The sequence below is a fragment of the Semicossyphus pulcher genome, unplaced genomic scaffold, assembly GCF_022749685.1.
Source record: "Semicossyphus pulcher isolate SPU_LCO1_2020_fin unplaced genomic scaffold, fSemPul1.0.p SCAF_11, whole genome shotgun sequence".
NCBI classification, from domain to species: Eukaryota; Metazoa; Chordata; class Actinopteri; order Labriformes; family Labridae; genus Semicossyphus; species Semicossyphus pulcher.
Window position 1 is genome coordinate 19,820,621 of NW_027211615.1, and position 247,415 is coordinate 20,068,035.

The 247,415-nt window shown below is 42.5% G+C and overlaps 8 protein-coding genes across 11 annotated transcripts; 4 read left to right on the plus strand and 4 right to left on the minus strand.

Moving 5' to 3' along the window:
* Window positions 1-2,846: 2,846 nt before the first annotated feature.
* clic5b (chloride intracellular channel 5b) lies at window positions 2,847-11,099 on the minus strand. Of its 2 annotated transcripts, XM_069657011.1 has the most exons (6): window positions 11,049-11,099; window positions 5,986-6,095; window positions 5,783-5,908; window positions 5,093-5,199; window positions 4,678-4,859; window positions 2,847-3,011 (listed from the first exon to the last, which is right to left on the minus strand). In XM_069657011.1, the coding sequence occupies exons 1-6, from the start codon at window positions 11,097-11,099 to the stop codon at window positions 2,847-2,849; spliced, it is 741 nt and encodes a 246-aa protein (XP_069513112.1). The 2 variants fall into 2 exon arrangements, with proteins under 2 accessions (XP_069513112.1, XP_069513121.1); XM_069657020.1 differs by lacking the exon at window positions 11,049-11,099 and having other exon boundaries at window positions 4,678-4,853; window positions 5,986-6,056.
* A 14,699-nt stretch (window positions 11,100-25,798) lies between these two features.
* On the minus strand, window positions 25,799-33,304 carry enpp5 (ectonucleotide pyrophosphatase/phosphodiesterase 5). The gene is made up of 4 exons (XM_069657173.1): window positions 33,121-33,304; window positions 30,952-31,855; window positions 30,000-30,176; window positions 25,799-27,223 (listed from the first exon to the last, which is right to left on the minus strand). Exons 2-4 carry the CDS (start codon window positions 31,832-31,834, stop codon window positions 26,823-26,825), a joined length of 1,461 nt encoding a protein of 486 aa, XP_069513274.1. The 5' UTR covers window positions 31,835-31,855; window positions 33,121-33,304; the 3' UTR covers window positions 25,799-26,822.
* Window positions 33,305-39,622: 6,318 nt separating this feature from the next.
* Window positions 39,623-49,012, plus strand: hmgn3 (high mobility group nucleosomal binding domain 3). 3 transcript variants are annotated; one of them, XM_069657749.1, is made up of 6 exons: window positions 39,623-39,783; window positions 41,713-41,763; window positions 42,001-42,030; window positions 44,463-44,513; window positions 45,705-45,806; window positions 48,257-49,012. In XM_069657749.1, exons 1-6 carry the CDS (start codon window positions 39,769-39,771, stop codon window positions 48,296-48,298), a joined length of 291 nt encoding a protein of 96 aa, XP_069513850.1. In that variant the 5' UTR covers window positions 39,623-39,768; the 3' UTR covers window positions 48,299-49,012. The 3 variants fall into 3 exon arrangements, with proteins under 3 accessions (XP_069513850.1, XP_069513851.1, XP_069513849.1); XM_069657748.1 differs by having other exon boundaries at window positions 39,625-39,783; window positions 41,998-42,030; XM_069657750.1 differs by lacking the exon at window positions 42,001-42,030.
* Window positions 49,013-52,709: 3,697 nt separating this feature from the next.
* Window positions 52,710-101,071, plus strand: phip (pleckstrin homology domain interacting protein). Its single transcript, XM_069685595.1, has 40 exons — window positions 52,710-52,819; window positions 52,933-52,991; window positions 53,077-53,106; window positions 53,258-53,317; window positions 56,184-56,334; window positions 56,569-56,667; window positions 56,974-57,134; window positions 64,529-64,750; window positions 66,673-66,773; window positions 67,122-67,192; window positions 68,560-68,660; window positions 68,973-69,013; window positions 69,563-69,661; window positions 70,313-70,469; window positions 70,961-71,095; window positions 76,248-76,376; window positions 78,289-78,514; window positions 79,058-79,198; window positions 80,986-81,169; window positions 81,258-81,360; window positions 81,504-81,641; window positions 82,078-82,175; window positions 82,317-82,524; window positions 84,005-84,115; window positions 84,416-84,523; window positions 85,889-86,013; window positions 87,763-87,845; window positions 87,999-88,110; window positions 90,221-90,282; window positions 90,397-90,552; window positions 91,261-91,381; window positions 91,487-91,612; window positions 91,831-91,906; window positions 93,219-93,278; window positions 93,358-93,510; window positions 93,992-94,144; window positions 94,303-94,514; window positions 94,608-94,849; window positions 96,082-96,228; window positions 96,342-101,071. Exons 1-40 carry the CDS (start codon window positions 52,780-52,782, stop codon window positions 97,034-97,036), a joined length of 5,496 nt encoding a protein of 1,831 aa, XP_069541696.1. The 5' UTR covers window positions 52,710-52,779; the 3' UTR covers window positions 97,037-101,071.
* Window positions 101,072-101,540: 469 nt separating this feature from the next.
* On the plus strand, window positions 101,541-103,932 carry LOC138585111 (uncharacterized). Its single transcript, XM_069657360.1, has 7 exons — window positions 101,541-101,670; window positions 101,952-102,103; window positions 102,251-102,340; window positions 102,581-102,672; window positions 102,928-103,088; window positions 103,246-103,362; window positions 103,451-103,932. Exons 2-7 carry the CDS (start codon window positions 101,976-101,978, stop codon window positions 103,556-103,558), a joined length of 696 nt encoding a protein of 231 aa, XP_069513461.1. The 5' UTR covers window positions 101,541-101,670; window positions 101,952-101,975; the 3' UTR covers window positions 103,559-103,932.
* Window positions 103,827-107,230, minus strand: irak1bp1 (interleukin-1 receptor-associated kinase 1 binding protein 1). Its single transcript, XM_069657359.1, has 4 exons — window positions 106,956-107,230; window positions 104,579-104,660; window positions 104,332-104,462; window positions 103,827-104,241 (listed from the first exon to the last, which is right to left on the minus strand). Exons 1-4 carry the CDS (start codon window positions 107,228-107,230, stop codon window positions 103,980-103,982), a joined length of 750 nt encoding a protein of 249 aa, XP_069513460.1. The 3' UTR covers window positions 103,827-103,979.
* A 77,791-nt stretch (window positions 107,231-185,021) lies between these two features.
* On the minus strand, window positions 185,022-193,463 carry tbx18 (T-box transcription factor 18). Its single transcript, XM_069657310.1, has 8 exons — window positions 193,229-193,463; window positions 191,618-191,780; window positions 191,228-191,329; window positions 189,400-189,571; window positions 188,797-188,964; window positions 187,896-187,960; window positions 186,472-186,566; window positions 185,022-185,680 (listed from the first exon to the last, which is right to left on the minus strand). Exons 1-8 carry the CDS (start codon window positions 193,461-193,463, stop codon window positions 185,148-185,150), a joined length of 1,533 nt encoding a protein of 510 aa, XP_069513411.1. The 3' UTR covers window positions 185,022-185,147.
* Window positions 193,464-231,092: 37,629 nt separating this feature from the next.
* Window positions 231,093-242,974, plus strand: LOC138611712 (hormonally up-regulated neu tumor-associated kinase homolog A). The gene is made up of 11 exons (XM_069684921.1): window positions 231,093-231,356; window positions 232,775-232,897; window positions 233,128-233,297; window positions 236,223-236,278; window positions 236,401-236,539; window positions 236,708-236,835; window positions 240,440-240,575; window positions 240,980-241,157; window positions 241,291-241,374; window positions 241,815-242,115; window positions 242,199-242,974. Exons 1-11 carry the CDS (start codon window positions 231,093-231,095, stop codon window positions 242,972-242,974), a joined length of 2,355 nt encoding a protein of 784 aa, XP_069541022.1.
* Window positions 242,975-247,415: the final 4,441 nt, after the last annotated feature.

Below are 247,415 nucleotides of genomic sequence, written 5' to 3' on the forward strand. Positions count from 1 at the left end.
TTCTGCTGCTAAGCGTTAGGAGGAGTGAACAACATGGAATAAACTAACTCGATGTTACAGTAACTTGCTTGTAGTGCCACTACATTCATACAGCTTAGTGATTAATTTACATGAATTTTTTTTCATTTTTTGTGCAGTTAACTTCTAAAACTACAAACAATGCTGGGTTATAATAAAGCAAAATGCAAGTTAAACATGGGATTATACTGTTTAGGACAGGTGTTGTGTGTTCCACGAAGCCAGATTGTCAGATCACTTGTCAAATGTCAACTTCCCTCAAAATAGTTTGAACTACATTTTATAAGTAGCCGCATTCTACCTAACTAAATAACTTCCACAGTTAGCGTTATCACAGTTCAGCTTCTTCCACTGTGAAGTTGTTGGTAGCTTGTAAGCTGTATTCAAAGTAGCTTCCCCAACACTGCTGCTGCTGCTACAGGACATGGCTGGTGCAGGGTTTCTCGTCAGGCTGAAACATGCATGTCCGTCTCCCGGGTACAATATGTAAGGTAAGCAGCAGCTACGCAGCACTGAGGTCTATAAGGCTGTATTTCTTAGACTATGGCTCTGGCCTTTAATTGGATCACAGGTCTGTTCCTGGTGGGTCCTCACACGTCAAACGCTCCAGTTTGTTTTAATCAGCTCAGGTCTCAGAGCAAGACTCAATTTAGACAATTTATGCCCGAGCCGAGAAGGTTTACTGAACCCGGCTATAAAAGTGCGCCGTGTGCGAGTCCCTGTCAGCCTATACGGACTCCCCCGTGCTACGGTGGCCCAGCCAAGGCCAGTGACTGGTAGATCCACTGGGAGTGTAATAACAGATTAATGTGGCGTGCCAGGCCCCGTGACCAGACGTGTTTGACGTTAATGCTCCACTGTATATTATCCAGCTTGCAGAAATGTTGGACGTGAGCGATGGGATCCAAGGACAGGGATGTTTAGGTACTAATTACCAAACAGCAAGGCACAAGTCTCGCTCCATATTTCCTTACTCCTGTGGAAACACTCGGCAGGCTCCATTTATTTTCTTTGACTGTTGTTTCTGGCAAGGCCGCGTCTCAGTAAACACCACTCGCCCACCATTGTAAATCCGACAGGCGCAGATCTTTCAAGTTAGACTCCTTTGAGGAAAAATGGAGACAGATCGGATGGCGGCGCTCGGGTTTTCCGTCTTAATGAGAGAGTGGAGAAGAGGGATGGCGTTTGATCCCTGGCATGGAAGCCTCTATTTAAGCCTGTCAACGGTCATCACTCTCTCTCTCCCCTTCTTTCTCTCTCCCTGTTATGGATGGAGAAACAGACCTGCACCACTGGATTTGATCAACTCAGTCAGGCACACTTAACCCTTTTCAGGATCCAGCTTCCACCAGCACCTTTCCCGTCACTGATACGGCCTCCTCTATGTGACAACCCCGAAAGTATCATTGTGATTGATCACCTCGCTCGAGAAAGAAAAGAAAAGGCAGAAGCCGATCTGTGAAAATATTATTTTATTTGTAGAGCTTTGCAATGAGCAAGGCTCTCAGTCATCATGCTCCAATTTCATATCACATGTTTGTCCAAACCACACAAGAGCCTTATGGTTCTGCAAGGAAGTCTTGCTAAAGTTGCAGCCTGACACCACGCCAAAGACGATAAGCCCCAAGACAAATTTCCATCCTCCTCTTTCGTGGACAATGAAACTTTTGAACTTGAACTCTAGGCTGCGGATGTTGATGGACTCCTCAGAGCGGAGGAAATGTCTCTTTGATGAAGGGCTGGAGGGCAGGGCTCCTGACCATTGTGGACCTGGCCTGGAAGACGCTTTTCATCGCAGCACTAATGGCTCTACCTAATCAGGCCTGATTGGGGCTGCTAAATAAATACTCTGTCCATTCATAATATCATGTGTAACTTAAGACAAAATCAATACTTAGACTGAACACTAATAGCTAGAGGCAGAACAAATGGCTCGGCTCTGGCTGCAATACATTTTTCAGAATGAATCCATCAGCGACGTTGGCATGGACTTATGATTCTTCAACATAAAGGCACATAGATTTTTTCCTATTTCAAAAAGCGGCTCTTATATCAGCTTTAAATATTACAATTTTAAACAGATTCATGCAAACAAATCAGAAACAAGCTTTTGTTCTAGGCTATAAATTTTGTTCCTTCAAACTCACATTAAAATCAATCTTAAAATCAATCTTTCAGAAGCGGGAGTGAATGTCAAACGCATACGCTCGAGAAAACAAAAAAACTAAAGCAACACCTAACGTGATGATTGAGAATCAAAATGAATCTGCGGATTGCAACAGTCATAGTCAGCAAACAATTACCGTAAATCATCAGTCATAGATGAATCAAAGTGTCTCCCAGGAGCCAAAGCTTGATAATAAACACTGGAGTCAGACTAGACTTCTGTGGGCTCAGGAATAAATAAAGTGAACCGCCCTGACATCAGCAGCTAGTAAAATGTTTGGCCGTGCGGACCGGAGGAGAATGTATGAAAGAGAGCTTTGTGTCATGAGAAATAAATATAGACAGAAACAATCATCTTTGAGACTGCAGCAGCAAAATTTGAATGTGTTTGAAACCTGTGAATTAAGTTAAAAGTCCTCCGCTCCAGTTATTTTCTGCTTTACATGACAGACTGAATCTCCGACAGCCATTAAACTGGTGCCGCGAAGCACTTAAAACCTACCACACAGACATCTGCGACACGTGACCTGACTTTGAAAGACGACAATTTCCTGACAGTTCCTGAAAACGCCACTGAGGAAGGCTCTAAAGGAGAGCTGTAAGTATTTTTAACGGGATGTGTTACTAGTTTTTTTATGTTTGAGCTGGGGTCAGTTGGCGAGTTACTTGGCCAGCCTCCTCGCCACGTCTTTGTAGGCGATCTCGATCTCGGCGTCGGCAGCGCAGGTGTTGGTGAATTCGTCGCGTGTGTAGGCGTTCTTCAGATACCGCCACACGCCCATCATGTTGGAGGGGATGTCGTAGTTGCGGTACTTCTTTGCGACAACCTATGAGAGAAGACAAAACTGTGACTTTAACAAGACAAACTTGATTGATCTTGTCAGGCAGTTAAAACTGACCCGTGGTCTGTCTTGTAAATGAACCATCAGTTTGTGTTCAGTGCATTCCAGGTGGGGTTATTTTGAGATTTGTAGTTTACAGTCTGCCTCTTTTACTGCTTTTTCAGTGTAAAGAAAGAGAAGTAAATGGCTTCCTCTGTGTTTTCTCTGCTGCATATTTTTAAGTGAGTGAGCAGTGGGAATGGCAGGTGACTTTTTCCATTAAAAACCAGAGGACATGTAAGAAATAGATGTGTATTAATTAAATCAAACAACAACAGTTAGCTGCTCTGTGAAGCTGCTAATGCTCACATTAGTATGCTAACATACACACAGTGAAAATGCTAACATGCAAAGGTTTAGAAGTCATACTATAATCACCCCTAATTAAGACGTTAGCATGCTAACAGTTGCCACTTAGCGCTAACCTGAAGGAGATGGGAATGGCATTTGTTTTGTTAATTAGTAAGTCGCAAAACAATTACAAAGCAGCTAGCAGCTGATAGAGCCACACTGCTATCCTGGCTAAGCATTTTATACTTCACATACCCAACTAGCAAAAGCATAAGTACAAACTGTACCCAACTGTCTTGTGCACTACTATATTATTGTTAGTAAACTAAGTGTCTGAGTATTTGAACCAAATGTTTCCTTTATGGCTGAAGACAGAAATTATTTCTCTATTGTTTGAGACTGACTCCAAACCTGCATTTTACTGGTTGCATTCTTAATGTGTACGTAGGTGACAGCCTGTTTTTCAATATATATTTTTTAATAGTTTAATGCCATGTATGAATTTGAATTTAAAGGAGCAGTTCGCCCCTGGAAAAAGCCACTGTCAGTCAAAGCTGGTGTTCTCTGTAATCAATTGATATTTGAAATCGGCACCATAGCTGTGGAGAAAGTTGTACAAACAGCTCGTGGTTTCGCCCATTCTACATTCCTACAACACCCAGCATGCATTGCGCCCCTCCCTCTTAAAGGAACAGCCCAGTGAGAGTACCGCTTCACTGCAGGCAATGGCTCAGAGCAGTACAGAATCTGAAATAGGACAAGAATATACCGGTGGATTGTCTAAAAAATCTTCAGGTCTGCAGTCTACATTTCAAACCTGACAATTTGAACAAGACATGACATCAGAGGCGGGAGTCCTAGATTAAGGAAGTGAAGTTTAGCAAGCTCCCTGGCCTCCGCCAGATGACGCGTTTTACGAAGTCTGGTGGAGGTTTTCCAGGGCCCACTGAAGAAGCGGATAGCGTCCTCCAAAGGCACAAAGCAAAATAGCATTTTTTCCTACCATAATGGCATTAGCTCCCCATAATAGCACGATAGGACTGAGGTTGAAAATCAGCGAACTGGCCCTTTAAGTGCATACAACTTAGGGCTGAGTCCTAATGCATTGGCCTGGTTCAACTCAGGCCCTTTGCTTCCCTTTATTCCATCTCTCTCTTTATCCTGCCCCTGTTCATTAAAAATACCTCCAAAAGAATCCTTGTAAAAATAAAAGTCTCAACATACGTACTTGACATCTAAGAAAATAGAACATACATATTCTTCTTTACTCAATGGTTTCACATGCTATCACCAAAGTAGCCTCCACTCCCTCTGTAGTTACCTTGACTATGTGCAGTTTAGGCAGCAGGTTGCAGTCAGCCAGAGTCAGCTCGTTTCCATCGAGGAAGCTCCGGTTGGATCCTTTCTCCTCTTCCATGCTGTCAGCATCGATCTCATCTGTCAGGGGGCTGGTCAGGTAGTCATCCAGCTTGGTCAGGGCCTTGGTCAAACCTCTCTCTAGAACTGAAGACACACAAACACATGAATCCAATACTGTTAATAAGTGACTTTAGACCTGTGTGCCCTCTAGGTGGCAGCACAGCAATATTTATGAGTGAAAGCAAGCCTTAAACAATGGACTCTGCTACAACCTAGTGGAGGAATATAAAACTGGCTGTTATATTCTTTCTTCATGTTCTGTTTGTGTGTGAGTGTGTGCGCCTGAGAGTGTAAATGGCACAGAATGAGCAGCCCACCGGCGTTGGCCTCTGGTTTGGTGTTCTTGATGTAGGCTGAGAACTTGGCGAAGATGTCGTTTCCAGCTGTGTTCGACTCTCTCTGCTTGGCGGCCAGTTTGGGATACCTGATCAGACGAGAGGAGGGGGGTGGGGGGGGGAGGCAGAGGCAGGAGACGCAGTCAGAGACTGAAGCATCTGGATAGCATTAACACCTGGACTGGAGCTCGGCTCAGACTGAAAACATGTTACACGCTCGCAGCGAGTTGGCCGCCCGCCCCTTTAAGCTCTCTCACACTAAGGTCCATTTGTAATGTAAAAAACTTTGCAGGCAATAAAAGACTGATTTAGTTAATCTGACGTTTTTCTCTGCTGCAGCTCAAACACAGGCTCTGATCTTTCTTTATGTTGGAGGAGAAAACATGAAAAAATAATAAACCTGTCCTGATTTTTCTTAAGTGGCTGTTATCAGCGAAGAATATAGAGTTTAGGCTTTTGTTTTCAAAGATGAAAAACTGTCCGAGACTCATTCATAAAAGATTTACAACAGCCATAAACTACAAACAATAAAATACAGCACAGATTTACTTTTATTGGACCTTAATGTTTCCTGTGCTTAAGGTTGTCGCTGATTGAAATAAAACAATGTGTAGTCAGTGATATAATCTGATCCTGTAAACTACGTGTAGTAAAACCCTTCAGTCTGCTTACTTTGGAGGAGAGAGCGTTTCCTCCAGGAACTCCTCGATCTTGTTGACATCGGTCTTGACCTCTCCGCTGAAGGTCAGGAAAGGAGGGTGTGTCCCCGGGGCCAGGTTGTGCAGGTCTGCTGGTTTTCTGCAGAGGAGAGCAGTAGGTCAGGAGAAAACCAGTGCATGCACGAGTGTGTTTTTGTGTTGGCAGCGTGTCCTTACCTTTTGAGGTCGACGGTGGTGACATTGAACACAACTCCTTTAAGCCAGAGGATCATGAAGAGACGCTGAGAGAAGGGACAGTTGCCGATGCTTTCTCCATCATTACCCGCCTGCAAGCAAACAAGACATCAAGTCAGGGCAATGAAATGTGACGTGTAGTGGAAATGTACACAGCAGACATGCACAGGCAGTAGATGTGTATGTCAAAAGAGCTACTATAGATTCAGGTCAACACATTGTTGGCGTCAGAAGAGCCGAAAGGATAAGGTGACTTTAGACCCTTGGAAAAAAAACATTCGTATGGACTCGAGGAAATTTTGATGGACATTTTTAGACATGATCCATAACAAAACCGAGCATTATAAGCTTCACAAATTTACAATTTAATATGTGATGCAAAATACGCAAGATACTCAGGCTTTTGTTGTGTGAGCAATTTCTCTTTGGGTTCTGATGTTGCTACTATGCATGCACCGATTGAGAAAAGGCCGATACCGATACGTATGTTTAAAACAACACTTTTGCTGATGCAGATGCCGATAGACAATTTTTGTAATTATGAATGCCCTCGTCTGGATAAAGGGCCCAAATTAACTTAAATTATAAAAAAATAAATGTATTCAGGCCTTCATCACACTCTTTGAGAATTCAATCTTTCAAATTCCCAATACATCATTTTAATTTAATAGATATAAAATAAAAAGAATAAAATTATCTTTTAAAAAAAAAATAACTGCCTGAAAAGGGCTGAATCACCTGGTCATAGTACAAACATTTTTCAGTGCTTACATAGCCAAACAAAAATCTTTCTGAAAACATAAATATGTTACAATTACATTTACTGCACAATTAAAGCAGTAAAATAATAAAAGCATCGGCTACTGCCATCGGCGCATGCCACCTTATTTGCCAATGGGCCGATGTCTGTCAACACGGCCGATATCGAGGTGCATCCCTACTTGCAACCTCGCAAGATCAACCTTGAGAAACTGTTAACCTTGCAGCTAACAGTTTTCTTTTTTTAACAGATTATTTTCTTTGGCTTTTTTGACTTTATTTATAGGACAGCTTAAGAGAGAGAGGAAATGTGGGGAGCAGAGAGTGGGGGATGACGTGCACTAAATGACCAGGAAGCAGCTCTACCAATCGAGCTAAACCCACAACCCTTGCTGCTAACAGTTTAACACAAATGGGATTTCACTGACTGTTATATTTGACTACTATGACTATTTAGGTTGTTCAGATAAGCATAATGGGTTAGGAATATGGTTAGGGTTGTATAAATGCAGCACCCTTAAAATCCTCATAAGATAAAGTTTTATAAGAGGACCAAAAAATGTGTCGCTACCAGTTACTTTACACTAGAAAAGGCTGGATCTACTCGAAGGAGAAATCTAGTTTGGTAGACAAAAATTACTTATAAAAAGTCATGAACACAATTTATTTTTTAAGTCAAAAACTAAAGCAACACTCCCGTTATATTCACTTCCTCTCTATCGTACACTTGTGCACATGCAGTGAGCTCATGTGTCGGCATGTATGGACTCACAGCAGAGCATCAGCTGTGACACCTGAGCCGCCGGCCTGGCTGAATTATAGATAGGGATTCCATCACCCGGTTCACTGACCAGCAGGGCACAGAGAGCAGGGTCAGACCTGCAGGCCGCAGTCACACACAGAGGTCCACTACACACGGTGAAATAAGAGCAATGACCTCTGGGTCAGCTGGGATTTGACTGTGAGGATTTGGTTTGGTTTCCTTCATTTATTACATGTTTATTTTAAGTATTAAACAAACCAGAAGATACGTTTAATAAGGTGCGATTGCGTCGTTATTATCGCACATAAGATAAATAAGATTGCATGATTAACTTGGACGAACCCATAAGAAAAGAAACCACACCGAAGTGGAAAACATTTTGCTATTCAGTCCACGTTACCCACAGTTCACTGCTCGCAGCAACAACCAGAAAACAGAGCTGTCAGTCTAAAAGTAGCTGAGCCATCTGTATGAGCTCCAGCCATTGATGCTCGGTGCTGCCCTGCAGCCCGGGTGCATGTGATGCTTCTGTCTGTGCATTGTTATGGCCAGGCTCAGCAGCACGGCGGTAACACAATACACACAGCCGCTCGTATAATAGCCAATCAACATCTAGAACATGGGGGACAAAAGCTGTCACACACAACCGAGCCGGTGGGCACAAGGAGGGAGCTGCTGAGTGATGAGAGGACGAGGGGGGTCCGCTGGAGGCAATGGTGCTTTATATGATCCAACACAAGCATATGTACTATACTCTGACTAGCTTATGTTTCCTTATGAAAGCCATTTAAATGCTTTTTTCATTAAATTGAATACTTGACCTCTATCCCAGGATGCTACAACAGAACATTTGTCATTTAAAGAGTATAAATAAAGTTATTATTATTATTATATTATTAAAGACTTCTGACACAATTATGTTTTAAACGTATTGTGTTGCATAAAGGAGTCAAAAAGTGTTTTACAGCACAAACTCTGTTTAGATGAATAACACTAGAGTAATTATGTTACACTAGTATCACACTGTTATAAGGTTGGATGACTCTAAAGACAGAGCGAGAGAGAAACACAGCATTAATCATCTTAACTTTCATTTTCATCACTCCCATAATGCAATGTACACACGTATCACTATGCTCTGTTAGACATTCATAGTCTCCCAGGCCTAGCTAAGCCACAGAACGCATCATATATCAGATTTTGAATATTTTTGCAATTGCTTTATTATTATTAAATCCAGTGAGTATCCAGGATTTAACCTTGTAAACATCTCCATGTGGTGTTCTTCATGTGCTACAAGACATATCAGGGACAACATCAGCAGTCATCTCCATGGCTGGGCCTGTCTGCTTTTAAACTGCAGTGTACCAAGGACAGGCTGAACAACACCTTTTCAGATTGGCAGGTTTGCGACGTCACAAACCTAAGGAGCCAATCCTGTTAATGGACGGGGTGACGCTATGCATATCATTACTTCAGTGATGCGCGAGCCAGCTGTAACCGTCATCGTAACTTTTTGCAAACTTACTACTGACTACTAACGTTAACGTGATAAACTCAAGATGTCTGCTAAGTCACTATCTATCGTGGTTGAGCCTATGGCCCACTGATGAAAGCCTTTGCATTCGCAGTATATAGTATTATTATGGACTGGGTGTCTGTGGCGACATTTGCAGAAAAAATCACAAGCGGCGCCCCGTTAGTGGCGCGTTTTCCATCAGCCAGTAGTGGTTGGTCTTCCAGAGAGGGTAGGCAGAGCTAAGCGGCTGCTTTTCCGCTCTCTGCAAGTGTTGCGAGTAAACTGTAATCTACTATGGCAGAACAAACAAAGAAAAGATCGATGACTACAGATATAACTTCAAAAATAAGTGAAAATCCAAAGAAAAAGAAACAAATTCGACGCTCAGATGAAGGCAAACAGTCTGAAAAGGAAAGCGACCGTCAGCGAGGAAAATCAAGAGCTACAACCGTAACAAAGGGAGCCAACTGTGGACGTCTGTTTAAGTGATAGTGACTATGCAGAGTCTGGAATTTTTAATGAGGGAGAAGGAGGAGATGCCTTGGGAGGATTTTTACAAGGTAATTAAACATATTTTGCAGAAAAAACATATCAGACACAATTTATTATTTCAAGCAGAGCATTTTATATGTAAAATTAACTGCTACTCATGGAAGGTTCCTGCCTCAATCCTGATCCTGTCATCTTTGTGGCACCGGTCTCTCTCTCAGAAGCTACCATTCCAACACACAATCCACAAAATGTTGCAATAAGGGCCGGCTGTGGCTCAGTGGCAGAGTCGGTCGTCTCTCAGTCAGAAGGTTGGGGATTCGATCCCTGAGTGCTACATGCCAAAGTGTCTTTGGACGCTGAACCCCATTGCTTCCGAAGACATAGCCATCAGTACATGAATGATTATATCCTGATTGGAGGATGGCACTTTGCATAGCAGCCTTTGCCATCAGTGTATAAATGTGACGAGTGATTAGAAAAGCACAATATAAATACAGTCCATTTACCATTTAAACCTTATACATTATGTCACCATGTGTTGAATTTGTTGCACACAATGAAAGCTTAGATTTTGTGCCCGGCTAAGGGCCTTAAATAAGGTGCAGCCATGTAGGACAGTTCTCTGTCCATCTAGGTCACAGCTCATGGCAGTGTGAGAAAAAACACTCCATATACAAGGTTTGTGCATCAGACTGGCTCTGCACTCAACACACACTCACATAGTGAAAAAAAGGATGCTAGCTTCCTAAATCACTTACTAAATGTAACGCATAACACAAAAGATCTCGCTCCAGTATTTCTGCTTTCTATCAATAAGAGTTTCATGCACTCAAACAGCACATAATGATGCGAACAGTGAGGCTTTAAAGGGTGATTAACTGCAGCCTGTGTCAGTGAACTTTGGGTTACCTAGCTGACCGGTTTCTTGGAGATGGATTGGCTGAAAGCAGCTTCCACAGCGGCTAATTGGGTCAGAGCATCTCAGCAGCACATCAGCGATGAGCACCTGCGTGCATCTCACCTGCCTCAGGTATATCCATGTGCCTCTAATATTTCCCACAGGACCTCGAGAGCATCAAAACAACACTACTGTATACTGCAGCTTATATTTCATATAATTATTGTTACATCTATTCATACCTCCACAAAAATAATGCCACAAAGAACATATAAAAGGCTGTTTCAATGGATTGTGAGTGAATAGAGTTTTCCCACAATGCACTGCAGAAGTCTGACTGCTTTTTAATATGTGAGTTTGGGTAATGGTGCCCTGATGTGAGCTTTCCTCCATCCACAAGCAGCTTCAGTATCACTGTCACAACAATCCCGGGTCAACATGGAGCACAGTGTGCCAGTGCGGCTGTAACTCTACCTCTGCTATTGAGTTACATGAGCTTTCCACAACACACTCCGGTGCTAGACTGAAAATATACTCATATACAGTCTCTATCTTCCATCAAAACTGAACTTTTAGCAGAAGATGCTGGAAACAGAGTTCTGTATCTGTCTTACCTTGACAAAAAGTTCGATATCAGGGTCTCTGTCTTGGCCGTTAGTGGACATGATGCCTGGTTCCGGCTGAAAACTTGGGTTCTTTTATTTTGAAAAGTACAGTTCTTCGCTATCCATGTAGGTCTACATCCTCCAGAAAAAGATGTAAAAATAAAGATATCTTCTCTTAGATTATCCTCTCTCTGCTGACAGCGATCACCTCGTCCCTGATTAAAGATCTCCTCCACCTTTTGGAGGGTTTTTCTCTTCACTGATCTTTGTCCTGCAGGTGACGCTGAGAGTCGTCCAGGTGGCAGGCAGAAAGCCCTGCGCTCTGATTTGGACACAGATGGAGAGCAGTGTGAGCTCTCACTGACACCAAGTAGAAAACAGGTGTCAGTCAGTCTATAGCAGGGGGGTGGAGCCACATCCCTCTCTCTCCCCCCTAACACACACACACAACCTACCTCCTCGCCTGTCCGCATCGCCTCTCCTACACTTGTCACCTCACTGTCTTCTTCTTCTTCACCTTTGGGTCGGATCAGGTAGAAACGATTTTTTCTAAAGCATTAAAAACTGTCAAAAATGTCTTCTTAAAGGAATCCCGAATATTAAATACCGTCATAAAAACGCCGAAAATATTTGTGTCAGTTTTGTGTGTGTAGCAGCAGCATTCATGTTAAATCCCTGTTCGCACGCTTGACTCCTGCAGGTTATATTTGATCACCAGCGAGAGACCTGGAGATCCTCTGTGAATTATTGATGCTTGGCTCTGGTTTTAAGACAGGAATTGGCATTGACATGTGGAAAAAAAGGGCCTATGTAGGGCAACAATAATAAAAGCAGGTCTGACAGCAAAAATCTTCATCAGCACAAACTGAAGAGATTGAAGTCACTGACTATTATGTGAAGGAGGTCAGAGCTCTGAGATATAAACCCTAGAATAAAATATAATACCATCTGTGGTTTTAAAAGTCAGATGAAAGCAGACAGAGCTCTTTTTTTTTATCTGTTTCTATTTATAGAGCAGCCCCCTCTCCTGGCTGACACAACAACACGCAGCACAAACTAATTACTGGGCCACAATAGAAGGAGTTCATTATCAGTGTTTATGAGGGAAATGTTGAGTAGTTTATAAGTGTTATTTTTAGGTTTTGATTAGTTTAATTGAACAGTCTCAATAGACTTCACAGCACTGCATAATGATACGCTGAGCTTCAGATTTAGATCTCATTTCATCATCTTTCAGCTACCAAATATGGCATCAATAAACGGAAAACCGCATTTCATATTGGGGCATTTGATTTGATTGCATTTTAAAGGAGCTTTCTTCATACGAAGATTACATTCAATTTAGTAATCAAGATTGATAGCGCTCTCATCTGGCCAGTGAATATACAGCTATATCTAGCAGCCAGTTAGCTTAGCATAAAGACTGGAAACAGGGGGGAACAACTAGCCTGGCTCTTTTCAAAAGCTAAAAATTAGCGCTTAAAGAGAGGATATCATGCTGTTTCACATTTTAAGATATATAACTTTACAGTGTTGGATGTTAAAACTAAACGTGGGTGAAGTTTCCAATCTGTAGGTAAAAGTGTGTTGGAGAAATCCTCAGGCTTCTCAGCTCAGCCTGCAGGCTGCTGTGAACGCCACGTTTCACACAGTTTTTTCTACACGCTGCACTTTGTGACGTCGCAAAGTGCAGCCTCAGCAGGCTTCGGAGAGCTGGCCAATCAGAAGAAAGTGGGCTTGTAGGGGCGGGGTTTCTTAAAGGGACAGAGCTGACTGAGTCGTTTCAGGCAGAGGCGGTATGAGGGCCTGCACAGAGCACCAGTGGAAGAAAAAGGAGGAGTTTTTTTTAACTGTAAATTATGCTAAGCTACTCCACAGGTATCACAGAGTGAAATATTAAGCTTGAAATTAGCATAACAAAGTAAAACTGCAACTTGTTTTTCTCCATATTTCTAAAGTAGATACTATTCGAGAATATGACAATGTGACAACAAAATAATAATTACAAATAATAATAATATTTTTTAACATGAAATGCGCATCTGTGCTTATTTTATCCTGTCTTTGCATGCTACAGATCACAACCTTACTTCTCTAGAATTACATCATGTCATTAAAAGAATGGTTCATCATTTAGTTAAAAATACTTTTGATTTCTTGTAATAACTTTGAAGAAAAGATTAACCACTCTTATTTCTTTAGACTACAAATGAAGCTACTGCTAACAGCCAGTTAGCTTAACTTAGCTTGGACGAACTCCCACATGTTTTAGTTTTTTTTTAACGCTTTGGTCATGGTACAGATTAAATGGATGATATACAACAGTTAACTAGCTAGCTTAAAAGGTAGTGACTGCTGGATTGTGTTGTGCTAATGCTACCAGGCTAGCTGTTTACCCCTGTTTCCAGATTTTATGCTAAGCTAGGCTACCTGGCTGCCGGCTGTAGATGTAATCGCAGTAAGACTGTCAGGTCCTGAGTTTTTGTCTGTACTTCCTGTTTTATTCTGTTAATCTCCCCACTTCCTGTTTGCATTCATTTGAGGTTTCTTTACTCCCTGTGTGTGTGATTGCTTATTGTCTTCACCTATGTCTCGTTGTCTCCTCCCCTCTTGTGTATATTAGCATGTCTTCCCCAGTGTGTCTTTGTCAGATTGTCTGCATCCTTGTGAGTAGTTTTCCGGCGTTATTTCCTCGTGTTAGTTTCTCAGTGTATGATCAGTTTTCCTCGTGTTCTCCTTTTGCCCAGTGATTTTGTACTTCTGCCTATCTAGTTTGCTACCTTGGTTTTGACTTTTGCCTGTTTTTTGACTACGACTTTGCCTGCCGATTTTGTTCTGCTGCCATTGACTGATCTCCCGTGTACCGAACTCTGCAAATAAACGGTCAAACGAATCTGCTCTGCCTCAGGTCTGCTCTGTGGGTCTTGTTGTCTGTCTGAACGTGACAAAGACAGCAGATTAGCTATATTGCAAAATATCTTGTCCTGTAAGGATTTCATAATCCTTTATGATCATGAAAACATAAAGGGTTTAGAAGATGGCCTTGGTGTCCTCTTGAGACAAAAGGGAGCTCAAATCACTTATTTGTCGGGCTAATCATTAATCTGAACATCAAACAGTAACACCGTGTATCTTTACCGAGCCAAGATTGAGAAGCGCTTGAACTCTCCACTTGTGTCGACACACACAGAAAGTGCCAAATGTGCCAACTAATCAGTCTTGTCGATACAAGCATCGTCTTCATTTTGAGCCATGAGATAAACCATGAGTGACAGCAAACACTGGGCCATCTTTACTTTGACAGTGACTAGTTAAGCATCCTCTCATTTTTATCTTCAACTGGGCTTGTTATCCCACAGTATAAGAATAAAAAAGAAGAGTGATTTTAATGATAGAAGTGATAGTAGATAATAGCCCATGGCCTGCTTTATCACAGGGGAGTAGCACTGTAGACTTTCAGCGTGGACCGATGACTCCCAATCCTCCTCCCTACTTTTATGGCGCAGCTCAGTTTATGGTTATGGCGATCGTTGAAGATTAAACTGTTGGGAAATCCACCTACGGTATGCGGAGAAGGGGAAGAATGTGTTGTCACTTCTAAGGTGAACTATGGTCCACGTTTATCATAACTGTGATATAACAACATAAAGATAGTTTATCTCTACATGCAAAATGTGTGTGTTTCTTCTTTACTCTCTCTCTACTTTGAATGTGTTAATAAAATAAAAAATTATCAGGTCATCATGTAGAAGGCAGGATTATTCTAAACCAGCAGAAGGAGGAATCTTTATGACTTTCTAAAATATGTAAAAACCTCATTTATTTTTACGACTGAGAATTTTCCCTGGGTAAAAGTCAAACCTGTGGATATTCAATATGTTATTCTTGCACTAATGCTATGTTCGTAAAATCAAATAACTGCTCCAAGAAATAAATTACTGTTGGATTTGGCGAAGCTAAAGGCTAACAGTCTTTCTGGAGTCGGCCCCAGCTCCTGCCTCAACTACTGGAGGAATTTTGGATCGTTTCAAGAAATCATCACTCAGGTCAGACTGGACTTTGTTTGTTTGCAAGTCTTCTGATTGCATCCATTTATATCTATCCATTTGTTTTTGTCCAAATAAAGACCAGACAGATTCAACTACTTCTGCCAGTCTCCATTAAAAGGCCTTGGGGGAGCTAAAACAGAGCTCTTTCAGACTTTAAATCTCTGTTGCCCAATCAGCAGTGTGACCCCTGCGTGTACTGATAGCACACCTCACCGAGCAGCTTTATCAGACACGCAGCAAAACACACCGATGGATTTGCTAAGGCATGGAGTTCACCCCTGGTTGCTATGTCCTTACAGTAAACAAGTTAATTATTACATCAGACCACCTCCAGATTAAAGTCACTACCACTATGACTAACTGGAATCAAGTCTTAATACTAGAGCTAGTTTTACCGTACATGACGTTGTAGTCAATGAGTGTAAGAAGCAAGTTAATTCAACATAATTATCATCTACGATTAGTTATATGATATGACCTGTAGAGAATCCACAAAGTCCTATTTCTTGGTTGTGTACATTTATGCAAATTAAATTGAATCTGACTTGGACTTTGATTGGGAGATGAGCACATCATATAGTGCTGGCACTGCATCTGATCATTTGATATGATTATTACCTTATCATTAACTCATAGGCTGACATATGTAAGCCCAGAACATGAGTCATTATCAGGCAATTAAGGTAAATCCACATTAATGATTAATGATGTTAAATATTTGGTTCTCAAGCTTTGCAATGCAATATATCAGATATTCTGCTTTTTTACCATGCCACAAATGTTGGATAATCCTGTTGACACTTAATCAAGTGTATTCTGCAGTATGAGTTTCATTAGTATCTCACCCTCTCAACAAGGACATGGAAAGGGTTGAAAAGGGGTTCCCTTGTCGGGATAATGACTTCAAGTTCATTTTTCACCTGTTGCTGAGTTCTTCACTACTTAACATGAAAAACATACTTAAATGCACCTGCTTTGTGAAGCTGAAGCTAAGTGATGCCTGACCCAGGTCAAACCTGCAAATAAATAGTGCCCTGACCTTTAGGCCTTCATGTTTCCTACCTTGACGAACAGAGCGATCTCAGGCTGGCTGGGGTCAGCCGGAGCAGCGCTGCTCTCATCCAGAGTCACATTCTCCAGAGTCTTCAGGCTGTAGTCGACGCTTTCCTCCACATGATCTTCTGCCTGAATCGGCGGGTCTTCACACGGGTCTCCGGCGGAGGAAGAGGATGATGAGGAGGACGAGGAGCGCCTGGATCCGTCGTGTTCTTCGCCGTTAACCTCCACCACCTCCACCACTGGCTCAGGCTCAGGCTCCACTTCTGCTTTAACTTCTTCAACTTCCTCTGCTTTCACCTCTTGCTCTTCTTTCTCCTCTTCATCCTCGCTGGAAGAAGAAGAGGAAGAGCTGCTGTGTTTCTCCTCGTCTCTGGTGTCCATGTAGTCCGGCGAGCTGCGCTCTACCTCTGCGGAGGCGTGCACGTGCACCTCGCTGTACAGCTGCTCCCTGGTCTCACCTGTGTTCTCATATTTGGGCTCTTGGTCCGGGCTGCTAGATCGGTCACTGCGCGCTTCGTGCAGACTTGCCTCATCTACTATCTCATACACGTTGTCCATGTTTGCTGGTTTCGGTGGTTTCTTGGAGAAGTGCTGAAGTGGTCTAAGTGGTGGCACACAGTCCGCCTGCCTCTGACTGACTGAGCGTCTGGGCAAATTCCAGCGATAACTCATAAAAGACCTTTGATCCTGCAAGTTAACAAGTAATTTATGCAAAAACGGAGGCCTGTACCTTCAAGGACAATTTGACTGTGAGGAAACGTAAGTTTAAGTGCTCTAATCCAGACTGCAAAAACTTATAATAAAACGTTATTATTAGCTATTATTATTTTCAACGTTTTATTTCAGGCACCACTGTAAAAAAAAAAAAAAAAAGACAAAATTAATTAACCCAAAATTTTAACTTTTTCTTGCATTTTGCCTTTACGTTTGCCAAACTATTATCCTCCTGTTAAACTATAGATCAGTGGGCCATAGGCCTAATCGCCATTGTGTTATCTCATTCGGGGATAGATAGTGACTCAATAGACATTTATTTAAATGAAAATCTTTAAAACCTTTAAATGTGTTAAAAATAGACCCCTACTTATCTTTTTCATTTTTCTGTGTCTTAATCAGTGATTGAAAGCCATGCTGCAATACTTGAATGGGTCACTAGATGGCGTATAGGCCCTGTGAGGAACATTAAACCCTTAAACGCTGAGCGCTAGCTAAAGCTGTTTGCCTGTGTTTTTACATAAAGGGTTTGTGAACACACTCCTCCCTGGCACCCCAAGGCCAGTTTAGAGAAGCAACATTTAGCGCTACTTTGCAAAGTTGGCATGCTAACACACAAATTAAGATGATAAACAGCGTATAGAATACACCTGCTAATTTTAAGTATTGTCATTGTGAGCATGATGGCGCTCTGACATCAGCATTTAGCTCATTAGCACTTAGCTCTGTGCCTTAGCATAGCCTCACTAGCATGAATGTCAACTCTTAGTCCTGTTTTTATTTGACTGCCACATTTGACTGCAGCCGTGCTTTCACTGATTCCTCCTTCAGTCTGTGTCTCAGTGAGTATAAGCAGCATAAAGGCCGTCCTGTCATGAGTTCTTATTGTTTAATTTTGAATTTAATATATTGTGTTCTTGTCTTGATTTAGTCTTGTTTAGTTATGTAATTCATTTGTGTTTCATTGTCTAGAGATTTTCTGCTTGAGTTCTGCTATCACAGTCCTGAGTTTGGTTTTTAGTGTTTCCTGTTTTATTTTGTAGTTCTTGCCCTATGTATGTTTTGCCTTTTTTTTTTTGCTTCCTGCCTTTGTGTGTTTTCTCGCCTGTTTGATTATGTGCCCTGCCCTTATTGTTTTCACCTGCACCCTTGATTGTTTCACCTGTGCCCGATTAGTTTCACCTCCCCAGTGTATTTAGTCTTTGTCTTCCCTTGTCCCTGTGCTAGTTCCTTGTCGTCTGTCCATGTCCATGCATCCTGTTATTCTTGATCTTGATCTCAGTGTTCCCTGGATTTTTCACCTTCTGATTTATTTTGGATTACTTATCGCCTGTTTTGTTGGACTTTATTTACCATTGGATTTTGTTTGCCTGCCCCCCTTGGATTCCTCATACCAGTAAGCCTTTTGTTTTTCCTTGTGCCTTTTTGTTTCAATTAATACTTATTTCAGTCTGCATCTGGGTCCTCAACCATTTGTTTAAATCCTAAACCCTTGACACGTCCTGCTTTGATATAGCAGCCTCTGTTGCTTATTCAAGATCTTTGACCTCTATTTACTGTAGTGGAATAACCATCAGTTTTTGTCCAGAAGCTGAAACTGTTTTCAAACTGCTGTCTGCACTGGTTATTTTGAAAACCACTACTTTGTTGGTAGGTTTTTTATGTTAACCAGCGTCAATTCAAGCTGACCTTTCAAAGAACAAACCAAACTTCACTTTTTGTCTCTTTATTTGCACTCATGAGAATGATCTCAAAGGCAGGATTTAATGAAAGCAAAGAATCACATAAAGAGAGCATCTGAATATGAAAAGTAAATATAATCATAATGAGCAAAAAAAGTTAGTTTTTTCCCAGGAGTCTATAAATGAAGACACAAATTAAGTCTGGAGTTGGTTGCGACTGTGCCATCCTGCTATTTGTGTTCCTTAATGACTTTCTAATTCCTCATCAGTGGGTAGCGAGCCTCCACAGCAGGCAGACAGGGAGCAGTGGCAGGGTGCCATCCAGGAACAGGTGCTCCTCCATGTTGTGCTTATGCTGTCCGTAGGCCTCGCTCACATCCTGTAGGATGATTTTAAATTGGGGGCATTTCAGCGGGTTCACTGCTCTCGCTCTGAGCTGAACATTTCCTGCTTAAACCTTTGAGTGCCTGACTTTTACACCAAATACTGGTTTATTTGTGGCCGCTGCTAACTTGGCTAGCTTTGTTATTTAGCACTTCAAGCTTTAAAATGTTTCATTGATAACAAGTCACATGATTAACTTTCAGCGATCCATCAGTAGTAAAGATTTCAGCTCTGCTTTAACCTGTAGTTAGAAAAGTTGTTGTTCGATGATGGGAAACATCAAAGGTCAAGAAGTGGTCAACCCAACTATCTAATCCCCGTTCTCCCTCCAGCACTCAGAAACCATTTCACATTATGACTTGATGAGAAAACTCTGATGGCTCGGGTGCATTAAAGAAGTCTTTTGCCCATTTCATGTAATTAATTGTTGAGTCGTGGCCAAGAGTCTGCATCGTGGGATTACTGAGTGTCAGATATGAAGGAAGAAGCCAAAGCAGGAGGGAGGAAGTGCAGTCAGAAGCAGGTGAAAACATGAGGGTGATATTTACATGTGTTCTGTGTGATGTAAAGCCAGGCTCTGTACTCGTGAAGGTACACCTGGCCGTCTGCTGTACAGTTCATATTTAATGGTGTTAGATTGAGAGTGATTTTTAGCTCTACTTAAATCTGAAGTGTACTTGCTATTATCCTCTTCATCCAAAAACGTCCTAAAAACAATTATGCTTCAGTAATGAGTGATGTTTGTTTCTCCCTGTCCTTAATTACAATTAATCAAAGAGTGCAGACGACTTAAAAGCATCGCTCTGTGACGAGCTCACGCGGGTCAACTGAAAAAACCTTATCTTCTGAGTACAGCACCTCCAGCAACATGATCAAACACCTTCACAGAAAGTATAACAAGAATACTTCTTTTAAAAGCACAACGTAATAAATCATAAATCATCCTCACAAAATGATTGTTAGCACGACCATCACTGCTCTGCAGATCAGTTCATTTAGGTGCAAGGATATAAAATCTGTATTAAAGACCCAAATATAGAAATATTACCGACATATCAGGACGCTCCCTTAACTCTAATCTGCATCAGGTTTTGCTGTCACCAAGTGACTAGTCTTTGAACAGTGCGTCTGAGTACCGTCCCCTTGCTATGGTCACAGCAGAAAGACTTCACTGCCCTCTAGTGGTGAGAAATGTAACATTCATGCAGCTCTGCCTCCCATGACTCTAACCGTCTATGTAAGTAAGTCATGTGAGGAACATAACAAGGCAGGAGAGAGAAGAAGAGCATACAGGTATAGGAAAGTAAGAAGTCTATATTATAACTCTGTGTGTACCTGAAGTTTGAACTTGATGGAGCTTTTTGCTGCAGCAGGCGTGAAGAGGCTGGGAGGCAGGTCAGGCAGCTCGTCATCAGGCACAACCTGAGAATGGATGATATTTAGTTTGCAACATTTCTCATGAAAGAACTGAATCAGGATGCAAATACGTCTCCTCAAGCTAAACGTATCTGGTACAAGCCGAAAGACCGGAGTCTGTCTCACACACTTTGCCAGACACTTGGAACATAACGCCTATGGGTGGCTCCTAATAAGACTTATCATCAGCCAGGAAATACTTACTCTTACTCACTTAGTGTTTGTACTGATTAATGAGATACGATAAGCTAACAGGCTGCTAGCTGTAGCTTCATGTTTTACCACACAAAACAACAATGAAACTTTAAAATGACATTTTGTCATCATCAAACACAGTCTGGCGTACCTCATCAGCTCTCATCCTCTTCGCTGGCACTTCAGGTTGAGGCGAGCCTTTTCTCTTCTCGGTCGGTTGGCCTGCGTCTACAGCTGCTGTTGCAGGAAGCTGGTGGCTCACTGTGGGCTCGACCCTGTTGACTTCTTCAGGCGACTTCCAGCTCTGGTTTTCAGATTTAATTTCACAGAATCAATAGAGAAACTCAGAGAGAACATTGAGTCATGGAGGAGACTTCCCTTATCCATGACTGGACGGGTAAATGTAATAAAAATGGTGAGCCTACCCAGGTTTTTATATCTTTCTCAAAACCTGCCAATTCACCTGAATGCATCTTTTTTTAGCGGCTTCATTCTATCATAAGGCCATTTATATGGGCTTATAAATAACACAGGATACCCAAGGCTCACCTAGACAAACCCCTTGAAAAGGGGTGCCAGTTTTCAACATGAGTACTGTGCAGCTAACTCCAGGTCCTGTCTTCGCTGACAAATCAATTAAGATAAACTTTACATTAACAAATATTTATAAATATTAAACCAAATAAAAGTGGCTCCCCAAACATTCATTTTTACCACACAGACATCAGCTCCATCAGTCTCATCTCAATCTTGGCTAGCAGGTAAATTAGCATGTTTCCCTGAATGTGAAACACTTCCTTTTAAAATGACGTTTTCTCATCATCAGAGCAGTTTGGCGTACGTCATCAACTCTGCTCCTCTTTGCTGCCATCAGAGGTTGAGGCCAGCCTTTCCTCTTCACAGCCGGTTGGCCTGCGCTGACAGCTGCAGTGGCAGGAAGCTGGCGGCTCACTGTTAGCTTGACCCTGTTGTGGGAACAAAACATTTATTTTTTTCAGAAAGAGGAAAGCTCTACAGCAGCTGGAAATAAAATATTAAAAGTGTTTCCTCCCTCAAAGAGAACCACGGGCATGAATAAGAAGTGCTCTCGCCCAAAGACGTCAGATTGTCTACAAAAATGTCTGCAGTTGTTCCAGTTTCACTTGAACTCCTCGTGTTCTTTGCTCTGTGTACTCACCAGTCTGGATGCTGCTCCTTTGTAGCTGACGTTGTTTCCAGCGTAGAGTAATGCCTTCAGAACATAAGAGACAGAACAATGGCAACAGACGGCACAAGGCTGGAATCTTACTGTATTAATCAGACTACCAGTTTCATGATCAACATTTCAAGCAGGCTGCAGCTGAGTAACATGACCGAGCAAAGATGGACAATTTCCTTCATTATATCATTTTAAAAGACAAAAGCTGTTGACTTTTTATGATGCTTGTGGCAACTTCCCCAAGCTGATAACTACATCAGGAGCTGTGCTGACCCTTTGATAGCTTAAGAGACATTTTTTCAGTCAACTGAGTCTATAATAAAAACACAGACACCAGATAACAATAACATTTTAGTTATATAATAGGCTGACTTTCACCTTTAAGCAACTGCTTTAAAATCGGATGTGACTGACATCAAACTTTCTATTTCCGGCATTCTCGTGTAGCCGACTTATTTGGGGTGGAAATTTCTTTATTTGTGTAAAGGCAAACACAAAATGTATCAATTAATTAAAAAATAAAAGGACCGATATTTCCTGTATAAAGTTGTAGATTTAACTCAAAAACGTAGCTTCAAACTTTTTCCACAGTCGGGGGATTAATTTTAGTTTAGTTTAGGAAGGAAACTTCTCATTCTCAGTTGATTCACACAGACGTGTGTGCCTTTTTACAGCTCTGGAAAATACTTCTGTCAAGCTGTTTATGCCCATGGAGGTCCTGACTGTAGTGTGTAACTCTTACATGTTTGTTTGTCTCTCTCTCCAGCTCACTGACTGAATGTCTGCTCGTTAAGAGTTTCACCTTAATGCTTTTTGTCTGTTCATTGGCAGTGATGTGTCTCCCGGCAGATTGGCGCTGTTATATCACATCCCGCTGTGGTGTTGAGTTTCCCCCTCTGAGCAAAGACGTCAGTGCACTTAATATTAACTTCACAATAGGTTGAAATACTACAGTGCTATCCCACACGATGACAAATCAGTTTTCTTAATCAAAAGTATGCTATGCAAGAGGTACGGTGGCCCACAATGGCAACATGCTACAACGGCCCAAAAGTTTTCATTAGGAGAAACGGCTGAAAATTCAGAAACTCTAAAAATTCAAAAACATACAATGACAAACATGATGCAAAACAAATATAGTAACACTTACCTCATTAGTGAGGGCAATGGTAGCATGGCAGGTCCTGGTCTGTAATATCACAGTGAGCAGCTGTTGTTCACTGGAAAATGATCCCGTCATCACGAGCATAGACGGATTATCATGACCACGGGCCCTGGACACAAACTCGCCACAGGCCCCTGCCTACACACACAAACAGTGCGCGCGCAAAGGCGGTCTTCCCATTACGCACATAACAACACATTTTCCTGGCCTTCTTCGAGGAAATGTCCTTGATAAGGTCATCAAAATCCAACACTCGGACCAGTTCGGCCTCTATGGCCATGAGTGACAAACTGTTAAGGCGTCTCTGGGTCATTTTTGTCCGAAGTTCATTTTTTATCCTGGCCATTTCAGAAAATGACCGTTCTCCCTCGCAGTTTGTGACAGGAAGCGTCAGATACAGTCTTATTGGCACCGCTGCTATGAGTACCATCATCTTGCCTCACTTTTCTGGTGAAAAATGTTGAGATGGGTGGAATTTGCTGCACCAAAACGGCATCTTTGGCTTCTTTTTCTTTCCATTGTTGTTGTTTAGCTGATCCACTGAGCACCAGCTTCTCCATTTTGAAAACGCACTGTATGCTTGACCCCCAGCTTAGGTACTTACGTCATTGTGTCATCACACATTACTGATTTAATCTTAATATTTCTAAAACATTTAAATGATTTTATTATCATACTACATTTTCAAAACCACATTCATTCCAATAATATTTTTAAATTTTACCAAAAAAAACCCAACAACTCTGAAGGCCAAGGGCCCCTATTGGCTCTGGGGCTCTTGCCCATGCGGTAATCCGTCTATGATTACGAGAAAGCAAGTTTGTTATCTTGAGATAATGGGCCAAATTAATCCGTTATAACGGGAAAAACAGTTTTGTTATTCCGAGATAACGAGAAAAATAAGTCGAGATCTCGAGAAAACAACCAGAAATTACTTATCACAGAAAATGGAGTAAATAAAATGTATAGATGCATGTCCACTAAGGACTTCCGTAGTGCAGAAGCTGGTTTTCCCATTATGAAAGATTAATTTTTGTCTCAGTCACTTTATGTAATGAAGTGAGCCCTACTTTTTAAAACCAAAACGTCGGGTGCATCCCCCTCCTCTCAGCCCAATTAATTTTCACAGTGCTAACAACTTGAAGTCCTTATTTATGCAACATGTTTTATTCAGCTGTTTTTAAGTGGGTTTTATCAACATTCAGAGTCTCTCGAGCTGTTCAGCCTCTTTCTTGTCAGAATGTGTGTGAGGAAAGTGAAGACATTAATGATCTGGACTAAGCAGCGTGTAAAGGCCTTGGCATCAAACTCGCACGCTCACTGAGGAAAGAAACGGCTCCGATTCACACAAGTCCCTTTAATTTCAGAAGACTCTTTAATTGCATCAACATGGCAAAGATAGGTAATTTGTAAATAATATTAAATATTCCATTCGTTAATAATCAACCTGATCTAATATCCATTCTTCTCTGATAATTTCCAAAGAGTTATTTAAATATAGTCTCCACATATTTCATTTATCTTTCAAAAAGTCAGGGCAAAATTATCAGACAACACTTCTCTTTCATAAAACAACGATTAGCATAAAATTAACAATTTCAATATAAATTCTTTTCATTTCTGAATTAAAATTTTGTAAAAACTTTATATCACAGTGATGTCTGTCCTTTTTTGGGCCACAGGTATTAGTCATGTGCATCTAAAAGCAGAAGGAGAAAAATTGAACCAATTGACTAAAAAGATGCTTAAAATATCAGAATTACTTATTTGACAATTTGGATTTCTACTTGACTTTCTAATATGCTCATTAAAAAGCTTTTTGGCAAGAGGCGCCCAACCTTTTTTTTATCGTTTCAAATAGCTACTACGAACAACAAGTGCAAATGAAACATGACCTAAAAGGCATCAAACTACTGCCCCTTCTTTCTGTTTCATTTCAGTCCTATAGTGCAAATCAGGGGAACAGTTCTCGCAAGTCATGCCCGAATAGTCTTCACAACAAAACCCTTTAAAAATCCCCATGACGAAATACTGACCAATAGCAATTGCACTTCACATTTCACCAACAAATGGCCATGGCTGTGACTGTATGAACAGGAGGACAGTACACGTTATCTATACAGAAAAATGTCCTCCAAACACAAACAGACAAACACACAGACAATTGCACACATTAGAGAGATGTTCTCTGTTATTTAAAAGGCAAATGGTGACTGACTCCTAAAGAGCAATCATGGTATGACCTACATGAACGAGCAGTAGTCTGGCACGTGGAGTGAGACTATAGCGGAACATCTTATTCCAAGTAACATTCAAAAATCAGACTGACCCTGCCGACCTCCGGACATGAGAAGATTTGTTTCTAATTAATCACAGTCTTTGTATTTCAAAGTACCTGCTAATTCAGTGATCGAACAATCGGAAGCAAAAACCTGACATGGCCTGAATCCTTACTTCCTCTATGACACACAAATCTGTTTGCATAGATTTGAAAATGCCCTAATACTATCAGGGAGTAAAGGTGTCAGTACGCTTCATAGGAACTATTTGTTTGAATTGTTGAAGGAGGGAGGCACTGGGATGATTGAGTTTAAAATGCTTTTATTGAAACAGGGCATCAGCGGCTTTTAACACCTTGCTACCATGAGCAACCGATATCCCTCTTTTTCCTAGTTTAGCATAAGTTGTTCTTTGTTTTTTGAATTGTTAAAGTTGTAATCTCAAAGATCTCAGTTTCGTTCTCTTTGGCGGCACCTATGGTGATAACCAGTAATTGCGGGAGCACACTTCCGAGATATCCAGACAGTGTCGCATGTGTGACGTCCACGGTTGGCTCCGGTTGTAACTCTTGATTTTCCTCGCTGACGGTCGCTTTCCTTTTTAGATTAGTTTGCCTTCATCTGAGTGTCGAATTTGTTTCTTTTTCTTTAGATTTTCACTTATTTTTGAAGTTGTATCTGTAGTCATCCATCTTTTCTTTGTTGATCAGCCATAGTAGATTACTGTTAACTCGTAACACTTGCAGAGACCGGAAAAGCAGCCGCTTAGCTCCGCCTACCCTCTCTGGCAGACCAACCATTGTGTAACCTCATTTGGCGATAGATAGTGACAGTAACAGAAATTTATTTAAATGAAAATCTTCAAGATTATTACCTTAACTAGCATCTGCAGCCCCCTTCTTGCCTTCAGCCTATCCCAGCTGTCATTGGGCAAGATACAGTCGGGGTACACCCTGGACTGATGGCCATAGAGACAGACAACACTCACAATGAACCGAGCATGTCTTTGGACTGTGGGAGGAGGCTGGAGTACCCGGAGGGAACCTAATTTCTCTTGGCCTTAGGTCCGACTATTTTTATTTCTACTATTTTTTTTTCCCATGTCAGATGAGTGTAACACTATGAATGCCATTAGAGTACAATTGTCTGAAAGTCTTCGCTGTTATGTCCATTCAATCTATTACTGCTTCTTGCCCCTCTCCTGTAACTTCAGACGAACAGGTTCGTTTTGAGTATACTGACACCTTCATGTTATCTATGTCATGGTTTTGGCTAACAAAGGTTCCCTTCTTTCTCGGTTAAATTCCATTCTTGATTTTTACTGCTTGAATGACAATGAAAATGACGAGATGATTTTAGGTAAAATTCACAATCAAAGCAAAGCCACTATAAAGCCCACGTAAAGGTTTATTATCTTGATTAAGCCTGCACCAGAAGCAAACCCAAGACATTTCCCTTACGCTCTTTACATGATTAGGGTGTTAGATTAGTTCCCCTTGATCTCACACTGATAAAAGAGAATCATACTGGCATTAAGTCGTTAAAAGGGAAGCGTTTGGGGGATGCTTCTGGTCAGAGCTGACTACCTTGGGGAGAAATACCTCCTCTTCTTTTATATCTGCCATCATTCTCTTTTCCCAGGCTACAGGTGCAAGTCTTGCAGTAAGGGCTGCGACATCTCCCTGCGTCTGTGTTTTAGCGAGGGCAGCTGTTTGAGCGTCACTTGTCTGATGTAGACCACCAGAAATCCCAGCACCATCACCACACCGAGGAAAGAACCCACGACGGGGGCGTAGGAGTGCTCCTTGACCCTGGGAGGGGTGCTGGGCGTGGATGGAGTCGTGTCTGAGGACAGCAGGTCTATAACATTTTGAAGGGAGCCATTGTTTGGGAGAGGTTTGATGGACAGGATCTGGCACATGAGAGGGTAAAGGTCAACGGAGCGCATGGAGGTCTTGACATAGTTCTGGCGAAAGGCCGGCCCACGGGCAACAAACACCGGCTGCATGCTACGTAAGGTGTTGTCATAGCCGTGGTTTCCCACTGCAGAGAAAACACAAGAAACAGAATGCTTCATGTTAATTATTCCTGCATTGTTGACACACAAATTTCCAGTTTCAACATCCCATGAATCACAGGCAGAACTTCTTGTTTGCAGATTTATGGATTCTGGCCCTGCTGCTCTCTCAGATGATTTACTACCATCACTGTTTGTCCAAGCAGGCTGGCTACCGCTAAATCAATCACAGCGACGCAGAGGCAGAAGTGAAATGAACAACCTTTGATGAAAGCCTTGACTGGCTTTAACTACTGCTCCTAAAATGTATCAGGGCTATTACACTGCTAAAGAACGGACAAGATTCACTACGTGTGCTTTGAGTAGAATCAATATAGTTTATCAGAGCTACCTGTGATGACAGCATCAGTGGGATTAACTACCATCCAAGCATTTACAGTATCTTAGATTTGGCTGCCTTTAAAGGTACCCTGTGGAGATTTTAGTTTAACCACCTACAGTGCTGTGGATGGAGCAATGTTTTCATAATTTTAATCTTTGTTTGGAATCTAAACATGCATTAGACAGTCCTGCCAATAATTTTAACATATTTTTAGAGTAGGTAACATGCAAATAAACGTTGCAATAAACCAACAAAGACAGGAAGTAAGAGAACTGAATTTAAAACATTAAAATAATTGACTCTGCAAATTGTTTTGAGGACCGAAATACATTTAACATGTTCACCAGACGTTAAAGACATACATACAGCTTAAAACATATGATAAATAGAACTTTTTTTTTTCATGATCAAACTCGTCTGAGCACCTTTAAGGTATCAAAATAAAGATTAATACCATTATTATATCCAGCCAGCAGAAAATAGCGTAGCCTAGCATGTAGGTCCACCCACAATTATTTGTCTTCATGTTTAATTAAATTGTAGTTTTAATGTTTTCTTATATGAAGCTACAGCTAGCAGCCAGTTAGCTTCGTTCTGCTAGGAAGTATCTGCACCCGTCCACTCTAGTACACAACTCCCCATGAATACACAGAGGTTTGTTTCTGTCCTTAATGTAGCTTCATGTTTATCATACAGACTAGAGAGTGGAATCAATCTTCTACCTCCACAAATCAACAGCTGCTATTAACAGCGTTGAATGTGAGGGGTGTATTAAAGTGACACCTTTGGGCAGTATTCCCACCACACCTTTTAAGGTATCACTAACTTCCCTTTTATAAAAATGTCTTAAACACACTAAAATAATCACCTCTTCTTTTTTAAACACAGTGCCTCACTCTTTATATTGGCCAATTGTGCATAAACTCATAGACTGTATAAAAACATGGACGACATGACAGCTCCCTAAAAGTAAAGCCAAAACCTCTCTATCGCCCCCTGCTGACTGGCTGCAGTATAGGTCATAAAGCCCGCCTCCTCCATGTTAACAGATGGGACATGAGTCAAACTATAAAATCAAAATACACCCCGAATACATTTTTCTCAAACATGGTTTCTGTCATTATAGTTAGTTCTTATCATGCTGATTTACGTCCAAGTGTATTTTTTTTGATACGTTTATTTTAAATTCATCATTTGATGCTGTCAAGAGGATGATTGACATTGACATTGGCAAATACGGCTCCTGCAGCCGATCTGTTCTGGATTAGCAGAGTAAGGGGGGGGAAGGATAATAATAATCACTACAGTTATTGAAGGTTCTATATTTGCAAACGTTAACCTCGGAACAACACAAGAAGCTGTTCTGCTGTTAAACACGCCGATGTGTGGGATCCTTGCTGTTTTTTTCTGTAAGTTAAATGTGTGTTTTGGTTAGCGGAAGTGGAGCCGCCGATCTCTACTGCGCAGCTCTGGCTCCAAATAAGTCACCATCGCAAGATGGCAGCGCCTATCACAGGGGCTATTTTGGCATCACTTTCGTACAATGGGAGCAGATGGAGACGCGTCGTCCATCTATATACACAGTCATTGATAGACATGTAATAGTGAGTCTGGCAGAGCTCAGATTTGAGAGATATTGTATTTTAACACACTGTCTTCAGTTGAAGTAAAATAGGGAGGAAGTGAATCTTCCTACAGCAGAACAGTAACATGAGTGTTTTAATCTTGAGGAGGGGCAGGCTCAGTCCACATAAAGTGATAATAATCATTAATAAGTGAGCATTGATGTGATTCATGCACACTGGATATTAACAACATACATTAGCGCCTTTCCAGTACCGCAGGGGCCACTGCCATAGCTATGGTTTCATAATCGGCATCCTTTTCATGTGCAGGATGGTATCATACATCACATATCTCTCTAACACCACGTTGTCAGTAAGGACTTAAGAGTCAGCAGGTTTTCCTTCCAGCCGCACACTCCACCAGGTCAATTTACTGATTAACAAGCCTCCAACAGCAGAAGATGAAGTAAGCAGTAAGATTAGCTTGTGTGGTCAATGAAAGACAAAACCCTTCCCTCATTGATTCACAGTTTGAGATTTCTTATCTAAAGAGGTGGCGTTTTAAAAAACACAACTTCTAGGAAATATAACTGCACATGGAGGCGGTGCAACTCAAACCTCAAAAACCCACATACACACACTCCTGCTGTCTCTTAGGGAAAACAAATGTGGCTTTCTTTGTTAATTAACGCTGGTAGAACATGAGCTAGCTTTGGTTCAATGACTCCAAAAATCTCCTGTGAAGCTATTCATAGAGCAGAAAGAGACTGCTGTTTGAAGCAGCTGAAGAAGCCTGCTAAATATGTACAGCGACAAACCAGAATCCACACAGCTACGTGAGGTTTGAATACGCACACATGAAGGGACTGCTCCTGTTCTGCACCACGGTCCAGCCCTCTTTGGCCTCTATGAGGATGGGCATGATCCTGACGTTGTGTTGATAGTGGAAGTGCTGGGGAATGTCTTCCTTCTTGAACACCACCATGTTGGGGTTTGCATCCACCAGCTTACCGTACACCTCTTCAAGCTTCCCTGCAAGACGGAAAACAAACATAAGAAAACGCATAAGTAGCAAACAAACAAGCAAGAAGTCTAACATTTCAAATGTCATTATCAAAAAAATGATAACAAAAAAAATACAATAAAAATAGTATAGTAAAAATAATATTTCGCTATATGAAGCTACATCCAGCAGCTGGTTAGCAAGTTGCTCCATATTTCACTCTGTGATACCTGTGAAGTAGCTTAGCATAATTTACAGTTAAAAAAAAAATCCTCATGTTTCTCACACTGGTGCTCTGTGCAGGCCCTCATACAGCCTCTGCCTGAAACGACTCTGTCAGCTCTGTCCCTTTAAGAAACCCCGCCCACATTCTTCTGTTTGGCCAGCTTTCCATGATGTCACAAAGTGAAGCGTGTAGAAAAAACTGTGTGAAACCTGGCGTTCACAGCAGCCTGCAGGCTGAGCTGAGCAGCCTGAGGATTACTCCAACATACTTTTACCTACAGATCTGAAACTTTACCCACGTTTAGTCTGAACATCCAACATTGTAACATTATATACGTCTTAAAATGTGAAACAGCATAATACCCCCTCTTTAAGCATTCCTGGTCGGTGAATTTTGTTACTTTTGGACATATTCTGGCTAGCTGTCTCTCCTTGACACCACCCCCATGTGTTGTGTAGCTAAAGCTAGGAGACAGACAGTGGTGTCAATCTTCTCACTCTGTAACAAATTGTCAAAATGTCTACTCCTTTGATCAAGCTTAATAGCAGCTGAATGTGGGAGATGTATTAAAGTGATACCTTCTTTGGGCAGTATTCCCACCACTGGACTCTTATCCACCCAGGTGTACAGGTCTCTGCTCACATACTGATCCAGCTCTATGATATTATCAGCAGACAGCTGCGCCATCCCATGATCACTGGTCACTATCAGATTCACTTTCTCGTACAGCCCGGCCTTCTCCAGCTCATCTATGAGGAAGCCGAGCTTTTCGTCTATCCCGTAGATGACGCCATCCATGGAGGAACTCTGAGGTCCCAGTCTGTGCCCGCTCTCATCCGGCTCCTCCCAGTACAGAACCCCGAAATCCACCGCTTCCTCTTTAGGCGCAGAGAACCACTCAATGAGCCGCTCCACTCTGGATTCAAATGAGACTGAGGAGTTGTACTGGAGGTACTGATTCGGGAACATGCCGTGGATCTTAACATCAGATCCCGGCCACATCGCCGCCCCGCTCCGCCCTCCAGCTTTCTGGATTGTCACCCAGAGAGGCACTGCTTCCTCCCACCACCGTGACTCATAAATACTGTCCGTCTCCATGGAGAAGGACCGGTTCAGAACGGGGTCATATATCTCATTGGCTACAATGCCATGCGTCTCAGCGTACAGCCCCGTCACCAGGCTGTAGTGATTGGGGAAGGTTTTGGTGATGTAAGCGTTCTCCACCTGCTCCACCATCACCCCTTCGTCAATGAGTCTGTGGAAGTTGTGCGTCGGAACCCGGTCGATGTAATCCCACCTGAAGCCGTCGAAGGAGACGAGCAGCAGCTTGGGCCGGTCCCTCGCGTTGTGGTCCCTTTGGCCATGCTGGTTCAGGCGATGGAGGGAGACCGGATGCAGCAGCAGCAGGACCCACAGACAGACCAGAGGACTGCAGCCTCGTCGCAGCATGCACAGCAGCATCGTGTGGTGTAAGGAGAGAGCCTGCAAACACACAAAAACCGCTTCAGAGGAACTCAAGGAAGCCAAGCAATTAATTCTGCTTATCTGTAAAAAAAAATATACAGCTGCCAGTGCTCACATGGTGCTGTGTAATTATGTTTTAGGACTATTTTGGTGGTTAAGCCTGCGTCTCTTACTTCCACTCATAGCAGCATAAAGCTCCATCCTACAGGGATTTAGATACGGCTGCAACTTACTCATTTTCATTTCCATTTCCCTTTGTTTGGGAAAGCCTCTGTCCTTCGACCCAGGCCTCCATATCAGTGGACAAATGCAACACCATATAATATCAAATGGTTTTAAAATGACATGTTTAACAATCACCAATGGGCTTAAACTAGGTTGACCCCTGAATGTGACCCTTATTTGTGATCGTTAAAAGTCTAACAATGGCATTTGTGGCCAAATGCCACAAAACGTGATATTAGTTGCTGTTTTTATTTCACACAAAGGAACATGATGAATCACCGCTCATCTTGATTAGGTCTGGGGCAAATGTTTGAATAATTAAAGAGCAGAATGTGAGTTGGCATCTAATTCATGAGCAGCAATAAGATATTTCAGCCAGTATTTAAGCAGAAATGGACAGAATTGTTTTTTTCTCAGTAGAATAACATTGTCAATTAAAAAGCTTTGGGTAATGAACTGTTGGTTGGATAAAACTACCAGTTTTAAAATGTCACCTTGGACTCTTGGAGTTCATGAAGGCTTATTTCTCACACATTTTAAGCGTTAAATCATTAATAAGTTTCTCAGATCATTATGTTGATTAATAATTAAAATAATCAGAAGACAGCTCAGATAATTAACTGTATTATAACAAAGCTATAAGCTCTGTCCTGATACTTAGATTCTTAGCTCTTTATTTCGAGCCTTAATAAGACTTGACTTGTCCCACATAGTGACATTATTTTGTTATATCCGGTTCCTTTTAACATGGAGCTTTCCTAAACATAAAGGCACTAGCACTAAATACATTACAGTCAGGAGAGCAATGATGTCATTGGATGTTTAGCAGACTGAGGATGAAACGCATCAAAAAGAGCGACTAATTAATGATATTCTTCCTATAGACGATCTGTCACATTAAATATAGACTCCCTTTAGCCTTTAAGCTGCAGAGCTAACAGCTAAAACACGCACTTCTGCCTGCAACAATAAAACAAGCACACACCGGCATGAACTAACGTCAAGATAACAAAATGCACAAATTCAAAACGCAAAATATCGGTTGTCAACAACCTCACCTCGATATCTGATCCTGCACTGGCTCGCCTTGAAGCTGCACGCAGAGATTAACAGCCGGACGCGTTTATGTCCAAAGGAAGTCCCGCCTTTCACCCTGCTGTGTGTTTTTCTTTAGATCTGTCGAGTTTACAGACAGATTTCAAACCAAGCCAGACCATCTGAAGACAAAAGGCTGCCCGGTGTTTCCTGCAAGTGCATGCTTCGCTTTGTGCAGAGCTGCATCCCCGAGATTCACTGCGATTTGCAAGTGCACCGGTCCAATGACGTAATGTAGGGTGAGGAAGGGAGGGGAGGAGGGGAGGGGAAGGGAGGGGGATCCTCTTTTAAAAATAGATATATTGGTGTCACTTAGGTTATTATCGTTTTGCTTTCAAATTAAAAAATATTTAAAATGTCTGGTAAATAGTTTTAATGTGAAAGTGCTTTAGATGTAATACTGTAGAGGCAGAAGAAACTTGCACTAAAAATAAGAGATATAATAAAATAATTCTCGATACTATAAATAGTGACACTCAAAGACATTGTTGCCCTAAATCTGTCAAGGAGTGTTTTTTCATTATGATAATTCTGAAACTGTAATGCAATAGACGTCCTGCAACAATAATGACAAACTTTGTCCACTAGGTGTCAGTCAAGTCCTGTGAATAATGAGTCAGTGCGTTCTCCTCATTCTGTTAAACAAAGATGGCATCTCAATAATGACGCTGCATGGTAAGACTATTTCTGATCTACTGACAAGCTCCTTCAAAGTTGTGGACAGATTTGTGCACTGGTGCCAAGGCTTAAAGCATTATTTTAATTCACTCCTCATTTTTTAAAGGAGTGTCCATATTTGATGAGAATCAGCTTTATTGGCCAGGTGTGTACACATACAAGGAATGTGACACCGGTTTAACTTAAGCTTAATTTTAAACGTTAAATATTAAACTAAAAAACTACAAGCCTACATTAAATATTAGATATGAAACTAATTTGTACAAGCCTTCATTAAACATTAGATATTAAACTAATATGTACAAGCTTACATTAAACATTAAACTAATATGTTCAAAATTATAAGATGAGATCATCTTTAGTGATCCCTCATTTGGGGGAAATTAACCTGTTTCAATAGCTCATAAAGAAAAGGAAAATTATAAACAGTGATACAAAAGTAAATACCAAAACATTAATAATAAAAAATAAATTAAGAAGTATTGTGAAAATTAATAACACAATTAATAAAATAAAAATACATACAGCTTTGGCTTATGTATGTAAATAATTATTTATTAATTATAAGTATTTTGATTTATGAATATTATACAAAGCTCCAGGACTTATGATGAACCTTGAGGTGAGACTCTTTAAAACTGTTTACCAAAGTTATTATATATATATATATATATATATATATATATATATATATATATATATGAACACTCAACTTTCTCACTGTTGTTTACTTACTTGAGGTGTGAAATAGAGCCTTCTACATAGCTGTTGCTTGTTTACAGTTGTGGGCCTAAACAAGGCTATTGTCTACTATGACTTCAGGTTTATTTTTATAAAACATATAGTATATATGCAGAGTAAATAATTCCATACTCAGGGTGCACAAGTGTATTTTGGAGCAATACTGTATGTAAGGCAGCTCACTCAACATATCTTTATAAAAAAAAGTAGTTCCGTCACTCAGGTGAAGTTTGAGAGACTGAGATAATCTATGTAAAAGCTCAAGGAGGTTCAACACCTCTAGGACATATTATAATGTTAGTTTAAATTGTCAACTTCTTGTATCAGTATCAGTATCTGTATCTGTATGTAAGTGATTTTGTCATAGACAACAAAATCATGCAAATACAATTTCAGGCATGTTAAGAGCATGAATTCGTAAGACTACTACTTGCATTTCCCCATGAGTTTGGTGCGGATTCAGTTCATGTCTTTTTTTTTAATTTTTCTTTTTAAATTTTTTTTTTTAAATTAACATGACAAACAAGATAGTGACATTAAAAAGGAAAACAAACAAACACACAAAAAACAATAGCAAAGAAAGGTTACGACAGTGCAAGTGTTGATATCATTACAGTCGGGGAGTAGAAATTAAGTTGGCTCAGGTATTGTGTGTGTGTGTGTGTGTGTGTGTGTGTGTGTGTGTGTGTGTGTGTGTGTGTGTGTGTGTGTGTGTGTGTGTGTGTGTGTGTGTGTGTGTGTGTGTGTGTGTGTGTGTGTGTGTGTGTGTGTGTGTGTGTGTGGTTGGATGTTTGTATGAGAGATTCAGTTTGTGTTGAGGATCCTGGACAGGTGGGGCGTATGGCATTTGTGGCACAAAAATAAGTAAATAAAATACAGAAATTAATTACTAGGTGTAATGTTATTGTATTAATAGAGTAGTATAATAATTATCATAATTATTATATATAGTATAATGACATAGTATAACCTAATAACAAAAGCAACAACCAAATAATGTAATATAACAATATAATGATGTATTACTACCATACAATACAATATAATATGATATAATGTACAATATAGTATTGTGTATTATGTTAATGAGCATTATGATAATTAATAAACATTTTATAAAAAATGTATATAGCAGTGAGGGGTGACGCTGGACCGGGGCATCAGAGGAGAAATGCCCCCGACAGGAGAAAGGCAGGACAGGTCAGCGAGGACCCCCAGCGAGGATTCGGTTCATGTCTGACACTGTGGAGCATGGCCATTATGAGCCTTAAACACCATGAAAACAATCTTTAAATGCAATCTAACCCTCACAAGCAGCCTCTGGAGACATGCTGCAGGATTGGGATCATATTGTTGACAGTGAAGGCCTCAGAGAAAGGACCTTATTCATTTACTCTGAGAAATTAAAGCCAAATATAGTTGGAAGTTTTTTTATACATTTGGCCAGTTGTGAGTGAAATGTGTGTCATTACTTTAACTGTATTATAAAACATTTCTGGATTGAACCCCTCCCTTACAGATAGGTCTTTATTTTCTGTGTTTTTTTGTTATGGCTTAATTTTAGGACGAGATTGGTTCTGGTTTTTTGAAATTGAGTAGGTTGATTTATGTTGGGCCTTCTCACTTCCACATCAAATATTTAATCACACAGAAATGCAGAACAAAGTTCGTCAGTTGTTTGGTCACAAGCACGACAAGCACTGGATAGATTACCATGAAATGTTGCGAATAGTCCCCAGAGACTAAACCGCCTGACTCTGGTGATCCCTGACTTTTGTTTCCTCTAGCGCCACCAGCAGGTTGACATGAGAAGTTGGAAAGCAATTGTCAAAAAATCATCACATCGCTCCTAGAATGAACTGTATAACTTTGGTTATCCCTGCTTATCTGCTATTGCGCCATTATCAGTATTTTAACAAAACTGTTTTTTAAATTTATGACCAAATAGCTGCTAAGCTAATGACGCTAAGCTAATGCCTGTCAGCCCCTGCTTGTGTTTAGTGCTAACAAGCAAATGTAAACATACTGATCTAGGAGAGTGAACATGATAGCATAGTCATTGTGGGATGTTAGAATGCTAATTTTAGCCTTTAGCTACAAGTATCACTGGGCCTAAGTGCAGCCTCACAGAGCTGCTAGCATGACTGTAGACTTGTTGGTTCACATAATATTCAATGTCTACATTATACATTTAGTCAATTAATTATAATAATTAAAAGTGAAACCACTAAGTATCATGCGTGGTCAATTAAACTGTCCACCACAACTGAAGCTAACAGTTACTGACAGAGGGTACAAAAAGAAAAATGAGCTAATGCTAAAACTAGTATTCTCAACGTGAATGTAAAGTTTGATGCGTAACATTTTGGGGTTTTCTTTTCAGTGTTGATCCCTTTTGTGTCTTTCTTTTATGTATGTATGTATGTATACATGTTCCTCATTGTGTTTACATTCAGCTGACTGTGTGGATCTACGTGGGAACAGTGGAGCAGCCATCAAGCTAGCTGCTCCTGTGTGTTCTGGGTCGACTTGTGTATTCACATCCATGTAGTGTTGGAGGTTTTGTTCGTTTGGGCAGGAAAGCTCTGTCTATTGTCAGATTTGTAGCTCCCTCTGTGTATGTGCATCCATTGTGATGTTACACAAGAATGTGGAGGAAGCTTTCACTGGTTTCTTTGTAGAATGTTTTTAGCATTGTGGTTTTAAAGTGGGGTGACGTTTGCTTTGATGCGCACACTTAAAAACTGTAGAATACAGTGAAGGCCATCGATTTATGGAAGAGTTGCTGGATTATTATTTTTGCAAGTTAAGTTCCAGTTTTGTTAATAGCAAAGCACAAAGTTCACACAAAGACACGCACAAAGTACATGTGTTTAAAAAGTAGGCTAAATGTTAGCGCAGCAGTTCTCTGTCACAAGATATCACAAGAAAAATACTTCTTAGCTCCTTTTATTCATAGCCAAAAATAAATCTTAACCTGATTAGATTATAAATAATTGTTGCCTTCTTTATTACACATGATAGTAAATTGAATATCTTTTGGTTTTAGACTCTTGGTTGACAAACAATTTAAAGACATCAGGTCTTTGTTTTCTGATCTTTCAAAGAGGCAGTTAATTGATTGATTAATTGAAAAAGCTTTTCAGCCAAACTATTCATTCTTTACAATTGAGCAGCTATTAGTTCTGTCTGCTTTTGAGATGAATATTAAAAGAAGTTGGCATGAGCGTTTTAAGATACAGGGCTAAATTTAAAAAAGCACCTGAGGCTACATTTATCCAATAGGCTATCACATGAGAGCTATCTTCTGCACTTGGCCTGCAGCCTCATGCCTGTGACCAAATCACAGCAGTGCTGATGTTCAGTACAACATCAGGACCTTGAGTATTGCTTTAATACAACAGAAGCGGCAAATAGTAGTAAAAAGTAACATTTAACAAGAGATTCATATTTTTTGCTCCAGTAACTCAACTAACTTAACTGAAAGTGGACTTTTGTTGCGAAGCTACACAAACATTCTCCTGCACTCTTGCTGCTTTGTTTGTGTTACCACAGAGCAGCTACTTTGTAGGATGTACATTCATCTGTATGTTTTAGTGAAATAAGAGTCTGCTGTGTGATTCAGAGGTACCAGCTTGATCAATGTCGACATACACAGTCTCCTTTAATGTTAATTAAAAGTATTCAGAACACCTGACAGAGGCGGAGTGATACACACAGTGAAAACTCCCAGCGATGTTGTTCTCTATATCAGCGCTAATGGAATGCCACTTGTCCAGTCAGATTACTTGGTCCGAGCTAACTGTTGTATAATATTAGGATAATGTTTAGGTACTAGCTTTTAGGGCAAAACAGATTAACAATAGCACTTAGAGGGTCACTTGGTGGGCTGCCTAGAGAGGTCTCTGGGCCAGAGGGCAGCTAGGCCCTAAATGACACCTTGATGACAACAAGAACACATGATCCCACTAAATTACAGTGTAATCTCCAAATACTTTTGGATGTAGCGTTGTGTGAGAGTCCACACCCTGACAAACGCGGTGTAAACATGTGAGGGTTAACAGACCCTAATGAAGTATAAACCGCACTACATGTGCAACCATTCCATCAGAGGTGGCTGTGGCTCAGTGGGTTACCTCTGTCCTGAACCAATCTGCAGACAGCCAGTCCATTTGCACTGACGGCTCTATCTGCACCAATACTGACCTTTCAGTGGATCCAACATCAGCAATGATGTCACTGGTCCATATGAAATGCAATTTGTTGGTCTCTGTCACTCAGTATCAGCACGTTCCTAGAAATTATATCAGACTGGGTATCAAGAGTGAAAACACTGAATTGTTATCCCAGTAGTTGAGATTCAAAGGGACAACCTTTCCTCTATTCAAAAAAAGAACCATTTCTAAAGAGGTCATGAATGCATGTGCTTGAAAACAATTATTATTATTAAACAGTTATTACCACAATACTGTAACCTTTCTGACATTCTGATATTTTATTCTCTCTGAAAGAATAAATCACTCACAGGTTTATTGTCTGCCATAGTGATTTTAGGGTGACCTTACACATTGTTTTGTTTCATGATGTTCCTATAGAGACCGGTGCCTCTGCAGTGATTGGCTATTTGTGTAAAAAAATGTGGTGTATGATTACTCTAGTCTTTTACAGCAGGAGAAACCCAACAAGACACAAAGCCCAGCAGCTTTTCTGGAGCTCGTCTATGACCGACATTGTGCCATTGTGCACCGCTTTCTCGTCCTTTGTGTTTTATTTACAACACTCACTGTATCTCTCATCCTACATTACCCAGATCCACCGAGAGTCGGCTCCTCTTTCATTGGCCTATCTCCACTTTCCCTCTCAGCACCTCCGTCTGGTGGGATCTGCGCACAAAAAGAGCGCGTAGCCAATCAGGGAAACCCTCTGATACATTTCCTCCAATGACCGCGAGGCTTTTATTTACATAGGGAAGCAGCGAGCCAATCAGGAGTCAGCATAGGAGAGGATTTTGACCCCTCTACCCAATGGCTGTGGGAGGTACAGAGTTTTGGGGAGTGCATATAATCAACATATTATCGAAGGTGCTTAGATATTGATCCTGTATTTCGAAGGTACTTCAAATTCGCCTCTCTTGGACCTTCGCGTTTGACCTTAATTTTTCCGTGCTTGGTGGAGAATAATTCACACGTAAAATGCCGAAGAGAAAGGTGAGTGTCGTTATTGCCATCAAGCTCACTTCACTGTAGTTTTCCTGCTCTTGCATTTGAGGAAAATAGCGGTGCGCGATTTCTGTGGCGACGACGACGCAGGTGAGCTGATGCCAAAGTTTCAGGAAGCGTCTCTTCGCCCGCAACATTTCTGGAGTATTAAACGCGTCTTTGCGTGTATATTAGTTATTAGGTCAATTATATATTTCTAATTTCACTATAAATGTCCATGTGTTCATGTCAATGGCCGTTCCTGTGGTCGTTTTATCTGCCACTTCCCTGTCCACGGTGCGCACTGGTGAATGTCAGACGGAGCCGCCGGATGGATGGATGCGTAAATCCCGTAGGGGACGTGCGTGCTGATAATTCTTCAGGGCGCGTTTCACGCATGTATGAGACTTATCGATTGTGAATAATGTGTAGACTTACAGTCAAAAAAATATCACCACCTCTCTGTCATTTCGGTTCTCCGGTGGTGACGGACGGTAGCCGATTGAACCAGCCCGTATCCACATGGAGAGAAAGGAATAAAGAAAGAGGGGATCAGAGACAATTGCTGTTTGTAAAAAGAGCCCGTGACACTATCTAAACAGCAATGCACGACGAGCTCACGTGCATTGTATCAGTGAATACGTGGAAATGGGCTTTTCTACCATCCAAAAAACTGCCATTGTGTGCGCAGATTCGCCTGTGAGGACACAGAATGGGAGGCCTCCAGGGGCGGAGGTCGCCCACATGCAAATGATGCGATAACCAACCTGCGGGCTAAACCAACATTTTTTTTTTTCACGGTGGGGGCGGACTCTCCTGCGCGCTGTCCGTACACCTGCAGGCTGCACAGAGCATGTCCGTGATGTTAGCATCTGAATGTAGTCTGACAGCCCGCACCGTGTGTTATTGTCTACATGTTTACACTCTTTAAAGGCTCAGGTCGTATGCAAACAAGATGTCTCTATTAACCTAACCTACTCACCAGGGACTTCATATGTCATTCCCAAATGATCTAAAAATTGCACTCGGCGCACGTGCATCCTTGAGCAATTTTTGACTTAGATATAAATTATGATTTAATTATTTGGAACATGTGAGCCCTCAGTTGTTTCCATCATTTTAAGCTAATTACTAAACAATCAATTAAAAAAAAAAGCCAAGTTATTTTCGATTAAGAATTTTAAGACCCTGAGGATTCAGAGAACTACGGTGCACAGCTATGTCAAAATCCTGAATAAATGACTAAATATTCAAACAGGACACCTGAACTAGATATAATAAGGCAGTTGGGATGCTACCTGAAGCATAAGAGAGAAGTTTTTGCTATTACTACTCTGATTAAAATGTGAATTTGAATGATTTTATCTTACAAACTTTGTAACCAAGTTCAGGGTAATGGAAAGGGTTGTAACTAACTATTATTTAATACGCAATTTATTCAAAAATAGCATAAAAGATTAAGAATAGCAGCTAATGTTCATAAAAGGGAGGATGAAGCCACATGATTTTTGCCGTTTTGCTTGTAAAATGTTGTACCAATCCATCGCCAGTCAGTTAAAAACATTTAGATAATTCATTAGGTTAGGCTATGAAGAAAAGCAGCCACAAAATGAAAATTTTTATGTCAATTTTTAACCTTTGGACCTTTTCCTGAAGCTATACTGCTTTATGACTTGCATAAGTCTTTATTACTCATCATTAACTCGGATATAATCCACAGAAAGGAAAAGTTATTATGCTAAACTGTACAGAGTAAAACCTAGTGATCTAAATCCATCTTAAGGATTAAAGAATTCAAATGTATTGATGTAGGAGGTTGCAAACAACCCGATTATACAATTTTGAATGACAACAGTCTTAACTCATAGAGGCCACATGCTTGTGTACACACACCTGTCCTGTTAACGGTCTCTTCACTCCCTGTTGTGTTTCCTGCAGTCTCCAGAGGGTCCTGAGGGCAAGGAGGCCTCCAAAGTCACAAAACAACTGGTAAATGTTTGGTTGGTGTTTGTGTGGCGTGTGTGTGTGGCTGCAGGCGTGCCGTGTTTTTTAATAGAGCGTGTGTCTGAGTGAGAAAATAAACACACCAGGGTATGATTAGGACACTTGTAGCACTCACTTGCTTAAGACCAGGCCGCAAAGGTACAACTGATATCTGTCTCTCTCTCTGTCACTGTCTCTCTCTCTCCCTCTCTCTCTCTCATTGATCATCCCTTGCTCCAGCAGCCCACCAGAAGGTCAGAGAGATTGTCAGCGGTAAGTGTCGTTCTCCCCGTCCCTGTCCTCACCTCTGGTTCTGTCCTCTCCTTCCTGCCTTCCCCCTCATCCCGCCAAACTCTTTTGTCATAGTTAGGCTCAGGGGAAAGTCCTCACCCAGTTTATGGATTCAATCAAGGCTCTTTATAAATTCCATAAACATGTGATCTGAGGATTGTGTCCGGCTTGGTATTCATGTCTTTTCTCTGTTGTCTTAGTTCTTCTCCGTCTTGTCTGTTTTAACACCTTGTGGATGTGTAGGGCTGCACGATTAAAAGGACGCATAGCAGTAACAATAAGGCATCAAAAATACTCAACAGTGACCAAAACTATTCATGAAAATGTCCAATTTGCATTACAAGTGCTCAAGTTGTTCCTGAAAGCCAATTAAATTATGGATGATAGTCATGACAACATTATCAAGCAAAAGTATCATAACTTTCTTGTGATCATGCAGCTCTACACAACAGGCCATGAGTGTTTTTATCTGTTCTTTGCATGTGAACCAATCTGTATGGAGTCTTTGCATGTCTTTGTACATTTGCATGTGCACTTTAAATTAATAAGTTAACATTATGGGAAATATGCTTTTCCATTAACTTAGTTAGATTAGTTAGACTGTATGCTAGATGGTGATGCTACCAGCTGGCAGCAAGTTAGCTTAGCTAAGCATCACGGGTGGATCTTAAGGGGTGGCCTGGGCAACCTATGAAATCTGATTGGCCACCCCAGGTGCCAAAATCTTAAACTATTTCAGAGGTGGGATTTATTTAAACTTCAACTATTTGGGCTGTGTTGCAATAGCCTGCGAGTAGCTTTCTTTGTATTTCAATGTGGCACATTTTTTTTGGTAAATACTTAAAATTGTTATTCTGGACATCTTCTTTTTGAGTCCTTACAGAATTAAGATTTATACAGTATGTTGCCACTCTGTTGTGTTACTTTTTAAAGTTAAAACATATACACAGGAAGATAAAATCTTTTAGATACCTAAATGTAAGTAGTCAAAGTAGTTTTAAAGTAACACTGTAAAACACTTATTAACACGTTATATCTTGTTTGCTTTATCTGTACGAAAACTAAGTGTAAAAACGTCAAATAGCTGATTCATTTGGAGCTTCCAGTATGCTCACATATTTCTTGGTCAGGTGACCTTTGGAGACTCCAGGAATTCACTAGTTGTGTCCCAATCCTGGGGCCGCAGGTCTTCGAAAGCCATATATGAAGGCCGATTGCGTCACAGCAGCGCCTTGAAGGCTATCCGAATTCTAAGGCTCATTCAGATGCAGCCGACAAATGTGTCCTCCTTTCCCAACGTACCCCGAGATTCATTGAGCAGCAATTCAAACGAGATTGCGGACTCTTCGCGCGGCCGAGGAATAACCTTTTAAATGTTAACGTTTTTGGTTTCAACTTAGTTGAATAGCTAGCGTGATACATGTTGCTAAGCGACAGGAGCGGCATTTGGTGACGCAGGGGTAAGAGCGGGAACAACTGTTGACGCAAACAGGAAATCCTCCCTAGAACAGGCTATGAATGGCACATCTTCCGAAGACCGCCTCCTTCAAAGGCTACAGCCCCTGGACTGGGACATACCCACTGTGCTATCTGGTTCACTGATTCCAGTTTTATGCTAACATAGCTAAGCTAACTGTTTCTTGGCTTTAACTTCGTGTTTAACAGACAAACACAAGATTGGCATGAAGAAGTGTTATGCTAGTGTATGCTAGCACATTTTTACACGTTTGTGATTTGATATTTCATTTTCTTTGAATGCCATTATGACATCTTACCAGTAAACCAGCACTGCTTTGTTATTTGTACTACAATTTGGACACTTAGCCAAATTCTCATGAGGTGTTGGTGCATGTACAGCAGTTGTAAATGTAAGAAGACTCCATGTCTTTCATGTATCCTCCCATGTGCAGGGCGTCTGTGATTTCGAAAGCAAAACCAAGACATTGTGCGAAAGAACCACATGATGCAATCTTGTCACCGCTGTGTTACTGTACAGATTGGTTTTAGAGGAATGGTCTCCGCATTCACTCACACTGCAGTGAACTTGCTCACACTGAGTGGCCACACTTTAAAGTCCCATCTGATATAGTAATTGTCCAGTGGTCTGAGGTCAGTTTACTTTGAGAGGAGGCAGATATTTGAAACTACTTAGCACAGGGATATGTCAGATCCCATTGCTAAGGAAACACAGTAGATGTACTTTGTCATTATTAATATATACAGTGGAAGCCAGGACAGACGTTCCTTGACATTACCCATTTTTGTGGCTTAAGTAATATTTTTCTAAATATAACAGAAATGTCTCTGTAAGTGTAGAGAGGAGCAGAACTAAATATAAACTCATATCGTTCCAAAGTCGACTGTATGAGTGTTTAAATCTAGTCAATCCTAACTGACTTCTTCCTGCTTTGCAGAGACCTGCTCCACCCAAGCCTGAGGCCAAACCCAAGAAGGCCATCGTCAAGGTAAAGTACGCACACACACACATGCGCACTCACGCACACACAGACACAAACAAAACTACGCCGACTACAATTTTTTTTACAACCACATAAATTTGCAACAGTCTGACGCTCTGTGTGCATGACCAAGGTTGCTAGATGAGGACACACACACACGTGCGCACGCACAAACACACAGGTTCTTACTTGCAAAGATACTCGGAAGAGAAACATAAAGTAGCTCATCGTCAAAACAAATATCCAAGAATTTTATGGTTTGTACTTTGATCTTTGAGAGTAAAACATTCTATAAGTATCATTTGCAAAAAGATTTCTCTTAAACTTTAACTTTTACTGCTTTGATGAAATTTATTTGTATTACTTTAAGACATTTCACTTTAAGACTTTTTTCTTACCTTACTATTGTGGGAATGTAAGGATGTGGTTTGCAATCAGTTTCACCTCATACACATGCCTTCAATGTTACTATGTTATTAGCCTAACACATACAGGTAGGCTCTGGTATTGTTTAACTTTATCAAAGTGGTTAAACAAAAAATAAGTGTTTAGAAACAATATATGCTCCATCTTTAACACTGTTTGCCATTATCCATCTATGCTCACTCGTATGTAAAGAAATGAACATGATGTTGCCTTTAATTGGCGTCATGGCAACATGAACCCCTTTCACATATATGCAGTGCACTGCTGAAAACTCTGTCCGGGTGGGCTGTATATGTGAACGCTAACAGCTGAATTTTAACCCTGACTTTACGCAGATTTTTTCCTGCCGACCTCCTGATAAAATGTCCACAGGACGTCGGGGTGACCCGTGAGCGAGTGGGCTGGGCAATGACATTTATATCATGTGATGTGGAGCGCCACATAACAGGATGACTAAAACATCCAAGGTTGAAGAAGAAGGATTATTTACGAGACGACAATAGCAAAGATGTTTACAAATTGGAGGGATGAAGAGATTCAGGAGCTTTTGGCTGAGAGTGCGAACGCAAACATTGTTATTCAGTTTCGGTGAACACAGCATACTTTTTATGTCATGTCCTGCCTCATGAGGTCCCCCCACCCGTCCGACAGGGAGATCTCCAGCTTCAATTTGCCAACCCTAAATAGTGAAGATAATTTTGAGGTCATATGGGGACACCTGTGATCTTTGTGTACGCCCGGTTTTATTTTTGTCTCGTGTGTTCCTTGCAGAAGGTGGTAGATGATAAGGGAGCTAAGGCAAAGAAAGGCGGCGGCGGCAAGGGGAAGAAGGACGACGGCCCCGCCCAGAACGGAGAGACCAAGACCAATGAGGTACGAAGGGGGAAATTTAAATAAAATACATGTTGGTTTAAGTAGAAAATGTACATTCAGTCAGTTAAAGTATAAAAATAACAATCTTTATACCCTTATTTCGTCAAATTGTTCGTCAACACACACACACACACACACACAGATCTACGTGTCTCGTCCGTCTGTCAGTGTGTCCTCCATCAGAAGCACGGCTCCCTCCTTGATGTCAGTGAGAGGGCAGAGTGAGACAGTCAGAGTTAAGGGTACGGTCGAGTGTTTCTAATCCGTCTTTCGGACTGTGTGTTTTGACACTAACTAATTATTACTTACACATAAAGTGTGTGTTCATCGAACAAACATTTACCCAGTGTGCTTTGCAGTGCTGTGGCGTGTTTGAGAGAGCGAGAGACTGAAATGAGAGAGAGAGTGATGAAGAGGAGTGAGGATGTGTTTAATTTCTGTTGCTGTGTGCGGTGAAGTGGGCCAAGGACAACTTTTTACACATGGAGGTCCTGCTGCTCACACAGACGTGAAGTAGACAGATATTCACTCCTTCAGGATCACACCACCCAGATTTCATATCCTTGTCAAGCTAAGTTTTAGGTTTAAGCGAGTATTTTTTTTAAACAATTAAGTTAAAAATCTTGGCTAAAGGAAGGAACCACTAACTGTAGAAATCAAGAGACATCTGTTAACATGAAACAAACGCCGCTAATCTGTTGAGCTAGCAGCTTGGAGCCAGATCAATCATTTAAATATGGTGAGTGTTTAAAACATGCATAATTTTCCTTCTTGCGTTCAGGAGCAGAGAATGATTTGGTTTGTTTCCTAGGATTTTAAGACATCATTTATGTAATCTCAATACAATGACGGTGAAATGTACATTTCACAGAACTACTCTACGTACGGAGTTAACTACTTTGTACCAGGGAAACATTTCCAATGACTGTTGACTCATTTTCTCAACGTTAAAAGATGCAAAAACTTCATATGACTGAAACTATCGGTCCAAGTTGAACGGGTTTGTAGTTTCCTCAGCTAGGCCCTCCCAAGAGATAAACTCTTCCCTGATTAGACTTAGGAAGAAAAATATGCTAATATGCGACGTATATATGCCTTAATTTACTCTCTTGTTGAGCGTAAGATTAAAAGATAGATACCATTCATGGCTGTAAGGTAAATATTGCTTTCATAAGGGAATGCTCTATTTTTTAAGAGACGCCATTACCCGAAGTTGTGGATAGAACCTGGTACAATGAGTCAAGTCGAGCTAAGCTGTGTTGTACCATGTACTGCAAATGAGGCTTATAAAGCTAGAGCCAGGAAATGGTTAGCCTAGCATAAAGACAGGGGGAAACAGTTAGCCTCAGCCTTGCTCTGTCTTCGGTGTAGAACATAGTTGTGTCCCAATTCAGGGGCTGTGTCCTCCAAAGGACATATTTGAAGGCCGAATGTGTCACAGCGGCACATTGAAGGCTGTCCCATTTCGAAGGCTCCTTCAGATGCGGCAGACAAATGCATCCTCCTTTCCCTGGGCCACGAAGGATCTATTGGGTTCCTCGTTCGCGGGCCAACATATCCTCAGATTCATTGCGCACCAATTCAAATGAGATGGCAGACTCTTAAACAGCCCAGGAATACACTATTATAACGAATAGCTAGTGACACAAATATAGAAAAAAGGAATGGGGCCTTGAAAGAAATTAGCTTTGAAATAATAGGTTAAGTTAAGTGGCGTTAGTTATGTTGGCTAGTTAGCCTGCTAGCTAGCTGTTACTAGGCGACAGGAGTGGCTAATCCTTCGTAGACCAGACTGTCTCATTTCAGTTTGGCCTTGACGGTCTACACAGGCTATGAAGGACTCATCCTTCGTAGACCCTGTCCTTCAAAGGATACAGCCACTGAATTGAGACACAGCTCATATTTAACAAACAGTTTATTACTTGCTAATTAGAGTGTGTTAAGAGAGCCAGACTAGCTGCTTCACCCTGTTTCCAGTCTTTATGCTAAGCTAAGCTAACAACCTCCTGCCTCTCACTTCACATTGAACATACAGACCTGAGTGCGGTATGGATCTTCTCATCTGACCCCTGTGCAAGAAAGTGAACATTATTATTATTATTAACAGAAGAAAAATGCTGCTTTGTTTCTAAAAAGGATGATTCAGAATGTGTTCAGAGAAGAGCAAAGGTTAACATGTAATGTTAGCAAACAGCTGCTTCTGAGAGGTTTACCTAATTATTTTGTAGCTTATAAGTAAAACAGTTTTAAATCAAGATTATAGGTTGATGCAATGCTGTAACTGAGTTTATGTGCTTCCTGGAACAGCCCCATTAAGGTAAGACGAAAGGCAGCAAAGTGAGCTGCACATATCAGTTGCTTTTTGATACCAGCCCGCACTGAAATCTCCCTGTGACAAGAATGATGGCTAACACCTGCATCTTTGTGTAACTCCTCTTCTCCTCCTCCAGGTAACTGAAGCAGCGGAGGAGGCGACTGAGGAGAAGGCGTAAAGACACGGGTGCATCCACTGACTCGCCCCCCCCCCCCTCTGACTCCACGGCAGCAAAGCATCTTTTTTTACTGACGATTTTTGTACCATGCTGAAATTTTTTTTAGACTTGTGATAGTAGAGACGGACAACCAGCAGCCCCTTCCCCATATGTTCACACTCCTCTCAGAAACTCTACTTACAGTATGTTTTTGCTCCATCTCCTCCCTCCTCCATTCGATATCACCATACACCTGAATGAGTTGTTTTATCAGGCGGCTGCAGATGTTCTTCGTTTTGCCTGACAGGGGCCATAAACACGACTGTTATGATCTCTAAACCAGCTCTGCTGTAATTTGTAGTCTCTACAAACGATCATCTTTAATATCGGCACACTGACCGCACCCCTCCCCCGACGGTTAAGGTGATGTTTTTCGGGTGTGTATCAACAGTTTGGATTAACATCTGCAGCTTTTTAAAAGACCTCTGTGTTTTCACATAGCTCATTTTGTATGTAAGTGCTAGAATGAAAGTGTTTGTAGGTCTCTGTGTTTGACTTTATCCCCCCCCCATGTTCCTTTTATCCCCCCTCCCTGAACGCCTTGTCCTGCAGCAGAGTGACATAGCAATAATGAGTGGTGCTTCTGTTCTAGACGGCTCTTTTGGCTTTGGACCCTCTGGGCTTCACTGAGTTTCATCCTGTTGGGAGAATATTTTGAAATAAAAGAAAAAGTTGATGTCACGTGGGAGTCTGTTTTCTGTGTGTGTGTGTGTGTGTCTCTTCTTCTTCTTCTGGCGTATAGAACTAATGTATGTAATTGTACGCCTTCCCCTTCACTGGGTTCTGTAGTTTGTGTTCACGAGCACCTTTTCATGTTTAGAGGCACTTTTTAAACCAACACAAAGCGAGCACTGGGTGTATCTTTGTGTGTGTGTGTGTGAGGTCGCCAGGGGCACGTGGCTGTGTTAAATACAACTGCTGTGTCAGGAAGTGAAAGGTCAGCATTTGCCCGATGAAACCGTACGGCCTCTTCATTGAGGAACGAGCCGTCACTCACACTCGTGGACCAATCATGTGGACCTGTTTTTGACACATGGAGGTGTGGAGTGATGATGTCTGAATACCACTGATACTGGAGAGGCCAATTAAATTATGTCTCTTTTAATAGAAGGTAAAAGCAGCAATGGGAATGTGTGCAACAGGGCTGATAACGCAGGAAAAATAGTGTTTCTAAGTTGATAAGAAGGGTGATCTGACCTTTTTAACTCATACGCCAAAGCACTGAGTATAAAGCATCCCAGGTACAACGTTAATGATTAAAATGTCAGAGCAACTGTATAGACCCCTGTATCAAGAACACATTGATAGTAAATAAAGCTATGGGAAAAGCCACAACGACAGCACTGTTCAAAATTAAATTAAATCAAATCTATCCATACTTGGAAATACCGCATAAACTTTTGGAACTTTGGGAAGCAATTTGGTTGGGGGGTGGGTGTTATATACTGTATATCTAATAAAGTTCTCCAATAGAAAACAGTTGTAGACGTAATACAGCCATTACAAAAAAATATACAAAGGTGGTTATTTACCGACTGACTGTCATTTAAGATAAGATAAGTCCTTTATTGATTACAAGAGGGGGAATTCAGGTGTTTTAGTAGCACAAGTAAAGAAGAGAAAATATATTCAAAGGGACAAAATGAATAGTGAGTTTTATCAAATAAATGTAAGAATAGAAAAAAAAATAGAAACTATACAAGAGCAATTAAACTCAAAATTACAAGGCATACATACAGCACATACACTTAAGATCTTAACTAAAGTGAGTTAAAAGTATGTAAACTCTGTATAAGTATATCATATGTAAAAACATTGTCTGGTTACTAATATTGATTTAGTTGCTATTTATGTCACAGAAAACTCAAATGTGTAACTGACACATTTCCCTTATTATTGTTGACCTTTGACTCCTCTGTGCCCCTGTGCACTAATACGTGCTGCAGAGTGAGGATGCCTCCTTGTGGCCACATTAGCCAGCACAACAACAACTAGGCCTTCATCAGGGGTCAGGATGAAAGGTGACGTGGAAATAACAGACAAGGCCTAAAAATTCAAACCTGGCCTTTCTCACTGCCATAATGTGTTTTTAAATCATATAGAGATACGTTTACAGATTGTAGACTAGTTCATTGGTTGACCTTGGTTGGTTGACGGGTCTGAGGTGGAACTAACTTCCTACCTGTTGCATGGTTGAAATGTCTCTATGAATTCCTGTAGCAATGCGGTAAGTATGAAAAAACAAAGGCTATCAATCAAGCATCCCCTCAACATCATGTAGCCTAGGTTTGATTACACCCCTCCGTAAAAGAGATTGTAAGTCAACAGTACTTGTTAATACACCACATTCAAATCCATTGGACTTGTGACATATCCAGCCTGCCATATTACACTATACTGGCCTCACTCTGTTGGTGGAGGGTCAGCGTACACACATGAAAGCAAAACAGGTAGAGTGTGATAACTGCTTTCTTATTGAGTAATAAAGTAACTTTAATCCAACAAAATACTTCTGACACCACAAAAAAAATCAAGAAGTAAAGGTATGTGGTGCGAATGTTCACACTCTCTTTAAATGTCAGGCCTATAAACTCCTTTGTGGTTGACAGTACATAGAGTGCAAAGCAAATCATAAAACAACACATAATACATTCACACACACTGAACAGGATATGGGTAAACTTGGGACTTCATACTGTCCCCTCCCCGCCCGCCCCGTTCATGCTATCGCTATCATTACATAAGTTGGATATATTACATTTTCAGGAGATGATTTACTCCTGATGTGCTCCTACAAATAAACTAAATTCAATAAGTCTGATTAAATGAGAAGAAGCTACAGAAAAAAGCAGTATTAAAGCCAACTTTCATTTGTTGTTTCGTCAATAAATAAATAAAAAAACAGAGGCCAAGAATTAGTCAGTCATCTGTTCAAGTTTTTATCTCATCATCTTCCCAGCCACAAACTCGTCTGTTCCCTACAATGTCTGCGCCAGGGATTTAAGTCAAACATGTGCTTTATAAATAGAAAGTAGTTTCCATACCAGTGCCTGGGATTTTATCACAAACTTTATTGGACTGGAAAATTATTTGTTAGAACATACTTTAATTTATTGATAACATGCCATGGGATAACTACTTTTTAAGGTAGATTACACCTTATAAGCACCTGCACAGGATTGAGGTGAAAAGAAACATAAGGAGGAAAATGTATAAAAAAACAATTAAAGGTAAACCTTTTCAGTGGTTTTTGAAATACTTTCTAGGTGGAATAGCTGGGAGTAAATATTTGTATTGATGTGTTACTTTAAATAAAGAAAGTAATAGTTCATAAGGTCAGAAAGAGACTATGAGCTTGTTTTTTTGCTAGCTGGCTGCTTTAACACACATATCCGATTAAAATACATAACATAAGACATAAAATACATCTTTTAAACAAATAAGAGTATGATAATATTTATTTTGTAAAAAAAATACACCTTGGTGTTGGTGTTTTTTCCCTCAACTTTCTAGTGAAACATATAAGGAAGTGTGCAGTCATGTATTTCCTTGATGAGCTATCTTGCATTAATGTCTCATTGCCATTAAATTCCTGTAACTCACGAGGTTTCATTCATTAAGCTGCATTCCCCTTCTTCTCCAACCCTTCCCCCATTTTACTGCCTGGCAGTATTTGGAAGAGAAATGGACGACTTCCCCACCAAACGGCTCCCAGAGAGAGTGGGTGTGTTAGCCAGACATCTTGTTACTCAATAACGACGGCGTGATAGCAAACGCGGCCGACAAAACACATATTATTAACAAAGCTCGCTGTATTATTTAATGTAACCTAGCAGAAGCGCTTAGTAGGGCTGAAAACCCCTCTAAAACACGGGAGCTATATTCTACATCCGCAGCAACAAAAACAGAAAAAATATAACAGTATAGCGTTGTATTAATCCGCAACAAATTTTAAGCTACAGAAATAAGACTGTAATTATAAAAACGTGATAAATGTCATTTATATACGAAGAAATAGGCATTCTGCAGCAGCGTATCCTCTCCTATAGCAAGCTGCCATTTCTACCTCCCCTCTACAGTGGCGTGCGTACATGTATTCTTCCGCAGAGGGCTTGCGCTTTTTCGTTTGAGGGGGAGGGGGATTTAAACAAACATGCCTCTGCAGCCGACCAACCGCCACTAAAATTCAACCCGTAGGGTAGTCAAAGCAGGGATATGTTTGCGGATGGTTCTTTGCGAAAGGAAGACGGTGTTTTGCGGGGTAAACAGCACGGCGTGCACTAATTGCCGCTCCGCGGAGGGATACTCGACGCAGCCGGGACTTGGTGAGAGCAGAGCTGAATGGAGGCAGCCTCTTCCTGGTGGATAAACAGTGACAGCTACAGGGCAGCCACCTAGACCCACCACACAGGCTCTGCGCTGCCCTGGCAAACAACACCAAAATGGCTTCAGACAGTACACACATCGCGCAGTTGACTTCTGGTGAGTAAAGGAGATCGGAAAATATGTCATGGTTGTTGTAATATCCCCCCAATTTCCTCGGTGCCCTCTTCTAACGCAGCTCCCGTCCTCTTCTCCCCCTCCAACCATACCAGAGCTGTACTTCCTAATAGCCCGATTTCTAGAAGCTGGACCGTGTCAAAAAGCAGCCGAGGTTGGTGTTTTTGTATTTTAGGATAATTTATAACATGTCCGAAATTGTCATGGAGTTTAATTTTGTATTTTTATCCTATTTTCAGACCCTGATAAGGGAGGTGGAGGAGAAGGAGGTAAGCAGTCAGCAAGAGGAGAGAGATGCGTCTCTCTGCTCTGCACTTTGTGATGTTGCTTTTACTCTGATTTATCATTTACTGTTTTAAAAAATCACTCAATACGTTTATGAACTGGATGATCACAGTCGACTTTATTTTTCCATCTCAGCTGCTACCCAGAAGGCTGGACTGGACAGGGCTGGAGCACCCCGGGACGTACGAAAATTTGGTAAGGGAGCCCTATAAGTGAGGAAAAAGTTTTTAGAGAGCAAAATAAAAATTGAATTTCCCGCAATTTTTAAATCAGGTGGCTGAGAAAAAACTGAAAAGCACTTTGCAGGGCGAGCTGGCTGCAGGTTAGGGCCGATTTGGGGCACCAAGGGGTCGGGTCCCAGCGTCCTGTACACCGTGGTGCGCGAGTTTGGTGCCATGCATGTCCAAAAGGTTGTAATAGTTGTTGGAAAAATGTGTGTGAAATGTTGATACGTCATGAGTGTTGTGGTGTAGGAGCGCCAGGATCCGGAGGAGGGACTCCCTGCGCCACAAGCCAGAGTGAGATGGAGGCGCTCTTGTCCTGCTGGAAGCATAATTTGTGTGCACGGGTTGAAAACACACAGGGGGCAAGAGTTAGAAAACAGGACGTTTTGAGGAGAATATAAAGAGTATATTCAGTTAAGCTGGAGTTACAGGAGTTGACTTCAGGCTGCTGCACGCTTGTTGTGGAGACATTTTGGAGAGCAGTTTTTTAAGGGATTGTGGTACAAGCTCGGGTGGAGGAGAAGAGATGAGTTTTTGTGAAGATGCGAGGTAATGTTTGGCTGATATCTTATAATCGCTCTTATTAATTGACGCTAATTGTCATGTAAACAAACGGCGCTCGCTTGAAAGCGCAGTTTACGCATGGGGGCGTGGAGAGAATTAATCATTGCGCACATTATTTATCTGCCATTTCTTTACTAAAAATGTGGAGCCAGACTTTTTTGCTATTTTTTAGGTTATATTTTAATGTTATTATAAAGATAATAACCTTTGGCCTATTTTATACACAAATGCCTGCATTTTTCCGCTTCTTCCTCTCTCATGCACACACACACAGACAGATGAGCAGATCGCATGAAGTGTAGATCCACCAGCATGTAAATCTTTACGTTTTAGTAATAATTGACAGCGTCTCTGCCTGCCTGTGTGTTTTTCGCTCCTCTCTCTTCCTGCTTGGCTCCTTCCTCTCCACTCCTCCTCCTCCTCTTCCTCCTCCTCCTCCTCCTCCTCCTCCCATGCCCAGCCGTTCAGCCTGCCTCCTGTCTATTGTGCATAATTTCCTACGATTAAAAAAATATACTGCGGAGGGTTATTTTAATTATTAGACCAAATGGAGACGTGTGTTCAGAGGGTGTAGCAGCGGTTGGACGTGTTTGTCGGTGTTGTGTAGGTTGATGTCTGGGTTTGTAGAGGAGGGGGGGTTGGGCAACAATGAGGTATCAACGCGGACTTCATTGATATTGTAATAATTAGCGATATTAATTATGGATAATTAATTAAGGCGGATTAATTAGATGTATAATTATTGTAATTTTTAATATATAATTATTAAGCAAGAACACTACACAAAATACGGACCTGTTTTTTTAATACGAATAGCAGCTTATTCCAATTTTGACCATATTTACACTAATTTATACATTTTAATTTTTACATTTAATAATAAGTAGATTTCAAAAATGGCGGCTTTTTTAAAACAATGTATTAAAGGAAACAGCATTTCGGATGAGTGATATTGATTTTTGCACCGTATGTTAAAGTGTAAGGTGATATTTGTGTAGCATTTGCTGTGTGCGTGTGTGTGTGAAGAGGTGCCATGTGCTTGCTAGTGCTGCTGTTGTAACTGGGGGGAGTGATATCCATTACCCTTATGATGCAAGTGAAAGGGAGCACATTGTTATTACTCATTACTATGTGTGTGTGTGTGTGTGTGTGTGTGTGTGTGTGTTCTTTGTACCTGAGAGGAGCTTGTGCACTGATATGTGCTTAGAAACACTGATCACGTCTCTGAACCAGCAAGGATGTTGAAAGCAATTAAGGGGTCATTAATTGTGTGTGTGTGTGTGTGTGTGTGTGTGTGTGTGTGTGTGTGTATCACAAAGAGTGTTACTGTCAGTGCTCAGATGAAGGCATGGAATTAATGCATGTGTGTGTGTGAGTGGATTAAATGTTTAGTTTCAGGCTTATTTGACCCCACTGATACACTTACATCAGATGTGTGTGAAACAGAGCCCATTGTTTCTGATTTAAATGAACACATTGAACATATTCAGACGGTGCAGCACTCATCCTACTGGTATCGTTGAGGCGTGCTCGTTTCTTCAGAGGTCGGCCCCATGTGGCAGACACACTGTGTTTATGTCAGTGTGTGTTTCTCTCGTGCTCATGCTTGTGTTGTGCATGCCACACCCCCTCCTGTGCTGCTTTACTACGCCGCATGTGAGCTGCATCCAAAGCAATGTAAAAGACACACTTCTGACCAGGATTTATTTTAGTGCAGATGCAATTTTATTCATTTTTTCATTTCATAATATATTATTGAATAGATTTAGTCAGGATGCTTGTTCAGGATGATTTTGCTTTGTTTTTGAGTGATTTGGAAAGAAGGTCACGATTTTACTATTTTTTCCTCATTAGCCCGATTGAGTTGAAACCCCTCAGAGAATAGTAATTTATCTAGATTTTAAAGGGCACTTCTACCTTTGAAATTCTCTGCAAACCAACTAGCATTTAGGGTAGTGACATGATTTTTTTGCATCTCCCGATTCTGCTGAAAATAGTTTATTTCTGTCTTTGTGTCCTAAAGTGGAATCAAGTGAAAGAATGACCCTTTTGTCTGAAGGCCACGCGCATTTGTAAATACTTAATTATTCCCTCTTATTTTGGAATAATGTAGAACTTCCTCAACATATTTGTTTCTTTCATTATAATTATTATTATTATGTAGCTTGTACGTCTTGAAACTTTAGCTTTCCGTAACAAATTTGACCTCCCTTCTGACTTCTGATGTACCTCTCTGATAGTGAGGTAACATAAGTGTCTGTGTGTGTGTTCAGGTGAAGCTGTACCGGCACATCAGCGCAGACCACCTGCTGCAGGTCTGCTCCAGAGTTTGTCCGCTCCTGGAGAGGGAGGTTCCGGCCAGCGTGCCCGGACTCACCAGCCTGCTGGGGGCCGGCAGGCAGAACCTCCTCCGCACTGCAAAGAGTGAGTCAATATGTTACATGAACATATGAGCTACTTTAATGTAAACATATGCACCTCTCAGGCAATTACTGTATTACATCTCTGCATGTTTGGAGGACTAACGGACCTCATGTTGAAACATTCTCTCATGCTATTATGCTAATTTGAGTGCGTGCATAGAGAGCAGCTCACATAGACGAGCCATACTACAAACTGTATAATTTGTGCGTCTTGTTTGTGTTCATTTGTCTCCAGGTTGCAAGCATGTTGTGTGGAAGGGCTCGGCGCTGGCTGCCCTGCACTGTGGGCGACCACCGGAGCCGCCTATTATCTACGGGAGCCCACCTAATATTGGTAAAGAAAACACTTGGATTCTGCAAAACAAAAATAAACACTCAACCATGTTTCCTCTTTGTTTGTGCCTTTCATATTCAGTGTATGAGTCAGATGTTTAACTGTATCTTCGCTTGCCAAGGTCTTCACTGCCAGTAGCATTTCACTGTGACTTTATTATTGTGTAGTTTTTTGCACTGGGCATAAACACACTTCTGGCTCATTTTCAGTCTCTTTAAAGTCTTTTTAAACAAGTAGGTTTTTATTCATTTGATGCTGATTTCTTCTTCTTTCCTTCTCGTGTGCGTGCCTTCTCTTGCCGCGCAGTCGAGACGAGCTTCGGCCGTCGACTGAACGGCTCCTACCGTCTGCGTCAGCTGGTGCCCACGGCCGTGTACCAGCACATGAAGATGCACAAGAGGATCCTGGGACACCTGTCGTCCGTGTACTGCGTCACCTTCGACAGGACGGGGCGGCGCATCTTCACAGTAAGGCTGCGTGTGTGTTAACCTCAGCTTGGACACGACTCCCTACTTGTGACACCTTATATGTATGCTGTATTTGTTTCTCTGCTCCTCTTCTGTTGTTTGATTGTTACAAGCAGTGTTGTTCTTACTAAGATGACCAAGCCTCTGTTAACTCTGTTGTCACAGATCTGGTAGGAGATAATTACTGTTTACCTCGGTGTGGTTTGATGCTTTTACTGAATGACTCACTGTTAAAGCTAAATCCGGCCTGCAGGGGAGCAAATTGACACGTCTTCAGCGCAGTTATTTTGTTTTGATTTGAGGAACAGGATATTCCAAAGGTCTCTTTCAGGGTTGTACCTCTCTCAAAATTCTGTCACTTGAATTCGATTTAGAGTTTTAAGTCACAACAGCATGTTTTCTTTTCATGTGACCAGATGAAGGATATCAGAGGAATTTACTGAAGTTAGCAGCAGCTCCATTTGCGACCTCAAAAGCACGGGAGAAACCCTGATTTTCCGACTTGAACCAGCTTTTTCAGAGTTTGAATCACTGTCTCTGTGAATGATGAACACTAAAGGAATCCGAACCTAAAAGCAGAATTAGTATTTTAAAATGAGTGAGTGGTGGCTTGGCTTGCACATCCTTTTGACGTCCAAAAGAAGTGTCAAAGAAACACTGACTTTTAATGTGAAACTGCTTTTTTTCCACTGTTTTCTTTTTTGTAATTGCTGGCTCTGCAATCTCGAATCCCATCGGCTATAGTCTGACGCACGCTGCATTGTTTACAGAATAGTTTCTTGTGATTTACTTTAATTAACGGGTCGTACCTTTGCGGAAATTTCAACATCATGATGCAGATTAGTAAAAAGTCAAAATGAAGCTTTGTCAGGTCTGTCCTCTACAGGAGAAGAAAACTACTTTAAAATGCTTGTTTGTTGACGGGAGATCGGATCGATCTGATGCATTCGAGGAAGTCGGGAAATCTGAACGCTGAACGGCTTTAGTGACACAGCGTCAAGGGAATTTATTGTTCGCGGTTAGCATGCAGACGTCTGTCTAGAGAGTTTAACAAGAAGGTAAATAGGGTGGATTACGTTCCGCCTGCTTTTGCTCTCCATACGGACTGTTCTTCCTGCATACGCCGCAGCCTGCTGATACGTGATTGGTCAATATTACTCGAACTACAATCGACTACAAAAGGAAACCAGAACACTTGCTGTCCTGGAAATCCACGTCCTTGTCTACAGAGTCTACATTTCTACCTAGAGTCTGTATATAGAGATTACTGGCTCTGTGAATGATGAACACTAGAGGATCCCTGTAGATGGTTAGGGGATGCGGGTAGCAACAATAAATTAAAACCCAGGAAAAAGACAGGAGGAACAGAGTATGAGCAAACTAAACACAAAACAAGCTTCTATCAAAAACAAACTAAAAAGAAGCTAATATACAAGTCAAAACACTGAACACACTCCTTCCACAGAAGGAGTTAGCACTAGTTAGCCAGTTGACATCCAAGACACACACAGCCGAGTGGCCCACTGGCCCCTGGCTGCCTCCTCTCTCCTGCTCTCTATACTCTTCCTTGATTTGCAAGTTGGAACAGGTGAGCTTAATCACCTGCTGCAGTGAGTGGAAGAGACGCACAGAAGGGAGAGAGAGGAACACAAGAAAGCACCACAGCGCACACAGCACTACGACTTGTAACAAAGGTTAGCTATGTATGAGGTAGCTCAGCTGGGACTCCCCCCTGACGTCCTGAATCCAAAAGGAGCGTCAAAGAGACTTTTAATGTGAAAGTTCTTTATTTGGTGTTTTTCAGCTTTGAATCAGCAGGTTGTGTTTTTCAGAGCGAACAAGACCTCTGCAGATAATTCGACTCCCGTTAAAAACCCTGTGAGCACTGAAGGGTCATTATGAGACTAATTCTATCTTCATTGCTCTGTTTACAACGACCTACAAAACCAAAGTGCTGAGATCCGTACAACAAAATGTGAGTCCACTCGGGGTCTTTTCAACTCATGATTCAAACTTTTAAGGGGGCGGCCCTTGTCCCTTTCAACAAGAGGAAGTTGACCTTTGCCCTCTCGATGCCCTCATGCGCTTCCTTTTCCCACGTGGTTGCGTTCGAGGAACAGCACGGGTAAAGTGTTAAATATTGAAGCAACAATAAGATAATGTTGATCTAATGTTGCCGTCCTTCTGTTTGGATACTCGAGTCAAACACGGCCTGCTGCTGAACACCATTTTCAGCTTTCACTTCTTAAATCTCTAAAAATGGCTGGCTGCTGAGAGAGGGAGGGAGGGAGGGAGGGAGGGAGAGGGAGGTAGATTGACTCTCTGTCTCCTGTTATCTCTCTTTCCACCGTTCTTACACTCCCTGCTCTTGCTCTCTTTCTTTCTCTCTCCCCCCGTCCCTCATCCTGCGCCCCCCCCCCCCACCTCCTTTGTTCCTCTCCCCTCTTCTCCCCGCTTCTTCTCGCTGTTTCTCTTCATAACTGGAGAAAATGTTTCCTCTGAGGCGCTGGCTAAGTGCCAAAATTAAAATTCGTTCTCGGTCTCTCTCACTCTCTCCTTCCTTCTTTTTTTTCTCTCTCTCTCTCTCCCTCCGCTCGTGTTTTTTTCTCTCTCTCTTGCTGTCTCCTTTCATCACAAGATCATTTTTATTTATATATTTCTTTATTTTTGGATCTCCTCTGTCTTTTCTGCTCAGACTTTGCTGCAGTGGAAGACAGATTGATTGATAATTGATTGTCTTATTTAGCCTTTACATTCACAGCGATCATGTCTGATCAATGCGCAAGTGCATGTATATTGGGTAAACCAATAAATGGCAAACAGCCACATATTGATTAGTGTAATATAGCTTTAGAAACGCCCGCAGACTCATTATCATGGTTACTAGGAAAGTGAGTGCGCATTGTTGATTTGAAACAAGAAAAGTTGGTGTAAAGTCTCCCTGCACCTCTCAGGCTGTCTCTCATTTGGGTATATATCAGTTTTTCGTCCACCTTGCCACAGCCGTACTTTGTCCTTGAGCGTTGTCTAAATCGCCGAGGGGACGCTCGCTGTTTTGATCAGTCCACACGAAACAGCAGCTCCAGTCTGACTCTGTGCTGCTGCTGATGGAGCGGGTGATTATGATTTATTCAAAGGAGGGGGTTGGTGTTCTGTTTTCATCTCACATTTCCTCTAAAATCTCTGCTGACACTGATAGCGGGGCCTGTTTTATAAAATACTTTGCAGACATAACGGGATGGTTGTTTCCGTATGTTTGGTAACCTACTAACTGACCAATCAGCTTGTGTTATGTGGAAACTTGGTAAAAAGGTTGGGATGATTATTACATTTTAATACATGTATTTACATATTTTTAATATGTTTTTCAGTGTTTATTTTGGCAGCTATTTTAGATTTAGTCTGAGTCTTAGTCTTCAGACAAAAATGCTTATTAGTTCTAGTCACATTTTTACCCTTTATAGTAGGGATGCACGACATAATCGGCACGGTATCGGCGGATATTGGCTTAAAAATTAGTGTTGATATCCGCCGATATAATTAACTGATAAAATAATGGGCTGCTGCATACTTGATTAAATGCCCGACCTCGGCGCAATGTCCCCTGCGCGAAGAAGACCTGCGCGGCGCAGCGTGATGACGTCACGTGTGTCTACCTGCAGCATGAGAGAGTTAGAAGCCAAACTGTCCGTGGTGTGGAAGTTTTTCAAAGTGTCCGAAATAGACAGCAGAACTGCTATTTGCAATGACTGCTCAGCTTCGGTGATGCGAGGAGGAGCCAAGGCAAAGTCTTTCAACACTACAAACTTGATTAACCATCTCAAGACCCGTCACCCCGACCGTTGTAACAAATGTGATAAGAGTATCACCATTATACTGTACGCTAATTCCAATACAGAAGAGAGTTGATGATGTCTGCAATTAGGTGTGCGGGAAAAAAATATCGGTATCAGTATCGGTAATCGGCTAAATGAGTTGTAAAATATCGGCATATCGGATATCGGCAAAAAATCCAATATCGTGCATCCCTACTTTATAGTTTTAGTCTACTTTTAGAACGCGAAAGATTTGAGTCCAGTTCTAGTCACTAAAGTCATCACATTTTAGTCATTAGTTTTGTCGTTTTCTCTCCTGAGAACATATGACCCCCCCTCCCCCTCCAGTGTCCCTCTTCTCGTTTTTACCTGTTTGCTTCAGGTTAAATTAAGACTTTGAATTTCAGCAGATACTCCATACAGTAAATGAACGATGAAGACACCGCATCCACAGATTACTTTTCATCATCGCTTCTCATTCAAACAGTCTGACTGAAGCACACAGCCGATGATCGCTCCTTTCTGTGCAGAAGAAGCTTCAAATGACGCGCGAGACGCCTGGGTGTTTGGGTGACAGAGAAAGTTCACAGCCACCTTTGTAATACCCCAGGGACAGGAACAGACAGAACAGGACAGATTAGATGCACAGTGGGGGAAAATATGCTTTTTAAATGTCCGACAGCCCACCGCTAACATTTTAGCCCCGTCTCGTCTCATCAACGAAAACATACGTGTCGTAAGAGTTTTTATTATCAACGATCTACTTTTAGCTCGACAACGTCTCGTCTTCGTCATGGAAAAAAAGGTCGTTGACGAACATTTTTTGTCATTATTATCGTTAACGAAATGAACACTGATGTTTTTCCAGCTTGTACTAAAAAAAACCCTTTTAAAATCAACATCTGAGATCATGTCACACTGTGTTTTTGCACCTTGACACTGGTTACCTGCAGGCTTTAAAAATGATTTTGACATAATCAGTAATCAAGGCACAGATGGGTCTGGCACCATGTTGAATCACAAACTCTGTAACCCCTTACAAGCTGGATGACAGCCAAAAATGTGAGCTGAGTCCCCGTAGGCTGCTTCTATGTCTTCACTTAGGGTCTTCACGCATTTTGATCCTGACTAAAGACTGCGTAGGAAGCTGCCTCAAGGCCTGACAACCTCTGACAGGCTTGACTTTATGGACTATTTGTTGTAATGACTTTTTTGTCCTGTCTTGCTTTCTTTGATTGCATTGCTTTAACTTCATTTAATATTATTATTTAATATGCTACCAAGGCCCAATCTTAACACTAATGAACTTGTGGATTTCCAAGGGCGTTTCTGCAACCCCATAAACTTTGATTGGCTATCTGCCTGAGCAGCAACCTAGTGCACTTTATTACAACAGGTTGCAATCGGCTTTTGTGGCTCTTTCATTGCAGCACATTTTCTTTTTCATCTTGTTTTTAGGTTGTCAAGGAATGAAGCATGGAAAATGTATATGGATTGTAATAACTGTATGATAAGACAGGGTTAATACATGTTATTTGGATACGTGTGTGTGCTCACACCACCCCTGTATAAGTCCGTATGCACCAGTTGGCCCATGCCAGTCAAAATATTGTGGACATGCCCCCTGCCCCTAAGAGTGTGCGGCCTCATGGCTGTCCTATTATCAAATCATCATAGATAGACGGATACTTTAATGATCCCGAGGGAAATTTAGGCATCCAGTAGCTTACAAAACATATGAAATTACATATCTGTCACGCCTTTGTTTGCTTCCTCCTGCCATCACCGAGAGGAGTTGTGCAGTCTTATAGCCAGGGAGACAAAATAGTTCCTGAGTATGTCTGTGGAGCAGGACTGAGACAGCAGACAGAGCTGAACATGCTCCTCTGCCTGGTGAATGCTGCTACCTCCCCAACACACCACAGCATAGAAGAGAACACTGGCTGCCATGGTCCTTAAACAATTAAAATCAGGGAAATTAAGGGGGTCATAAATTGTCTTAAATTGACTCTAAATCTGCTGTAAGTATTACATTTGCAGGTGGTGCATTTAAGGCTAATTGTAAAAATTTCACGCAGTGGTCTGAGAGGTCTAACAGTACCGTAACAAAGAGTATAGAAGCAATGTAAGTTGTTTGACTGTAATGTTTCAGATACACTGCAAGCTTTATGTGTTAACGCAATGTTGGCTAGCTACAAATTGGTCTTGTTGTCTTCAGCCGTGATTTGTAAAGACATTCTAGTTAGGGACCATGGAGGTACAAATATATTTGTTGAGGTCTTGAATTTGAATTTAAGAATGGTGTAGGAACCCTGTTGCAGATGGTGAAGGACCCAAGCCTTCTCAGAAAGTACAGACGGCTCTGCCCTTTCTTGTGAAGAGTGTCAGCATTAGCTGTCCATGACGGCTCTAATGCAGACTCTAACACCAAATAGGCCGCTTTTTGTGAGTCCGCATATCTGCAGACTTTCCTGTGAGACTTGCCCAGAGTTCAAAGGGAAATTTAAAAACGTGATTGTCCCGTCCCTAACTTAATGTAAACAAAGAAAGCATGGGCGGCGAAGGGAAGAAAACCACAAAGAAGTTTGTAGACTTTGTTGACACACTGGGTGTGTATTTCTTTGTTATTCTCTAATGATGCTTGTTTCCAGGTAACAAGTGATGTCACCTCCCTTTTATACTCACACACTCATGCACTGCACGCCTGAGGTCAGCTAAGTCTATAAGGGTTTTTGTTCTCAGGCTTCAGGCTGAAGATTAAGCCCTGGCCTAAGAGGGCTTCCCCCGCTTAAATTACTCCTTTCCTAGAAACCCCGAACAGCCTGTCGTGATATCTTAGTGAAGCTGCAGCCGGTACACAGCTCCACTGTGTGAGATAACTCCATCGTCTTTATTGCGGTTGTGCTTTACTTCAGCTGGAGCAGAGAGCGATCGCAGGGCAGAGCGGCCTCCGTTCTGACCTGTCAGGGCAGAGAGTCAGTGTGTGTCTGTTTAGCTCTGTTGCTTGTGTTGATGACTTTCTGCTTACTTTTTCTCCCTTCAGGCATTCAGTATATACTTTATAATAAAGCACCATACAGCAGCTATATGCTCACGCCGCATTAACAATCTGCTGCCGGTTCATTGGGCCATGCTTTTGCAAACTGTGTCTATAATTTGACTTTAGATGGAGTGAGATAATCGTGTGGAGGTGCGGACATGACAGCTGCAGTGTTCATGTATTTCCTTTTTAGGGTCTAATCAATGTAATAGCATTTATGTAAATGCACTGAAAGCAATCGAGCTGATGAAGATCTAGCACCCTGAATTGTTCTTTGTCACTCTCTGACACGCCGCAGATAAATCACCTCTGTTTTCAGCGTCTGATAAATCTCGTCCCCTCTTCTGTTTGTGTTCCAACTTCTGCTGACAGTGTACTGCTGCACTGTGCCCACATATATTTTAACAGTCTTTTTGAGCTTGACGTGTTTAATTCATCTTATTAGAAGCATCTCTTAGAGGCAGAGACACCACTTCACAAGCTATATGAGAAACGAGTCTTCACGCACTAATGATGGCGCTGCTTTCTCCGCTCTTCAGGGCTCAGACGACTGCCTGGTGAAGATCTGGGGCACAGATGACGGCCGTCTGCTGGCGACGTTGCGCGGCCACGCCGCTGAGATCTCTGACATGGCCGTGAGCTACGAGAACACGATGATCGCTGCCGGGTCCTGTGACAAGACCATCAGAGTGTGGTGCTTACAGACCTGCGCCCCTTTGGCTGTCCTGGAGGGACATGCAGCCTCTATCACATCACTGCAGGTATGAGGACATTGGAGTGTGCAGAACTGAGTGTTTGTTTCACATAAAGATTGACAGCTAAATGAAATATTTTTAATGGTTTTAAACTTGCCACCGGGCTGTCTGTCTGTCCATAAGTGAGTGTTTCTATGTCTGGAAAGTGGAAAGTTTAAGAAAGTGTTAAACAAAAATGTGTTGCCTTGCCTTCTTGGTGTTCAGCATGTTGATTCAAGAAGTATTCTGAATGGAAAAGCCACTAAACAATGTTTACAGCATGACATACTTAAGCTGGCTGCACAGTAGTGCAGTTATTCGCTAGCAGGTTCCTGGTTCGTACACCAGTTCGGACGTAGCAGGCCTTTCTGTGTCGAGTGTGCATGTTCTCCCCGTGCATGCGTGTTCCTTCGGGTGCTCCGGCTTCCTCCCACAGTCCAAAGACATCCTCGTTAGGTTCATTTTGGAATCTAAATTGCCAGTAGGTGTGAATGTCTGTCTCTATGTGTCAGCCCTTTGATTGACTGGCGATCAGTCCAAGGTGTAACCCCACCTCTCGGGTTAGGCTTTAGCCCCCTGTGACCCTGAACAGGATAAGCAGTATAGCTAATGGATGGATGGATGTTTTAAACTTGCCGCCTGTCTGTTCATGAGTGTGTGTTTTGTGTCTATAACAGAACATTGTAGCAACTTTGACTAAACTGGAAAGTTAGCTTTCTATCAGCTCCCCTCAGATTAATATGTGTCCATTCAGTGTGCTTCCTCTAGGAAGGACCACACCACCAACAGGATGCGATTTAACAATTTATTTATTAATGAGATTGATGAAAATGATGCATGGAGGTCAAACTTCTTACGGTCAGTACTTTGAGGAAGTTTCTCTGGGGATCCGCCGTAGCACCCGAGCATAACGAAGCCCCTCAGGGCCCTGCGGTTAGGAGGACAGAGAGAAACATGGGAGGGAGGGAGGGAGGGAGGGGGGCAGAATGCAAGAGCGAAAGAGGAGGAGAGGGGTTGGTTTGAATTTATGGGAATGCTGAAAGAGGTGCTGTTGAGGTGTGGCCCTGCTTCTGAAACTTTGCTATGTAGCATCAACTTTCTTTTAGATTCAGGAGGGACATGAAGGTATTGTGTAAAATATGCAGAAAAGCAGACAGACATAGAAACTAAAGCCCTTTTTACACTGCCAGTTCAAGGCGGGATTATTACGACTCTGTTACGTCTCGTCTTCTATGTAGAACACAGAGGCAGAGGAGTGAAGTCATTCCACCTCTGAGCTGGCATCGGAGGTAGTAACAGACGCGTAACAGAGGCGAGACGGCGTCTGTGTAAACTGCAGAGCAAGCACGGCGGAACATTCACACTTCATATCATTATCGCAATACTGAACAACGTAATCGCACAATGCAGGTTTTTCTGCTCTCGTGGCAGGCCTACTGCCCTGTCTCTGCTGTTTGTTCCTTTGGATGACCAGCTGAACAGCTGCATACTGGAGGTTTTACAAAACACAACTCAAACAAGAGTTAATAGTGTTTTTGTTGGGGACTGAATTCAGACAGAAATTGAAACACCCTCGTAAGTGTTTATGGCAGTGGGTAGGAGTTTCTAAAAAGAAACTGCAGTGTTCTTTGTAATGAAGGAAAACATCCACATCCTCTGAGTGGCTCATTCATGGGCTTTAAATAGCTTTGAATAAATGTAGGACAACAATGGAGGTAAAAGAATAAGATATATATAACTCTGGCTTCATAGGTGGAACATGTTAGTAGGTCTTTGTTGGTCTCTTATCTATGTATTTTAAGCTTATCTGCGTATCACAACTTTCCTCTGTATGCTTTTACAGCTTATGTATGTGCATTGATTGTCCATTCTCTCCTGCTCCAGTGTTAGCGACATGTTTTGATTGCCCATTATACTCGGCTGTAACCTCTAATTATTTGTGCTTGCAGTTTTCTCCCCTCTGCTGCGGCTCCAAGCGCTACCTGTCCTCCACCGGGGCTGATGGCACCATCTGCTTCTGGCAGTGGGACGCACGCACGCTCAAGTTTGGGTGAGAAAAGCAGACACAGTGCACAACATAACACACAACATAGTGCATCCAGTCTCACCTGCACAGGTGCTGCTCACACCTTTTGCTTCAACATGTTGTAAAGCGTTCTGAAGTACACTCAGGTCTGGGATGATTTTTCCCTTTTTTTTGACGCTATCGACAATTTTGACTTCACTTTTTGAGTGGGTTGCCATTCTTTTTAGTGCTTCATGGATTTATTTCCAATGTGAGTAATATGTGCAAAACATTCCTACTTAAATGATAAGTATGTGTACGTGTAAAGGAAGCCAAATGTAGCCCCCATCTGTCTCTATTAAAGTCAATAAAATCAATCATTTGTGTGTCCAGTCAGAGGCCCAGTAAGTTCACCGAGCGCTCCAGACCGGGCGTCCAGATGATCTGCTCCTCCTTCAGCGCAGGTGAGCACAGCTTGCATTTCATTTTCATGCATGCTTCGAGACCACCGGGGAATACACGGCAGCAGAGCTGGAAAAAAAAAAAGGAGTGCACAATTAACTCAGATGACCGAGTGAAGAGCGAGCACAGCAGACAGAAACACTCAAGCTGGCCTGCTGCTGTTCAGTAAATGTGGAACAAGGGTGCTTCACAGTTGTTGAGAGTAGATTTCTATTTTGGGTCGTTATTGACCTTGAACATTTGATGACTTTTAAGTTTCTTTTGCAGAAAGTTTGCGCTCAAATGCACGACACTTTTTCAATTGCAAATTGACTTTCCTTTGGTAGTTACCCAGAGTTCATAGCCAACTTGGTGAACACTGTAATGCAAGACACACAATAACAAGCTGGAGGTTTTTTTTCTCATTATTTAATGCCGCATCTTGTTTCCAGACAACATGTGATGCCATGAAAGTGCGTCCCATTCCTCAATTTGATGCAGTTCTCAAACCCTCACGCACTCTTCACACGCTGCACGCCTGACGTCGTTAAAGTCTGTGAGGGTTCAGCGCTTAGGCTTTAGGGTGGAGGTTTGGATACAGAGGCTGTAGTCTTTGACGCAGCGTTTGCTCCACGTCATCCCCCACTCTCTTCCGCTAATATTTCCTATCTCTCTTCAGCTGTCCTATAAATAAAGGCAAAACGGCCAAAGAATTATCTTAAAGGAGCAGTTCGCCCCTGGAAAAAGCCGCAGTCAAAGCTGGTGTTCTCTGTAATCGATAGAAGCAATAATATTTTAAATTGGCGCCATAGCTGTGGAGAAAGTTGTACCAACACCTCTTGCTTTCACCCATTCTATACACCCAGCATGCATTGCGCCCCTCCCTCTGAAAGGAACGGCCCAGCGAGAGACGCTGGAGTGATATAGTACAGTTTTCCAGTCAAGGACATTGACCGCTACAGGCAACGGCTCAGAGTGCTACAGAATCTGAAATACGACGAGGATGTACCGGTGGAGCGTCTATAAAATCTTCAGGTCTACAGTCTACATTTCAAACCTGACGATTTTGAATGAGACATGACATCAGAGGCGGGCGTCCTAGATTGAGGAAGTGTAGTTTAGCAACTCCCTGGCCTTCGCCAGATGATGCGTTTTATGTAGTCTAGCGGAGATTTTCCAGGGCCCATTGGAGAAGCGGATAGCGTCCTCCAAAGGCACAGAGAGACATTTATTTTCTACCATAATGGCATTAGCTCCCCATAATAGCATGATAGAACTGAGGTTGAAAATCTGCGAACTGGCCCTTTAAGAAATAAATAAAGAACTGGAACATATGAATGCTGTGACTCTGAAGCTGTGTGTGTTTGTATGTGTGTGTGTTGGTGTGCAGGTGGTATGTTCCTGGCCACAGGGAGCACCGATCACATCATCAGAGTGTACTACTTTGGGTCAGGCCAACCGGAAAAGATCTCTGAACTGGAGTCGCATACAGTGAGTCACTGTAGTACAGTCCGTGTCAGAGGACGACACTTAGATGTGCACATTTGTAACAATTGTAGCAAAGTATATGTTAGTAAGCTTTAAATCAACAGGTTTCATTTTAGACATAGTTTATCTGTTTGTCTTTTAAATGATCTGTTTTCTACTTTAAATATGAACAGAAATAAAAACTACATTTTGTATCTGCACAGAATAAATATACGTCACCCAGAATATAAAGTTGTATTAATTACAAGGACTATCAGAGGAAACGTTCATTACTCATCGTGTTGTTTTCACTTTTCTCCTGTTTCTCTCACACAGGACAAAGTTGACAGCATCCAATTTTCACATTGCAGTGACAGGTAGGATTGCACGTCTGGTGTGTGTGTGTGTGTGTGTTTGTGCGTGCGTGTGAGCCACATAGCCAGTGTAGTTAATGTCTGTGTGTGCTCTGCTGTTTGTTTTTATGGAACCTCGGGGTGCTGTAACTGTGACTTGATGGTGTCAGCAGAAACACCACTTTCACTTTCTACCTAATAAATGATCTAAAGCACTCACACACACATACGCACGCACTTACATGTGCACGCATCATACACTCGCTGGATGTTAAATTGTGTGCGCCTGTGTGGAGTTTGCAGAAAAACAAGCTCAGCTGTTATTCCCCTGAGTTGCTGTAATCTCAGCAGTGAGGGAGGCAGACTGTCTGTGCAGAGAGGAGCGGCGGAGGAGACGGAGAACAAAAAGAGAGAGGGAGGGAGGGGGTACATACAATTAGTGTATCCTGATGTGTGGATATGAAAGCATTCATTGTATTGCAGGAAAGCTGATACAGAACATAGTGTTATATTTACAGTTAAACTGCTGCATGAGTGTGTGTTCACTACTCTACGTGTGTGTGTGTGTTGCAGGTTTGTAAGCGGCAGCAGGGACGGTACGGCACGAATCTGGCAGCTGCAGCCTCAGGGCTGGAGGAGCATTCTGCTGGACATGCAGACCAAATTACCCGGGTATGTGCGTGTGTGTGTGTGTGTGTGAGAGAGAGAGAGAGAGAGTGTGTAGGGCTGACAAAGTCTGGCTCCTCTACCAGCACTGCTGTTCTCAGAGCTCACAGTCGTGGGTTGGGATCATCCTGTGGGTTATTGTCAGTCTAAATTTAACAAAAATCAATCACGTTGCGTACAAAAGTCCAGGACCTGTAGCGTGTGAAGATCCCCTGATGAAACGATGCACGGTTATGAGCTAAAACATTTTCAAGGAGTAGTTGAAAGACGCTTAAAGGCCTTCGAAGCAGCAGCAGAATGCTTTTTATTGCATGTAAAGTATAGTGACCTGCTGCATAATCGACAACAAATATTGTATTAAGTTAAAGAGAAGAACAACACCTTCACACCTGTGGTGTAAAGTGTGACACGGTGATTGATTACCTGACTGCTCCCAGACAGAGTATAGATTTACTGCAGGCAGTGAATGAATGAAGACGACTGTGACGGGTTATTAAAGTCGTTTTTACCTGAGTGGACGCAACGAGCATGAGAGTAGATACAGATTAACCTGGTTGTCTAAAAATATTTGATATGTCCTTTTTAAGGCCTCCTCAGTAAACCAAATTTCTTCCTTGGTGTAAACATGACGTCACTGATTCGACATGCTCCCTTCAGGAAGTACAACCCTCCTCCGCTGGAAGACAAGGTGACCAAGCTGAAGGTTACCATGGTGGCGTGGGACCGGCACGACAGCACGGTGATCACAGCAGCCAACAATCTGACGCTGAAGGTTTGGAACTCCACCACGGGAAACCTCGTCCACGTCCTCATGGTACGTTGTGTTCAAGTGTTTTTAGGGGAAGATTTTCAATCATAATTTCACCCTTGATCCGAACTGATGGGCAATACTTAAGTCGTGACATGTAAACTATGTCCACAACAGAAAACATGCCTACTAGTTTGCGGTGTCATTGCAGATTTTTCTGAAAGCCATGCTGGTTAGGTTCATTGGTGACTCTAAAATTGCCCTTAGGTGTGAATGTGAGCTGTCAGAAATTCTGTCGAGTGATGCATTCAAGGAGATGGGACATTTGATTGCTGCATAAAAACCAATGAGTTCAACAGAGAAGAAAAACAAAAAGCGTGTGGACATTAGTATAAAGGTTAAATATGTTTGATTGTTTGTAGCATTAAGAAATCGTTGGTCTGAAAGGAAGCCTGTTTTGTTAAAGGCATAATGAGGTTTCCCCTGAAGAAGCAAACACTGGTGTCATTGTTCACTGTTTTTTTTTGTCTTAATCTAACAATATTCTTTAATGACAGGGTCATGAGGACGAGGTGTTTGTTCTGGAGCCACACCCGTTTGATCCGAGGATCCTCTTCTCAGCGGGTCATGATGGGAACTGCGTTGTGTGGGACCTGGCAAGAGGAGTGAAGATCCGCTCCTATTTCAACATGGTGAGACTTGTGTCTTTCTTTGCCTCTCACTCTCTGTCCTCTTATTGGCTGTATTCTCCGTGTAGCTGAAAGTGATCAGGTCCATGTGAAGCAGATGCCATGTTTTTGTTACGCAGTGAATCTTTCCCGCCACATGTTTTCTCTTTCGCTTCTCTGTCTCCCATTCCTCCCCTCTCACACGCTGCTCTTCCTCCCTCCTTTACTGCTTTCACTTTCTGTCTTAGCTTCCTGCTCCGTCACCTCCACGCTGCCACTTATGCCCTCTTAAGGCTGCATGTATGAGTCAAGGGTAGAGTTAAACAATGACACCAAAGTGACTCAATATGCCACTGTGCTCATTCATCTAGCGTGTTAATCGTTAAAGCCGCGGTTGTATTTCCTGCTTGTACCACCATGGTAACCAAGGACAGCTTTGATCTCAGTCTCAGAACAAGTGAGTCACTCAGTGAGCTGGTCAGTCGGCCAAATCGTGGTGTTGATCATAGACGGTCAGTGAATGGTGTTTGAGGACACTAAGTTTGTGATTGTGAGATGGCCTGAATTTCAGTTTGAAACTTAGAGTGAGTTTATGTTTGCTGAATAGCTGACACAAGGCCACAAGTAAAGGCTGTATAAGTAATGGACATAGCCACCGTGACGTCACCCATTGGTTTGCATTAATGAAGCCTTGAGTTCGGGATTTGGCTGATGCCATGTTGGTTTACTGGAACCATATTTGGACTAGAGGGTGGTGCTGGAGCGGAGCGAGGGGTTGGCAAATGCCAGGTTATCAAAGATACACAGTTTCACCTGCCACATTTTCCCAGTTTGTGATCAATAAAGTACTATCTATCTAGCTATCTAGCTATGTAGCTATCTATCTATCTATCTATGTAGCTATCTATCTATCTATCTATCTATCTAGCTATGTAGCTATCTAGCTAGCTATCGATCTATCTAGCTATCTATCTAGCTATGTAGCTATCTATCTAGCTATCTATGTAGCTATCTATCTGGCTATGTAGCTATCTATCTATCTAGCTATCTATCTGGCTATGTAGCTATCTATCTGGCTATGTAGCTATCTATCTATCTAGCTATCTATCTGGCTATGTAGCTATCTATCTATCTATCTATCTATCTATCTATCTATCTATCTATGTAGCTATCTAGCTATCTATCTATGTAGCTATCTAGCTATCTATCTACACCTGTGGCTGATTCATTAGCTGAATGAGCTACCTTAACTTAGTGTTTCCCACAGAGGAGATTCTGTTTGTGGTGGTGACTGACTGCAGCTGTTTATTTATCAGACTAAAGAAGCTAAGAGAGCTTGAGGAATGTAGCAGATCTCCGATTATAGAGTGGTGGGCGAACGACACTTACAGGGTAACTTAAAATAACTGGTCTTCTGGGGCGCCGGTTTAGCTCGGCAGTTAAATCGTGTGTCCCATATACAGAGGCTACAGTCCTCGATGCAGCAGCCCCGGGCTCCACTCATACCCTTGGCCCTTTGACGTGTGTCGTTCCCACTTTCTCTGACACTATCCCCCGTCCTTTCCCTCTGTCAATACAGGGGAAAAAAAGGCCAAAAAAACCCAACTTCTCACCACTATGGTCCTCTGTAATCTCTCCGGGGAAAAGCCAACAGCAATCCTGACTTCTCTGCCCTGGCCGATTTATACATGAATGTATGATAAACATTGAACAAGCCGGGTACAGAAAAAGCTGGAGCATAGAGTTCTTGGACTGCGAGTTAGTGCCATCACACAGCACGGCTGATAGGTAAAGTTCAGTGACTGTCCCAGTGAGCATTTTTCAGTTGAAAAGTCGTTTAAAAGACGACTATGGCCCCCGTTGAAAAGACGTTCAAAACTGGTTCAGAAGTAAAGTTTTTTCACCGACTATTTGAAGATGTTGATTTAGCGTTTATGTTCAGACCAGATTTCACCTGCTTCTGTCACAAAATTCATCACACATTCACTCAAGCCTCATGGCAGCTAAAATGATTGTATAAGTGAGCAGTGCGTCACAGTCACCAATGAAAAAAAAAGATTTGAACACAAGGGAGGAGTTGGATCCCGCGACCGCTGCACTCGGGTCATGGGCTCATAACCACTGCCCCACTGGCATCTTCTGACAAAGGGTTGCCTGTCAGGTATTAATGAACTACGTCAGCATCCACGGGTCGTTCTGCCTTCAGAGTCAGAGCTGCACAGCTGAAGTACCTGAGCATGCTCAGTGTCCTTTTTTCTGTGGGGAATGTGTGAAACTGCTCCCTTTACGATGTCTCTGAACCTTCTTGTTAACATCACACAGCCCATAAAGAGCTGTGTTTATGTGTTGAAATTACGTCTTTGTTTAAACGGGATTTCACCCACTGCTGCAAAATTATTTTCGTCATCCTTTCATAGCTAAAATGAACAAACAAACTGATTTCTTCCTGTTTTCAACTAAATTTCAACATTAAAATCCTGGTTGGTGCTCACTGGGGTGTGTCTGGGTTGACGTATCCACCTGTCACTCAAGTGACACCGCCCCTATGATTTAAGGTTTAAAATAATTAGAACGGGTCACTCACAAAAATTCACTCTCCACACAGTTATCTTGAACAGACAAGACTAGGTCAAAACCTAGTCAGTGTGTGCTGTTGTGGGCAATGTGTTACAAGGACTGTCCTTATGAGGCCGATGACAACGTGTTTGAAAGCAGGTGCGCGCTGCGGACGTAGGTGAGGACAGCGGACGATCAGCGGAGGAGCAGCCTCGCCTACTCCCCGAACAAAGTATCCAGAGCCGTGTGCCAATATGCTCCATGATCCACCATTGCGATGTCGCAACTCTCTCCCTGTACGGCTGTGAAAGTCCCGTCCCTCACTCACGCCTCTTTTACACTGCGGTTCCGCCTCAGCGCCGTAACGAAGCTCCGTCCTCATGCCACCGCTGTTTACACAGACGCCGTTTCGCCTCTGTTACGCCTCTGTTACTACCTCCGATGTCGGCTCAGAGGCGGAACGACTTCGCCCCACCATTTTGCCTCTGTGCGTTCTACATACAAGACAAGACGTAACAGAGGCGTAATAATCCTGCCTTGAACTGGCAGTGTAAAAAGCCTTTCAGTCAGTCAGTCAGTCACACACAGACCCATGACCCCAGCAGATAGCCAAAAATCAGCTACGAAAAACGTTTTTCGTACCAGGCTGTAGTCATGTATATTTCTGCTGTAAAAAAGAGCATTTTAATATGAGCCCTAAACGCCAGCCTCGAGTGGACACTTACAGAACTGTTTTTTGCACTTCTGCCTCGGTTTAATTTTTCAACGCCGGAGCTTTGTGCCTGGTCACAGGCAAGTGATTATCACAGGATGGTGGTAATATCCTAACATTGATAATAAGAGTAGCAAATTAAAAAGGATTCATAAAGTCAGAGAACTGAGTCAGTTGCGTCATTAACACAGTAATAGCTGTCTGTTAGCACACTGTTCTCTTTTGACTGCACATCATGTAAGCTGAAGTACTCATTCACGAAGAACGGTTTGTGGCCACTTACAACACCAACATCAGTTGTGCATAACTTGCCACTATCTTCCCGATTTCAGGGTCCGACTCACAAAAGATGCAGCGTTATTTGGTTAATACAATGCAAACACGCCTGTAAAGTTCTGCATCTAATTGCAGTTAACTCTCTCTATGTGTGTGTGATCCTGAAGGAGAGCTGTCAGCACCTCCCTCCTCTCTGCTGCGAGAGCCGCGCTCACACGCTGACTGAGTTCATTCCAACCCTCATTTAGATGATGAGCTGGGAGGAGAGGGCACTGCTCTTTCCCAGTCTGTTGGAAAGCCCAGACTGGGCAGATGCGATACCAGTTGTAACAGAGCTTCCTGCCTGTGCAAGTGCTCCAGATAAAATAGCACAGAAATGAGGAAAAAGGGTGCTCATGTATAATAACACCCTTTGCAGATGCTTTGAAATTAAGACTTTTTTGTGCAGGTTACAAGAGGAAGAGTGATTTTTTCCCCTTCTATTCTCCTTTTGAAGTCGGCTCATGCAGAGTTCATTTGCTGCTTTTACTCTAGAATAATCTAATCTGTGCGACATGCATCAAACAAACTTTTTGCAATATGTATTATAGCTGACATGCATCGCTCTCTGCTTTAAACACTGTTTCTGTTACAACCAATGGAAAGACTCAAATGCACGACTCGACACAGAGCAGGTGCCGCACAGGTGGCAGGAAATCTGAAAAGCAGAGACATGGGTAAGTTTCAAAATAAAACAGGAAGTGACAAAACGAAAATACACTGAGATGAGAGACCTTAGGGAGCTTGAGGGGGTGTGCAGGTTTTGTTTTTAACCTAAAGTATTTGCATCCGTTTGTTTACAGGAAGGCAGCTTCCCTTAACCCTCTAGAGAGAGCAGAGATGTGCAGTAAAGTCAAACTTCCTCTGTCCCCTGTGCAACAACCCTGCTGACTTTGCACATGGATTTTTATCATTCAAGATTGTTTGTTGTATGATTGTGTTCAGTAAATCCTATGTACAGGAGACATTTCGAAGTCTGATATGGTTAGCTGCATGAGGCTAAAAACACGTGCACCTGAGCTGCATATATACCTCATTAGAAGATGACTGAAAAGTGTATCTGGGTAAGGCAGTGAGCTATTAGAGTTAAGTGCCTTTAGCAAACACACTATTTTTTTTACATTCCTAAATTTAGGAACAAAGAGGCAGAAACTCTTTTTCATCCTGTGATTAAATGGAGCTATTTTTAGAGTAGAGGGATACCCACAGAACAAACTGTGAGGGTTTTGTCTCTTCCATCTTCAGTTGGTGATGTTTCACTTTCTGCAGGTGCTGCTCTGTTTTGTAACGCTGCTCTTTGTGTCTGTCAAACTCTGTATTTGTTCCACTACTGCTGCTGGAAACGAGAAATGCTGCCTGACACGAGTTTACCTGAAAAAATACACAACAGTTTTATAATGTGGATATTGGCTGGATCATAAATGTGTTATTTTCATTTATTATTGAAGGACAATATTGTCGATCAATGCTTGTTGGTGCCATTCATGTGGTTTATGGATTACTAGTCGAGGTACAACTTCCCCTGCTAGTGTAAAACTATTATTCACAATGTGCACACTCTCTCTCTCTCTCTCTCTCTCTGTCTGTGGACAGATCGAGGGCCAGGGGCACGGAGCGTTGTTTGACTGCAAATGTAGCCCAGATGGGCAGCATTTCGCAGCCACCGACTCCCATGGACACCTTCTCATCTTTGGTTTTGGCTCCAGCAGCAAGTACGACAAGGTAAAGCCACATGCTCAGCTTGAATATAAATACACGTACCTGCGCCTAACCAACGTTTTACAGCTCGAGGAAGATGTGCAGGAAATCTGACGTAGTCCATAAATCATCTGTTTTAGTGCAAACGGCCAGAAATTAAGAAGGGAAGTGATGCTTTCTGAAACTGTCAAATATCACTTTATTTAACTGTCATGCTGAGTTAAAGAGGGTGATAAGATGCTTTATTTAATCTCATTTAGACAGTTGTTACTCTCTCGTTACCAGCCTCAATCAGAAAACAATCGCACGTCTCCAGTTCGTCCAAAACGCTGCAGAAAGAATTTCATCTGCCTCTTAACCTAGAGCTCACATCAGCCTGTCTTAGCACATCTTCACTGCACGGTGAGATTTAGAATTGATTTTAAGATGTTACTGATTACTTTAAAGGATCTGAAAGGTCTAGCCTCTAGCTATATTGCTGAGCTTTTAACTCCTTATGAGCATGAATGCAGCTTTAAATCCTCGAGGATTAAGGCCAATTTATTTGTCTCACAGTCCAGGCTCAAGACTAAAAGTGACGATCTCTATTAAGGCACCTGTACTCTTCTGTCAAACTCTCTTCCAAAAACAATTGTTTTAATTAAAAAAAAATACAGGAAATTACAATAGATAAATGCAGTGTGTTTTCACGTCCACATAAACAATTAACGATCATGCTTTTTATTATTTGGGACTTTTAAGTTTATTTTCTTCTAACAATTAAACTACTAATTAAATAAAAACAAACAGACGAATGGGCTGAAGTGGTGTTACTTATACAGTATGTCATCAACCATTTCTAACGGTGTTAAATAATAATTATAATAATTATATTAATAATAACTTTATTTACAAAGCACCTTCAAAAACAGACGTTTTCAAAGTGCTTTGGCAGACAAAGCAAAGGCAGGAACTCAGGAAGATTGCAGAACAAAGAACAGATTACAGAACTTTCAACAATGAGGCCAAACAGAGAGCAGTCTAGGAAATTCAACAAAAGGCAACCACAAAAGGTCAACAAGAATGAGTGCAAATAAAAGAAATAAAAGTGACAAAACAGAAACAAAGGCAGATAAAGAGATAAATAGAGAAATAAAAGACCATAAAAGGTTATAAAAAAGACGATAAAAAGATGACATTACATCAGAGGAAAAGATAAAAAGATTTGGATCAGTAAAATGAATAAAAGATAAATAAATAAATAGAAAAAAATGATTAGATAAAATCATTAAAGGACGGTAAGAATAGGAACAGATGAATGGATTAAAAGCATTTTTAACATAAAAGCAAGTCTGAAAAAGTGAGTTTTAGGAAGTGATTTAGAAGAAGTCACTGACTCTGCATGCCTTATCGCCTCAGGCAGATCGTTCGGTCAGCTTTAAATGTACAGTATGTTCTAGCAGCACGACCACCCCTGTGAGAGTAACTTTTTGAAACGAAAGCTCACACATCCTACTTCGTCTCGGCACACAACCTCATGGCGTGTGCGTAAACACTCCGTGGCACTTCCGCTCCGTGACTCTCACTTATGAGCTACCTCCCATAACGGAGCGTCTGCCTCGATCATCCCACCGACATGATCTGTGACAGCAGCAGCGTCGCGTGCTTGTTTACAGTTTACAGACAGGTGACGCACAGACGCTGCAGCTCAGCGGTCAGTTCTCTCTGTGCTCTGGTGAAGAGCTGCACTAATGTGATGTCAGACGGACTTTTCCTGTAGATAAGTCATAGAAAACAAGAAACTGGCGAGTTTTCGTTTTGCATCGAGCAACAAAAAAATAGCAGCTTTTCATGTTGCAGTTATTTTGCCTCACAATTGCACGTCCTGCGATGTGACTATTGCAATGTGCGCACATTTTATTGTGTATGTGACTGAATGTCCCTTGTATTCTTTCAGATAGCGGACCAGATGTTCTTCCATACTGACTACCGGCCGCTGATCCGAGATGCCAACAACTACGTGCTGGACGAGCAGACTCAGCAGGCGCCTCACCTCATGCCCCCTCCCTTTCTGGTGGACGTGGACGGGAACCCCCACCCGCCTCGATACCAGCGGCTGGTGCCCGGCAGGGAGGGCTGCAGGGGCGAGCAGCTGATCCCGCAGATGGGGGTCACATCCTCAGGTACGGCCCCCCCAGGACTATTTGCCTCTTCATGACCCGAGGGTGTGAACTCAGCTGTAGTTTCACTCTGCCTTTCTATGCATGCACATCTCAGATCAAATCTTTGCAGCTCAGCTGATCAGAGAGACTTTGGTCAAGCTGATCATACAGCTCTCAAAGCCTCACGAGAGTTTTATCTGTCCCCAAATGTGCCTAATGTGAGGCTGTTACTGAAACTACAACCAGTGATGGCAATTAAAAACAAGAATTAAAAAGGCTGTTAAGATCGTGGCAGGGATATAAACAGTAACAATCTGTATTTAATGAAACAGTGGAGATAAAAAGAGGAGATTCTTGCTCTCTGAGGTTTTTGTATATAAAATAGTTATAACCTAGCCTTGCCCTGCTGTCACCTTTTAAGAAGCATGCTTGTCGAGGTGACTGTGCAGGATGTTGGGGGGGGGGGAAACCTGCTGCCTTAAATCCATTTTCCCGAGGCTGCTTCTGTTCCTCTTTCTTTCTTTAAGTCTCCCTCTCTTCTATCTATTCCTGTCCGTGTGTCAGGCCTGAACCAAGTGGTGAGTGAGCAGGCGGTGGACGGTGCCAGTCCTCTGGATACGATGATTCAGAGGCTGCAGCAGGAACAGGACCAGAGACTGGGAGCGAATGACGCTCCTGCTTCTGTAAACACCAGATCCAGCAGAGGTAAGATCACAGCTTGTCGATAAAGTTGTACTACTTCTATAAGTGATTTACAAGCTGTACACATTAGGTGTTGTTGTCATCTGCACTGGAGGAGCTGGGGAACTATTCAGGGTGCTTTAAAGATGAACTCTTAATGGAGTAAACAATGTATGAACATGTGTGTTGGCTGTTAATGAATGAATACACATATGATGAATTTGTATAATTAAGTTTGTAAGCGGTGCACCACACGATAATACTGTATCATTGTTGCAATAATTGCTTTAAATAATTAAGTTTTGAATGAGTGTGAAACTGAAACATTTTTCATGGAAGTTACAAATGAAACATGAAACATGCGACTTCCAATTATGCAACACAAGTGTTTCAGTGACTCAGTGAGATTTACACAGGAAACAAAGAGAAGTAACAACCCCTGTCTCAGAGAGCTTGTCTTTACATGTACAGCTCCGGAAAAGACTAAGAGACCAGTGCAAAACATGTGTTTCTCTGCTTCTTCTATTTACAGGTTTGTGTTTGTGTATAATTAACATTCAACATTTCTCACTACTTCCAAATAAAATCTTCTCATTGAGGTCTTTTATTTGCAGAAAAATGCAGCTGGTTAAGATAACAAAAATGTGTTTTTCAGAGCTCGAATAATGTAAAGAAAACGTTTGAACAACAGAATGTTTCTAACTCAGGAAGAGTTTTGGAATCAGTGTTTGGTGTAATCACCTGGTTTTCAATTACAGCTTTCGTGCGTCTCGGCATGCTCTCCACCAGTCTGTCACATGGCTGTTGGGTGACGTCAGGCCACTCTTTGTTCAGTGGCTTGTGACCATCCATCTTCCTCTTGATCAGGAGGTTTTCAGTGCGGTTCAGATCTGGATTGGGCCATGACATGAAGAGAGAGATGCTGATTTAACGAACATTTGGAGTGGTCTCTTATTAGCTGTATATCAGTAGCCCTTTTTACACTGTGGTTCCGCCTCAGCGCCGTAACGAAGCTCCGTCCTCATGCCACCTTTGCCATTTTACATTGAACCAAGCAACGCCGGCGTAAAGCCGCCCCAGTGTGTGTTTTTACACAGCTTTCAGGCATTGCGGAAGCAAAACATGTGCGAGGTGTAAACAAACTAGTAAACACACACGGCGCCCCCACCATTACGCCTCCGTGCGTTTTACATAGAAGACGGAACGTAACAGAGGCCTAATAATCCCGCCTTGAACTGGGAGTGTAAAAAGGGGCTAGTGTCATCACCTGGAAAATATACAGCACATCTAACTACTCTAGCTGTCATAAGTAATTACAGTCTTTTAAATAAAGCCACTTGCATGCAGGCAGATTGTATGTCACCCTGCTTGTTCAAGTCATTGTTTTTTTCCCCGTTCTTTCCTGGTATCTCTCACTCAGTAACTTTAAGAGCTGAAACAGTTTGTCATTTTACGGATAAGTCATTTAACACAAATCAATCACTAATCAATGGGTTAAATGATTATTGTTGGAGTCGTTTTTAAACGTCTGTCAAGGCTCGCAAAGCTGCTTTTCTTTGGTAAATGTGTCAGTGAACTGAAAATCCTTCTCAACTGTAGGTTGGATGAAACAAGTGATGTGAAGATATCGCTTTGACCTTTGGGAGGATACAATGGAAACGTTTCATCTTTCTGATATTTTAGAGATGAAACCATTGATCGTTTTATTGGGAAAGTTATCTGCCATCCCTGTGAAGTCCACTGAAATGTTACGTTTTCACATTAATTCTACTGATAAATTAAAACCACTATTTTGTCTCTCTTTCCCTCAGGGTCGGTTGGTTCTCCCACGGAGGTTCACTCTCCGCCCAACGTGGGTTTGCGCCGCAGCGGGCAGATTGAGGGGGTCCGTCAGATGCACAGCAACGCCCCACGCAGCCAGATGGCCACAGAGGGAGACCTGGTGGCCTGGAGCCGCAGGGTGCTGGTCCCTGAGCTGGAGGACGCCTCTGTCGGGTAAAACGCACACAACTAATTTAACAGAGAGGAACCTGATTGAAGAAGATTATTACATGTCATGATTGTGTGTGTGTTTATTGTGTAGGAGACAGGTAAACTGGCGTGAGGCCAAAGGGGAGGAGGAGATCAATATTTATCAGTCAGAGAGGAGGAGACGGACAATCCACTCTCTCCCCAAAGAGAGCAGGGTGAGGGAATTAAAACACACGCGCACGTTATTGTCCCATAACCTTCTTATTAATTACTTCACATCTATTTTCTTGTGATAATTATTATCGGGCTATCAGACCTCATTTCTCTTGTTTCTGTCCTTCATTCTTTGCCGCTGCAGGTTCATCCCACGTCCGAGGGTGTGGTTGACGAGGGGAGGAGGAGCCAGGGTAACCACGGCTATCAGACCCGGGCCGCCATGGAGGAGACGAGCCGCCAGAGCGCCGAGGGTGCTGACGAGGACGAAAGCACCTCAGAGGTAGAGACAGTCCAGTGACTATTTATTGTTTGGGAGCTACTTTGTAAACTTTTCTAGAAAATCATGTAAAACACAGACGACTTTGTCTTCAAAAAACGATGTAATGTGATGTTTTTGAAGGGATCTTAAAGTTCAAACAAGTCAAACATTAGAAAATGTTTTCACCACTTTGTACCCACTTTATTCAGTTTATTTATTCTATTTGTAAAGGGACAATGCACAATATTAAACATAAATGTTGCTGATTTGATGCTACCAAAGTTAGCTTAAAGCTCATTTTCATCCACAATCCCTTAGCAGGTCACAATTAAAAACATCACACAGTTGTTTTGTTTAAGGTTTCCTTTCTGTTGCCTTCCTTTTCACAGGTTTTTGTTGTATTTTCATTCATCTTTGTGTCCATTTGACAGCTAACAATGAATGTTGTGTGTCTCAGGCGGAGGTGGAGGTTCGGCAGATCAACGGACATTCCTCAGAGGACGAGAAGGAAGAGGAGGAGAAGGAGCCCTGGCCGGATGACCACAGTAGTTCAAGGTAAAGATACAGACAGTCTATCCCACACATTTATCTTACCGGCTATCTCCTACAGACACACACAGGCTGTATGCAAATCCAAACATAAACACAAACAGATACATCTGTGTATTTACTCTTCTTTATGTGATGTTGTTCCAGCGACTACTCCAGCGATTATTCCGACTGGACAGCGGATGCAGGGATCAACCTGGAACCCCCGAAGAAGAGCGTGAAAGTGAAAAAGAAAAGCAGCGGCTCGGAGGAGGAAGGAGAGAAGAAGAGGGACGGGAAGAAAGACAGGAAGAAGGACAAACCAGACAAAGACGACGCTTTACCAAAGAAGACGAAGCCAAAGGAGAAGAGGAAGGTTTGTGAATAGTAATGAGCTCTGACAAAACTGTATTATCCTCCTGGTGGCTCCAGGGGCGACCAAGCGACTTCAACATACCCAGGGTAAATTTTCGATAAGCGGTCACATGACGCTGGTTGCCGATTTGATAAGTCAACCCAGGGTTTCTATGAGAGCGTTCACATTAAATGGGCGGAGCCTGCAGCGTGTGACCAATCACACATAGGGACAAGTCTGCCGTCAGCTGATTGGCATATTTGACAAACTCAAAACAAACTGTTTAATCCAGGCTAAATCTACTCAGCTGCTGAATGCAGGAAGGACAACTGGGAAAGAATCACAGACTGTGTAAATGTGCACATTAAGTCTATAATATCACTGCTCCATCATTAGAGCACCAAACGGACTTATGGAGCAAATAAATATAAAGTCACAATTTAAAGTAGTACGAATGCTTACTTTCATATCTTATAAGTACAAAAATACTTCAGGCTTCATTGTTATTATCAGTCTCTGTTGTTGATGTATATCAGTAAAGCTCGATGATCTTTCATGAATATATTTCGTATCAAATAATCGGACGGTGAAGCGGAAGTGTTTGACCGCTCTCTCTCTCACGATCAGCTCTCAAAGCTCCTGAATCAATAGACCTGATTGGTCAGTAGGTGGTGTTTAGTTCAGGTTGATCTGTAATCTTGAACATAGCCTGTTCCGGAGCGGGTAAGGTGTTCAGCATAAGTTACCATGGTGATCTAGCCATGTAAGAAGTGAACCACTGTCGTAGTACTGAAAACTCGGAGTTAACCCTGAAGTTACCTCGATAACCACAAATGCTTCAAAGTATACCTCCCAGGAGTGACTTTAGTGTCAGCGTTATTACCCATCAGCCATTAGCTGACTGTTCAGATTGACCTGCTGACTGGGGTACGACAGAGTTCTTACTCAGAGTTCTTACTCTGTCGTACCCCATATCTTACAGGTACTTTTGTCTATTATTCCAATTTTTTCCCCTAATTTTTTAGAATAATTTTGGACCTTATTAAGTCGTTTTTTGGTTAATTTAATAATTAGATCTTTTTTTTAAAAACTGATGTATTGCATATTTAACAGAATACGCAAATGATCTTAATTAACTTTCCTAAAATAGTACAAATCTGTTTCTTTTTTTAAATCACAATTCATTACATGTTTTTTAATGTTATTATGAAGACGTAGGTTAATATTTTGCTTGTGTGTTCACTGTTTTGGTAGGAAAAAAACAGGTTAGGTTTTTTGGATGATGATGTTAAAGATTTTTTTGGAATATTTTCAGCACCTTAGATGTAGAAGTGACACCTTTCAGAAAGGACAGCAAGTATGGACACCTTAAGTGAGGAGTTTTGGAACAAAGAACTGAGTTTAGATCCTTATATCTATGTTTTATCGGTAATGTTGCATAATAAACCTATTTTTTTTTAATAAATGGAACTAAATATTAGTTTTTTTTTCTTTCCTTCAGAGGACTGAGTTTGAGGAGCAAGGGCTGACTCTGGAGGAGTGGCTTCCCTCGGCCTGGATCACGGACACGGTCCCCCGGAGGTGTCCTTACATACCCCAGATGGGAGACGAGGTACGCTCAGCCTGTTCCTGTTTCAGTGTCCTCACCACATGTGCACCACATGCCTGCTCAGACCAAAACACCGGCTCGTGTTTTACATAGCAACAAGACTCAAAGTCTGCACTAAATTTAGCGGCCCCATGAGGCTGCAACGGCCATTACAGATAAGACAAGAAGGTGCGCGCTGACAAACTGAGCCCTCCAGAGCTGCTCACATTTTACTCCAAGCAGAGTTACACACCAGAAAAAATGTACAGGATACAGCTCTGTGTGTTTTGTTGTATATTTGAATGTATGTGTGTATGTGTGCAGGTGTACTACTTCAGACAGGGCCATGAAGCTTATGTGGAGATGGCCAAACAGAAAAAGATTTACAGCATCAATCCTAAGAAGCAGCCCTGGCACAAGATGGAGCTACGGGTAAGAAGCAGTGTGACAGAGACAGTCCCCTTTAATTTCATATGTCTGTTTGTGCAGCCCATAACCACCACAGAGCCTCTCAGAGGAACCACATCTGTACAATTAAACTAATAACAATGTATTAACTTCACTTCCTTGATGATTGGTTGTTAACACCAGACGCCACATCCTGTATTAGGATCCAACATCTTCCCTGACATTTTGGCAGCGTAATATTTTCACTGACATTTCTGCTTTGAGAAAACTGAGTTTCCAGAGTAATGGCTACAAAGGCCAGAGTAGTAGAAGTAACAATGACTCACAGTCTTTCTAGGAGTACTAAGCAATCCTTTGGAATCGCTACACCGCTGCAAAATCTTTATCACGGACACTTGTCTGGTTTCACTTTCACGTAGACATTAAAGGGGCCATATATTCTCATATTTTGATGGGTTTCACATTTTTGGGTGTTTATTGTTCACAGTGAAAAAGTGAAAACTGCATAATTCCATGTTTTTCCAGAATTACATCTTTCAGAACAGCTGCAGGTTTCTACGTAGAACCTTGCTTTGGCTGAAATCGACCAATCGCCATTCACTGTCGTTCACCTCAGGCTGCCTTCTTGCACTCGCTTGTAGTCAAGTCATTGTCAAGATTTCAGCTTATCATCTTGATACCTCCTAGTTTTGGCTCGTACATCCAGTATAAGGCCGAATAACCGATCCTAGAGCAGCCATGTTTTCTACAACTGTGGAGTGACAGTGCAGTGCAGCCGCACCACCCGCGTGGGATCACACATTTGGGTTACGAGTTACGTGGTCACTCCAAATACTGTCAGCCAATCGTGGCTAAGGTCTGACCTTTGAATGGCAAAACGGCTTGTTCGTTTCAGGAGAAAGGCGAGGCTCGGGAAAATAATTAAATTAAAATATGTTTACAATTTTTAAAACGAAACAAACTTATCCATGTGATTCAAAAACACATCAGAAGAATGAAACATGTCCCCTTTAATCCTAAGAATGTCTGCAGAGAACAAAGTTTCATCCCGGGATATGAAACTGTCTCTCAAAGAAGAACGTAACACTTAGAAGTAACAGCTCGTGGGATTGCATTTTTACTTGGTATATCATTCAGCTCTATTATATGTGTGGAGGAAGAAGAAGGCACGTCCGCGTAGACGCTAGTCCATAATGCATCACAAGCACACTGTGTTTAAATGTATTGCCAGGATTCTCTTCTATATCTTATTCTGCTTACACTCTCTCAGCCTACATGATAACAGAAAATATTTATGAATGGAAAATGACAGTTGTACAATCATAGTGTTCCTAAATGACATTTTTTTTGTATGATCTTAAACTGGTGTTTATATTTTGATGTGTTCAGGAGCAGGAATTGATGAAGATCGTTGGCATCAAGTACGAGGTGGGCCTGCCCACACTGTGCTGTCTGAAGCTCTCCTTCCTGGACCCCGACACGGGCAAACTGACCGGAGGATCCTTCTCTATGAAGTAAGCAGCACCCATGACTGTCTGTCTCCACGAGAAGCTCAGGTGTTTGAAGATGAACCTGTAGGCGCTATCTTTCATCTGGTGCAAGGCAGTGCAGCTGACATTGCTAGTTTCCGACCAAGCCAGTTGTCATTTTTACACCCAGCCTGTGTTGTTTAAGTAGCAAATGCATCAGCGCTCGTCGGTGCTTGTCACACACAGGAATTAGGCATTTTGACTTATATAGGACAGAGCAGCGGCACACAGTCAGCTTCTGTTTCCTCCGTCTCTTGACATTTTTTAAGTCCGCTTTTGGCATTTTGCGGCTGTTCTGCTGATGTCATAAGACAGGGACTTGCTTACTGCTAAGGTAGCCTCCCCCCATGTCTGCTTCACCTCAGGGAGCTTAACTTGTTACTGGATAGAGCCCTGAATGGGCCCAAACTTCTAGCCAATGACCGATTCTGCACACATGCAGTAGAAAGCAAAGCTGTGACCAAGCATCCAAAATATGCAAATACTGTTAAAGGCCTTCCTTTCTTTGATGTTCAGCAACAAAATGTTAGGTGACATTTGTTTCTGACCGATCCCGTCGGCGTGTCTTTAGATTTCAATATTGAAGTTACACTGCTCTGCATAAGAAATGCAAAACGTCTCTCTTACTGTGGAGATACATTTAACATCCTGCTGCTGTGGGATCACTGCAATGCAATCCATGCATTGACATATTTCATACAGTGGTCTATGTGTGTCCTGCATGGTCATGGGCGTATAAAAAAGCCTGACATTAGGCCAAGTGCAGAAACACCTGGCTTCTTAAGGGAGTGGGGGATGAACATTCATCCAAAACACACCTGTAATAATTCAAGAGACTTCATGTAACCCCGGGGTTAGACATTCCCTGAATGCACTTCCTCTGTGTGTTTTAGAGCCGTAGTTCTCAACTGGTCTCGCCTCAGGACCCACCACCACCTCCTTAATGACAATTTGCTACCCAAATTTCAACCACTCAAATATATTTAATGAAAAATGGTGCAGTTCGGGCCTGAGACGGAGCGAAACATCAGAGTATATCAGCATCACAAAAGACATCAGTGTCGCAAAATGGTGGCAGTGCATAAATAAACTGCAACATAAATGCAACCACTGTAGGGCTCATTAAGTTTCATACATGTAACTGTTGTTGGGATTACCCAATCAGTGGATACATCGAGTGTAACTAAACTACACTACTGCTGCACGCACATCAACAGGAAAACTATGTCCCTTAAAATAAAAGCGCAGCATCAACTTTTTGCCACAACTGTTTTTTTTCCAAGCACACATCCGCGACAGCTCGGCGACCCACTTTTGGGTCCAGACCCACCCATTGTGAACCACGGCCGTAGGACCATGCGGCGTAGATCGTTTAAATAGTGGCTTAAGTGTCTGTACTTGTTTCTAAAGTGTCACGACAAGTCACTATTTTGAATTGACTGTTACCTATTGTCAAACAGTACACAGTATGTTTATGCTACTTCACTTTTTCACCCTCATTTCACCTCTCAGCATGATGCAGATTGTCAGTGATAATCTCTGTTCCTCTCTAGTCTGATGCGTTTTAATATAACGTTACTTTTTCTAAATAATTCCTCATTTTGACACAAAACAAGACAGAACTCATCAAACTTTTAATCCAGTAACATTAACTGACACGATCAAGTTTTCTATATTCTCTCACTGCTCTGTCGCACCCTTTGACTCACTGTGTATATTCCTGTCTTGTTGCAGATACCACGACATGCCTGATGTCATCGACTTCTTGGTTCTGCGGCAGCAGTTCGACAATGCCAGAAAGAGGCAGTGGAGTATAGGTCAGCCAGGTTTAACTTTATCGTCCGTCTTTGCAGGAATTGTGCAGAACTCGAGATAAAACACCAAATGTCTGTCACATATATCGTCTGGCTCGGCTTATTAGGTCAACTGCTCCTTCCTTGTAAAGATGTGAAGTAACTGTGTGTACACAGGTGACAGGTTTCGGTCAGTGATTGATGATGCCTGGTGGTTCGGGACCATTGAGAGCCAGGAGCCCTTCCAGTCTCAGTATCCTGACAGCCTGTTCCAGTGCTACAACGTCTGGTAGGATCACAGCTTGGATTTACTCTACTGCTACTCCTCTAATCTGCAGTTTCAATCATACAAGAGTGATTCTTTTTCGGGTGATTTATAGGTTGTACTTTGCAGTACCAACGATATCTGTTACATCAAGAGGTTATTGTTTTTATTTTACCCTAAGTTGCATCAACAGATGACACGACTGTGTAACCCCTCGTGACAAACTGTAGATAGGCGAATGCCGTAAAAGGCCAATGTAACAGGGGTGAAAGAGAAACAAAGGCGCTTTAGAGGACTGGCTGAGATGATTTTTCCACAGCTGCAGCGCTGCCGGGCGGCATGGTGGTGCAGTGGTTAGCTCTCTTGCCTCACAGCTAGAAGGTTCCCGTTTTGAACCCAGACGCAGTGGGCCTTACTGTGTGGAGTTTGCAAGTTCTCCCCGTGAATGTGTGGGTTCCCTCCGGCTTCCTCCCACAGTCCAAAGACATGCTGGTTAGGTTCATTGGTGACTCTAAGTTGCCCGTAGGTGTGAGAGTGAGTGTGAAAGGTTGTCTGTCTCTACAGCCCTTTTCACACATATACACTGCACTCCTGAACATGTCCTGACTTTCCTGACATGTGTGAACGCAAACGGCCATTTTTTTTTTGCACCGACTTTCTCTGCTCACCTTGTTTGCTCTTTGTACTTCTCTCTTCCTGTCTGTCTGATCTTTTTACACCCATCATGGGCTGCACACTTCACAAAGTTGGCCAAAAAATACAACTCGCATTTTGTATTTTCCACCCGCGATCTCGTAAGGTGAGCCGCACGTGTCGAAACGATCAAACCCGACTAATGAGACCGACACTACACAGCTGCACTTACAATCTTTTAAAACAACAAGACTGTCAGTATTTAACAGAAAACGTCACACCTCGATCAATGCATTTACAGGAGGGACGTAATAGTGAGCGTGTGTGTGTGTGTTTTCTGATGAGCATGTGGGAGATGCTGCTGCAGGTACGGGAGAGAGAGAACGCGAGGAACGAGTGTCCGGCAAGTTAATCGATCGTAGATGACGATCTTTGTGGCAGATAAAAAAGACACGACAGGGTAATGTCAGGGTCAGACGGTCCTGAAATTGTCAGGAGTGCATGTATGAAAGAGGCTTATGTGTGATTGACTTGCGATCAGTCCAGGGTGTACCCCGCCTCTCGCCCAATGACAGCTGGGATAGGCTCCAGCTCCCTGCGACCATGAACAGGGTATGCGGTATAGATAAAAGATGGATGTATGGACGCAGCACTGCAGGTTAATTCCCCCAAAATATTTCCAACCCTTTAAAAAAACAACTACAAATGTCACGATTGACATCCAGGGTAAGCTCAACCTCAACACTGTATATGGAGCAACATGCACTGACGGTTACAGAAGAAATAATGGAAAAATCTCTGAGATAATTGTCATTGTCTTGTGTTTTTTAAACACTAATTTGCTGCTCTAAAGGGGAAATATTTACTCAAGCTTTATTTATTAGTCTTCTGAATCTGAGATTGATTCTCACTCTCGCTGGCTGCTGCGAAAAGTGTGAAAACTTTGACTCCGTTCCCATTCGTCTGCTGTACAGAGAGTCCTCTGGCATCTCGGTCGAATCCTGGGATTGAATGAGTTTAAAATCCGACTCCTCACTCTGACAGAATAAGAGATGTGAAACCGTTTCATTAATATGATTTACATGTAAAAAGAATTTGTCTTCTTGGACAAAATCCAGACAAATGTAGACAAATGATCGGGTTGCGAGCGTGCCGCTGACGCCTCCTCTCAGCTCTCTCATTAAGCACACAAACACTTCATGGCTTGAATCAGTCAGGACACTTGATGGAACAGTCCCGGACAACAGCTTGAATTTGATATTTACAGTGTTTTCTTTGTTTTGCACTTCCTTTCATTGTCAGTGACATTGTAATTACAAACATTAATAAGTTTGTTTATTCCTGTCAGCACCGAGCGCTCGTGATCTCTGAAAGCGTCGTTAGAAAGTGACATCCACTTTAGGCGCAGATCTGTCACCTATGCAAAGAAACAAAAGAAACTACAAACACAAAGAGCACAATGTGAAGACGATGACTCATATTTACACGGTTTCTCCTCCAGCTGGGATAACGGAGACACGGAGAAGATGAGTCCTTGGGATATGGAGCCCATCCCGGATGATGGTAAGCCTCTATAATACACCTAAACTAGAGCGCAAACATATCAACTTTCTCCCTTTACAAGTCTGATTTATTGTTCAGTCTCTCTTCCTGCCTCCTCTCTTCGTCCCCGAGCAGCCACTTTCCCAGACGAGTTGGGCACGAGCGTCCCGCTGGTGGAAGCAGAACAGAAGGAGCTGCTCTACGTCCCACTGGACGGCGAATGGGGCTGCGGCGCACGCGCAGAGGAGTGCGAGCGCATCATCAAAGCCATCGACCAGCTCTGCACACTCGGTATGACGTCATCCAGCCTGTGCGAAACTAACACTCTCATTATGCCATGTAAGCAGGGAGGTGAAGTTGAGCCACGAGGGCGCATTTCTGGTAAAACAAGCAGCATGACTCGACCCGACATGAGTCAGTGCTCCGAGCTCGGCAGCTAAAGGGAATAAAGTGCTAACACAATGAGCCACATATTGAGGTGCTCGCTTGAATTCACATTAAATGATGTAATGTCATATTAGGCCCAGACTTTGTTTTACTGCAGTGGAAATCTGGTCTGAGAGCTCCCTCTAGTGGCAGAGTGCGCATCAACACACACACAAGCACCAACAGAGAGCTCTCTTAATCCTTCCAGATCTCTCTGTTACTCCTACGCTTCATACTGCAGGAGGATTTATTTGAACTCTTTTAGGTGTGTCTAAATTTAGGTGAGGATATTCATAAGTGGAGAAACCTTTAGCTAAAGGGATTAAGGTGTGAGCTTAGAATTGCTAATGTTATACCTGACATATGCGGGTTAATTTATGTAGCAGGAGACATCATATAGACAAGATAAGACCTGCAGCTAATTCCACATTATCATACAAAATCCTCTCTTTGGATCTTTTAACAGTTTTGGTTAACTGTTGGTCTGATACAGAGTGTGTGTTGCATTATTCATCCTCTCCACTCCGTGTGTTCTCCTGTCTCTCATCCACCCACCAAACTTGCCACCCTCAGATGTTGCAGCACCGTTTGCCTTTCCAGTGGACCTACAGGCTTACCCCACGTACTGCACAGTCGTGGCGTACGTCACCGACCTCAGCACCATACGCCAAAGGCTGGTGAACCGCTTCTACAGGTACCTCTCGTCAGGCGGCGTTTGAGTCAAAGAGATGGCAGGAGATTCAGATTGTGTGCGAGAGAGGGAAATACACGCTCAGCAATTTTTTTATTTCCCTTCCAGACGTCTGTCGTCTCTGATGTGGGAGCTTCGTTATATTGAACACAACGCCCAAACGTTCAATGAGCCCGGATCGTTCATTGTCACTACCGCCAAGTTTGTCTCTGACCTCATGCTGCAATTCATTAAGTGAGTACGCTGCGCTGTCTCATTAACTCTAAAGCATGAATGCTGGAGAGTCAATTACTTAGCTTCACCCAGGTCAGTTTTTCTCTGAAAGGACTCCACACAAACAATAAAACCTGATCAAAAATAATAAATGTTATTTTACATGTTTTCACTTGAAACATCCGACAACATTTGCACTCTCAGATATGGAGTAATCTCTGCTCTTTGTCCGTCTTCAGGGACCAAAGTCTGACAGACCTCATGCCGCTCTACAAAACCATGAAGAAAGCCACCTTCTCCGACTCTGAAGATGAGGTGCGTTTGCATATGCTGCATTTTACTTGAAGTTTAATGATATTAAAACAGGATTTCTTACCTGGCAAAAAAACATGCTCCTCTAAATCACAAAAAATGCTGTGAATTGAATATTGTATTGCATCAATCACAGCTACACAAGTTGTAATAAAAAGTAATTGAATTAAAAAATGCTGCTGTTGTAAGCGCTCTATACGGTAATCTGGTTTGAACCTTTGGTTGATCTAGTTTTGCTCAGAGTTAAGTTAAGACAATATACAGAGTCTTCATCAGTGTTAAAGGAGCAGTTCGCCCCTGGAAAAAGCCACTGTTAGTCAAAGCTTGTGTTCTCTGTAATCAAATGAAGCAATAATATTTTAAATTGGTGCCATAGCTGTGGAGAAAGTTGGACAAACAGCTCGTGGTTTCGCCCATTCTATGTTACTACAACACCCAGCGTGCATTGCGCCCCTCCCTCTGAAAGGAACGACCCAGCGAGAGACACTGGAGTGAAATACCGTTTTCGCTACAGGCAACGGCTCAGAGCGCTACAGAATCCGAAATATGACGAGAATATACCGGTGGATCGTCTAAAAAATCTTCAGGTCTGCAGTCTACATTTCAAACCTGACGATTTTGGACGAGACATGACATCAGAGGCGGGCGTCCTAGATTGAAGAAGTGTAGCTGATTTTTCTAGGGCCCATTGGAGAAGCGGATAGCGTCCTCGCACAGAGCCAAATTGCTAATGCACCATAATGGCATTAGCTCCCCATAATAGCATGATAGGACTGAGGTAGAAAATCAGCGAACTGGCCCTTGTAAAAAAGATTACAAAAAAAAATAGATTGTTGATAATGAAAACTCTGACATGTATGTTTTGTTTTTGTTAATAAGACGAGACGGGATGTTGAACATTCAGTATGCATTTCCCCCACTGTGCGTTTAATGTGTCAAGCAATTCATTCCTGTAACTGGGTGACACAGTTGGGGATAACGGGTACCATTAAGGTGGTTATGAACTTTCTCTGTTAACCTAAACTTACTGCTTCAGGCTTTGTGCGTGCTCACAGAAAAAGGGGCGCTTCTTCTGCACAGAAAGGAGCATTCATCGGCTGTCTGCGGGGTCATATTTTCCCAACAGAGTAAAACGTTTAGACTAAAATTAATGACTAAAATGTAATGACTATTTGTTGACTAAAACTGGACTCAAAAGTTTTTGTCTACTAAAACTATGAAGGGTAACTAAAATGTGACTAAAACTAATCAGCATTTTTGCCTGAAGACTAAGACTCTAAATCTAAAAGAGCTGCCATTTTTCATCTCCATTTAGGATGACGAGGAGGAGGATGAAGATACTAACACTCCTGGAACATCCACAAGAAACCACAAGGTAACCGAACAGCTCCAGTGTGTTTTTTTTATCAGCTTGTGCAGCTACTTTTATTTACTTGGTGTTTTTTCCACCCTAGGGTCGTCGCCCCATGAAGCGCCAATTACGAACCCGACCTCCTTCATACGACCCTCAAGCGTGGAGGGGGCGCTGTAAGGAGCTGCTGGATCTCATCTTTCAGTGTGAAGACTCTGAGCCCTTCAGAGAACCTGTGGACCTCCAGGAGTACCCGGTACCTACACGGCAGCTCTTTACTTTCTGTGTTCAGTATTGTGTGCACAAGTGAACTCTAAGTGAACTCTTACGGATGTGATCAGAGTGTAGCTCATTGTAAATTTCCAGGAGTCTCACATTCATTTGCATTTTAGACACCTTTTGTGGTCCTTGAGGCTTGCTCCTCAGTCTGAGACACAAGTGGCCACGATTCAGAAAAGGAGTACAATCTGAATCAAAGGAAAGAACAGGCCTCTGCACTCAGAGTGTGAAATGACGAGCGAATCCAGAGGAAATGTTGTCAAGGAGAAAAAATGTGAACAGACTCGCAGTTCCAGGGCGCTGCAGTTTTCTTGTTAACAGAAGAACGGTCCACTCTTTACACTCCACTCAAAGTGAAACCCCCAATCTACTACATCTCAAAAGTCTTTACCCTTATTGTGTTCTCCTCTTTTGAAGCCTGTAATTGAAATATCCCAACCTCCCTCTGCTTCTCACAGGACTACCTGCAAATTGTCGACTCACCGATGGACTTTGGCACTGTTCTCAACACGCTAACAGACGGAAAGTACCAGTCTCCCATCGAGCTCTGCAAAGATGTCCGGCTTATTTTCAGCAACTCCAAAGCGTACACGCCGAGTAAGAAGTCCCGGGTGAGGCACAGATGCACAGACACACACACGATAGTTGCATTGAGCTTTATATAGCTGGTAGTGCTGTCATATTGTCGGGCTTTGATCAGCACATAAAATAGAATTGTCGTCCTTTTTGTCTCGGCGTTGAATCAGTGTGATCTTTGCTGTGTCTTTAGATCTACAGCATGAGTCTGAGGCTCTCTGCACTGTTTGAGGAGCATGTCAGCTCCATCCTGTCTGACTACAAAGCCATCCACGGCCTGACGGATAAACTGACCCGACAGGGCACTGACAGACAGACAAGACACACTACAGACAGACAGACACGGCATGCCATGAAGAGGAGGAGGAGGAGGAGTGAATCTCCAGCAAGCAGCACGGCATCCAGGTAAAATACACGACAGTTACTCAGGGTTTTTAGTCTCTTACTGTTCATTAGATTTCATCTTTTTTTTATTCCTTTCTCCCGTCTTTCCTCCAGCCCGGAGAGAAAGAGACGTGTGTCATCCAGGGTGACGGGGAAGAAGGAGCCATCACCGCCTCCTTCACGGCCCCCCTCCCTGAGGCAGAGCCTCCCCCTCAAACAGCCCCCTCAGCTGGTCAACGGGAAGGCGGACACGCCGGCTGCAGCGCGTACACGAAGCTCAGCTCGCTTCTCTACACACACTCCACCTTCCTCGTCCTCCTCACATAATGCAGCAAACAACACCCACAGTGCAACAGGTGAGGTTTTTTTTCATTTTATGGGGGGCTTTTTATACCTTTATTTGAAGGGAGGACAGTGGATAGAGTCGGAAACAGGAGAAGAGAGAGTGGGGGATGTGGGCGGCAAAGGGCCGAGGGCAGATGCTGAACCCCGGGCTGCCGCATTGAGGACTATAGTCTCTGTGTATGGACACCGATTTAACCGCTAAGCCAAACCGGCGCCTGAGAGATCGCTTCTACATGTGATTTACTGAGCAATGAGGACTATTTGTTGCTATAAAGGAATAGAGAGTCAGATTAGTTGATTGTTACCTCAGATAATTATACGCTAAATATCAAGCTTAGCTAGCAGCTGGTTCAGCTAGTTCAGTTGTGCTTACAATACAAAACTCTTACTACTCAGCTAAGGGCCGACTGTGGCTCAGTGGTAGAGTCAGTCGTCTTTCAATCAGAAGGTTGGAGGTTCAATCCCCATCTCCCGCAGTCTACATGTGGAAATGTCCTTGGACAAGACACTGAACCCCAAATTGCTTCTGGTGGCATAGCCATCGGTGTGTGAATGTGATGACTGATTGACAGTTTAGGTAGCAGCCTCTCCCATCAGTGTGTGAATGTGACATGTAGTGTAAAAGCAGCTTTGAGTGGTTGCAAGACTAGACTAGAAAAGCACTATATAAATGCACTCCATTAACTACTAATATTGCTTTTGTATGATTGAAATAAGATCATACGTACAGCTTAGCTCCTGAAACTACATCTAAGCCTAATGTGCACCCCAGAGATGCAACTACCTGTTGTGGTGACACATACCACAACTGCTGTTTTTGGTCCAGTCGATAGCTTCGCATAACTGCTACAGGCTGTTGCCGTAGTAACTGTTGTTCACATTTATTAGCTATAACTTCAACATTATCTGCTCAGTCTTAATCGCAATTCTTTTAAGTACATAAAGAAAGTTTAAAAAGCTCAGAACAGCATCATGATGACCGCGCCGCCTGGTGTGTGTGCCTACAAGTTTAAATACTTGCAGCAGCCTCTTAAGTAGGCAAAAGCGTAGCCAACGAACGTCATAGTATAATACAGGCCTTAGACAGAGCCAGGCTAGCTGTTACCCTGTTTCCAGTCTTTATGCTAAGCTAACCAGCTGCTAGCTTGACATTTACCGTTCAAATAAAATGGTGGTATGACTTTAAACTTAAGCAAAGTTTATTATAAAGAACATTTAATGTTTATTTTGATGTTTTTTTCAGAGTCGACTCGCTCGCTAAGGGCTCATAACTCTGTGTCAGCCTCAACGCCACCAGCTCCTGAAAAGGCGACACCCTCTCCAGCTGTGGAAAGTAGCAGTGGAGGAAGCACCCGGAGGAAACTCAGGACTCCTGTACGACACACACCTGGTGAGAGATCATCAAAGAAGTGATTGTTGGATGTCAGTAAAAGTGGGAACTAAATACAGTTTTGATGTCACCTGCCTGCTATTAATGTTTATTTGTTTGCCCTTCCCTCCCAGGCTCTCCCGTCAACCCTTCATCTCAGAACACAGCCCACCTGAACGGCCACGGCAGTCATGTGACCCTGGGTTTGGGGAAGAGGGGGCGGAAATCCAGACTGGACCCGCCACAGAGTCCTCCAGAAGTCACGACTCCGGGGAGCCCTTCCCGACCTCGAGGTCGTCCTCCCGGCAAGAAGAGAGGCAGAAAGAGCAAGCAGGAGCTGGAGGATATGAGGAGGAGCAGCACCCGCAGGAGCTCCACCCCTGACGACGAGCTCGACCAATCGACAGGGGACGAGGGCGGGACGTCTTCGGCGCAGGAAACATCTGTGCTGTCAGACTCTGGCATGTCGCCGACGCCCAGACGGCGCGGTCGGCCTCGAGTTGTAAGAACTGAGGAAGTGAGTCCTCCGGCTGAGTCGCCTGAGCCTTCTCCACTGAGGAGGAGCAGCAGGAGAACCAACGAGGAGATCACGCCTCCACCACAGACTCCCCCTCAACGATCCAGCAGGAAGGAGGCAGGGGAGGATGACAGCGGGTCGATGCGCACGCGAAACCAGGGGCGACGATCTGCCTGGTACATGGAGGAGGACTCTGAGGAGGAGCAGAGGCAGCTGCTGTTTGAGGACTCATCAATCACCTTTGGCACCTCCTCAAAGGGGCGTGTCCGCAAGCTGACGGAGAAGGCAAAAGCCAACCTGATAGGCTGGTAACCGTGACTTCACACAGGATGTGAGGAGGAGAAGGCTGCCATGAGAAGGCTGAGATTTTCCAGCTTGTGCGTTGGAGGAGCAGGGGACGGAGTCGAGGAAGTCATGCTTGGTGTCGTGTGCATTTTTGTACGTGTTTGTACGTCTTGGTAGCTGCTCGTCCAGCTGCTGCTAATAAAAGCTGCAGCTGTGGACACAACAGCGCAGTTATCTGTCCACTCCTCCCTGCTCTTGGCCCAGTTAGCATATTGCTACGCTAACCGATGGCGATGCATGATCATTTGTTCCGACTCCTCCTCCTACGTTATTGGTCCATGTTGGATCCCACAGGAGCTCACTGACTCCTATGCTGGTGGTCTCATGACTCACTCATGTCCAGTAAACCACCTCCTACCTGTTGGTGTCGAAATGGGCAAAACAGAACAGAGTTTTCGTACTTGAAAAAATCCCGAGGAGAGCTGGATGTATCTAATCTCACTCTTACTGTTTTTGAGGACTATTTTTGAAGAGTCTCTGCCGGGTTAGTCAAAGACGCCCACTGAGCTGAAATTGTTAGGTCTGTGACTGATCACAGACCGCCGGCCTAACAACATCCTTTACCCCCTTCTCCATTGTCCCCTCTTTTTTTATACGACCCCCTCTATCTGCTTTTTCTAAGATTTGTACGTGCTGTTCGGCTCTCTGTTTTAGAAGTCTTACACATTGGCTGGCCTGAGCGTGTCCGTCTGCGCTAAAATACCAAATGGTGTACCTTTGTTGGTACTGTAGATCTGTAGGTTTTGTTTACTGTTGGTGTGTGCGGGTGTGTGTGTGTGGGTGTTGTTGTGTGTTTCTGCATGTTATTATGAAAGAAGAAGCATCTTTTTGTTTTCTAGAAGCTGTTTTTACTGTGAGGAGGAGGAAAGGATGCATGGGTGAAAGAGGTCATTTACATGTCTCGATAGATCATGTTTCAATGCGTCCTCAACATTAGCAATACCTTGTGCCTTTATGTCTTTGGTGTGTGTGTGCGCGCGCGCGTGTGCATGTGTGTAAAAGCGTGCTTGGACTGAAGTAAAGTATGTGCCTGTTTGTGTACGAAAACCAAGTTGTGACTCTGCGAGCGTGTGTAACTGAAGGAGTGTGTGTGTGTTTTTTACAACACAGTTGAGTGTGTCGCTCACTTTCAGCGTGCAAACAGTGGCATACAGTTTGATCGTTGTGAAAACTCTCAAAGAAATGTATTTATAGCAGTTGAAAAAAAAGACTTTACTGTTGTTGTAAAACCATTATCCATGTCAATATATTATCCTATAACCAACCTATCGTCAGTTTATACCTAAGGTACAGCCAGAGGAGCTTTGGGTGACTAGCTTTGAGATGCACTTACCACAGACCGGTTATCAATGCAGTCGTAGGGAGTAACCCTGTGTATTTTAAAAATTGTTAACATATAAAAGAATACTTTTTAAATGTTGATATGTTTTTATGGTGACCACACACACACACACACACACACACACACACATATAACTCTGTCACGCATGTTCTAGCACTTTCTCATGCCTGGAGCGAACGGGAGCCAGATCAAACTGGATCGGACTGAATTAGGACGGAGAGCAGAGAGAGAAGTCTGATATTCATCTTTCTGATTGTGTGCCTTTGCTACTCTGGCATATTAAACCCTCTTTTTCTGCTTTTGGGGCCTTTCTTTTGTTTTTTTTTAAAGATTTTTTGGACTTCCTGGTTCTGCTCGTCACCCGGTTCAGAGACCTGGACTTTGGGGACCAGACTGGGCTTATACGGAGGGCTCATAAAAGAGAGAAAAGTCTGACTGGAAACAAACATATTACGTCTCTCTCTCTCTTTCTTTACACACAACTAAAGGGCCACGTTTTTAAAGATGGCCGCCACCACTTGTTTTGACAAATTTCTGTTTTCACCCCAACACAGAGCAACTGAATGCCAAAATCAGCCACATGTGTGTTGTGGGTTTAACTGGACAGAACTGGACAGTAGCATCTATACACACCTGGTTCCATTCATAGGTCTTTATGTCACATATTATTGAACATATATCTGTGTTGTATTGTTTGTTTGTTTATGGATTTCTCAATGCCAAATTCTGTCTTTGGGCACTGAAGTTTTAGACCATGGCGTTTGAATGTGTTTATTTCTGTGTTGAGCACGCTTTCATTTAACCTGTCAGCTGTTTTCTGTGTGTGTCTTTGCCATACAGGACTTTATTTTAGTCGCTACGTCTGTGGAGTTAGAATTGTTTTATACTCCTCACACTCACAATACAATTAACAGCTTTTATTCAGTCAGTCTGGCTTATATTTACTTCACAAAGGGTTTGTTTATATTGTGTATATGAAGAGTTTTATTCCAGATTGAAACACTGACACCTTCCTCTATTAATCACTGTAGGCATAAACATGGATCTTAAGGCCAATGTCCACTAACGCCGCTTTTTGTTCTGGCGGCGCCCAAGACCTCAATTTCTTGCTTCTCGTCGGCGGTTACTGTTGCTAGGTTACAAAAGTTGTCTGGCGGCACTTCCGCTTCACTTGGTCGTGACCATTAAGTCTATTTTAAATCTGTACGCTTCATATTTGCTTTAAAAAAACATAAAAACGATGGAAAGGAATCATGTCCTGGCGTTAGCAGCAGCACTACAACTGGAAATTGTATCCTCAAAAAAACTAAACGATCCGCTTCTCCTACATCATTGACAAAGTGAATATCGTAAGTCCCGCCCCTTCTTGATTTTGATTGATCAGTGTGGGAGAAGTGACAGTGTTCGGAAAGTTGAAGTATTTTCAACAGAGAGCGCTGTGAGCGCAGCAATAACAGCTGACGCCAAAGGCGTTTTTGCACCGAGGACACTGAACTGCATCGGCTTTGTATTGAAAATAGGCGCTGACAGTGCAAAAAACAGCGTTAGTGGACACAAGCACTTATTGTTGGGGTTACGTACAGTTAGGAAGCTAATGAAAGAATAAGTCTTCATAGGTACATAAAGTTATATCACAAATAGTCATGCTGACATATATGCAAAGATTATCATGTCTGGGATATAGAAAATAAATTTTAGACTCTTCTCAAACATGAGGTATAGGCCCACTTTTTGATGATGTTTACATTAGTCAATTAAAAAACACATTAAGAATCCAAAGGTTTGGTGGACTATAGAGTGGAGTTACATTGGTGGCTAATCTTGCCCTTTGCCTGCTACATAGCAGCCACTGTATGGCCTAGTAAGAGGGGGGTGGATAAGGCTCGGATATTTCATTCATTCATTCATTAAATACAGTCATAGTGGGAATGCAGTTGTCGTATCAAGGTAAACTTGTATATTCTGCTGTCGACCAGTCATCAGATCACCCATGCTACCTGTTAAAGTAAAAGAGCTGATTTAGTATTGCAGGTCATGTTACTTTGATCACGTTAGTAATCAAAGGGGCCTTAAAAGCAAGTCACTTCCTTTTAAAAGCAAGAATTGGTGAATTAATCAACCTTACTTATTTTAAACCCCACATTATCCCCATGATCTCCTCTTGATTGACCTCATTTTGGACTTAATTGAGACGTTTTGACTCACCCCCTCAGCAGTCCACATCAGCCCTCTTACTTTACAAGACTGCATTAGCAGTCTTGTAAAGTTAGGAGCTCATGTACAAAATTAGGAGCTCATGTACACATACATTCAGCACGGGCCTGTGCTAATGCTTGGCAGAGTTGTGCTGTTTGCGGCCTCTGACCAGACATCGCAGGTCAGAGGTTAAAGGTCACAGTGTGTGTGTCTGTGTGTGTGAAGTGGATGCATGTGAGCCACAAGAAAGCATTTTGGGATGTTATAAGTTTTAAGGGGACGAGGGACGGGGGAAAGGAGCCTGTTTCATGTGAAGAGGATATCTTTGTTAGTTTGGATACTTTTTATATATAAAGGAATTAAAGCAAAAAGAAGCATAAAGCTAGAATGTATGTTTAGGGGAGTACTGCTGTCCTGTTAGTTCATACCAATATTTTAAGTGAATAAACAGTTGTGTTTCCATATCCACTCTTCCTTCATGTTGTTGATTGTGTCATAAAAAATCATCACTTTATCACATTTGTTTTCAGCATAATTTCTTATTATTCAAGTTGCAGTATGTGGGTCTGTTTCAAAATAAAAGTGTTTTCTTCAAACGGATTGTTTGCTGCCTCTTAAGTAAAAAAAATCAGTATAACACAAACTATCGAAAGAAAGACGACGGAGGATGTTCAGTTAAATCCGTACAGGCTGTTGCATAGATTACAGTCATGTGGAATAGATGCATAAACAACTCTCCCACCTTGTGTCACCACAGCGGTACTGCGTGAGAAACCTCCTCCCCGCCCGGAGTCAACATGCTCGACTCTTCCTGACGTGGCGAGCCGCTAGAGGTCCGCCGGATCCGCCGTGGGCTGCTGCCATTGGACAGACTACCTGTTTGGCAAATTTTACGAAAAATGTAAATACACAGGTGGCAGCGGCATGGGCGCGCGTGTACTTTATGTAAATAAACCAGAAGTGAAAGCGCGTCACTCTGCTCTAGTTTCCTGTCGCTGACAGACTCTCTGAGACGCAATGTTTGGCAGATAGTTGGAGGATAGACTCTGGATTTTAATACGAGGTAAGGATCATGATTACTAATAGAAATACACTTAATAATTGCATCGTTTGAGTCGCATTTCTTCGCAGATTCAGCAGCGCCATGTGTTGTCAAACTTTCACTTCCTATATCTTGAGGTTGCATCATATTATGATTGTGACAGCTAATGAAGTAACTAAAGCATCTTGTCAGGAGGGTCAGTTTACAGTAGAAGGGGCTATAAGTCTTGATTGCTTTTAAAAAAAACGGCTGGTTTACTTTTGGATCACACACCTGCCACATCCACCTGACGCGCGTTTCAGTCCGCAGGTGACGCATGCGCAGTCATGCCTCAGCAGCTCACAGTCGCCGTGGTGTTGCAGGTCGCGCTGCTGCTCTCCGCGCTGCCTGCACAGTACCTCATCTCCAAGTGGAGCGGCTCCAATGCCGCGCAGCGCTACCACGCAACCTCAAGGTAGGATCCGTGCGTAAAAGTGATACGCATCCGTTTAGTTTTATCCAATTTGTAGTGCATTAGAATTATTGTAGGGAAACCATCAATATAGCATGATAGCTGTTTGTTTTAATTATCTATAATTGATCAACAACCATGGTGTTTCAGGCTGATCAGAATTTGGAAAGAGTGGAGAACGTCTTATCTCAATTGCACTGTATGGATGGACTGGGCAAGCCAGCAGATCTCCAAAGTCGAGTGAGTATGGGATGAGATGTGTAAGATTACATGAATGATTGAGACCCAGATATATAAAATTTTAAATAAAAAATAAAATGGCACATATAGAGCATATGTGCCATTTTATTTTTTATTTAACTATACTGAACTGGCTATCCTTTCCCATCCTATCAAGTTCAACTTCCAGACAACCTAAAAGTGTTTTCTAATGGTTGAAGTTCTTGTAGCAATAGTTCAGACAACCTTTTTCTTGTCAAGGTCTTTTTTTGGCTTGGGACAGGAGGAAGAGGACAAATCCTCGCTTGACTTAGACACCATGCTGCATGACAACGAACAGGAATTCTTTGGAGGTTTGTGACTATTTTATATCTGGAATGTTTTGGTTGGTTTGTGGACACATTCAGAAAAGATCCAGGATCAATCACCTGAATGTTTTTTTTCATCTTACAGTAGGTCTACACATTGCCACATTTTAAGGATTAAAATAAATTTCAGCTCCCAGACAGAAATGAATTCTTTACATTTGCTGTTATTCAATTTGACTGCAACAAATCCAACAGGTAAAAAGTATCTCACCCGACTCTTGTTTTTTATCGTCCCTGCAGCCTCAAAGGAGGTGCGCAGCCCTCGTCCTCCGTATGTGTTCCTGCGGGTCGGCGACGTGGTGATGGAGCGAAAGGGCAACTTGGTGGGGGTGGTGGTGAGCTGGGACCCTGAGCTGCGAGCCCCTCCTGAGTGGATCGAAAGAATGTATTCCAACTCTGAGGTGAGCAACTCTGCACATTTACACTTCCTTTTCAAAAAAATCCCTTGCTTCTAACTTTATTTTCCCATCTTCGTTCACTTTGTCTCGCAAACTCAGTGTTTGTGGTAAAGTTAAAAATGAGCCCACTCGTCCTGTGACTGTGTGTATGTACAAGCAGAACACCAAAGCGGAAAAGACGCCTCATTATAAAGTCCTGTTCATGGGGCCGAATCCCTCCTCCGTGTTTGTTGGTTACTTGCCTCAGACACAACTGGAGCGCCTCACTGGGATGAGGGTATGTACTGAAAATCACAGAACATAAACACACACAATCGCACATCAAACATTTGATGCATCTTGAACTCCCTGTTGTGTGTTTCTAGCCGGACATTCCCAGCTTGGAGAATTACTTCTCACACTTTGATGGCAAGAGGTTCATCATGCAGCCCTGGCTACAAGCGATCTTCCCTGAGGATGTGACCGAGGAGTGACTGCTCGGCTGTGACGTTTTTTTCTGTTGAAATATTGACATGGTTATCATAGAGGCCGATATCTGAGCACATCAAGGATCATTTTCAAATCCCTCCATGCTGGAACTTGAGGTGAAGGTGTCTTTTGGGGATTTGGAGTAACTCTGGGACTCAGTGTATGAAATGATGTAATTCAGCTTTCGGATGTCCAACTTTTATTTCTTTGACATGTGAAAATAAACAGTATTTTTATTTGATGTGCCAAAAAAATACTTTTTTTAGACGGATAAAAAACTTTTAATTTAGTTAATTAGGATACAGCTAGAAAATGAGGTACAAAACCTTGAAAACTGCACTTTATTCAGCCATCACAACTGAGCAATAAAATCCTTTAAAATACGACAATCTGATCTTCAATTTCTCGAGTCTCTGAAAAATGTCTTTAGAGTTTTTTCCTGCTTCTGTCTCTGAGACTGAAGGAAACAGACACCCGTGAGCTGGCAGTGATCGTGGGTGAACAGGGAATGTGAGACAGGGGTGCAGCACCCTGGCCTCTGCCTCCGTTCTCCTCATCCTCACTCCTCCACTCCTTCGTCTCCTCCTCTCTGATCAGCAGCGGGGGTCCCAGAGTTTGCCCGAGGAGCTGACTGACTTCACAGGCCTTCTGCTGAGCGTTTTCAACTGCTGACACACACACACGCCGCCTAGAGCAGAGACAAACGCGCTCATCACGATTAATGCACATGAAAAAAAGGAGTGTGTAAGATATGACTGTCGGGCTGTTGTTTTTATACCTCATCTGACTCAGGCATTCAGCACTGTGGTAGAACTGCGGTGTCCCCACGCAAACGCTCTTGTCCAGCTTCTCCAGGAGGACCCGACACACTCCCTCCATCTTCTCAAAATCTGAGAAAGAGACCACGACCTGTGGGATCATTTTGTTACACTCATATAAAACACAACATATAGTATTCCTGTAGGCTCAGTGATGAGTAATAAAGCACGATGACACATTTGAATCATTTATGTTAAATACTGCACCTCTGCTTCCATGTGATACTGGTCTGCCTCTCTGTGGAGAAACCTCCTCACCGAGGTGTCTTTGTCACTGACACCGTGTTGTCTACACAGAGCAAACGATTGAAATATCATTACGTTTATTAGGAGCAATGTTTACTTTTAGACTTACAGAGCAAAGTAACATGCACCTAAAAATGTGAGAAACACATTAATTGCGTCATAAATTTGACAAAAATAACTGCGTATAGAAAGAATTAGTAACACTAAATGGACTGCCGGCCCCTTAGGCTTCCATACAAGTTCAAGTGTTTAATAAGTTTGTCTGTTACTTCAACTACTATAGCACTTTTGCATCTACTTCATTTACTATTAATAAATTAAAGGAATCTTAATACTTCATTGGAAACCAATGAGAGTTGAGAGTTATCCTCAGCAGTAGTACTTTGGGTTGTACAGGTAAATTGCCTCTACTGTCCTAAAGTAAGATTTAGAAATACTTAACTTTATGCAAGTATTTCCATTTTATAGTTCTTTACAGTTAAATTCCACCACATTTCAGGGGAAAGTATGGGACTTTACTTATGACTAAAGTGTTGTATCATGCTGAATACTAAGTACTACAGTTTGTATTTAAGTTCACTTTTCTGTTACTTCTGCTAAACCAAAATTAGGAAGACATGGCTTGTTGGATACTTTTCAAAAGAGGTGTCGTTTTCATTAGAGAACTACTTACAGGCCGGGAGCCAGGCCCAGCCCTCAAGATGTTTTTTTGCTACCTTTTTTTCACTGTTATTTTCTGTTAGCCTATACCTTGGGAAGATGATAATGACCACTCCTAACTCAGGGTCGTTTGGTCTCAGGGGGCCAAAACACCCTTTATTTAAAGATGCTTTTGGCTACATGATGCTAGTGCACATATGAAGATACTGCAATTTCATGAAAGGTCTTACAAGTATGAAATTTGGCATGGAGTAACCTGAAACTTATGGGAAAGTAACAAAATAAGATTTAGGGCATTGCTGCCATTGTGTTTTGAAAGATTACCCACATCATTTTCAAAGGCATCACAGGCTCATCAAAAATGATGATTTTTCAGCACATTTTGTTAAAATTCACTGTCTCACATGTATGGAAAAACTGCCTCAGTTTATAAGCTTAAATTTGAGCCCAAGGTGACCTTACTGTCTTAAAAATTACCCTTGCTGTGACCAAAATGCCTCATTGTACCTCAAATCAGAAAGAACAGAATTGTCAGTTACCAACCTCCAGATGAGCGAAAGCATGTGTCTTGTATCTAGCAACATTTTCATCTGTACTGCTGCTACTGCTATCTGATGTTAAGAACATAAAACACTGATTACTATAGTAGGAAAAAAAGCTTTAATGAAATTAGAAAAATATAATGTTGTTTATGCACAGATAGCTTGTCAAAACAAATATACTCAAGCTGTGAACAGTTAACATTATAGTAACAATACAGACTAACACGACCACTATATGATTGTGAGCCCAGCAATCAATATTCAGGAATATTTTAGCCTACAAAGAAAACTAACAGAAAGTGATCCAGTTTAAGGCCACAAGTGGATATATTTTCCAGGTCTTCATCACTGCTGCTAATAAGGTCAAAAATCAGCATTTCTGACCGGATGTGCTAACCCCTGACGCATTTCTCCATCCTAACAATGGATGGCTTCTTTGCAAAAAACAACACAGCACACGAGGTGAACTACATGATAAAGGATGCTGAAAATGCACAGCTCCCGTCTCCTGGCCAATTTACCCTAATTCAAGATGGGAACTCCTCATTTTGTATGAACAATGTGCCACAGACAATGAAGGCTATTTCAGAGTGTATCTTCAACTCATGTTGACCCAGTCTTTATTCACCAAAATCAGCCGAGAGAGATCGTAGAGGGAATGGTGAACGGTTTACAATTTATGGTCTCTTCAGGTGTGAAGGAGGGATCATTTCAGGGTCTGTCATCTTTATAGAAGATGGTCAAGCTTTAGAGTTCCATGCTGGAGGGATGTCAAAAGAACTTAGGCCTAGCTGAGATCACTCAATCAACCAATTTTTGTTGTTAAAGGGCCAATTAATAATAATGTTATCTCAAGACATTTTACACAAGAGGAGGTTATTGGACCATACTATATTATTTACAGAGACCAAACATTAAGCCAGCCATGAGCAAACACTTGGCAACATTTGGCAACTGTGGCAAGAAAAACTTCCTTTTACTATTACTATTTAATAGCAGGCAGGACACGGCGGAATGTTTACAACGTTAGCTAAGCTAGTTAGCGTTAGCTTGAAGTTTACTACTCCACCGGAAACTGCTCTTTTACTAGCACAAAGTTATCCGATCAGTGTTGTGGCGGTTGTGTTTATGTTTACCTGACAGTTTGTAAAATGTATTCAAGTCTCCGTGAAACGCTGTTGGTCGCCTCGTTGACGGACTCTTTGCTGCTGCTTAGACTGACCCGCACCGACACTCGGTCCGCCGGGCAGCACACCTCCGCTGTCCCCGTCACCTGGACCTCCCTCACCCGGTTACCGGGACTTTGACGGGTAACAGCTCGCACCTCCAGCCCCTGCTCGTTTTCATCACCAACATACTCCCGGCGTGCTGCCGGTAGTATGGCAGCGAAGACTCGACTCTGGCTGTCCATGATGGGATACAAAATTTAACTTCCCGCTGCTATGGTAACAGCCGAAATGCTCGTCGGGATTTGTAGGCTTCTTCTTCTTTTTTGTTTTATGGCGGGTGGCACTCAGTTTTTTGGTGCATTACCGCCACCTACTGTGTTGGAGTGTGGACCAGCGCTATTTCCCCTTAACTCACCTGTGATTTGTTGTCCTAATTAGGCTACTTAAGGGGTCATCATGACGCATGCGTGTAACGCTGCCCGCAGAAAATACATCAATGAGCCTTCGTCCTACAGCAAAATATTGTATGGAAAGCCACAATTGTTGTTGAAACAAACAAATACCCAACTAATTCATTGCTAGAGGCTAAGCATTGCCTGTGGTAATATTCCATGAAGAATATCAAACAAAGTGACCCAAATTAGCTCTCTTTCCCAACAGTCCGCCATTGCTAAGATATTTTCCCTCCAACATGATCATTCAAGGTAAATTCCCCTTTCAAGAAATTGTTAATGGATTTTATTTGTTTACAGTCGAGTTACCCACTAACTTTTGTTTTACCTTTTCCAGCTGCTAGCTGAAAAGATTTGCTCGCAGGCTCGGGAGAAAGCTCAGGAGAAAGCTCGTGCTGCAGGTAGGGAAATGTTTGCAATACCAGGTTTGTTTACACTCTATGGTCTAAACACGAATTAGCTATCAGAAGTAGCACAATGTTTAGACCATTTCACGGCATTTTCAGTTGTGCTTGCAGCAAAACCACCTGTGTGACTAAAAGATAATAGCTTCATTACATGTTCTAAGGTAAAACCGTGCTTTCTCCGTGTTATGGCTCGTGGTTTTTACAGTTGTGTTTATTTCAAGCTTTAATGAGCGTTAAGTTAATATGCAGACACATCAAGATACTACATTGTGCTGCATTATTAGACAATGTTAGTAAAACATGCAAAGCAGAGTCAGCCATAACAAACATGCATAATATTACATGGCGACAAAAATAGCGACATGTGACAGCAATCAGCCGTACAGACAGCAGACTAAACAGTATAGTGTAATTGACTTTTAGTGCTGACGTGTGTAACCAGCTCTCTTATTGTTGCTGCGGGTTTCATTCTAGTGCAGCTTTAATGGAGAAGGCAGACTGACTGAAGGTACTTTTTAGGAGGATAATGCGATCCCTCTTGCAGCACCTCTTGTAACCTGATATGCAGTAAATTGAGTGTATTGTTTGTTGTTCGGTCTTTAGTGTGACCATATTATGTTAGATGGACTAGTTGCACTACACACTAGTTTATTGAATTGCACAGTTGGTTGAAATTCAGAGGATGTTGAATGTTAAAAGTTTGGATGAATTGTGCTCATACATGACTGTCTGTTTATAGCTTTAAGTAGCCTACACGTGAAAGCACAGCAGGCCTTGTTAATAACTTTCTGCATCTCTAGTGGACAATGCCTGAAAGATGCAAGCCAAAGTAAAATCTCATAATGCAAAGGCCTCTCTCTTTCAATTTAGTAGTGGTATTTTTGGTCCCAAATATTTTCTGCTGTTTTGATAAGATGTGAACAGGGAATATGAATAGGTCCTCCTCTGCTCCTCCTGTCCACATGTTGAGGTGTCCATGGGAAAAACCCTTAACCGTAATGTTCTCCCAGTGTGCAGACAAGCTTCTTGCGTGATCGCTTGCAGCCATAGGTGTTTTTTGAATTCGTGAATAAGAAGAAAATTGCATAAAGCACCATATAATTAGAAACAGAATCAGGTTTATTGCCAAGTAGGTTTTCACATGCAATGAATTAAAGTTGGTGTTAGGGTGCACATGTGTAGAATAAAAAACAAAACAAAAGAAGGAATAAGAGCAGCAGTACCCCCACTGTCAGGGAACTTAAATAGAATAATGTAAGATTTTCCCTATGTGTGTATGTAACATAATATTGTTTCTTATGAAGCAGAACTTGGTATATAAACATGTTTCAATTGTTGCAATTTTTGTCTCTCTCAGCCCTCAATATCTGCATGGGTGACAGGAAACACATTGTAGAGCAAGTATATCTTTGCTGCAGTACTTCTGTTTGGTCAGCAGATGACATTAAAGTATAACATAGCATTGTCAAGCTAAGGCAAGACATGAAGTGACAGGATAAGTAAAGGCCTTTACGTGCAGTGCGGAGTCTTAAGTTCAAAAGTGTAAATATTATAAAGTTATTTTATTATTTGAGCATTAGTAACATTTCTGAGAATAATTCTAGCAAATATTTATCAGTCCCTCCTGAAGGTTGGAAGTGGATGCATTTGAGAACTATAAATGCATTTAGCTTAAAATGTATCCTAATGAGATTATCAATTTCAAATTAATGAATAATTAATTGTTACATTTGGTGAATATAATCCTTCCATGTCAGGTTAAATGTTTTGAGCAACATTTAATAGTAAGTGACCAGACTTTTAAAGGTCCTAAGCATTGAAGTAATAGTTATAGCAGTATGATATTGTGAAATAATTAGGTCTATTACATACCGTGAAAAAATAATCTAATGTAGTATTTACTTTTGGTGCATCTTTATTGAACAATGATTCAGCATAATAAGAGGGCACTGTCCGTTACATTAATCATGTAAGCTGCTGTCTCTCCATGTACTGTTGACCTCTCACGTGCCCTCTGCGTTCATTTTTCACGGACATTTTGGAGCTAGCAGAGATTCTGGACGCTGGTTTCTTTAAACAGCAGAGTTTGTTTGGTTTCCCCGGAGTATTAAACTGTGAAACTTGCTTTATAATCACAACCTAAAAATACAAGGCCGTATTTGTTGTTGTTGTCTCCGGTTTCGCCGGTCCCCCGGTACGCTCTGTGAAACTGGAGATCTGATGCACAGTTCGGGCCGTGAAGGATGCAGCGCCCTACAATAGGCTGTTTTCATACGAGGGAGAATGAGGAAGGGAAGAGACACGTTGCTGTTAAATCTCCGTGGAAGTCCGGAGCGTTTTCCCTCAATGGCCTGCAGGCTGCTTTCACCCATCTGTTGCTTGAATCACTTCAGAAATTGCTCCATCACAATGAATTTAAATGCTTGAGCTGCATAGTTGGGCGCTGTGATGTTGTGGTCAATGAAAATGGCGGTGAATTATTTGTTCAGTTGGCGATCATCATAAGGTTACCAACCACTTACATAAACAAGAATCTATTTTACCCTTAAAACCATTAATTCTTCTTTTCCCCCTCAATGTTTATACAACTACCATCAGTTTAATGGTACTTACCGTGATAGCTGCCATGAAATTATGCTCTAAAGAGAAAAAGGGTGGTTGTGTAAATAAAATGCAGAGTGGAGTGAATCGAGGAGGCTCTGCCCTCCGCTGTGTCCCTGGATGTTGGGTGAAAAGGGTCTGGGGGTCCTCGGATGGAGCCTGTGGCCACTTAGGGGAAAAGATTTGACCGTAATGGTCTCTGAATCTGTTGATGTCTCTCTCGCTCGCTCAGATGAAGTAATAAAGCTAGCCGTGTTGGAGGCCCTCCATGTCTCCCCATAGACCACAATCAAGGCCCGTGCAGTTTTATTGCACTTTTATTTTCATATTGTCCAAGAAATCTCCAGACTCCCTCCGGTACCCGTTGCCATAAATCGTATATTTTGACTGTATTTCTTCCACTCTGCGTTTCTTATTTATGGGTGAAGGCGATAAAACATGCAGCGTGCACTCTGTGTGTCCACAGCTGTCATCTGTCGAGGACTTTATTGTGAAAGGGAAGAGAAAAAAAAAAAGGCAAGTTTCATTTTTTATTTCCCTTCACAAATCTCCTTCCCTGTTAAAAACAGATGCTGAGAGAATGAGAGAACTCAATAAATGGATAGTTTCATTGTTTACGTCTCCAGACTCTTCCGATGGACGGTTTTATGTGCTTATTAAACCAGCAGTATTCGGATCTGTTAAAGGGTAGGTTCAGGTGGTGATCATTGTGTCATCAGCAGGAGATGCTCTGGACTTAAACGCTAATAGGCGTCTTATAACTCGAGTCAGTAGTTAGATAAATAAGAAGAACAATGTTTAATTTATGTTAATGTTGTATTTCTAATTACTTTCTCACCAGCATGGGTTGCGTATTCAGGCGGCATAATAAATAGCAATTTCATTCCAATCGCAATGTGAGCATTCACAATAAACACACCAGTCTAAATTAATCGCAATGATTAAGACATTATTTTAATGACTTTCTCACCAAGCATGCGAAGTTCTGACCTATTAGATGGAGCCCTGGGTATCATGGCCATGCTTTCACACTGTCTTCATGCTAATTAATCAGCTCCCCTCAGATTAAATGTTGTCCATTTAGTGGTGAAAAAAAAAAGCTTTTTGTATTTATTTTGCAGTCAGGAGGGACATGACGGTATTGTGTAAAACAGTGGATCTCAACTGGTGGGTCGCGGAGCTGTTTTCAGTCGGTGTGTGCTTGCAAAAAAAAAAGTTGTGGCAAAAAGTCGATGCTGCGCTTTTATTTTGAAGGACATGTGATGTGCGTGCAGTGGTGTAGTTTATTCACACTCCATGTATCCACTGATTGGGTAATCCCAGCTACAGTTACATTCTTGAAACATGATGAGCCCTGCAGTGGTTGCATTTATGGAAAAAGTCATTTGTATAGGGAATATTTTTTTCTTATGCACTGCTGGTCATTTTGCTTGACTATTACACCGGTCATCCTATTGTACTGGTAATACTACTGCATTAAACTGCACCTCTTTTATTATATGAATTTGAGTGGTTGAAAATGTTCAGAAATACGGGGTCGTGAAGTCATTAAGGAGGCGGTGGTGGGTCCTGAGACGAGACCGGCTGAGTGTAAAACACACAGCAGATAGAGTTATCGCTTATATGCACATTTAATAATATTTTATTTATCATGTTTCATATCGTAATAACAATATTGAACAATGTAACACATGAGAGTTTTGTTATCATGCAGGCCTGTTGTGTGTGAAAGAAAGGACATCTAGCTTTACAGTATGTTTGAATGTGCAGGAGGGAATTAGAGATATTCTCGGCAGATGAAGCATGGCTGTTTATCTCTGTTTTAGCTGTACACTCAGAAGAAGAGGTCATTTAACTGTCAAATTAGTTATTATATTCTCTCTCTTTCATGGCTTACATGTAGTCACATTTAAACAATAGGGTTATATCAGTAAATATGAACGATACGTTTTTGATCGTGGAATTTTAACTCGAGGGAAAACTGCTGTGCCCCGTGTCCTCAGTTGAAGCTCCGACCCTCACTGTCGCGGAGCCGCTCCGAGGACATAGCTGAAGACAGCAGTTAAACAGGGCAGCTTCCATGTGTGAATGGAGCAGACTTTTTGTGATCAAGTTGATTGTTGCCAGCCTGAATACTGATCAGTCAGCTTCTCTCCCACCAGAGAAAACGTTTACCAAAAAGATGGAGGGAGTTTGTAATTACCTAATCTTTGATAGCATGACATGTACTCTGCAAAATTAGATATTGTTAACTCCATATTAAACTATAGCAAAAAATCTGTTGGCCTTGGAGTGATGCCTGTAGGTCCTGAGAGTAGAGAAGGAGGCGAGTTCACTGCAGACTCTCTGCTTGTCCGTGTGCTATCAGAGGTATTTTCTCATGCTGTCGCTCAGCGCTGCAGCGTCCATCTCTGTAAACAGCTCGTAGTCAAATAAACAGTCCTGTCCACGGCCCCTCTCATTCCCATCACTGAAGAGACCTTTGTATTCGAACGTAGCTTGACACTGCAGGTGTAATTAGTTCCATTAATCACAGTAATGTGTCGTGTTTACGGGTGCTACTTCCATGTTTGTGGTGTTGTGCACGCTTAAACCGAGACACTGTTGTTTTTCCTGCTCTGACAAGTCGCCATGTTTGCTGTGAAAGATTTAAGGATGCGTTCAAATGGCTTGGTTTAAACTTTGTTCCTGTGTATGTAGATTAAAATACTTGCAACATCAGGACGGCATTATTGGAATAATTTTCTCTTATCATGCGGGAAGAATGCCGCACCTTTCCTGTTCATTTCCATTTGTGGCCTTTTTTATGGTTCACTGATGAGAGGTTTCCATGTTAAGCCTATGTATGTTTAGCCAACCACACACACACACACACAGAAACACACACACGCACACAGAAACACTCGGGGCACCGCTGAACCTGTTGTAAAGACCTCATAAAGACTCAACATCTGTTTATTGCAATGCATGCCAGAGGATTCTGCAACACAGACACCCACCCAGATAAATACCCACCAGCTTAAACACACACACACACTGATACACAGAGGTCTGCATGTTTTAATTACTGTGCCCAGGCGCACACACAGGTGCCTGCGCTAAGCAGTGCCCCTAATGAACATAATGATGTGTGTATGGGCGCTAAAGAGAGTATTTTGAGATATGCCGTTAATGCTCTGGCATGTTTCCGCCCTCTGCAGAGGGCAACAGGTGTGTGTTTATATATGTTGTGCTTCGTTGGTATTAACGGCCTCTTCTTTGACTCGGGTCAGTCTATATATTTCGTGACTGCAGAAGAAGTTAAACAGCAGCAGCGTCGATGTAAATGATCGAGTTTTTAATGCAACTTTTCATCTCACCTTCTCCGCTCTTTACATTTTGTGTCGTTTATTTCCACCGTTTTTTTTTTCCTTGTCCTGCAGATCTGTGTTTTTTAAGGCCTGGTTGAGTTTCAGGGCTCTATTAAAAGTTCAAAGGCAGCGTTTACTACTGTAACTGGAGCTAGTCTGCACTGAGGCTTTCCACTAATGAGTGCACACACATAGATAAACACACACACACACACACACTCAAAGCTGCTCGAATGCACACACACACAGCAACACATGTTCCCCTCATGGAGGGCTGCAGGGATATTCCCCCACAAAGTTTGTCGTTTCTGCAAGAATGGTGTCTTTTTAGGAGCCAAAGATCTCTCAGACTTAACGACCCTTTCAGCACCCTGTCCTTGTTTGTTCCCTCTTCTCTCCTCTCTCTCCTCTCTTTCAAACAATAGATCACGCTGCTTTTCGGACACATTAACTGAAATCTGTGCTTTTATAACCCCTCTGGTTACTTCATCGAACGTCTCAGTCAAAAAACCAGAGCTCCATTATTTGAAAGCCTGCTTTATGAGCTGTTTGTTTGTAGAGATCAGTGGTAAAAGTCCTCATTACTCACATTGAAACATGCATTTTATTACAAATGTGAAGATGCAGTTAATGGTCGTTAAGTCATATATGTATTGTGACTTCCAACATGCTCTGTAGACCTTCGCTTTCCGTGTGTGTGTCGTAGTTTTCATGTGTACTTTAGATTTAGTCCGTAAAGACCTTTAAGGAAACGAAAATAACCAGAGAAATCATTAATGGTTTCACTGCGCTCGTCCCCACAAACCTTTTATAACAAATTAGAATTTAATAATGTTTGTTGAGTCTTTGGAGCTCCGCGGTTTTGACCTTCCTCTCCGCTGTGTCCTCGGATGTCTGACATTCCAGAGTAAACACAAAAACAAACAGGCCAGACAGCGAGGCCTGGGATTAGACGCCTGGTACAGACATATTTCCTCTATGCCAAGCCGTGTGTGTGTGTGTGTGTGTGTATTCCTGTGTGTTTGTGTTTCAGGGGTACTTTTACTTTTCTTTTAAAAAGTCTTTATTAGTTGGTTTTCCTGTCAAAATGTTTTATTATTTTTTATATGGAACATTTTTTGATTTATATTCTATTATTGACTTTTGATTTAATTTCCCTTCCCATTCCAGTGATTGGTGATGTTTTTTAAACAGTTTGATGACATTCAAAACACATGTTCAAGCAGCTGTTGGATGCTGCATGTTGTTTTATTAATTGTGATTTCAGTACATCTGCTGGTTTAAAGCTGAATCACTTAATGGGACTTTTTCTTGCAGAATTTAGCCATGTAGCTTCAAATGATCCAGAACAGGAGAAGTGTTTTTTGAATTTAGCATTGCAAAAACAGATGACAATAATAATGCTGGCACTTCCTATGAGGGCCAGTTGGGCTTAAGGGAGCAGTTCCCCCCCCGGAAAACGCTGCTGTCAATCAAAGCTGGTGTTCTCTGTAATCGATAGAAGCAATATTATTTGAAATCGGCGCCATAGCTGTGGAGAAAGTTGTACAAACAGCTCGTGGTTTCGCCCATTCTACATTCCTACAACACCCAGCGTGCATTGCGCCCCTCCCTCTGAAAGGAACGGCCCAGCGAGAGACGCTGGAGTGAAATACTACCGTTACACTGCAGGCAATGGCTCAGAGCGCTACAGACTCTGAAATACAACGGGAATATAACGGTGGATTGTCTAAAAAATCTTCAGGTCTGCAGTCTACATTTCAAACCTGACGATTCTGAAGGAGACATGACATCGGAGGCGGGCGTCCTAGATTGAGGAAGTGTAGTTTAGCAAGCTCCCTGGCCTCCGCCAGATGACGCGTTTTACGTAGTCTTGCAGAGGTTTTCCAGGGCACATTGGAGAAGCGGATAGCGTCCTCCAAATGCACATAGCCTAATTGCATTTTTTCCCGACCAGAATGGTATTAGCTCCCCATAATAGCATGATAGGACCGAGGTTGAAAATCAGCGAACTGGCCCTTTAACGCATCTAAGCCATAATAGCCAAGTGAGTGTGACATTTATTCATACAGGGTTTTTTTATCACTGCAAAACAAAAAGATAAATACTACAAAAACTATTAATGAATGTTTTCATTGTCATGATCAAGTTTTAATTGTTTCATATTCTTGAAAAGTAAAAGTTTCAGACGCTACCCCAGAGTGCGAGTGTGTGTTTCATTCAGGAGCCACAGCAGCCGGTGGCGTCAGGACAGAGGGGGCGGGGCTGGTGGGGCTCAGAAACTCAAAACGCCAAACGTTTATTATTACCCCGTTTTGCAGCGGACTTGCCTTCAGGGGAGAATCTCCAGCAGTGACCCTTGGCCCCTGTACCGCTCAGCTCCCCTCCGCTCCCCCTCTCTCTTCCTCCTCCCGCCTCGCACATTTGCGGTTTCCGAAATGTTGAAAGGAGAATAAAAGAATACAACGGAACAATATGTGAGGTCATCTGAGACGGAGCTGCCTTTCCGGGAACAGCGAGGCAGTATTCTTTTATTCTGGTGTTATGGCAGAAAATGAGAGACGAGTGAAAAACATACTTCACAGCTTTTTTCATCCAAGAGCAGATCCAGGGTGATAAAAGTGGACGCTCCTCCAGACTTTTACAGCTCTTTCTCCTTCCTTCCTTTTACTCCATTCATCCTACACTCCCTCCTCCTCCTCCCTCATTCCTCTTACCTCTTGGGAGCGGCGGTGCTCTGCTGCCCGCTGGCACTGGTGATGATAAACACCCCCCCACCCCACCACCCTTGTGCACCTTAGGGCAGGAAACCCCACACATACGCACCTGCACGGGCTGCCACGACAAGGAGAACCATCTGTCCATCAAATGTCTGAAAGAACCTGTTCTGAGGCAGGATAAACACACAGACGCACTCACAGCCGCATAGTGGACCGGGGTCAAAGGTTAAAGAACCCCATTTCCTGTCCAGACAGACGAGGGCGAAACACCCCTCCTCTCGCTTCCACTCCATCTCTCTCTTTATCGAGCTTGGAATTCATTACACGCACACAAATGTATTTTGTGTGTGTGTGCATTATTGTGATTGATGCCGTGTTTGTGATGGCAGGCTCGACTTAGCAGCCTTAGCTCATCGTGGCGATTATTAAGCATGCGGCTCTTTTCTCACAGGAGCTACGGACTCCAAGACTCAAATGCTGATTTCATTAGAAGTGATGGAGTCAGCTAATCTCCGAAAGTTACCATTTATTCGTCTGACTGCTCTCCAGAGCTTCATTAAAAGGGCATGATCTTATGTTACACGCGTTTAAAAAGGCTTTGGCGAAAGATTCTCGTTAGTCACGATTGAAACCAGCTCCTTTAAAAATAATTTTGTCCTCTGTATTAAATCAGCAGAAAAACCCACTCTTAAAGTCAGAGCCCGCATGGCCAAATATATCCAGATATGGTTTCATGCATTTGAACTACTCAAGGTAATTTATCCTGCGCCGTTCCTAACCAGCCTCAAATCTGGACACATCCCTCTCAGAGTGAGACAAACCGAGGCCGGCCTCGTGTGTTTATCGAGCATCCAGAATATATTTGACTCCCATTCTGCCCGTGTCTGCCTTCGGAGCGAGCCGCTGTGGTGCGGAGGCCCGGTCTGGTAATAGCCTGTGTGCTCTGCCGGGGCTGAGATTAATGTGAAGACTTATTGATGTAATGACGGAGCCATGAAAGAGCACTCTGGGCCGTGGTTTGGGCCCAACACATGAGCCTAATGGACTCTCTGTGCATGTTTGTGTGCATGCGTTGCGTCTACATCTGCGTGTGTGTGTGTGAGAGAGAATGTGGTTCAGGGCAGGAACAGATGAAATTAATTGAGAGGTTTCATAAAACGAGACCTGGAGAGCCGAGTCTGTATGTTTCCTCCTCACTCATAGAAAATACCTGACCGGAGGTGTGTGTTGATATGTTAGTGTGTCTTGCGCATGTGTGTACGGCTTTGTCTTTCTGTGCGTGTGTGTGTTGCATCGTGGTTCTCAGCTCGCCCGCGCTCTCCTTGGTTAAAGGGCAGAGCGGCTCACGCTGACACTGTGAGACATCATGGTTGGAGGCGACTTGGGAGGAGGCTGAGTAAATACGCCCCAAAATTAAAGTGGTACCTTTACAACCAGCGCCCCGCGGTGTGTGTGTGTGTGTGCGGGGTGTATCTGTGTCTCCGCAGATTCTCCGGTGAGGCCCAGCAGGTGCTGACAGGACCCCCTTCATCTCTCCACTCCCCTCCTACAAACCCCTGTTTTCTGTGTGTGTGCGTGTGTGTGAATGCCAGCAGGCTCGATCCGCTCAGTGTGGGTCTGATGTTAAAGTGATTGACAGCCGAGCAGTCACAAGGGCGATTGAGAGCAGTTGTGGGAAGCGAGGGACCTTACAGCCTCACAGCTTTTAGCCCTGAGGGGGAAGAAAGCGAGAGGGAGACGGAAGAGAGAATCTAAACAGATTAAAAGGACACACAGAGATGAGGTTCGAAGGGAGAAAAGAGGGAGCTCTGAACGGTTGCAAAATAAATGCATCCACGTTTGCTGCTGAAACAAGGACTTACTCCTGATAAAAAGTGGACTTGCTTCTTCATAATCAGCCTGCCTACTCCCTGATCTCATGGTTCGGAAAACCCTGGGGACCGCTGAGGTTTATGGGAAATGGCTCATGCTTGGGATGTGATGTCATATGTAGGAGACAGACCAAGCTCTCCCTGGCTGATACGGCAAAGGGAGGGCAAACACGATTTGCAGGATCTGACACACCAAAGACTCCTTAATTAAGCTGAGCTGTGACGTCTTTCAGGCGCTTAATATTCCCCCGAGTTCCCATAGTTATTTCTTCCTTAAAGAGCTCAAAGAAGGCTCTGCAATATTTCAAAAAACGTCATAAAGAGTAAAATCATTTTAGTGTTTATGAGCTCAAATTTGGCCTGTGGAATCCATCAACAGTCGCCGTCTTCCAGCCACCCTCGACTCTGCAACTTGTCAGTCTTTATTAATTTATAGTTTCTAATAAAACATCGAAGCCCCTCATATAATCATTAAAAAATTGGATCATTTATTTGTTTTAAATTGTTCTGTATGACCGCCACACAACCTCTCCGTGTGTTACAGACAGCCAGAGCTGCAGCTCCAGGCAGGCTGAAGTAAACCAGGCATGAACAGGCAGTTACGCATCACTACCGCCCTTGGAGGAGAGAGGAGTACTCAAGCAGGTAAGTGAATAAAATATCTTTTTCCGACGTATTTTTGCTGCGTTTATGTGAATGTCTGCAGCAGGCGACGAGCGTAGTCTCTCTGCCAGAGCTGCACAGGAGAGAGAGAGCGGGCCACTGGCCATCTGGGTTTAGAGGTGTCTTTAAATGGCGGAGGTGTAAATCTACTGCCCATGTGCCGGAGGGGACGTCAGTTTCTCTCTGGCCCGGCAGACCCGCTCACAGATCAATAAAGTTAACTCAAAACATTCACACTCTGCCATCTGAAATCAACCATTTAATGAGTTGCTGTTCCTGTAAAAGTGGAAAAGGCCCCTTCAGATTTATTAGAATAGAGAGAGGAGAATTCCAGAGAGGAGGAAGAAGAGGACGATGGAGCGGGAGGGAAAGAAAGAGACATTCATTTCAGTGCAAACATTTAAGAGCGACGGGCTGCGTCTCTACGGAACAAATAAGCAATGAAAATGGCTTCTTGCTCCTGTTCTGAACTTAAAAAGAGAGGATTTTAACACCCGTAAGCACGGACAACCTTCAGATTTTAAAAGCAATGTGAAGTCATGTAGTTTCTCTCTGAATACTGAACGTGATCCAGAAGCTGGGGCTGCTTTCAGAAATCACTTCGCCAGCAGCAAACTGGCTCTTCGTCTTGTTACAGCACACTACTAAAAACTTTATCTGAGAACATCAAATGCTGAGTAAAATAGTGAAGCAGTTGCATCAGTTACGTCTATTTCTAGAGGCTTCCAAAATAACTCTACGCTATGACTACATTTGCAAAGACTTTCAGACACAGCACTCTTTACTTTTATGAGTTTAAAAAGAGGGACGCGTGGAAAACAGATATTCCTGATGTGCTTTCTATTATGTTTATTGAGATGCATGCAGAAGGGATGGGTGAAGTTGGGATTTTATCGATACCGAATACTGCTTATCGATAGCGATCAATACTCTTATTGATACTACTCTCCATTATGTGGTGCAAAAACTAAAAACTAAAATGTCTTTATTAGGGAGTCTCATAATGTGCCACTGGGGTTAAGGGCTGTGGTCCTCTTCCTACAGTAACAACAGTTAACATTAACAGAAAATGTATTAACAGCAACAATCATAAGCAATACAAAAATTGTTTTCTGGTTGTTATGGCAACTTAAAATTCACACTTAGCCGATCTATCAGTGACTAGCTTAACCAACTCGACTGCACTGTAGTTAAGTAAATCTTTTACAGTAACCATGGCGACGGCTCTGTGACATTCTGTCATTTTCCCTCGTTTAACGATGGAAGATGTGTTTAACTTGACTGTCTGACTTCTGCTAACGTTACCCTCTGCAGATAACGCTGGGGCTGCTGCTTGACTGATTAAATAAGAACATAAAACATAGAAGTGCTAAAAACCAAGCTAGCTAACAACAGTGACTGAATGACTACAGGTTTATTTATAAGAACCATGTGTTTGACTGCATTTTTAGTTTGGCTAATCCCATCTGCAGCATTGCCATCGGAGCCACCAGGACTCTGAGGCTGAACCGAGGACGTACTAGCAGTAACGCTAGCAACGGCGTTAGCATTAGCCACGTTGCTAAAGCAGTCAAACACGCTGCACTGCTTCAGATTCACAGACTGTTGAACTTGTAAGTGTTTTGCAAGGTTGCTGGTGTTACCCTCGACTACCTTTTTACTTAGAATGCATGAAGATGCACAAGAGTTAAATTTTATAAAGTGAGCCCGAACTGTTGAACGCTTTGCTCTGTCCGCCATATAGACCTGCTGGACTTCCTCCAGCATGAGACCATCACTTTGTCATCACTAGGCGATGGATGCCAGCTACGTTAGAACAAAACGACTGAAAGAAAAGGACATTAAATAAGATGAATGTTAACGTTAAATACAGATAGGAGCCCTGTTTGTCCAGGAGCTTGTCTGCACTTTCGGTACTGATCACATACTGCTACCAGAATCTACCGGTTCTCGATGTCCATCCCTAAAGCAGATTGTGTGAAATGTGTTTAGACTGTCTTGCAAGCTGGGTTATTTTTGCCCCTTTCCTCTCTTATACGAGCTCGGGTCCTGGCTGCATTCCACCACTTGGACGTCTCTTCCTACTCCTGGGTTTTCCTAAACTCCTCCTCTATCCGGTTTAAGGACACGGCCCATAAACTCACTCATCATGTGCATCCAAACACGCTCGTCTACCTGACAATCATGTGATGATTAAGTCTTCCATTTACTCTCTGCTTCCCTCAATCTCTCACCTCTCACTGCCGGCCAGTCGGACCCAGGGGGCCACACAGGAAGAGGAAGGAAGACAGATGAAATTGTCCTTTTTACGGCGATGTCTTACTTTTGGGGTTTACGTTACTATATTATGAAGTAAATCCGTCTAGCAGCTGCCAGACACAGTGGAGTTTCATGAGATTGTGTTACTTGCACACTCTGCTTTATGGTGGCTGCAAAGAAAATCCTACATGTTAACAAGCGCGCACGGAAAGGATAAGGCTGCGAGCTCCATGCAGGGTGCCGTGTCACATCAGGTGTGGCATTATGGGGCTAAATCTCCGCCTGCTTCCGGACGCGCAGTGGGACAGGCGCTGACAGATTACGGCACAGGTCAGGAGCAAACTCCGTATGGGGCAATTTGTGACACGCAGACCAGATTTCCCTCGGCCGTAGACATGTCGAGTTTCCACTGCAGGATTATTTGTAGAGCACATGACACAATGTGAGCAGGAACGGTGGCTGAACATGTGTGAGGCCCTCGCGTGTTTTGGCTGGTAATGGGTTGTTTGTGCGAGTGTGTGAGCCTGTGTGTTTATTCTTCTAATGGGGGTTTAATTTGATAAGCGGTTGGTGAATTTGTCCGAGCTAAGCTGGGATGGAGGTAATTGGGGTTTGTATATTTTGGGTAAACATGAAGAAATTCACTCCAGGTTTCCTCTCTTTCTCTTACCGCCTGTTTGTGTGTCCTATTAGCTTGACATGGTCATGTAAGACAAAGATGGTATGGTACATTTTAAAGGCCTTTTTTTTAAACAGAAAAAAAGTGACAACCTGAATAATAAGTGTATCCCGTTTCTTAATAAGAATTAGATGAGATTGATACCACTCATGTTTGTGCATATATAAGTATGAAGCTAAAGGAAACAGCTCGCCTTTCTTTGTTCAAAGTATAAAATGTACATAATATTTCTAAACCTGTGTTATTAACCTGCTTTATCTCGTCAACACACACACCAAGAAATACAATACGTGGCAGTCAATGTTGCTTTTGCAGCGGGCCGCCAGTGTGTGGCGAAAACATCACAATAAATCAGAGCTATTGAACAGGAGCACACCAGACTGCTCCAATCAGAATAGGTCTTCCAGTCAGGAATTATGGAAAATTATTAAAGAGCTAATGGAGGTAGCCTGCTCACAAACCCACTATTTCATAAGGACATTCATCCAGAGCCCAGTGAGTTTGCAAAGCTTCAGACATCCTTTTGCTTGTGTAACAGAACTTTTTATGTAGAAAGTACTTGAACCTTTGCGGCCCATCAAAAGCTGAAGAAAATCATATCTCTATGAGCTGCACTGTGCTTCAGAGTCCATGTTTCACCTGCCTGTAAACCGTAAATAAGCTGCTGCTGTCACATGCAATGTTGGTTATATGGCCTGGCGGCTGTTTAGTCAGTTTCTTCTCGTTATCAGCGACACCTTGTCCCGGTGCTGGATAACGCGGAGGCCACATAAACTGACCGTTCACGGAGCGGACGTGCCGTGGAGTGTTTAGCAGCTACACCTGCAGCGCACACACGGCGTGAGGTTGTGTGTGCCGACAGGAAGTTGGAGGCAGTGAGCTTTTGTTACCGGCACCGCTTGTCTCACTGATTAAACATAAATGTGAATATAATTATTAATGATATGACATGATATGATGACATAGGCCTACCGTGTAAGTACGCAACTGCAGCCCACAAGTCTTTATTTCATAAAGAAACGTGTCGCTCAAACTTAACTACTACTTTTTCATAAGGGTGTCAGAATTGCTGAACCGAGTGTGGAAAAAGACGGCTTTCTTAATTGTATATATGTACATAAAAACACACTACTTTATATGGTAACATTTCCTGTATCTTTTTCTTATATCGCAATAAATACTGAGCCAACCCTAGATAAGCTGGCCCTAATGAATAACCTCACAGACATCAGCGTTTGGCACATCTGTGGAGTGTTTGTTAGATTTAGTTAAACTCTTAGCACTACAGTATGTTTTGCTTCATCACCTGGTGTGTCCGATGATGTGGTGACGGAGCGACATGATGTTTGTGAAGTGTTTTCTAAGCCCCTTAAAGAGTTTAACTAAAAGTTACAGAGGTAACTGCTGAAAGCGTCGAGTTTGAACCCCGTTCATATGGACCCTGGTGTTGGGCCTGTGGAGAGGCTTTGCTATGGGGGACATATGGAGTTGGGGGTGGTGATGGAGGGGCTGTAATGTAGTCACAACAGAGGGTTCAGAGCCAAAGGAAACAGGGGTCTCTCTCTCCTTCCTAAACAGGATGAGAGGACGAGACCACACGCATGGCACACTTTTTACTGTATTTGTATCTACATATACATCAAACAGGCTCGAGCTTTTGTAAATATTCAATTCCTGGACTTTTTCTTTGATTTTCGGTCGGTCCTGAAGCTTGTCTTGCTCCTTTTCTTCCTCAAACACATTCAAACACTGCTCCCCTCTGTACAAAGCAGCATATCCCCGAAGGAACAGACTCTATGAATGGCTCCACTGTGTTTCCTCTTATCTTTTTATTCCTCCAGCTCCTCTTCCTCCTCCTCCTGACCAGGAAGTGAACAGAGAGATACTGTATTATCATAGATAGGCTCCTATACTCACTCTCCGCACACAAACGGACACGGAGAGCAGACCTAAAGATACTGATTGTGCTTTTTCCACATCTAAACAGACTTTAGACAAAGCCTTAAACAAACCTTCTCCCTTTCTCTACACCTCTGTTGGCTTTTTTTCTGGCCTGGTTTCGACCATTTGTTCCACTGTGTCCTCCTGCTCAGTGTTGCCCTGTGAAGCCTCGTGTTTACCATTTGGCCGGGAGAGCGGTCATGTAAAGGAACAAGTGATAATAAGGTCAAATCCATGATGTAAGCTTGTAGAAAGAACTCAAGTAGCATTTTCTTCTATAGTAACGTTGTCCTTTGTATCTTGAAACCACAATCCTGTAGGTTATCTCGGCCCGGTGATGGTGCAGTGAATCTGACCACTGTTTTTGTGCTGGACTGTGTGTGTGTGTGTGTGTTATTCCAGGTGTTTTGTCAGGAATGGTGTGTGTGCATCAGCTGGAGACCGGACAGAGGAGCGGTACCATCCTTCATCACCATGCATGGTTTGTGCAAGTGTGCGTTTGTGTGACACAAAGACAGAGAGAGAGAGAGAGTGCGCAAGTATTTTGGCCGAGGAAGTGAGGGCGGATTCTCTGAGACCCATAGACACACAGAGATGCTTTGATATATTATATGGAGAAGCAGAGGGGGACAGGAGCCAGACGTGTGTGTGTGTGTGTGTGTGTGTGTGGTGGTGCAAGTGTGTAAACACTCTCCTCTTCCCTGCCGTGTTGTCCAGCTAAGGCTCTGTGCCAGGAGGTACCCTCACACTGCCACCACCACAGCGAGCAGCGGGAAAGCCTCTGATGTTGGTGTGTGTGTGTTTGCCTGTCAGCATCCAGTGTGACTATAGAGTGCACTAGTCAAGGAGTCGGTGGCATGAGAAATGATTCATTTTTAAACTTTGTTAAAACCAAAAAGACTTCAACAGCTTAAAGCAGACACTGTAGTTTCTCTGGATGACAAGTAATTTCAATACTTTGGCTCTCAGTGAGCCTTGGTGTTACTTTCTAACTATTTGTTAATTTGGGGCATCTCTGTAAGATAAGTTGTGATTCTACTTTACATTATAAAACTATATTTATTGTGAATACACAACTCCTTTTTAATTACCGTATAATCCAGAATATAAGTCGCATCGGAATATAAATCGCATTGGAATATAAGACGCAGTCTGTTTTTGGGGGTACCCCAGAGGAAACAAGGGTTTTTTGTTGCTATTTATTAATAAAAATGCATACAAGTTTCTTTCAACACTATTACAACTTATTTTTATTTAAAACACATTCAAAACACAAATTACAGCCTATCATCTGTTTTCGCCATGTCAAGTTTGCAATCCTGCTAGCTCCTGAATTGTTTGTAGCCATGTCGTATAATCCTACATCAAACTTCAAATGAATCAAAATGAAAATAAAATCAAATGAAGGGATTCTGAACGAAAGAAATGTCCTAGGAAATGTTAACACAACCCCTTTTAACTAAATGCATACTATATTAAAACTTCATTTATTGAAAAAAAACCTTTAATAGACAATAATTGAATTTACTAATGTATAGACCAAACGTAAATGCCGTGTCATCCTCATAATTTATTGTCATATAATTAAAATCTTCAATTATAGCAGTTGAATTAGTTTATTGAGTTTACAATAGAGTAGACCATATGAAAATGTTCATATTGAAATGTAACACTTTTGTTACAATTGTTTCTTTCTGCTGATGTGAAATTTTTCTTTTTTCCTTTTGAGGCCATCTTTCACGTTCTTTCAGCTTCTCCGTAACACCGCTCTCTTCATGCGGCACCAAACAGATGTCCTTATATAGAGAAACAGAGGCGTGGCAGTATGCTGATTGCAGATCGCGGACACACGCCTGTCAATTTAGAATGGTTCTGATTTACTAACATACGCACGGTGGTGAGAACAAAATTGGCCGGTACGCACGTGTCATAAATCCGACGGTGATTTTGCACAAGTACTTATTTTCTGCGGAGAGTAAGAACATTTCTGCGCAGATATTAGTGAATGAGGCCCAATGTGTTTAATGTGTGACCTTGTCTGTGCCACTTCATAAGTGATTACGCTCCAGTAAACAATAATAAATGTTAAAATTTGAAGGAGATCAGTCTTGTAGCGTGCCCCCAGCTTTAGAAGCACACCCATACGTTAAGTGTGTATAGTACATGTGGCTATGGGTGTGTCATGGTCCACTGCGCACACAAACTCAACCGCAGTCAGCAGGATTGAAACTAAAGATGCAGGTTGGGTTTAAGGGAGAACGGAGAGGCTTTGGTACGATTTAAACGCAAATTAAGAGCCAAAATTAAGATGAGGAAGAGATTTGAAACATAGCATGAAGGTAAATAATTTCTGAGGTTTAAGCATCGCTGGAAATTGTCTGAACTAACTGAAGGTCAGAAGAGCGAATGAGCCGGGTCTTAGGTGGTTCAAAAGTGGGATAGCAATGTCTAATTTTACAGCAATATAATTGTCCTTGTATGTTTTAATAATCCTTATGTGATTATAGTCTAAGAAGGTATGTTAATTTGTTTATTTACCTTGACTACAGCTATACTTGACTTATTTTACTTGATCCTAACAGCTATTTTACATCCAATCATGACATAATGACTTTCAATCAATGAATATATCTGTGAGAAATAACAATCAGCACTTTTTTAATGTGTACAACTTTAACAGTGTGACAAACGACCGTGGCTGTAAAGTGCCCGTGCAGCGTGCTGTAGGTATGTTATCTTAGTCCAGTCCAGCAGTACAGTGCGGCTCCCCTTTGACCTCTGACCCGGCGTTAAGGGAAGTGACACCATTTGCTGCTCCTTCTTTAGCTTCTGCTGACCTTCTGGGACCTCCGCCACACATGGAGGCTGAAGGACGTGATCTTTAAAAGCCCTGCAGTTGAACTCTTGTACTTCAGAGGACCAATAAGTAAAATACTGACTTATAATCGGCAACTCGCTTCCAGTAAAGCAAAGTAAATCTTAAAACCCTGCTTGTTCTCCACCCTCCGCCTTTATAAAGGTGCCATATTGGCACTAATGCAATAATTCACACTGTGATGTGTTATACATATAGCCTCAGAGATCACTCACTGATAGCTCACCTTAATGTTGTCCATTCTGAGCCTTTGAACCACATGAACACACACACACACGCACACACACGCTGTCAGCAGGCAGTAGATTTGCAGGATATAGAGAGTGCTGAATCTTGCTGTGACTCCAGGAAACCCTGCACTCACTTCCACCTTCAGTGGGATGAAAGGAGTTCAGGGAGCTAGAGTTCCACTCCCTACAGTGTGTGTGTGTGTGTGTGTGTGTGTGTGTGTGTGTGTGTGTGGGAGTATAACACAGCTTTGGTGCCCCTATCTCCTGTCTTTGCGGTCCCAGCATAAGCACATTACAAATTCACACATCCCCCTTCCAGCACCCCCATACTCCTAACCTCCATCGCTCCACATCTGATACAATCACAACACGGCTACAAAGAGGCGGCCAGGCAGGGGGTACCGGTGTCTGAGTGTGTGAGTGTGTGCGTGTATCTCGGCTCTATTCATGGGGCAGGATGCGGGTTTTTGGCACTTGCAGTAAAATGGTGAGAAATTCCCTCAACCTCAAAGACTGTTGAACACATCAGTAGCCCCTGCTCTCCTTCATCTCCCTATTTAAGGCTATTTTTAAACACAGACACCCTAAACCCCAAAAGAGGAGAAAGAGTGACTGTCGCAATCTTCATCTCTGTTCCTTCTCCGCTTCCTTCTCCTCTAACGCTTCTGCTCCAATCAAAAAGAGTCCGAGGGCATGAAACCAGGATAGAATTATTTCTTTATTTCATGCTGTTAATACCCTGCCTGTTCTGTGCAAATAACATCAAGACAACAAATCCATGTGCTGTAGTTTGCTAGTGCATTAAACATAGAACATCGCGCTGTGTGTAACCCGCCAAGGCCGTATCTTTGAACAGAAAGCACTACAGAGAAGCTTTGCTGAGTTAGCTATTCAAAGAAACCAAACATTAAAGTGTGCTGGTGTTTGTCTCTGTCCACTTACATGCTTATACATCATATTCCTGCCCAAAAAACACCTTATGTATGGCAAGAAAGTTGTATACAAGAGAGTTGCATTCATGACATGATGCAGACAATCTTGTTAAACACATCCGCACAAAGCTCCTACACTAACAGTGAAATCTGTAAGTAACACAGTCACTGCCAATTCACAGTTAATTATAGGAAGTAAATAACTACAACTAAATCCCCTTACTGCACCAAACCAACTGTTAGCTTTTGAGGTAGGACGGGATTATTGATTGGCTTAAAATCACTACTGTTTTACTACTGAGTTTTATCATGTTGACGCTTTAAAACCAACACGTTGACTGTCAGTCTGAAACAGGAAATGAGCTCCTTTCATGTTAAAGTCTGACATCTTAGCTCTGTCTCAATTCAGGGACTGCATCATTGGAAGGACTCAGCCTACGAAGGATGAGTCAATCGTAGCCTGCTTAGACTGCTAAGGCCGAACCGAAATGAGACGGTCTGGCCTACAGAGGATTTCCTGTTTGAGTCACCAGCTGTTCCCGCGTCACCAAACACAGCTCCTGTTGCCTAGCAACAGGTAGCTAGCGGGCTAACTAGCTATCATAACCAACCTCACGTAACTTAACTTTTATTTAACATTTTTATCGCTAGCTATTCGACTGAGTGGAAACTAAAAACATTTCCTTTTAAAAGTTTATCCCACCACCTCGTTTGATTTGGTGCGCAACCAGTCTTGGGGTATGTTGGGCCTTCAGATGCGGCCGACAAATGTGTCCTATTGCTCCTATTCCCGGGCCACGAAGGATCCATCGGGTGCATCCTTGGTGGCCCGGGAAAAGGAGGACGCATTTGTCGGCCGCATCTGAAGAAGCCTTTGAAATGGGAAAGCCTTCGACGTGCTGCTGTGACGTCCTTTGAAGGATGCAGCCCCTGAATTGGGACACAGCTCTTGTTAACCCCTCCACCCCTCCCCGAACGCGTTACAACATCGTCACCTGACTTCCTCCTTTGCTCTTGTCATAATTCTTGTCACTGCTGCTGTTCGTATGGGAAGCACAGCCTCTTGTTAGAACATTCAACATTTATTTATTATCTTATATATAAACTTACTTTTCAGACACTTTTCAAAGAAGATGTAAAGCTTTGTGTTTCCTCACTAGAAGTTTTACTTAATATGTTAAAACCAGGTTTCACAGCACAAAACAGATGGTTGAAATTAAAGTGAAGACAGCATTGGAACATTAATCGATAGCATCCGTATAGGACCTGATACCTGAACAAATGCGTCGCCTGTTAAGTGACAGATTTGTAATGTTCCTTTTCCAATAAGTAAATAACCTGTAGCTTTGATTGTCATTCATACTATTGCACTTGAATTGCTCACATGCCCACAGTGGTCTGATTGACAGAGTTCATGTATTAACACAAAACCAGACGGGTTTGTAACACACCCACCAGTTCACACCCGCCCACACACCCACATGTCCACAAACCCACCCACGCACACACCTATTCGCAGTGTCTGCGATTGTGTGAGATTGACACACAGTTAAGTTTTACAGGTGCGCTGAAGCGGATAATTAGCCTGTTAGCTGTGACTAATGAAATCTCCACCGCTGTGCCCTCGACTGCTGCCGGGGCAGAGGCCACTTTCCTGTTTGGATAGGCAGCGCTTTAAAGCAGAGCGGAGGGGAGCCCGCTGTACGTGGGTGTGTCCTGTGTGTGTGAGAGAGAGAGAGAGAAAGTGTGTGTGTGTTCAGCTGAATACAGGATGAAAGAGAGAATAGTGAGTAAAAGTCAGCTGAATGAACGAGAGTGAGAAAGCTCAACTTCTTTATGGAAATAGTGTTTTAAAAGAAAGCCAACACTGAGGTTAATTTCCTTCTCTTTTGACGGGACTTTAGACTTCTTGTAATGAATATCTTTTTAAAAATATCTTTATTTTTGTTCTGTTTTCAGAAGGTAGAATGACCTGATTCACAGATGTGAAAGAGCTTAATCTGAATTAATTTCTTACCTTAACCCGTTTGCAGAGTAGGAAATATACATTGAAATATATGTTTCTTATAGTGTGAAAATATGCAACCAAATTCTATTGATTTGTATCTTTTTAAACTACCCTTAACACTACATTTTTAATGTTTCTATTTCTTACATGTGCCATTTTAATTTTCTTTTGTGAAGCTAATTGTGTCACATACTTTACTATGAATAATGTTAGATAAATACAGATTATTGTAAAACTGCAATATACAAAATGTAAACCTCTAATCATCCACAGGCATAGTACAACATTATTTGTACAATATTTATTTATAAATATGTATATTTCCTTTTTTTAACTTAATTTTGTAACACATTTCTAACCACATTTTTTTGTTTACTAATGTAAGAAAATAAAAAACATGAAGGCTAATTTTTATTTTTTTTTATTTTTTACAAAACAGGAAATTCTGTGATGTAAAATGTTTTATCAAAAAATGTGTTAGTAAGTACGTGATTAAAATAAATAATACAAACAGAAATAATAAAAACGTTTCCAGCAAAGCTGGGTCAATCATATGGAAGTGTTTTCTGTAATACTCCGCTATTACAGTTTTATTACAACAACCCAGATCATTTAGTCAGACACCCGAATACATTTTAACACAGCTCCACGTTTGAGTAAAGATGTCCATCTTCATTTGCAGACTTGCAGTCATCTGTTCTATTTTGTGGACCTGTTTAAGTCTCTGCATCCATTGAGATATTCTTGGAGGTTTGTGTCCTTCCAGTTCACAGTCACCATTTCGCTTATTTTTTTAATGAACATTTGTTTGTTTTAAATGATCAAATTCTTTAAAGCTCCTGTGAGGAGTTTTTCTCTGGTTATGAGACGGACTGAAATTAATTCTGATTACTCTATATGACCTACAAAAGCAAACCAGACCATCAGCGACATTGATTATTTCTATAGAGTTATTTTTAATGCCTGAAACTGCTGGTGGGGGGGTAGGTGTCAGACGAAGCGATTTACTGCACACTGCATTTGTTTACATTTTCCAGGGCAAACATTTAAAGCGAGTTAAACATATGAGTGTTAAAGAAAGCAGGATGACATTTTTTGTTAAAAACCACCACTTAAGCATGTACAGGACTAAATCAGCAAAGAGATGAGAGGTACGGCTTTGTCCACAGGGGGCGCCAAAATCAACACAAACTGAAAGTTCCTCACAGGAGCTTTAAGGAGAGTTCCAATTTTCTATAACTTTCCAAACAACAATATATTGTTACTACTAGGAGTGGGAATCGCAGGGTAACTCACGATACATGATAATGATAATATCACGATTCAGCGATAATTGATATATTGAAAGACAGTAATACTGTATGATGATACATGTGGATATCTGATAAACTCATTCACGTCCGTGAGGAGTCATGAAGTAGTGGCATGGTGAGTCAAAATCGCGGCTGAGCCTCATATATTAGTAAATTAAAATATGGAGTCAGGACGACGATATTTTGCCGTATCATTATCACACCTACTTACTAGAGTTGCAGCATCCCCCGGTTTTACAATTACATTGGTGAGTTGATCCCAAATAACTTTATGGCACTTCATGATTGCACCTAAATAGAGTAAGTGGTCAACAAGTGTGTGTGTCTGCGAGAGCAGCCCCCCCAGGAGAGCTGATGAGGGGCTGCATACGGCTCACCTCTGACCCTCACGCTGGTTCATGACTTGGAATGTGCAGACACAAATGCACACACAAAATAATGCTTCATCAGTTCCTTCTACATAGATAGATACTTTATTGATCGAGAAAATTCAGAAGCAGAAGCATGTGTGAAAGAATATAGTTAATGTCTTTTTCTTCTACATTGTTTAGATTTGTTGGATTTGTGCGCTTGAAGTCAGTTGTTAGAGGATGTTGCTGTATGGGGGGCCTTGGTGCTCTCTAGGTGGTACTGTGTGTTAAAGGCTGCTGTCCAAGTGAATGTAATGAGCTGGCAAGATGTTGCATCCGAGGTGGCTTATTTCATGCGTGTGTGTCCTTGTGTCACCCGCTGATGTGACTTCTGTTTTAGTCATCAGGGCGGTCACCTCTGTGACTCTGCTGCACCCTGAACCACCGTGTGCAAACCTTCCTCAGAGGCTCTGACACTCCGAGAACAGTGTGTGTGCCGTTAAAGTGTACATTTCAACAACACATGCTTACACTGTTGCGTTGATTATATATTTTTTTACTGCGCTTTGGGTGTTTGAGGAATAAAACTTTTTACCGCCTTTGTTCTCGGACGCTGCCCTGAGGGGAGAGACTTCAAACTAGCTGATGGTTTCACTGCTGAAGCTCGCTGACACATGCACTCACACAAATCTGCTGAAAACATTCTGTTGTCACGAAACTCACATTTGCAGCAAAGACTTGGCTCCAAAAGTTCTCCTTTTAAATATGAAAGTAAACACACTTGTATTGTGTTTTATAAATACTGAAAGGGAATAGTGTGTGACCTGTGGATGAAAGAATGGAGAGCAGGAGGGAAGAACAAAGAGGAAAACCAAAGAGAGGCAGCGATGATGAGGATGATGATGGGGCTTTACGATGTAAAGTTCTGATGGGAATTTCAGCTGCTGGTCTAAAGGAACAAAGCAGATGTGTGTGTGTGTGTGTGCGTGTGTGTGAATAAAAGAGGGAGAGCTTTCAGTTCCCTTTCTGTGTTTCTCCCTCTGAGGAACAGTAATTGTGATCCATGCTCTGTTAAAATCTACAGCCCTCAGGGAACAGCATGAAGACATCACACACTCGCTCACACACACACACACCGATCTTTGGTCTTTGCTTCAGTGGACCAATGAAGACGTCACACATGTACAAGTGATGTCACTTCACCTGCCCTTCTACCCCTGTCCCTTCCGAGGCACACAATGTCTCCACATCTGGATCGTCCTGTCTTCCATCCTTCCTCTCCTCCTTTCTTCCTTATATCAGAGGAAAAGCTGTGCAGTTCCGAGGCCGGCCTCTAGGGGGTGTCTCTATCTAGCAGAGGGGTGAATCGGCTGCACAAGCTTGGTCTCACTTTTGGTTACAATTTGGCCTTTTTCTAACAGGAAAAAAATGTAATTATATAATGAATATGTATTCCTATTTTAGGTTGAAAAAAGACTCTGATGCTATCTAAACCATTTAATATCTGAAAGATTTGCATCCTCACAAGGTGCTGCTTTAACTCCTAAAAGTTGATGAGATGCAAGTTTTTTTCCTGATTAGGTTCATATTAAGGTTGGCAAAATGTTCTATACTTCAATACTTTTCAATGCTACATACAATTTCCATTATTTTTACATTCGATAGTAAGTAATTTGGAAAGGTACCGAAGCTTTAAGAAAACAGACCCACAATCAGATTTTCAAATGTGCCACAAGCACAAAAGAGAGAGAGCAGCTATGGTTGAGCAACATAGACAGGAAGAGAGCGAGCGCCGTTAATGTAAACAAAGCAGTGAAACAGAGAAATGAAACACAGAAAAAATAAGAACAATAGAACTAGAGAAAGTTGTACAAACAGCTCGTGGTTTCACCCATTCTACATTTCACCCAGCGTGCACTACACCCCTCCCTCTGGAAGGCCCAGCCCAGCGAGAGACGCTGGAGTGAAATATTACCGTTTCCCTGCAGGCAGTGGCTCAGAGCACTACAAAATCTGAAATACAATGAGAATATACCGGTGGATTGTCTAACAAATGTTCAGGTCTGCAGTCTACATTTCAAACCTGACGATTCTGAATGAGACATGACATCGGAGGCGGGCGTCCTAGATTGAGGAAGTAGTTTAGCAAGCTCCCCGGCCTCCACCAGATGACACGTTTAATGTAGTTTGGAGGTTTAATGGAGGTTTACCAGGGCCCATTGGAGAAGCGGATAGCGTCCTCCAAAGGCACAGAGTGAATTTGCATTTTTTTCCTACCATGATGGCATTGGCTCCCCATAATAGCATGATAGGACTGAGGCTGAAAATCAGCAAACTGGCCCTTTAAGAGGGAATATTTTAATTTGGGTCTTTACAATATTTTAGGGGGAAATCCTGCTCATTAAGCCTTTCATTGCTATTAAAAGTATGTCAAATGAGCTGGTGTGGGTTTAGTAACGTTTTTCTGTAGCAGCACTGTGTGAAGGTGGGAAATTAAATACAAGAAAATTATCATTTTTGGTTCCTCGGACTTCGGTAGCCTATCAAGTATCGTTTTTTTTTTACAAGTATCTATCGAAATTTCAAATTCTGGTATCGTGAGAACCCTAGTTCATATGAAAGAATTTTTTAAAATCACATTTTAGTTAGAAACAACTTTTTTATTGGTATAGCTTATTATTTAGATAAGAACTTAAGCTTAATTTGTTAGCGTTTACATAACACAATACCTGTGTTATCTGCCCATTTAGTTTGCCATAGATTTTGCTGAAATGGACTGTCACGTAACTGCATAATTTGGGTCCTTTGTTACCTCCGTACCGTCTGCTTATAAAAGTAAACGCCCCAAAACCCTTAAAAAGTGTCTTATATTGTGAATAAAAGATCATTACATTAGAACAATGGTGTATGTACTTGTCTGATTTCCATAAAGGCTGTTGAAAGTTACAGCCAGCGTCTTGGCTGTAAATGTCTGCAGTCAAGTCGAGCGTGTCCCAGAAATATCCCGCCATGTTTATAAAGATTTCTCCCATTTTAGCCTAATTTTGTGCTTAAATAAACCGGGGTGGTGATTCGCAGACTTGATGACTGCTAAATGTGGTTTTATGTTTCTGTTCTGAAAGGCACAGTAAAAAAAACAAAAAAAACAGCCGAGTTATTTCGAGCCAATCTCAATTCTGTGTGTTAATTAAATTCAACAGAGAGTCGACTTCCTTTGAAGAGAGGCTGTTAAAATGTTTGGGATATTTCCTCCGCATTTGCTTTCAAAAATAACCAAACCCAGAGACCACAGTCGACATAAAGTTTCACCCTCGAGAAACATGAAAACTTTTTGAAGGGCCGTGGAAGGAAACAATCAAGATAAATCTGAAACCCAGCAGGGCAAACGCACACACACATGCAGTCATTGCTTGGCAGGGTACCGAGGCCAGTGCCATGAGTTGCATTTCAAGTTTTATGTTCATGTATACAGGGTAACCATGAGGAGAGAAAATAAACCAAGGGCTATTCTGATTGTCAGCACATTTCAGCATGTCCCCATCCAGCGAGGAAACGATTAACAGACTCAACATATTCTAGGTTTTAAGAGGGCAGCACAATGACTTAATAGTTATTGTTTCATGTGGTTCAGCCGACGTGATGATTTCCACTTTGTAGTTGTTTCGACTTCAAATCTGTTTATTTTGTGGACTTTGTTTCTAGAGAATAAACAAAGTCTCTGTGAGCATTCCTCCGCATGCATCAACACCTTGAACACAGACACGGACGTATTATTCTGTCACTCGTTAAAGTTATCAAAGAAAAGAAAAGCCAAGGAAGTAACCTCACGGCTTTCTTTTTGAGAGTTAGATTAAAAGTTTGATACCGCATGAGCCAGCCATCTCTCCCGCACTGGAAAACTGCCTTGCCCTTGCCCTTTGTCCCAGTCAGAGTGCAACTTGCCAGATATAGTCAGTATAGGCACAGAGTTTTGTTCACGTCTCTGTACAGGCACAAAATACCTGGCAACATCAATGGGGCACGATCTTGAAAGCTGTGCATATTATTTAAACTAAACTGTTATTCATGGAGAAATAGGATTTCCATATTACACCTCCTAAAACCACCGATTGTTTTGAATGTGCCAAATGAGACGGAATGTATTGTTGAGCTTGAAAAGTGCTGGTGGTCACATCTACTCACTTGTCTTAGAGCCTGGACAGCTGTTTTTCACTTTCCTTTTTTTTTAAGATTATCTTTTGGGCCTTTGATGCCTTTATTTATAAAGAGGACAGTGGATAGTGTTGGAAACAGGGGAAGAGAGAGTGGAGGATGACATGCAGCAAAAGGCTGAGGGTGGGAGTTGATCCCGAGGCTGCCTCTGTACACAGGCCGCCGATTTACCCACTGACCTAAACCGACTCCCCACTTTCCAGCTTCAATGCTAATCTAAGTAACCCATGTCCAAACTCTCATCCCTGTACCGAGCTATACCTGAGATTGAAATTCTAATTAGCCCCCCCCCCCAAAAAAAAGACGAGAAAAGGTTGAATTGAAATCCACAAACTACAGTTTATTGCAGGCAGTCTTTCCTCTCTTAATTAGAGACTGCAAATGAAAATTAGCTTTAAGCTAACGCTGGCGCAATGCATCAAATGGCAATATTTGACAGCCAATATGCTTCATATTGTACATAGCCCCTTTTTTAAAACTAAATAAATACATGAGTAATAAATAAAGCAGGAATATTTCAGCTAAAGATAGTTTAGGTGTTATATATCTGCTTTAAAAACAACTTTTAAATCCTCCTTAAAAAATACATATAACAGGGACCGGCAAAACCGGACCACCTTTATGATTTTTCCATGAAACCTGAGAAATCTTTTCAGATGTACATAAAGGAAGTGATGAATGCTAAGAGGATGCTTAAAGAAGGCAAAGACCGCAGGATGTGATGTTAGTGGGTATCATGGTGGTTAAGACTAGAGAAAAAATGCCACTGGGCTGCTTTTAACGTGTTTTTGTTTCTGTGTGCTTTAATCCTTAAAGACAGGCTCTTATAGGTCTGTGAGGCCTCGTGGTTTGTGTGTGTATGAGAAGAAACCAGACTAAGTGTGTCGTATTTGCATGTGCCACTTCTGATTAGCTTCATAGCAGAAGAAAATAACAGGACAAACCCAGGAGGTCGGATGAACGAATACTCACCTGTAGTTTTAATATGCATTCAATGTGCCATGAGTGTGGTCAGAGTACTAAGGTATCTGTACCTTTCACTCACACACAGGCACACTCATACTTGGCAGTTATACTTATTACCATTTAATAGCCATGCAAGAGCACTTAACCTGTACATGGTTTAAAGGTTCATTACTTACCCAAACAGATGATGGAAAGAAGGTAAAAGAGTTCTCCGTTTAAAAAAAAAATATGCTTACTACTCTGATAAAGCAGGAAAAAATGTTTTAATATTCCCGTTCCGTAATTTAGAAATGTTTAGCAGCACTGAACATTTATTGTTAAGTACTGATGTCTGATATATTTTAATTGTAAGTTACGATTAAGGTATTTTGCTTTAAACAGTGACTGACAGGGAGTGAGTGTATGTGTGTCTGTGGTTGAGCACTGTGATGGATGCAGTCTGTCTGTTTATGGAGGTCAGTGTGAACTATCAGTTATATAGGATAGGGTTGGGACTGGTTGTACTCTACCCAAGTTTTGAAGCAGCTATCACAGTATACAATGATAATGCCCGACTTCTTAGAAATACGTCTCTGCATAGTTTCAATTGACTGACATCTTGGCCTTGATAACAAATGGGTTTGAAGTCTCTAAAATAATAATAATAATAAATAGTAAAAATGCATATATGATATAAAGTTGAGTGACTTTTTTTTTTAAAGTAGTAGAAAACCTTAAAAACAGCACATTTAGCTGTTTAAACCATTTTACAAGATGCTGGAGGTGTGGCACATCACATTTTGATTGACATCTCCCTGGCTCCGCCCACAGCAAGACAGCAGGCCATGAGTTTATGAGTCAGATTCAGCAGAGGAAGAAGCAACCAAGCCATTTAAGAACTATTCATTTCAATTATTCACTGAATAGATACAACATGCATTACCAAAATCATAGTTAGCATACACATACAACGTTAGCCGAGATACCCCTATTTGTTTCTAACGCCGAGACTTTGCTGCTTAAGGACAGCTCTGTGTAAGCTAGTGCTGCATTATCAGGAAACATCCTTGGTGGTCAATGATAACCCACGGCTGACAAAAATCACCACTCAGGCTTGATTGCTATGTGCATAAGACCCTAAATTTAACAGTGAGAATAGGACAGTGGATTTGGATCTTCAGTGGCTTCAGAAACACTTTAACCAACACTTGACATTGAGCGTATTTCAGTAGCAGATGCAGCCACTGATGACAAGATAAGATGAAGAAGTGGTGAGTTGTGATTTGCCGTATTTAGGTTGGTTGGTGAACATTAGGCCATGACATCATCAAAGTCAGAACAGGGAGCTATAACCTGATTAATTCAACCACGCACTTTCAGAAACACACTCCTTCTCACACACAGACAAGTGGAAGTAGAGCAATGCCCCACATACCTCCCACAGTTTCGTGAGGCCCTTGCCTTTATAAAGTAATCTGATTAATTCCCAGAAGTAGCAAAAATCCCCAAATGATTACCTGTCACGCATATAGTATTTTCTGCTTTGGCTTTGCTTGCCTCATCTCTTACGAAGAGTAACAAGGGAACAATTTCAGTTCTAATTGCAGTCTGTGCAGACATACTGTAAATTGACATGATAATAAACTGGGATTTCAGCCTCTCATTTTTCTCTTCCAAGCAGTTGTAATTCCATCATTGTCTGCCAAAGAATGACAGTGGTGGGGACAGAGACTGGGGCTGAACATCGATCAGCCATAACATTATGACCACCTGCCTAATATTGTGTAGGACCCCCTTTTGCCGCCATAACAGCCCAGACCCATCGAGGCATGGACTCCACTAGACCTCTGAAGGTGTGCTGAGGTATCTGGCACCAAGATGTTAGCAGCAGATCATTTAAGTCCTGTAAGCTGTGAGGTGGGGCCTCCATGGATCGGACTTGTTTTTCCAGCACATCCCACAGATGATCAATTGGATTGAGATCTGGGGAATTTGGAGGCCAAGTCAACACCTTGAGCTCGTCGTCGTGTTCCACAAACCATTCCTGAACCATTTCTGCGGTGTGGCAGGGCGCATTATCCTGCTGAAAGAGGCCACTCTTCGTTCCCCATGCTCATCAAAGAGCCCTGGGTTGTCCATGACCCTGTCGGGAGTTCACCGGTTTTCCCTTCCTTGAACCACTTTTGGTAGGTACTGACTGCTGCAGACCGGGAACCCCCCACAAGAGCTGCCGTTTTGGAGATGCTCTGACCCGGTCGTCTAGCCATCACAATTTGGCCCTTGTCAAAGTCGCTCACATCCTTACACTTGCCCATTTTTCCTGCTTCCAGCACATCAACTTCGAAGACAAAATGTTGGCTAAAATATTTCACACACCGACAGGTGCCATTGTAACGAGATAATCAATGTTATTCACTTTCACTGCCAGTGGTCATACTGTTATGGCTGATCAGTGTATTTGTATATTGAAATAACTTGAATGGATGCATTAAAAGAACAATGGCATATTTAGGCCAACATGAACCTTGAGAGGCCACACCGTAATTATTTATAGGAGGGACATAAAACTCTGAGCTGATTGTCAGTAGACCTTTTTCACGACAGGAGAACAAATATGTACGTGAGGGGTAGGGAGAACGATCGTCCACTAATTGATTGTGCATAGTGTCATTCTCTTGGAGGAGACTCCTTTTGACCTTTGACCTTTAACCACCAAACTTTTACCAGTTCATCCTTTAGTCCATATGGATATTTGTGCCAAATTTGAAAATATTACCTCGAGGCCTTCTTGACATTTTACATTAACAAGATTTGGATGGATGGAAGTTGGAACGCGCAGAAGGTCGGAGGTTGGGATGAAAAGATAATGCCATAATTCTGTTGCCCCCCGGTGTATTAGAAACAGTGTGACTTTGGTGTCGACTTTCACACTGAAAAGATGTAAAGGAAAGAGGAAAATAAGTAGCCCACATAATCGTATGAAAATTCATAACACCCATTTTATGCTTCTTTGGTGCAGCCACGTTTTACTGAAACGGTAACAGAACCCTTCAAATGTATAATTTATGTCAACAGAAGTCCAACATTAAAAAGTTTGACCCCCGTCATCAAACGTTCTGCTCTCTAAAACAGTTGGAAGCAGCTTCATCCGATGACTATTTTCCTGGACTTAACCCCACAGTCTGTTTGCAATGGGCCAGTGAGCGCCGAGCCACTAAAACAGTTGGAGGTAGACTTATTCAATGCTGTCAATGACAGTGGTTAATCTATGGCTCAGCACCCAAAATAGGTCACAGGCAATTTTCAGTGGTTGGCCTGCACGCAACCATCGCAGCCAAGAGAGAAACCTTTTTAAATGGAGTTTTACAATCATCTGAATGTCATTAAATAAAGTCGGTGAGTCCTGAAAATGTGTGAGTTTGGGAGTGAAAGAAATGTCACATAGTGAGTGTCGAGGAGTCATAATGAACATGATGCTCTCACTGTTGGACAAAGTATCAGCCAACGGTGACACAGGTCCTCCCTGTGCGTGCGTGTGTGTTTAAGTGAGCCAGTGTTTTAATCGTCCTGTCAGCAAAAGTGGTAGGAACATTGATATATGAAGTTTTATCTTTGCTTGTATTGGGTGGTCTATCTGGACCTCCATGCCGGGAACAGCCATGGACAGAGGCGTAATGTTTTCGGGTTGTCCATTCCTCCTCTCCCATGCTTGTGAACGTGATATCTCGCGTCTCGCTTGGAGGACGTATTTTCAATTTGGCATAATTTCCACTTTGGCTTAAGTGTGAATGATTTTTCTGGCTAAGAATACGTACGCAAATATGACACAATTTCACACATATGTCTAAAAGAATAAAACAAAGTGCTGCCATTTTTCCCCCAAAAGGTCAAAGGTCAACTCGACATTACAAATACTTTATTGGCCATCATTCCCTATGCATTCTTGTCAGAAATACCTGGAGGGAATATTTTCAATTATGGCGCAATTGCAAAAGATTTTGACGGTCAAAGGTCAAGGTCATTGTGACCTCATGTCTCTCTGAATCTCATGGCAATATCTCAGCAGGACCTGGAGGGAATTATTACATCTGTTCTATTTTATTTTTTTATTGCTCAGTGTAAGACATTCACGGATCAAAGACAAAGTTTAACATATTGTAGGTCTTTAATCACACAATCAGTAACAGCTTACTTCTGGCCTTTTAAAGGGCTAGTTCTTGCTTTGGGGCATTAAAATCTTCCCTACTGCTTCTTTATATGTCACAGATTTATACATTTTTTGATCAACACCAGCACGTCAGTGTTCAGCCATTAGTTCCTACATCAATAGGGTTAAAGTAATAATCTCGAAGATATTCATGTAAATAAATGTCTGTTTAGTCCCCGTCTATCGGCGAATGAGGTAACACAATGGTGATTGAGCCTATGGCCCACTGATGAACGCTTTTGCATTTGCAGTAGGGATGGGGACGAATAATCCTCGTCCTCGTTGTTGTTGTCATTACGCTACGTTGTTTTCGGCAGTAGTTTAACTCAGTTACATGCACCATGTCAGCCGTGACCAGGAAAAGTGATGTCTAGAAGTACTTTGACAAAAAAGGCGACAATAACGTGCGGTGCAAGATATATGGTGTTCAACCTATATGTCATAGAAATACTAGTTAATGCTTAACCACATGAGCTTAAAGCACAAGGAGAAGCCAGTGATGATACCAGAACGGAGAAGATTAGCCTGCTAATAATGACAACGGTGACTGGAGGTATGCTCCCATTAAGTGTTGGGGAAGGAGATGAAGGCTTCCGTGAGCTGATGGCGTTTCTTGAGCTGGAGTCGACCTATCTATCGCCAAATGAGGTAATACAATGGTTGGTCTGCCAGAGAGGGTAGGCGGAGCTAAGTGGCTGCTTTTCCGTTCTCTGCAAGTGTTGCGAGTCAACAGTAATCTACTATGGCTGAACAAACAAAGAAAAGACCGATGACTACAGATACAACTTCAAAAATAAGTGAAAATCCAAAGAAAAAGAAACAAATTTGACGCTCAGATGAAGGCAAACAGTCTAAAAAGGAAAGCGACCTTCAGCGAGGAAAAAACAACCGGAGCCAACCGTGGACGTCACACATGCAACACTGTCTGGATATCTGGGAAGTGTGCTCCTGCAATTACCGTTTATCGCCATAGGAGCCACCAAATGAACAAAACTGAGATCATCAACATTACCACTTTAAAGAGGTTTACTTCTATAATAACCTTGGATAATTCCTGGCCTCGTGAACACTGTTTATATTCCACGAAAATACATGGCCATTTTGACAAAAGCATTTTTATTTTATAAGAAAAGCATAATGACTTGTAAAGTATCTGTAGTTTTCAGTGAGTCCTGTTTTTCTTCATAATGCTCGAGGTACAGTGACTTTTGCTCAGGCCCGAAGACGTTAACAGGATTTGGGCCCTGAAGCAGAAACCTTCTGAGTCAGAGAGTTTTCTTTCTCTAGATTATGCTGCACAGAGGAAATTAGAAGGCATCACGGATATTGTATTTGATGTCGTCATAAATCTTGTGGTGTTTCTGGTGGGTTTGAACCAACAATCCAAGAAAGTGCAAGTGTTCGTCCACCACATAATAACGTTCCAGTACACGATGAAGAACAGCACGGCTCTTTTGAATCAGAAATAAAGACTTAAGAGATTTAAAACTGACCACATGATAGAAACCCACAGAGCATGACAACAGTCATAAGTCTCTGTTGGTGGCTGTATGTACTGTCATTTTATGGCAGCACCTCTCTTTATTTAATCAGTACATGGTGTCTCAGTTTCCTTCTATTCAGTAAAAGTAGTGATGCTAATGCACTGTATCTGCTCCCTGTGGATGTAATTAACTCTCACACACACATGCAATCACACACTCGCAGGGCCACGCCATGTTAAAGGCATGTATCCTCCCGGTGTTGCTGAGAATAACCAGATTATTTTATCTGGAGATACCAGCTCCTTTAGACGTGGTGGCGATGGAGCGAGCTCTCCACTTCTCTGTCTCCATCTGTCTGTCTCCCTCTGCCTCTCTGCCCCCTCTCTCACTGTCAATAAAAACGATTACGAGACATCTTAAAGTCAGTAAAAACCTGTGCGCACATGTTGTGTGTAGTTGCGTACAGGAGTGTGTGTCTGTGTCTAATAATGGACAGAGGTACGAGAATGCGATCTTATGGTATCATCATCGAGGGGTCGCGTTCTGCCCGTCAAACTTTTTATGGACGATCTTCCTGGATGACGTGGAGGTCATGAGGTGAAGGGTGAAGAGTGAGACAGACAGTGAGAAGCAACAAGAGACTGTATTTTGAGACTACAACAATGCAAAATACATATAAAGGAACTGAATGAGAAAAGCCATTTTGTTTCTATGAAATCCTCACTAACCCGAGCAGGCGTTATGCAACTGGGTCAATCTGTGGTTACAAGGCGGCAGTTGAAAATATAACTAGTTAAAAATACAATAACTCCCTTTTCCTGACAAATTAAACTCTTTTAAAGTTTTATTCACAATAATGCGGGCTACACACTACAAGGTAACCGAGCTGATTTTGGGCTCGATTCAACCCCTTCCAACAAAGTAAGCAGAGTCTTGGTTTTTTGATGGTTCCAAAGATCTCGCCAGATTGAAGAGTGATTTTACTTCCCCCCTTCTTCCCAGAACGTCGTGGCCTCGCAGATTTCAAATCGTAAATATTAAACATGTTGAGTATTTATGATCCAATATCCTGTGGAATTTTAACAACGGCCCAATTGGGAAGTAAGCTCACTGAAGAAGGAAGTACAACGACCCCAGCCATGTTAGAGCCAATTTTTACTCCAAAACTTCATCCATAGACTTCATCACTGCCAATTCTTCCTGCCCGTCATCCAGCATGTTTGTTTACTCTGAAGTCGCGTTTGACCACAAGAGATTCCCAGTGTTGAGAGTGGGGACTCTGGTTGTTGGCGAATGAATCGTTTACTGTGCGGTGTGCTGTTCTGGTCTGATCTTTGCTCTCCACAAACGACAGGAACAAAACTTTTCAATCTATCATTATTTGCCTTTAGTGATCAATGCTACAGTAGTATCTGCGTTCACACTTTTGTACAACCCTCTGCATTTGTAATTGGTTTGTTAATGTGCTGCTTTTGATGCTATTACTAAATACCTAATTTTTCTCTTTGTGGATCGGTTAATTTCATCAGTGTAAAGTTTGTTTTTCCAAATTAATAACACACATCTGCTTACATAAATCTAGTAAAATTATAATCATTTAAATGTTGATAGTTGCTTGAAAAATAGCTGATTAACACAAAATACCAAGAATCTACAGCCATGCTAGCAGGTGAAGCTGCACACAGACACGACAGTCTCCCAACAGCTTTTTTGAGCTAAATGCAAAAGTCATGATGCGAACATGCTGATTATTTCACCATGTTACATTTGTGACACACAAGTAAAGCTGAGCCTGATGGGAAGGTATTCACTTTGAAAGTATTTGGTCAGGAAGCTCTGGGAGAATCAAAATGTTGAGCAAAAGACTGCACTAGATGAGCATTAAGCAGTCCCTCCAGGAAGTTGCAAAATTGTGTTCCTGTGAATTCAAATTCTAACTTTTTCTCGACCCTGTAAAAAACCTTTCCACAAATTTGACCAATCATTCTATTTCCCTGCAAGCATGAAGCCATGTTCGTCACCAAACTCACTTCTTTGATGTTGAAAATATTGATCTCCTGAGGTCTGCAATGTTGTATCTTTTGGCATCTCTTACAATATTACTTACTTGATACTGATGTTTGTGTCAGTGCTGATCTCAGACTATTTGTACAGTGAGATAATAATCCCCCTGTCTCTCATCAATTGTTTATATAGGAGAAGAAATAAAGAAGAAGGGTGACAAAATCTGCACTTATTTATAGAATTGAATGTGCACGTGCAATGAGCTTTTCATTGCTATTGGCACATTATATTTGGTATCTTGTCATGAAACTCTACAGGAAGTGATGTCAGAAGACAAACAGCTCTCTCAGCCAATAGATGGCTTTGTTGGAGCGATTGAACCAGTTGCTCACAGAGGATGTGTTCTGTGTTACACAGGAAAAAAAGCCTCACAACACAACTTGTGTGCAGTGTATGTTTCTTAGATAATAAAACAGTATATTGTTCAAGGTTCTGAGATTAAACCACTACTGTGTCGTAACAGGCGATTGCTGATTAAAGCAGCATGACTGAATAATGTTCGATCAAGCTTTGTTGTTCGACCTCACACTTGTTACTGAGACTTTAACATCCAGAACTCTTTAATTCAGTCTTCTTTTAATGTTGAGACTTTCCTTTTTTTCTCCAGCTATCATCTACTTGTGTTTTATCATTTTCCCATTAATCTTCTTTTTCTGCTCCGACTGTTTATGTAATCTCTTCCCTTTCTGAGGAGACGTCCCCTTTATGTGTCTGAGGGAGATACGGCTGAGAACGGGAATCACAAACACGCTCACAAAAAGTAGTGAGGAGTCAGTATCGCATTAATGAAGAGAGTCATTATCAAATTTATGAGCGCTGGAGTCTCCAAGCCCCATCAGTCTGCTGCTATGAGACAAGTAGTGAAAGATTGAGAGAGGCAGAAGAAGGATGAAGGGAGGATGAGGAGGAGACTGTGTGATAAAGACGTTATTAATGGTTTCATCTCTTTCTCTCGCTCTGTTTTTCTTTTCTCACTCACACACACACAAAGTCAACTGCCCTTTCCTCAGTGTGTTTTCTTAAAGACACTGATACTCCTCACTTCAAAGCGCTGAGATGAACTTTTGCCATGTAAATACAGCGCGCTTGCATCCACACAGACACTGGCAGACATGCACACGCACTCTTCCTCTGCGGTTGTCTCTCCGCGGTCTTTCATCCTGCCTCTCTGTCTCTTTGACGGCCTCAGAGGAGCAGAGGAACTGAATCTAAAATAACCATCCTCCTAGTTGTCATATGCACACACACACATGAACACACCTACACACAAATGCAAATAAAAAGACACATACGCACCCACAGACTCACATAAAAACGCTTTTGTCGTACCCGTAGCAGAGGCCAAGAAAACAACCTAAGAAATCACTTCAATCTCTTTGGCTTCTGAGGAAGGGCGTTTGTCGTTGGGAGCGTCCAGCCCACAACCGCCGCTGCCCGGGAGGAAGGAAGAAGCTTCTGAATATGGATGACAGTGAAAGTGCTCCATAAGATCAGTTTAGTGGGCTCATACATTTAACATCACAGCTAAAGGCTTGAATAGATGACAAAACTTGAGGTCCTGGCAGGGCTTGGGGCCGGGTTGGTGTGTCGGTCTGATGCCAGGGAAACCACAACGGCTGCTGAAGAGTTTTTCAGCATTTCGGTAAACCAAGGAAAACCTCCGGGGCTGAAAAAAGAAGCCAATGCAGAAAGCTGCAGTTCCTGGATTGGCCACTTGAGGCTGGCTCCAAAAGGGTGGCAGATCAGGGTGCAGATATGCAAGCCAACCAGCCGATTAACCCAGTTAGGGTAATTCTCGGCATTAAGACAGTAGAATATGTTAACAGGATTCATCAATTTATAAAAACAAATCTTATTATAAAATGTATAATTAATGCATTTATTTTATTGTCCAAAATAGAGCAGGAAAATGGTGGATAATCCAGCTGAGGAGGTGGCAGGTGGGCAGGCTGGCAGGCTAAAACACAGGAACAGACAGACACGAGAGGGATGGGGATACACAGGGAAAGCTGAGGTTGTGGCCGTAACAAGAGACACATTTTATTGTCACTTTTCTGTCATTCAACAAAAATATAATCCTTAAGGGGTCTAGAAAATGAAATCCATTAAGATTTTTTTCTTACTTCAACTCTCAGCGTCCCTAGAAGTTGTTTGTCGCTGGAGCTTTCAGACAATAATTTTTTAACACACCGTCACCCAGTGGATGTAATCGGGATTGCAACCTCTATTTAATTGGGTAATATGGACAAACTGCCGAACATGGGTTTTGCAGAGTCTTTATTGCGCCAATTTGATTGTGATAAAGGTCAACCGTGCGGTTATAATGGACGTTAAAGGGTTAAAGGTTCAACTTCTGTTTTTTAAGCTAATTTTTCATTCATGACAACTGAACTCAAGACTTTAGCTAATTCAGTCACAGAACGTTCAGCCATGATTGTATTGTCGCTTTATGGATATTCGATGCTAATGTCGGACATATGATGACTTCTTGTGCCATTTATTGTACTGGCCAACAGGCCATCCAAGAAGCCTGAGCTCAAGGTTTTTTCATTGATTGAAATTCTACTAATATATAAATATATTAGCAATTGTTAGCAGATATAGGTGTCTGCGCTTACCATACTGCCATACAAAGGCACTAACTACGCAAAGGGTAAAACAGAAGAAAATTGCTTTAAAGCTGCACACACTGTACTCAAGAGGTAATTTATATACCACAAAACCATGATGGCTGATGTAGTAAGTTATAACTTGGTTTTAACTACATTTATGACAAAATTTGTTTTTACTGCGGTTAGCGTTTGGACGGCAGCATACCTGGCTCCTTAGCTTGTTTAGCGTTTGTCATACGTTGATGTTTTTGTGGCAGCCCTTTAAGAAAGTCAGGATTGATGTTGCCTATTTGCCACAGAGAAGACTTTGGGCTGTAGTGATGAGAAGAGCCGTTTTAAGTTACCTGGCTCGTTTTGTTTAACCTCCACTCCCAGTCCAAAGCGAGATGTGGGCTAGCTAGCTGCATGTCTGCTACATTCCACAGCTCTGTTAGCTTCTTTAGTCTTGTAAATCCAGTGAGCTACAGCCACAAGAAGAATCTCACCCTGTGTGAAAAACGATCATTTACGAGCTCATGCACCTGCTAATGAATTAGCCACTAGCACAAACTGTGTAGCTCCTCTCCAGCACCACCTCTTGTATGAATGTTGTATGACGACCAGAATGCTAAACTCAAGGCTTTAAAAAGGGAATTAATAAATGAATTGGTGACTTAAAAATGTCCATTATTGATGCAATGTGAGACCGTAGAGCCTTTTTTCTTGCTCACCCTACTTGAAATGTTTTGGTGCAGTAGCTGCGACACTTGTTTGTGGTTTAACGCCAGTGCATACGTGCTCGACTGTATCTGTGTGTCAAACAACACTTACGCATGAAGTAGGTGACAAATGATGCTGTTGGCTGCTATCAGACCAGATCCTGACCCGCGAGGCTGTGACAGAGACACATGACAGAGACCCTGTTTGTCTTTTCTCACCCTCTCTGGCACTTACAGCCCCGATAAGAGCATGCAGGCCTACCGCTAAGTGACATAAGATACTGCAAGCACACATTTAATTTTAACACTAGCGCTGTGTAAGGTTGCGTAGAAGGGCTTCATCGGGTGTGACGGTAGCAAATGTCGCTAACACCAGCACAATAGCAGACTGTAAAAGTGTGTGTGTGTTTGGAGATGGTTAGATGATGCACCGTGAGAAAGACATGTTCGAATTCGACAAAAAGCTAGACGACTTTCACATCAGGCAACATTGAGTTCTATTTTTACTTTCGTACAAAGCTGTGTGAAATATTTAATTCTAATTTGTCGATTTCTGCATTGTATGTTACATTACAGGCAGCTGCTATAGACACAGCTCTGATCACAGATTATTGTGGACCACTTATTGTTATATTAATCTACAGAAAAAGTCAAGTAAATTTAACGTCAGCCTTGAGACACACAGGCAGTATAGAAAAAAATAGAAAGATAAAGGACAGCAGAGACATGAACAAAGTTGAAGAAGACAGACATGAACACTTATCTATATGGCAGCATGAATGGCTGTTAAATTGATAAAAAAAAAGTAGTTTATTTTATAAAGTGTTATTAAAAATATTACACGGCTGTCAAGGTGCTGACTTTTTCCAACCGCGGTGAAACACATGCCCCGTTGCCAATGCCAAGATGTAGGACAAAAAGACGCAAACACTCCTTTGTCCCTGCTGCCATTGGCTTTTTAAATGGTTAAACAACATAGATTTGTTCTTCCTGTGGTTCTTGTGGTATGTTTATACCATGGACGGATATCACGACGACGGGCCCTGGGCAACTCATCATGGGCCCTATACAAACGCAAATAGGCCTAGTACACGCGCACTACCTTAAACAAATCACACTTCCACTTGCTTTTTGTTGAAAAATGTCGAAATCGAGGATATTTGATGTAAAGTAGCATCTTTAGCATGTCTTTCTTGCTTTTGCCGACCGGCTGAGCAGACATTTCTCCAGTTTCAAAATGTTGTTTTGATCACGAAATAGAAGGTTTATTAACCTACGTCATTATGTCTTTGGGATTCAAATTGAATTAAAAACCAATCAAACAATCTTATTCAAACAACATTGTCAAAGAAACACAAATTTTCAGACTAAAATACTTTACTCATAAAAAAAGATATTAATTCTTAAGGACAAGGGCCCCCCATTGTCTCAGGGCCCTGGGCATGTGCCCACTTTGCCCATGCTGTAATCCATCTATGGTTTATACTATTATTTATTGTTGTTTTGTGTGGTATTGCTGTGTGGTCACTGCTGGCTGTACAGTAAATTGCCCCTCCGGGAGAATAAAGTTACCTTGAACCTTGAACCCCAAACGGTAAAACATCAGCGACATGACTGAACACAGCATGTGTGGTGGAAATGCTGTTAATTAACCAATACTAAGTTCATATGCTTATTATTAAAATGAAATCCGTTGTGACTGTTGTTGCTGCAGCGGCTAAAAAGCATGTCGAGGGACGGCACACGGGCTCGTCTGTGCTGATTAGATGCGCAGAGAGTTAAAACAGCAGTGCTCTGACATCAAGGTTTCTCTTGTGGATTACTGTGATTTTAGTTTGTTGTTCATAATGTATTGTTCTGTATGGAAAGATGAGGTGGGACCTGGGACCCATAGATAGTGAGATTTATTGGTATCTTTAGTTTTTAATGCATCGTAGACGCAGGACGCGTACCTAGCAACATCACTGCAGGGTTTATCCTGGCTCAGAATGAGCCTTTGGGGGGTTGCGACGCACAACAGCATAATCGATCCGTGTACAATACAGGCTGTAGCGGCTGTAACTCAGCAATTTTAACATTTCCATCAAAATTAGGCTTTTATTTTATGAGAAATTACAGAAAGTCCCCTCTCACTTTAGCGCTAGCTTAACTGCGTAGCGCTCTGGTTCAGTGAAAACAATGCAGCGCCAGCGGCATGTGTAAAATATAGCGCCTGTGGATGAGAGGAGAGTTGACGGCTGGAAGTCAAAGACGTGTTATTTTACTTTACATTCTGCTTGTTAACAGTTGTTTGATGAATTGCAGAAACACGTGCATTATTGGTTTTCTTTTGGCTCTGGCTTAAACCTCTTTGGGGGGCACCAAAAATTTCTCCATGCAGAAAAAACCCTGCGCTGGATCTCTGATACTAAATAAGAATAGCGATGATGACGGTCACTGGGTTCACCCCGCGGTTGGCGTCACCTTACCACGGCATTGCGGTCATGCGGTTATCCTAACAGCCCTATTTTACAACAGTCTATATTGTAACTGTTGAGTGTGACAGAAGATCCGGTCATGTAACCTGCAGCTCCAGTTTTGGCTAAATCACAGAAAGCTCTGCACAGTCCGGAGCTGTTACTCTGGGCTTTGGAGAGTTTGACGTTGTTCACAACTCTTCAATCCCTCTCTACACCGACACTCAACAACAAGAGCTTAAACAATCCCTCACCAGCTTCTGACTGTAAATTGTGTTTGAGGACAATCTGGCATATCTGGTAGCACTAATGCAAGTGAGTGCAACCAGAGAAGTAGAGCGAGTGTATTCTGCTGACTTGATTTAAATGGGATGTAATTATCTAAATATTAAAAGATGTATTTTGACACACTAACATTGAAACTTTTTTAGGTTGTAGTTTCCAGCTGGTTGAAGCCATTTTTGCACGCAGGATTGGATTATTATTCCAGTAAAACGTGCGTCCGGAGCCGTGCTGTGGGAGGGTTCAAAATATCCGAGTTACACTCTCTACAAATACCACTACAGACAGCGAAAGGTCACTCCGGTCCATGTTTCAAACCCAGGGGGAAATTGGCAAGTTTCCGCTCCACCTTTTGTGTGCGAGTTCTCATGCACGGGCCCTGTGCTGCTCCAGTCATGTGGGTGTTATCTGATGAACAGCTGATGGTGCTTATAGGAGAGTTTTCCCCCCTTAAGAGCCTTTCCTGCACACTGTAAATCTCACTAATAAGGCCCGGGCCCCCGGCGAGCCCCCTCCATTTCACCGTCGGGTGATAAATAACGGTGGCCTCACCGACCGGACAGCGTCCGGACAGAGCCAACTGACTACAAAGAGAGCGAGCAGTCCCAGAAGTTAGAAGCAATGAGTGTGGATAGAAAGGGTTCAGGATACACTCGGTGGTATCAGACAGAAGAGAGCCATGAGGAAGATAAATGTGTGTATTTGTCTCTGTAATGGTGTGTAATTAAGAGGTCAGAGATAGGAGAAATGTTGGAATAAGGAGGCTGGCGGCTTGTCTGCATCTGTCCAAGTTTGTGTGTGTTTATATGAAAATCTGTTTCTTTTTGGTGTGTTTCTACGGCAACGACTGATTGTGTGTGGAGACAGCCGTCTGACGGAATGTCCTCACCCCCGCAAAGCTCATTAATTACACACACCAACACACACACACACACACAAGTGCGCACTTATCCCTTATCTTCTCTGCGTATGAAGGTTGAAGTGATACACACAACTCTTGTAGGATGGAGAGGGGCGATAGGGAGGTGGAGGAGGAGAGATAGAGAGGAGGAGGGAGTCTGAGAGGAAGAGGGGGAGTTGAGGAGATAGGGTGAGGGAGCTGTTGAGTTGCTGTTATGAATGACTTTCAGGGTGAGAGGAAGTGGCAGGAGGTCGTATTAGGGCTGAGCAATAAAATGAACGTGTTGCAGAATTGTGATTAAAATTATGTAATAAACAAACTTTATTACTTTGTGGATGGATCTAAAAGCTTATCACACATTTTACATTGATGTGACAACAGCCAGACAGTCTCTGGAAGTCAGTACATTAAGACAGAAATAAGCTGAGCCCAAGTTAGCTGCAGCTCGTAGCCCCTGAGGAGCCACCAAAGAGCCTTTAAGAAATACTGATTTTTCACATGATTCTGCTTTATTCAGTGTTTGTACTCGTTTGAATCAGGTTCTATTTGTTTTGGAGTGGAGGAGACGTCTGTCAATAAATCGGCTTCAAGTAAAAACCTTGTGACTAACCAACACTGAAGGAATCCTAACTAGTAAACCTGAGCTAACGGCCTTAGCTGCAGCTCAGCTGGCAGCCACTGCTGATGAAACTTAACAGGAAACTCCTTTTTTTCCTGTGTTTTTGAGAGTTATATTAAAGAATAAAGAAAGAAAACTCTTTAAATTAGCAGCACTGACAAATAATATATTGTGAATATTGATATTGACTAGTAGAGAAACAATAATATAATTATAATTTGTACCCAACGCCCAGCCATAGGTCATCTTAACCTTTCGCCCACCTTTCTACTCTTCTTCGAGACTAAATAAAAGCCGGAGGACGTTGAGGTCAACTTGGGGAGGAAGTTGCTGGTGTTGGAGGGTGAGCTCACGGTCCATCTGCAGCTTCCTCGTCCGGTCAGTGACCATGCAGAGTCGCTGTGCTCCATAAAGAAAGCATTAGCCCTTCTCATGTGCCCCCACATGTCATGAAGGAAGGTTTTTATTCAATTAGGTTTGATTCCTGTGTTTTGTATCACGCACCATAAAGCTGACTTTATATGGTGAAACATCGTGGAACGTTATGCACGTTTGAAATGGATGATATGACGCAAACTAAGCATCGCATACAGGACAACCTTGCACATGTGTTGGATGGATAACTTAAACATGGAAATAATAAGATGATAAAAATAACACCCTGTACTCTATAGCCATCGATTATAACATATTATTATTATTAACTATAATAGGAGTTCAAATAACAGATAGAAGTGTGTTGAATGCTTCTGTTCATGTGACCCTCATTCATGTCATAAGCGCCACCGCGAGAAGTCATGAAGTAGTGATGCGGTGAGTCAAAATTGCCATATATTTGTAAATTAAAATATTGATATTTGGCGCCAGCCTATCAATAATTGTATTGCCGAGTCAGGACGACGATATATTGCAGAATCGACATTTGTTTTAGTAAACGCCCATTTGAGATTTTAAACAGCATCAGGAGTGTTGATTATTTAGTGGCATTATCAGAGATAAATCTTGCTTTTATCCTTTTATGCTTTTATCCTTTTATGCTTTTATTAAAAATTGCAGCCCTACTGATAAGGATTTTTTGCGACCGATATCAATTACCGATATGGAAGCCGATATCTTATGTTTTTAAGCCGGAATGCCATTTTCTGTTAATTATGCACCGATTTAGCACTAATTTAATTCTGCAAAGGTACCCAGAAGTCTTTATTATTAATCAAATAACCTTATTAAAGAATATTAAACATTATAATACATTGTTAACCCATCCTTGTGTGGTGTACCATCTGCTCAGTCCCACATAAAGAGCCGAGAATATTGTAAACAACGGAGTTTGAGCGCGCTCTTAGAGACGAACATTTCTGAATCATCCCAAATTTTTGTGCATGATATGTTATGATATGAAAAAATGCTTTTTTGCATGTATACGTTGCTACTAATATGTCTCTTTGATAGGCTCTTTTTGGCTTGATGATATTGGCCTTCTGATATATCGGTCAGGCTTTAGTTAAAGTTAATACTTTTTCATTATTAAGTTACGCATCTATTGCTAAAGTTGTGATGCATGAATACTTCTTTAGTTGTTTTACCCGGCCTCACAACATCCACACGCCCTCCTCTGTCTGTCTGTCTCGTAATCCTGCCTCTAAAGCAGACACGGGCCTGTGCACACACGCAAACACAATGATGTATGTGTGAATAATAAGGTGTTAATTCTGGAGGTGTTGCCAACACGCTGTCGCCCGACCCACACACAGCTCTTGTTAGTCCGTCCACTCATTTCCTCTTTTTTTCTGCCCTCGCTGTCTTTAAAATATGTCAGTGATTTGGCCTTTCCTGCTACAGCGGCTGATGGCTTTATACAAGACAGTTGCAGCCCTCATGCGCGCACACACACACACACACACACACACTGTAAAATCTGATAGTCTTTCGAGTGCAAAACAGGGTGTTTATGTGTTTAGATCAGTGATGCAGATTGTACGGCGTGACCTCCGCCTCTGCCGCTGCTAAAGCTAACATCACATCTGCCCCAACATGTAATTACCTGGCGAGTTTTTTCCTCACCCTAATATGCTCAACGGTGGCGTGTTGGTTACGGGGTGTTAGTTTTCACTTGTGTCAGTGTGCGTTTCCTGCTCTTTCAGATACAGATGCGGAGGATTTGGGGCTTTCTCCTTTCAACACCTTCTCTCTGTGTAGCTGATGACCACAGATAACACCTCCCTCTGCCTCATTCCCTCCTTTGCCTCCTTCACCCCCCTCCTCCCTCGCTCTCTGTCTCGGCGATAATACTATGTGGATGTTTACCTCGAGATAACTTTATTTTGACTGCTAGGTGCCCCTGTGGCAATGCTGCTGGTGTGTGTGTGTGTGTAGGGGAGGCTGTTGACAGACATGGACAACAGGGCAATGGCAGCACAAAGAGACTTGACCCAGGGGTAAGAGGGGACTTGTGTGAAGGGTGTGCGTGGGAGTGTTTGTGTGTGTGTATACGGTTGTTTATGGCGGTAATGGGCTGCTCGGACTAGACCTCTTTTGATCCCTCCACGCCACCTCAGTTAGCACCTCTGTGTGCGAGGAAGTGTGCACAAAGACATCTGCTCTCTGAACTTGATAATGAGACACCTCAGACCTTTGGTTAGAGTGGATTTAAAGCCCGCACTGTTACACAAATAGAAGTGTCCTCATTTTCCACACTTTCGGGCGCTTGTTTGTGTTTATGATGTCAATCTTTTTAGAAATGTCTTTTCATGGAACGTTTACAGGCGCCGCTTATAGCACAGCCATGTTGCCCGCACAGCATCTGCTCCATGTGTGAGCCCTTTGGGTGGATATGTATGCGCACCACAGCAATGCACGTTTATGTGCTAACTTGGCAAAGAAGCCTTTGCATTTTATTAGCTTCTGTCTTTGCATCTGTCAGATGTTTCCTACATTATATTTAGCGTTTACATCCCTGCATCTGAAATACATCCTCCCACAGTGGAGCTAATTATGGGAAATCTTTGCTTAAATAAAGTCCACATAAAGCACATTCTCTGGTTTCCGCTCGCCTGGCGCTCTCTGATCACTCTGCTGTAACCTGCTAATCACAAGCAGCACGGCAGCATGCTGGTCACAGCCCACTATGTTTAGTGTTTACAAGGCTTAAACACGGCCACGTTTAGACATGCTCCGCTCATATAGGCACAGTGACAACAGATGCAAGCACACACACGCACACGCGCGCAGACATACACACTGTTTTAGTGTATGTATCCATCCATGCAGTGGACATGCACGCTACACGCCGCTCGTCTCTGTGGCTGGTTGTTACTCCTTGGAATAAATTGGAGCGTAATTTTAGATTTCTGACCATCAAACTTAAAGACCGTCGTTCTCTTCAAGCTCGGATAAAGTCTGTTCCTGAAGGACAAAGAGCATAATAGGATCATTACAAGTTGCTGTATCAGTTTGTTCTGTTTGTTCCCTCTCCTCCAAAGTTCACGTAAGGAGAAGACAAAAGAAACTTAAGGTTGGAACAAGTGGAGGAAGAGTAATTGAGGTTTCAGAGCCGTCAGTATCAACCTTTAAAATATGTATTAAAACCCTTAGTGACCACGCTTAAATTCATCCACTTACAGTTAGAATTCAACATTTCTCATTCACATAATCAAACTAAAATACTCATGAAATCTGTCATTCCTGATGTTCAGTGACAGGACAGAGTCCGTCCCGAGCTAACCAGTGGTCACAAATGATAACTTCTAACTTAAATAGTGAGATGTGTCTGCAAACCTTACAACTACGAGTTTCTTTATCTTAAGGCATTTTATATGCATGAATGAACTGCTTACAGGCAAAGCACACAGCAACTGGCTGCACTGCGTGCTAGCTTTGTCACAGCTAAGACGATCTGCTGCCACTTTAGCCAGTGTGTGTCCAGAGTGTCTCGGGCGCTAATATAATAATATATGTGGTTTCTAAAGAACTGATGCTCTGCTTATGAAAATGTTGAAATTTTGAAACATTGAAATTTTGACAGAGCCATGACTGAGACGGAGCAGCCAAAATTTCCTTTCTGTATTCAGCATTAACCTTCTGCTGACATTGACTGCCATTACTCAGCGTATTGTTTCCCAGTTGACTCAACTCAAGCCGAACTGTGAAAATGCCACTTTCAACCAGACAGCAAAGAGTTTCATTTTGACCCCTTGTTGAGCAACATTAGGCTTTAAGGTTCATTAGCTACACCTGATATTCTCATGTCAGCGTGAAAAGCAAAAGCAACAGTTAGCACAAGCTACAACTAAGCGACTGCTCCCAACTGCATTGGGGTTTCCATCATACATTTGTTAGCGTCAGAGCTTAGACAGTCTAAATGTTTTAGCTATGAAAACCCAAGTCTGCATGCACGATGTATTTAATAGTCATCTGGATAACGTGCACAAAACACATCAAAAGAACAACTGAAATGCAACATATACCAAAATTCATTTTATTTACATGCACTATGCATTCACACTTAGGTCAAAGTTCACACCATTTTGCTTGTGAGATGAAGATGTTGCCGTCAGCTATCCTGAAAAGGCAATTTTGTGTTACTTTAGATTGGACGTGTGCTGTGTGAAACATGCAGAACAGCAGCTAAATACAGCAAGTTAAAATTAATGTTCAAGCCTCCATTATTGGGTTATATTGTCTCCCCAGTATTGAACAGATTTTTCACACATAGCAGATCTAACTGAAACCTTAAAGAAGAGTTGGACCAATATATTTTCACTTCTTCATTTCATGTATCTGTTGCGGTACCAGCTCCTTCTAACTCCTCCCCTCTCCGTCCACTCAGTGGGCCTCAGCGCTGTTACAGAGCGTGACGCATACAGCAGTCGAGGGAGTCGTAGGCATGTTCTTAGATTAAATACAACTCTCAGAGGGGAGATACTCACGGCCACACACACACTGACAACATCTCTTCAACAATCATCAGACAAATACACATACTGCACATTATTTATACTGTAGATTGTGTGCAGATAGGGATAGGGAGCAATAACGTCACATGTGAAATCACACAGTTATGGGATAAATAGTTTGTATGTGTTTGTCCGGTTTGTGTTAATGTAACTGGATTTATCTGTTAGCGCTCTGAGGCCAGCGTGTGTGGGATCCAAACACATTGGAAATTATGGGAGATGAGGTCAAGGGTCAAGGCCAGGAACACAGCGCAGTGTGTATTGTGTGCGAGTATCTGTGCGCGTGTGAGGACTGATGGAACGTCTCATCAGGGAGGGAGCTGTGCACGGATCATCAGGCGTGTGATGGAAGGTGTTCACGAGGAATTTAGATTAGCACTGAGAGAAAACAAATGAGAGGAAGACTGAAGGGGGAGAGGAGGCGACCTGGGAACATCAGTTGTTCTAGAAACTACCGTCTAGGAGCTCTTCAACACTCTGCTTCAGTCTCAACTCTTAACTGTGCTAAAACACGGATGTTTTACTTTGTTGTCATGGTTACAGATTTGTAAGTAGTGCAGTTTTTTGTTAATGTCGTTGAGCTGTTTTGACCATATTTTAATGGTGGCCATCTTCATCTGATGTCATGTTCATGATGGAAAGCTCAAATGCCGTTAAAATGTTGTTCTGAAAACTGACAAGACAATGAAAGTCCGAAGGGACATTGGCACATATGTTTAGGTAATGCAACAAGTTTATTTACCCATTTGTATTCAGCAGCTTCCTAGCTCACAAAACCGTTAACAAGCTAACATTAGCATTAGCTATGACTAACCCCCTTTCTATCAAAGGCTATGGCAAAACACTATCAGAAAGTACTGTTAGCTAGAAAGTGGTTGAATGCTAACCTTAGCTGTTGTCTAATGGTGGGTCATGTATTATTAAAGGAGCGGTATTGTGCTAATTTCAAGCCTCATATTTGACTCTGTGATACCTGTGGAGTAGCTTAGCATAATTTACAGTTAAAAAACGCCTCCTTTTTCTCACACTGGTGCTCTGTGCAGGCCCTCATACAGCCTGAAACGTCTCACTCAGCTCTGTCCCTTTAAGAAACCCCGCCCCAACAAGCCCACTTTCTTCTGATTGGCCAGCTCTCCGAAGCCTGCTGAGGAAGTGCAGCCGTGCAGACTGAGCTGAGAAGCCTGGGGATTACTCCAACATACTTTTACCTACAGTTTTGAAACTTCACCCACGTTTAGTCTGAACATCCAACATTGTAACATCATATGTCTTAAAATGTGAAACAGCATAATACCCCCTCTTTACGTTGTTTTACCTTAAAATATGACTTGATGTTGCTCAGGATTTTGACTGTACATTGTGTTTTCAGCTGCTGAACAATCGGGAAATGATAACAATTTGTCGGATTCCCCATGTTTCTAAAACTTGCATTTGAGCTTCCCAACCTCAGTGTGACATCAAAGGAAAATGGCCCGCCTTGGATAATTTACTGATGTAACTGATACTGATGTTTCAATTTCTATTTAGTCTTTATGTGTTTGAGCAGGATCGCTCGCTTTCAGACGTATTACTGGATAGCTCTACTGACAGACCGCATTCCTCTGTGGATATTGCATCATGAAAGGACGAGCCTAATAAGTGGTCACATTGGACAGGTTTCAACTAAAGTCATAACAATAACACCTCCTCTGTACAGCAGCCAGACAAATGAAAGCCTGTCTCCTTGTGTTTGTGTTATTCTGAACCCTGCACGCTGATATCAGACTTCACCGCCCTGCAGTGAAACACACAAATTCTGCACGTGAAAAAGGGTGAATTTTAGGGTTCATGACAAATCCACCTACAGTTCCCCCACAGAAAGAGCAATATTTTCATTAGATGTTAAATATACATTTATGACAAGTTCAGGATGTGAAATCATGTGAAAAATGTTTGAGATTTGGTGGGAATGTGAGAGAGACCAAAACTCGTTTGGCTGAGCAGGGTTAATAACGCATCACCAGACCCAGCAGGTCATGCCCTCTGCTCACACCCCGTTTTATTTCAATTACAGACACAAGGCCTTGTATCTGTGTGTGTGTGTATGTGTGTGTATGTGTGTGTAGGGACTGAATGGTGTTTATTTGGTCATGGGTCTAAACCGGATGGAGTGGTGTGGGTAATGGCAGCGCTGGGAGATTATATCACGAACACACACACACACATGCATGTGCGACCATTGTGCTGTGGTCTTAATGGGATAGGCGCTCATGCTACATTGGTACCCTTATGGCGTATCCTTCCCAGCAGCACCTCCTGCAGCGGGTTGGTCGTGGGAACGGAGCTTGCTCAGATGAGGCTGCTGACAGGCAGGCGTCTGTGTCTGTAACACTGGCTGATAAAGACTCTTCTTCTTTTCTCTCCTTTTGTCCTTTCTCACAGACTATATTCCTAAACCCACTGTTGCCACACTGAATTCATAGTGACACACATTCATTGTTGTGACTTTATTTGGTGTATTTACAAAGGTTAATAAGTTAATAATTAATGTAAAACAGTAACACAGATCGGAGAAATGTCCAGATCACAAGGTCGCTGCATGGAAGGAGAAGCTGAAGAAGCTAGGCAGGTGCTTTATATGTCTAGGACCTAAAGATATTGCAAGGTTCTGCAGGGTAAAGGGCGTGTCATGTGCAACATGTGGAGGCAGGCATCACATAGCCATTTGTGAGGAAAATGAGGCACAGGCAGGCAGTGAGATAGTTGAAGGTAGCCAGGGAAGCTTTGTGCATGAAAATGTGGTGAAGACACTGAAATTATTATTTGACAAGGGACATTTAACGTCCAAACATTTGGCTTCCCTGCTCCAACAACAGTGCAGCGCAACTTGAGCTTGAAGGATGTCTGTGATAAGCAGCAGAGTATTGAAATGGAGGCAGTCGTGCCTCCACAAGTGCGAACAGCTGTGATGATGGTTCCTGGTGAGCACATACAGAAGGAGTTGGTAAGGAGAGGTGAACTACTCACAGATTGACCTGGACAAACCTGAACTCTCTGTGCTGATTGGCTCAGATTACTACTGGCAGATCGTGACAGGCCAGTAAAGAGACTGACGGAGAGCTTAATGGCATTAGAGAGCACCTTTGGATGGGCTGTGCAAGGACCAGTAGAAGTGTCCAGCATGATCGAGACAACTTGTATGCAGATTCAGCTCACTGAGGATGCACAAAGAAAGACGAGGAGCTGCGTGTGTTGTAAGTGACCAGAGTGGTGTTTGGAGCTTCTTCAAGCCCATTCTTACTTGCAGCCACCAAAAGGAAGCTTTTAAAGCAATACAAATCAGAATACCCACAAGTGGTGAAGACCATCCGAACCTCACTTGTGGATGATTATGTGGATGACTTTATTGCAAGCTCAAGGGAGGTTTCCGAAGCCTCAGTGACTCAGTGACAATAACAGCAAAAAACATCATGTCTACTGCAGGAGTGGAGCTCTGCAAGTGGATGACTCTCCAGAGCTCAAGGAGAAATAGCAGGAGAACTTGATGGACTGCACTACATAGCCAGGGACACATAGGTCGGTACTGGAAGTTCTGGGTCTTGTGTGGAGACCAGTAACAGATGACTTTGTGTTTTGCCTCAGGGGTCTGCTCATCATTCTCAAGGAGAGAGGAAAACACAAAGAGAAGCGTTCTGCAATCATCTTTGATCCTCTGGGATTTCTATCCCTTTCAAAATCAGGAAAAAGTGTCTTTTCCAAGAAATGTGGGAGAAAGAGTTGGGATGAGGACTCGCCACCTGACCTGACAAAGAAATGGCAGCAATGGTGTTCAGAACTCCCCCAGCTACACCAGCTGTCTATCGCACGGTGGTATAGAACAGACGTGCAGCTGCAGAACCGCCATACATTGAAACTACATGTGTTCAAGTGAAAAGGCTTACACTAGAGATTCATATTTGCAGGGGAGAAACAAGAGATGGAGAAATGACCACAACCCTGGTTGCATCCAAGTCCAGAGTGGCACCACTCAAGAGGATAACTCTGCCACACCTGGAGTTGATGGGGGGGCTGTGATCGGAGCCAGACGAGGGAGCACCCTTATAATATCACTGCAAATGGACAGGACACAACTCAAACTGTGGACAGACTCAATGATAGAGTTACATTGGATACGCAGTTCTGCTCAGAAGTGGAAACAGTTTGTCTCGAATAGAGTGTCGGAAATCCAATCCCTGACCGACCCAGAGTCGTGGTCACACTGCCAAGGGAAGGTTAACCCAGCAGACCTCCCCTCCAGAGGCCTAACTGTGCAGGATCTGCAGCAGAGCACACTGTGGTGGAGCGGACCTAGTGTTCTGATAGCACCAGTCGGAAGGGGCTGAGGACTGTGTTCAGGAAGATGACGTACAATCCAAGCTCAGGTCCAGATACAAGGTCACTGTTCAGCTTATTAATCAAGACACAGAGCTTTTAAAACCGCCTGGAGAGGTACAGTAAGCTGACGAGTGTTCAGAGTGACAGCCTGGATAAGGAGATTTATAGCCAATGCATGTTCAAGCACAAAAATGTGTGGTGAACTGACAGCAGAAGAGCTGTATGAAATACTGGATCAAAGTAACCCAGAGTCAGAGCTTCAGCCCAGAAATCAATCTTCTGAAGGCAGGGAAAGACCACTTACCACTGGCTCCAGAATCCGAGAGCTGCAACCATTTCTGGATGAAGATGAGGTGCTCAGTGTGGGTGGAAGGCTCAAGCATTCTGACTTCACTTACTGTGAGAAACACCATTGGATTTTGCCTAACAACCAAGGTGTTTCAAGGTGCACGCTCTGAAAAGGATTCAAAGCAAAGGCTGGACGGCAGACAACTGCACCACTTACAAAAGACGCCACCATTTGAGGTGTCAGGTGTGGACTTCGCAGGACGGCTTTATGTGAAAGCGCAGGGTTCCATGAAGAAATCATACATTGCATTGTTTACTTGTGCAGTAACGGGAGCAGTACACTTAGAGCTGGTCTCTGATCAGTCCACCAAGAAATTGCTGTTAGCTTTGAAAAGATTCATCTGAAGAAGAGGATTATGCAAGATGATCTACTCAGATAATGCCAAGACGTTCAAGAGAACTGATCAGGATTTGAGAGAGCTATGGACGAACATTAAAGATCCGCAGCTACGAGAGTTCTTCTCAGAAAAGGGCATCACCTGGCGGTTCATCACTGAAAGAGCAGCCATGTGCTGTTCGCACTGCTTCAGGGACTGTACTAAGAAGACCAATTCAGTTGCTGTATTCCTTAGAAGTTTAGATGAACTGTAGTTCATTCATTGTTTTCTGTTAAGACCAGTTCAGTCACATGTTTTTTCCAGAAAGGATGTACAAGAGCCTGACTGATTTGAAGCCACTACATCAGTGAACTTGCAACAAACTTTGTAGCACAGCAGACCGTTTTCCCATCTTTTCATTGGTTGCCTAAAATGTACTTTCCTTAACTAGTCGAGTTTTGAGAACTTGCCAATTTTTTTTGACACTAATGTACCTTTTCCCCATTGTGGCTATTATAAATATTTATTATAGCCTAATAGGTTGAACACCAACCAAGAGGGCGTTTGTTAGGACAGGGGGTTGACTCCTCTGGTGTCTTTCTGTGCACTTGCTAGCTCTCTCATATTGTCCTCTTCTTCTTTGCCAACCGAAAGAGTAAATGTGAGATGTTGTTTGTCCCCCAGAAATGCAATCAAGACTAGATCTTATTTTTTTTACCAAAGCAAATCAAAAGATTAGTCATCTCTGACAGTGCTGGCCTGACTATGATGACGGCACAGACAACAAGACATTTTAAATTAAGTCCTGTTGTATCTAAACAACAATGTTTTACCCAACAGACATTTGGGGATTCTGCAAAAATGCAGATTATCAGATCAAACAACTATAGAGGAAGTTTAGGGTCAGGAAAAGTTGTTCAAATTATGGCTTCATGTGGGAAACTGAAACACTTGGATTGTGTGGTTAAACTTAAAAGATGTACAGCAGGAAGTTAATTAGAAATGTCCCCGTGCAGCACAACAATGTCATAACAAAGAAAGCCATATACTGTTGCTTTCAATCTCCATATTAGAACAGAAACCAGAGGCTTCACAATGTACAATTAAACAAAGCCGTTATCCTGACCTTGGATTAACCTCTTCTGCCCTGATGACAGATAAAACCTGTATAATATCAGAGAGGTGAGCTGTTGTCAGCAGTGCAGTTTAATATGCCCTGATGCTAACGCTGACATCACACACACAACCACGACCGTAAACAAACACACACTCAAACAAACAGTGGCTGCATGCGTGTCTAAACAGAGCAGAACCAGAAACCAACAGTGACCATCACACAGAGACCGGTGGTTACAGATGAAACAGATGAAGCCGCTCTCATCCGTCCTCCTGCCTCCGTGAAGATCCCCACTCGGATAGTCTCGCCTCGCTGCAGGTGTGAGCGTAAACTTTGTGTGTCTCTCTCCAGATTCGCTCCGCACACACCAGAGTGGGACAGACCAAAGCAGGAGAAACAGAGAGACAGATGTGTGGAGCAGATTAGGCTCGTCCTTGGCGCCTGTCTGTGGTTCCAGTGAACTGATGTGTCACCCGGATCCTGAGGGTGCTGACAGCAGAGCGGGGGAAAGAGCTTGTTGATGCTACTTCGAGTTTTTTTTTCCTTTTTTTTTTTATCATCGGAGAAGTTTTGTGTTTTGTCCTCACAGGAAGAGATAGAGGAAGAAGGAAAACCTGTAGCCAAGTCTTCAACAAACAATAGCCAAATTGCTCGTTGGCTTTCGGGTTTCTATACAAATGTGCTGAACTTTTTGCGTCTTCCTGGCATACTTCAAACAATGTCCTTTTAAAGTGAGTCATGTTGGAGTTGGAGCCGATACGTCTGCAGCGTTAAGTCAACAGCTACAGCATGATCTGTACTTCTGTCTTTGCAACTTGCATCATTACAACACACACATATAGAGACACTTCTCACAGACTTACAGAGCTGTAATGATTTCTAAAGAGACCAAATACAGACATCATAGCTCAAGTAAGTAGCGCCTTAAATTATGAAATTGTCTCACTGAAGATGCGATTAAATTATTTTGATTTCAACTAAGCAATGAAGCAAAAACAAGTGCTTACATGATCATACAGATTATAAATAAAGCTACAGTTTTGTTACCATGTAAAACTGAAAGTGAGTGTTTTTAATGTTAATTATCCCTGACAGTGATGGATGTTTACATTATAGGGATTGTTTGGTTTGTAGTGTGGGCTTGTATGACGTACTTCTCACTAGTAATGGTAGTAGACAGTAGATAACAGTCAGCTTGGTCCCTGTTAGGAGAAGACGGTCGGAGTTCCTGCACAGATGCTAAGCTAAGCACGGCTGCAGATGAGGCCACGAATGCTGCGTACTTTAGCCACTCAAGAGTCCTACATATAAACACAGACAGCCCTTTCCCTCGGCACTATGTCTCACTCCGCACAACGGCCCTGTACATGCATACCTACACATGCAGCTCACTGGATCAGCTGTTCAGATCAGTGACCAGTTTGGTTTGACCACTATTGCGGATCAGGATGCGGTCATTTCTTGCTGAAGAAACCCTCGGACGCCCAGATCTTGGTTTGTCTTCCAAGCTGTTGGTTCGTCTGTATTTCTGCAGTGTATCCAACTGCTTGAAGGTCTGCATCTCCACTTCCTGGCTATCTGGCGGCAGCTGTGCCCTTCCTGGCTGAGAATCTGTATCTTGAGGCGTGTTTCCTGCATTAGGCTCCTTGTTTTAGCCATTTTTGTCTCTGAAGAACTTTCAAATGTGCTGGCTTTATATAGACACGAAGCACGGCAACAAAACTGGTGTCTTTTAATAAAAAGCACAACCTTCATTAGTGGATCACTGGTACCAAAATGACCCAATACTCTATATTTCTTATGTATTTTTATGGAACCAATCAATTTTAAGTTTTTAATGGCTTTTTTAGGATTTGTTCAGTATTTTGGCTGTGACTGTACTAAAAGAAATTGCACTTGAAGACCTAAGAGTGATTCTTAATGCAATATTTCACAAATGCATGGGGTGTCCCAAAACTTTTTTCCACCACTGTATGCACACAACCTCACACAACCCCACTTCAAAAATCCAAACTATTCCTTTAATAATAATTTTACAGTTTTTAATTTTGTACTTCAAAAAATGTTCCTTTTTTTTCCTGTTGTTTGGTCTGAGATTTCAGCAACTAACCTGATGACTCAAGTTTTGTTTATATTGAATGGCCCGACGGCCATTTTTGGAACATTAAGTTGCCTAGTTTTAAGGGACGCTAGTTTGTAGCACCATGAAATGTGTTTGATAAAAATATTAGGGATAGACCGATTATCGGCTGGGCCAATTATCGGCGCCGATATTCGGCATTTTGACACATATCGGCATCAGCCTTTTTTTTTTTTTTTTTTTTTTTTTTTTTTTATAAATCCGACAGCCGATAAGAGTGCAGAGTGCTCACACACACGGCGGAGAGGAGAAAAAGTTCATTTCTTTGCAAATTTTATTTAACTTAGTTTTATTTACTTAATAAAACTTCAGTAAGTTATTTATTTAAATTTTCAGTTTAAAGGCATTTAAACAAAGTTAAGTGTTGGAGTTTGTATTATTCAAAATTTTGACGCCAATATTTTCACTTTTTTTTTTTTACTGCAAATGAATATCGGCCTCCTTGACTACTAATAATTGGTATCGGCCCTGAAAAAAACATATCGGTCTATCTCTAAAAAATATTGTTAAAGAAAGCTGAATGCGAGTATGTCATGAAGAGTTGCACAAAGCAGGCCCATGTGAAAAATCCAAATTCTACCTTTCTTCTCTTAAATGTCTGTTTCTCCTTTTGCTCCAAACCCTCTCCTCTCCTTCCCCGTAGCAAATGTGCTCATGATTTGCACAAGTGTAAGGCTGTACATATGTGTCCATCTGTGAGAGAGTGTGTGCGCGTTCCTCTGTGACACACACATGGTTTTCTCATAGCTCTTTTACGGCCTTTTGCTGTGTAACTCTGACCAGTGTCTAACCATCTGTCCCGCTCTCTGGATGCCTGTAATAACCAGCTCTCACCCCTGTGTGTCCTCTCTGCCCTCCCCCCACCTCAGACCCTCTCCCCCCTGTGTCCTCACACGAGTGACCAGCCGCCAAAAAAAAGACACGCACAAACTCAAACTCACACCTCATCAGGATTAGACTAGTGATGTCTTCAAGGTGCGAAACGCTGCGATGAAGACGCACAGATGCGTAAAGACTAAACAGTTTAAACGTTCACACAAACAAAAGAAGTGCGTGACATAAATGTGTAATATGATAGTGTGAGATGTTCAATATCTGACTGTGTGTGTTCGTGTGTGTGTGTGTACAATTTCTCACACACACCCACTTTCACAGGCACACAAGGTCACACACACTTTAAGCGTTTGGAGGCGGTTTATTTCATTTCCTTCACACCTTCACACCTGCGAGGCAGACGCTGGCCTTGATAGATGGTTTACACAAACACATACACACACACACACACACACACAGGTTTCTATACAGTAATGGAGACAAAGACGTGCATTCACAACCAGCGAGTTATCGAAATGAGTCAGCCAGGAGAGGTTGCAGCTGCAGGGAGGTACTCATAAGTCTCAGAGAGGAGATAAAACACACAACAGCTGATGTTAGAGCAAAATGGTTTCCATTTCAAAAAGTAATTCTCCTGCTCTGCACCCAAAAACTCTCAGACTATGATAAAAAACACAAATAAGCTTCAGGAAACACCTTAGCTAAAACACACACACACGCACATGCATACACACACATGCGGGAGCAGAGGAGGTGTGAACAAGATGGGAGTTAACAGACGTCACATAAATCTATAGATAAACGTTCAGCAAACTTAAATCAGAAGTTTTACTACAGCGCATTAAAAATCAAAGCTTGGAGACGTGTTGCTAAGTAACCTTCAAAATAAAGTGTCCCGTTCCCTGCAACTGTTTTTCAGTCGGGTGTCGAGTTGCGTCGTGTGAACCCATCCCAGGATACTTTACATACTGTACTGTGTCTGAGCGTGAGTGACTGTCATAATGAACACAGCTGTGTGTGTCTTAACGTGTGTGTGTGTGTTTGTCTGAAGTGTGTAATTTGAATGAATATACGAGACACCATGTAATTATTCACACTATATGTAAAGAAGGGAAGATGGATGTATAGGAATCTGAGTGACAAGAAACGACAAGTCAATCTTTTAGTTTTATGCTCATTAAGTAATTGTGTGAGGAATTACAGCTCAAGAAGCCTCGACTTTGTGCGGCGATCTAGCTCAGTGGTTAAATCGCACATCCCATGTACAGATGCTCAGTCCTCGAGGCAGCGGTCTTGGGTTCGACTCCGGCCCTTGGCCCATTGCTGCATGTCATCCCCACTCTCTCCTCCCATATTTCTGACCCTACCCGCTGTCCTATCAAATGAAGGCAAAGGCCAAAAACATAATCTTTAAAAGAAAAAAGAAGCCTCGTCCTTCGCACGATTCTTAATGTAAGAATTAAGTGAAAAAGTTGATTTTATAAAGCTACTGAAATTGTTGACGCCTGAGGCAGAAGAGGGTTTGGACAGTGTTGAGCCATCTGACAAGATCTTCAACTGAAGCATACAGTCACCTTAAAGGTGCATTGTGTAACCTTCATAAATCCTTGTTAGTGCCCCCGTTTCCCGTTGAGTGAACTGCAGTCAACTTTCTTGCATGCACTTATATTATCCACTCTACTGTATTTTGCTACGTTGGCTAAACAAGCTAACGTTTGCTTGTTTGCTAACAGTAGCTTGTTGCCAGCTAACAGCTGCCTCGCTAACCTTAGCCTAGGCAGATAAAACAATGATATTGGCTAATAGAAAACAATCGGGAGTTATACACATTTGCTTTGTTCTACTACATAATTAACTGTTGGCCAAAATCAATACCGATACTCATAACGTTAGCAAGCATGCTAAGGTTAGCCAACTAGCTCTAACGTAAATACACTGCATGGATCTGGTATTGTGCTTCGTAACCAAGCAAATCATCACAAGCATTAGCGAACATTAGCCAGCTAAAACCACGATATCACAATGATATATAATCACATGCTTTGCGGCGATGTCAGCTTACCTGTCCAATAGCAAGAAAGGCGGTTCTGGGTCTGTTTTGATCCCCAAAAGCAATCGAAGGTCTCTCCATGACTGGCATGCCCTGCCTTCCTGTTTGGTCAGACGGGCTTCACTAGATAAAACTTTGTTTTGTTTTTTTATGCTTGTGTGTACTTTGTGTTGGTGTTGTTGTGGGTGCCGGTCGTTTGTTGGCATTATCCGTCTCCATTTCTCAGCTTACGTTGTCTCGTGTTTCACCCTGTTGACTATAGTTGCGGAGAATGAGCTCTAGACAGCGGGGCGAGTAGAGCCCCCTAGTCGCATCCTCTTCTTTTCACGGGTACACAGGAATCTATGGGAATTATAGGCAATGGAGGAAGTGTGTTGTTAATGAGAATATATACACGCATAAAACAACTTCATTATAACTAAAATGTTTACAATTTTAAATCCATCCTCCTACCAAAATCTTGCTCTCCACAGCAATATTCTGCATATTTTACAGATATGAACAAGATGAACAAATTGAACAGAAGGCAGCAGTTTGAAAGCATCTCTTGCACGTCTATCATACGTGTTTCTCTTTGGGTATTTTCCCCTGTTTTAACCCCTGTTAGTCCGCACGTGTGTTATGTTAACAGGCTTTCAATATTGATGTTTTTGTCGGTGTTAAACTCCTGTGGAAATCCAATCTGCTTCCTTTCTGCTAACCCCACAGTCAAAATACACTTGTTTAGGCTTCATGGGGATTACACAGGGGTTAGGTAAGGCCAGAGCAGTGTTGGTGGATGGCTCGCGGAGGAAGACTTTTGGGTAGATTTAATAGCGAGGAAGTTTTGGGATGAATTTTCAGGCGTGTGATAAAAACTTTGTTTTATTTGAGAACACTTTCAAACAAATGGAAAGCTCACTTAATCCACTCCAAATGAAAGAAAGACAGAAAAGAAAGTATAAATATATCCAGGTCAGGGAGTTGTAGAGCGTGTGAGTAGCTGCTGTTCCAGTCTGAGCGCTGAGCTGCCGGTTAATTAGGCGAATCAGAGACTAATCCCTCTCCAGGGTCATCTGCTGGGGTCGCGCCTAAAAAGAGAAAGGTCACAGCAACATCCGGCTCAACGCATTAATGACGCCTTCATACTGTAGACCTGTGTGTGTGTGTGTGTGTGTGTGTGTGTGTGTGTGTGTGTGTGTGTGTGTGTGTGTGTGTTAGTAAATATATTTCCTGTTTAAGTCTTGAAAACTTTAATCCACAGAGCAGCTTTAAAGTCAGTTGTGTGTTTATTTGCTCCCTCTAAGAGCTAGCAGATGGAGCCGCATTGATGATTGGCCTCTGATCACTATTATTGATCAGTGATTACAGTGGAGAGGCTTTACTGTATTCAGCCGAGGCTCAAACACACCGAGGGAGCTACTGTAGCCCACGGGGGACAAACTGCTCCGTGTGTGTACAGCAGTGTGTGTGTGACTGCTGGGCAAGGACAGGGATTAACACAGAACAAACACACACGTTAACACACACACACAAGCACATAATCACAGTGGCACATTCACTCAACAGAAACAGATGCATGAAAGCTTTGAGCTATCAATTAAAAGGTTCTTATCTAAATGGAAAACAGATAAGAGTTTAAATGCAACACAGCTCACATACGTATACCATGTACTATTTTTGTGCTCACATGACAGTCGTGTGACATTGCTCTGCAGGACCCTGACTCCTCTCTTGTGTTACATCTGCTTTTAACGGCCTTCAGTTTTACCGCCACTCCAAAATAGAAAAGACCCTTTATGAGCCGCCTTATTATCTTTGTCCGCACATACACTGCCTTTGTTAGGTGGAAGGACTTATTTAATCTGGGTGTGATGATGTCAAAATGTTCCTCATGAAAACAGGATTCATGTAATTAAATACCTGACACACATTGTAGTGACACATATTATATATTTAGCCAAAACTGGCTCACAGATTTTGGTCACTGTTGAATTTTGACTTGTTATAATATGTGTTCACAGCATCAAAGATGGCCGCCCTTCATTCAGGTTTCCTACTAAACCACGCCACACTCATTATGAGGCCTGGCATCTGATCTCTGTCAGTGGATTGTAATCATAAATAGTACACCTGTGTTACTTGTATTGGACTGTGCTTGTATAGTGCTTTTACACTACATGTCACATTCACCTTTTCACACTCACATTCAAACACTGATGGCACATGTTTAAGTGCCAGTGTCCAATCAGATCCATGCCCATTCATAGCCGGTGGCTGTGCTTTTAGGAGCAATTTAGGGTTCATTGTCTTGCCCAAAAACACTTCATGTGACTGTAGCAGTCAGGGATCGAACCCCGACCCTCTGATTGAGAGATAACCGACTCTACCGCTGAGCCACAGCCAGTACAAAGTAGTACAAACTCCTACGGAAAAAAGATTTCTGACGGGGGCAATAGTTGTGAAGAATAACAGCCATGTGTCTGGGTGTTTTAGCGCAAATTCAGTAAACAGACAGAATAAAGGTAGAAAGCTAAAGGAACTAAAATAAAAATATAAGAATTAAAAACAATATTGTCTTAAAATATAAACAATAAGTGTAGTGGAAAAGCTGTACAGTATGTGCAGGAGTGTGCAGGATGATGGCTGAGTGTTTTCAATAAAGTTACGAATAAATCAATAAACAAATGATTTTTAAATCAATCTGTGACTGTTAACACATCAACAACCTCCATATTTACAGTCACAGTAAACTGACTGTTCTTCATTTAAAGACACGAGGGAAGATAGAAACTAAAGTGAAGACAGCTTTGTTTGGAAACACACCCTCTGGAGTGTTTATGCCATAAATAAGGGGAGCAATGAGGAGGTAATGATGTGATTTAAGGTATGATGAAACACAGTGAACAGCTCCGAGTGAAGGGTGCTGATTAAAGAACGGGACAATTTTCTTGGGGCAAAAGCTAAAAATTAAAGTAAAAAAAAAAAGATTGTTACCATCAGATGACGTGTGGTTTTTAAGAATATACATTGCCATCAGGATCTGTTGTTGTGATTGGTTGGTTGAGGCCGGCGTGTGGTTGGCTGTCAGCCAGAGTGATTGACAGCTCTACCTGGGTGGTAGGAGGTAGTGACAGCTCTGTCGCTGTGGAAACAAACACAGCAAGCTCATCAGCCAATCAGAGCAGAGCTGGAGCCCAGGGGATTCATCTTAACACATGCTGAAGATTTCCTCAGGACCTAAACACACAAACACACACACACACACACACACACGAACACACACATATATTCTTCTTTAAGCTTCACTTTTCCGTTCGATATATGGGTGTGTGTGTTAAAGTTTATTTGTGTGCGGGCGTGCGTTAATGTGTGTGTTCTTCCCGTGTGGTGTGGTCTTCTGTCGACACTGTCTCTGGGTCGTTGACGTAGTTGTCATGGGAGAGTGCTCTCTGGTCCTACACACACACACATACGTACACACACACACACACACACACACACACACTATGGCGACAGGGTCAGCTTGTATTAAAAGACCAAATAAACGAAGCTTTCCACACCAGCAACCCACCGCAGACAAGACAAGCAGAGCGAGATGGAGACCCCGACAGGAGGAAATGTGTGTGTGTGTGTGTGAGGGGGGCGTGGAGGGCTGTAGAAGGAAATATCTTTCACGTCTTGGAGCAGCAGGTTGGATCCGTGTGTGTGGCTAGACTGTTCTTTACCTGGAGGTCGATATGAGGTCAATCACACCTGCACTTGTGAAGGGGGCTGTGGCGCATCATTCTGTAGTTACATTGACCTTTGACCTTTCTATAGTTAAATCTTCTAGATTCCTTTTTAATTTTTTTAAATTGAGTCCAATCATGTGGTGGATGAATAAAATGTCAACTACCCATTATCGAACATCTATCAATCGACAACTGAATTATTTATTAATTTTGGAAACAACATTTTTTTATGTACTTTAACAAATTAAATAAACAAAGTAAGATTTTTGTGCTATATTCCTGCTCATCTACAAATTTTGCATCAAACTAAGACTTTAAAATAGCTTCATTGGTACTCTCTTCCTGTTTTAGCGAAACAAGCTGCGTTGAAAATGCGACTGAGCGTTAGCAGCCGACATGACACGTTTGCCCAAACAGCCCTTCAAAGACGTTACAGAAAAGTATATATTGTGATCGGTATGGAAGTAACGAAGAGGCGTTCACGAGGACAGCTACGTACTCTCTTCCCGTTTACAACAGCTGCTGTAACTACGACAACCACAGACGCATTTGAGTGAAAGTCGCCAGTTAACATGGTCACACGTTGAACCAAAACGCCGGCCTCTGTTGTGTACTCTTCCACTCTATGCTTCCGCGTGGGAGTCGCTGTCAGTTTAGTGAGCGTTTGACTGATAGAGCAAAAAGCAATAGCAGCAGAAATTTCTACAGGTGGAGCACGCTTTTTAAATGTTAGTAAACCTACAATAAAGGCAAAAGCCAAATAAAAAAAATTTTGTGGCTTATTATTATGGCTGGGGAAAACAGATAACGACAAATTCCACAATATTCTGCATTTCATAGTTTCATAGATTCTGCAGTTCACCATGCATTGATGGGGCCTTAGCCTGCCTGCTGTGCCTTTTAGTTGCAGGGCTGCGCTGATATTCTCTCGTCTGTCTGACTTGTCCGGTCACTCTGTAAACGTCATGACCTCAGCTGCTGTGTGTGTTGTCTGTGTGCACGCTTCATGTAGTGAACGTGTTGATCAAGCAGCTTCAGAGAACATGATCTTGTGTATTGCACATTGTGCAGTATGAAGACGTGTTATTCTCGTACTTCTCCTGGTTTGATAGGTCCCTCCCTCTGTCCTTTACTCTATCCCGGTCGGCCATCTTGCTCTCTCCCTGTCACTCTCCTTCCTCTCTGTTTATCTTTCTTTCTTCTTTCACTCCGCTTGCTTTATCACATCTCCTCCGCCTTTACTCCCCTCTCTGTTTATTTCTTTCTCTCTGTCTTTATTTATGTCTCTTTCTCTCGTCTGTCCTTTTTTCTCTGCCCTTGGTTCTCTCCGTCTCCTTCTCTCCCTCTCCGGCCGCCATAAATCGCTCTCTTGTTGGCTGTTGAAGTGTGAGGAATGGCAGATCTGATGCTTTCTCACAGCTGTTGCAGGCTTGTCCCAGGTTCGTCTCACCGCGCTGCCCTCTGTGCTCCTGGCTCTCAGACCTGCAGGCAAAATATACAGAACGCCAATACGGCTTTAAATATTTGAACGGCTTTGATGTGCGCAGGATTTATCTCGCTGAACAAACCAACACTGAACACATCTCATGCAACGTACGATAAATCAGATCCTCTTTTCAAAACACATCCAAACATATAAACATAACTTTAGCTTGGTTTGCTGAGTTGATAAAACATTTTGCAATTCTAAATTAAAGCTGTAAGTTAGGACTGTGATTTTCTGTGTCCACCTATTTTTTAAGTATATTTCCTTCTGCAAAAGATGCAATCAGTTTTTCAAACCATGAGAGATGAACTAATGTCAATGACCTCAATTTTAAAGGTTAAACATTTTGTTGAAACCTGCAAGAGTAAGCTAGATGGTTTTTAAAAGGTGTAGCGGTGTAGCTTAGTCGGTAGAGCAGGCGCCCCATGTACAGAGGTAAAGTCCTCGATGCATCGGCCGCAGGCCCGCCTCTGACTCACTCCCCTTTGGTGCATGTCATCCCCACTCTCTCTCCCCCATTTCCGGTCAATCTTTGTTGGGGTGGTTTTCGATGTCAGATTTTGACCCAGTTAGTGACGCGTTTTCCATCACACAGCACTGATTGGTCTGCCAGAGAGGGTAGGCGGAGCTAAGCGGCTGCTTTTCCGGTCTCTGCAAGTGTTGCGAGTAAACAGTAATCTACTATGGTTGAACAAACAAAGAAAAGATCGATCCCATAATTCTTGTGCAACTAGCTCGCTTGCTTTAGCTTGAGGAGGACTCTGCTCATGTGCAATTAGTGCACAGGCAGAGTTAGTGTGTAGGTATAACATGCTAAAACACGATGACTGGGATGATTACAGGCTTGCCACACAGACAGCACATTATGTGTTGATGATTGGGATGTAAAGAGAATTTATTTTTAAGAAACACAATGCAACAAAAAAAAGCTTCTAACATGTTTTGCCTCCTTAAGCTTGAAGTTGAAGAAGATATTTCTCATGACCTGTATCAGGTGAATATTTCCAGGATGTTTTCTGACAATAAGTAACTTCCCCTTCAAGGGATAGTTTTTTGTTTTTTTTATGTGTCTGAAGCCAAGTGGAAGCGGTGACAAGAATAAAAAATACAGCGTACATTTTAACTGAAATGTCGTTTTTTTATTTGTAGGACTAAGTGGCTAAAGTCTGTGCTGCTCTTGGCCTCGTCTGCAGGGTTGCTTAGCTTAGCTTCCCTGTCCCTTTAAGGGAACGCTACAGCACAAACTAAACAAAGGCCTCAATAAAGTAGCCTAAAATGTAATACTGTTTTATTCCAACTGCTTACAGGATAAAAATTCAACATAATGTTTTTATTACTAGAGAGTAGCATGGACTCTATTTTTACTAGAGTGCACATGGACTGCGTAAATTAGGAAGCAGGTGTTTTGAGTCTATTAATAGAAATCACAACCATACCTTCACATGCTGCAGCTATTTTAACCTGACTTTTCCTCAGAGCACAAGTTATTATAGTTATTATATTCAAGAGCTACTTGAATTATAGCCCTGATCATATTCTGATGTTAGCAGGTAAACATGTCCGCTGTCAATCTGTAAGTACTCACTGAGCCCCTCCTGCACCTCCTCCTGCCTGTGAAGGTGACAGCTCTATTGTTGTATGAAGACGCTGTGTCCTGTGTCAGCACAGTGTCACAGCGCATTGCCAAATAACCTCTCGCCATTCCCCACCTCTCAGCCGACCTAAACCCCTCTACTGACACACACACACACACACACACACAGCACACACACAGAGAACAGTGCAATGTAACACCGAGCATACGACCCATCCAGCATCTTCAACAACCTTTCTCCTGAGTTTATCCAAACTTTGGGAACTTTTATTTTGAAAAAACATCACTTCAACAAGAATCCGAAGGTTAGAGTGTGTTTGAAAGTGTGTGTGAGTGTTTGAAAGAGTTGTTCGTGTGGCCTCAGCCGTCACTCTAACACAGACACAGACAGAAGAGGGAGGCTCAGATCATTATTATCACCTACAGGGATAAACAACCTGCGACCTCTCTTTTTCTCACCCCATCCTTCTTCCTCACTCCCTCCCTCCTCACTTTCACTCCCCCCTGTGCTCCCTCACCCTGCCTCCTCCATCTTCCCCTCCTCTTCCTCGCCCCTCTCTCTCTCTCTCCCCTCTCTCGCTCTGCTTGCCCCCTGTGAGTGAATAGTGATCATGTCTGGCATTTCATCAGCTCTTTGCACTTCTCTCCTCTATTAAGATTGATGGGCTGCTTGGCTATAAATGAGCATGCTAAGACTTGGACAGGGCCACGGTCAGACACGTACACACACACACTGACACTCACATCTCCTTCCCTATTAGTAGCAGAATGTCAGAGCTGAGGCCCGGTAAGGGACACTATTTTTGTTACATAGACGCAAACACACACACAGAAGATATACAGATACAAACACACCCACACACACGCAGACATGACCCTGTCAGTCACCTCCAGCAGCGTCTGCTGAGGATCAGTCACCAGCATACGGCAAACCAGTGCTCCCAATGTCTTTTTACTCTTATTAAAGTCAATATTTGAGCTTGTTGAGGGTCCTGCAAAAGCTGGATTTGTTAAGTTCTAATGTTTAAGCCAAATTATGTGCAACTGGATCTAATCCCTCTGCTACACAAGTGTGCATTTAGTGTGTTTTGGGCCTTAAAAGGAAACTCAATAACAAAAATCAATGCTCAAGCATCATTTGACACCTCCACCCACATGCAGACGGTCCTCTGAATCGGCTGCTGGCTCTGTGGGCGCATTGTTCCTTTGCAATACACACACTCATGAGTTTTACTTGAATGGACAGCTTCCCAGTCTAAACTGTCCATAAAATGTGTCCAAAGTGAGTTGTTGGCATTCGACGAACAACAGCTCACATGAAATGAAACTAGAGAGGCAGTACTGGTGCAGTTGTCATGGTAACTTCTGGTTTCTTTCTCATCCCTGAAATTGTAACTTACTTACTTTTAGTTTAAACCTGATGACAGTCTTTGATTTCTCTTCCTCTATAATATCTGCAGGTGGAGATGCGGGTGCAGGTAAGGTAGGATGATGGGATAGGGAAACATTGTGGTTAATGCAAATGTTTGGGTTTGTTGGGACAATGCTTCAACAGTTTCTGTGTCTCAATTCGAGGGCTGCATCCTTCAAAGGAGGTGGTTTACAGGGGATGAATCAATATAGCCTGCGTAGACCGCAAAGGCCGAGCTGAAATGAGACGGTCTGGTCTACTGAGGATTTCCTGTGTGTGTCACCAGCTGTTCCTGCCCTTAACTTTGCCGTAATCATTTTAAAGATAATTTGTTTTTGTTTTTTTTACATTTGTAAAATGTTAAAATCGCTAGCTTCTCGTTTAAGTTGAAGCCAAAAACTTTTACATTTAAAAGTATATTCTTCGGCCGTTTAAGAGTCCACCATCTTGTTTGAATTGGCGTAATGAATCTCGAGATCCATCGGGAACATCCTTCGCGGCCCGGAAAAGGAGCACGCATTTGTTGGCTGCATCTGAAGGAGCTTTCGAAAAGGGACAGCCTTCGACGCGCCGCTGTGACGCAATCAGCCTTTAAATACGTCCTTCGAAGAATGCAGCCCCTGAATTGGTACACAGCAAGTAAGTCAGCTTGTACGGGCTGAATTGTGATGGCTTAGACGACTGGTTCAGACAATTTTCTCTAGTGGGTTGTTCCCGGTCTGCAGTGGTCAGAACCTACCAAAAATGGAGGGAAAACCGGCGAAACAGCGACGGGCTCATGGCCGGCCAAGGCTCATTGATGCGTGTGGGGAGGCAAGGCTGGTCCTTGTGATCGGATCCAACAGTAGAGCTACTGTAGCTTAAATTGACCTCCAAAATTCCCCAATCCAATCGAGCATCTGCGAGATGTGCTGGACAGATAAGTCCGATCCATTGAGGCCCCACCTCGCAACTTACAGGACTTAAAGGATCTGCTGCTAATGCCATGGTGCCAGATACCTCAGCACACCTTCAGAGGTCTAGTGGAGTCCATGCCTCGACGGGTCAGGGCTGTTTTGGCAGCAGAAGGGGGACCTACACAATATTAGGCAGGTGGGCATAATGTTATGGCTGATGGGTGTATGTACAACAACGAACATACTTCACCAATATGGATGTTAAATCAAGGTATGCTCGGCTGATTTATTAAGATATAGCTTGTAAAAATGTAACTTTACCAGCTCAAGTATTTTCCTTTAATGCTATACTCATGATCATAACCATCCAGTTTCATGTGGGTGTGGAGCAGGTGCACAGGTCAAGTGTTCATTTAGGTTCCCAAAAAGTCCTCGGCCCTTTTAAACTGTCGGCCTAAAGCAGCTGTGAATATCTGTCCTGCCTTGTGTTATGTGTTGGCTGAGCGCTCATAAGAGACGTGAGCACAGATCACATGGTTAAAGAACTGATGGACATTTACAAGACATGGCAGAGCCTGTCCTTACATTTTGGCTCGACACTCAGTCTGTCGGCCTTCTCAGTGTCTCGCACCGCACGCAGTGTGAGAGACCGTCTCTGACGTGTGTTACGCTGCAGAACTGTAGAAAGGTGCTTGTGTACATTTTGTTGACATGGAGAGATTACAGGAAAATATCGTCTCATAATTATTTCTCAACACCCGCCTCATAGATCAGAGTTCATAGGGTGTCTAATAGGGGGGTACTGAGAAACAAGCCCCCCGGAGCGTTCCATAAATCAGCGTAGCGGGGGGAGATTTGATGACAAAGATTTAACGGCTGTAAAGGACACCCTGAGCCTCAGATTCTTGCAACTGTCATCAAATACCCGCAAGGCCATTAACAGGTCACGCAGTCGTAGCTGAGCTGAGGCTGCAGCACCATCAGCGCGCCCACCCTGCACTTGTCACCAGCTGAAGCCCCCCAAAAGCACAGGTGCACTTCCTGGAACGGCAGAGGAGCCTCGTTGCACCGACATTCAGTCCTGTCCTCTCCCCGACATAAATCTTCAGCTCCTTAAATTGAGAAACACTATGACGCCCAAGCTTTAAATGAGCCCTGAAATCAATCCGGATTTTTTTTATGGGCATCTCTCTCTGAAGGCCAGTTTAAGTGTTGACACACGTTTTCAGATCAGTGCAAAGTTCCTGTTTGGTAAGCCTGAAGTTGGAGAGTCTTTTTGGAACACTGGCCGACGAGGAAAAACAGGCTGCAAAGGCCTGAAAGATTTCAGCTGAGAAAAACAGGCTGCAAATTCAAACGGAAATGTGCTGCAGAAAGCCAAAGCAAATACATCAACAGCAAACACACTGCACTGATTTTGCAGCTTGTTTCTCCAGATGTAAATCGTTAGGCCTGTTGCAGTGTGTTTGCCCTTGTCAGCCACCGTACCTCTGTCCTCAAAATACGCACAACTTTTCCTTTCGTTCAAGATAAGTTCGTCTAAACCGCCATTTGTAATTCTAATACCCTACTCATCAGATACAAACAGACCTCCTTTCTGCGTCTGACAGTTGCACGCTCTTGTGCCAAACCTCCTTCTGTGCTCCAGGGAACTTTTCCCCGTCACAGCCCAGCATGACCTCACCTGTGGACTCCCCGGTTCATATGCTCGGTCACGTTCAGCCGGCCGCAACTCCGCTCCGAGCACGCTCAACCACGTGGCCGCGCCGTCGGCCCCGTATGTTAATGCGCACTTCAATCACACAGGACGCTAAAACCACATAACTGGCCTCTATGCTAATGCTAACTTCTGTGTTGAGAGCTCAGGGTAGCAAACTCCCCGAGGGATGAAACGCAGCAGAGGAAAGATATGGTAAATAAGTTTATTCCACTTTCGCCAAGACTCACTGTTTGTGGATGCCAGAGACCAACATGCTGCTCATGGGAAACACTGAAGTTTCCCCAACATAGCCTTCTTTATAATGCTTGTGTTTAACTGTATTTTCTATTTCCATTTACTCAGAGAGTCTGCGTACAGTATGATGGTTTTAAAGTTATATGTATTTAAGTTGGTGTTGGTTACTTAAATCATGTGCCAGACTGTAACTTACTCTGTAAACACTGCGACTGCAAAGGTCAGACGTGCTTGTTGTTTGTTGGATTCAGCACCAAGCAACAAGTGGAAAATGCAAGACTTCATATTTAAGCAATGCAGGCAGCTAGAGTACTTGTGTGTGCGCAGTAAGTGTAATTGCATGCACACATATCTTCATTAAAACATTGCATTACACTAACGTTTGGTTGACCTCCCTCGTATCTCGTGTTGCATGATAACAAACAGCTCCAAACTATACGCCCAAACAACCACTAGCTGCAGCTTTTTTCACCCTCTTTCATTCATGCTTCACTTTCATAGCGTATGTCTATATTAGTTTGCCTGAGCTGACATCCCCACACATGCAAACACACTCTGAGCTGAAGACTGACGTCGCTCCGCTTTGATTTGATGCCTCAGTGCTTTGGGGATATTCAGTATCACGATGAGATGCTTTGGCAGCGCTGCAAATATTTATGTGCGGCTAATGTTAACATTAAATCAGAGTCCAGTCCTCTTCAGATAATTATAGATATTACAAGTTAAGATGATACATTAAACACTGGTTTGTGTTGCTGTGAAGTTTGATGTGATGACACGTTCAAACACCAGATGAAAAATGAAAAGGTTTTGGGGCTTATGAGCAAAATGTCATGTCAGTGATGTTTCTGTAACCTGAAGTGGTTTGACTTCCCCCAAAACATTTTACTTGAAAAAAAAGTGAAATATTTTTTATTTAATTTAAATATTTGAAGTTGTTGACTCTCATTGGTCTATGATGTCACATGTGTCACACTACCAGACAAATGAGGAATGCGTCCCGGACAACCCCTGAATGTGGCCTGAGTGATCGGATCCGACTGGCTCCTGGATGCATCCTGGGTGCCACTACACCTGTACTTAAGGCTGCACACTTGTGATCTGATCACTCAGGAGGTATTTTAATACAGAGTGTAAAAAGCCTCCCTGACTCACATGTTGTTTCACTTGTTTTCACTTCACTCAGACATCCAAATACCAATAACCAACCAAATAAACAATAATCAAAAACTGTTAGGTATACATTTGCAGTTAAATCCATCCAATCCAAAACATGGACTTGAAATGACCAAAGAGTTGATTTACAATTTCTCTTGAACATCTACAATATACATACAAACAGCTCGTGGTTTCGCCCATTCTACATTCCTACAACACCCAGCGTGCATTGCGCCCCTCCCTCTGAAAGGAGCGGCCCAGTGAGAGACGCTGGAGTGAAATACTACCGTTTCGCTGCAGGCAATGGCTCAGAGTGGTACAGAATCCAAAATACAACGAGAATATACCGGTGGATTGTCTAAAAAATCTTCAGGTCTGCAGTCTACATTTCAAAGCTGACGATTTTGAACGAGACATGACATCGGAGGCGGGCGTCCTCAATTGTCCGAGTTTTTTTTCCTACCATAATGGCATTAGCTCCCCATAATAGCATGATAAGACTGAGCTTGAAAATCGGCGAACTGGCCCTTTAAGTTTATCAAACAGAAAATGTTAGTCGTGGTTAGTAATTTCTCCTCTGAGCTGTGGTATTCCCCAAGTCTCCATCCTTGGTCCCCAGTTGTTCAGTGTATACATTCTAAAATTTGGAAACATGAGCATAAAATTCAAAATCAATGTTAATGTTATCACTTGTTGTCTTGTGCGGGATGTTATGGGTGTAGCAAAAAGAAGTTGTTCTGTCTGTCAGTCCAAAGCCATTAATGATATTTGGTCTGGATATTCATTCTCACAAGAGGATGAAGGTTAAGCTCTTATTGGTTTGATATTTAATTTCCTCTTGTGTCCCTTTTCTGCCAAAGATACAGATGCACTTTGTTAACACTCGATTGAAATGTGTTGAGTATATTCGTTGTCCCCAGAAGATAAACACTTCACACTTGCTTGGACTCACACTCAGACTTCTTCTACTCTCAGATCAGCTCCCCCATCCCTCCTCCCTCCTCTGTCCTCCTCCTCCTCCGTGGCAGATCTGTCACGTCGGCACCTGGTCGTACACAAGTGTTAATGTCCCCACCTCAGCCGAGAATCACCCCGCCACTGACACCACGCAGGAGTGTGTCTCTGTAAATATATGAGATCTTCTGCAGCTTGAAGCCAATTGAATCAATCCTTCCTAAATTAGAACTCTTATAAAAGCTAAGTTTTCATCTGAAGTGTTAAAGGGGTAGAGTGTATAAATGTCTGTTCGTGCCGTGTGTGTGGTACGGATGCACCAGGCGGGGGTCCCGTCCCCTGTCACTCAGAAACAACAAGCCAATCATTCCTGGGTTCTAAAATAAGCTCTCTTCCCCCCGTCCGTCCTCTCTCTCCCCCTCACATGTGCTCCCCTCGTCAGCACCTCTCACCTTCAGAGTGACAGGAGACACTGAGCGGGGGACAGAGGAGGTGAGGAGGAAACGGGTGACAGCAGGAGAGAGCGGCTCTACGATGTTAATCTCCGTATCATGAGGCCTGTCGTACAGTTGTGACATATCAGACGATTTTTGTACAATTAATTAATGAGCTTTAGCTGCCATAATCGTATCCTGCAACCAGTTGTTGCTTAGCTGGGATTTGTAGGCCCAAACATACAGTCAACAGTAGTTTGTATGCTCTCACACAGAACTTGTCAAATCCAGCAGCTTGATCTGAGGCCCCACGATAGGACGATCCAAGTACTCTCCAGTGTCAATGTGGCACGTGCAGGGCTCTGCCATCAATCAATCAATTATGCTACTTTCCGTTTCAATATATAGTTGTCAATTTAGCCGTTATATGTAGGCTACACCCGGTTAGATTTAAAGTAAGGCTTGCTGTTAACGTTTCATATTTTTATGACTTACCAATTACCAATATAATCTGGTTAGGTATAGGAAAAAGATCATTGGTACTGGTTTAAAGTGGCGTATGTACGCTAGTTATGCAGCTCACATTCATTACGTATCTTGTGCACAATATTTGATTAGCGCTGGGAATTGAAGGGTAACTCGCAATTCGATATGTGGCCCATGATAATGATATCACGACGCGAGTCTGCGATAATTTATATATTACAAGAATATCACGACACATGATGTGTGATTAACTTCTTCTTCTGGCAATTAATTTGCGTTCACTTTACCCTCTTCATGTCATAAGCGCCACCGTGAGGAGTCATGAAGTAGTAACGCGGTGAGTCAGAATCGCAGGGAAATCTGTTTAGAGCTCCAAATATTTGTTAAAGATGATGACGACATTGAGGATGTGGTTTATGTTGATTAGGATTCACATAATGATGATGATGACAAACTATATTGACCTTGTTAATGTTGCTGATGAAGATCATTATAAAAACAAAACAAAAACAACGCCCGGTGCACTGGCTGTCAGCACTTGAAGCTGTTTGTTGGCACTTACTAACTTTGTTCCCTCCTGTCTTGACTCTTGCTTGTGTTGTATTAACTCTCAGTTGTACGTCGCTTTGGACAACACATTGTAACATTGTAAATGAAATATCTATATTTGGCGCCAGCCTATCGATAATTCTATTGCTCAAGTCAAGAAGACGATATATTGCCGTATATTGCTGTAAGAACTAGTGTACGATAGTAACGTCAAATCAGGTGCGTTTGTTACTTTACATATATCACTGACATCAAAACATTAAGCTCGAGGACAGTGACCAGAAATGGTGCTAGAGGGATCCCTACACAGTCATATTTTGACCCTTTGGCCCGATGACCAAGCTGACAAATGTGATGACTTCTGATCCGATCAGTGTTTGGGAACAGGCTGACCTGCAGTAGTTTCCTATCGTCTGTTTATTGCGAGTTGATGCTGTAAAGATAAAATGCTCTATGTTTTCTGGTAGCTGCTAAATGTTATATTGTCTCGTGTTCAAAAGTTTTTCTTTCTCTCCTTACTGAAAAAGGTTCTTTGGCACGAGCTACTAAAAGTGATGAAGTGTGAAGCACTGACTGAATGTATTTTGGGCACAGAGAAATATGTCTGTGTTTTGTCTTGGTCTCTTTGGCCGGTGCTTGTTCAGGTGTTAAAATGGGTTAAAATGACAAAAAGCTTCAGCAACTGCAAACTGCTCTGAAAATCTTTCAGCAGAGTAGTATGACTTTTGAGGAGGGGAGGGAGGGGGTGGGGTCAATTCTCAAGGATCTGCATGAACTTTGAGACTGTGAGGTCACACACTCGCTGACAACTCAACCACCTGTTGCCACACACACACACAAATGTGCACACACACACACACATATCAGCACCCTCACACCCACATCTAGATTCACTGCACACCCTGCCTCGTGTGACTAGTCAATTCAGCAGTCGGAGGTGTTAGTTTGCATGACCATTACACAATATAGACTGTGTTGCATGTGCATATACAGTATATATGTGTGTCTCCTGTGGTACTTTTCATCAGGCACATAAAGCTTGTTAAACAACCCTTGGCTGTATCACACATATGCAATGTTATATTGTAGGCATTGCAATGGTTTTAAAGACTCACACACATTTAACATTTGTCTTAACAAAGAAGACGAAATAAGTTGAATTAGTAAAATATTGATTACATATGAACAGTGTGACATGAATAGATATATTTTATTTGGCTCAAACAGGTCACAGAACATGTGATGCGTGCTGATATAGCATGTTTGCAAAGTAAAGCTTTTTCAGGCAGGTTCATGGTTGGCTGTTGCGTACCTGACCCGGTCTAAAGAGCACAAGCAGGTGCATTGGGGGGGGGTTTTAAGTGCGAAGGGTCACACAGCCCTTTATATACACATCTCTCCTCCCTCCGCTATATACAGAGTCATCATGTGCAGCTTCGTTTGTGTCAAAAAGATGTACGTCAGCCTGACATCCGAACAGCTGCATCACGTAAACGTCCGTCATACCAGACGTAGAAAATGTAGCTCAGTCCGTCATCCATCAATCTCCCGCAGCGTTAACTTCGTCAGTCCATAACTGTCACTGGGATATCTCCCATGGCTCTCGTCACGGCCATGATGTCATCGTGTGAATATGTGTTGTGTGTAAAAGTTTTTTTTAAAGTCTGAGTGGTGAAAAGCTCCGGCCTGTAGTGCATTTTACAAGATGAACTTCAGCTACATGTTTGTGATTCCAAAGACTGAATTGAGAACACCACCGGGCATGTAACGACAAAGAATTTGATGAATCACATAAAAACAAGTTTAAAAGTAATGCTTGGTAACTCTGTCCGAAGTAGGCAGGATCTAGGAAGTGATGCAGAACTCTACGTGAGTATTTAAGGTCCAGCTTCAGGGCCTCGCAAGGGCTCGAAGTGCTTGCTTTTAGTGCCTGGGCCAGCCCAGTTTCTGCCCAGTCCACAATAAGTTCCTGTTCAGTCACTCTGTTGCATCATTTGGACTTTTTATCCAAAGCCGCAGGAAGTTTGTTCCTTTAGTGTCCACTTCAGCTGCTATTGCATGTCCCAGAGAACATGCTTAAAACAAGAAGTTGGTAAAAATATTCCTTTCGGTTTAACAAGCTCTTTATGCCCACAGAGGCGATGGCTTCTCCTCTTTTTGTCCTGAAGCTTGTTCAGCACATGGATGACTAATTCATAGAAAGTTTTCAACCAAAAGCAGCTTTCACCCTTTCCAGGGAGTCATTTTGTTTTCACGACAACCCAAGATGTCTGGAGTCATGTTCAGCCCATGTGGGCAGTGACCTGCGAGCCCCCTCCTCCCGCTTGGCTACCTGCCAGTCCTAAAGTCCGAGAGTCAAACAAGAAGCCCTGCTGTCCTCCACTGAGCACGCCCAGACTGTCTGTTAGAGTCCCACTGGGAGACGAGCCAAGGAAGGGACTGGGATGATTGGCAGTGGCAGCGGCGGCCATTTTATCTGGGCTGGCAGCAAGGCGCGGTGACGGAGGGAATGTGTAACCGTACAGGCTGTAGGGCGGTGTGTGGAGGCGGAGGCCGGCGTAGCCCTGCGGGGTGGGGTTGGCTAGATAGCTGAGTTGTGAAGCAGGGAGAGGCAGGGAACAGAATCCTTCGCTGTCGTACGCTGACGGGCCTCTGGGAGGGGGGAATGGATCCGGAGCGTTGCTGTAACGATGGAGGGGGTGTGTTGGGCGGCTGCAGGTGTAGTCCGGCGGGCTGAGAGGGCAAACCTGGAAAGGTGAGGAGCACGGGGAGGTGGAGAGCAGGTGGGGTGATGCTCCATGAACTCCTGGGATCCCTACAGAAACAGAAACAATAGGAAAGTAAGACCTTTGGACCTTTTGGTATTGTTGGTGGTTCATCTCATACAAGTAGGGATCCAATAAACAAAGTATGAGCCCTTACATGACCGATCCATGTTATATATGCATACGTTTAGTTAGGAGGTGTAAACAGTATCAGTAAAATTACAGACGTTGGGATGTCCTTGAAAATGACCTCATTAAGCTTCTTGTTGTGGCCAGGCAAATGATGACCCTCAGCAACCAATAGGAAGTACTAAGGAGGTTTAAGCATAGCCTCCTTGGAAGGTTGGAGTGGGTGACTGAATTGGACTGCCCTTGCAAGTTGTCAAATTATGTCATGTTCCATGGTGTCTCATGCATACGGAGAATGTACCCTTACCAATCTGCAGCTACACAAAAGGGTTTCATTGAACTCTAATGTGAACCCATCCCTGAAAATATGAGTGACCTAGTAGCTGGGGCTTTGGTCAGGGTCGCCAGATGGATCAGACAACTCAGGACTTTGACTCAGGAGTTGTGACAAAGCGTCGGTATTTGACTTGGGATTAGAACGTCTTGCACTTCCTACAATCAGTCATGGTTAGTTTCTTGTAACCATGTCTAGATCTTTTTCAAACCTTTACCAAGTATTTATTGTGCCTAAACTTTCCGCCGCTTTGCCACCATTCATCTGCCGTCGTCGTGGCAGATGGAAAACAGCAATTGGGCCACATCAGCATGGAAGTACTTTTGCCTTTGCCATTTAGATTGAGTGAGTTTTCTTGATCCTGTTGGTGAACTGTACCTTGCTTGGCCATGCCAGGGATGTCCTCGAACGTGAGTGTTCGCAGAGATGGGCGCCAGAATGCATAAGACTCAACCAAAGCCTCCAGACCCATCCTGTAAAACACACACAGATGTACACATTAACACCCACACATCAGCATTGGTGATAAACGATCACTAATTTACTCGTGGTCCTGCACTTTCTTTAGTCGTTGATGCAGCTGCAGCCGCTCTCCCAGCATGCCTCACTCAGTCATACATTACTCCAAGCACCTGGCGGCCATCTTAGTCGCCCGTGGGGCCTCTCTTGCCATCTCCATGGAGACCGCAGGTAATGAGGGGCATAAACGCCACACTGCGATTGGCTGCTGCCAGCCGGGTGCTCGGAGGTAATTGCTTTCACACGGCTTTTACGGGCGAATCAGGACGAAGGAGCAGGAAGCCGCAGCAAGGATTTATGAGGTGGGACTCCCCTTCCCCCCCAAATCTGCGCCCCCCCCCCCCCCCCCTCCTCTAGGTGGGGCAGAGGGCTGCTGTGGCGGGGTAATGCGAGTGCTCTGTTACCCCTCGTTAGCGTGAGGATAAAAGTCCTCCCCCCCGCGGGGTTGTAGCCACGGTGATAATTTAGACAAGCTGCCCGGAGAGGTTGTGTGAGCTCCAAAGCAGCCTATCAGAGCAGAAGTTTATTTAGCAAACTGCTTAACTCTTCCTGTAATATTTAAGGGGAGCTTTTTTTCAGCCTTCCTGAGTTTAACGTTTATAGGGTCAGCTGTCAGGGTTATCCAGTTTGCCGTTTTCTACCTTCCTCCCTCTCAAATTTTCTGTCTCACACGTCCCCTCTCCTCCTCTCTCCCCTCCTCTCTAATGATTTCTGTGAGGCCTCGGGGGAGCGGCTGTTTGGAGACTGTTGGAGTTTTACTGCTGTGTTGTTTTAATGCCGTGTTTATATATGTTTAGAAAAGTGTTTATACAGATTTTCTTCAGGACACTCTTGACTTTTATTATTTTGCTGTTGATGTTTATGTTCCCGAGGCCGGCTGGAATCTGACGCTCCATTTAGGTTTGCAGGCGGGGTTACATTTTTCCTTCTCGAAGCATGCGCCTGTAACTGTGCAAGTGTGGAACTTAATGTGCCTTTAAAGTTAGCACATTTAAATAAAAATGCATCACCCATTAATAGAGTGAAATCATAATGGTATGCGCCACGTCTGTTCAGTTCAGTCAATTTCTTTTCTCTCATTTAGGACAGATTTAATGGGAGGCTGTTGCACATTTTCCATTAGAAAGAAATAAATAAATACAAAGCTTTGCTCCCCATAAAATCTGACTGAAATAACCGTGACAAAAACCACAACCAAGCCAGGATACAATGCAGTCATGCATCCCACATTACCCCTAATGCACAGGATAATGTGAAAATCTGTGTGGTTGAAATGAACTCACCGGTTTCTGCCAGAGTCTCTGAAGCCTTTGGCAAACGGGTTTCTGTCAATTTTCAGCCTTGTAATCTGAAAAGTGAAATAAGACTCCAATTATTTCCAAAATATTCCTTATTACAAAGTCCATGATAACATGTTCAGACATCCAGCCAAAATAATTCTCTTTCTCTGTAATCTTTCATTTAGATCTATAAATACATGAATTAATGTGCGTAGTTAGCTGCCAATTGTATCCCTGCACATATATGTGATTTTGTGTGTGTGTGTATGTGCGTGCATGTGCGTGCATGTGTGCTCAGCAGGGCTGCCATGGGGTTGCCCAGGCTGTGGGTGGCGTTTCAGGCCGAGCTCTGTGACCCACATCCAAAGGGACTTTTATAGGCATCACCATCGTGTTCTTACTTCAGCCATCCTGCGCTGTGGGCCACCAACCCCAGCTAACAAACTACTTCAAAGCTCACGCTGACTGCTCCAGAGCAGAATACAGAAATAAAACAGTGTCTGTCCCTCATTGAAGATATAGATGGGAATCTCATGCAATATAGAAATGAACCAACACTAAAACCAAGTCAACTTAAATGAGTAGAACCAGAATCTTTTAATAGTCAATCTAAAAAGTGTTTTCTCTTTGGAGCTGCAGCACAGAACCTTCTCACTCACTTTGCAAAACACACACACACACACACACACACACACACATACATACACACTCCTAGAGAAATCTGCCTTACAGACCAGACCAAGGTATAAAACATGAAATAATTTCCATTTCTCACCCTCTAGTTAAAACAAAAAGTACAAAACAAACAACCATGCAGTCAGTGCAGCACTTGGCCCACGTCATCTATTTTAGCTGTGTTGTGTTTAAGAAGAGATGTATCTGTGCGCAGGAACAGATATCGTACCTGTTGATTCTGATAGGCTGTGACAGTGGTGAACACCGTCTCAGGGAAGGAGAAGGTACGGGTTCCCTCTCCAGCAGGGACGGCTCTCACCGGGGATAACTCCTCTCCACACTCCTTTCGGATCACGTGGACCCTCGGCTGGTACTTGTGCATGGAGTGCAGGATGATCTGAGCAGGGAGGCAGAAATATTCCTTTAGGTATAAATAACAAAACAGCAATTTCATGTTTTTCACTTTTTAAAAAGAGGATTGTTGCATATTTATTAGGCATGCAGAGATACATGCAGCTGCACACAATAAGAAAAACATACAAACATAAACAGTATTTTATATCATAGACGGTGTGTAACAATTTTACAATTGTGTTTTTTTTATGAATGAAAGTCGTACTCCTTGTAATTATTACAAAATAAAGCAGAGTTGCGGTTTTTATGGCCTTGTAAAATATTGAAGGCCCCTTCATTATTATCACAACAAAATATTTAATGCATCAATTTAAATCAAGCCAATTATAATGGAGATTAAATGAGTCCATTACGAGGTTATTACACCAGTGAGAATCACAGACGTATAATAGAAGACAGTCCTTGTTGTAACACTTACATGTCCCTGGTCGTCCAGCTCGTTGTTGGTCAGTTTGAGTTTGTCGAAGCTGACCACCTGACGCATCCACGTCTCCCCTGAGGCCGGGGAGTCCGGGTGGATGTAAACTCTGGGTGGAACGGGAGAGTCCGCGTTCCCCGCTACCATCCACTTAGAGCTGTGGTACACGTACCTTCATAAGACACACACAGTGTTGATAAATGAACACAGTGTCCGAACATGACACGTTTTGTTTTTTTTCCATCTTGCACTAAAGCATCCCATTTGTTGATTTGAAAGTGAAAGTTTAACTGCGGTAGTGATAGCAACCTTTTGATCATGAGAGACAAACAGTTAATTATAATAATGGAGAATTTCAATTAATAATAATGAACCAACATAAAACATCTTCTACAAAGATGAGCTGTAATAAGGAGCCAAGTCAGCCTTAACTTGAAATTAAAAGTAGCTATAGGAGGCGATGCTAAAAAAGCAGAAAAAAGAAAAGAATTTGCATCCATTGTGGAGGACAAGAAGAAAGACAGAAATTAATTATCTTACAAACCATCCAAAATAAAAATTAGGATCGAACAGAAAATCTAACTGTCTTATCCCCCACAGTATCCCCTCCTCTGAGAGAAAAGAGAGCGCTACAGTAACTGGGAGGCAAATATTTACCTGAATGTAACAGAGAGCTGTTTTAATGTATAATAATATAATTCTTAACTTATATTCTATTTTTCATATGTGAGATATTTGATCTGACTCATCGGTCTTATAAAGTCAGATGAATTAATAAAGTGAAAATTGAATATCATCCATGAGTCGATGGACAGTTGTAATTATCCCGGCCTGCTTTCAGCTCAGTGCAGATTTAAACTTAAATCCTAAAGTAACGCATAGTCTCATTTATTATTATATTTTCTTTACAAATACTACAAAGCAAACACATTTTCCTTGTGTGCTATGGACCTAGTTTGTACGAAGATATTAAACAATGCATCTGTCAAGCCAAATTGCTTTTAAAGCAGACATAATAAATATTTTAGATACATATGCAATTAAATAAGTCATAGCTTATAACTATTTAAAGTGATATAATATGCTCAGTGGCTAATGGTCTAAGGAAGGCAGGCTAATTAGTTCCTCCTCTGGTTAGAGGTGAGCTATCACCTGCTGTTAAGCGTTTGGTTAAAAACCTGCAGACTCTACTTACTCTGAGCTGCGTGTGCACGTAAGCGCAACGTTACATTAATCCACTGTGCTATATGTTGTCAGACTGATCGAACGATACGTCCTCTGCGATGTCACTCATCACTCCACCACGCCGCTAAAACTGTGCTCCCATATAAACGGTTTTAAAATGACAGACCTACAGTGTTCATTTCATGCAAAGACTTGGCTGTATTCAGCAGAACGCTGTTTCCTCTGCGTTATAGCGACATTTGCTGCTTTGACCTCGCAGGCTGGAGAGGTGAGGCGTCCAAAAGGCCTTTTCCAAAAGGGACAGCAAAACCGCCGTGACAACACAACGCTGCCAAGCGCCATTTGTGGACACACAACTGCGTTTTCACAACTGAAAAATCCCATGGTGTCCAAGAAACGGTCTAAATTAAGATTACGTGCTGAAAAAAACAACTGCAGTACTCCCTTTATATGACGTGCGTGAGGTTATAGGCCGTTGACATATAAACACATCGAGATAGAAAATATATTTTTATTTTCAGCCGAAGTTTTCTTTTGTTTTTACTTAAAAATTCATTAAAGGATCACGAGGTTTTAGTGCGTCTTTTTTTTTTGAGTGTGTGTTTGTGCAGGTGTGTGCGCGCGCGTGCTTCATTGCTCTTACCTGTATCGTTTGTTGTCCACGGGGATTATATCCATGGCGATGTAATACTGCTGATGTGGGTCTAGGCCTGTAATCTTCACGCGCATAGCGGGGAACATCCGCCTGACAGGAAACCCAAATAAATCACCGCATTACACATTTCAGCCCGGCTGCATTCATTACACTTTATATTATCATCATAAAGAATAATAACACAATCTTACTAAAAAGAGAAGTTTCTTTTTACTGTCGTCTCCCTTATTATTTACATACATGTTGTATTGTATTCAGAGCTTTATTTTCTTGAATATAGCCTGATGTATAAAGAATATGTCCTTATTCAGGCACGTCAGAGCACGTCATCCTTTCCAGCCGAACATTAGAGCTATTTCCACATTCAGTCTGTCTCACCGTCCAGCCTTGGTAATGATCATTTCCGTGCCGATCTCGTGGAACCGTTTCCACAGGTCTGATCCCTGCAGGTCCACGCGGGTCTCCTCTCCGGTGCCGGTAACAGGCGCCGCGCACAGAGCTGCGGGCTGCGGGCTCTCCAGCAGCGCGTCCTCGCTCTCTGCTGCACCGGAAAGAGGCGAAATTAACACGTTTTAATGTGCGACACTCTCACACACATCCAAACCAAGCATCGGACATTTACAAGGTGTTACTCTCTCAGATACTTTATCCCGTGACTAACACAGAAGAGTAAATTATACACTACATTTTTAAAGCACACAAACATCACAGCGGGACGGACTCTGTGTTAAATGTCTGGGAAGAATCGCCAAGGCTGTAAAGCAGGTTTTGCATTTGTCATGAACTAAGAACAATATGACTTATTACTGAGAACTAAATGCAGAAATATAGCTTCATTGCAATGATGAAAAAAACCTTTCAGCAGCCAGAGAAAAGTTTAAACTGCGAAGTGTTTTATAGCTGGATTATTTCAGGGAGATAAAAATGCTTTTAAGTGATTATTAAAGTCACTCTAAAATTCTGGTTCACTAAAAGCTCAGAATTTGTAGTTGCGTTTGTCTCTTTAAGGCATATTACTGCATATTTGCCCTTTATACCATCATTTATTATGATAAAGCAGAAAAATGGCAAGTTTATTCACTCATTACTGAACTCAGATTTAAGCCCCACTTGCAGCTGTGTAATGCCTTCCATGATGGGGTAGCTGAGTTTAAAAGTGTGTTTTAGTATTGAGGATGTGTTCAGAGGGCTCTCCAATATCAGTGTTTATGTGTCTCTCTGCTGTTGTTATTTGTGTTATCCCACACAGGCCTCGCCAGGTGGAGGATATTTATGGACATTAGACTCGGGCCTAACAAGCCGAACTAACACACAGACTAACCGTGAGCCTGGCGGGTTTTAAAATCATAATTTGTCTTTCGGTTTGTGCTCCGTGCAGACCTGTAAGCATCCTCTCCTCCGCAGCTCCCCGGCCTTTACACGCTGCTAATTGGCGTGTTTATGATTGCAACACAACTCATAAAGCGGCTCACATTAGTCACACTCACACCACTCATATTTACTAGACCAGGGCCATGATATCATATCACATTTGCACGCCGTGGGTTTGACCAAAGACTGTCAGTGTTATTGCTTTATGATATAGAATATTTTGGGTTTTATTCCAGTATTTTCTTCAGCAACACGTAGAGGAGAGCGTGAATGATCCGGATGAAAAAAGAAGAGAAATGTCAGAGAGCAGATTTTTTAAACTCAGAAATATTATGCTCAGAAACCATGTTTTATTTAGCTTTTATTCTATGTGATGTCTTGTCTGTTATTTGGACTTTGAGTCTGCTGTAAAGTTTGGATTGAAAGTATAAATTGCGCATGTCCTGTGTTTGACAGATTAAATTATTAAAACAAATATCCCACAAAGTATAAGGCAGGCTTATACTACTAATGTGGTCATTTCAAGTTCTATTTTATGCAGTCATTGCTTTTTATAATTTTATAAAATTACGAGTGTTATTATAACTATTTTATAGGCTTCATTTGTTATTTACTTACGGGATCCGTCACTCGCACACTCTGCCTCGCTGCCCCGGTCGCTCGTGCACGCTCTGTCGGCTCGCGGCCCCGGGCTCCCGGTTAGATCAGAAACATCAGTTCCGTCCTCGTAGCCGGGGGAGCCAACATCTTCTCCGGCCGTCCTGCGTCTCTTTTCCGCTCCGATCAGCGCCTCCACAGAGAACGCGTGCGCCTTTACGCTCATTGCGCAAGGGGACCGCCGCTTCTCTGCCATGTCTCTCGCTCTCGGGACAGAGTAGAGAGACGGCGTCACGAGCTTGCAATGAGCAAGGAAAGTTCAAAGCACAGACGGACGCAAAAAAATAATATCCACGATGACAGTCCAATGCTTTCTGTGCGGCGGGTTGTCCGTCCTCGAGCCGGACAGCAGAGGAAACAGCGCGAGCCGGCACAAGCTGTAATAAAGTCTCCGTTATCCGTGAGAGCCGCGCGGACTTTAGGAGTGTGTCAACAACCGGAGCTTAGAGGAGAGCCGGGGAAAGGGACCTGTCAATCACAACACGGAGCAACCAATCACAAGTAATCACAGCCCCCCGGAACTTTTTGCTGGTCCCGCCCGCTGTGGGGCCGCTCGTGCCGCCTTATGTGGTCAAAGTAAAGCTGGTGATTGAATCATGTCTTCAGGGGAAGGAGCGCGAGGAGCTTCTCTCTGAGGCATTGCGCGCATTTTCACACACCGGCCCGACATGCTTTGCATATCTGGCCATTAGTACCTCCTGCACGCGGACACTTGTGGCCCCCACCCTGGAAACGAGCCTTGTATATAGCATGTAGGCTGTGTGTTTAACAGAGGAAATGTCTCTCAATGTGTTTGTGCATTTAATAATTACAACTAGAGTGGGCGAAATACATCTGGTCAAGCTGCTTGTGCTCTATACATCGTCAGTGTCCTTTACAGAGAGAATAAACATGCTCAAACTAAAGACAAAAGTGAAACAATGTGAATTGAGAACTCGGTCTTTGAGCTGTGTGTGAATGATTTCTATTACTTCTCCAAACATTGTCACCACATGTCATTTAGGGCAACAAACAACATTATAACAAGCTGTATTTAATAAACACAAATAAACAAAAGCCTAACACAAGCGTGCAGCAGACATCCTTGTTTTACTGCAGCAACACAAATGTTCTAGAAAAAAAGATAAATACTATCATCTGAGAAGCTGAACTTTCATAACAATGTAGTCATGGTTATTTATTATTGCTGATTACAACACTAAATGACTGATACAATTAAATATTTAAAATCCCAATGAAGGTTTGTATGTGCAGCTAAATATAAATACAATACGGATATGTTTAAAAATGTTATTTAATGATAATAAATGATCACTGCGCCTACAGTGTTTTTTATTTTGGTCTGAAGATGGAATAAATGTAATGAAATACTCCTACATATTGCCCCATCCGGTCTTCTGTGAGTCAGTTAGATAAATCTAAAATACCAGCCGTATAGATGAAGATATGATAGGTTCAGAAATACATTATAACAAAAGCAGCTGAAGTGAGTTAAGAAAAGTGTTGAATGAACGTTTGGAAATGATTTTACACTTTCAAGGCCGCGTACATGAGCGTGCGGTCACACGGCGAATGCGTTTCGGGGTGCGTGCGTGTGGAGGCCGCAACATATGGAGGAAAGAACCTGCTATAAATAAACAAAGCTGCGAGGCCCTGCGCGTGCGTGCGTGTGTGCGCGTGCTGGTTCTCAAACTGACGGTTAATTTCTTAATGGCCTTGAGCCGATATACAGACATAATGAACACAACTGACAGCAAAACAGGAAAATATGAAACATTTGCATGTTAATGGAACAATTAACGTCTCGAAGAGTTACTTCTGATGAAGTGAAACGCCTTCAGTGCCATCAGGGTTTAATTTTTTGCCTCAGCGATGTTTCCTCCGCTAAAATCACTGCAGAGCTCAGGGCCTCTCGTGGCTTCTTGGTTAAATAAACAACACGTCGTCATCGTTTATTGGCATAAATTCAGTGTAAATGATTGAACGTCACGGGGAAGGTCTATGCCCAAATCCGCGTGGGTTATCAGATCAAAAGCCTCGACTCAAACTTCCCGTGGGCTTTAAAATATGTGAGATTCCCTAATAACTCCGTGAGAATTAAAGCGGTTCCGCTGTTTCAAATAGTTTCGATTCACCATGAGCCCACAGCCGCGTCACTTATTATTCCTTTCGCGTAAATGGTTTTTAAAATGTATAATATAGCGTTTGCCCTAAAATGTGTTAAGTTCAAATTATAAATAGATGTAATATAATAGCACAACGTTAACGACGTTTCTAATTGCAAACTCAGATATATAATCAGCCCTTAAATTAACAAAAAAAAAACGTCCTCTAAAAACGTACTTTTGATCTTACTTTCGATTTATTTATTTTTGCTTAAATAGCAATTTTTTTTCTTTGAGACACAAGTAAGGTTTAAGCACATTTGTAAACTGGAATTGCATTCAATATTAAGGTTTTAAAACAATAATTATTATTGACACCGTTCACAAAGTATATAAAAATATTTCCTATTGCATCTTTACTATTTAGGAAAAAATAAAACCAAAGAAGAGAAATGTTGCCATCTTGGAAATAATTATAATAATAATACTAATAATATTTACCTTTTATTGCTGATATTTAATTATAAGCGGTATATATATTTAGTTTCATAAACATAAGGCTCTCACAGCCTGGGACAAAGCACTGCGTCTGTTTAGGCCTGTTAACCGTTAATTGACGCAGTTTATAGTAGGGACCGTTTGCTTTAGTCTCCACCAAAAAAAAAAAAAAATCCATTGCAATAATGTTTAGTGTTTAATTTCTTTTTATTATTGATACACGGATTCAGACACATTGTTTTTGGTTAATTTTATTCGTGTTATTTATCGTTAGCAGGTGCAGTGTCCTAGGATCTACTTACCACGTTGACGGTTGGTATTTGATTGATAGTAGCCTACCTTTTTAATGTTTAAGGTGTTTTATATATTTATTTAAAAGTGATTATAAACTAACGTTGGACACAACCGCCGGTCACAGCCGGTAGAATAATGTAAATAAAGTAAGGAAGAAAATACAACTGACTCTCTAAAAAGCAACTTCTTAAACTTGTAGGCTATCGTCTGCTCACTACAGTGTCACTATAGGTGGTTTAGCATCAGTATAGATACAGCAAAAATGTCCATAAAGCGTTCTGAGGTAATGAGATTATAAATGTGGGTCTTAAAGAATATATTGTCTCGTTTTGTTTCTCTGCGGCCTGGCAGAGAGTCGCAGCTGCGGACTGTGTCTAAAAACTGTGGGAAGCTTTCTGTCGCCAGCCCTGTCTGTTATTTCCAATCTGGCAGCTCTTTGACATGGACGTTGGGTTTGACACATTAGTAACCGGGAAATTCCTGGGCTTTGGAAGTGTTGTAGCCTATTTCCTTATTTTTATGCGTTTGTATTCATTTCAGTGTATTAGCGAGGCCCTCTGTTTACCGTTATAAATTGTCAACACCTGCACTGGATTGGATAGGCCAACATTATTTGAAATAGGCTATGTAAGCTAGGTATTAGCCTGTTTGTTTTGATTTTTTGCGACGTAGTCTTGCACAATTATTTTGTACGACATTAAATAATTAAGGGTGGGCAATTTAAATTGATTTAAACGAATTTACTTTTAAATCACGAGAAATAAGCTTAATAATATAAATTGAGCCCTGTTATCGCTATATTTTTAGTCTGACGCCACAATTTAGCCGGCTAGCCTTTGTTTGCTAATCCGGCTTAATTAAATGATCACGTGCAGGTGCGCTTTAACCCAGTTATGTTTAACGGCTTTCTGCGTGATTCAACCAATAAGAAGCCGGCCTATTTATCCAAGTGTCGCTTTAAAAACACTTTTTTTGTCACTCTGAAGGTAGGCGTAAACCCACTGCGCACTGAATAGGCTGTTTATTAAAAACCTTTGACATAATTACCTGTGAGCTTTGAAGGGACGCGGGGCAGGGTAGAAGTGCCGGAGCAGGGGAGTCTGGGTAATACATTGTTAACAGTTATTTAGCGCGTGCTAATGGGCACGTGGATCACTGCCAGGGCTTTTATGGCGGAAGTGGCATGAGCGGCAGGGAAGGTGTGTGGGTTTCTGTGAGAGAGCGAGAGAGAGACCTACATACAGCGCAGTGGTAATGGTGCTTTTTAAAGGTTTCAGGAGTGATACCTTTCCACACTTTGTAATGTGTTATTTTAATCTTTCCTGAAGTGTTTTGCTGCTACAACTGTGGAAACAGTGAAGTCAAACAGCAGACACAGAGATGTAGAAGGCATCTTTTCCCCTCCAGATTTAAGGTGCCCTCGCCACCTTTGCAGCCCGATCTGGGGGGGCCGAGTCCCAGACAAAAACTGCCGGATCCCCTGTATGGCTCCACTGGGAAAGTCATAACTTGAACTCCATGCCTGTGTGCGGTTGTGCCAACACTGCAAAACAAACGGCCGGGGCCCCTGCAAGCAAATCCTGCTTATGCTGGCCCAGAGTCACTCGTCATCCAAGTGAAGTGACCCTTGCTCCCCTTCATAAAGTTAACCTTCCATTGAAAACGTGCTATTTACTGACGCGCTTGATAGAAGTTGATGGATGTATGACATTTATTGAATTTTTTTACGAGCCGGTTCTGGTCGTGACGCCGTTTATTCAGGCCTCTGTGCGCCTCGGATGTTATTCAAGTTGAACTCCTGCTCTGGCTGCGAGAGCCTGTCTCACACACACAAATACACACACACACACACATGAAGCAAGAGAAAGACACAGATGACTCAAACTCTGTGAAACTGTGAGTTACAGCCTGAAGCTGCTGGACTGCAGGGTGTTGGATTCATCCTTTTCTTCACAGATCAAGAATGCTTTGCTGAGCTAAGCCAGGTCTGTCACTACGCAGCCTATCACATCATTATTTTGATGAGATGAAACCGAAACGCATTTGAGACTTAACTTTCACTGTCCATAAATATGTTTTATCAATAACATAAGTATGGCTTTTAATATTTTCTTAAACTCCTTTAAGCAAAAATCAGTGTTCAGGCCTCGCAGATGTGAGAGGGAAAGGAGACATTGGTACAAAAGTTAATATAAGTTTAAATTATCTTTTAATCCATATGATTTTAATTCATTGCCATAAGTATTTGCTGGACTTTTACCTGTAAATTGAAACCTTTGTGCTCTAACACGGCCTGTTTATATATATTATTTTCTGCCAACCAAACTAACAAGCACATGATGTTTGAAAGTGTCTCACTCATTTAAACGACGTTTCAGTCAGGACATTTAGTCCATCCCATTCTAAATACAAAACTACATTTTAACCATTTCACCACTGTTTGCCATGTAACAATTCTGGTATTTATCATCATTTTCAACTGCTCTAAACCCGGCTTTTCATTGTAGAAGGAGAGTTGAGAAGGACGTGAAAGAGTTAAATAATAGCAAAGGAATCGCAGGCAGTGAAAAGGCCTTTAAACTAGACTGTAGTTGAGGTGTTGTTGGTTATTCTGACTGTTAATTTTATAAACTGCTGCACCGGCTACACTGAACCCTAAGCATGGATCTCAGGCCAGCAGAGGTATCATGAAACCACACTGACACGCTTATTTGTGGCCCATCACACATGTAGTTTGATGCTTGTTTAAAGGCCGTATCTTTTAAATGGATATTCTCATATTTTGCATGGGTTTCACATATTTGGTAGTTAATTGTTCACAGTGAAAACTGCATAATTCCGTGTTTTTCCAGAATTACATTTTTAAAAAGGTCGCCTCTGAAACGGGCCATTCAGAACAGCTGCAGGTTTCTACGTAGAACCTTGCTTTCGCTGAAATCGACCAATCGTCATTCACCGTCGTTCACCCCAGGCTGCCTTCTTGTACTCGCTTGTAGTCAAGCCGTCAAGATTTCAACTTAGCATTCTGATATCTCCTGGTGATTCTGGCTTGTACATATAAGGCCAAATAACCGATCCTAGAGCAGCCATGTTTTCTACAATTTTGGAGTGACAGTGCGGTGCGGGAGCTACGCAGTCACTCCAAATACTGTGGCTAAGGTCTGACCTTTGAATGGCAAAACGGCTTGTTTGTTTCAGGAGGAAGGAGAGACTCTGAAAAATAATTACATTCAAATATGTATACAATTTTAAAAAACGAAACAAACTTTACCAACGTGATTCAAAAACACATTCGAATAATAGACAATTGATTGCTTAGCTAAAATATGTGCCCTTTAAAGGTTAATTCTTAGAGTTTTTAGAGTTATTAAGACTCAGATTAGAAGTGATAAATGGAACTGGGCTAAAAAGACATAGCCAGAAGTTGCTTGTGACTTATTATCAATAGAGAACAGTTTTGTATCCTGGACTCGCACAAAAATAAACAGAACATCTGAGGAGGAGGAGCAGGAGATTTTCATGGCTTTTCAGGCCAACTAATGTCTGTAAAATAAGATGCTAATGCGGGATGCCTCGGGGAGGCTGGGTAGATTTAAAAAAGGAAAACAAAGTGGAAGTACAGTTAAAAAAGGGAGGAGTGGTCCTCCATGATGATCTCTAGCTGCGTGCTGTATGTAATTGACTTTGAACTTAAATCAGGTCAACAGAGGTCAACAGCTCCGCAGGACTGGCTCCAGTCATATTTACCCGAGTCAGCAGGAGACACAGTCGTACAGTTCCTCTGGCTGATCTAAAACTAGTCATTACAAAGCTGAGTCATAATGTGTGGAAGATAGCTATACACATGCTGGCATGGAACATGTATAATAGGCCTACGGTGTCTGAAAGGTTCAAAATACTGTCTAATTTAGGCAGGATGGGGATATTGGTGGCACAGTGGCCGACTCATTGAATCTGCTTTCACTTTGCAGGTAGGACTCAAAGTGCCGAAACATCACCTGCGTGATTATTTAAGATGCTTTGGATGAGGCGTAAAATGCAAATGTAATGTGTTGTGTATAATGTGCGTTACTCGGCAACAAAACAAAACATCTCATTACCTCAGTCTGTGCAAAGACAGACAGAGGGGCGGGGGGCGGTCAGGGTGGGGGGAGAACAAGCGAGCAGGTGCTGTTTTTATGACTTTCTCCATCTAACGGAGAAGATGTGAAAACATTTTCTCCTCTCATAACCCGTGAAACCACATGATGGTTCGATCCGTGCGTGTGTGTGCATGAGGTCATTAAAAGGAAGGATTATGTGGCAGAGGTTTTGATTGCCTCCTATTGTTCACTGCCAGGGACTATTTGGATTTACAGGTGTGTGTGTGCGCAGGTAGTCTATCATCGTGTGTAATCACCTCCATAGTTTCCTGTGATCAGGCTGCAAAATGAGCTGTTAAAAGCAACAGATTACAAATATGGTTAATTAAGCTTGCAGTATTTATGCTTTTTTTTCTGTGCATGTTCCTCTGTCTTTTGCACACGCAAACACACACACGTACACACACACACACGCACACTAACGAGTGCAAAGCTCATCACGGAAACGCCGCAATTTGAAAATAACAACAATCATAAAAAAACCATACAAACATCTGCAGCTCGTAACTGACGTCTCAGGCCAACCCCAGCACACGTGCCTCTTAAAAGCGGAGAACAACGGTTATTTTCATCTCTTAGAAGTTCCAGTTTTATTTCTTTTCTCTTGCTCCGGCTCAACTGGAACCGTTTAGGCGTTTTTTAATCAAAGAACAAAGTCGTTAAAATTGAGAATTGGCGGTGAAGGCCTCGGTAAGCCCGCCTCTCCTCCCTTCATTCAGCGTCCAGCCCAGCGCTAACTAGCATTTAGCGCAGATTCAAGGAATGCTGTTTTATTACTGTATTTAGGAAAAGTCTGCATTAAAGCACGCACAAAACATGCATATGTATATATGAAATTTTATTACTTGGTTGCAGAAAAAGCATTTCAGCATTCTGTGTTTTCTCAAATGTAGCAGTTGCTATTTTTCAGCCCGTCAGAGGATCTAATTGGTCGTAATGATACAGTTTTAATTGTCGAGGGAGAGAGCGAACTCAGGACATCAAAGCTTTTAAGAGCATTGTAAAAAAACTGATTCACAGTAAAGCTCGCTCACACACACACAAAATCGCTGTCTCTCACATCCATGTAGGCACAACATGAAACACCACAGGACATTAGTCAGTGGTCAGCTGTAAGTTAGTAACTGTTACTTATGTTTATGAGTCCGTGTTTCTGTTCAGTCGGTACACTTTGTGCACATTTTTGCACCAAAGCAAAGACATGATTAAACTTAATGTAGTTGTCACTGAGTCAACAGGATTTTCCCGAACTCGTTACATATTTCAATGAGACTAACTTATGAGGCGGCTCACCTTGACTTACTGTACAGATAAAGAGAAACCATAAAGAGGAGGTCGCATTATTGATCACATTATGCTCAGAACAGAAACTATTTAATTGTTTTATCAAGACTGATCCTTTTTATTGTTTTTACCCAGTTTGTCTATTTTCTTTCTTTATTTTTAATCAGTCTACTCAGAATCTGTAGATCTTATTTAATTTTGAGCTATTATGTATAATCTATGGTTGTCTGTATGTCACTGTGTCTTCCTGCCTTTTATATACAAGCTGCTCCAAATCAGTTGATCCTAGAAGGATTAATAAAGTTGTTTTGAATTTGAATCGGGAAGAAAAGATCACTCTTAAAGAGTTATTTGCTCAAGTTTATTTTATTTACAAGCAATCGTCACTGTTTCTATTCACTTTACCATTTGAACATACTTAAATGTAATGGGATGAGCGCGGCCTGAAATGCTAATGTAATGTTTTATGAAATGATGAGAAATTGATTGAAATTGACCACAAAGGAACCGGACTAAAGCAGGAGTAAATAATCCTGTTTATTTCTATTTCACTTAAAAGGAAATGACGGCAAAGACACAGAGACATCAGTGTCACCAAAACAATGAAGTGATTCGTTCCAAATCTTTATTGGCAAAAATTGAAACCAATCAGCCTGTAGTTCTTTGCCGTTAGTTATTACAATAAACACCCCTTTTAGTTATATTTAAATATGTGGATGTAGGCATTTCTGCATGCATGTATGAATGCATGTCAGAAAAAAACATATCTTTTTGATTATAAAGTGAGTGCTTTTTTAATGATTTTATTTAACGTGCAAATCTAATCATGACAATCTCAGACAAAGCCTCGCGCACCCCCAGGGGGCCCCGGACCCCAGGTTGGGAACCACTGTAATAGAGTACCGTAAGTAGGTTTTAGAGTAAATCTGCTGTTTGAGACTTAAAACAAAAGAATAAACATGTAATAATAGGAGTTAATACAGTTTGCATCAATGCGCTGTAGATGCATGGAAAGTGATCGCAAATAATGATGCAAATTTCATTCTCTTTGTTTTAGGCCCTGAAACTCCTGTCAAATGCAAACTACCTTATTGTGAGTTATGCATTGTGCTGTATAACTCGCATAATGAAAATATTTAAATAATAAACTACTATTTAGAATGAGCACTGATATATTTTAAATTCACTCCCAAACATGTCTCAATAGGTGTGTGCTGATCTGTCTCTGTTCCCAAACCTCAGAGACAACAGATCATCTCTTAATTTCAGCAACATTTTTAAGTCTCAAAAAATTCCTAAAGAGCTTTTATTTTGAAATTTGGGAGGCAAAAAGTGAAAGATTTTTTTCTTTTCTCTTCAGAAATTCACTTTTAGCAGTTTAATAACTGACGAAATACAAGAAGATAAGTTTGGCCCCTTCTGCTTCATGCTCTGGTCAAACTGTTCCTGTTAATGATCGACAAACTCCATCTGCAGGTTTTCTGCATTCACACTTGTGCACACAAGCAAGTCTGCATGCACGCACACACATGTGCACGTGTGTCTTCATATACGTGCACCTCTCTTTATTTTGTAGCCGTATAGCTGCAGTGACACAGCCTCGGGGCGAAATGTGTTTTTGATATAGAGTCTCTTCCTCTCCCGGCATGCCTCTACTACTCTCCCTCTTCCCAGGATAACAGGGTCACAGCATGGAGACCTCGACGACTCCACACCTGGAATAACACCACCCAGAATATCCGCTCCGCTCCGCCTGTGAGCTGGTGTGTGTGTAAGAGAGATAGGAGAAAAAAAAAAAAGAGAGAGTGAGGGAGGCTTTATGAATGACAGGGAGAGGGAGGTCGTGTGGTGCAGGCCAGTCATCTGTCTCTCTAATTCCTCCTTCTCTGTCTCTCTCTTTGACACATACTCAGGCACAAACCGAGCGCTCTGCTGTTTTCTGCGACGGCCTGTTTTGCAGCGGAGGAAATATGAAACACCCCGAGGCATTTGTCAGCGGTCACTTGCATGTTCTTGCTCCTTTCTTGTGTGTGTGCGTACGCCAGGCAAAAACCCGTGTGCGTCACTCTTCCCCACTGACACACTGCTGAGGTCTGATTAATAAAAGATGAGTTCAGGGGAAGTCGGACTGTTTGGATTCCCCCCCCCCTTCTTTTCTAGGCGGCAAAAAGAAAAGAAAAGATGGGATGAAAGTGGAGAGAGAGAGAGAGGGCAGGGTCCACTCTGATCACCCCAGGACCACACTGTGAATGGGAGAGAGAGAGGGATGAAGTGGGGACACACAGAGCGAGAGAAAGTAAGAGAATTCATATCCACCATGTTTGATGCCTGCGGTGTGCCTCTGTAACTATAACCCTCTTTCTTTAGCTCACTCTTACTCGTTCCCCCCTTTTCCAGACATCCCCCTCTCTCTCTCTCTCTCCCTCTTCTCCCCCATCACTCCCTCTTTTTTTTTTATATCCCTCTCTTTGCCCTCTTCCTGCTGATCTGTGCCAACCACCATGAAACCACCGCCACATTAGAGCCTTTAACGGGCACAGCCTGGCATCCTGCTCCGTCCAAACATATTATAGCCTCGTCGCACACGCACATGTAACAGTGTGTGCAAGTTTTTATACAGTTTCTGAATTCACAACTACAGGGTTTTGCCATATATTAAGGCCTGGGGGATATTTTTCATCCTTGCAAAAGTGCCACGTGTCATTGTGGCTCCAAATAAACTCCTAAGATGTTGACTGCTTCGAACAGATTGTGGAGGGAGAAGGCGGCAAATAAAAGGTTCACATGTACCGACAGAAAAATGATATAAAAGCTGAAGAATTTACTGGTTATATGGTTTGGACTGATGTTTATAGAGTGGAATATTCCTACTTCATTCCTATAATAACCTTTATTTATTTAGAAAGTGCTTCTCAAGCGGCTTATAATATAAGAAGAAACATAAAAAACTAACTATTTGCACGGAGATAAAAGTTTTTTTCAAGAAAGAATTTTTAAAAAAGATTAAAGCTGTGACAGAATTAGCAAACTGGTTTCAGTAGCTAAGTCATTCCAGAGTTTGGGAGCCTGGACTGCAGAAGCAGGATAGGCCTTAGTCTTCAGTCGGGCTCTGGGTACAAGCAGAAGACCAGCTGATCTAAGAGGGCTCTCAGCATGACAGAACAACTTTCTCAAACAGGACATCACAACAAAGGCCAGAATCTGCGATCAATGTCTTTGACTGGAAAACGATAGCATTTCACTCCAGCGTCTCTCGCTGAGCCGTTCCTTTCAGAGGGAGGGGCGCAATGCACGCTGGGTGTTGTAGGAATGTAGCATGGGTGAAACCAGGAGCTGTTTGTACAACTTTCTCCACAGCTATTGCGCCAATTTCAAATATTATTGCTTCTATCGATTACAGAGGACACCAGCTTTGACTGACGGTGGCTTTTTCCAGGGACGAACTGCTCCTTTAACACGAAGACAAACCTATAAATAGTAGAACCAGAGAAAAACATATTGTTGCAGTAGACTCTTATTTTTTTCAGGAGATGTGTATCACCAACATTTTTGGCAGTTGGCTTAACGTTTTGTGAAATGGGACCAAGATTGTAATTTCTGTTTGTCATTCTTCTTTAAGGAAGTTTTGAGAAGTCCGGCAGTTGATTTCAGAAAGTTAGGTTCGACTGATATAGTTGTTCGACTGGAAAGGAATCTATAACTTAGTGTCATCAACATTGGTAATGTACAGTATGTTTACTGATGACCAGACACAGGGGACACATATACATGTAGAACAGTAGCGGGCCTAAAATTGAGCCTTGAGGAACACCTTGGGTGAAATAAGACACAGAGGACGGGGAATTTCCAACATACATGGTTCTATTTGACAGAAAGGAGCGTAAAAAGTTATGGGCGAACCTTCTGAGACCAACTGTACTTTGTGGTAATTCAGTATTATAAAATTGGGACAAAAATAGGACTAAGAAAAAGGGTGCAAAAGCCAAAATACGCTAAATCTACCAATCCATCCTGTTAGAAGTTGCCAAGCAATCCATAAAACAATCTTCTCTGTATTGGCCCATCTTTGCTCCTGTCATCCATTCATCATTTATATTTTAGAAAATGAAGCGTTGTTGACTTTATTCCACCCGCACACCAGCTGAGACACTGGCACTCCTTCACTCAAACCCTCTAATTACTCCACAAAAGTGCACATTTTGACACAGTCACGTTGTTGGTGTGTGTGTAACTGTACTCACCATCAGCTGCCCGAGTGTTTCAGTCTTTCATCTCCCACATGATCTGACCATCTGAACATTGTCTCACAGACACACCACAGGCCCATGTGCACATTTTATGATTTGTTAATGAGGCAGTGAGGATGTTGCTCACACCCATCAGACGGGGATGCAGCTGGACCGTGCTGACCATACCTGGTGACATCACACCACCAAACAGAGGCGATGCCTGTTTGTTTGTTTGCCTGTTGTCTCGGTGCGTAGAGTTGTTTTAAAAGATGATTATATCCATGCGGCCAGTTAAAAGTGAAATTTCCTCGAGTCCTCCCAGCTCCACGAACACTGATTTGTTATTGATGGTGACCTTTGACCTCCATGAGGCAAACCAAAAGTTCTCTGTTCATTAATCAAGGTCAGAAACAAATAAATAAATATACAATTAAACATCTCTGGTGTTAGGGAACGTTTATATTGGAGGATATGCAAGATAAGGAAAATAAATATGTATAAATGAGAATTGCCTGCATTTTATCTTAAAGCTGCACTAACCAATATTTCATATAAACAGGGATAAAATTATTATATTACACATGATGATTGTAATGATGCACTCATAACCCTGCATTAATGAGTGTTTTAGCATCTTTTAGCATGTTGTTTTTCTGCCACCAAACCCCGTTCACATCAGCAAAGTACATTAAAGAGCATATAAAAATAAGTAACTAAACATGTGTAGCCTAAAACATATGTACAGAGCTAATAAGATAATATGCAACAGACCAAAATGAAAAACTAAGTCCGCAAGTGTACTGCGTGAATGAATGAACAAACGGACCACCTGAAGTAATAATATCTAGAAGTAGTGCAATGAAGTGAAGTTTCGCACATTAATAAATAAAAATAAGTATTGCACATGTAGATTATGAGTTGCAGCACTCTTAACAGGAGTGCTATTGCACATTGTGTCCATTTTGGTGCGAGTGTTTGCTGCTGATTATAGAGTCCGACCACGGCAGGAAGAACAGACCTGCGGTATCTCTCCGTGAGACACCGCGGGTGAAGGAGCCTGTCGCTGAACGAGCTTCCCAGTGGTGTTAGTGTCTCTCCTGCAAGGGCTGGGAAGTGTTGTACATCACAGACGACAGCTTGGCCATCATTCTCCTGTCAGCCACGACCTCCACAAGGTCAAGAGGGCGACCCACATATTTGTTATGTTACATATTTTGTGGCGGGGAAAAAAATAGTTAAAAGCTGCTTTAAAAGAGCAGTGCGAAATGCAAAAGGTGTTCTCTGTGGTAGAGGACCTGCTCCTTCTATTTCATACCCTTATGATTATTATATTAAGTTTCTGGAAATAGCTCCTTCTTACACACAGGATTTTTAAGTTATGCAATGTCATATAGGCTCCTTCTCCTTCCTGCAACACCATTGTACATAGATTTAAGCTCCTGTAGGTGGCACTGTTTTTAGGTGGTAGTTGCTAGTTTCCCAGTTTTACCTCTCTACTTCTATATATGTGTTTTAAGTATTTGTATACCCCCCAAGTTGCAATTTGCAGTTAATCCCACAACATTAAAAACACAGTATATATGGAGTTTACTGTGCAGTGTGTGAGTTTACAGTATTGAAGTACTTTGTGATACCCCACCATGACCCTGAGGTCAGGCAGTGGCTCTGTGACAAGTACACATATCTATGCACACACACACTACATCTTTTACAATTGGATCCTTACACAAAGCCACAGTGTAAACACTGAGAAAGAAACGTTCTTTGGCTAAATCCGTCCTGACTGTGTGCCGCGATGAGAGCCCAGTTTCAAATGCTCCTACAAAGACTGCGCCAAGACAAAGTTGTGCACAGATTAGCAGCCGGCACTACTGTCAGGGAGTATCAGGGTCAACGTCCTTTGACTCTGAAGCTGTGTAAACAACATTTATAGGTTCATTAGGAACACCGCTGCATCACTGGGGGTCGTAGGAAGAGTTAACAGTGCATGTGACAGTTTGTTTCCCTTTTAAGATAAGGTCTGAGCAGAGCAGGTGATTACAACAGGCGTTCACTTGGGCTGCAGAGGGATGAAGGTTTACCGGCCTGGGCAAAGGGGCCATATTAGTGTTGGAGCCTAAAAGAATACCGGGTATAAGTGCCAACCTCCTTTTTATATTCAATAAAAGCTCTTATACCGTCATGCTTTCTGAGGATGTCCACATGCATTTGGGTTTAAAACAAATGCTCCACACAAGCCTGTTTGAGGAACCAGCTTACAGACAGATAGGAAGGCCTCCTGTAATCTCTTTCTGTTGATGTACTACATTAAATGGTACTTTATTTTGAAGTGGGGTCTGATCTGTGAGTTACAGCTTGGATTCTTACAACCTCAAATATGTCATGCTTCTTTTCTGCTGACTTTTTAATATGTTTTCATCAGCCTCGGCCAAACAGTCCGGTTTTTTTTTATGGGTCCTGACTTAAAAATGTTTTGGAAACCTTGACTTTATGAGGAACTTGGCTCTGAGAGACCAGTCAGCACGCTGTTTTCCTGTTGGTCAGTCTGAAACACAAACTTTTGTTATGTAAGCTGCTTTTTTTTCTCATGATGAGTGATATCAGGAAAAATCCAGCAATTCTTGCTTGGCTAGTTAAAGGCTCATAGAGATATCAGGATATATTGTAATGCTGATAATATTAATTTCCAAAGCAGAATGCATACTCCCATAATAACATAAGATATAGCTATATAACAGCCAGCTAACTTATTTGTTTAATAAAGTTAAAATACAGGCTAACCTTCTTTTCCCGCCAAGTATCCCAAGGATTTCAAAAGGAAAATTCAGAGGGCACAATTCCCATCCGAAGTCATCGGTCAGTGCCAGTGCAGGAAGTGTGTGCCCTTCATGTAGCAAAGTAAAGCCTGGAGCATTCAATGTTAAGTGAAGTGATTTAGCCTATTTTGGTTTTTCCCATTCGCAATGAGGCGCCATCTGCGACTGCAGTATCCACTTCTTTTCAAATCGTCTTTGTCGGTACGAGATGAAGACGGCCATTGTAATGAAAGGTTTGGTGGAGCATAGTTAGGAATACATAACTGATTTGCTATGGAGTTGCATGGATTACAGTAAGTGCTTAAGTGTTAGTGATGCTGTACCGGGCAGGACTGTAAGACTTGGACGCTGTCTATGATTTATTTATTTATCTAGTATATAATTTTACTTGACAATTCTCTGTTTATGATGCGTAAAATATGGCATAAAACTGATTTTTCTCCTCCTGTTGGGTTGTCTTTGTATTGTTGTTATTATTTGTACTGGTCTGTGTATTTGTGTGTTCCTGATGTCATACTGCATATAGGGAAGTGGAAACCTTTGACCCTATCTGATGGAGATGTTAGCAATTTGTTTCCTTGTTGCCTTTTTAAAAAAATGTTTCCTGACCTTTGGACAGCTAGCTTCCAGATTTTGTTCTAAGCTAAGCTAAGATAGCTGGCTACTGAGTAAAGCTTTATATTTACTGTTAAAGAATGGGACAAAATATTGATGCAGCAATATATCTGCGTCCTGACTCGTGCAGTACAATTATTGATAGGCTGGTGCCAAATATGGATATTTTAATTTACAAATATACGGCGCTCTAAACAGATTCCCCTGCAATTTTGACTCACCACAGCACCACTTCAAGACTCCTTGGTGTTGGCGCTTATGACATGAATGAGGGTAACGAGAAAGGATTTTAATTGGCCAAAGAGAGATATCAGATATCGTGCAATATCGCTGTATCGTGATATTACCGTGGGCCTTGTATCGCGTACCATATCGTGAGTTGCCCTGCGATTCTCTCCCCTTTTAACCCTACTCCTCAACTGTCCATCACCATAAAGCGAGAAAGCATATTTTCCAGTGTGTCCAAACATTCCCTTTAAATGTTGCTGTTGGACAGTGAATTGCGCTCTCATTCAAAGTCATCCAAGTTTTTGCAGAAATGTCCAACATCAACAGCTGGCAGCGGGGCTGCGTGTTTTTACCCATCATTGAAACTTAGAATAAAACTAAAATCATGGAATTATATCGTTTCAGACGCAGACAAAAGACTTGTTTACATTTCACCATGACTGAGCGTGTTTGTGTTCCATTTGTCCACATTTTTGAGCTGCTTTACAGTTACATTACATGTATCGGACCAAAGAGCAACAGAAGGTGCGCCCTTTTAAAATGTGGCGGTGCATAACTGGACGGACAGGAGAAGATGGATTGCTGGAGTACACTTACTTTCTCCTTCATACACTGATGTTATCAGCTGATCAGGCTGCTGTGTGGCTGATGGCTGCAGCTAAATCCTCCTAAACACTCCGAAGGCGGTGAGAGGACAGAAACCAGTGAGCCATCAAAACACGGTGAAAGGGTCTGGAAAGGGAAAGAAGAGAAACAACTCTGTGGACACAGCAAATTTACTCCTAATAGACTATGACAAGGACCCATTTTTAGTTGCGCGGTTTTTGGTTTTGAGTGTGTAGACAGTCCAGGAAAAGAGATCATTGTCTTGTGATGAAAGATGGAGTCTGCGTGTGTGTGTGTGTGTGTGTGTGTGTGTGAGAGGGCCACTGTTAACCTCGGTCACAAGTTTCTCCGTGAGTCCAGAATTTGATATGAAGGTTTTCAGCAGCTCGGTGCTTTTGATACGAGGGGATTTCTCTCCAAGTTCTGTGAAGTTTCCGTGGTAAAACAGTCCGCTCAGAATCAGCCCTTCACTCCTCAGGCCTCTTTCGCTCTTTCGTCAACAGCCCACTTAAAAAGCAGAGTAATAAAGCATAAGAATTTTAATCAGGCTATTAAAGAGTTCTCTCACCAAGACGCCCCCCTTCATCTTCCCTTCCCCTCTCCTCCCATCCATCCTCCCTTTCCTCCTGCCCTCGGCCCTACACCTCCCCTTGCTTGTCGAACGCGCTCATGCATGATGGTCTGAACTTGATAGACGTTCAGAGGGCATCGCCGAGAGCGCTGTTAGCATTAGCATGTGTAAGAATATGAGTATAGCACGTGTGGTCTTTCTTTTCATATCCCCTTTTTAAAACCATATTTCTAACCATATATATCAATCTAGCTCTCAGATCTAACTCGCTTTCATCTCCGCCTCTTATTTTATTCTCATCTACGCCGAGGAATGTGTTAGTTTTATGTGGAGTTAGCACATATGCCAACAGGCCTGTGATGTGCTTGCCAAAGTATGACGACTGTACTCATGCTAAGTGTCGGACGTGAGCCGTAGATGGATTCGAATAAGAAATTAAACAGCTTTGCAGAGAGAGGGTGTGAGCGGGAGATACGGTTGAGGAGAGCTTGGGTGTCTGAGCCTTATTAAAGTTGTCGGGGATGAAGAAGGAGAGAAAGGGAAGGGAGGGGCTAAGTGTGGGGTGTGTAATTTCGACAGAGGGATTTTTAATGAGGAGAGATCCCTGCAGGTAACTTCCTCTCCTCCCCTCTCTCCCCCATCCTCCCCCGATTGCGGGTGGAGTGGGGGGGGAAAGCCCATCTGGTTGGACTAAACAGCAGATTAGCACATTAGCACTGGAAGACGGGCAGGCGGCACCGCGGGAGAGACTCAAGCTAACGTATGACATTGGCACACATGGTGTACGACTCATTAAAGGCAGACATAAAAGTTGCACTAAATTAAAGGCCAACTGCATCCGCCTTCATTAACACATGGTAAAAGTTTGACTCATGATTGCAGCTTTTATACTTAACGCACCGGCATCTGAAAAGGTAGACTTTGCTTTGTTGATGAGCTTTGCTCGCTCATAAAATTCATCCTTGAATTGGGCAACTGTTACAGCGATATAATTACAGAGCAACCTGTAACAAACAACAAGCTGTTTGTTTGGGACTTGGCACCAAAACGAACTTAAGAAGAGATTATTGTCATTTGGGTTGAAATAAGGACACTGATTACTACACCCAGAGTCAACTTATGCTGGTAAAATATTATTTGCCTTAAAGTTGTGATCTCGGAGATCACGGTTTCATTCTCTTTGGCGACACCTGTGGAGATAAACGGTAATTGCGGCAGCACACTTCCCAGATATGCAGACAGTGTCGCATGTGTGACGTCCACGGTTGGCTCCGGTTGTAACTCTTGATTTTCCTTGCTGACGGTCGCTTTCCTTTTTAGACTGTTTTCCTTCATGTGAGCATCGAATTTGTTTCTTTTTCTTTGGATTTTCACTTATTTTTGAAGTTGTATCTGTAGTCATCCATCTTTTCTTTGTTTGTTCAGCCATAGTAGATTACTGTTTACTAGCAACACTTGCAGAGACCGGCTTAGCTCCTCCTACCCTCTCTGGCAGACCAACCACTGCTGGCGCGTCACTAATGCCACAGACACCCAGTCTGTAATACTGCAAATGCAAAGGCTTTCATCAGCGGACCATAGGCTCAATCACCATTGTGTTACCTCATTCGGCGATAGATAGTGACTTAACAGACATTTATTTACATGAAAATCTTCAAGATTATTACTTTAATAAGCTGTTGCACAGATAAATGTTCGGACATATTTATAGTGCTGACAGTACTGAAAACATGAGAGATGTCCTCATTACACTACGTGTCCCTGATTGATTACCAAGCTTAGTCTGACACAGGTAGAATACAGATCTTGCAAATGACTGTGAATAGCTGCCAATAATGTCTGTACTGGTCAGGCAGAAGTGTTGGATGGAAAACGCCAACTGCTCCTTTACTCTGTTGTATCTACCGTGAACAACAATCCTGTTGCCAGATAGGAAAGCAGATATTACACTATTCAGCAAAAGCCTTTATGAAGGGTGGGAGTTGGTGATCTTAGTCACATGACTTTTCACTATTTTGTGACCTAATTAGATTTCAACCATTCCAACATCAAGTGGTCCGGGGCCAGCAGATCTTTTTTTTGGGACACACATTGCCAGTGGTCGTCCCGCCCGTCTGACATTTAGATTAAGATCTTTATTGATCCTCAGAGGGGAAATTCGGTTGTTGCAACAGCACAAAGACAAAGTAGCAAGAAGGCAAATACAAACAGAAATAAGAATAGATAGAATAAATAAGCTAAGAGGTATATACAACTGGTATACATAATTGACGATTTAAAGTGACATGTACCCATGTATGGGTGTGATTAAGTGATTAAGATCTCAACTGAGCAGCAGAGACTTCTGATATTACCTGAAAATAACCTTCAAGTGCAGAAATTCAATCTTTTATCTTACCCTCATTTTCTCTGGCATAGAAAGCTTTTGGAAAACCATTTCAGCTGTTCACCTGGATAAAAAACTAAGTATTTCTATTTTATTTTCTTAAAGTCTGAAGCACTACAGCAAGCTTGATATCAAAGAGCGAGCAGCAGCCATGTCCTTATTTTCTGCCCTTTTCTAACTTCCTCTCTGTGTCTTAATAAGCCGCTAAAGAGCTTAAAGATGACTCTCTGCTTTCCCGCCCTCTCTGTGTTTGAAAGGTGGGGAGTGATTGAGGCATGTCACAGGTATCTAGGTTAGATTTTTTCGGCCTCGTTTTTTTATGATTCCAGAGAACAGAGCTGTGAGAAACTACAAAGTTGCCAGGCATGACTGGGAGGGGTGCTGGGTGCACATTCGTGTGTGTGTGTGTGTGTGTGTGTGTGTGTGTGTGTGTGTGTGTGTTGTAATAAAGTGTATCCTGTTGCGAGGTGTTGAGTTAGGAGCTGCTAAAACGGCCACATCTGAGATTGCAGCTGTGTGAACATCTCATCATCTGTGCTCCTGGTGATTGGCGGAGTCGGAGAAACTAGTCCCGCCCACCTGCTAACAGCCTCCATGTTCAGTACATGTCAGACAGTTAAAGCTGCCATAATCAAAACGTTTGTATTAACATCTGGTTTACTAAGAATGTTTGATGTGAGAGGGGTCGATTATAGTGGTGAATCCACAGAAAGAATTCACCAGGGCCGGTTGTTCAAAGGTCATCTGATCGGATTAAAGCTATCAGGTAGGATCAAATCTTTAAAACGGGTTGTTCAAAAGAAAAAAAGGATTATGTTATTGGTTAAATCAGGTTCATCATCATTATCTTTGTTATTTAGAGAGAGACCCAACATGAATCCACCACGAGCCGCACTTAGCAACATTCGGAACATTGGCAAGGAAAAACGTCCTTTTGTTGAACTGCCATCTGCCTCAACTGGAAAGGCGGAAATGTGTGATAGAAGGAGATGCAGTATAGAGACATTCAACAACAACATACAGTAGAAGATAGACAGAATAAGGATTTTGTCCCCATGAAACAATTCACCAAATAGCGTCAATATCTAACATAAAATATTTAATTTAAAGCAGGTGTGAGGAGATTTTTGTTTGTGAGGATTTGGCGCCCCCTGTGGACAAAGTGTGTAGGATGAAGTCCCATTTAAGTGTACTGGAGTGGTAATCCTTGAAAGTCTGTATATGGAACAGGTTGACCCTATCCAGTTTTCTTAGAACAGCAGGACAAAAGTGAGATGCATTACCTGATCCTGGATAGAAAAAGGTGGATATCCAAATCCGGAAAATCCTGGATTAAACCTTTTGGGTAACCTTGGTTACTTCCTGCAAATCTCCTCATGGTTGTTTCCAGACAGAGAAGGCAGGAAAACCCAACGATGGACAGACGCAGTAACTGACTAGCTAGAATAGCTTAGCATTTAGCCATAATTTAAATGTTATTATCCTGGAGAGAGCGTACAATAACTAAAAGGCGGGTGAATTTTAGGCTGTCTTGACTGGTACATAAATTGTAATTTTACTAGTTTGCCAAATCAGCTTTATAAGGTGATAATATGTCACCTTTTTGGTGTTTACAGCTTGCTGCACTGCCCCCTAGTGGTCAACAAAAACATACATAAAGCAGCTTTGGACTAACTGGATATTAGTGAAAAAACAATATTTATCCTGACACATTAAACAATAAATTCACTCATCTTTTATTTATCCGTTAGGAGCTTAATTTGTGTAAGTGTCTTTGCTTACACAACACATAACCGGACAAACAAACAGTAGATGACGAACAAGAAAAAACTGTTTTGAAATGCCACCAGGAAGAATAAGTTAGCCTAAAAATGTTAAATAATTCAATATGTAACAGGCACAAGCACTTAGCCAGCTCTCTCGTAACTATGGTAACGATAATCCTCGAGCCGTTAGCCTGGTTTAGCATAAAAGCATGACAGAACAAACACATGGTAGTGTTTCTTGAACAGAGTTGCCAATACATCGTGCTAACATCTAACATGCTGCAACACAGCTGTGTGAAGGTGAAGCAATCCTCACACACGCACACACACACACACACACACACACACACACACACACACACACATTTTGTTCACAAATATAGACCTGTCTTTGTTAAGTCGGAGTACACAAGCATAGTTGTGCACCAGTTTAACGAGCTCGTTTTGCCTGGCCAACGAGGTGTGCTATTAACAACATAACACATGCTTATTGAATACACACTCCTACACGCACAAACACACAAAATATTACCTAGTTAACACAGACACAGTCCAACTCAGCTGCACCTAAACACACACAAACACAAACTAATTTTGCCAGGCCGTTTTAACGAGCACTAATGAAAGGCAACAGACTTTATGAGCCCTCTTTAACGGCCAACACCCCACATACCTAATCACATTCACACACATACACACACACACACACACACACAGAATCACATGCACATTTCCTGAGCAAGCAAAACAGATATCATGTAAGCTGAGATTTGGAGCTGGGAGCGGTGTGAATAATCGCCTGTAATTCCATTTCCTGTTTGTCGAGGTGGAGGAACGCGGTGCCATCCCAGCATCCATCTGTTTCCGTTTGAATCCCAGGACCCCTCGCTGCTCCAGCAACCATCATACCATTAAACGGCAGTAAAGCTCCAACATGATGCATGAGAGACACACGGCAGTGCTCCTTTAGCTTCATGAGAAAGTGAAGCTAAAGGAACAAAAGTCTGCGTGCATCCTTTTACCCTCGGCCGACAAACAGGAGTGTGCTGCAGTTTGTTCATGTGATATTTGCTGAGCATTTAGATTTCTTTTTTTCTGAAGCATCTGCACATTTTCACTTCAGGAATTGTTTTGGTTTTCCTTCCAATCATACTGAAGCGTATCTCTTCCTCAGGCAGAGTCAGAGGTGCTCGTAGCCAGCTGTCAGCTGGGACAGCAGAGGGCCGGGAGGGAGGGAGGGATGGAGAGGGAGTCAGGGGAGCAGAAAGGCACTGATCGAATTAAAGCCGTCACTGAACAAAATACATATGTGAAGATAAAAAAACTTTATAGAAGCAATTCTGTTTGGATTCATTTACAGGTAGACAACGCATTAGAATAAATAATAAACTTAATAACCTGGCACCTGCACTTAACGCTAAGGCCAGAAAGGTAATAGTCTGAATCCAAGCTCTCTTTTTTCTTCCAATAACTTTTGTCCTCTTTGCATTGGCATCCTGTTGATTTGAGAATTGATGTCCGGCTTTGATTGTGTGTAGAAGTGAGATGGTGATATTGCACATTAATAAATAAAAATAAGTATTGCACATGTAGATTACGGAGAGTTGCAGCACTCTTAACAGCAACAGCAACACAGTTAACAGAGTGTTCTTGCACATTGTGTCCGTTTTGGTGTGTTTACTGGTGATTATAGAGTCCGACCACGGCAGGAAGAACAGACCTGCGGTATCTCTCCGTGAGACGCCGCGGGTGAAGGAGCCTGTCGCTGAATGAGCTTCCCAGTGGTGTTAGTGTCTCTCCTGCAAGGGCTGGGACATGTTGTCCATCGCAGACGACAGCTTGGCCATCGTTCCCCTGTCGGCCACAAGGTCAAGAGGGCGACCGTGAAGGAGCCTGTCGCTGAATGAGCTTCACAGTGGTGTTAGTGTCTCCACTCCATAGCAGCAGTCATAAAAAGTTTAGGAAGAAATAAATACTAATACGGATAAAAGTCATGCTGGTTATTTATGTGTCTACTATAAACCTTTGTTTCTGCAGATGTAGTCTTTCTCCGCTCTGCATGTTAATGATCTTTATTGTGTCAGTAATAAAGCTATTAATATATTTTATAGACAATTTCTAAATAGAAGTTTTCTTAAGCTCGCTGCACATTTTAAAATGTAATCACCAGTTCTGCAGTTCCTCCATATTGTTGTTTAACTGTCGCTGTCTCCTCTCCTGTTCCAGGCGTTTGAAAAGGCCGCGCTGCAGAAACAGAGGAGAGTCACGGCATCAGGTTTTCTTTACAATCCTTTTAAAAGACAGTTTTATTTAGTCATTTTCTGCACATTATTCACACCCTTTAAACCGAGACTCCTCGCTCATGACACATCCCGATTTTGGAAAACAAATTATGAGCGGAGCTTTTATAGACGTAAAACAAAGTGTGTGCGTGCGTGTGTGTGTGTGTGGAGCGTACGAGGCTTGTGTGCATGGGAATGGAGCGAACATTGCTAAGTGGTCACGGCATCGCGGCGGGTAGAGCTGGCAGCGCCTTTACTGTCCAAATTAAAACAGCAGAAATCACCACAACAATTGAGAACAGATTTTCACTAAGGTGCTTAATGACAACGTTAACCCTAAACACACACACACACACACACGCACTCAAAAATCGCTAATGATCCCCTGGCGTAAAGCTTGAGGGCTATCTCATCAATGAACAGGTTGTAATTCACAGCATATCCACTCGCCCTGTGTGTGTGTGTGTATGTTTGTGTATCATATGTATATATGTGTGTGTGTTGCAGGCATCAGAAAACACACACCCGCTGTTCCAGTCTGTTTCCTCCCCATAAAAAGCAACACTTAGCACTTCATTCTCGAGCAGCTCTGACAACATTACACAGGTTAGTTTAAGAGAAGAGAGGAGGAAAACAAAGCCGGAGAGAGGGAGGGAGCGAGGGGAAGGAAGAAACGGAAGCCTGGTCACTCAGCTGGGAATATTCAGAGAATAGTTTTTAACGACTTAAATAAATTCTCCCACAAATGAGGTGAAGGAAAGAGAGCGAGGTACAGAGAGAGAGAGAGAGAGAGAGAGAGAGAGGGAGGTGAAGTTGAAGTGAGTGTTTGGCTCGGTGTTGGGAATATTTTACAAGCTGCATTAATGGCTGTTCTTAAAACACTGCTATTAAGAAACGGCCATAATGTTGTATATCATGGGCGATTATGTTCACACACACGGGCTTACACAGCTAAACACTCTCTCATTACGCTCTCGCACAGACACGCACAAGCCAAGGCAGTTAAACGTGTGCTGGTCCAACACCTTTTTATGTAAATAGCTGCTTCCTCCTGCCCAAACAAACTGCAAACTTTTCTTCTCCAGCGAACGCACAATGTGGCCTTTCACACTGCCGCTGATTGTGGAGCCGTTTTCGTGGGTTAGAAAACGTTACATTCACAGTCAGCAGGCTGACGACACAAGCCGACTCGAGCTGTGTCGCTCCTGCTGGGGCAAAGTTTCGGCGCACGCGGCTGTTTTCAGGCACCAAATGCGAGCTAGGTGTGGCCCATATTTGACACCAGAAGAGTCCAGATTTTGGGGTCGTGGACTGACAAATTCAGGCTGAGAATTCAGCTCCAGCTTTTATTCTTATTGCCTGTTTTTTTACTTGTTCTATTTAAGTCTTTTACTAATTTTTATTCTAGTTCTGTTATAATTTTTCTGCAGCAAAACACCAAAACAAATTCTTTGTATGTGGAAACCTACTTAGTAATAAACCCCGATTATGATCTGGATATGTGAAACCATTTTTGTCCAAGATATTCAGCCCTGTCATTCATCCATCAGTGCAGCCTGGGTGCCACTGGTGCAACCCAACATCATACAGTTCCTCTTTGTAATGATCGGTTAACCCTCCTGTCATGTTGGTTTCTCCCCCCTTAGTTTGGTGCTGTTTAAATACAAAAACCATTAATGATCACCAAATTGTATTTATCTTTTTAGGCTGTAAACAATGTTTCAGACGAGTGTTTAACATGAGTAACTGCAGTGAATATACAAAGAATAGACAGTGAAAATGTGTTCCGAAATCCATCAATGTTGTTTCCCATTTCTGAGACATCCTCCTCTATCACTGGTTCAACTTCAATCTCCTCTTCATCTGGTTCAAAACATTTCTCAGTCTGAAATGTGTTGTCCTCGTGGGGGAATGTGTGGATGTGAATGTGGATGTTTTCCATTTGATGGATGGACATAACCTAGTGTTCAGCCATTCATATCCTTTGGCAATCATTTTTGACCGGGAACACCACAGGTCTTACAAAGTTGACTGAACTACTCAAAATTAAATGAAAGTGATGATCAGCAATTCTATACCGCTTACCCTCTTCAGGGTCGCGGGGGGGCTGGAGCCTATCCCAGTTGTCATTGGGCGAGAGGCGGGGTTACACCCTGGACTGATCACCAGCCAATCACAGGGCTGACACTCAGAGATGGAAAATCTTTCACACTCACACCTACGAGCAATTTAGAGTCACAAATGAACCTAACGCGATAAAATTTAGTCACTATGATAACTGACAAAATGGTGAAGGCCTGTCTCTTAATTGCTCTTAACCTTTTTTACATTACGATTCCGCCACAGCGCCGTAACGAGGCCCCCCGTCATCATGCTGTTTTTACCATTTCACCGCCTCTGTGCGTCTTTACATTAAAGACGAGGCGTAACAGTCCTGGCTTGAAAAGGCAGCGTAAAAGGGGCTAATATTCCCGTTATGCAGTGATTTGGCACGTGATGAATCTTCACAGGATGGTTCGTGTTTCAGTGTCTCACCAGTACTTTAATAACATGTCCTCACCAACGCCCCCTATTGCTTCAAAGGCTGTTTTCAGTCTGAATCCCTGCTGAGACAGGAAGATAGATACCACCCCCATGTCTGTGTGTCAAGCACCAAGCTGGTGCTTACAATAGCTTAGCAAAATGAGGGGAAGCCTGTCATCTGTCTGCCTACTTAACTAGGTTGCCAGGTATCCTGATCCTAACTAGGCTTCAGGAAGTCACCGCTCCTGGCTGCTTTTGGACTAGAAATAGTTCCAGCACTAAACTCTGCTTGAAACCACACATTTTACTTTTTATTTCTCAGTTTGTGTACGATTAAACATCTGAGATACAAGCTTTAGAGCTTTTGGAGAGAGCCCGTGTCTGCTTCTCCCCCCTGCTTTTTGCCTTTATGCTAAGCTAGGCTAATCACTTCCTGACTCCAGCTCTGTACTAAACAGTCATGAGGTGTAAGGATCTTCTCATCTAGCTCTCGGAAATGAAGCAAATAATTTCACTAAGCATCCGATTATCTCCTGGTATAACAAACAGACCTCAAGATTTGCAGCTGTCAATCATGTGGCTGTTTGAATATGCACTAATACTAAGATGTAAGGAAAACAAAAGCATCAACAAGTACTGATTATCTGTGTTTGCTTTCCATCACTTGAATTGAGCACATGTCCGACTGTGTATTTATATGCTGCAGTACACTGTACCCTCAGTGTAGCGGCCTTAGCAGAGACTGTAACACCCCGGCACTATTTCCTCCCAGAGTTTCTTTATTTAACTAGCAGAAGGATCAGTGGGAAAGGATCTGATTGTATTTCTAAGTTATAGTCCATGAATCATGCGTATATGAGAACAGAAGGGCTGGAAATATTAAGACATCAGACAGTATGGAGCTGAATATTTTCTTTGTTATTCTAGGCGCCAGGGCTCGCTCCTGGAGGAAGTGGCGGGCATTGTGGTCAGTAGCTGAGTACAGTATGGAATAGACCCAGTGTGTGTGTGTGCGTGTGTGTGTGTGTGTGTCCTGAGTGGTGATCGGAGGTGTGGCCATCAGCCTGTCAGGCTTCTCTCTCTCTGTCGTCTCGCTCCTCCTCTCCTTCCTTCACTTTCTGCAGCGCTGCAGTCTTAAACGTCCAATTAAAGTAATAAAGCACACATCCCATCCCGCCCTGAAACACACACACACATTTCCCCTGCAAACACAAACATGTAACACACACACACACACACACACACACACACACACACACACAGGTAAGCAAACATGCACAAAATAACACACACAGCCAGAGTTCCTGCCCCCTGTCTCCCCGCCCCCCCCCTGGTTAAATATCCTGGTTATTAAAGAGAAATGTGCAGCAGATTTCTGAGGCTCTGTGTGCGACACATCTGGCCTGGGCCTTCAGGAAACGACTGGTTCACTTCACTCTTGTCATCACCTTCCAACACGTTTCTTTCACATTTCAATTTGGGAGCGGCGCAGCAGGCAGCTCCAGCACGCACGCACGCGCACACACACACACGGACGCACATCTGCACACATGCCCTCAGACACACACGGTCCACATTAGCGACAGTGGGAGTGCACTTCTTGGTGTTACAGCGCTCTGTTTTCAGCCTCTCAGCTCCGAGGGGTGGGCTCGTTTTCATCCCTTTCTTTCCCTATTTTTCTCTTCTCTCTCTCTTCCTCTGTGCGTCTCTCTCTCTCTCTCTCTCTCTCTCTCGCTCTCTCTCTCTCTCTGTGTCTCTCTCTTTCTCTCGTCAGGGTTTTGTTGACAGTAGAAAACCTCTAAACCAACCGTGACACAAACTCCCATTTCAGGCTCGGTCAGGATTGTGTGGGATTAGCAGAGTGTGATGAACTGAAGCTCTGGGAAAGACATTTTTTATGGATATGTATTGTGTGAGTGTGTGTGCATGTGTGTCCACGATACTCTGCACACAGTGAACTTTTAGGCAGCACAAAAGGACTTTACAGGCCGTGAAACACCAACAGAGTTAGATAAGATTACATATCTATTAACTCTATCTAATTGCTGAGGAGATTTAAGACCGAATTATCTGTCATATTCAAACAAATACCACATTTTAATGATTTTTATGGCTGCTTCATGTAATTTTTGAAAACTATATTTTAGTATGACTCTTTTTTAAAGTCATAATCTTGAAGTTCTGAGTTTTGTTCCATTTGGCAGCACCTTATTGTGATCAAAGGCAAATGCATGAGCAAACGTCCCAGATAACCAGACGTCCACAGTTGGCTCTGGTTGGGGCGGCTGCGGCTCAGTGGTAGAGTCGGTCGTCTTTCAATCGGAAGGTCGGAGGTTCGATCCCCAGCTCCCTCAGGCTACATGTCGAAGTGTCCTTGGGCAAGACACTGAACCCCAAATTGCTCCTGGTGGCATAGCCAATGGGTATGAATGTGATAACTGATTGACAGTTTGGGCACTTTACGTAGCAGCCTCTGCCATCAGTGTGTGAATGGGTGAATGTGACATGTGTAAAAGCAGCTTTGAGTGGTCGCAAAGACTAGTAATGCGCTGTGTAAATGCAGTCCATTCAACTCTTGATTTTCCTCTATAAACGGTAATTGCGGGAGCACACTTCCCAGATATCCAGACAGTGTCGCATGTGTGACGTCCACGATTGACTCCGGTTGTAACTCTTGATTTTTCTCGCTGACGGTCGCTTTCCTTTTTGCCTTCATCTGAGCGTCGTATTTATTTCTTTTTCTTTGGATTTACACTTATTGTTGAAGTTGTATCTGTAGTCACCAATCTTTTCTTTGTTTGTTCAGCCATAGTAGATTACTGTTTACTCGCAACACTTGCAGAGAGCGGAAAAGCAGCCGCTTAGCTCCGCCTACCCTCTCTGGCAGACCAACCACTGCTGGCTGATGGAAAACGCGTCACTAACTGGGCGTCGCATGTGATTTTTTCCGCCACAGACACCCAGTCTGTACTAATACTACATACTGCAAATAATAATAATAATAACTTTATTTGCATAGCACCTTTCATGCAAAGATGCAACCCAAAGTGCTTAACAAAAGTAGGATCAGAATCACACATTTACAATTAAAAACAAAAATATTAACACATGACAAAAAAAAAGAATAGCAATAGAAAACAAGCAAAGCAAAACAAAAACAATATAAAGCATAAAAAAATAAAAAATATGATCAAGGCTATAGCAAAGTGGACCCTCATTAAAAGCCAGATTAAAAAGTTTTTAATTTATTTTTAAATATTCCAGTGGAGCTGTCCTGAGATCCAGGGGGAGTGAGCTCCACAATTTAGGGCCATAAAAACTAAAAGCTGCCTCACCAGAATTCTTGTGGAGGAACTTCTAAAGAAAAGCAGAGGAAGATCTGAGGGTACGGGATGGGATATGCAATGAGAGGCAGTCGGGGATGTATGTAGGTAGTGACTTAGCAGACATTTATTTAAATGGAAATCTTCAAGATTATTACTTTAAAGGGAAAAAAAAGTGAGTTGAAAGTACAATGAGAAGACTTGAAAAAGCATTTTAAACCATTGTGCAGGAACTATATCTGCACAGTTCTTTGACGAGGAAGCACATAGGGGAATTTAAATGAATGAATTACATAATTGGAGCTACAGTGTTCAGTATCGGTTTTAACGCTGTTTAAAAACTATCAGTATTTCGGATCGAATTCTCTTGATCTCCTTTACAACCACATCTCTCCTTCATTTGAGCTGCTGGAAAAGTGACGCCGCAGACAAGTTTATCTGATACTTCAACACTTGAATATCTCCACACTGTGTCTAGACTTGAGTTAAAATTCAAGACAGCCTTAAATCAAAGCATGCTACTGCTGTTATTTAATTTTTTTGCCCTTTCTTTATTTCAGTTTTTCTTGGCACATTATGTTTTCGCAAAGCAAACTTCCCCCGACTCTTTGGAAACATAATTCTGCTTAAATTCAGCGCTGCAGCAACCCGATCCCGTTGAAATGTTTCTGTGGGCAGCGGCGGTCTGCTCCGTGCTCTGCTTTCTGAATGTGAACGACACACAGCTTAAAGTCTTAGAGTTCAGTCGTTGTTTGTCTGTTTAGAAACCACAGAGAAGCATTTCCAATCAGCATCCCTGCAGCAGAGGCCGCAGAACATGAAGGGTTTGAACCGCAACACCGTGCAGGCGCTGACTGATGACACGCTAAGCATGCCGTGCTGCTCTGACTGATGATGACACAGGGTGAGGCGACGGCGGGTGTCCCTGACGGATGGCGACACGTCACGGAGGCTGCTGCGGCGGATGAAGTCATCACGGAGTGACAGCCAGCTAACCCACTTCCTAAGATGAGTGATAATGGAGGAGCAGACGGTGACATCATCAAAATATGGTCAGCAACCGTTTCTTTTTAATATCAGTTAATTAAAAACATCTTTCTCCTGCTCTGACCTTTGTCATTTTTTCCTCTCTCTTATTCTCCTAACTATCCGTCCGTGCACCGTCTCATGCTGTTGCACAGCCTCTGTGCTTGTTACGCCGCTGTAGGAGTCCTGCTGTGTTAAAGTGACTCACGTTCCCTCAAGCTGTGTTGACTTCAGACAATTATTCCCTACATTTATCCAAATCCCTTTAGACAACAACAACCCTCGCACAATGAGTGTTAACGTGCGGCTGCTGCTTTCACTCAGCTACGTGTGCAGGTGGTCAGAGTGAGGCCTCGTGAAGCAACAGAGCAAGACGCATGTAATTTGATATTTCTAACTTAAAATCAATTGTTTTCTAACATAAAATCTCTTGATATGTTCTGTTATTTAGTTGAGCTGTTGGATTTTAAAGCTGTGCCCGTGCATGAGTCTGTTGTGTCCACTGGAGGGCAGCAGGGACAGCAGCTCTGATACCCTCACAGAGTTGGACACCAAAGAGAGAGGCCTTTATAGTCAATGATGTCAAGGCTTGGCTGAGTCAAATTGTGATGCACTGTTAGTTACACGTCATTAAATCACACTCTTTTTTATGTTTAACACCTGGTTTACAACCAGATCAACACCTCTTCAACGTGGACGTTGTTCTAATCTGCATGTTACAGAAGGTTACATCAGCTCGGTGTTCTTTTTCCTCATCACCTGGGTCTCGCCACACATTTGTTGCAGCCTTACAATCACACTCATTAGAAAGAGATTGTTTTATGTTCAGCTGTATATGTTGCAATGTAATGTTACAATTTAGCAGACGCTTTTGTCCATCGACAATCAACGTCGAATTCAGTAAGTGCAAACAAACAGCTTCAAGTGCGATCGGACACTGGTGCCGACAGGCAGAGCACAGAGGCAATGCACAGAGTGTGTAGAAGCAGAGCAATATCATTAAGTATGGAGGTGTTCATGAAGGAGCTGGGTCTTCAGCTTTTAATTAAAGGTAGAACGGTAACTTATTCCACCAGGCGCCTTTCATTGGCGGGCAGGAGGGAGTGTAGACCTGGACGAGGGATGAAGGATATGTCTTGTAACCATTTAATAAGTTTGATGTTATTATCATAACTAACTGTTATACTTGATTTTAGAAAGTAATATTTACTGTGTGATTCCCATATCCTTTACTGTGAGGAACAATGTATTTGACAACAACAGACTGTAAAGCTCCAGATTGTAGCTACACTACTTTATGTAGGTATGAATAGTTCAAGGTTCACAAAGAGCCCTGAATCTTGCATTTTTGTATCCGACCGTCTTAAACACATTTTGCTGAAATTATAATGAGGCAGTTTTTTCTGTTCAAACATTCAAGGACGGCACTTTACATCATGCTGCATTGTGCGCAGTGTGTGAGACTGACCTTTAAACACAACAGTTTATTCCTCACAACACTTTAATGTCTTCACTTTTGTAGTTGTTCTGTCAGACCCACACAACATTTGCCACTGAACCCTAAAGATACAATATCCATCCATTATGTACACCGCTTATCGCGGTGGGGGGGGGCTGGAGCCTATCCCAGCTGTCATTGGGCGAGAGGCGGGGAACACCCTGGACTGATAGCCAGCCAATCACAGGGCTGACAAATAAGCCCTTTTCCAACTGGTCCAAAAATCCGCTAACACCCGGCTTTTTTAAAGGTTACAATCGGCATTCAGACCTGGGTCAAATGACTCTGCAGCAGACCCGGGTAATTATCGCCTCGGCTCCAATCGGCATTGATGGGAACACAAAACCTGTGTCGACATGTTAATCTCCGCCCCCTTTCCGGCACAATGCTATGCTCTGTCGGTAACTTCTGTGACTCCTCGTCATCTCAGCTACAAATTCCACCCATCTCAGTCCGAGCAGCGCTCGAACATTGTTCCAAATTTGTCGGCGCCGAGTTTGATGAACAGACTGAATAAGTAATAGATCCAATAAAGACCTAACCACCGTAACATCTTCACTGTTTACTAACCCTGTTTCAGGCGCGTTTGTGACGCCAGGCGGTGACGCAGTAGAAAAGAGGCCAACAGGAGGATACTTCACTGGCAATGGGAAAAGAGACAATCGACATTTATAAGCAGGTCTTCCCGGGTCTGAAAAACCTGCGTCAATGCGCTAAATTTGAGGGAAAGGGGTACAACCTTTAACACACACTCACACCTACGGGCAATTTAGAGTCACCAATGAAGCTAACGAGCATGTCTTTGGACTGTGGGAGGAAGCCAGAGGGAACAAACGCATGCACGGGGAGAACGTGCAAACTCCACACAGAAAGGCTCACTTCGTCCGAACTGGGACTCGAACTAGGAACCTTATAGCTGCGAAGCGACAGCGCTAACCACTGCACCACCGTGCAGGCAGAAGAACAATAAATTGACATAACCTAATTGGGGTTATTCTCTAATTAGCCTAACTTTGCTGCATTTGACATCATTATTTCCTGTCATGTACTCAACTACATGATCTTCCTGTTTCAGTTGGAGGGTGATTGGAGGTGTGTTCACTTGGATTATAGTGGTAACAGCACATGAAATCTGTGTGGGGTTATAGAGAGGTTACTGTATTTTCTTTCTACTCAGCAGGTAAAATAGTCCGGTCTGCAAAGACATTGTAAATATCGTAATGGTCTGCGATGCAAAAAGAGCTGGAGAGCCGTGCTACTTTAAAAACGTAGCTTTGGTAGATGCATGTTTCAGAACCTGGCAACAACAAAGCTCAGATGTGTACATTAAAGCACTTGAAGTGTGAGAAAGAAAAGGCCAACTTTAAAGAGACTCTGTGCTGTTTATTCACTAAGAGTTATATCTCTCATTAAGCAGTCCAAAAGGCTCCAGAGTACGACTGTGAAGCACATCAAGCTGTGGCACCGAAAAGATCTTATTCTAACTTTTAGCCTCTTACTCTTTTTTCTTTTGTATAAAGCAGTGGGTTAGATTGAGAAATGAAAGAAACAGAGCAGAAGACAGAGAGGGTGCGAGGGATGGTGAGAGGGTGGGGGTCGCCTGCGTCTGTTCTGCTGTGGTTTTGGGGAGTTATTTGGTGTTAAAATATGCCTTAATGGTTGCTGGGGATCCATTTATTACAGGCAGGAAGCAGAAGGGGGTTTCTCTTCTCATTTAATGTGACCGCCGAGAAGCTCGCCAAGTCCTACAGGCGAGCCAGCATTCCTCTGCACCAACGCAACACACACACACACACACACACACACAGAGTCGACTATGTATACACGCATAATTATACTGTAAGGATGTAAATGAATCTTTTATTTGCATGTGTGTAGATGCAAAGACATAATCTGAAAAACACACACACGTCGCTTTCCGAAACAGCGTGCGAATATGTGTGTATGCATAAAGGCACACAAATAGACTGTGGTCTCTGGCAGTGAGAGTGACCTTTTCTGAACCATGGTAACACACACACACGCACTAACACACACACAAAGCCTCAGCTAAACATTTAAGCATGGCAGTGCCGAGGTATAATAAAAAAGCCTCTTGAGGTCTTATTACTTCACTTTGTTTTTCACTCGTGAAGCTCGGTTTCTCTCCTTCTCACTCATCCCGTCTCCCTCTCCACTCGTTAGTTCTCCACTCACTTCCTGTTCCTCATCCATCCGTCACTTTGTCGGGCACGGACGCAGCTCTCCTCGTCTTCTCTCCGTCACACTCTCTCTTCCTTTCTTTTCTCGTCTCTTCCTCTGCGTCCGTTCGATTCAGAGCCAGGTTCAGCTTGACACCCTTTCCCCCGGCATTAGAGAGGGTGTGTTAACACCTCCACCCACACACACGCCGGGGCCTTAAGACCCGTTTATTAAGTGTAGGGGCTCCTGGCGAATGAGCGCACATACACACATGAAGAAGAAGAGGGATTAAAATGTGACGTTTGATTCGCATTGGAAAATTAATGATTTTCTTGCTGGAGTTTGGTTGAATGTTTTCACCATATTTCGTGACCACTAATGACGGCCTGCCTCTGAGTTTCGAGTATTCTGTTGACACCAGAGTATTATATGTGTTTGTGTTGCTGCCTGTATTTCATAAAGAGTTTTTAAATTGTTGGCATGGCAACCGAAAGCGAGAAAAGTGGTCGACAAAGTGTTTTGTTTGCGATTACCCCAAATTTAAGGGCGCCTGAGTGTGCGCAAAACGGGCCGCTGCAACTGCCTTTGTTTGTGTGTGTGTGAATCAAATTGCACACTATCAACATGTTTAAGGAAAATAATGAAAGTGTAGAAGCCTCACTTGGCTGCTACAGCCGCTCAGTTAAAGGTTGCATAAGTGTGTGTGTGTGTAGGGTTACATTGCGGATATAATCCTCTATCCCTCCTTTCATCAGCTGAGTGAGGAAGAATCGACTGCAATCTGACCCCGACGTACACACACACACACACACACACACACACACACACGTGTACTCTAACACACACAGTAGCAGAAGAGCAGACATAACTCAATGCTGGCCGTCACTCATCAGCACAAAACCTCACCGCTGCTTTCCATTGATCACCACTGTCATAACACGAGCCTCTGTGGCTCCCATCCCTCTCTCCAGTATTATCCCATCATCATATCATCAATATCACTTTAAACCTCATGACTCCAGCTTGTTTTCTTATTTAGGATTATTGGTGTTATCGTGTAAACACAGCAAGTAAAATGATGGAAACCACCAGGTTTGGTGGTGGTAAGTCAGTAGATATTTGCCCTGCTCATGGCTTATTAAGAAGACACTCAATCCCTTTCAGTTTAAGGGGAGCTGATCTGTTGTTGACCCTGACCTCTGACCTCTCTGGGCCAAGCAAAGATAATACCTAGCAGAGGTCAACAATGAAGTTAGCAGTCTTTTGAGGGCGCCATGAACTTGATTTCTAATTGATGAGTCAGTGAATCCGACACAAAACTCTATTGAAAAATGCAGAATATAAGAACAAAAGGTTTTCTATAGATATTTATTAACACAAACATGGATACAAGTCATTTCAACACTGTTTTCATTTATTTTCTATTTAAAACACATTCAAAACACTCAAATTACAGCCTACCATCCGTTTTTGCCATGTCAGGTTCAGGCCTCCAGTGCGGTAGTTGAGCTCAGCCTACTGTAACATTGATTGTTGTTTAGGTGGTGTGACGAAGCTTTAGCCATCGTCTGGGTAAGACACTGTAACACAATAAAATACCTCTCTGTTCATTTTGTACTGGTATATTGGTCGCACCGGTATATACGCAGCCCACTTTTTAGATGAAAAAATGTGTTAAAAGTGAGTCTTATACACCGAATTTTACGGTAAATGTACGTAGTTAGTATTGTATCAATTTCTAGTAAAAGTCAGTTTGCTTCGATGTAGTTTGACGACGATATAGCCTCTGGGGACACTGGTGAACATGCCGGGCGTTTAGCCCACTTTACAGAAAGAGCAGGTCTAGACCGACTCTTCGTTATGTTATTTAAAGAGAGGCCCAACATGAATCACCATGAGTAGCACTTAGCAACATTCGGCACATTGGCAAGGAAAAACTTCCTTTTAACAGGCAGAAACCTCGAGCAGAACCAGACTCGTGTTGAACAGCCATCTGCCTCGACTGGATGGGCCGAAAATGGGATAGAAGGAGATGCAGGACAGGTCTGTCATCAAGAGGAGAAGAAAACTTTTAAAACGCTTGTTTGTCTAACGGAGGTCGGATCGATCATTTCTGATGCATTCGAGGAAGTCGGGAAATCTAAAAATGCTGAGCGGCTTTGGCATGACACCGCGTCAGGGACTTCAAGTCAAGTTGAATTTTAGATCTAGAACAGATTGTTAGCTGTTAGCATGCAGATGATTGTTTATAGAGATCAATAAGAAGCTAAATCATCATCAGATCACACTGATGGGAGCCGGGATGTCATTACTGCGGACTACGTTCAGAACTGCTTTTGCTCTCCACACGGACTGTTTTTCCTGCATACTGCTGATACGTGATTGGTCAATATTACTCGGACTACAAGGGTAGTACAAATTGAAACCAGAACACTTCCCGAACTAAAAATCCAATTCCCTGCCTACAGATTAGTTTAAGATTAACATGAAGACATGAAACAAGAGGAGGTAGCTAGCATAACTTTGTCCAAGTGTAACAAATACAGGCACCAGACTCTCTAATATGCGCTATTTAACAAGTCTTATCTTGTTAGGTTAATCTGTACAGACCCCATGTGTAAAATACTACCTCAGGGCAGAGCCAGCTTCCCCTTGTTTCCAGTCTTTTTGGTAGGCTAAGCTAACAGTTGCTGGCTGTAGCTTCACAATTAGCGTACAGATTTGAGAGTAGTGACAATCTTCTTCACTTACACTCAGCAGAAATGGGAATAATGATATGTCCAAAAATTTCCCGCATAGTTCAACAAATACACTACGAATGTCATATGGTATCTTGGGCCTACATGTACCGCACCGGTGCTCATGAACGTGTCACAACAACCATGCCCTGTTCACACTATGACAAAAATAACCTGATAGTGTCCGAGAGAAACTGAACTGGACATAAGATTTTAAAGGCGAAGTAAAATAAGAGTGTGAGTGGTTACTATGTAACTATGAGTATGTGTGTGTACCTCAGTGTGTGCAGAGGGGGGGGGGGGGGGGGGTAATTACGGTGTTGAATGTCCTCCTCATCACTGGAGCCGACCTGAGAACACAACAGTTAATCATCCACTAACCGGCAGAGAGAGACGAGGCGAGAGAAGCAGAGAGGAGCCAGCGTTGTTGCTGCGCTGTTGGATAGAAAGAAAGAGAAGACACTTTGAGGCGACTGCCTTCATTTAAAGGTGAAACACTGACGAAGAAAAGAGGAGTCTTCAATCAGGCGGAATAAAGGATATACTTACCTGAGAGTGGAGGGACATCAAATCTACAGCCCGAGTACACCCGGAAAAGGCTTTTTAGCAGCAGCCAACCAGTGTGTGCGTATGTTTGCCCAATGTAGACTGTCCTCTTTTTGGATTTGACAGTGTGTGTGAGGGTGGCCACATGGGGCCCGGGCCCTGTCCGGGATGCCAGCAGCAGTAGTGAAGCCCTCTCCGGAGGACATGGTGGCAGACGGAGGAGGAGGGGAAGGAGAGCGCGGCATGTCCCAGTGGGAAGCCTCTGCGCTGGGCAGGGAGCGTCTGTCCCTGCCCTCTCTGAAGGTCCCCAGGGAGCTGCTGCGGAGCTTCCCCCACTCCAAACGGGTGGGGTCCTATCTGGTGGGGAAGATGATCAACAAGGGGTCGTTTGCCAAAGTGATGGAGGGGCTGCACATCGGCACGGGGGAGAAGGTCGGTGCTCTCTCTCTCTGATTTGTGAGAAGACATGAAGTGTCGACACTTTGGCAGGAAAAAGATCACACAGTAACAAGATTATGATTACAAGGTTACAAGTTGTGCTTGTATCTGATAATTATACGCACGTCGGTTGGAAGGACACAGAGGCCTGCTATTACTCTTGTTATGTGTACAGAACACATTCAGACCATCTGTAATTACTTTATTTCATAAGCATGACTCTTAAAGGGATTTCATGGTATAAAAGACTTAAAGGACGTCTGGAGTAGATCTGTTTCTGCTCATCATACTTCCATTCTACAAGCTAATCCGTGCTCTGCAAGTACTGAAAAAACCCAGATGCCATGTTAAGACCACAAAGCTGCCTTTATAGTATTTGTGTTGTCACTTTTGCATTTTCATTCTGCTTGTTTAGAAAAGGTGTCGTTACATTTTTTTACTGGCACAAACTTAATGTGAAGTCCTTTTGCATCAGAGGCAGGGATGTGTGTGTAAATGTATGGGTAACTTCCTTTCATCGGTCACCGAGTCCCCGACCCCGGCTCATATGTACCTGACCTTGTTGCCATGGTAAAGACCAAACTCATCTCTGAGGGTGTTTGCTCCTCTTAACCCTGGTTACCCTCGACAGGTACGCGACCTGTAGAGGTGCCAATATGCAAACACATGCTGTTGTAGACTAAAGGAAAAAATTGGAATTTAATTTATTTTGTATTTAATTACAGAACACACTTTTTACACTCAGCAGAATATCTAATAGATAAAAGAGTGCAAGCTCATTCACACAAGTGTTTCCCTGATTATCTGACAGTAATCCAAACATGCTGAATCCTTTCCAGGAAATATCACATTTTATTTCCTGTGTAGGCAACGTGCTTTTTTCCCTCGTAATCATTATATTATAGTCATTATCTTAAAAGTCAAAGTTTTCCACAAAAGACTACCAGCACTGACGGGAATATGAGTTCTTCCCAGATCTTCTGCATGCTACCTTTAAAACACATGTAAACTATTTATTATGGAGTGGCGTGGGTTAGGTTACATTTAGAGGCTAAATAGGTGCTCATGACCTAACTGCCATGTGGCAATAAAATGTCTGAGTAAGTGAGGAAAATACAGGTGGAGACATTGATCTAGAAATACTCTACTTCCTTAACAAACAACTGTTCTGCTCATGAGCAATGCTTTGAAACCACAACTACACATCGAAACCTGTTCTCATGTGAATGGAAACAGAAGTAAACAATTAGATTTGGAAAGCAGACGTCCAAAAAGTGTTCTCATTCTCTTTTCCATTGAAAACATTAACGCATAATAAGACTCTAAACTTCTGCGTGTGTGTGTGTGTGTGTGTGTGTGTGCGTGCGTGCGTGCGTGTGTGCGTGCGTGCGTGCATGTGTGTGTGTGTTTAGGTGGCCATAAAGGTGATCGACAAGAAGAAAGCACGTCAGGACTCCTACGTGCTCAAGAACATGAAGAGGGAGCCTCGAATTCATCAGATGGTCCGACATCCTCACATCGTCGTCCTGCTCGAGGTAGAAAAATACAGATTAACAACAATTTCTTATACACACATTACAATAACGCACATAAATGCACTAAGAGTCCAGGTAAAGTAAACATTCCTTGCTGGAGTTTGGGCCCATACCAATGTTGTTAAATGTAGACTATAACAAAACAGTAATCATATACAGTATATGCTGCTGTTAAGTAAGCCTTTTCTCAGTTGGTAGTTAAGCACATGAATAACTGTCCCGTGTGTCAGACTCTGGAGACGGAGAACAGCTACTACATGGCCATGGAGCTGTGCGCGGGGGGAGACCTGATGGACCGCATCTGTGAGAGGAAGAGGCTGGAGGAGAGGGAGGTGCGCCGCTACACCCGTCAGATCCTCTCCGCAGTGGATCACCTGCACAAACACGGCATCGTACACAGGTGAGAATGGACACGCTGACACTATGTCTGGTACTTCATTAATTCTGAGCTAGGTACTCTTTGCACAGTCTCGGGGTCTTCAGACTTTGCTGCTTTTCTTTATTGAGTCTCCTTTTTGTCTGTGATACATTCTACTCTTATTGTTTTTTTACACTGTTTACAGAGTCCACACTTTACTATTTTGTTGTTGTGCTGATACCTTATAAAAAAACATACCTCTGAAAGTAAGACATAAATAATTGATGCAGATATTCTGCGTTCTTCCCATCTATTGCCCCGTCTCATGAGTCCTGTGAGACCAAACCTTGACACAAGAGCAGATCAAGTTATGACCATTTTTTTTCTTTTATTTAAAGATTTTTAGTTTTTGGCATTTGCCTTTATTAGACAGGAGAGTGGATAGAGACGGGAAATATGGGAAGAGAGAGTGGGAATACCATGAGCGTTGGAATTGAACCCAGTGGCGTCAAGCACTGAGCCTCTGTACATGGGGTTATGGCCCACCTTCTATGTGTTGGGCTTACAAATAATATACAATTATACCACTTTAATATGATAATTATAATAATAATGATATTTTCATATTTAGATTTTATTTAACCAGGAAATTGGAATTGAACATGTCTTTTACAACAGTGTCCTGGCCGAGACAGGCAGCAGCACATTTAACAAAGTTTCAGACAAAACAATTACAAACACAGGTCAACATATTCTGGGTCATATAGCGGAGAGTCATTAGTCAATACATCTACAACCTAATGCATCTTCCTCCAACGCTTTCAATCTCCTTTGAAAACGATCTAAAGAGATCAGCTCCCCCAGACCCAAATCTTCCTGCAGCAGATTCCAAGCAGCAGGAGCAGCAAACCTGAAACCCGTATCCCCCCATTCCAAGACACACTTTGGGGACGGATGGCTTCCAGCATTTTCAGATGAATAAAATTACATAAGTAAGAGGGAAGCAATTTAAGAATGGCCTTATAAATAAGGACATGCCAGTAATTTCATCAATGCGTGGATGATGCAGGCTAGTCAACTCGAGCATACAGGGAGCAATGATGAGTGAGGGCCTTGATGCTCGGTGGTATACAGTATCCAGAGAGTGAAGGCATTGAGAAGGTGCATGCATCTTTAAAACATCACCGTAGTCAATCAGGGGTATAAAAGTAGCAGCAACATATAGAGATAATTACAAATAATAAAGCAAAGCTCAACATGGGACAAACACACCATTCGCTGTTGTATGAGGTCTCTGCTGATTGCCTGGCAGCCTTACAATGATGACAAAACGCCAGGAAGTTGGTTTTATTCTTACACCTGACAAAAAAAATGAAATCACCTGTCAGTTCTTGAGCTTCAGAGGTGCTGGTGTCCAGATTACCTTCTAAAAGAGCCAGTCAGACTAACAGTTTCCACTGTTTCCAGTGTTTATGCTAAGTTAGCTAACCCCTGCTGGCTCTCGCTAAATATTAACCATAGGAATAACTCCCAGCAGGAAAGGTCAGAAGTGTATTTCCCAAAGTGTTGGACCATAATGTCATGTATTCAGCTTTCAACCTTGAGCTAGTTGGCCCAATTAGAGATTTGGCAAAACACAAGTAAAAACAAGAAAGCAGAATGTCGAGGAAGGTGAGAGAGCCAAGCCTACCTGCACACAGTAGCTGTTTGTTGTGGAGTAAGGTCAGACTTGTAGGTTCACACACACAGAGTAGTTTGCAGGGCATTAACAGCCTAGAGAGGAGGAAACGGTGTGAGAAAGGCAATATATGGCACAGTGCAGTGTGGGAGCTGAGAGTGTTATTTTAATGGCATTTTAGTATGTGTAGGTGTTGGACATCCAATGCTCACACACGCACACACACACACACACACACACACTATAGTCGCAGCACTGGGCTTCGCTTTAAGACCTTGGCTCCTCTGAAGGTGGGAATGTGATTACCAGGCAATGACCTCATCATCCTGCGCCGGCGCCATGATTCACACATCATCACAACATCATGGACTTCCTCTCTAATGAAGTCCCTCAACGACGTCGCCCTCAACCCGTCAATCGCACCTCTCTCTGTCACACACACACACACACACCCACGCGCTCACACACATGCATACACTCACACTCCTCACCACAGTCTCACACAGAGATGATTAAACTGGAAATAAATGGAAAATTTGCACTTAAATGCACCTCATGCCACCCACATGTAGCAGGCTCACCGCATACATTTTCTCCTTTATGGCGCTGTCTGCTCTCGCTCTTTCCCGCTCTTTTCCCCGCTTTACTTCCTCCGTCTGTCTTTGAAATTTCCTCGGGGTTGTGTGAGCAGTGTTCTCCGGGTTTTGTGTCTGTTGGTTAGATGAAGGCACATGAAAGGAACACTATAGTTTATAGGGGATCTCTCTCTTAACCGCACATTTTCATTTCGCTCAGTAGTTTCAGGGGAAGGCGGTGTGGTTGGTGGTGAGGCTGGGGTACTTTCAAGGGAGTCGGGCAACTTTTCCAGGTAAACATGGAGATATTATGATGGCGGAGAAGAGCGAGTAACTCAACAAGGGCTTCAGTTTGGTCACTTCGGTTTGTCCTGCAAACCAATCCCCCAAATTACCATTCAATGTTCATTCAGAAAATTGCAAGTGAAGCTATTTTTCACCAGCTTGAGCTCTACCCAAACCCAAATTTAGTTTTGGTTTTCTTTGCTTCTGTAGGTCCAGTCTGATCCAATCTAGTCTGATTGTCCATAAATACACATAAACACACATATTGCTGAAGTTTCTGAATTGCACAACCACTGTATTCAAGTAAAGTTCTTATAAATGCTCATCTGTGCAGAAAAAATAACTTTGGAAGTTCCTGTAGGATTACGGACCGAGCTCGTGAAAATAAGCAAAGTGAACCACATTTTTCTCTCTTCATTTCTTCTGCAGAGATTTAAAGATTGAAAACTTCCTGCTGGACGAACACAACAACATAAAGATTGTGGGTATGTTGACATTCCTGCATTCCCCAATCACATCTGACAAATCAGCATAGCACAAACCTGTCTTAGCGATCCAGTGCGTCTGTACATGTGCTCAGTTGTTGAAATGATGATGTTTCACACAGACTTTGGCCTGAGTAACACTCTGAAGGCTGAATCTTTGTCCCTGGAGCTCCTCAACACCCAGTGTGGAAGTCCTGCCTACGCGGCGCCTGAGCTGCTCGCTCACAGGAAGTATGGGCCCAAAGTGGACGTCTGGTCCGTGTAAGTGAAAGTCCCAGTGTGGCTGTTTGGGATGCCTGCTGTCAGCCCCGTTTAATCATAGCTTAAAGTGGATTTTCTTCTGTGGTGTTATTTGCTGTTTGAAACAAACTCCACTTCTCTGTTTCTATGTTCTCAATGTGTTTATTTTTCATCTACGTGTGGATGCAGAGGTGTGAGTATGTTTGCCATGCTGACGGGGACTCTGCCCTTCACTGTTGAACCTTTCAACATCAAACAGCTGCACCACAAGATGGTCAGCGGAGAGATCAGCAGCATCCCCACCGACGTCAGCAAAGGTAACTCCACGTCACCCCGTCTCTCTCTGAGGTCTCTTCACCAAAGACTGTGTTAACTGTGCTGAGTTTTTGTTAGAACAGTTGACATTTGCTTTGGCAACAAACCGTTAAAGCGGATACGTGAGTGCTTTTAGTCTAGATGGAAATTGAGAATAATGACGTGAAAATAACAACCACAAAAGAGTAATTAGGAATCTGGCAGAAGACTATTTTTGAGCTGTAAAAGCTGCAGGATAAAATTCAACATGGGCTAAAAGACCAATAGAAAATTCAGTTTTCTGTTTGGAAAAGTCACCTTTGCTTTCACAGTTAAGACTACATGTAAATTGGATGTGAGATCCTAAACATGCAGTCATGGTAGTTGTTTAGCTTTTGTAATTCACCCTGGGATTCAGTCCTCTTTCTACTGACCACAAACCTGTCATGAGGCAGCATACTGGAGGAAAAACATGTTTCACTGATTTCTAACTTCACATGTTCTGTACTAAGTACACAGTGGCCTCAGTGTCTGTGTCTCATTCACACACACATAGTCACTCTATTACACTGTCATGGCGCCATGTCACCACAAACAAATATAGCTCCTGTTACTGTGGGGAAAACCAGTATGGCTCCTGTACTCTGAAACTGTGTCAAGATCAGATTAGTGGTTGTATCGATGCCATGGGTGATATCTGAGACCAGATTAACTTCTCCTGCCTCTGAAAGGGGCTGTTTGTTTGTCTTACACACCGATGCCACTTTCTTTTTCGACTGCCACAGCCCACGATTTTGTTTGTTTTGCCATGATGTTTTTTTTGTCATTATTCAATTTTTTTTTTAAACCTATTCCTTCTTTATCTTTATCAAAAACTGTTTTCTAGACCACTGCAAACAAACTGTCATGTCAGAATTATTCTACTGATTTATAGGCAAAATCAAAATTAGAATAGTTATATCAGTTCTTAACAAACTTAATTGATCTTTATTGAGAGGAGCTGCTTTGGCTTTGTTCCTGAAAACAAAGAAAGTCATAAAAGGAAATTGACGGGCGCAGTCTTTGCTTGAATGTGGCAACAATCCCTGTTTAAATCCATTGGCTCCGCGAGACTGTAGGGCTTATCAGGAATCCCCATCTGGAGTAAAACAATCACCTCGCTTAGGACAGCTCTGTGTCACAGGCTGAATCAGTTGTCGTGGAGGGAAATCCTGCCTATCTCAACGCTCCAGTCCCTGATTGGGTTTCACTGTGAAGTGACAATGAGTGACATCAGTCTGGCAGTCCAGAGTAGCTGTGAAACATTGGTTCTTTAATCTAGTCATTTTTGGCAATAAAAATAAAAACTTAGGTGAACATGAAAAAAAATCATAGATGCATGGATGGTCGCCTTTACAAGACACTTATCCATAAACTGTTCCTATGGAAACAGGCTAGACCCTTGCATGGCCATCAGTATGTAGGTGAATACAACGTATAAAGCACTTGATGGTGTTTTGTAATTGGACTTTTCGCTAGTCATTGATTGGACATACACACACCATGTTCAAGTATGGTTCATAAGTGAATTTGGTACCAGAAGTCCCTAGGCCAAACATCAATGATCGATGCTGTTGTACAATCAGATCTTCAAGCGTATGACTTGGACACTCAGAAAAATAGAAGAGTAGAGCTGTGGACTGATCACCACCTGGCAGTGATGTCAGTCACATGGCTGGTAAGGCTGCCGGTCAGACCTGGTAAACCTAAACGTGTAGTAGGGGTGAACTGGGAACATACGGTGGAGGCTCTTGTCCGCAAGGTCTTCAACTCCCAACACAAGAGCATGCTATTATTTTATACCACCAAGAATTTCTCGTGCATCCCAGGGGAGGTTAGGGACATGGATCCTAGTCGGCTATGTGTCAAGCCTTTATTGAGGAAGCAACTGCTTTAACCTGAGGCCAGAAGGCCGTCTCTGCCTGTGGTGGCGGCAACAAGAACTGGTTGGTGGGCACCATCGGTGAGGGAAGCCTTCAGGCTGAAGAGAGAGGCCTTTTAGGCTTGGTTAGCCCAGGGGTCTCCAGAAGGAGCAGATAGGTATGGGGGGGCTAGGAGGGCTGTGGCTTCTGTGGTTTCAGAAGCAAAAGCCCGGGTGATGGAGAAGTTCAGAGATTCTATGTAGAAAGACTTTCAGTTGGCCTCAAGGAAGTACTGGCGAACCCATCCAATTCAGGAGGGGAAAGCAAAGCTTCGGGTAGGCTGTATTCAGCAGGGGTAGACAGCTGCTGACCAAAACTGGGGATATTGTTGAGTGGAGTAAAGATCATTTTATGGAACTCCCGAATGCAAACAACTTGTCCTCTGATGATTGAGTTCAAAGACCCAGGGGAAGCCTTACCTTTATCCTTAGCAGAGGTTGCTGAGGTAGGCAAGAAGCTCCTCACTGGTAGGGAACCAGGTCAAGACACCCCTCATCAGAATCACAGAGAGGACTGGGCCAGTGCCTGTGGACTGACTGGTGTGGTGGTCCCTATTTGTAAAAAGGGGGACAAGAGGGTGTGCACTACCAGGAAAAGTTTATTCCAGGGTGCAATGCCAGTTCCGAGTTGGCCATGGAAAAGTGGACCAGCTCTACCCTTGCAGGGTTGCTGGGGGGGGTCACAGGAATTTGCTCATCCAGTTTACATGCATTTTTTGGACTCAGGGCCTCATGTAGTAGGTGGTACTGCAGGAATATGAGGTACCTTGCTATGAGCCATCCACTCACTGTATAACAGAAAACTAAAATGAGTTTCCTCTGCAGGATGGCTAGGCTCAGCCTTAGAGATAGGGTAAGGAGCTCAGACATCCGGAGAGAGCTTGGGGTGGAGCCGTTACTCCATTGTAAGGAGCCAATTGAGGGGTTTCAGGATCTGATTAGGATGCCTCCTGGGTGTTTTCTGTTTTACGGGCATTTTGAGATGAGAAGGCAAGGTAAACCCAGAGCTAGCTGGAGGGTATATACTGTATACCCCAGTTAGCTGGGGAATGGGATGTCTGGGTTACTTAGCCTGCTATCACAAAGCTGTTGTGACTATCCAGTGTTCCAGTGTTCAAACTTTAGTCACATGCATAGTTGTGTAGGAAGGTCCTAACGCTTATCTAAAAACAAATGTCCAGAATGAAATTGTTTTTTGGATAAGTTGCCATTTATTATAGAACTATAAAACGGATGGAAAATGATTACCATTTATGGAGATGAAAAGATTATGTAAATCCTGGTTGGTAATTGCTGTTCTCTTACCAATACTGTTGCCATGCTCATGTGTTACTTGCTTATGGTGAGAACCATTTGTTCCCTCCACTTATGCTCAACTAGCTTTATGTTGTTCAGTTCTGGGCAGGTAAGCCTACAGTAGGGTTTTCTTTAGATTTTTTTTTAAATGAAAACAGCTGCCAACTGCGAACAAAAATAGTGCTTACCAAAACATTTAGCTGAGAGATGCTAAAACTCTCTGTAGAGCTGAGTTGAACGTTTGCTCCGGTTGATGATTCACCCTCGCTATGAGACATCACATCGATGGGACGTGAGAATTTACACCAAAACCAAATGCAGAAATCAATGAAAACTAATTTTACACTGCTCTTACTGTGCCCATGCTTCAGGTGCGACAGCGTTTGTGTTGTCTCTCTTGGAGCCAGACCCAGATAAGAGACCCAGTGTCAGAGATGCCATGGAGGAGCGATGGATCAATGAGGGATATGCCAAGAAGCCACTGCACACACACTCTCATAAAAACAGGTAGGGATCTGCAGTGTGACTACATTTTAACAGGGCCTACAAACAGACCATAAGGCAACACAGACTTTTGCAGCAAACTTAAAGATGTGGGCGAAAGCACCAAGAAGGAAATCACCAACAAAATGAAAAATGTTGTGGTCAGTAGGGAAACAGTGTTTTATATTATTGCACAGCTAAAAGGCTTTTATCACTTCATGCAGTGTGGAAATACAATCATGTACTTCTCCCCCTGGAAATGTTGCATTTTCTGAACTGAATGAGTCAAGAACAGTTCCAGCGATTGTCTGCTCAGAAAACCAAAATTACTGACACATCCTTATTGGCTGCTTAAATTTCTCTCCGCTTCATTCTTCACACTTTGTCTATGACTGTTTTCCCCATCCCTCTTTCTCATTATTTCCCAGGCTGTGTCCAGAAGAGCTCAACTCGTCTGTGCTTTCATACATGACAGAGACGCTGGGTTACTCCCTCTCTGAAGTCATACACACAGTCACAACCAACCGACCCTCTTCCATCATGGCCTCATATCACCTGCTGCTCAACAAGCTCAGCAGGAGCCAGAAAGGAGCCAAGGCCAGCAAGGTTCACACCTCATTTTGAAACACACACAAACACAGGCCTCCCCCAACAGAAATACAAATGCTAAAAATACAAATTTAACCAGACTGAAGTTCTGCTGGGACATTTTAACAGCTACAAACTGTTGATTTAACAGAAGCTAGAGAGCAATGACTGGAGTCTTCCGAGCAAGAATACATGGAGGGAGCGGAATAACCCTGAATCAAAGGCTCAGCAGCAGGTAATTTACAACCATCACCTTTTTAACCTTCATAAACACAAACAGTGATCATTAAGGGATGTAAAATAATAGCATGCTGTTAAAGGATGGGACTGGTGCAATTGTTTTGTTTGTCATCTAATCCCATAAAAGTCTTAAACCAAAAATGATTTAGTTTACCTCTTAATTGTACTGTCTGTGGCACTCAGCGTCAAACCCATTTCTCCTATGAAGAAGTAAATCTTTAAAAATCTCGGGCAGATAAATACACATTTGTTGCACAAGTCAGTATTTGAAGAGGCCAGAGGGTGTATGTCGGACTACAGGGGCATTTTTATATCTACCAGATGCTGTAGCCTTGTAACTATTCTACAACTATCAACAACAACAATCTTATTACCCCTTGTGCAAGTACAAAACATTCTTTGACCTCCTGACCACTAATCGCTGCTTGTTTTTAGAATGAACCGACCAATGAAAAAAGCTCGAAGAAGTCCACCAGGCCTCTGAGAGCCCAACAGACTACTGAATATCAGAGCAACAGGAAGAGGCCTGAGGACCTGCACAGGAAAGAGCACAGAGAGGACATGGAGAACCGTCCACCCTCTCCATCTTTGCCCCATCTACCTCACTCTGTCTCCCCTTCATTACCCCCTCGCCTTCCCTCCCCCTCCCCCACCCGTCTGTCTGCAGATGATGGGGCCACTGACGAGGAGATCGCCATCACCTTGGACACCAGAGAAACGCCGCTGTTCCCTGAAGGTAAGGATTTATAGGATGTACAAAAACAAAAGCTGAAACAATGGATATGTCGGTAACATAATGCATCTGTTTGTGTCTTCCAGTGTCTGTTTTCGGAGACAGGGAACTTGTCCATCTTTCTCCTCCTAAAAGTTCTGCATCCCAACTCTGTGACTCCGCCCCATGCCAAGTTCCAATACCTGCTGAGCCAATCAGAGACAACAGCACTTGTAGACCAATCAGGCACACACACCTGCTCAGGACAACTCAATCAGACGGGGCGGCAGACCCTGGCTCAGACTGCTTCCATGAAAACCGCCACCAGGAAGACCACTCTCATCACCTGAGCATCAATGAGCGTCTGGAGAAGCTGCAGACATTTTATACATCAGATAAGAACGGTGTCTCTCCCAGGATGCTCCTGGAGGCCGACACACAAGCAGACAGAGACCACCTGGGCACCAAGGAGGCGACGCAGAAGTCACCCTCTGCGCCGCTGCCCCGTCTGCGCAACGTGGGGCTAAAAGACGGACGAAGCAGGAAGATGACATGGGTAGGATTGACTCGACCGGGGCCCCCAGGACTCCTGGTGAATGGGTCCAAACCTCCCGTCTTCCCCTCGCAGAGACAACATACTTTGGTGATTAAGAGCCTCAGGCAGGAGAGGGGAAAGAGAAAAGATCTGTCAGCAGCAGGTGGAGGAGGAGGAGGAGGAGAGAGAGGGACAGCTGGAGGAGTGCTGAATGGTGCAAAGAGGAACTCAGTTCAGTTACGTTCATCTCTCCAGCGGCGGGTTGCAGACCTGAATCTGCCACTGCTTCCTGCAGCCTTGCAGGGGAAGACAAATAGGAAGAACCAGCTTCACAGCGTGGACTACTGAATAATAGATGGGAGGACACGATAGAGAGGCAGTGATATTGGCGAGGAAAATGTATGAAGGGAAAAGAAGGTAAGATTGAGGAAAGTGACACATTTAGAAAGCAGGTTAGCATGTAAGAAATACTGACCTGTGAAGTCAAAGGTGAAACATTAGAGTGAACAAACCTGTTCCAGGTTACCAAAACATAAACGTAGTGATTTAGACAAGCCTTTATTATTTCACTGCTTCTCCATTGATTAGTATCTGAAAGACAATGTATAGTGAGAATTAGACTGTTCGACACATCAGCACTAAAACACTTCCTAGCTAGCAATTAACCACTTCTAGGTAACATCCCAGTCATTGTCAGCTAGAAATTGACACCTTTTCTAAAATACTATGTAACACTATCAAATAGTAATGTTAGCTAGGAAGTGGCTGTAAGCTATCTTTAGCTGTTGTCTAACGTTAGCAATCAGCCACTTATAGCTATCGTCACCATCACCGTTAGCTAGGAGGTTTATACCTTTCCTATCATCTGTAACACTATCTAACGATAATGTTAGCAAGGAAGTGGCTGTAAGCTATCATAAGCTGTTGTCTTATGTTGATATCAGCCACTTATGGCTAACTTCACCATCACGCTATCTAACGGTAATGTTAGCTGGGAAGTGGTTGAATTTTAACGACAGCTGTCCTCTAAAGTTAAAAAAAACGTCAGTTAATGTTAGCGTTCAACTACTTCTAGCTAACATCATACTCACCGCTAATTTACACCTTTCTATCACTTAACAATATCCATTGGTAATGTTAGCTGCAAGTGGCTAACATAAGACAACAGCTAATTAGCCACTTCTGGCTAACTTTTACCTTAACTTTAGTGAAGAATTTACACCTTTCTTATATCATGTTACACTAACAGTATTGTTAGCTAGGAAGCAGTTGAAAGCTATCATTCAATCAAACAATCAGCCAAATAGCCTTTCTTATCACAGAAATTACGCCTTTCTTTTCATATCCTGTGACTTTATTAACTAGTAATGTTTTGTTAGCAAAGATTGAATGTTATCATTAGCTTTTGTATGATCTTAGCAAATTTAATATCAAATGTGTTGTTTATTACCGACAAATACAGCTTAATGTCCCTCCTGATTGTTATTCTCTCAGTTGCTGATGAATCAGGAAGCAGTGAAATGATATTTGCTACATTCCCTAAGCGTAAACGATATGCAAAGCTGAAACACAGCAGTATATCATTATAACAGACAAAAGATAGAGCTGCAGTTTTGCAAACTGTACCTAGACATAATTAGGCTGTTCCATTCATGCCTCGCGATCCAACAGCACTCCTTCCAAAACAAAAAACCTACAGGACACACCGTTTATAAACTGCAGTGCCAAAAATTCAAACTCTTACTTAGCTCATCAATTTCTATTTGGCCTCCCTTAGCTAGGCTTTGGTCTAGCTACTTTTGACCATTTTATGTTAATCTCAGTCCATCACAATGTGAATTATTATTGTTATATTTGTTTTCACTGTTCTTTATTAAATTTTTTGTACTAACATTGAAAGTCAAAGTAAAAACAACTCTCATTCTATTTGTCTTTGTGGCAAAAGTTATTTATTTATAATAAAACATTAAGATAGAATACAGGTATGTTCTAACATGTTTACTTGGATGACTGTAATATTCCAACTTTAGCCAAATATACATATTTTGCCATCAGAAAAGTGACTGCCAGCACTTAAAGCAACTCTAGGCTTCAACATATCCTTGTAACAATGTAAGGTTTATTTCAGATGTATTTTTTATCCATTTATTTATTCTGTAATATGTTATTCAACCACTTAATCTAACACATTATGAATGGACCTTACTAGCTTTGACTGCACCATTCTACCACTGATATATGAAATTGTCTCAAAGTAATATTAGCTCGTAAGTAAGCTAACTGTTGTATCTATCAAGTGCTTAAGGCTAATGCGTTCACATAAAAATCTTATTTAAGCACATGCTTACATAAACAGACACTAGAATAAGTTAGCATTAGCAGCTTTTATAAATCAGGCTGCTGGCTAGCTAAGGATGCATCAGTACTTCAGAACACTATCCCTTGTGAACTTTACTGTAGGCCACCGAATTAGAGGTAAGAGCCATTGAAAAAGGGCTGATATCAATCAGAACAGATTAATTCAGAAAGTGGTCCACACGAAGATAAACACATCTTAAGTTACTGCTGCTTATTAGTAAGCTCTCATGCTATAATCTTTGATTAAGATTTATTAGAAAACTTGGTTCCTATTCATTAATTCTGGTTTGATGACTACTCAGCAGTTTGTAGGTGCTACCACAACTATTTGTTTGCTCAACTGATGAGCGCAATGCTCTCAAGTTACAACTAGGTAGTGTTTTGTGGTTTGGACTAGAACCAAAATGTCTATGAACAATGGCAGCAACATAAACTTGGAAATAAGACTTCTCCCTTTTTCTTTTTTTTTTTACATTTATAAACCTATCGGTAAATACAACACAGGTTTGAAGCCTTTATGTTAAAAATGACTGTTACGTATCTAATGTTTCACTGCAAAAAGCCAATTCTTATCAACACCACTGTGACAGTGCTTTCTAAATGATTTGCCATTCAAATTCAAAGCTATTTCCCCCCGCAAATAATCGAGCTCACACTTCCATAAATCTCTTGCAAGTGCCTTCTCCATCATACGCTATCTGTCTGTGAACTTGTCTTTCCTCGTTTCCCCCCCATCTGGATCATTAATATTCAGACGTGCTGAAAAGATGTGGAGGAATCTGGTTGCTGCTTTGTGGCGCTCTTCGTGGCTGCTAAATAATTGAGGGGAAGTCACCTGATACTCTATTGTGTATGCTTGTGTGTGTGTTGGTGTATGGCGCTATCCCTGCGTGTGCTCAATAAGGACAGATTGAACCCACTGAGCTGGATACATCCCCCACTCTAGTTACCTCTCTGGCTACTTAACACTGATATGAACCAGTAAGCTCTGATACTGTATCAGACAAACACACACATTCACACTGAACAATGGCTCTAAACTAAACAAGGAGGACTGGTAAACGGTTAACCTGGTAGATAAGTAAGCCTTAAAGAACACAGGGGAACTATTTTGTTAAAAATCCAGAGACCAATAAAAGTCAGTGCGATGTTATGCTGTGATATCAATTCTTTAATACTTATTAGTATTCATGCAGGGGACCCACCAAAAAAGCTAGTTCTGGCAAGTTGTGGATGCTGGAGATGTCAACATCCTCTACGCTCCCCCCATTGAGAGCTGCGCTAGGTCAGCCTGAATCTGTTTGTTTCGATTCTTACGCACATGCATCCATTCAGAGTATGGAAAATGGATTAATAATGCATGTTACAAATAGGGACGTATCCATGGCCACTGGAACATGCGTGTACATGCATGCTACAGTGAACATTGTTTTGCCAGAGGAGCATGCGTCTGTAACGGCAACATCGAACGGCGACATTTCCGTGGGATCACGTTCAGTTATCAGTGACACATTCACTTTTATGCTCTTACACTCGGCTCCTGACCAGTGACAGCCACCTCAAACACATATCCTAAGATTCAGTACTTGTTGTAATCTCATTAATTGTGTGCACAGCAAAACTTGGACTTGACTCCTGTAAGACTTGAGACTTGAAAGCAGAAACCTTCTCATCACGACCACATGTCAAAGTGTCTTCAGATAAGACACTGAAGCACCATTTTGCTCCCAAGGTATATCCATCATTGTGTCAGTGTGTGTGAATGTGATTAGATCCTGTTGCAGAGCCTGGCACTATGCATAGCAGCCTCTGCCAACAGTGTATAAATGTGTGTGTGTGAAAGGGTTAATGTGACAGAGCGTGTGTAAAGTTTTTTACCAACTTACTCAGCTGAGGAATTCTCACCTTTGATATTTTTCCTTACTGATGGTCAAACCCCTGCAGAGTTTGACCTTATTTGTTTCCTGCCCTCAGTTTCTGATGTACGTTGAGGTGCATTAAAGCTTGAACAGCTCCCAGATCTCATTAGATGAGACAATTTAGACACGGCCACGTATGGTCACTGTGAGTTAACGACCCATGTATGTGTCTAATTAGATTTGTTGTCATTTTAAAAATGGCAGAACATGCCTGGACATGTGTTTGGTATTTGTCTACCTACACTTGCTTCCTCTGATGTTTGTTACTTAGGAGATAAGCTAGTGAAGTGAAGCCTCAGAACAGGTAGAGTTATATGCTGTTCTAAGTAAGTCATTTAGGTCCTAAATTATCTTTCTTATTTCACCTTGACACAGGTATGTGAGGATGTAAATCCACATGGTAAGAGTTGAGTGTGAATATCATCTGCTAAATGCTGTTTAAGGATATAGGCTCCTAGAACAAGTTATGTTCTCTGTCATTCATGCTAGACTGTTTGTTTGATTTATTATTA

Excerpts from the sequence above, each read along its gene's own strand:
- enpp5 (XM_069657173.1), bottom strand. The coding sequence starts at position 31,834 with ATGCTGCTGTGCATGCTGCGACGAGGCTGCAGTCCTCTGGTCTGTCTG. Across the intron at positions 30,177-30,951 it reads GGGAATACTGCCCAAAGAAG|GGAAGCTTGAAGAGGTGTAC; the intron begins GTATCACTTTAA and ends TCCGTCTTGCAG. Across the intron at positions 27,224-29,999 it reads CAGGAGCAGTCCCTTCATGT|TGGGAAACCACGGCTATGAC; the intron begins GTGCGTATTCAA and ends TTTTCTCTGCAG.
- LOC138585111 (XM_069657360.1), top strand. The coding sequence starts at position 101,976 with ATGCCTCAGCAGCTCACAGTCGCCGTGGTGTTGCAGGTCGCGCTGCTG. Across the intron at positions 102,673-102,927 it reads CGAACAGGAATTCTTTGGAG|CCTCAAAGGAGGTGCGCAGC; the intron begins GTTTGTGACTAT and ends TCGTCCCTGCAG. Across the intron at positions 103,089-103,245 it reads GAATGTATTCCAACTCTGAG|AACACCAAAGCGGAAAAGAC; the intron begins GTGAGCAACTCT and ends ATGTACAAGCAG.
- tbx18 (XM_069657310.1), bottom strand. The coding sequence starts at position 193,463 with ATGGCAGAGAAGCGGCGGTCCCCTTGCGCAATGAGCGTAAAGGCGCAC. Across the intron at positions 188,965-189,399 it reads AGCTGGACGACCAGGGACAT|ATCATCCTGCACTCCATGCA; the intron begins GTAAGTGTTACA and ends CTCCCTGCTCAG. Across the intron at positions 186,567-187,895 it reads AGAGACTCTGGCAGAAACCG|GATGGGTCTGGAGGCTTTGG; the intron begins GTGAGTTCATTT and ends TGTGTTTTACAG.
- LOC138611712 (XM_069684921.1), top strand. The coding sequence starts at position 231,093 with ATGCCAGCAGCAGTAGTGAAGCCCTCTCCGGAGGACATGGTGGCAGAC. Across the intron at positions 236,279-236,400 it reads CAACAACATAAAGATTGTGG|ACTTTGGCCTGAGTAACACT; the intron begins GTATGTTGACAT and ends TGTTTCACACAG. Across the intron at positions 240,576-240,979 it reads ACACACTCTCATAAAAACAG|GCTGTGTCCAGAAGAGCTCA; the intron begins GTAGGGATCTGC and ends ATTATTTCCCAG.
- phip (XM_069685595.1), top strand. The coding sequence starts at position 52,780 with ATGGCTTCAGACAGTACACACATCGCGCAGTTGACTTCTG. Across the intron at positions 76,377-78,288 it reads CCAGCAGCAAGTACGACAAG|ATAGCGGACCAGATGTTCTT; the intron begins GTAAAGCCACAT and ends GTATTCTTTCAG. Across the intron at positions 90,553-91,260 it reads CGACCAGCTCTGCACACTCG|ATGTTGCAGCACCGTTTGCC; the intron begins GTATGACGTCAT and ends TGCCACCCTCAG.
- hmgn3 (XM_069657748.1), top strand. Across the intron at positions 44,514-45,704 it reads CCAAGAAGGCCATCGTCAAG|AAGGTGGTAGATGATAAGGG; the intron begins GTAAAGTACGCA and ends TGTTCCTTGCAG. Across the intron at positions 45,807-48,256 it reads GAGAGACCAAGACCAATGAG|GTAACTGAAGCAGCGGAGGA; the intron begins GTACGAAGGGGG and ends CTCCTCCTCCAG.
- clic5b (XM_069657011.1), bottom strand. The coding sequence starts at position 11,099 with ATGTCCACTAACGGCCAAGACAGAGACCCTGATATCGAACTTTTTGTC. Across the intron at positions 5,200-5,782 it reads GAAACGCTCTCTCCTCCAAA|GTATCCCAAACTGGCCGCCA; the intron begins GTAAGCAGACTG and ends TCGTCTGATCAG. Across the intron at positions 4,860-5,092 it reads CAAACCAGAGGCCAACGCCG|TTCTAGAGAGAGGTTTGACC; the intron begins GTGGGCTGCTCA and ends GTGTGTCTTCAG.
- irak1bp1 (XM_069657359.1), bottom strand. The coding sequence starts at position 107,230 with ATGGACAGCCAGAGTCGAGTCTTCGCTGCCATACTACCGGCAGCACGC. Across the intron at positions 104,463-104,578 it reads AGTATCACATGGAAGCAGAG|GTCGTGGTCTCTTTCTCAGA; the intron begins GTGCAGTATTTA and ends ATGATCCCACAG. Across the intron at positions 104,242-104,331 it reads GAATGCCTGAGTCAGATGAG|GCGGCGTGTGTGTGTGTCAG; the intron begins GTATAAAAACAA and ends TCTCTGCTCTAG.